The sequence below is a fragment of the Myotis nattereri genome, assembly GCF_964212035.1.
Source record: "Myotis nattereri genome assembly, chromosome: 8".
NCBI lineage: Eukaryota > Metazoa > Chordata > Mammalia > Chiroptera > Vespertilionidae > Myotis > Myotis nattereri.
In genome coordinates this window covers 67,371,766-67,660,123 of record NC_138083.1, presented here as the reverse complement: position 1 = coordinate 67,660,123, position 288,358 = coordinate 67,371,766, and the positions used below count along the sequence as shown (strand labels likewise).

General features: G+C 50.0%; 1 protein-coding gene across 1 annotated transcript; it reads right to left on the bottom strand.

The window, feature by feature from the left end:
- Positions 1-86,128: 86,128 nt before the first annotated feature.
- On the bottom strand, positions 86,129-261,527 carry PREX1 (phosphatidylinositol-3,4,5-trisphosphate dependent Rac exchange factor 1; the record flags this gene model as incomplete). The annotated part of the gene is made up of 40 exons (XM_081096665.1): positions 86,129-87,687; positions 89,105-89,172; positions 89,420-89,522; positions 89,895-90,067; positions 90,683-90,749; positions 92,179-92,293; positions 92,391-92,534; positions 94,332-94,431; positions 97,462-97,682; positions 98,633-98,674; positions 99,903-100,031; positions 102,235-102,325; positions 102,485-102,567; positions 103,842-103,930; positions 105,262-105,468; positions 107,912-108,188; positions 108,631-108,841; positions 109,715-109,876; positions 110,144-110,331; positions 112,591-112,711; positions 113,415-113,551; positions 114,486-114,571; positions 116,242-116,390; positions 117,322-117,414; positions 119,227-119,369; positions 122,886-122,958; positions 128,980-129,055; positions 129,715-129,764; positions 129,951-130,054; positions 131,382-131,482; positions 139,396-139,543; positions 141,596-141,745; positions 143,371-143,489; positions 149,895-150,028; positions 154,053-154,214; positions 164,100-164,201; positions 172,496-172,600; positions 182,786-182,908; positions 187,017-187,088; positions 261,315-261,527. The coding sequence occupies 40 exons, from the start codon at positions 261,525-261,527 to the stop codon at positions 87,645-87,647; spliced, it is 4,974 nt and encodes a 1,657-aa protein (XP_080952791.1). The 3' UTR covers positions 86,129-87,644.
- Between the last annotated feature and the right edge of the window lie 26,831 nt (positions 261,528-288,358).

Sequence of the window (288,358 nt, the reverse complement as noted above, 5' to 3'; positions counted from 1 at the left end):
CACCCAGAGAATGTCCACTCCTGGAGGCTCCAATGGGAGAGATGCTGATGCCTCCAACATAAACTCGAGGAGCTACCCCCAAAACTGCAAGTGTCGGGTCCGGGCAAGGCTGGTTAGGGAGCTCATTCCCAGCAGCTCTTGTGCTTCCGTCCACAGGATCAAGTCCACTCAGGCCTGTGGCCTCTTCTGCATTTCCCACCCTCTCTGTTTTCTAGGAACCCCTGCTCACCCCCAGGCCCTGGGGTTGGGCCCACGTTCTAATTCCTGGAACTCAGCGCTTCCTTTGCACCAGGGTTTCCCCAGCCAATCAGGAAGTGGTCTCTGGAGGCCACACCTACTTCTCTCTCTGGGCCACCTGACATGATTCCAAGCCCTGTCACCTGGGCTCCCAGAGATGATGCTTCCCTAAGGCCGGGCCCTCCCACTGCAGGCACTGTGTCTCTGTTCTATCACCTCCTTGCTGTGCTTGTGGCATTTGTTATTTTCTGAAATTGTTGTTTGTTGGTTTATTTACCTCCTTGTCTATTGTATGTGTCCCCAGACTAGAACATGAGCTCCCTGAGGGGACTGTGTCTATCTAATTCCCTTATTTCCCTGAAGACCATAACATTAGTCGGTACCTAGAAGCAGCTCAATAAACGGAAATGAATTAGATGAGTGAATGAAGGACTGGATGAATGAGTGAGGGAGGACCTTTGGGACAAAGTTCTATTTTTTATTTACTACTAGAGGCCCAGTGCATGAAATTTGTGCATGGGGGGGGGCGGGGCGGAGGGTCCCCTCAGCCTAGCCTGCACCCTCTCCAATCCGGGACCCCTTGAGGGATGTCCTGGGGATCGGGCCTAAACCAGCAATCCTGGACTCACAATCCTGGACTGCTGGCTCCTAATGGCTCACCTGCCTGCCTGCCTGGTCGCCCCCAACTGCCCGCCCCCCCACCAACCTAGTCGCCCCTCACTGCCCCCCTGCCAGCCTGGTCTCCCCACGCAGCCTGCTTGTTCAGTCGTTTGGTCGTCCCTCACTAACCCCCCTGCCAGCCTGGTCATAGGCAGCCATCTTGTGAGGGTCAATTTGCATATTACCTCTTTATTATATAGGATTTCTTTCTCACCTAGTGCCTCCTTCCAACCTGATGACTTGTTGGACTCAAAGCCTCAAATGTCTGGTCAGTATTGTCCAAGAAAACATACTGTGATGATGAACTGTTCCTTATCCATGCTGTCCAATATGGTAACCGTGAGCTACGTAGCATTATAGGGCACTTGACATTGGGCTGGTATGACTTAGGAGCTGAATTTTTTATTTTATTTAGTTTTAATAAATATAACTTAAATAGCCACAGGTGGCCAGTGGCTGCCATGGAGGACACACAGGACTCCATGCTCAGTGTCATTCATGGCCATTTGTCTGGATCTCATTTCCTCTCTGCCTCTGCCTGACCTGGCCAAGCTCTCAGCTCTCACCCCTGTCAACCTCCTGCCAGGGCAGGCACCTCGTTCACCTTTAGTTCAGGTGCCCACAGGGATTGGCACCAGGTCTCAAGTTGATTAGAGCATACAAGGCCATCTTGGTCTAGTATCCAAGATTTCCCAAGAATACAGGACAAATATGAATTCCCTCCTGGAAGTCTGGGCTTCCTAATAAGAGTTCCCAAAATATCTGGAAATAGCTAAGACTAAAAGAGGGACTGGAGTGTCACTGAGGACTCTTGATCACAGAGGACAGAACACAACTCAAACTAAAATGAGCCAAAAGAGGAATATATTTACTGCGGAAACTCAACAGTCCAGCACTACCTGGCCACGGGCCCACTGGATCCCGGGGAGAATGACATCATCAGGAAGGAAGCTCTCCCATGTTCAGGCCAGCTTCCTCCTGGATCAGCTCTGTTCTCGGTCACACATTTCTTATGAGGGGGCAAAGATGCCACAGTGCTCCAGACTCCCATCCCACCAGCCCAGCTAGGATGCGAGAAAGAACAGCCTCTTCCCACTATTCCAGCAAAAGTCCCGGGGCTGACTCAGATCAGACAAGCGGGACTGGAAGACCCACCTCCTCCTGATAGGGAAATAGCCCTCCTCCTCATTCTCTTTGCCTCCTGATCCCCTGCCCTTCTCTCATGCCCACCCCCACCCCCCACTGCCAAGGGACTGTTGTCATCCTCCTGACCACAGAGCATGCCAAGAGGGGTGACACCACCCAGGTGTTTCCACCCCAAAGCCACTTCTGCAAACAGCTCGCGTGTCTTCTCACCACTTTGCTGGGAAAAAGATGTCAGATCTTAACAGCTCTCAGGAGGCCAGTGTATTTCAAAGCCAATCGGAGGCCCCTGGTCCCTTCACAGTCAAGTGAAAAGTGAGAAGCAGGAGTCTTAACATTCCGCAGAGCCTCCCAGAGGCCAGGTTCTATGCTCTGGGTTTCACTTACATTAAATCCATTTCAAAGGTCAGAATGGTCACAAGTGAGTACTTTATATGGTTCCCTTAATATCATCTCTCTGAACCACTTCCGTCTCCTCTCGTTCGGCAGATACTTACGGAGCTGCTACCAAGTGCCTGACACTCTTTGGGGAAAGTGATCTAACTACTACTTACAGGAAAGGAAGGCATTTTACCCAGTTGCTCACTAGTCCTGTGTGCATGTGTATCTGGGCGTTCCCTTTTGCAGGCAAACACTTAACAGCGACAGGATACACGTACAATTAGTCCTAGGTATCCTGGGCCTCAAGTCCCTTGAATTCAGTGGTGTAGTATTTGCATATAATCTACATTTGCACAGAGGCTACTGCAGGGAGTGTCTATATTCACTTCATTCAAGTGGATTCAGCCTCGTGCTCCATGTGTAGCAAATCCAAGTTTTGCTGTTTGGAACTTTCTGGGATTTTTCACCCCAAATATTTTGATCTGCTGGTGATGTGAAATCCAGGGATAGGAAGGGCCACTCTATTCACCAGTGTTTAGACAACATGTAACTTTGCATCACAAAAACATCCAGTGATGTCAGAGGTGCCATGAATCATAATGATGGCTCCATCCTGGTATCCAGGAGACCTCCGCTTGCTGCTCAGTCACTGCCCCCGCTGTGGGAACAGTGGCTGTATCAGGAGCCTCCAGCTGAAGGGACTGAATTACATCCAGAAGGACCCGTATTGTGCCGCAGCTAATGACACAGTTAACCCCTGGTTAATTTTCTGCTTCTTTGGTGTCCTGGGAACGGATGGTGTTTATCCGGCTGGGACAATCCGTTATTAATGTGCATTAATGTGCCAGGGTGTTTGCTGTTCTGGGACGAGAGCTGTAACAGAAATCGGCCGATGGGCCAGGGCCCTGCTGAAGTTGCAGAATGTGAATGAGGACCTTTCTTTACCCTCTCTCCTCCACCTTCATTTGCATGACTAAGCTTTCTGCTTTTGTTTTGTGGGTGTTTTTTTTTAATGTGTTTGTTGATTATTGATCTGTCTCCTATGGATGGACAAATTATTTGCCCACCAGGCAGTGGCCTAAATTTGGCAGAAGCTTAGGCTGTCTGCAAGAAACCGGAGCCAGACAGCCATACTTGTCCCGGTAGAACTGGTTCCAGGAGAACTTACACGGCCAGGGATATACGTGTAAAATTACTTCGGTCTCCAGCAGGATTGTCTGGAGAGATCTTGGCAAAGGAGACCTTATGGGAAGAAGGAAAGAAAAAAGTTCTCTTTTGGGGTAACTCATTTTACAGAAAAGCTCCAAAGTGTCTCTAAATGAGGCAGCAGGTTCCCTGGGGAAAGAGAAGGTGCTGCTTCTTAGAAAGGTGGTTCTCTCAGATCCAAGTCCACCTTTTTAAAAACAAATATTTGCTAATTTATACTTTACTACCTTGAAATGAAATTCATAGGTAATATAACCTACCTACATATCTTTTTATTTTCTCTTTCTTTACTTCTCTTTTTTGTTCATTATTTTCTTTTTTTCCCTACATATCTTTTAAAATTTAATGTGCTAACTATAATATAAAGAGAAATATAAGAAAAGTAACTTATGTAGTAATTTTCAGTAAAATAATGCATATTCAACAAGCGAATGCTCGGGCAGTACCACACTGGAGGAAAGGATCGAGTTGTAAATGCAGACTGGTATCGGGCATGTGGAGTTAGCCTCTCAAATGCCATGAGCTCATTGGTGCTGGTGATGTGATGGTTCAAAGCAGTGAGTCCCGAGCAAACCAGGACTGTCTGAGAGAAGAGCATCCCAGAGGAAGGACCAGCAAGTAGAAAGGATTGAACAGGGAGCAGGTTTTACCTGTTGGAGGAAGAACAGGCCCAGCCTGGCTAAGTGCAGTGGTGGTTGTGGGGAGGGGAAACCTATGAAGCCGGGGTGTTCTGGGGGGAGCATGGAGAGGCCACAGGCACAGCATATGGGACTAAAGCATGGGCGATACACCTCTGTGAATTCAAATTTCACTCCTGGACGTTTGAAAACATAATTTTTAAAAACTATCATCCAGGAAAATTGATATATAGTTTCAATGTGTGCATTTCTATAAATTTTAACACATGAAGAGATTTATGCAACCACCACCACAGTCAGGATCCAGAAAGTTCCATCATTGCCCAAGTATTTCCTCAAGCTATACCTTTAATAAACCCCTGACAGGTATCATTATCATTTCATCTTTCTGGGAATGTCAAATAAATGGGACCATCATAAAGTATGTAACTTTTGGGGCACTGGCTCTGTCACCAGCACAATGCCTTTGACCTGCATCCAACCTGTTGCCTGTATCAATAGCTCCTTCCTTTTTATAGCTGCATAATGTCCCACTGTGTCAGTGGTTCTCAACCTTCTGGCCCTTTAAATACAGTTCCTCATGTTATGACCCAGCCATAAAATTATTTTCGTTGCTACTTCATAACTGTAATGTTGCTACTGTTATGAATTGTAATGTAAATATCTGATACGCAGGATGGTCTTAGGCGACCCCTGTGAAAGGGTCGTTCGACCGCCAAAGGGGTCGCGATCCACAGGTTGAGAACCGCTGCACTGTGTGGTTTATTTACCCACTCACCCACTGGAGGACATTTGAGCTGTTGCAAGCTTTTGAATTTTTGCATCTTTGGATTATTTTGGAGAATTTCACAGCAATTGTACTCTGGATTTTGCATTGCCCTTCAGGAAAGTGCTTTAGACCAGAACTCTGCTTTGTTTCAGAGAACGTGCTGCACAGATGAAGATCTTCCCTCCCCCACCTCCTGATGGCAAGCCCCTACTTTGTCAGGACGCTCATTTCAAACAGCAGCAAATAAAATATTTCCAAGCCTTCTTTCCAGCTTCACTACATACTCAAGGCAATCATTCTTGCCCCTTTCTTTTCAATGGGCCACGGCTATTTAAGAAATGGTCGATTTTATTATGTAAGGAACCTTAAAATAAGGACGGAATCCAATGATTAAAGAACGGCCCCTTACGTTCCAAGTGGCCCCGCCAGAAGACCTGGAAACTAGGAACCCTTCCCTGCCGCCTGCTGTCCAGATGGAAGGACTCGGGCCTGCAAAGGAACCCACAGTATCTCACAGCTAAGCCCGGGGTCTTTTCTTTTACAAGCTTATTCCCCGTCAAGCCCTAATGGGTTTGTTTTGTTTGAAGTTTAACAGGATTTTAGACTTGGGGGTGGTCTCTTTGGATTTTCTTCTTTTTCCTTCTGATGCTGAAAAATACCCCACGGCACCAGAGAAACAACCTGTGGTGGAGGGGATTGGAATCACACAGGATGTAATTCCCTTTCACATAAATGTCTGAGTGTGTCGGCCTGGGGGTGTCACTTCCCTGGAGCCAGAGGCAGAACAGATGTGAGGTTGGTTTGAGTAAAGAGGCAGACTCGGCCACATACAAGGAGAATAATACCAGTAGATGTCTGCCTGCCTCCCTGCACCAGAATGAAAGCTGCATGGAGGCAGGACCTGGGAGTCCCCGATACCTGGAAAGGCACTGACACTATAGAAACTCAGGGGACATTGGTGAGGAAATGAGTGAAGGAATGGTGTCACCTGCTCGAAGATCATGTCACCATACAGACACAGCCACAAACTAACTGCCAGGTTATTATGGAAGCACGGTCCTCGCCCCAGATGCCTCCTACCACTCACTCACCTGAGTAGACCCTCCTGATGCTAGCAGAGCCTTATGTCTACCTCGGACCCCTCCCCACTCTCCCCCCTGGCTGTTTCTGGGTGCACGACCACTCAATGCCTGAGGCTAGCCCATCGGGGACCATACGCAGCTTCCAGGGCTCTTGCCCCGTCTGGCTTGTCCACTCCTCCTGCTTCCTCCGTTCAAGGCCCTCATCCTGACAGCTGCCCTCTTAGCCGGAGATGCTGACGCCGTTCACATTCTCCATTCCACCTGGATTTGCTAATCATGCACATTTAGTGGCCTTATCTGTACTATCATTACTGACTTTGCACGGACGTTCCAAACGTTTCAGTTCTGCTTAACATCGCTTCTCCCTCCCACATTTACTTCAGTGGGGTTTCTAAGGTGGTTATTGCAATTCCTGGGTTTCCCAGACATGACTGACTACAAAATGCAAAGGAGTCAATGCCCCTTCGTGTCATTATTTCTGCCTCTAAAATCAGGGGAGGGGCGGTGGGGTGCACTTTGGTGCCATTATATTTAGTACTTGGGGAGGGGGGGGAGAGGTGATGCCTGTCGTATTTTTCATGCAAGCATCTGCAGCCTGAAAACATACAAGTCCCTCTTTGTGGTCTGCAGAGAGGGAACTTGTCCTGCCCCTGGTGACTCAGACAGGATGCCTTGGCCAGGACTCCATGACAGCTGGGACAGACGCAGGAGTCTGCAAGCGGTGGTCCTGTTAGCTGTGGAAAAGGAAGGTGTGAAAATTCTCTACAGCGGCTTTTCCACATTTTTTTTTTTACTGTGTTATAGTCTGAATGTTTGTGTTCCCTCAAACTCAAATGTCGAATCCCTAACCCCTAGTGTGGCTGTATTTGGTTGGAGATGGGGCTTTAAGGAAATAATTACAGTTAAATGAAGTCATGAGGGTGGGGCCCTGATCTGAAAGGATGGCGGCCTTAGAAAAAGAAACACCAGAGTTCACGCTTGTTTTCTCTTCACATGCGCACCCCGAGGAAAGGCCACGTGAGGACACGGGGAGAAGTGGCCATCTGCAACCAAGAGGAGAGCCCTCACCACACACCAACCCTGCTGGCCTTGAACTTGCACTCCTCGGCTCCAGAACTGTGAGAAGATAAATGTCTATTGGTTAAGCCACCCCGTCTGATATGCTGTTTCGGAAGCTGAGCTGACTAAGACAGATAGGGACCCACAGTTAGGACACATGTTTTATGAGACCTGTGCAAGCACACGCATATACACACATTGCATGAAACCAGTACAGCAGCCACGTGTGGCTACTGAGCACCCAAAATGTGGCTAAACTGAGAAGTATTGTAACTATAAAATACACACCCAATTTTGAAGAATTAGTATGAAAAAAATTTTGTAAAATATGGCAATTATTTTTACATTGGTTATATATTAAAGTAATATTTTGAATATGTTGACCTAAATCAAATATATTATTAATTTCACCTTTTATTTTCTTTTTTCTAAATTTGGCATCTAAGAAATTCAAAATTACACATGTGGCTCATCAGTATTTTTATTGAATGGTGATCTTATAGACTAAAATAGACTCAAGAGACACATCAATCCAAGGAAATATTTAGGCCTTCTTTGGATCCTAATTTTTTTAAAAAGAGAGAGCTGGGAAATTGGAAAACTGACTGGGTAGTTGATAATATTGAATGAACTATTGTTAGAATTCTTAGGTGTGATAAAAGTATGATAATTATGTTACAAAAGAGTCCTAACCTTTTAGAAATATGTATGAATAAAAAGGTGTTACTTGGGATTTTCTTAAAAATAATTGAATGAGAGGGGGGAAAAACAAGGTGGGATGGTTGTAGATGAAACATGTGGCCCTAGATGTTGAGGGTGAATGACGGGTACATGGAAATTTATTACATCATTCTTTTTACTTTCGTGTTTAAATTTTTCCAAAATATGAAAAGGCTGAGACTATCTACTCCCTAAAAATTATAAACAAAATCAAAGCAAACCCCAAACAGACAACATATGTGTTCAGTGTGGTGAGTAGTAGTTACCAGGGAGGACTCCAGAGTGGGGCAACCTGGGTTCAGATCCGGACTCTTCTCCTACTCGTCAGCTGTGTGACCTTGGGAATGTTACTTATCCTCTCTGTGCTTCAGTTTCCTCCTTGGTGGATGGGTCCTTGAGGACATCCTCACCCCTGCAGCCCACCCTGCCTCTGCCCTGCCAGATATAGGAGCCGACGCATTGTGGACTGTGAGCCTTTATGACATTTGAGCCAATTGATTTTGCTTCTTATTGAATTCAGAGTGTGCGATGGAGGGCAGTGAGCTGGGGTGGCTTTTGGTGTCATTGTGATGATCCTCATCTGTTTGTGCTGATTGTCTACTTTCAGCAAGGAGACCCCAAACCATGTTTGAAAGGTGCCTGAAACCTACCACCACGGATGTCATGAAGGGAGAGCAGCCAAAAGAAGTGATTCGTTCATATGAGAAATGGGTTGGATTTTGAAAATATAAAGCTGCTAGAAAATAATGAATAAACATCCTCACAAGTGCTTCTTAAGATGATAAACCAAATAAGATGATTTTCGCCTAAGAGCAGAGCTTTCTCTGACTCCCTCGCAGCTATTACTTCCTTAAAACTGTCTTTTGCCTGGGACCTTATCAAGTCGGCCTAGCTGACCAAGATCAGTAATAAAAGCGTGAAAAGGTAGAGTTGTAATCACGCTTCCTATTTGATTGTGTGTGCGTGAGTGTGCAAGGAGTACACGGAGATACGGAATGAGAAAAGCATAGTTCACTTCTCCAAATTCACCATCTCCCCATTTTTTTTTAAAATCTGTTAAACTTCCCATTTAAACTCCACTCCCAGGTGTGGTGATGTGATGGGGATCCAAAGAATGTCACCATTTGTTTTAGTCCTGAGACCCAGACCAAGGGAAGATTTTAATGTTTAACATTTTAACTATATTCCTGTTACATGTAGATTTCTCAATATAATTCCCAATCTAATGCATCTGGATGGGATTTTTTTTTTCTTAAAAGAGAAACACAGCTTTGGTGAGGATGTTGGTCTGTTCGATCCATTCTCTCCAGCACCACCATGCACTCCGCGTGCACTCAGCCCTAGACTCACTCCGATGGAAGGAGAGAGGCTGCGTTCAATATAAATGCAAAACGCTCCAGACACGCAGGATTGTCCGTGCTCTGCATGAATAACGACAGCAGCTTGCAAGTGGGCAGGACTTGGCAGAGAGGCCCCTTCGCCGATCCGCGGAGGCACCAGCACGCTCCCCGAAGTGCCTGTGAAATCAGCCTTTGGTCGCTAATTTCACACTCCAGGGACCGAGCTGTGAACAGCTCAGAGCACGTGATTCTCATTTTCATAGCAGTTTCCTTAACCTTCAGACACCCTCTTGTGGCATTTATTTGCCACCTTTTAAAAAGTAAAACGCTCAATCCCTTTAAGGTTAAATATCAGGTTTGGTTTTGCTTAAATTAAAGATGCTTAAAGGGCATCTTTTTAATTTCGTGATTTTGCAAAATAGCACAGATTTTATTTTGTCTTTTATTTAGCAAAGCTTTCTTCAACTGGACTGGGTTGCATTTTTTAAAATCAAAATGAATGGTTCATATATTCTGCATTCATTATCCCCTCTCCTGCCGTTTTCTAAATCATGTAGGCACTTTGGATGCTTCTGTGATGAGCAAGGAATGCTTTTCAAATGTGCTGTTAAAATATGCTTTTCATCTTCCTTCAGATCATAAAGCGAGTTTTCCTCTCTGGGTTTTGCAGATCTGAGACACACTCTTCTCTTCTAGAACGAGTCAAGACTCGGGGGAGTGTCCTTTGGGACAGTAAGGGGTGAGTCTGAGTTGACTGAACCAATGAAGTTGATAGATGGGCAGGCATCACTCCAAAGATGAGGCTCTGTAAGAATGTTGGTGGTCAGGCTGATGAGCCCCAAACAGGTTTATATTTGGGACTAGGGTTCACTTGTTCCTGTGGTTGGTTGGCTTGCTTGTGCTTTTTATCAGTGACTTGGTCCACACAGGTTAGCTATTCAGGTCAGAGAGTATTATGATGAGTATAGTTCAGTAATTATACAGAGAATTCACCAGTTTGTTTCTAGTTTAAATTGGCTGGTTAGAATTCTTTAATAAGCCACAGTTCACATTGTTGTACATTTAGAAGTGAAATGGGCTTGATAATCAGGAAATTAATACCATCCATCCTAAATTTTAACGCCTGAGGCTCCCCGTGTGAAGACAGGAGCTTTGAGTCCTATACTAGTTTCCTCTGCCTGTTCTTACAAATTACCACAAACATGGTGACTCAAAACAATAGAAATTTATGCTCTCAGAGTTCTGGAGGCCAGAAGTCCAGAATCTATGTGTCGACAGGGTTGTGCTCCTTCCAGAGACTCCTGGGGAAAATCCACTCCTTGCCTCTTCCAGCTTCTGGTAGCTGTTGGCATTCCCCAGCTTGTGGCCACATCACTCCATTCTCTGCCCCTGTGGTCGCAAGGCCTCCTTCTCTTCTCTGTGTGTATCCGGTCTCCCTCCGTCTCTCACTTACAAGGACATTTGTGATAACATCTGTGATAGCATTTAGGACCCACTCACATAATCCAGGATAAGCTTCTCTTCTCAAAATCTGTAACTTAGTCACATCTTTTGCCACATGAGGCCATATTTATAAGCTCTGGAGATTAGGATGTGGACATGTCTTTTGGGACACCATCATTCAGCCCACCACAAAGCCCTCACCTTTTCCCTCACTTAAGATGGTGAAAATGGGGCTCCCTTGCCAAGATGGAAGATCCAGGGTTGTCATGTTAGCTTTCTATTTATCGTCATAAATTACCACCAACCCAGCAGCCCCATTTTTTTCCTGGCACATTCCTCTCCCCTAGATTTGGCTCTTTTGCCTGTCCCATCAGCAATGACCCTGATAATTCCTCTTTTCTATCCAGTTAAATTCTTCGCTTATATTTTTATTTCATGCCTCCGTTGAAGTATAGTCTTCATCAGTCCTTGCTGACTATTGCAAACTCCACCCCATCTGTGACTCTGTCCTCACTGCCAAGCCCCCAATCGGTACATTCCTTTGCTGTGGAGTTTACTGAAACAACAGAATTTTCCAGCATGTTCCCTCCCTGGTCCAAAGTCTTCTATGATGCTCCTCACTCCAGATATCTGGGATATACAAGATGATTTCCAGCATAATCCAGACGAGATATTTTTAAAGCCTGATATTTATTTTAATGAGTTTTAGGGGGGAAATGTAATCAGAAAATAAAACTCATGTTCTCACAAATATTAATGACGAAGATGCAGTTTAGGCTAAGTAAAGAAAATAGTCTGTTCGACAAAATATAACTAAATTAATATAGAAATGGAATGCAGGTATGGAAAAATAATGGTGTTAGCAAACAGATTTCCCGAGCTTAGAAAACCCTGACTCACAAGATAAAGTCCAAATTAGTTTGGCACAAAGATGTCAGCTCCCTGAGCCAGTCTTCCTCCCAGCACTATCAGCTGCCAAAAACATATGTCTCTTTGGCCAAAGGTCCCTTCATCCTTCTCCCGAACTAACCCTTTCATGTACCCAGGTTTCCCCGCTGCCACACCTCCTGCCCCTTCACGACCAGCTCTCCCCTCCCCTCCCCCAGGAAGCCTTCTCTAAGCATAACAGTCCTTCTGGATCTTTTTCTCTCCTGACTCCATAGTGCCTGCTACTTGAATGTCTCATTTGTCCTTCATTCACAACCCATACGGTGCCTTTCTCCCGACTGATGTTTCTAGAATGCAGGCATTACCTATCTCATAGACGGTTCCAAGATAGCTTTGATACCCACTGTGCATCCCAAAAGTGTGGTTCACCTTTGGGCAGAAAACCAGAGGTAAAGTAGCTTCAGGCATGGTTGGATCTAGTAGCTCATGTCACATCATGACTCCATTTCTCGGCTCTGTCTTCATCTGTGTTGGCCTCACACACAGGCAAACCCCCTCTCAGCTTCGGGGCTCAATTTTACATTCTGACAGTCACAGGTCCTGGGCTCTCTTTCCCAGTAGCTCTTACTGGTTTGAGTCATGTGACCATCAGTGAATGACTTTGGCCAAGGAGAAGGGAGAGTAGAATATATCAATTGGCCAAGGCCAGGACCATGAGCCTGAATCTAGAACTGAAGGCTAGTAGAGTTCATTCTTCCACGTCGCATGAAGAGGATATGGAGGGGAGATGTCACCAAAAGGAAAGCCAGGCTGGACTTCCAGGAGAAGAAGACACAGATGCTGGGCGGACAGCAGCCACAGCTGCCCTCCACGCCACGCTCGCGAGTGACCGCAGCAGGGAAGAAGCTCATGTGGCGTGTGGACCACTGTGAATTAGAGGATGCCACGGACCCGGGAAATAATGCACTGACGAGAAAGTCTACAGCACTGGGGACTTGTGGGCATTTTGTTATTGTTCTCTGATGGAGAAAAGAATTATAATGATGTGCAATATGTAAATACCTAGAAATGAAGGAAAATTTGCAAAGGAATATGTGTCAAGTATGACACATTCGGCAAACAAAAGGCAGTCTGGAAATTACTGCTGAGGACTGAAGCAGTAAATCCGTCTTTCTCTCCGGAATCCCTGGTTTCTATAGAGAGATTAAGTTTTATTTACCTGTTTTTAAATATTAAACTTGCCTTTGGAGCCTTCATTCCTTAGTCAAGAGAAAGAAGGTCTATTTTCGTATGATGGGGATCATCGGCTCCATTTGATCTGATGCTCTGTCTAAAGCTTCCATTTGATTTGGGGCTGGGCTGATAAACTTAGATGTGCCTGCCCTTGGCCTCTGTTAAGCAAAGAATAATGTCACAGGCAGTAACTGGCTAAAGAGGATGGGCTTCATTCGGGTGCAAAGTTAAGGGAGAAAGTTGGGGTGATGGCGGAAAGACTCTCCTGTCCCCTGATAATAAGAGTGGACCAGAAAGGAGAGAAAGAATTGTGAAGTCAAACACTCCCCTGTGACTGCAGGAATCACACACCACCATTCCCTTCTCTCTCTGCCCCACTTCGCAGTTTGTGAAGCATTGCCATGTCCCGTACCCCCGACTCCCCCTACGCGCCAGGCTTCGCACACACTGGCCTCATTTCTGCCCTCCAACCCCCTAGGCGTCTTTCTTCCTCTGCGCCTTTGCATTTGCTGTCCCCTCCGCCTGGCACACTGTTCCCTCAGATATCCCCATGGCAATCCGCTCTCCTTCTTCAGAACTCAGCCTAATGCTGCCTCCTCAGAGAGATCCTCCCAGACCACCCAAAATGAGACAGTAGCCCCACCCTACATCATTCTTTATCCCATCACCCATCTGTTTCCTTTACTGCATTTTCACAACCTGAAATTATGTTTGTTTGTAAATGCCTAGCATCCCCCAGTGGACTGAGATTCCCCGAGACAGATGAACCTTGTCTGTCTTGTTCACTGCTGGTGTAAAATCGGCACTCAGTGAGTATTTGCAGAATGAATGTCTGACTTCACTGCTGGGAAGGGGGGCCCATCCATTTTCCTTTGGGGATGCGTTGCTTTGCATTCGGATTGTTGCATTCTCACTTCTAGTGAAACGATGAGCTCCTGGAGGGCTCAGCCTCTTGTCTGACACCAGAATTTCTCCTCAACTTCATTGATGTTTGGTGCCAGATAACTCTTTGTGGTGGGGCCGTCAGTGCATTGTAAGGTATTTACCAGCACCCCCATCTCCACCCACTAGATGCCTGCAGCACCCGCCCACCCGCCCCTATTGTTACAACTAAAAATACCTGCAGGCATTGCCATTGTCTCCTCAGGACAAAATCACCCCCAGTAAAGAGCCCCTCTATTACACCAGCACCACTGTAAGGGCTGAGTGAGTGTCCAGCTCACCGTGTTAGCCAAGGAAATGGGCTTCTGCGTTATCTCCCTGGAGAATTTTAGGCCACCGGACAAATGCACCAGCCCCCTCACTGGTCTCCCGGTTTCCATTCTGGTCCTCACTCTGATTTGTTCATCCCACTGATGGTGCAAGGGCTTATTTGAGAAAATATATCACACCCCATCCTATCTGATCTCTTTGGTGTCTCCCCATTGCATTGAGAAGGAAGTTACTCACTCTGGCTATCACCTCCCCTCATCCCCACACCTGCCACACTCCAGCTCCATGTCTTTTGTGCAGAAGAGGGTGACCAACTCATCGTGATTGGCCTGGGACATCCTGACTTTACACGGAAGGTCCCACATTCCAGGAACCCACTCAAACCCACACAAACCAAGACAGTCAGTCATCAGAAGACATACCGATGAATTGATTAGAGGGAAAACAAGAAACTAAGGGGCTGCCAAGGCTTTGGCCTGAAGCATAGTGGGAGAGGGGGGAGTTTGACTGCTCTGAGGACATCAGGGAGGAACCAGTCCATGTGCCCTCAGAGCAACACCCAAGGCAGAAATGGACTCAGAGCCTTGCCTCCCCATTCCCAGGGGTTGTGCCCAGAAAGCCCTGAGCCTGAGTGTGCAGGGGGGATGCACTTCCTGAGTCAGACAGTGAGGGAAAGGTGTGCCAGGGTGTGATCGCAGCGATTTACCCAAAAGGAGCATGACCCCTCCCTCCACAGTAATTAGAGCCCCCAGCGCATTCCATCCACTGAGGGCCAGCGAGGGCTGGGGAGCTGGATCTGCTAGGACTCGTGGCTCCTGCAGGCTCACCTGGTGGGCATGTCAGGGCCGGGCGGTTCTCTAAGATGTGCCCACCACCGGTCCCAGGGCCAGCTTTTCTGGGTGTAAACTATATGCACTCTGATATTTGTAAAGAAAGGAAACGGGGCTGGGGGTGGGGGAAATGAAAACAACACTCCTAAAACCTTCTCTATTTCAAAGTTAACTTCAAAATGTTGACTCTCACTCTACGATCTCAAGACCCGGTGCTGATGGCGTTTTGTGAAGGGGAGTGTTCAGTGTGTGGAAGTTTCAGGGACATCCCAGGACAGTCAGTGTCTGTGGCCCACTAGTGGTCTACCCCTTTTCCCTGGGCACTGAAACAACCCACACACCCTGGCGCATCTCCACTCACTCAGGTTAGCCTGCCAACCTGGACGATCCAAACGCCGTTAAAACTCGGTGTGAGGGTGGAGGCGAGATGGGCTCGGGGAGACACTGTTCCGCACATCACCGCCCCGGGGAGGCTCTGCACCGGGCGCCAAGCCATGCGCTCTGGGCTCTGATGCCTGTCAGAAAGTCCCAGGAAACCCTCACCATTTCTGCAAGAAGAAACAATGCTATCTGCTGAGCATTCTGCACCCCAGAATGAGACAGTTCTAACAAAATGGGAGGGAAGGAGAGAACTCATGGGATCTGGCCTGCAAGCATTCTCGGAGCCTGACTCCCCACCAGGCTCCACGCCGATGAGAGCAATGCAGAGATGAAAAGACACTGTCCCAGCCCAGGGAGCCACCAGAGAGCCCTGCAACGGGTGGGGTTTGAAATGGACAGTGGGGGGCTATCGTGGGGCCTCACATCTGGTGCGTGTTGGACAGTAACTGGAAGATGGAATGGAATGGAATACTATTATCAGAGTGTGAAAGCAGTGTGCTACAAAATCTATTTCATACTGTGATTAATTGGAGGGAAAAGCTTGGAAATGCGGGCAAAGGGCTACAGTGAGAAGGGCTACTTTTGCAGTAACTGGTCTTCACACGGGTGTAAAAACATGTCACCAACCGGAAAGTTGGTGTGGGAACAGTGTGCAGGCTGGAGCTCCACATGCTTCCCGAGTCCCTGCTTCCCCAGCGGCCCTGGCAGGAGTGGGTCAGGGTTGTTTGATGGGGACATGGAGGCTCAGCCAGACGCTCGGATGTTACCCAGCCGAGCGGCCAGAGCACCAGGCCCTGCAGCCCCAGACTCCGACCCGGGAGGGTCCTGTGCACCAGCTGTCACCAGGGACAGAGCGTCACCCACGCCACCCAGAGCCTCCACCGCCGGCGACAGCGTTCCTCACCCCACCCCGTCTCAGCCGCCTCTGCCGGGACCTCCATTAGGTTTTAGAACACAGTCATGCCCACCCAGGTTTCCGGGGACAAAGTCCCCACATCCTCTCCTCGGAGAACATCTTCCTCCAGCGACTGTGACACTAACACTGTCGGCTGACAACTCCTAAGGAAGCCGCCTGGTTTGAGCTCAGGAAGTGACACGGGAAGCAAAGCTTCCAGTTCTCATTCCACCACAGCCTGTGGCCCGTCACTCCTCCGACTAAAAGAGCCAAAAAGGAAAAGAAAAGCAAAGCAGAGCAGGAATAGGAACATCAGGACTTCCCCTGGAAGAGAGAAGCCAGATGAACTGGAGCACCGTCCTGGCTGGGCTGGGGGAGCCTTCCCCGCCCCCATTACGGTCAGTGTCCCACATGCAGGGGCGGGTGGAGGGGGTCCTCCCACACTGACACTGCCCCTCCGTGTCCGTCTGAGGGCGCTGGGCCGTGGTTTGTTGACTGGGTGTCCACACGGAGTAGGTTCTGGAAGCTGAGCTCAGTCTTGGACACAAGCTTCGCTCTTCCTGGAAGGTCATCGGCTCCGTGATGACCCGTGTCATGTGTGTCCATGACGTGTGCCCGTATGGCAGTGTAGCCGGGTGGTCAGGGGCACAGCTTCTGGAGCCCCCACCACCCCCATTTCCTGTCAAGTGAGCGGTGGGATCAGGAGACCTTGGAGCTTCTCCCAGCACCTCCAGCAGCCGAGCGAGGAACCCACCCACCGGCCCTGCGGAGCCCACGCTGTCTGCCAGGCCCAGCTCCAGGCTCTGGGGATGCAGCCGGGGCCCTGATCCCAGTCCTGCCCCCACGACCTTGCACTGCGGCAGGAGACAGACAATGAGCAAGAAATCAAAGCAACGCTCCAGACAAATTCAGAGAATGGAGTGCAGGGAAGAACTTTAACCAGGCTGAGGTGGTGGGGTGATGGGCGTGGGTGGGCTTGGATGGGGACTCAGGGAGCTCAGAGGGGACATTTGACCTGGGTCCTGAAGAAGGAGAAGGAACAGATCATGTGAGGGGTCAGGGAGGGGGCTCCCTGTGGAGACAGCAGGAGGGCGGAACCTGAGTCACAGCCAACCCCATCCTCCCCAGCAGGCCCTGGGGGATCCACAGAGAAACCACCTTCTACCTGCCCCAGACAGAGTCCCTGCAGTTCCAGCTGGGGTCATTCTGGGGCCTACACAGGAGAGTGGTTAAAAGCGTGGACCAGCACCAGGCTGTCTGGGTCTAAATCTCAGCCCTATCACTTACTAATTAACTTAATTACTGCTCTGCGCCCGTTTCCCTGTTCAGAAATGGGAATGGGAATAACAGAACTGTGGCGAGGATAAATGAATCCGTTCTCACGGCGCGGCCCGAGGGGCTGGACACCAATCAGAGTGGGTACTTTTAAACCAACCCACATGCACACTGATTCTCTGGGGCATCTTCTATGATAAAGTTACTGCTTTCCAGAATGAGTGGGGAAATTAGTGCTCAGACTTGCGAACATCTGTATTCTGTCTTGACACCAAACGATCTTGCGGAAAACAAGGGCTGGCCCTCCGACGGGGGATAGCGAAGACCAGGCTTGTCTTCACTGGGGGTTTTGGAAGGGGCCAGTGATCCATAGACCCCAACAGCAGGAAGGACCTTGGGACTATGTAGTGGTTACAAGGCAGGGCTCTGAGGCCAGACTCAGGTTCACATTCCCCCACTCCCCCCACCCCTGACCCCCGCCACCACTTACCAGTTGGGTGACCTTAAACAAGTTTCTTAACCGGCTCAGCCTTCCTTTTCACACAGGTAGAATGTTGATACTAATTATAGAGTAGTCATAGAAAACAAATATCCCAAATCCATCCATATAGAGCATATCATCACATGAGTGTGAGTTGCATTGTTCTCCCTATTGTCATCACCCAGGGTGAGGGAGGGGACAGCTGGAATTTTCAACGCTGGTGAGGTTTGCAAATGGGACCTCAGGGGTGGTGGAGGGAGACCCACAGTAATCATAGTAAGCACGGGCCCAGAGACAAGCCACTGAGCCACCACAGCCCCTAGCCAATGCCCACAGCGGAGGAGGCATGTTTCCGTGTTCTGGTTACAAAGTACTTTGTTGGAGCTCATCCAGGGATTCCCCGCCTCACAGGACTCAGGGTCTGCCGCCAACCAAGCTTCTTGCCTTGTCAATCTCTTCCTTCATGGTGAACCCGTGAGCCCTCACCCTGCTGGATCCCTCACTCCAGACTTCCCAGTGCAAGGTCCTCTGCAGACCTCCGAAGGTGTTCTTGCCCTGTTTCCCTTAGAAGTTACCCACCTCACAGATCTCCACATTCTTGCTGCACAGAAACTCAGGCCGGGAGGGGGGCTGCCAGCAGAGCGCTGTCTTCGGTTGTGTCCACAAACTCTGCGATGTAGGAAACCCCACGTCTTGCACAAGGATTCCACACGAGCAGCGAAATAGCCTGTGATTGAGCCGAGATGTCAGAATCAATATGCAAAGGGTGTGATTAAAAGGCAAGCATGCTTGGCATCAGAACATCACTCTTAATTGAGCCTGTGCCCACATTTTTACATGTGACAAGGAAATTAATGACAGTGTGATAAACCTTCAAGAAAAATTAATCACCGCTGCTGCTCCATCCTCCCTCCCCTGCCCACCCCAGAGGGGTCCTGGAGGTGCCCATTACACATGGGACTGCAGAGTTCACAACAGCCCAGCCCCTCCCTGGCTCTGAGTGAGTGGCTTTCTGGCCCAACTGCACACAGCAGCCCCATGAAGAGAAGTTAATGTGTCATCCAAAGAGCTGGAAAGGGTGTTCTCTGCACACGGGGCAACAGCAGGAAATAGACGGGTGGGGTCAGTGCAGGGTTGGGTGGGAGAAAGGCTGAATGTGGGGGTTCAGCAGAGGCAGCAGAGCTGGGTGCGATGCCCTGGCCGTGGTGGCTGGCTGAAGTGACATGTGTACAGGCTGAGATGTCACCAGAAGCTTCAGAGTCCTCAGGATTCAGGGCAGAGGCTCCAAGAGAGGAGTGGATGGGAAAGGGGAAGAAGCAGAGATGGAAATTCATCCGCCCCACCCCACCCATCCCGGCTCTGCCCAGGACGCCTGTGATGCTTCGTGCAGGAGCTGGACATCAGTCCCGGGAGCCGGCCTGGCTGGCACTGCTGCACAGACACCAGGCATCAGGAGCAGAGGCACAGCAGGAGGCAGGGCACGGGGAGGGCAGTGAGCAAGGAACACCACGGGCTGTGAGCACCTGCCTTTGCAGTGACAAAGGGAGAGAAAGTGACAGAGACCAGCAGGTCGGTGGGCAGTGGGCCCCTCGCAGGAGGTCTCCATAGACAGTGGGTCTGGGGGAAGAGAGCCCAACAGGATGGCTCCAGGCAGCCACTTCACAGCTGCCCCGGGGCCCCATGGCCCAGCCCCTGGCACCAGGTCTCCCGGCCTCTTCTCTCCAGTTTTTGTGGCTTGTCTCCATCCGTGCTCCCAGCCCCAGCACCGAAAGCCTGTGTGCTACCATCCAACATCCTTTGTGTCCCCTGCACCTGGCCCAGCCTCCTGTTACCCACACCTGGCCCAGCCTCCTGTCCCCCACACCTGGCCCAGCCTCCTATCCCCCCCACACCTGGCCCAGCCTCCTGTCCCCCGCACCTGGCCCAGCCTCCTGTCCCCAGCACCTGGCCTGGCCTCGTGTCCCCCACACCTGGCCCTGCCTCCTGTCCCCCACACCTGGCCCAGCCTCAGGCCCGGGCACAGCCTCCATGATGCCTCCCAGCATGGGAAGGGCCCAGGACAACACCAGTGCCCCTCCAGATGGCACAGAAGAAATGGCGCTTGAATCACTCCCATCACCCTGACACCGGGGCTCCTGGCGATGCAAGGAGGGGACTTAACCATTTTTCATAAGGACGAGAAGCAGAGGGGAAGGCACCCGGCTGATCAGGGCGGCCATGCTTTCCGAATCTACTCCCACCTGCAGGTGAGCAACCTGCCCTAGATGTGCCCAGGCAGCTGAAAACCAGCAGAAGATCGACGCCATGAACTTGCAGAGTCCTGCCCGGATTTCGGTTTTAAGAAGTAATTTATCGGATTGAGCAGTTGCCAGGCGTCCTGGCTGATTGACGTTTTCTCTTAGCGGCTGTTCTCAGGCTCTGGAGCCAGATTGGGGCTGGGGGGCTCCGCCTTGGCCTCAGGGGACCCTCGCAGACTGCAGGGAGCCACAGAGTGCACAGGCCGATTTAATGGACATTTATGGAGCCCTGCAGGCGGCCACAGCTTAGCATGATGCTCCTAATTAAAGGACAGTGGCCAGTTGTTGCCCATCAGAGCTTACAAAAGACCGTTGCTTTGGTCCCAGGGAGCATATGGGAGCAGGTCAGATGCCAAAATCTGGGCCCTGCCACCTGGCGTTTTTCAGCAGTGACCCTTTAAGGAGAGATGGCCATTGTGAGGAGACGGTCATTGTGGGGCTTTTATCCTGCCTCTGCAGGATCAGCTCAGCTCTACCCCTGGGGTGGGGGTGGGGTTGCAGGGGGAGGACAATGTCCTGAACCTGCTGCTGACCTGGCCTGGTGGGGCCTGGGGGCTTTGCATGAGGGGAGGGGGCACACTAGATGCAAATACTACAGACCTAGAGGTCAGGGGGGTTCATGCAGGGGCAAAGGCCAGGGAGGGAGGGGTCTGGCCTTCAGGATGAGTCCTGTCTTCAGCCAGTGGGTGCCACGGCAGCCCCAGGAAAATGCATGCCACTCTCCACTCCATGATGGATGTCACTTTCCACTCTCGTATATCTTGTCCCTGGATGTTAACCCCTCATTTCCCCAGTGATTCCGGGGCTGCACGGGGGATATAATCGAATTTGCAAGTGTTCTCTCTTCTTCCACCTGCCAACAGTGAGACACTTCAGAACTCTCCAGATGTAATATAACATTGGGTAAACAGACCATGTTAAGTCCTTTGAAAGCAATCCACAATTGTAATCCAATTACTATTGGCTGTATTTCTCACGCTACTTCACCCCAAACTCATCCTAACTGTGTGCCAAACTCACCACACACACACACACACACACACACACACACACACACACACACACACAGCAGATGCCAATTGTGTGCCTCGCCGCCTCACGGAGCAGTGGAGTGCTGAATAGTGAACCGCTGATCGGCATGAATTAATGAGAGGTGGTGGCAGCCCGAAGCTTTTCAACTTACAAACAGGTAGCAGGCTGGGTTGCCATGGAGAGCAGGTGGACCGGTGCCAGGGCCCACCCTCCGGACTATAGCCCCCTCTGATTAGAGGGTCACACGGGGCTCTGGGAGGAGGCAGAGGCATGGCCTGGCATTTCAATGATGCCTGACTTGCTGTGTGAGTGTACCAATGTGTGCGTGTGTGAGAGAGCATATATGTGTGTGTAAGTTTGCACATATGTCCAGAGCCCACATGTACAGGTTGGAAACTGAATGGCCCCAAAGATCTCCTGGACACACTTTCTGTTCTGAGGCTTAAGCTCCAAGGGGTCACTGAATGGACAATTCCTGCTGAGTCAGGGCGGCTACTGACTCAGCCCCCAGGAAAGCTGCCCCTCCCGCTCCATAGGTGCCCCCTGCTCCCTTCCCCTCTCCTCAGTCATCAGCCCCTCCCTCCTCTCCTGCCTCTTCCCCTCCATTCCCCTTCCTGGCCTCCAGCTTCCCCCTCTCGTTTTCTCTAGCCATTTCCTTCCTCGCTCTGCAATGCCCCTCCCCTCGCTATGGATCAGGGGAGGAGAGGACCACATCCTGCCGCCCTGTCACACAGAACCCCTGACACAGGTTTGTGCCCGTTTTTTGTCTAACGAATCCATCCCAACACAAGAAAAATACACATACATATGCACACACACACGCATAAATACACACATGTATACATACACACACAGAATGTAAACACAGACCAGAAGCAAGCCCTCTGCCCTATGCCTTAGTTTCGGTTTCCCCGGAAGCATTCCCTGAAGCAAGGTTTCAAGTTCAAGTGCTTTATTTGGGAGGAGACCCCAAACGCTACCAGTCGGGTGGGGCAGGGAGACAGGAAGGGATGTATCCAATAAGCATCCTGCTGCTTCCCTGGGAACAGACAAGGGCTTGTCTACAGGCCTCAGGGCTGGGCCAGTGAATGCGTCTGGGAGATGGGCCTGAGGCTCCGGGAAGGAGCGGCCATGCCATCCCAGCCAGTGAAGGCCTCTGAGGCTGGAGTCTGAGCTCTGTGGTGATGGAGGAGAGGTGGTCAGGGTCCAGGTGAGACAGGGCCACGGGGTCACGGTGATGGAAACTGGAGCTGACAGGCCCTGACTCCCATCTTTAAAAGATCCCTGTGGCTGCTGTGCAGAGTGTGGACTTCGGGGGCAGAGGTGAACGCACAGGACCAGTGAGCAGGCTCGTTACCCTCCTGTGGAGATGGTGAGGTCTGGGTCTTCGATTTGGAGGAGTTCTGCTTTTGTCCCTATATCGCAAAGCGTGGACAAACTCTGTACTTAAAAGAAATCCCTCCTTTTAGAGCTCTGCTATTCGACCCCTGAATCTTTACTTTGAGGTTGCAAGGCCCCAAGCTCCCTGCCCCACCAGCCCCTCACTCATCCCTATACAAGCCTCACAGCAAACTTTAGGTCCTGTTGTGGGTTGAACTGTGTCTCCCAAAAAGGACATATTGACGTTCTAACCCCCATAGCACCTGTGAATGTGATCTTTCTTGAAACAGGGTCTTTGCAGAGGCGATCAAGTTAAGATGAGGTCACACTGGGCCGGCTCTAAGCCAATATGACTGGTGTCCCTGTAAGAAGAGGGAAATTGGGCAGACACACGGAGAGGAGGGAGGCTGAGAAGGGGGGATGCAGCTGTAAGCCAGGGAATGCTGAGGACTGTCAGAGAGAGGGACTGTTCCTTCCTCAGAGGCTGCAGAAGCAACCAACCCTGCCAGCTCCTGGATTTTGGCCCTCTGACTTCCTGCACTGTGAGAGAATCGAGTCCTGTGGTTTCAGGCCTCCCAGTGTGTGAATGTTACAGCAGTCACAGGAATCTCATACAGGTCCCTCTGTCCTTCTTTCTGGTCCCCTCAAATCTGCCTTCCTTAAATTCTCTGGTCCCCACTCAGGGTGACCAGCTCCCCACTGTCCACCCCTGCATGGGGCCTGGTGGTGGCCTGTGCCTGTCATGCATGGGTCCTGCTCCCTCATTCTGGAACTCGGGGCATAGCAAGGCCACCATCTCGGGATCTCCTGGCCAAAGTCACAGCCTGCAGGCCAGGCTTCATTCACAAATTTATGTTTTTCTTTTGGACACAACTATTTTATCTTTTTTAAATCACATGCCAAGATTTAAATATTAGGATGTTTTCTATTAAACTTAGGCTTTTCCAGGCCTTCCCAATAACAAAACATCTGTCCACAGTGGGTTGGCCTTCTCTAATGACTACAATTAGCAGACTTGTGTCACAGCTACCCCGTGGATGGGCACTCACTCTCGAATGTATCACAGACCCCCAGAGGGGCCTGGCATTGGCTCAGCTTCAGGACCCAACAGTGAGCAAGATGACAAAGCCCCGGCCCTCGCAGAGGGTATCGTCCAATGGGACAGATAAACAAACAAATGCCCACCATAGTATCACTTAACATTAAGCATCAAGGGGATCAGAGCAAACTAAGGGGTTTGAAAGCTAGGGGAGGTGTTATATTCAGTGAGGTGGTCTTGGAGGGCTGCTAGGAAGAGGGGAAATGTGTACAGAGAGCTGAATGCACTGAGCAATGGATTGATCACACACATTTCTGGAAGAACAAAGTCCAGGCGGAGGAAATAGCAAGCGCAAAGGCCCTGCGGTAGGACTAATCGGCGTGGCCAGATGGACTGACACAGGGCAATAGAAGGAAGGAGGGCTGAGAGCCACCCCGCTCAGATCACTGGACATGGTGAGGAGTGTGGATTTTCTTCTGCGTGGGAGAAGATTCTGAGCAGGAGGGTGACACGATCCGATTCACATTTACAGAGAACACCCCCAGGCCTCCTTTGTGGTTTGGGAAACAAGTACATTCCTTCTGTAGTCTCACTTAGTCACAGTTTAGCTTTAAATCAGTCAGTTTCTTTACATTTTTAAAGGAAATCTGATATCCCAGGACTGCAAATGAAAACTATCCCTTGCCATAAATAAAAGAGAATCCATGAAAACAGATGCCATGACAACAGAGCAGGGGTGTCACTTTCTAGCTGCTGGAGACTTTGCCTGAAGCCTGCACTCCTGCTCTGTGTGTGTGTGTGGGGGGGGGGGGTGGGGGGCGGGGAGAGAGCACCGGAGGGGCGTTGAGGTCACGCCAGCATCGAATGAGACCTTCTCAGTGACGCATCCGAGGGACTTGGTAGAAAATACATTCTGCACCGTGGGATTCCAGGGGGATCGTGCTGGTTAGGATACCACCCAGAACCAAAACTCAAACCATCATGTAGAATAAGACATACCCTTCTCCTGCCCTAGATGGATTGGCTCAGTGGATATAGTGTTGGCCTGTGGAACGAAGGGTCCTGAGTTTGATTCCTGTCAGGGGCATATGTCCAGGTTGTGGGCTCGATGCCCAGTTGAGGCCGTGCAGGAGGCAGCCAATCAATGATTCTCTCTCATCATTGATGTTTCTAACTCTCTCTCCCCCTGCCTTCCTCTCTGAAATCAATAATTTTTTTTTTAAAAAAAGACTTACCCTTCTCATCACTGCCTACAGGGCTGCTCCCTGCCTCCTCCAACCCATCCCACATCTGTTTTCTAGCCATAAGGACCTTCTCTCTGACCATGAATTTGCCAAATCCTTTTCCACCTAAAACTGATGGAATACTTCAACATTGATGGCACATCAACTTATGATCAGGTTATATAAGAGAGTGACTTCCATCTTGCTACACGGCTTTCTCTTATGTTACATTTGAGGATGCAGGTTACCATGTTGGGAGGAATCCAAGTGGCGAGGAACTGAGGGTGACCTTGATCCAACAGCCAGCAGGAATGGAGGCCCTCAGTAAAACAACCCAAAAGGAACCAAATTCTGTCAACAACCATGTGAGTAACTTGATAGCAAACCATTCTCACTTGAGCCTTCAGATGGGACCGCAGCCCTGGCTGTCACCTTGATTATAGGCTGCAAGAGACCCTGAGCAGAAGACCCAGAAAAGCCATGCCCAGTGTCCTGACTCACAGAAACTATGAAATAATGAGTCGGTGCCATTTAAGTTGCTAAGTTTGTGATCATTTGCTACTACTCGGCAATAGGTAATTAACATAGTAGCTATACAATAAATCATCAGCAAATACGTAAATGAACGAAATAATATAAGAGGAAATGCTGCCTGAGCTTGACAAGGTGTCACCAGGATTGCACCCAGGCTATTTTCCTTCCTTGTCCCAGGCCCACTGAGCAGGGCTGCATGATTTGAGATCAACCCAACTCCTGCCCACCTGCACACATGCTGTGTCCAGGGCAGGTCCCAGGCACTGTGCACAAGGAAGCTGAAACCCAACTTTGTCCCTGCCCTCCCAGAGCTCACTGGCCAGAGCATGGAATCCTCCAGAACCGCCTCTCACACACACACAACTCACAGGGGCCCAGCAGGCAGCAGAGCTGGGACCGCCTGACCCACTCCCCTCACCTGGGAGTGGCTGCTGTAACAGCACTTGCAGCTCACGTGGGGCTGAGGTCCCAGCCTCCAAGACACCCCGAGGCCTCCCTGGCTGCTTGCCAATCAGGCCAGGAACCTGTAAGGAGGCGTGACTCTCATCTCACTTAATTGAAAAATCCACATCATCAAAGACAGCTTCGTGCTCAGTGGCCCTTTCTTCCCTCGCCAGTGACCATTCACCTTTAAAAAGATGCTTTATGAGCCATTTGCTGAGCCTCATTCTCCGTGCCAAAGTGTAATGAGGCTCTTAAAGGGCCAGACATGGGAGGGGGCATGTGAGAAATGCCACAAATGGGAGGCCCGGGCAGAGCCGCCCCTGGGCCACCCAGCCACATGGGAGCCAGGAGCGCATGTAGCAGCAACCACGCCAGAGCCCAGACCTCGGCCACCAATTCCGGGACAGTCGAGTCCACGTCCTGTTGGAGAAGGGAGTTCGACTGAGCCAACAGCGGCAGAAATGAACAAGTGAGCCTGTCAGTCCTCTGCCAAAGCCTCTGCCTCCACTGCTCAGAGTGAAAACCAAGTCCTTACAGTGGCCAAGGGTCTGCCTGCCTCGGGCCCCTCACTGCTCTGGTTCCCAGCCCCTCTCCCCCGCCCTCTCCTCTCCAGCTATAATGACTTCATGGCCTCCTGGATGTGCCTGCAAAAGCCAGGTCAACCCACCTCAGGGCCTTTGCACAACCATTGCCTCTGCTGGGAAGGCTCCTCTCCAGCTAGTCTCCGAGCTGCTCCCTCTGTGCTGCTTTCTCAGAGGGAATTCCCCGCTCCCACTTTATAAACACCCCCACCACCGCATCCTCCACACTCACTGTCCACCTCCGGCTTCATTTCCCACGAAGCACTGACCGGGACCTGACATACTGACTCACGTCAGTCTCCCCTCTCAGCATGAGGATGTACACCCCTAGGGCGCTTTCTGCTTTGCTCACTGCGTTGTTCCCGGTACCTAAGACACCGTCAGACACACAAGAGACACTTCATACATATTGTGGAGGGAGGGGGGAGGGAGGGAGGGAGGGAGAGAGGGAAAGAATGAAGGAAGTCACACCTGAAGGACAAGCCCCTGGGAGAACTTGTACGAAAGGTGTGCAGTCCTAGTGCCCACACCCCTCCATGTGCTGAAGGGAAGATCAGAAATACAAATTGCCACGGGGACAGCACAGGCCAGGGCCCGACTGACAGCAAACAGGCCCTCACGGCCGGCCCTTGGGAAGGGGCGAGGCCTGCGCAGGGAAGGGGGAACCTCTGAGGAGCTGCTCCCCCAGAGCAGCTGCTGTTCCCTCCGATTCACGGGAGCATCTGCCGGTCCCGTCCTGCTGCCTGGAGTCCTCTCCCCACGGGTCCCAGGGCGGCTCCTCCCACCACCAGGGTCTCCCCTCAGTGCCCCTCCCCAGAGAGCCCGCCCTGACCCGGATCTAACGGGACGCCTCCCCTCGGTCACCCTCTGAGCTGTATTTTCCTCCATGCACTCGCCTCGCTCTGAAATTCTCTGCTTCACTCTCATCCCCTTGCTTGTTCTCTGCCAGCGCCAGGGAGGACCCAGCTCCGTGAGGGGGGACCTCGCCTGTCTTGTCCTCTACTGAACCCCTGTGCTTACCTCGGCCCCACGCACAGTAGGTGCTCAACAGAATCTGTGGGATGAATGGCGGGAGGAACCCAGGTGTGTCCACTGTGGGGACTCGTCATATCGGACATTCTCATTTCTTGCAACTACCACGGCTGTCATCGCAGGTGGGTTAGCTGTTGTCTGCCGTGGAAATAGTCATGAAGACAGGAGGGCGAGCAATTAGCTTCCCAAACCCCTCGGGCTTTGCTGTAGCTCAATAAAAATGTTACATTTCTTTCTTGGGAGTCTGTGTTCAGTGAAGCTCTCCGTGAGGCAGAATGTAGCAATCGTTGGCTTTTTCCTCTTCCCCTTTAGCAGCAACACGATCTCTGAGAAACTAGTTCCGTGTCTGCACCTCTCCTCCGCCTCGGGAGGATCAGGGGGGGCTCTCCAAGGTTCGGCACCCAGGAGTCGGGTCCGTGGCCAAGACCTAGTCCCCCTCCTGCTCCTGCTCCTGCCCCGTCACAGCCCAGCCTGGAGCTCTCGGTGCCACCACCTGTGCGATGGGGACTGTGATGAAGCGGCCCCTGAGGTTCGACCTTTACTCCTGTGGGTCCCTGGCAGGGTTGGGGCCGAGGAATCCTGCTGGGGACAGGCTCCTGGAGTGGATATTGTGCTCTGGCCCTGTCTCCTCCTAAGGAGAAGGGCTGGTCAGTTCTCCCTGGAGGAGTCAGCTCACCCCGATTCCCACCAGTGCACCCTGACAGCACACTCTCCCCATTCCCCCCACTGCTGCCTGGAACCCAAGGGCACCCAGGCTCCTGCCCTCCAAGGCCTGGTGCCCTGCTCCCCATTCCTTCTGGTCGGTTCCTCTTGCCTGCACCTCAGCACTCGGTGTGGATTCTGTTGCCTGCACCTCAGACCCAAGGGATGCAGCCACCACCTTCATGTAGGACAGGTTCCCTGAGCCCCCCATCCCAGGCGGGTCCTTCCTGGCGCATTGTGGATGACAGAGCATCTCCAAGGAACCATGGAACCTCAAAGTCCTCAGAGCATCAAGAGCTTCAGGGGAAGCCCCCTATGGAGACATGCGGGAAAGGCAGGGCAGAGGCATAGTTCAGGCCTCTGCATGTTGATTCAGGTTCATGGCTCCTGATCCCCTCCCTAAAACCTCCCGCCGATAGGCAAGCCTGGCTGTCCCACTCACACCCTGAGGCCGGCCAGGCTGCCCCACTGCTCTCTCCAAAAAGGAGTGAGGAAGGGGGCAGAGAGGGGCGTTGATGTGCACATCATACACAAGGGCTTGAGCCAGGTGAGGAGCTTGAAGTCCTCCGGGGCCAACAGCTGCTCGGTGACATGGTCCCTCTGCACACTCAGTTCTCAGATGTATTTCCACAGGAACGCCCGCCTAAAGGGGGGATTGTGTTCCCATCATTTGTGGGTGTCACTTCAAGCATCAGTTGCTTGAAATAAGTCAGATACATTCTGCTCCCCCTCCCCCTAGGGCCCAGTGGTGCAACCTCTGTTGGGGACCGATTCAGGGTTTGATGGGGTTTGGGTGGCTTTCCACAGAATGGTAATTGCAAACGATCCAGGGGCCGAGCTGTGTCGGAATGCTTATGTTGACCAAGTCCCTCATGAATTAATTCATTTAATAAACGAAATGGAAAAGTCCTCCTCGCCTTCCTTTTGAATGAGCCGTGAAATAGGCTCTGGGATCGGCCTCCAGGGTGACGTGGTTGGCAGTAGCCTGGCACCCAGATCATTTTCTGAGATGTTGGAAGCGGGGGTGCCAGCAGGACATGGTGCTCGGGGAGACCCCATCACAATGTGCAGTGGAAGAGCTTGTGTAGGCCAGCACCTGGAGCTGGAGCAGCTGGAAGGGGCGAGTCTGGGTGCCCGTGGAGTGCCAGGTAACCCCATGCTAACTGGCGGGTCCGAGAACAAGGGCCGAATTCCCAGGCCTCCCACCGAGGAGCAGGCTTGTGTTCTGATGCAGGGCAGCTCCCGTGTGCACTCTGGGTCGCTGACATACTTCTCCCAGAGATTGCTGGAGTTCCTTGTCATACAGGGCTGCTGGGGCACCGGTGGGGCTGGGCTTCCTTCATGGGCTTGAAGGCAGATCCAGTCCTTCCCTAAGACGGTGGAACCCAGGACTAGCTGGTTCCAGTAATGAATTCTCTGCAAATTAAAACAACAACGAAGTACACCACATCAGATTTACACAAACATTCCTCAACGTGTATTATGCTGTGCCCGTGAGGACACAGTGACACTGCACAGAACGCCTGCCAGTGGGGACTCCGGGGGGAAACACCAGCTCCAAACCTGGGGTCTGGGAGACAGACCAGGGGGCTTGCTGTCAGGTTTCAGAGCAGCTGTGTCCGGCGGCAGCTCTTCCCCAGTCAGCCTGGGCAGGAAAAATGTCTGCAGGTCTCAGGTCTGAGCCCAGCCCTGGCTCTTCTCCAGCCACCAAAAGTCAGTTCATGTTACAAGTTCATCAGAAATAGTCCCCAATTATTGCGAAGTATTAATGAAAAGTAATGGATGTCTTAGCAATGTTCTTTTTAAATGAGTTTCTTAATAAAAATATGGGCACGACTTAATCATCGAGTGGCCCATTATCCACCAGAGAGATAGACGATGTCCTTGGCTTCTCTCTGTTCCCCTGAAGAAGAAAGGAGGGAAAGTTAAAACTACATGGGCTTTAGAATTAGGCTGCCATGAGTTCAAATCCCAGCTCAGATACTTTCTGGGTGATGCTGGACAAATTACTTAATTTTTCTGGAATTTAGTTTCCTCATCCATAAAATAGGCATGATACATAGGTTGACATCACAGTAAAGGGAATAGTACAGGTAGAACACCTCATGTCACACCTGGCACTTTCCTTGTCTTCCTTCCCTACACGCAGCTGGGACACCACCAAACACGTTTCAGAGGTCATTGCTTCGGGTAATCCTGTCAAAAGCCTCTGAGAGGGCCCTGGCTGGGTAGCTCAGTTGGTTAAAGTGTCATCACGATACACCAAGGTTGCAGGTTTGATCCCTAGTCAGGGCATATACAAGCATCAACTAATGAATGCATAAATAAGTGGAACAACAAACTGATGTTTCTGTTTCTCTCTGTGTGTCTCTTTCTCCCTCTCTATTTCTCGCTCTCAAAATCAATAAAGAATATTTTTAAAGCTGTGGCTCATTTAGAAAATAAAAAATTTACAGGTTCTGAGAGACACAAACCAGAAGTTGAGGCTAATGGGTACAAATGCCTTTAATCAAGTCATCTGCACACTTTGGTCCCACTGTGGCTCCTGCACTGTGGTCGGTGCCCAGAAGATGTCAGAACAGTGGGTTTCACTCCCACCCCAGGTGCCCAGCTGGACTGTCCATTTCACTGCAGATTGTCCCTTAAATTGCCCATAACACGATTAGATCAGGAACAAATTACTCGCTGTATCTGCCCTGTGTACACACAGCCAACATTCACATGTCTTGCTGCCAACCTTCTTGGGAAATGGTGTCATTTGTCAGATTTCCATTTTCTCCGCAGCGGCCTCTTTCCTCCAGGCCCATCAGGCTTGGTGTGAGCGGTACACTTTCAGGGCCTTGCACCCCACCCCCTGAAGAGCAGCGTTGAGGGGGCAGATGCGATCGTGCGGACTGTTCACTGCACACCTCCAGGGGGCACGTTCCCTGAACCACCATGGGATGTTTTATAATTTGCAAATGCCCTCAACCCTATGTGGTCACATTTGACCTTCATTATAGCTGGCCAATGGTAGATGATACTGCATTTCACACATCTAAGGCAAAACTGATCAGAGGATGCATCACTGTTTTACGTACCACCAAGAAAGGAAACATTGGCAATTGAATTATGACAAAATGATAAAACTCCATAGACTGTGATACAACCAGATTAGTGAAAAAGCTGCATCGCAGAACCAATGAGATTTATTCTTTCCATTTTATAGATTCAAAAAGGGATTCCAGGGGATTCCCTGAGAGGGAAGATGGTCTGCCCAGCTCACAGGTGTGGCAAGACTGGGACCTGAACCTGCCTTTGACCCAGGGAAGTTCGATGATGCTTCGACATGTCCACTAAATGTTGGCATGAGCCTTGAGGTTCATTCACAAGAAGAAAGATGGATAAGTATGGCCGAATCTACAAGCTGTGCCTGAATGGCTCTGATACTTCTAATAACAGTCATTTTAACACAGATTATCTGGGACCTCTACCAGCTCTCCTTTCTCAGTCTGCGCTGGGTGTCATGAATTCTTGGACATGAATTCACGTGTGTCTACGGCTTCTGTCTGCTTTCTCTGCCTGTTGGAAGGAGGGTGAACTAGGGGACATTTAGTAACCTGTTCCCGCACTCTGGCTCCATGATGCTAATTTGACTACACAGGATCTCTAATACTTCCCCATCACAAGCACTCAATTTCATACACGAATAAGTCAAAGTCAAATGGGAGGAGGAAGAGGAGGGGCCATGCCATGTTTTCCTGCCGCCTCCTAAATGGTTTCTTATTTCACACTGATACAGATCAGGGACCCTGGATTACGCTGACAAGCTCAGAAATGGCCTGCTACTCACCAACAACACCAAGGTCGTGGGTTCTTACTGGGTTGTTGATGTTGATTGAGGAGGATGTCCCTGAACTTGAAACTGTGTTGTTTACCCACCAGGGACCTTGAACTTGAGAACTTTCTACTTCGTGCAGAGGTATAGAGGTACAGATGACTGGCCTGCTGGGAGTATTATCCAGGGACATAAATTAGACTGAGTTGGAAGAAAGGGAAAGATGCATTCCTAATTAGGCATCATTACAGGGCTTCCAGAAGCTAAAAGAGACATGGTGTCAGCATTGAAACCCCAGAAGCGACAGGAAGTGACCGCATTTGGAACCAGAGGTCATTAACACAGGCGACTGGAGTCGCTATGACTCTGGGGGGGAGGAAACTAGCTCTGACAGGAGACAATGTGTCCAAGTGGGCATTTAGTATTTCTCAGAGGCTAGAATTTCCCTGGTGACTTCAGGATCCTTTAAGGAGGATAACTGATTACCTGCCACAGAACCTGTACCAGTTCCTCCTCACAACGGAAGGGGAAAGCAGCAATCCAGCTCTTTGGAGCAGGAAAGGAGCATTTTTTTCAGAGAAGACTTTGCAAGTTTATAACAATGGGAGTCGGAGGAAACCCAAATGCATCTCACCTGTTTGACAAATTGGATTTAATTAAGAGACTCTTCATGCTGGAAAAACAGTCCTGCCTGTGCCGTGCAGGGAAAGGGACAGGCGGAGACCAGAGTCCCCTTGAAGCCAAGGGAACAGCCCCTTCATTATTCATAAACATCCTTATGGCTGAATTTCACTGCTTCACCTATTTTTAGTTAATTCTCCATTTTTTTTACTCCAACAGCCATTTGTGTTGCTTAATGAAAAAGTTAACTCATCCCACAGTAAACACAGATGAGACAGAGAGGCTTGGGTTTCCCGCTCAAGGAATTTTGCAAATGTTAACACTTTGCAGGGACATAAACCATGGGTACTCAAGTTATTTGCATGGAGATGCACTGGTGTCTCCCAGTTCCCCACGCAAACCTGTAGCCCTGGCAGGATCTGAACTGCCCGGCCAGCTGGTCCTTGCCAGCCAACGCTCCCATAGAAGGTCCTTCCATTGTGACCCCTTCACCAGTCCTTCCACGACCCATGTGACTCTGGACCTGTCCTGAGGCTTCTCCTGGGAGCCCAGAGCAAGACACCACGGCTGACCGACTCTCAGACCCCTGCTGCCCATGCTAGAGTTTCTTCCTGAATATTTCCTGACCGTCTGCTCTGATTTTCTGATTTTTAAAAATGTATAATTTTATTGATTTCAGATAAACAGGGAGAGGGAGGAAGAGATGGAAATATCAAGGATGAGAAAGAATCATTGATCAGCTGCCTCCTGCATGTTCCTGACTGGGAATTGAGCCCGTAACCCGGGGATATGCCCTGACCTGGAATCGAGCCATGATCTCCTGGTCCATAGGTCCATGCTCAACCACTGAGCCACACAGGCCAGGCTTCTCCTGAGATTTGACCAAGGTCCTGAAACATACCATAGCTACTGTTATTATTATCCCATTTTACAGATGAGGACACTGAGGCACAGGAAGGTTGCCCACCTAGAAATTATCACCATCAGAGTTTCTGCTCTCAACTATCTCTTCTGAACAAAAGGCTTTCTCTAGGAAAAAAAACCAAAACATGAAACTGCATTTGATGAAAAATCAGTTTTCATTTCATTTTTAACAACTTTTAGTGACAAATATGCCCTAATTCTTAGAGTAATTAAAGAATCAATCAAGTACTAATTTTTGCAGTTTTTCTGATAAAATTGCCACACAGTCAATATCCTTCCCTCCAGGTTTGACTCTGCAGCCAAAGCAAAGGAGAGTCGTTTTCAAAAAGCCTCCGGGGCTTCTGGAGCCTCCCAGAGCCTCTTATGGTCCTTTCACAGTCCTAACTCTCACTTGAACGTCCTGCCTCATCCTCTTCTCCAGTGTTAACTGTTCTGAATCTTCCAGATCTCTGTGTCTGTGACTTTGTGGGCAATTCAAGGAATGCTGCTCCCTGTTATGTGGTAAGAACTTACAAGCTCACCCGCAGCCCCGTGGTGCCTTCACCCCCACATCTGCTGGGACCCCTAGTGGTGACTCACCTGGTCACTCACACCTGGTGGTGTGCAGAGGACAGACAGCCCTGAGGGCCGACTAACTGGTACTTGGAATCAGCAATTGCTACAAATCAGGGCCTTTTTATCCCTAAAGCACCCGGTTACCAACATGTCTCTGTAGTCACATCTCATGCACAGCCCTGACATTTGTAGGGAACCCCCTGTTATCAAATTTGGGGGCCCCCAATGGCTCCCATATCTAAAACCTAGCTTTCTCCTCTCACCCACTTCACTAAAAGGGGATCATGAGCCCTGAAACCACGGTGCTGAGACCACTCTGCTCCTCAGCGCCATCCACTAGCAAACCAGGAGCCTCCTTGGTTTGTCCTTGGACATCTATTCCGTCTCTACTCGGATAGCTATTGAGCGCTCACTATGTGCGGGAGCTGTCCCGGGTGCTGAAATGGTTTGCTTGGGAGCAATCAGATGCTGAGCGGTTCAGTGATCTCAGACATATGGCTCTAGCTGAATGCTCCAATCAGACAAGGAAGGGGGTGTGGCAGTCTGTGATAAATAGGCCTGTCCTTTCTGGGCCAAGCACACACAAAAAGAAGATGAGACAGTGAGTATTTCATTCCAAATAGAGCAACAGATCTCAACTGTGGACTTCACTGTGGCAGAAAAATGGATGAAGGTAGGGTGCTCTGGTCACATGCTCCCCAAACTGTCCATAGGAATGTGCCCTCAATTCGAGGGAGCAATACCTGAATCATCAGGAACACTAGCCAGATCCTCTCTCCCAGTCACCCTTCACATTCTTGTCCCCAGCCTCTCACAACCCTCCAGGTCCCTGGACTATTCCCCCAACCCAGAGGCCCTGCATCTTCTGGTACCCACTGTGGCCCAGTGGTCAGTCATTCCTGCCCAGTCTAGACTGCTGGTAGGGGTCGGGGAGGGGAGAACCTGAGCTCCTCAGAACAACATGACCTCAGAAAGGAATGCCCAAATCACAGTCAGACCCACCACAGTGTGAAGCTTCAAATGCCAGCAAATTACTGCTTTTTTAAAAATCTGATTACTTAGGCTTCATCCAACACCTTCCAGGCCTGTTGCTACCGGGATCTCCAGAGATGTCAGACGCAGGAGGTGTGGACAGAGGGCTCAGATCTGCTACGTCTGTTTGACTATTGGTGACCAGCCTCCCTATCCTATTTCCCCCTGATTGTTTCACTGGGCCTTGCCACACACCCTGAGTAAATAGGTCCTGAAGGAATGACGGAAACTTTGGTTTGGGAAGGGGCTGTTGACTTTCAACCTTGGAGTGAGAATCATTTCAGATGTTCAAATAATCAAGAAATCTTTACTTTTACATTTTTCACTAGGTATATTTTTCCGAGATGTTGAGCGTTCCTCTTTTAGTCTCTTTGCCCATGGGGAAGTAAACAGTGAGTTGCCTGGGTGTGGAATGTAGTTAGTGGAGCTGCCTTAATGGCTCATTTGCTTATACCGCTACTAGAGTGCAATCAGAAAGTGTCTTCATGGAATGGCGTTCAGGTTAGTGAACGTGTCCTCTCCTTCCACAGTTGCAGGGGACATGAATATATCCCCACCCACTCACCCTGAATAAAATATCCTAATTTTCACACCTGCCACTACACTCTAATACATGGAAGGCCTGCATGCGTCATAAGAGTCTTGGGAGCTTTTCAAACCCAGGAGGAAGCCCCTTTGTTTCTGCCCATGAGTTTTGAATCCCATAGAGCAGTGGCCAGGGGTCCAGGCTGCACCAGACCAGACGCCCCGCCCACTCCCAGGCTCACACCGCCCCCCCTCAGGCCATGTCTCCATGCCTCCTTTCCTGCTGTGAAGCAAAAGGGTGGAGTTACTGACAAGGAAGGTCCCTCCCGGGCAGTCCTGTGAACTATTCACGAAACAGAGGGAAACATTGCCAGCTTTCCCAGACTCATTCCCTTGGCCAAGGTTCAGCTTAGGCGACAGGTCCAGGTATTTCTGTCAACGTCTCAGCCCAAAGAACACAACCCTCCCTGCTACAATCCTTTGAAAAAAAAGATAAGCTAAGGTCAGAATCTTTAAAATCTCTATGTTCAGGTAGCTTTTGACCCTCTCTCCTTATAACTAATTGGTTTGAAACCTTTATATGAGATGATGGGTTTTCTAGGGACAGGTTTGTGACTTCTCTAAGCCTTGATTTTCTTGTCTTTTCAAGGTTGTTGTTTGAATTAGATAAATAATGTAGGAGGAAGTGCCTAATCACAATGCTTGGCTCAGATGTTTTATTAACAAATTTCTTCTTTCATTCCCTCCCTCTTTTCCTCATTAGCAGTTTCTCTTGAATAAGAGAGGCAATTGTTTTTCAAATCTGTCTAGATTTTATTCTTTGGAGGTTAAAAATACAACCGGCCTGTTCCTCATGTCAGAGGCTTAGCAGCAACCAGAGGACATGATTTCTTAAAGATAAAAGTCTGACTGCTTACAATTCTGACCACAATTCCTGTCCCTTCTGAGTTTCTTTTTTCGCTTCATTTTAGTTTTTCCAACCTCTTATTTTTAAAAATGGAGCAGTACAGTGAACATCACTTGGCCTTCACCCAGATTCACTAGCTGGCAACACCAGGCCACATATGGGACATGTTTGCATGGACAGTGTGAGTGTGTATGTGCGAGTGTGCCTGTGCATATGCGTGTGTGTGTGTGTGTGTGTGTGTGTGTGTGTGTGTAGTTTCCCTTTTCTGGCTAAATCACGTGAGACAATGGTGCAGAGATATGATCTTTCATTCATAAACACTGCAGTGTGTATCTCCTGAGGAATGACTTTGCCTACGTAATCACAACACACTCAAGAACTGAATGTTGGCACAGCAATTTAATCTAACATACAGTAGAAATTTGGTGCTTTTTAAAAACTTCAGGATCACCCATTGTATTTGGTTGTCATGATTCTTTCATTCTCTTTAATGTAGAACAGGGAGCCTTTGTTTTGTCTCTTATAATGTTGACCTTTTGGAAGGTTCCAGATAGTCACCTTGTGCCAGAAAGCCAGGAAGTGCTCAGAGATGATGGGGACAGGCCAAAGGGAAGCAGGAGCTATGGCAAAAGAGCTCCCACTGGACAATGTGAAAATGTTTGAGCATAAAAAATGTTTGGAAATAGATATGGACATAGTGAATGTTTGAAAATAATCTATGAATTCATAGTGATACTAAAAGATGATGATTCGGGTCAGGGACAATTCTTTATAGAACACCGCCTGCTGATATGTGTAAGGAATTATAGAATTTGAAAATGTAATAGTTGACGGAGGAGTAGACGATTGGTGGGTGCCAAGACCACTGGGAAAAAGATTTTGGGGGAACAGCATATCTCACAGGATCTCACAGTATCATCCTACCTGTTACTTAGCAATCGCAAAGGGGGAGAGGATCCTTTACAACAGAGAAATCTGGCAAACACCACCTTAACCCAGGGCTCCAACCTGATGTCCTGATGACAGGCTGGGCAGAGCCTCCCTCCGCAGCAATCCTGGCAACAACATTAGGTGTGACTCTACACGGAAACAGTCACACTCATCCAGACTGTGGGACGTCCCAGAAGCCAGTGGGCCCAGCTCCCATCTCACCTTACCCGGGGGTCAATAGACACTCCTTGCTCTGAGCTCTGCCTCGCGCCAGGCCCTGTGCAAGTACTAGAGGTGCAGAAATGAAACCGTGGCCTTCAAGGATGGAAGCGGTGCTCAGGAGTCTGTCCTTGGGGTCTCAGGTGTTTGGGCCATCTCCAAATGATTGCAACTTCTCCTCCAAAGAGTTAAGTTTTAAAAAATGTATATATGTATATGTATGTAGGTATTATACCAGGTGGTCTGGTTTCACAAAAGTCTGTCATTAGCGAGGTGCACTCAGGAGCCATCTGTGGCTCTTGGTCGTCCCATCAAGCAAAATGGCCCAGGTAATTGGGGCTGTTACCATCACAGCTGCCTCAGGACCCGTGGCTGCAACAACATCAAAGAGCATCTTTCTGGAAGCGTCAGCCAAGCGCCCGCCGGACCAGGAGCTTTCATCTTCGTGTCTGAGCCCCTGCAGCGTGGCTGCTACTGAGAAAGCCCCCTCAGCCACAAAGGGCAGCAGCAGCTTCAGAATCAGCGGGAAAGCAATGGGGAGACAGGTCTGCAAAGGCCAAAGCAGATCGTTTGGTCTAGAGTTTGGGTTCTTTAAGGTTCTAACTATCCAGTTCAGCCTCTGAGGTGGCTCTCTAAGGCCTCATTCACTCGTTCCGTACTTAGTCCAGGGGGCCAGTGTGTGCCACACACAGCTGAGGTCTTCATGCTTTACACAGAGCCTTAGGCTGGAATCTTCCAGAAGCCAACCCAGAGACTGGGTGTTATTAGCTCAATAGTTGATCTGGAGGAGATTCCAGGGGGCTCTGGCAGGAGAGCAGGGAAGGGAGGCACAAAGGAGAGGATTATCATATCCACCCTGGTGGGACACTAAGCAGGTGACCCACTGTGGGACCTTGAGCTCAGTCTCACCAGGTCATATGGGAGACGGCGTGGGACAGGCCTCAGAGGGGATGTCCCGAGGGGGAGGCAGCTGAGGTTTGTCCCACCAGCTCCCATCTGGCCTTCATGGGGCTGTTTCCCAGGGTGTCAGGTCCCAGTCCCCCTAATCCTCCGTCACCCACAGAGCTCCTGCAGCTGAGGCCTCAGAGGGAGAGCCCAGGGGGCAGTAAGAAGCCACCACTGGGCAACATGCCACGGAATGAGGGGACAGGTGGCACCAGCTGTGTGCTGCGCTGACTTTCCTAAGCTGTCACTGTCCCACAAAAACCAAACTCGGGAAAGGATAAATAAATAGGTTTTAGAGGCTTTGAACATAATCCATGGCAGAAATAGAAGGAGCTGATTTTGTGTATGGAAAAGTTGAGTCTAGACAGAGGAAATGAAACATTCACCAAAGTTAGAAGAAAATTTTGCTTCATAAGTGGGCAGGTTAACAGTCTACCCCAGATGGTAAGTGACAGACCACAGGCCACATTTAGCCAGGAAACATGTCATGACCAGCCCATAATTCATTGGTCTGTACTGTTGGTTTTCAACATTAGAAATGAGAAGATTTCCACAACATATATATATACATCAAGTCATTGTGTTGCATGCTTTAAGTATCTTACAATTTAGTTGTTATTAGGTCTCAATAAAGCTGAAATAAAAGAGAAGATTTCACATAAAAATCTAGAATTTCAGATTCCTCTGAAAAATCAGAGTCATGGCAAAATGGATGTACCTTCCATCCGGCAACTCATGACCTGAGCAAGGCATGCGTTGAACTTGCCACATGCCTCAACCCCCTCTGTTTCCCCTCCACAGGGAAGCCGAGAGCCATCAATCACTATTTACACTCTCTCAGACTGCTGGCATCTTTTTCCATCATAAAAACAAATCTCTCTACCACTCTCTACTGAAAACAAAAGATAGATCGACAGAGCCATGTGTTTCAAGATAAGTGAGAGCACTTACTTCTTTGTGGAAATAAATTCCCTGTGTATTTACTATGCAAACAAAATGCAATTGTCTTGAAAATTACACTCAACCTGCTTCCCTCACCTACAGCTCCTACCTGGCCTCTGTGAGCGTGTGAGTTATGAGCCGGTTCATACAGTCTCCAGGCACCACCTCTGTTCTCCGTTTCACAGCCCCTCCATCAGCACCAACAGGCCTGCTCGCATTTGCCAGATGACATCATCCCTGCAGAAGCCAAGCCTCTATTTGGAGGTGTTTTCTTCCATTCTTTGTTGTTTTTCCCCCTTTTTAGACCCAGGAACCCATCCAAGCCATGTTTGCTTCCCAACATGTGAACGCGAACAGCCGCCCGCACACTGAAGAGGCACAGGCTGCCTTAATTACCGCGGGCCGCGCCGCGCTGTGGAGGCAGCGGGTGGAGGACAAAGCCCTCCACTGGGGAGGAAAATGAGTTGTACACAAACAAGCACACATTTCATCTTGAATTAAAATCTTCAGCACTCCCTCGTTAGAGAGCTCTGGCTGTTTCTTTTCTTTTCCCTGTTCCGTCCCCTCCCTGCCAGGGGTGGGAGGAGGTTCTTGGCAGTGGGGCCAGGCTGTGAGGCTCCACGAGGGTTTCTCCTGTCATTCCCCTCCATGGCCGGTCCTTCTCTTGCCTTTGTTGAAGCTGCAGTGGCCCCCAGGCCTGCCCCTTCCTGTGCACAGCGCCCCCCGCAGCCCCTCCGAGTAAACAGGTCCTCAGCAGCAAGCCCTCCGCCCAGCCCAGGCTCAGCCCAGGTGGATGAATGATTAAACGTGATGAATAACAGTGAGCGGAAGGCGCCATGCAGGGAAAGTGCTCGCTTTAGCTGAAACTCCAGATTTACTGCCGAGCGCCACAAATAATGAAATCATCCATCTTCCAGGGACTGAAACAAGGAGTCCGCTGAGGCAAGTTCGCACCGGGCAGCGAGAGAAAGTCCTGCCTCCTCGGCGGAGCGATTTGTGTCCTGGGATCTCCCTGCTCCAGCGGCCCAGCTCATCCCCGGCACCCTGGGGACTGTGCCCAGTGGACACCCCGCCCCCAGGTCTTCCCTGAGGAGGAGGGGGAGTCGCTAACACCCTGACCCACCACCTGCGGGGGCCAGGTGGTCCCTGACTCTGAAATGTGCTAACTCGGGACGTGTACCCTCAGCCTTCACGGAGCAAAGGAGGTCTAGGAGGGAAGGGAGGCCCTTTGGCCCTACCTCCTCAGTGACATCACTCTTACATGTTATGTCATAAAACAACTTAATTTTCATCCCTTCTCAATAACAGCTCAATAACACTCCCTGGAATCTGGGATGGGAGTGCATTTCAAGGCTGCCAGACTCTAGGACACACTTCTAGAACTTTCTATCATCCCAATGACCCAACCATCAGGACATGTATCAGTCAGAGTCCGAGCATTAGTAGCATGGCCCCCGCCTCACCTCCACTGTGCACAGGAGCCTAGGAAATGCAGGTTTTAGCTTTGGGGCTCCTGCAGCCCAGGAAGCATGCAGGACAGAGGCCCCACCTACCACCTTCATCACACACTTCGGGGGCTGTAGCTTCTATTGTCCTTGACACAAGGCCCAACTCACTCAGGTACACTCCTAACCAGCAGCCACTCGAGGTCACCCCAGTTTCATCACCTGGGGTCCTTTCCAGTCTTGGGATCTGAGGGGTAGCCCTGAGGTCAGCTGGACTTCCTCCTCCCAAGGTCCACCCCAAGGCCAGCAACCCCCTTTTTATTGCTTTCCCAAACTGGAACTCAACCTAAGAGTCTCTTTAACAGCAAGAGAGTTGAGGGCTAAAAAGCAGCTTGAAAATTACCCATCTGCATTGCCCTCCTAATAGAAAAGCTGCTTAGTTACACACAGTTCCTGAAACTTATGGTAGGGTCCCACAAAGATGATCTGGGGACCCTTAAGAGATGAGCATTGCTTGCTTTAATAGTATAAGACTATTTGAGGTGTATTAGAAAAAATGTAGCATGTCAAATCCATAATTTCACTGATACTATTGACTAAGATGAATAAAAGGGTATTTTATTTTCACAAGTAATTGATTTAAAAGAAAAATTATCATAATCTTAGAGGTAGCACAGTTGACTCTTGAACAACATGAGGGTTAAGGGCATTGACTCCCCCACACACAGTCTAAAATTCGCATAAGAGAAAAACTAAAAGAAAATTTACATATAATGTTTGAGTCCCCCAAAACTTAACTAATAGCCTACTGTTGACCAAACACCTTACCAATAACATAGACAGTTGGTTAACACATATTTTGTATATGTATTATACACTATATTCATATAATAAAGTAAACTAGAGAAAAGATAATTATAAAAACCAGCAAATACATTTACAATATTTGTTGAAAAAAATCCATGTATAAATGATGCTTGTTGAATGGTCAGCTGTACGTGCAAATGATAACAATCATGATGGTAGCTCGGGATGCCTAAAATTTGGGAGACTCTGTTGCAGCAGAAGAACCCTAATTCTGGGAGCCTGTGGGTTTGGATATGCACGGTTGCTCTACCACTTGCTGGCCATGTGGCTTTGGGCACCTTGAATGGTCTCCTGGGCCTCCAGCTGCTTGTGGGTAAGCAGAAGGGGCCTCAATGACTCTGTGGTTCCTTCTTCACGTTCAAAGACTGAGGAGGTTGGATCAGGGGTTCTAAAGCCGGTGCCTGGACCAGGATGCCCCCACATTCCTGCTGAGACCTCTTGGTGTGGCCCTGGAAGTGCCCTTCTATGCATGGTCCCAGCCTTCCTGTGTCTGAGAACACCCCACAGAGGTATCTCCTAAATCCCTGTTTGTGTTGAGTTATGCCTCTGTCACTTGCAGCCAAAGGGCCCTAATGGATATAACTAGCTCAAGACCAAGCATGTCAAACTCGCAGCCCACAGGCCACATGCCTCGTTTATTTGGCCTGTGTTAGCCTTTGAGTTTGGCATGCTTGCTCTAGACTCTCACATCTTCCTGGGCCTTTGTCCAGGTCAAGTTTCTCTGGCCTTGTTGGCCAAACCTTTCTCCTCCTAGGACCCTCTCTGCCACCCTCCCACCTTCCCTGTCCAGCCCACCTCACAGGTTGGCTCCTCTCACCAGACCTCCCTACCTCTCTTCTCTGGGCTGCATGGCCCCTGCTCACCTGGACAGGCACACCTGAGCTACTTGCCAGTGTGGCCCTGCTTCCCCACAGAACTAACCGACCACAGCAGAAGTGACCGCACCCAGCTAGTGGGATACAAACTCCTTCCTCGCAGCGGTTCTCAACTTGTGGGTCACGAACAATGAAAATACATCCTGCATATCAGATATTTACATTACGATTCATAACAGTAGCAAAATTACAGTTATGAAGTAGCAATGAAAATAATTTTATGGTTGGGGGGTCACCACAACATGAGGAACTGTATTTAAGGGTCGTGGCATTAGGAAGGTTGAGAACCACTGTGTCTATTGACAGGGAGCTAGACAGCCTGATGGTTCCTGCTCCATCTTCCTGAGTTAACATCCCGTTTCCCCTCTGGCACGGACAGTGTTTGGGTTTGTAGCAGATACTTTGGTCATTTCCTGGCACATTAATAGCTGTGGGATGACTTTAATGATTCGTGTTGGATATTAAAGCACACATTTTATGGGTTGAAGGGTGAGCATCAGATGGGTGTGGGTCACACTCTAAGCTTTGCTTTTCACCATTAGAACATCGTAAAGAATGCCTGGAAGCTTCAGCTATCTGCCGATATACTCCTCATTGCAAACTGATCACAGTTAATACATTCGATGTCCTGAGCACATCTTCATAGGAACTACACAGAATGGCTTGGATCTGTTCTTGACTCCCCTTTCCCTCTCAATTTCCTGAGCTCCCACACTGCTGGCCCAAGGTTTCACCAGTGGTCTCATCACCTGATGCCCACGGCTCCTCTCTGGTGTCCTCTCTTCTAAGGTTTCAGCTCAACCCTTTTTTCAAGAATGCCCCCTCTCCTGCCTCTTCACTTGTTCCTGGCCACAGCACCACCTTCACTGGCTCCCATATTTCCCTCTGTTAACTATCTCTTCATTAAACACTCCCATCATTCCTCTGTGATCAGGACAGTTGTTTCCTGCCATTTGTTCCCTGACTCATACACTTAGCTATCTTTTCTCTTCAATGCAGTTATACCTGAAATACTGGAGAATTTCATTGAATCTAAGATGTCATCAATTAGAAGACACACCATTATATTCCCTACCACTGAGACAGAAAAAAACACTCACAACTAAACTTGTAGTTGTCACACTGCATCACTAATAAGATGCATTCTGACTTTAGATATGAAAATGGGAAACCAAATCGTGCATTTCTGGATCAACAAAATGCATTATGAATTGATTTGCCCCCACCACAGTGTCAGCCAGGGGTAGGGGAAGGTCCTGCCTGTGGGCAGTATAAGGCTGGTGAAATCATTTGGTCTGGCCCTGTCAAGGCCCTAGGAGTGAGCTAATTAAATGTTTGACCAAATATAGCAGCTAATTTTAAGTTGATAATTTTGTATGGCCCTTGAATGATGTTATACATATCCAAATGGCTTGGCAGAGAAAAGGTCCCCCGCCTCTGGTAAGCCCTCTGAAGGCAGGGACTTTCTCTCTTTTCTTCCCTGTTGCAGCCAATGCTTGGCTCACAGTAGGTGCTCAAGAAAGACTTTTTGGATGAAGGAATGACATCCATCTCTCCCTTGCCTCCAGTCCCTTAGGGCATAGCCTTTGCAGTAAATAAGCTGAGCCTGTAACGGAGCACTTACTAGTACCTCCTTCCTGCAACAGTCTAGAAATGTCCCTCCTCCTTGCTTCCTTTCTCCTCCCCCACAAGCCTTTCAAGACAGCCACCAAACCTGACCGAAGGAGGAGCTTTTCAGAGCTTGATCCCAAGGTCACCTTCCCAGTCCCAACCTGTTGTGCTGCTGGTTAGCTTTCCTGCAGACGTGGATACCTGTGAGTCAAAGACCTAAGGAAATGAGATGGAAGGTGTGTAAGAAAGAGCACGTGGACATTTGCAGAGGTAACATTCCCATGACTTAATCACATGGGATTTGCCAGCATCTCTTCCAGCTTGAGGTGAGAGGATTTCAACCCTTTCCTTTCATTTTATTTACCAGCCTGCAGGGGACTGGTAACTCTCATCTCCCTCACCCTTGAGTGCTCGTACTAAGGAGATGATGCTCCCTCTTGCTGAGTTAAAGGCGATGCAGGCAGAACCCTAACCACAGCGGGTTCACAGGCCTCCCTGTACCCGGCACCCCACAGAAAGCTTCAAGTAACAGCTTTTGGGAAGGACAGAATGATTATCGTCTCATTTCACTTCGCATAGACGAGGTAAAAGAAGGCTTTTAACAGGAGCAGAAGACATGGGCATGTCTGTGAGCAAAGAAGTGCAGCCAGAATGGGGAGATGAGGCAGGCAGGCCGGACAGTGGGAAGCTCTGAGCAGAGCCAAGGGTGGGGACAGGGTGGGGAAGAGGTCTTGGCATGTGAGCCAACAACGGGAAACCTAAAACTGCCAACAGATTTAAGCTGTCCCATGCTGGGAGACACGGGAAGCATTTTTCAAGGATAGAAGGAGTGAGAGATCATTAAACTAAGTTACCAGGGCTTCCAAGAGACCCTGGGAGTAATTTCATAAGAGAGGCCCTGACATTGCAAAAAGTCTAAAATAATTCTTCACTTGGCTATTCACGATCGGGAGGATGATGAAGTGGTTGCCAGAAATAAAAGATAACCAAAATATGTTGGGGGTTTTTAACAGAGCAAAATACCTGTATGTGTAACTATATAGATATGGGAAGAGCAAGAAAAATAAGAAGTGAAGGAAAGAGGAAAAAAGGAGCCATAGCGAGGGGAAATTGAGGTTATTTGTTTCCTGATGTTGCAGTGGGACTTTCTATGATGCAGTTGAGCTTGGAAAGCCACCTTCAGCCTTGGAGCCGTGGCTGATACCTACCTTCAGGTTCGGCAGGGACATGGGGCCCCAGCGCTCTCAGGGAGCCACAACAAGGCCACGTCCCCTGCCTTGTCCTGTGAGTCCTGCGTCTCCCCACTGCCTGCCCAGGGGCCCCCCAGTCACTGCTCCAACATGAGTGCCCTGCTTCCCCACACCCCTCCCGGCTCCTACTTCAGAGCTTCAGAAACCCCAGCGCATGCGATCATTTCACAGGACAAAAGACGAGCCACTCGGGAGCACTAACGCCTAGACTGATTCTTCTCAGCATCTTCCAATTACCTCAAAGGCAACATCTTGATTCGGTGCTAATATGCTTCAGCTCCTCTCTAAGCCTCGCTGATCAACCTTTGGCACGGAGAAGGAGCAGGCCCGGCTCAGCGCAGAACGCAGCACCGCTGTGCAGGTTCACTGTTTCCATTGCTATGGTTACCGTCCTTTTGCAGCAAAACGTGCTGGTTTTCCCTTTACTCTGCTGACACAGTTTTCCTTTCATAGAAGTTGCTTAGTGAAAACAAACAAACAAAAAGGTCTATATTTAAAGAAAAAGATTGAGTGCATCGGCAGTCGGCACACCTAAGCCCGCAGGCTGACCCACTTACCTGTTTTGTCAATCGAGTGTCACTGGCGCATGGCCAAGCTGATTCATTTACAGACCCGGCTCTGGCTGAGATGTGTTCACGATCCAGCAGCAGCGTGGAGAAGCTGCGACAGAAACCTTGTGCCCTCAAAGCGTGAGCGTCACTCTCTGGCCCTTCACAGGAAACATTTATCCATTTACTCCTGGAGTAAAGGACACCTGCTGTATGCAGGTGTGGGCAAGCGGAGACCATGGGCTGAGAATGATTTAAATTCTTGAACAGTGAGTCATGGTTAGGAACTTGGACCCCGGGATGAGACAGCACCAGGTGAACCACAACTCCCTCACTGACCATCAAGTCCCTTCTCCTTGGCTTCCTCATCTGTAAAATGGGAAAGCAGGCCCCTTGTGCAGAATGAGGTGATGCAGAAAGGCACAGGCCCAATGCCTGGCATAGAGCAGACAGCCAGATGTGAGATCTGGAGGGAGGAGGAAAAATGAAAGGGGTTGCTAGGCAACACCTGATGCTGGAGTCGGCAGAAATTGGCCAAGGGACTGGGACGTCGATAAACCCACCCAAATCACCTCCCTGGTGTTGCCCCAGAGTCACCAGTGAAAGGTGCCCATCACAGCTGCCACTGGGACGTGGAAGTTAGGGGAGAGAGGGACAGGAGAAGGGGCCCATGTGGTGTCTAAATGCTGGACCCCTGCAGAAGTGAGAAGAGCATCCACCAGGCACAGAGTGGAGAGTCCGAGCTCAGCAGAGGTGGGAAATGAGAGCGGAGGAGCAGGAGAAATGCCTGGGGAATCACAGAAATGTAGGGGAGGACTTTGCACTTCCAGTGGATGTGGGATTCGAGCCGGTCTGCCAGCCAACAGCGGTTACAATGAGATCCTGTCGTCCTTTTAAGCCAGAATTGTTTGTGTCCCTAACAAATTTGCTGTGAAAACAACAGGCACAGGTTAGGCATGCTGGCCTCCGAGGCCAGAAGGAGGCAGACAGGGAGTGATGGTGAGGAACAACACCTGCAGGCCTTTGCCCCCTCCTGGGACTCCCAGGGAGCCCCGGGTCTTCCCTGACGCAGCTGGCTCCTTCCCACACCAGACACCAGACAGAAGGGGGGTGGGGGTGATCCCCAGGGCAGTCCCTCTCTGCGCAGGGTGGGAACTCCACCCTTTGAGCAGATGCTAATTATAACCCACCTCTCATGCCCGTCTGTCAGCCGCTAAGAATAGGCTGTTGTGCTCTCCTCCCACAGGTGCAGCTGAGTTTGGGAAATGACGCTGCTTTTAGCGCCGGTGCAAGCAGGGAGGACTGACTCCCAGACTCTGGGGACCAGGGTCTGTCTGCACAGGAACTTGCAGGAGCAGGAGGGCCCCACGGTTATCAATTCCTCAGAACATCAAGGAGGACCCAGCTCTCCCGCGAGCTCAGTCGTGGGAGCCGCTGCGGGGCTCCGTGTGGCCGGCAGGTCTGTCCTGCTGTGGAGCCGGCGAGGAGACGCGGCCCCAGCAGCCGTGTCCAAAGGGCAGCGCTCTGCTCAGCAAAGAGCACCAGGAGGCAGCGTTCACCTGGTGAACACGGACCACCGCTCCCTGGGAACTGTTTCCGCCTTTCTGACCTGCGGCTGAGTCCCTGCCCAGCTCCTGGGGTCCCTGGCACGCATGTCTGCTGGGGGTCAGGGACGAGCCTCGGTGGCTGTTCCAGCCCAGCGGGAGGCAGGTCCGTCTCCACGGCGCACAACGTCCGGCTCACGGTCAGCCACTTCCCTTCGGGCCCCCTGGGAAGGACCATCTTTGCTGTCATCGCTGGTTTGTGAGAGAAGAGAACCTCTCAATCCAGGAATTTGGCTCAAAGCCCCTCACTTTCCCGCTGCAGGTGGCTCCCAGCGTGAACTTGAGCTCAGTCCATCTCGGTCCATCGTGGAGACACAGATCCCGCTCATTCTCACCTGGAGGGGAGGCCCAGCCCCACCTGCCGGATCCAGCGCTGCCCCGCAGGCTCTTGGGAACTCAGGTATTGCATGTTCTTCGCAGGGACGGTGGGTGGGAGTCTGGAGCAGAGATTGCACGCTCAGAGGGAAGGATGGAGCCTGGAAAAGAGGGAACACCTGGGTGAAGTGTTTTTGCATTTTGCCCCTCTGGCAGCCAGGTATTAGAAGGCTGAGAAATGTCACCTAAGAAGGTCACAGAGTACAACCGTTCATGAGGGGCTGTCTGTACAGGTATCGGGACTTCAACACTTAGCTTTCTGAGAGCTGGGCCTCTGGAGGCAGAGTCTCTGGGTTCAAATCCCAGCCCACTACGTACTAGCTGTGTGCCCTTGGACAAGTGATTTACCCTCTCTGTGCCTCCGGTTTCTCGTCTGTAAAACAAGGACCATGGCAGTGCCTGCTGCACAGGACCATTGGCCATAGGACTATCAGCTCCGTGTCCTTTTCTGCTGGGATCAATTCTGTCTCCTGGGTCAGATCTTTCCCTGCAGAAACACAGGCTGAGAAGGGTGCTCTGAGGTCATCCTCCTCGTCATCATCACCATCAACAGCCTCAGGTGTCACTGAGTCATGGCAGGTGCTAGCCCATGGCCCCTGAGATGGAGGCACAGATGCAGAGCAGGTGCCTTCTCATTCACCTTCCCAGCATCAGCCGATCCTGGAGGCTGCCCCAGACTCATCCTGGTCTGACATCACCTTGTGTTTATTTCATTTTCACATTCATTGCCCATCTCTCCCACTCAAATGTAAGATCTAGGATTACAGGGATACTGGCACTGCTGGTCACCACTGCATCCCCAGCACCCAGTAGGTGCTCAGTGACATTTATAGGACAAATGATGAATCACAGTGGTGCAAGTTTGGGGGTGGGCAGTGTGCCTTCATTATAGCGGGCACACAGACTAATGTCAGCTGGTGCTTACAGCCCCCTTTGTAGCCTGCAGGCCCAAAAGCATCCGCAACCCCTGAGAGAGAGAGAGAGAAACACAAATCTAGACACTTAGCCAGAAGAGGAGAGAAAAGGAGAGATTTAAGAATGAGCGAAGGAGGTATTTTCCAGCGTTGAACAAGAACATATGTTTCCTCCTGGTCTCAAGATAATGGAGGACACTCCAAAGAGAACAACCTAGAAAACATCAGTGCTTCATCCTAAAGACTAGCCACAGTCAAGTGCCAGAGAACCTGTAGGAACGGAGCTTTGGGATATAATGTCTTTAAATTAAGGAGCAGGAGACAAGGCAGCAGGTCCTGGGCCAAGAGCTTTGGCAGGTCCGTCTGCGTCTGGCCACCTGAGGGCAGCTGGCAGAGTGGGCGCAGCTCGGGGAGCGAGGCCCCCATTTACCCCCACAGCCCTTTCCGCTCCCCGTTTAAGGATAATCAGCCTTTTCTGCTGTCTCTCGAGAGCTGTTGGGAGCAAAGCTGCCGACTACAGGCTACATCTCAAAGCTCCCCTACAGGAACCGCTCTTGCTAAACCCAAAGCCCCGATTCCAGGGCGGCCTCTCCCCCTGATCCATCTGTGACCCCAGTTGGGGACTCGCTGAGGACAGTGGGCTGACACTCACACGGTCCTCCCGGGGTTGCGGGGCTGGGGTTCTGAGTGCTCCGGGCATTACCTCCCTTCATCCTCACCCACACGCGGTCACAGGGTCCTGTCAGGGGCCACGTGTCACAGATGAGCCGAGTCAGACTGGGCAGGACCCACACTCCCTGGGGCCGACGCTGCAGGGCCACAGAGGCAGGCCCAGGCCCACACCCCTGACCACTGAGCACTGACCGGGCACTGACTGTGCCCTCGCTGGTGGAAGGGGGCCTCGGCAACAACCCCAGACATGGCTCCAGACGCCTCTGTCCAGGAAAAGGTCCTGCTCTTCACGCGGCACCACCTTGCTCATTTTAATACTTAATGGCACGTGCACCAAGCTGCTTGTGTGTGTTTCATCCCAGAGCGAAGTCACGCGTGTAATCCTCCTTGCCCACTTATCCAAAAGAGAACTATTGGCGAATGGTTAAGCAACTAGACAAATTGCCGCTGTTCTCTCTTTCTTAGAACATTCAGAGGCCACCTGACTGACTTCCACCGACAAGTCTGATTAAATCTCCTTGGTTTCCAGGGCTACGAGCAGGCAGCCCCCCGGGAATCGGCAATTACACCTGTTTATGTTCTCCTACCTCCCCAAGCAGCCCTTTATTCCTGAACATGCACTTTTAGGCATCAGGCATTCATATAAATTACACCATACAATTATTTGTAATTAAGGATGAAAATGGGTACCTTGCTGCAAGGATGAGCCCTTTTTTGCCAAACTAAATCACATCTATGCCAGCGTGCTGGCCCGGGGAGGCTGCGTGGAACACAATTAACTTTCTTCTGACTTAAGGGGAGTTTATGTTGCTGTTTTTCATAATCATAATATCTCAAGGCATCTAAACAGTTTTTCTCTAATGTAATTGCATTTCTACGAACAAGACGGCTTGGGTTTAACTATCAGCTCGGGCAGAATTAACCACCAGTGCGTATTTTGTGGGTGAAGCTGGAATTTTGTTAGAAAATCCATGCACAACTGCCTCCTCTCAGGAGCTGAGGACTTCGATCCCAAGACCCATTTCCCCTACTTTTAACATTTCTCCTTCCCACATCGATTTATTTGAGACACAGTAAAAGCTTGACTTCTACATCCCTGATATACTCCCATCTGCTCCAAGCTCCAACCCACGCGCAGCCAGAAGGTGCTCAGAACAACCAGGTCGGTTGCCTTTCAGCCTCTGATGGCAAAATAAACTCAGCAACTGCAATTCTTTGTGTCACTGTGTGTACGTCAGGTAATCTCCACAGGCTGCCTCTGAGAAAGGCTAGAAGGAACAAAGGTAGCTTCCCCGGGGAGAGATGCCATCAGGGTGACAAGGGACACGAGAAGAGAAAGGCTGTCCGACAGTGTGGTTGGAGAAGGACAGGAGCTGGAGAATGAGGAGGCCGAGGTGCAGGTCTCAAGGCTTCTGCTGAGGCCCATCCAGGCCCAGCTCAGTCGTGGCTGAGAGACGTCCCAGGCTGGGGGGCATCTGAGCCCCTGAGGCCCCTCTCATCTCCGAGGCAGCCACTGAGCTCCCCAGTGAGGCCAGGAGTCCCCATATGCCTGGAAAACTTAGACCAAGGCTCGGACACAGAGGACCACGGAGTTTGCTGTGAATTGTGGGAAAGACACATGGCCAGAGGGTGCTTTGCAGCCCCTCCAACCGGGTGAGTGTCTGAGCTGGTGAGTCAAGTCCTCACCTGAAATCAAATCCATAGTACCTGCCCGCAGGGAATACACACATGTGCACACACATACACACATGTGCGCACAGGCATAACACACAGGTACACACACAGAGGCACTCACAAATGAGATCTGTCCCCTCCTCCCTAACCAAGGATAAGGTACGAAACATAGACATCACCATGTTTGAACAACTGCGGGAAGTAATCAAGTGACACCAACTCAGGCTGGCCCAGGACCCCCCACCTCTGTTGTGTGTCTCTTTGCCTGTCTCCATGATTATGTTTCCTTGGTGGGGAGAAAGGGGGAGCAGAAAGCGGTGGCCCAGCCTGGGGAAGTGAGGCCTCACGAACTTGAGGCCTGAGGAAGGCAGTGCATGGTAATACAGCGTATTTTAAAGCTATGTTGCCCTAGACACACACATACCCAGGTTTGCCAGATTTAGGGGGGAGAAATTGTATTTCAGATAAGCGAAGAATAATTTCTTAGTATCAGTATGAACCAAACATATGGAGCACAGTTGTGTTAAAAATTGTTTATTGTTTATCTGAACTTGAAATTGAACTGAAATTCCTATATTTGATCTGGCAACCCTTTTCCTTCCCCCCACGCCCCCCCCCTCCCTTCCCACACACCGGAGCGCCCTTCCTTTTCTCTCATAAACATCTTATCCAGCGCTCTACAGAAGAGGCGGCTACAAGGCAGATCCCACCCCCTGAGGCACCTCCATGGACTGTGTGGCCCCAGTTAGGAAAATCACAAGTTCGGTGAAAGCGTTGGTGTCCCAACGCCAGGCACGGCTTCACCTGGGTCCAAACCCACCTGCTAGCCTTGTGACCTTGGAGGAGACCCTTTCCTCCTCTGAGAGTGTTTGCTCATAAGATTCAGCTTACGTTCGAATCTGAATATTCGCACATCTGTGCATGTTGCGACACCCACCCTCTCACCCCTCCGTGTGTCCCTGCCCCTCCCACACAGTGCAGTCCCCCTCCTTTGGGACCAAGACAGGAGGGCTGCTCTTGACCAGGTTCTCTGGGGGGACAGGGAAGAAGGGCAGAGAAGAATTTCCCTGAAAGAGTCCTGGCATCTCTCCTTGGGTTTGTTCATCTTGTAATTAATAGTGAAGGGGATTTCTTACTGCATCTCCACCTGCCATGACAGAACCACTGGAGGTTTTAATTAAATTAAAGTCACTCATTCACTATGGAACGGGAGTGTGGAGAACGACGGGAAGACCTCTGGTCCTAGTGCTTTTCCTGTTTTGGTCATAAAGGAGAGAAAGCTCATCAGAACAGCCTGGCCAGCGTGTGACTCAGTGCCCTCACGGGCAGCTCGAAGGACAATGGTGGGGGGTTGGCTGGTGGCACATCGGACATTTGCATATAAAGGATCAGTCTCCCTCAGACCAAGTTTATGGACGGCAGCAGCTGCGGCTGGGTGTGAGGTTTAGGCTTTGGATATATTTGCTGTCTTGCTTTGTTTTTCTTTTTTGGAATTTCTGCGTTCTCCTGAGACATTAATAACATATTAAGTTTCCAAATTTACTGCTTGAGAGATGAGTTAACTCTAAAAATCTGGCTTCCAGGATGTGGTGTGTGTGTGTGTGAACCTTTGTGTGTCTGCCCAGAATGGGGCTCACACTCACTGATCTTGAAGATCCAGTTCTTATATTTGCAGACAAATAAATACAGAGAAGGCCCACTGCTGTTTGGAGAGAATTGTGAATGTAAGTGTTGAGACCTGCATCACAAGAATGGCTCCCAGTCTATTGATTTAGGCTGGATAGATACTGATCCTGTCTGGTGGTGGTCGTGACCTGTTCTTAAACTCCCCCTCCCTCAGAAGCTGGGAATTCTCACCACTCAGAGACCACTCCATCTTGAATGCTTCATACTCTCTTACTCTTACTTTGTAACACGAGTCCACATTGCCCACTGGCTTCTGACTCTTAGCTTCATCTGACTCGACCCTGCTTGAGACTTGGGTAAGTTCTACCCCAGCCCCAGGATCATGTTATGAGCAGCTCGCCTGTGTGTGTGAGAGATGATGGGCAAGGCCATCCCCCAGGGACCAGGAGCCATACCCACAAAGTGTTTGGACAGGTGGAAGCTAGATGCGTTATAGGAATTTAGAGCCATCATCAAATTAGTTATCTGTCACATAGGGAGCTCCTGTGCTACCTAAGGTCAGGATTTGGTCTGCAGTGGGTGCTGTGTGTACCTGCTCCCCAGGTGAAGCAAGGCTCTTGAACAGAAGTTTCTGGTCTGGCAAATAAAGTCTTAACCATCAACATATCTAGCACATGCCACGTCCCAATCAACAGTGGCTGTTTGGACCCAGTCCTTTAGAATACTGAGCTAATGCAGCATTTCCAAAAGCAGTGACCTTAGTGGCCCTTGAGTACACAGGATAATTGTACATGCCATGCCCATCAGTGTCATTTAATGTGTTTATCATAGCCCATATGAGAAAAAAAAAACAGAAAACATGGACATGATTTCACAGCCATAATTACATGGGTTGAGATCTAATTTTTAAAAGTGAGTCCATTTAAAGAAAAATATCAAATGGTAGGAGGCGGAGGAGGGGTGGTGTCCTGAGATGGCCCAGAACATTCCTGAGGGGGATGCTAATGGGTGACACTTGGGAAATGCTGAGTTACTGGCAGGCCCGGGGTTTGGGCACCAGAGTTTGGTCTGGGGAGGCCACACCCTACCCCGCAGGAGTCACCAGAGGGGTGTCAGGGTGACCTCACCCCTGGCCCAGCGTGGAGGAAAGGTTCCATCATGGAAAGACATTGTGTCTGTTTTTCTTCACACATCCCCAGATTGATGTTGAAAAAAACAAGTTTGGGTTGGCTGGCCTGGCTTCACTGAAAATGCTTACCACTGGCTCCTTTGGCCCTTCAGGCTGATGTCTTCCAGATTCTCACCTCCCATCCGAGATGTTCGTCTGCATCAGGGCTGGGCTTTAGAGGAGTTTGGAGCACATGTTTTGATATAAAAGATGCTGATTTATAGAGCCTCTTCATTAAGGCCATTGTAATGAAGCAGGTTACTGTCCCCAAGGGAAGGCTTAACATGTAGGGCTACTTACCCATAGATGCTGCTGTCATTTAAAAGGATTGTTGATATTGCACTTTAATATTGAGTCGACATAAATCTTTTGACTGGCTTATCTGGGCAGGGCTGAGTGCATCTAACACGTGGGTATGCAAGGGAGCTTACAGGCAAAAGCACCCAATCGCTAATTGCCTCTGAAATTACTAGGATGGAAACATAAGCAGTCAAGACCCTGATTTTATGCCCCGTAAAAATAAGAAACGGTTCCATAGGCTGTTTGCTTTTCGCCAACTCAGCATTGGGAGCTGCTGACGGCAGCAGGTGAATTATTCACCAGGTGGCGGCCTCCCCTGCATTGAGGGAGGAGGGTGCGACAGGTCGATGGGCAGCCAGCCTTTGCTCCTTTTCCCTTCTCAGGCGCTATGTGGAGACCGAGAGAGGGCGAGTTCTCATTACCAGCTGCTTCGTCATGGTTTGTGAAGAGCAGGCGAGGGCTTGGTTATGCCTGGAGTGCCCTGGATTCGTGCATTCAACAAATATGTATTCAGCCCCTACTGTGTGCCAAGCACTGCACTCGTCCGAGACACGAGCCACTATAGAGAGATAACATGGACCGAAATCCCCCCTGCTGCAGGGTGGTCCCTGGGAGGGGAAGGGGTAGAGTAGACTTGGTGAGGTGGCTCTGGTGGTTGTCATGACTGCTGCCTCCTCCAAGGAGGCCCCCATAGTAGGTGAGGCATGGCTCTTAGCATGAATCACCTTATTTAACCCTCACAAACCAAGAGGTGCATAGCATTAGTAATCCCACTTTATAGACAGGGAAGCTGAGTTAAACAGAGGTTAAGCAATCTAACCCAGTGAGTAAATGGCACAGTCAGAATATGAACCCTAGTTTGTTGAACTTCAGAGTCTCTGTTTCAATCACTTTGCCATCTTGCCTCTCCTCTAAGGAACTGCAGTGGCTCAAGCCAGATACTGAGCCCTAAAAAGTCATTTATTTCTGAACCATTTGTCAGAAGACTTTCTTTTCCCCACTGAATTTCCTGGGTGCCTCCGTGGAACATCACTTGAATAAATATGAGTGGTGTGTTTGTGGAGTCTCTCTTCTGTTCCACTGATCTATGTATTTTTCCTTAAGCCACTACCACCCTGGCTTGATTACTGTAGCTTTATAGTAAGTCTTGAAATCAGATAGTATAAATCCTCCAACTTTGCTATTTTGAAATTTATTTGACTAGTCTAGATCTTCTGTGTTTTCATGTAAATCTCATAATCAGCTCATCAATTTCTAAATATGCCTCCTGGAATTTTGGTTGGAATTGCAATAAACCCTTAGATCAGTTTGGGGAGAATTGCCATCTTAAGGACAATATTAAATCTTTTAATCCAGAAACCTGGTCCATCCTTTTATTTATTTTGGTGTTTAATTGGCAATGTTTTGGAGTTTTTAGAATATGGTTCTTGTAGATATTTGGTTAAATAAACCCCTAAATATTTTTAAATGTTTGATGCTATTGCAAATGGTATTTTAAAATTTCATTTCCCAATTTTATGGAATTTAAAGTGATGTATTCTATTGATCCTCGCTCCTGCAATCTTTCTAACTTACTCTGTATTTCTTGTCAGTCTTTTTATTATTATTATTCTTTAGGACAAGTGTGTCTTTTATCCAATCTTGGTTCCCTCCCTAGAAATAACCACGGTGATCTGTAGACTATATCTTCCTTGATCCTTTTTCATATATTTTCCCCACATATAGATGGGCCCATCCAAAAGGCATACTATTTGATCCTATTTCATGCAGGTGTTCTCAAACTGTTATCATTTTTTAACTTGACTTCATTCTTCAACTCATTTTCACTCAACACCATGTCTTGAAGATGTTTCCAAGACAGTAATAAAGATATACAAATTCACTGTACAGTTTCCTATAGTTTGGAGAAACCTGTATTTATTTAATTGTTCTTTGGTTGAGGGACATTTAGTTCAATTCCAGTTGTTTGCTATTCTGCACACTGCTGCGATGAACATCCCAAACATACCCCCTTGCCCATGGGGGTAAATTTTCCCCAGGACAAAATGTGGCCAAGGGCAGACCAACTGGGTCATGAACTGCATACCCCTGACATTTGCAGAGATGCTGCCTTCCCTCTGCCTGGGGCTCCTGGTGAGACTCAGATCTGCAGGGCACCCTGTTAAGTCCAAGAGGGAGGGGATGTGTGTGCACGAGCACCCACATTTGGGGAGGAGGTGTGATTTGCACTCGGGTGTGATGAGGTGGATCTCAGGGCCCTCACAGAGCTCTGAGGGAAGCCAATGTCCTCCTGGCAGCCTCCTTCCTATCCTCTCTCCCCCCTCCCTCCTCCGCATACTCCTCAGGCCCTGCAGCTCTCCTCCTCCTCCCGCTGTGTCACAGCAGGTCCTCTCAGTGGGGAGGAAGAAAGCAGCCTGATGGATGGGTCTGCATGAGATGCTGCTCATTTGTGTTTTCCAAGCTGGGGGATGGAGCACTGGGAAATGCAGGGGGGGGAGGGGGTCAGCAGCCCCTGGGGAATGCAGGGGTAGAGAGAAGGCTTCCTGGAGTGCCCATATTTCACAGGTTGCTTTTCAGGGTGCACCTATGAGGCTGCCCTCTTGAGACAAGGGGTTCAATTCCAGAGAGGGTTCCACCCACGACCCAGTGCCTCCTGGGAACTTCACGGTGTTATGGATAGAAAGGACTGGCGATGTCAGGCCCTCAGGATCTGCATGTGAAGCCCTGGGCTGAAAACCCTTCTCTGGCTGGCTGAGCTCCGTGACCTCTGCCAAGGCACCTCCCACCTCTCAGACTCGCTCTCCTACTCTGGGACAAGGAACCACAACGGACATCCATGATATCTGTCTCTGTGTGTCCATCACTGTCCCCACAGGGATTTCAGCTCTCAAGCTCCCGTCCTTGAACCTAGTGATTTTCTCCTTTCCCATCTTGTCATCTGGAGAGATGGCACATTGAAGTACTTAGCTTTCCTCCTCCAACCCAATTAATATGAAAGTGCACAGCGATGATGAGTGGCAGCAAAAGATGAGTCATTTATATCAATTAACAGAAACAAGCATGTGCTTTGTGCAAACTCACATTGAAGACTGACCTTGGATCCATGGAGCCCAGCAGACAATCCCAGGACTAAGACCCCCTGGAGCCTCTAGGACAGTAGTTCTCAACCTTGGCTGCACACTAGAATCACCTGGGAATCTTTTTAAAATCCTGATTTCTGGGCCTCATCCTCCGGAAATTCTGTTTCTCTGTTACTAATGTTGTGGCCCCACCCCATAACAAAGAAACAGAATTTCCAGAGGATGAGGCCCAGAAATCAGGATTTTAAAAAGATTCCCAGGTGATTCTAATGTGCAGCCAAGGTTGAGGACCACCGCTCTAGGCGGAAGTGGGGATTTGGGTGGGTACTACTAGAATCGCATGTCATACCCTCTCCTTCCCAGAGGTCTCTAGGGAAACATGTCCAGGAAGCAAGAGAATGTCCAGGCAAAGCCATACCTCAGTCTCCCCAAATTTCAGCTCAGCCAGGCTGGAATGCTGAGCCTGCCTTGTCTCCAGTCCACCCATGTGTTTTCCATGCCACTGCCTCCATGGGCTAAGCCCCATCATCCATCATGGCCTCCTAGGTAATTACAACTGCCTCCCCCTGGTCTCTTGGCATCTCCCCCCACCCCGTTCATTCAACACATACTGCAATCAAAGTGGGTTTGAAAATGTAAATCAAATCATGTCACATTCTGCTCTGAAACCTTCAATGGTTCCCCATTGCTCATCACAGCCTCCAAGGCCCTGCATGGTCTGGCCTCCTCTCAGACTCATCTCTGGCTCACTCTGCTGCAGCCTCACTGACCTCCTTGCTGCTCCTCCAACTTGCTGAGCTCATTCCTGCTCCAGGTCCCTGGCCCTTACTGTTTTTCACATCTTTTCCTGTTGGTTCTTTCTTAACTCTCATGTCTCAGCTCGAACGTGACTCCCCTCACCCCACCCAAGCGAATGCTATTTATCCCCTTGCGTAAATTCAATCCATAAAACATCTGTTCAACATCTCTTGTGCACCAGCCAATTCTAGGCCCTGGGGTTACAACAATAAACAAGACAGACACAAGCCCTGTCTCATGGAGCTACATTCTAATGGGAGGCGGGTACAAAATAGCAAACGGGATTTTAAGGAAAGACCCCATATTGTCAAATGGTGACATTTGGTGTGAGATAAATAAAGAAGGACGGGTAGAGGCTATCATTAGAAGCCAGGTGGTCAGGGTGGGCTTCACAGAGAAAGAGGTACTTGAACAAAGACCTGAGAGAGGGGAGGGAGGGAGACATGTGAGGATCTGGGAGAAGAGTGCAAAGGGATTAACAAGTGCAAAGGCCCCAGGGCTGGAATGTGCCTGGTGTCTTTGAAGAACAGCAAGGGGGCTGCAGGTGAGAGGTCAGCTACTGTCAGAGGCCAGTGCAGAGATGAATGAGACAGTGTGACTTTTCAATTCGACATAGTGCCCAGGGCTCACAATACTTTTAGGATTACGTGACTGAAGGGAAGCTCTTGTCCAAACCTGCCCTTCTCTCCCTCAGGCTTTCTCTCGGTCCCTGGCTGCACTACTTACTGGAAGATGGAAGAAGCCAGTGTGGGAAGAATCAGGGAAGGAACATTCCACACAGAGGGAGCGGAAGTGCAAAGGCCCTGGGGCAGAAAGATCTTCCTACGGTGAGGGACAGAAATATTTTATTTTCTTTGAAAATCATGAAGAAAACAACTAAATATAAGCCATGGTGTAATATATTCATCTTTAGATGAACACAGTTATTAAATAACTCTTAATTTTTTTAGAAAGAACGAACCCACAGAGATTGGCAATAAGACTACATGTTTGCTTGGACACAGTGGACAGAAGGAGGCATTTAGAAAGGCTCCCAAATTTTGATCCTGGCATCTCAAAGAATGGGTTGGTCATGTTAGAGAAGATGGGTGAAGACGTAAGTCTTGGCTGACTTTGTTAGAAGTATTAAAGCAGGCCTGTGATTACAGGCTTTGGAGTTGAATCCTGGATCTGGGACCACTTGGCAGAGCAACTTTGGGCCAGGCTCTTGACCTCTCTGAGCCTCATGTCCTCCATCTGTTAAAAAATGGGCATAAAAATTGACATCTTCTCTGAGTCGTCATGGGGATTAAATGAGACATTGTATGTGCTTAGCCAAGGGTTCAGCATACAGTAGGTGCCTAATAAATAGAAGCTGAGTCTCAGATCTGGGAAACCTAAGAGTAGAATTTGAGAGAGATGGTGGGACCAGAGATAAGATGACATTGAAGCTGTGAGCAAAGAGGAGCTGCCCAAGAGAGCAGGTGGGGAGAGAAGGGTGGGAGACAGGATCCGGGGACATGTGACATTAAGGGCCAGGAAGAAGGAGACAGAAAAGATGGTGAGAGAAGGGGGAAAATCCTGACATTGGGATCTTGGAAGCCAATCAAGTCACAGGCATCAGGAAGTTCGAGATCATTACCAGAGTTGGAACCTGCAAGAGTCCAGAATAAGTGGTGGGGAAAGTACTTGGGAAGAAAGCATATAATGGATATCTGTGGTCTTGAGCAGTTTCTAGGCCCCCTCCTTTGCATTAATTATTCATTCATTCAACCAACATTTACTGGGCTCATTCCATTGTGTGTTAGTCTCAAGGTCACCCACGTAAGCAATTTCTGCTGCAGGGTTGTTCTGGAACGCTCCTAAGTCTATTTCTCAGCCTTCTCTGATCAGCTGCTTCCAGGAAATTCCCATTTTGCCTGTTAGCCAGATGCCGTTTCTGTTGCTGGAACCGAATGGATGGCTCGCACACTTGGTCCATGTGTTTCCAGTAGAGAATGACTCCCACACCCTTCTCGAGGGTGAGCATTCGACCTAACAGGCCAATCTAAGCAGCCAATCCTCCGCCAGAATGAGTGGTCCTCACTTTCATCCAGTGAGAGTCAGTCTGCGATGTTTCTGAGACTCTCACAAAGCAGACAGTATCTTTCCACTGGGGTTGCTGATGTGATGGGAGAACATTGAGAAATCAGGGATGAGAAATGGAGGCAAATCCTTTATAGTAACATTTGAGTTCCCAGAGCCAGCTCTTCCTAAACCCCTGGCCTTGCCCTTTGCTGGGCAAATAACTTCTCCTTTTGGCTTATGTGAGCTTGAATTGGGCTTTTACAATCAAAAAGACTTGTTTGATACAAAACTACAATGCTCTACAGTGAGTGGCAATCTCCATGTTTCTCCGTGAACAAGTGGCTTCATAGACAGATGTTACAATTAAATGAGAGAACACGGCACTGAGTCCGTATTCGTTCCGCACCTCCATCTCCCAGGCGGAGTCCACAGGAAGACAAGGAGAGGAGCTGCAGGCGATTTTTTTAAATCCACATTCCAAGGTCAACAGCAGAGTGTTATATCCCCCTGCTTGCTAAACTCACATACCTTCCCACATCAGCTTTTTATCACAGTCTTGGGCCACCCAAATTATTCCAAAATAGACATCCTAAATTCTAAGAAGACAAGCAAAGCTAGTGTTAATGAAATGTTTAGTGCCTGTTATAGCTCATATGTTAGTTTTACATCAAATTTATGGGCCTGGAGAGGTACATTTATAATGTATGATGTGTACGTTTTATTACATTGGAGGACTCACATATAATTAACATGGACTGTCGATTTATAGCCATCTCTATAAGACTTGGAGTGCAATTTCATTACTTTTAAATATTTACAGAGCTTTAACGCTATAGCTTACTTTACGGTGAAATGTGACATAACCTGGCCCTATCTGTGCCGTGTTTGATGCTGAGCCCTTGGTTGGGAAACAACCCCAACTTGGGTCCTTAGGGATGTGAGCAGTGTTCTGACCACCATAGAGGGGGCGAGGGCGAGGGTGGGGGAGTGGGGGGGGGCATCCAAGGGCAGGGCCTGGGGAGGAGGGAGGACAATTCTGTGAAATGACCCCCAGTGAGTGGCAGGCAGGGCTGCCTCAGGAACAGGAGACCTGGGAACCATGAAGCACAGAGACTTCGGGGAAAGAAGCAGGACTGGGCTGGGCCTTGAAGGGCAGATGCCGCCTCAGGAGACAGGAGCTGGGGGCGGGGGGGTGAGGGAACCATGTGACATCATCCACGTGACCATTACCATCCTCTGAAGATGCCTGGTTGATGTCCCCAAGCTCAGGTGTCGTTCTGTTATTTCTCCATAAACCCTCCCAGACACTGTTGGAGAAGAGGAATGAGAAGGACAAAGCCTAAACCCACAGAGAGCGGACAGTCTCTGTGCAGAGGAGGGAGAGCCTCCCTCACCGTCTGGTTCTAACTCAGCAGGTGTCAGCGGGGGCAGGGTGGGCACTGGCTCCGTGGTGGGCTCCATCGAAAGCTCCACCCAGGGACCTGTGTGCTGTGATTTAACAAAAGATTCCCGCGGTCAGGAAATGTGTATGTGCATGTGTGTGTGTGCATGTGTGCATGTGTACACATGGATGTGGGCATGAATGTGTGTGTGTGAACATGGATGTGGGTGTGAGCATGAATGCATGTGTCTGTGCACGCTATATTATTCATCAATTATTTTTTTGTTCAGGCAATATTTATCAAACATCTACCATGGCCTGGGATTGTGTTAGACTCTAAGAGTCAGTGGTTAAATGACAGATGAGACAGAGAAAAACTAGCAACCAATAAGGTTAATTTTATGATGGCATAAGGGTATTGAGAGAAACTAACTGGGCAATGTTTTAAAGATTAGTGGGGGAGCAGGGGCACACCCCATAGACAGGAGGGTGGTGGCGGGTATCCCTGAGATGGTGACATTGAAGGATGCAAATTTGTCCAAACATCTGTCTCCAGTTCAGACCCTTGTCATGGCTCCAAGCACTGGGCTCCAGACACCAACTCGAATCTGCCATGAGGTCCATTCTTCCCCCAGGACCACAGGACTGAAGGGAAGCCCTTGCCCAAACCTGCCCTTCTCTCCCTCAGGCTTTGTCTCTGTCCCTGGCTGCACTACTTACTGGAAGATGGAAGGAGCCAGTGTGGGAAGAATCAGGGAAGGAGCATTCCACACAGAGGGAGCAGAAGTGCAAAGGTCCTGGGGCAGAAAGATCTTCCTATGGTGAGGAACAGAAAGGAGACCAGGGCACAGCCAGCCTTGGAGGAGGAAGTCCAGTGAACCACCAGCCCAACACCGCTCTCCCCCCTGCTGATCCTGCTGGGGCTCCCCGCAGGCTGGACCCGACTCAAAGCCACAGGCAAGAGAGCTCTGTAGTGCTAACCACCCAACAGCCTTGTGGGTCTCAGAGCAGGGGGAGGCGGGGAAAGGGACATGGAGGGCAAAGGCAAGGAGGGAGGCCCAGGCCAGGCTTTGGCATTTTATCCTGTGTTAGGTGGGGACACATGGGGGCTGTGAGCAGAGGTGACAAGATCTGATTTACGTGTTGAACGTGTCATCGCACTGCTATGGGAACAGTGGATTCTAAAGGCCCCGTGGTGGAGGCTGGAGGCCAGAGGGGAGGCGTCTGCAGTGATGCAGGGAGAGGTGACAGTGCCTCTGGAGAAGTGGGGGCAGGGAAGGTGGGTGGAGGTGGGCCGGTCTTGGGGTCAAAGCAGAAAAGCCACACTAGGGGACTCCAGGGGCTATAAGGAGGGCTCTCGGGCTTGAACAACCAAGTGACGGCTCCGTCGTGTATGGAAATGGCCCAGACCCCTGAGCAAATGGGGGCCTGGGAGGCCGGGCGAGTTAGAGCTGGGAACGGACCAAGAGCCGCTCTCGCCCTGTGCTGTCCCCTGAAAAGGCCATCTCTGGCCTCAGAAGGAGAAATAGCAGGAGTGAGAGAGTGAGACGCCCCAGGATGGCCCTGGGCCAGGGCAGCGGGTTCTCACGTTTATTTTCCTTCCATTAGGAGGAAATGCGCTGGGGCCGGAGCAGGCGTCCGCTGTAAAATCAATGGCTCATTAGAGGTCACCTGTGCACCCACCCCTGCCCTGAGAGTCCATTAAAATTGACTGGGACAGAGCAAGACTCAACCTACAGGGGGACGGCAGGCGGGGCCCAGGTCCTCCCTGCAGGGGCCGCACTCCAGGGCCCCAGCTCAGCCCCCAGGGCCCAGGCAGCCTTGCTGAGTCCCTGCGGGAAGGAGACCCGCTGCAGCAGGTGGTGGAAAGGAAACGCAGCTTTGCTATTTTCCGAGACTGAACCTACTCGTGGCTGCATTAGAGCGTGACGGCTAACGCACAGAGTCCGGATCCAGAGCTGGTTTGCATTCGCTTCCTGCCAGCAGTGTGACCTTGGGCACCTTCCCGTGAGCGTTCTGGGTCTCAGTGTCCTGTCTATGAAATGGGGCAATGATAGGTGTCTGTGGGTTGCTCAGAGGATTAGAAACATGTTCCCCTAAGAGCACCTAGAACAGTGCCTGCTGTGTGAGCTAGTATTTCCATTTGAGTCCCTGTTGTTCATAGACGGTGGAAACTTGACCTCAGACCATTTGGGGCTGACCAGTCCCCTTTTCTGAGGATTTATGTGATACCAGGTGTCAGCTGGGACCAACGTGGTCCTTAGGCACCATCTCTCTGAGCCGGCACTGGCTGAGACACAGCCACACTTCAGCCTGGGGCCTGAGTTGGCTCAAGCAGTTGCCATGGACTGGTGCCTGTCCCTCCTAGCCTGACTGTTCGCCCTGCTCTCTCCGTAACACCTGGGACACTTGGAAGTGACCCCACAGTTCTGGCGCTGGGGGAACTATTGCTCTCTGCCATCCCCCAAGACCTGACGGCTAAGGGCGAACGAAGGCTGCACAGGCAGGTGCCTGAAGGGGTAGGCTAGTGGCCTGGCTGGGTGCGTGGGCTGGTGCGGGGCTGCAAGGGGCGTGTGCCCTGTGCCTAGGAGTGGCTGCTCCTCAGCTCTGTCAGCTTGTAGTGAGAGGGAGGCCAGGGGCTGTGGGGCCTACTTTTCTGGTTTTGAATGAGGCCAGGGTTTTTTATGTAAAATAGTTTGTGGGTGTGTGTTTTTAATATTGGCAAAAAACACAATTTTAAAAAGCAGCATGTAAAGGCAAAAATAAAAGGCATATAAATTGGAAAAGAAGAAACAAAGCTGTTATTTTCCTTTATATGATTGTTATATAGAAAATTCCAAGGAATGCACACACACACACACACACACATAGTCCTAGAAGTTAAAAGTGAGATTAGCGATGTCAACACACAAAAATGTGTATTTCTCTACAACAACAATGTATAATAAGAAAAACAATTTTAAATGCCATTTATAAAGTCTCTCCAAAAATGAAATACTTAAATATAAATCTAACAAGCATGTACAGGATTTTATGCTTTAAACTATAAAACAATGAAAATCAAAGAAGACCTAACTAAATGGAAAGACATACCATGTTCAGGGATTGAAAAACTCAACATAGTAACAACGTCAGTCCCCCCGACCCCACCCCCCGCCACCAAATTTATTTACAGATGTAGCACCTAAACCTAAACCTCATACCTGTATGAAAACTCACTCAAAATGGGTCATAGATCTATATGCAAAACAGAAAACTATAAAACTCCCTTCCCTCCAGTGGAATGATGGTCTGGAACAGGGGTGGGCAAACTTTTTGACTCAAGGGCCACAATGGGTTCTTAAACTGGACCGGAGGGCCAGAACAAAAGCATGGAAGGAGTGTTTGTGTGAACTAATATAAATTCAAAGTAAACATCATTACATAAAAGGGTACGGTCTTTTTTTTTTTTTTTTTTTTTTTTTAGTTTTATTCATTTCAAACGAGCCGGATCCGGCCCGCGGGCTGTAGTTTGCCCACGGCTGGTCTGGAATAAGAAACTGAGGGAGGAGGGGAACAGCATGGATTTCCTGTTCACCCAAATGTATGGACCTGGGTTTGGCCCAAAATCTGACTTATGCTCATACTTGTGGGACTAGGACCTCGCTGAGGATGGGGACAGGATCTGTTTCCTCCCTGCAACCCCAGCACCCATCCCAGCCCTGGTCCAGGGCTGAAACACACTACTTCTGTGCAGGCCACATCCTCCCCACAAGGCTGGGAGCTGGAGCGACCCCCCAGCATCCTGGGGCCCAGCAGCTGCTGGGTAATTCTTCAGCCGCAGGCATGTGTCTGCCCAGATTCCATAATCCCTGACCTTAGTGGCTCAAGTGTCAATTGTGCCTGATCTCAGAGGAAGGGGGAGGGGCAGAGTGAGAAAGAGGAGACAAGCAAACAGAAGAAACTCAGGGGCCCTGGAAAAGGCACCTCGTCAACAGCTAGTGACCCACGGCAGGGGTCACAGCCAGGCGCGCCAGAATCAAACCCAGCCCACGGATGTGTGGGAGGAGTGGAGGGGGTCCCACACTTGCAACAAGGGGTGAATCAGGATGGGCAGCAGCAGTAAATACATGGCACTGCCCAGCAGGTGCCCACCATGTAAGTTCCTGCTCTGGCGCATGCCCTGTGGTCCTGCCCTCATTTACCTGCAGAGGCTGGGACTCTGGCTGTGATTGATGAAGCCCTTGTCCAAGAGCTTTTGGAGACCTCCATCCACCCAGCAGCCAGGGCAGCCAGGAAGCCAGGTCCCTGGTGCCCCTGCCTATCAGTTCTGGGAACCAGTCCCCTGCCGGGAAGCTTCAGCTCACAGGGTATCGATCACAGTATTGGTTGATGGGAGGGAGCCTTGAACGGCCCAGGCTCCTGCAGTACCTCTGCGATCCTGGCTCCAGGAACCTGTGCTCCCAAGGGCCAATCAGAGCATTCGGGAGTTCTCTGCAGGAGGCAGGCACGGGCGGCAGTGGGGCACATAAAGAAACCCCAGAAGAGTCAAGACCCGGGGTTCTGCTTTGCCAAAATCTTGGCCCCAAAGTCAGCATTCTTACTTTTCAATCTCTGTGGTAAGTAATTAATAGTGGCAGGCCACTCGGTGCTTTACAAATGCACAGTATCTCACATGTCCTGGGTCTCCGTCTCCTGCCGCTGAGGCTGTGGCCCACACCAGCGTCACCTCCCTCTGCCCCACCGTCCCTCCTGCTGCCCAGCTGACACCCCACTTCTGTTTGGAGCCACGAGCCCAGCTCCAGGGGATAACCTGGGCAGAGCCTCCTGAGCTCCCCGCCACCCCCACACCCCGCAGTCCGTCTCCACTTCTCCATGCCTGGTGCAGGGAGATTTAAAAGCCCTCACAGGTCCCTCCTGCGCTTGGGACATCCCGGCTGCCGGCTCTGGGGCTTCTGTGGCAGCTGCCAAGGAAGGAAAATCATGAGGCCTCGTGGGGCCTCTCTCCTCCCAATTTCCTCACGACCAGGGAGAAGAGCTGTTGTGGCACAGCCATAATTCATCTCAGTATTAATTCTGGAACCTCATTTTCAGCGGGTAATTAAATCACTTTTTAATTACAAACAGAATATCTGTGCATCGCCTGTGAGTGAGCTCGGGCAGGCGTGGAGGGGAGAACAATAAAGACGGCTCTGCAGGATCAGCCCTGCCCGGCCTTTCCCTCCAGCTCAGTGCCCAGCTGTCCGAATCAATACAGCCACCCCGCTGGGGCCCAGCGCCAAGGGTCCCCTCCTCTGTCAGCTCTGAAGGTCGTGAGCGCGTGTCCCTGTGACCCTCCTGCCCAGGGACCAGACAAACCCCTGCAGGTGCTCCTGTGGGATCTGCACGATGCAGGCAGCTGTTCAGACACATTTGTTCCCGGCAGTCCGCCCCCTCCCCTAAAACTGCTCAAAAGGGGGCATGCCAAGTTCCCATCAAAACAAGAAAAATAAATCACTTTGAGGTTCAGGCTGCAGAGAGGCTTGCTCGACGAGGCAGCCAGGCGTCCTGACGGGGGCTCCCGCACCTTCGAGGAGCCTGCCCCCTGCACCGTCCCAGCTGGAAGAGATGGCTGCAGACTCTTTCTTCCTGGAAACCTGAGCTGTGGCCTGGAGACCTCCCTGTCTGAGGACTGTGGACCTGTCCCCTCCTGGTGGCTCCCCTCCCTGCACCTCACCCTGGGCCACCTCTGGCTGGAGTGTCCAAGCATCCAGGACCAGAAGGGTCAGCGCAAAAGGGACGCAACTCCCTCGGGGGCAACCTCCTGGCCATGGTGCAGCCTGGGGACCATTCCCAACACTCTGGTCTCCGAGTGATTGAGCAGAACGGCCTGGTGGGCAGACTGTGGAGCCAGAGAGGGCTGGTTCACATGCTGGCTCCATGGCTGACCAGGGCTGAGCGCCCGCTGCACAGGAGCAGCCTGGCCCTGGGCGGGGAGGGGGCCCATGGAGCTGAGCTGAGCCCAGAGCCACCTCGGAGGGGATGGGCACAGATGGTGACAGCAGCCCCGACAGCCCTGCCCTCAGAGCCCACCCTCCTGAAAGCGCCTTCTGTTGGTTCCCGTCTCCTTTACCCTCTATCCAGCTGCCCCACCCCTGCCCTTGTCATGGGACGCGTGGCTCTCAGCACAATGCCCTCCCGGAGCAGATGGCAGTCCCCGGTCCCCATGTCATGCCCCACCTGCCTTTCACATGAAAATGGGGAGGTGGCCACACAGATGTCCCCACGCTGCCTGGCTGGGCAGTGTGGGCTCGAGGCCACGCCCACACCAGGGGCCTGGAGCAGCCCTGGGCAAACCGCCTCTGGCCAGCACCTCTGCCTCCTGTGGCCTTGGTCCCTGTGAGCCTGTCCATGAAAGTCACATCTGTCTTCCCCGCTCCTGTCATCTGTGGCCACAGGGATGGGAACACTCAGCGGCCTGGACTGTCCAGCACCCTGGTGAGTGAGAGCAGAGTCTCCCGTTTTAAAGTGATAGTCACCCCCCCATTGTGAAGGGCAAAGCAGGGCATTGCTGCTGACCAAGTGCATCTGCCGCCTGAGCCTGGCACCAGGTCTCCTCCTCTGCGTCCTCTGAGACCCTGGGGCGATGGAGAAGGGCGGTCAGCCCCACTGTTCATTCCTTTATCCTTCATCCACCAAACACCATGGGGTCTCCCCATCAGAAGTGAGGTTAACAATAGTCCACTCAGGTAGTTGGAGGGTTAATGAGACAGTGCTGGGGGCACATGGCATGACCTGGCTCAGAGGACATGGTCACTAGCGTGTCCTCTCTGGCCTGGGCTCTCCCTGGCTGCCATGGGAGCTGTGGAAGGTTCTGAGCAGGGGGGACAGGAGCAGATTTGTGTTCCAAAGGGATCCCTCCAGCTGCATAGAGAGTGAAGTGCAGGGAGTGAGGTGGGAACAGGAGCCCAGGAGGCTCCCATAGATGGGAGAGCAGCTGCCCAGAGAGACTCCTGTCATCCTGAGTCAAAGTTGGGGTAACAGAGCCAGACTGTCTGCTCTGCCCTCCACTCCACAGCCAGGCCCCTGTGCACTGCCCTGAACCTGCCAACAGCACCTCCACTAGCCAGTGGGAGCCAGGAGATGAGGCCTGGCCTCCTGTTCCCAGGCAGCCCTCAGGTCACTCACTGCCCGTGTCTGCAGTGTGAGCGTGGGTCTCTGCCTGATTGTGAGTCCTCCACTCCCACATCCATATGCGCCTTGAGTGCAGCCAGCACAGGGCCAGGGCTCGGTCACGGCCCCCTAGGAGGAGACACGTGTCTGAGAACCTCCCCACAGCATCATGCTGGCTCAGTGCGGGGCAGGGGTTCATTCCACTCCCAGATCCCAGGCTCTCTGGGCAAAAACAGAAAATAAAAAGCCAGGATTCCCGGCCTCAGTCGTCTCATCTTCTGAATGGGCTTCTGGGAGAAGAGAAGAGTCTCTTGAGAGACTCTGCCAAGATGGTGGGCCTGGAAGCCGATGGTGACTGGATTTCCCTGCCCACCTTCTCTGTTTTGTCACCCTGTTCTGTCTCCTCTGAAGTTACCTTATTTATACATTTCCTTCCTTATTCTCCTATTTCCCCCAGGATGTGAGCTCCATGAGAGCAGGGAACTTGCTTGTCATACCTACCGCCAGATTCCCAAGCTCTAGAACATGGCAGGGCTTCAGAAATGTTTTTTGAGTAAATGAATGAATTGGGAGATGAATAGATGAGCTTTATATGACCTTGACCCTGCTCCTTTCCCAGCCTCACCCACCATTCTCTCCCTCACTTATCCTGGCTCAGGACCGCCCAGAAACGCCTGCTCTTCCTGTCCCTGAAACCCTCTTCTCCAGACATCTCGCATGACTTGCCCCTAATCTCCTTTAGGAGTCTGCACAAATGTCACCATCTCAGGCTCTCTCTGACAGCCTTTTCTAAACCTGCAAACCATCCCCAACTTCTGCAGTTTCCTATCCTCTCACCCCCACTGTGCCTTTCTTTTCTCCATAGCACTTAGCATCTTCAAATATACTAACTTCTCTATTTTATTTATTGTCTCACACTCCTCACCAGAATTTCAGCTACAAGAGGGCAGGGATTTTTGTCTATTTCAATGGCTGATCTACCCAATGCTTTTAGAGCAGTGAGTGCCAGCCACATAGATGATCAGTAAAGGAATGAGTGAGTCAGAGGTCTGACAAAGGAGCTGGAGTAAGCAGAGAGGACTTCCTGGAAGAGGAGACTTGAGTTAGGACTGATGGGATTAGGAGAGGCATAAACTCCAGGTAGCATAAAGGATTCAAAACCAAGCAGTTTCCCAGGGCCTGGAACTGGAATATCACAGGTACAGTCTTCCTTTTTGTCTACTCCACCCCCCAATTACTTAGATCTTATGCTGTCTGACAATGGTTCTTAGAAAATTTATTCAATGTTTTATTCATCCTTAAATTCTTTAAAGCTGCAAATCAAACATCACCGTATGCTTTGCTAACTATATTCCAGGCTCCTGTGTTGCAAATAACTGTGCTCTTTTGCATACCAAGCAGACCTTGCTCTGATCCAAGGAAAATGAATTTCTCCTGGTGTTCATTGCTCTAAGTGCATCCACAGTGCGGCAGAGCAAACATCTTCTCTTCCTGATTTGCATTATGCAAACCCTTAATCTCCTCAAGTTTCTAAAAGCACAGTGAATGATTCACAGACGCCAGGAAATGCATGGCTTGATCTGCGGGTCCATATAAATTAGATTTATCGGGGGGAAAGAAAGGAGCCTTGATACTGTAAACTACTAGGGAATAATCATCCCTGAGCATGGAGGCCTCATAAATTTGCTTCTCAGGGGGAAAAAAATGGGGCAGCTGACCTCACACATATTGTTGGATTTGTGTCCTTCACTCAGTTGTCAGAATGAAGAGGACAGTGGACTTCTGCCTGAGCAAACTCGGGTGCTGCCCGGGAAAGAACATGGACCTCTGTGAACTGGTGGTAAACTGCCCTAAGAAAGGCCCCTGGGCCCGAGTCAGTATGGCTCAGTGGATAGAGCATCAGCCCACGGACTGAAGGCTGCCAGGTTCAATTCTGATCAAGGGCACATATCTCAGTTGCAGGCTCTATCCCAGGCCCTGGGCAGGGCCTATACGAGAGGCAAGCAATCGATGTATCTCTCTCACATCAATGTTTCTCTCTGTGTGTCTCTCTTCCTCCCTTTCCCTTTCTAAAAACCAATGGAGAAATATTTTCAGGTGAGGACTAACAAAAAAAGAAAAGAAAGGCCCCTGGAAGGCAAGGCAGGAAAGCAGGATGCTCAGGGTTGTAGCAAGGGCACCGTAGGAGAGAGCTGGCTTTCAAGTCCAGCTGTGCACGCTCATCACCTTGTGACACCAGGCAGGTAACTAGACCCTTCTGGGCTTTAAATCTCCCAGCCTGCTGTTGGGGATAACAAAGCCACCAAGCCAGGTGGTTGAGGGGTACATGCAGCTCTGGATGAAATCTTTGTTGGGCACCTTCTGGGTGCCAGGCTCTTGTCTCTGACAAGGCCCTGACCTCAGGGTGCTCAGAGCACAGACCGGGGAGAAACCCGCTGCCTGGGTAAGCTCAGACAGTGATCCGATCTGTGAGCGAGTGAAACAGTTGCTGTGACAGTGAGTGGAGAGAATAATAACATTGGCCAGATAACGCAGTCAGAGCCAAGACGGTCACAGTGTGTGTGGCCAAGAGCAGCCCTTTCGTGGGCTGGCATAGGTGGTTAGAACCCACTAGAGTCACAAATCCATGCAGATCTGACCACCAGCAGCCAAGGGTGTGCTGAGTTCTGTTCCTGGGTGTCAAAACTGAATGAAACCAAATATATTCATTAGTAGTAGTGTAATTTTATTACTATTTTACAGATGAGGCAATCAACAATCCGTAAGACATGCCTATTTGGTATGCTCCCTGCCTTCCATCTCTGAATTCATTTGCCTGGAGGTGAGTGGGGAAGGAATGTCTTGCTCCTTTTACCAGTTCCTAAGCGATTGTCACTCAGCTAAAACCCCACCCTCTGTGTCCCACTTTGTGATGCTGGAGCTGTCTCTGAAAACCACATTTTGGCTTTGCCGGCTGTCCCTCTTGGGGTTTGCCAAGATGGGGTGCTCAAGGGAGACATGGAGACTAGAGGAGGAAGAATGGATTTGCTCTTTCCTACCTGCTTCCCGTCCCTGCTTTGCTCCTTCCTGTTGGTTTTACTCCCTATCAATGTGACCTTCGTGCCCTTGGACATACCAGTGTCAACCGGCCAGCGCCAGATGATTTGCAGCCCCACAGCTTCAGTTCTTTCAGGTCCCTCTTCCAAGAGTCTGTCATAACAATTACAGTGTCTTCCCTGGGCTCCCCAGCGCTAAGCAGGTGGCTAATTCCCGCAGTTGCCACTTCTGTGACACCGTTGTGCAGGGGTTGGCAAGTTGTTTCTTAAAGGGCCACATAGTCAACACTGTAGGCTTGCAAACCACATGACCTCTGTTGGAACTACTCCCTTCTGCCCTTGTCGTGAGAAAGCAGCCATAGACTAAATGTAGACAAATGGGCATGGCTATGTGCCAATAAAATTTTATTTATAAAGACAAACAGCCCACCTTCGAACAGCAGTTTGCCAAATGTGTTCTCTCTTTGCATTTCAATTACTTGATTCTTGTTTAATAATTATATATTACTATTTCTATTGCGGTTAAAGTAACTGAGATGCTTTCTGTCTCCTGACTAAACTCATACCCATATAGAAATTGAAACCAAGATTAGGGTTCACATCTGACTTACTAAGTAAGGCACTTAGTATACTTGCTACTTTTTGCCTATTGGGCCAACAGCAAAATGTCAGCCATGTAGTGGACCAGTGTGAGGTTTGGTACAATGAAAAGATGCTCAAGAGTCTCTGGAAACTATGTTGTGGCAAAAAGCAGGCAAGTTGGCAGAGACTGTGAATTGTTCTGTTGGCTCTAACAGGTAAAAGCAAACCGCTTCTAGTAGTCCTTGCAAATTGGACAAGAAAACAATAAAGCACCTGCCAGATCAAACTCTGTATATGAGGTGTGAGAAGGCTTGTCGATAGACTCAAGCAAACGTAACATGTTTGGAACAATGGCTGCAAAGGAAGTCACCACCTGATTAAGTTCATAGTCATCCGCAGTCATTCTCCAAGAACCCACTGCCTCGACGTAGACCAGCAGGCAAGTTAAATGGAGACATGATTGGCTGTCCCTACCTCTGCATCTTTCAAGCCTTTGAGGATGGCACTAATCTCTGCAATTCACCCAAATATGCCATCCTGCTTGGGAAGGAGCTTGCCAAAGAGTTTCACTTGGGTCTTTAACTATAACGGATTTTACTCCATGAGTCCTTCAATTGCCAGAGAACTTGGGAAATACCATAAGGTGAATCTGCACATCAACTGGGTCCACTGTCATTTGAACTTCAGTCAAAATTCAATTTATTACCTGATCTCTTTTCTTAAACTGAGACGAGAGTTCATAGTGGTTGCTGGCCACCAGACCTTTTTCTGTTATACAGATCAAATAACATTTTGGAACACTGCCCATCTACTTCGTTTCTAAGGACACCATGAGGAATACGTCATGCCAAACATTTCCTGAGACATTCTGATCGCCAATTCTTTTCTTCTGGAAAACGTGGTAAGTGTGGCCATATTGTCTTTGGGGGATAAATACTGTCACTTGTCCTCATCCCCACTGACATCTCCCATCTGGTATCTCCTCTGGCATTGCTACTATTACACCCGGCCTCCTGAAAATCTCACACAGATTTCAAAGAAGCAGGAGCTCCCTCCCTAACATATTCCTCAATACCTTGGTGAACGGAGTGTCCACCAGACCTTTGGGGGGGATGTATTGGGTTAGGGGGAGTGGTTGTGTTCATGATAAACTCACTCCAATGTCTTTATACCCCTAAGCTCTGGATTTCTCCTTTAACATTAGGCAAGGAATATTCTGCTATCCTAACCTCATTAAATGAAGTCCACCATTGAGACCAAGGATTGCCACCAACCAAATTAACACGAAACCACTTCCAGCTTCATGACCTCACCATTAAATTCAGAATCCCTACTAGGTGTGTCCATATCAAATTTTTAATTTGGCCCAATGCGATATGCTGTCCTCCTTAGTCTAATACTATTATAATTTCTTCCTAGACATACTCCCCAGGTTTCTGCTAACATAAGTAAGCAAAATCTAATAATCACTTTGGGGTATATGTTGCTTCCTGATATATCAGAGTTTGTGCTCCTCCCACTGGAACATGCGGACATCTGACCCTAGTTTAGTAACAATAAGGGTGGGTGGGTGAGGCTTGAAGGGAATAAGTAGTTTGTTGCAAGGAAACCTTTTAATAACCTTGTAGGGAGACCTGAGAGGGAGGCTGCTTTTACTTAATTCTCTTGCTTCTACTTGGTTCCTGTTTCTTTTTTTCTTTTTTTATGTTTGTGTGATTTCCAGTGCACACTGGGAGGGCAGGCACTTGGTAAGTACACAACACATTTTTTTTGAATGGGTTAATACAAAAATAAAAACTTAAGCCTAAGGGCCAAGCATTTGAAATTCTATTTTATTTTTTAACTAGAGGCCCAGTGCACAAAATTTTTGCACTGGGGGGCAGTATCCCTCAGCCCAGCCTGTACCCTCTCCAATCTGGGACCCCTCGGGGGATGTCTGACTACCCACAGGGATCGGGCCTAAACCAGCAGTTGGACATCCCTCTCACAATCTGGGACTGCTGGCTCCTAACCGCTCACCTGCCTGATTGCCCCTAACTGCTTCTGCCTGCCAGCCTGATCAGCCCCTAACCACTCCCCTGCCAGCCTGATCGATGCCTAACTGTTCCCCTGCCAGCCCAATTGCCCCCAACTGCCCTCCCCTGCTGGCCTGATCGCCCACAACTGCCCTCCCCTGCTGGCCATCTTGTGGTGGCCATCTTTGACCACATGGGGGCGGCCATCGTGTGTGAGGGTGTGATGGTCAATTTGCATATTACCGCTTTATTATATAGTCTGTGTAATAAAGCAAAACTTTATTATATATGTCAAAACTTAGCCTTTTCCTCTAGTTAAATCTTATTTCAACAGAACCTCCACTGTCCAGCTCCTCATAAGCCATATCTCTGGCTAATGGGAACTCTCGATGGGGCAGGCTAGGGTCTGATGCCTCTCAAACCTTCACATCTGGGAAATAATTCTTGGTACCAGTGGGTGTTCAGTAAGTGTTCACTCAATGACTGAATGAATGAATGTGGACATTGCCTCCAGAGGCCTCTTCCAGAACCATCCATCTCAGTTGGGTATTGGTGACACCGTACTGGTCCTCTCGGGTGTGCTCAAAGGTATAAACCAATTTTTCATTCCCACAAGCCAATGCTCTCTCCATTGTAAATGGATGCAGTTCCTTAACCAACAGCTGGCAGGCCACAAGTGTGGCCGACTTCCTGTCATGTCTCATGGCTACATGCAAGCGCAGCCCTGCCTCCAGGCTCCCCGTGGCACCCTGAGGCCTCTCAGTGGAGCTCCTTTCCAAACATCCACTGTGACTCAGTGGCGGGTGACATATTGGACATTGTGGATGCCAAGCCAATAGCCACTCTGTCCTTCAATCTCAGCTCAGCTCTGATGTGGTTCAGGTGCCAGGAAGCCAGGAGTTTCAGAGGGCAGGCTCTCCACCCAGCCCCAGGATGTGACTCCCGATGGATTCCGCCAGTGGTTCTCAATCAGACCCAGTAACCCCTCCAAAAAAATGTGCTTAATGACCTTCTTACTGCCTTGAAATGAAAGCCATAAATACTTAACCTGTAACATCACATGTACTTAAAAGCTCATTAAAATGTGCTAAATGGATTATTAAAAAGAAATAAAAGGAAAATAACTTGTAATATAGTAAGTCACATTTCAGTATGCAGATGAGCAGGCACTGACACCAGGTGACATGGTGAATGGCTGGATCCTCGCCGACATCTGGAGAATAAGTTTGAATGTGAGAGAAGTCAGATCAGGAGGGGCTCCTCCACAAAAGGACAGGCAAATGAAAGCGATGCTCAAATATAAGAGGTGTATTATAGAAGGTGTATACATTATAATCTTTCAAAAATAGACTGTTTTGACATAAAGTTGACCTAGGTTCTAGGTGAAGATGGTTGAAATGGCTCTTCACACATGTGAATGACCAGTTTGTGATGTGTAAACTGTCCTACACATTATGGGACACCCAGCATTCCTGGCCTCACCCCTAAATGCCAGCAATCATTAGGACAAGCCCAAACACCCCCTATTCCACCATGTCTCAGGGGGTGTCCCTCTCTGGTGGAAACCGCCAATTAATCTTGATCAGTCCATTTCCTCCACCAGCGACTGGTCTAGGAACGAGCATGGAGATGAAATTTTGGCCAAAGCACCATGAGAGAACATCTGCTGGGGCTTCCGGAAAAGGTTTCCGAGGTCTTATAAAGAAGCAATCGGCAGAAACACGCATTTCTCATCTCTGTCTGCCTCTCACACTGGAGCTGTGGAACCTTCTACAACCACCAGGGTGAAGACCTGAGAACCAAGCCAACGAGGGGAAGAGCACAGCAGGATGTGCCCTAGTGGCCCCTGAGCTGGCCAAACCCAGAGCTGCCTGGATTCCTTGGTTTGTGAAGTAACGACTCATCTTTATTATTTAGCTACTTGTTTTGGAGTATTTTATATCTTGAAGCCAAACATATCCCATCCGTGATAAGTAGAGTCCCTTTTGCTCATCGCCATAATCCCTTCTATTGGGTGAGCAGAGACTTTGCCATTTCCAAAGCACTAGGAATACATTCATATCTTCAGAACCCGGCACCACCCTGTGACATGGGGGTTATGGTCCCCATTTACAGATAGGAACATTGAGGCCAAGGAGGAGGGGAAGTGACTGCCCCGTGTCAGACACCAGCAGTGGCTGAGCTGAGACTTGGCCCCGGTCCCAGGCTGACCCCCACTGCACAGTTCCCCCTGCCATCCAGGAGGCTTCCCTAACTCTCTGATCTGATGCCTCATCCAGGCCTCCAGGCCCTAAATATCCACAGCCCCTCATCACCATTATGTCATATTCTCATCATTAGGGTGACTTCCCTGGATTAAAACCTGAGTCTCCAGACATTTCTTGTTAAATATGTATAGCTGTCTTGAAAAAAAATGAATACATATTCATTAGCACAAATAAGTTCTTCGTTAGTTCTCAGAGGTAGCAGGCTTTGAAAGAAACAAGACATGGGACAGGTAAGTCTTAAGCTGAGTCTACTCATGGTACCAGGGTGAGCTTTCATTCATTCATTCATTTCTTCCCTCACCAGTCAATGCTTATTAAGGCACCCTATGTACTAATGCTGTGCTATGTCCTGAGTCGCAGCCTTGGTCTAGCCACAGTCCTGCCCTCACAGAGCTGGCTTCCTCGTAGGAGGAGACAGTTGCAGTTGAAGATCCCATGAGTAGGATTTGATAAACCCCATGAAGGAAATAGTGCAGGGTGATGAAATAGGAAGTGACTCCAGAGGAGACAGGGCTACTTCACACAAGGTGGTCAGTGAAGGCCCCCAGGTGGGGAGCTAAGACCCACCAGTGAAACAGGTGCCCCACTCACAGCAGCAAGCACCTCTGAGAATGGCCCCTGGTGCCCAGGGAGCTTGATGTGAAGAATGGGTGATGCCAGGTAGTGGGAAGGGGGGAGGAGCCAGATAAACAGGATGAACAAGAGGCCACAGATGGACCCCCCTCATCTACATTTCTATCGGGGCTCAGAATGTGGACTCACTGTGGGCCAGGAGCTCCAAGATGACCCAGACCCAGGAAGAGCCGCTGCGCCCTGGAACTCTCTTTGCCCACACTGAGAGCTCACCGCCCAAAGCCAGTGGGAGCAAGAAACATCGTCTACATGGGGTGTCTTTACCGCACCTGCTCTCAGGGTCCTGTGTGTGTTTAATCAGGCCTCTGAGGAACAGGGGCACCGATGGGGAGATTTGTGCGAGTTCAGAAGTCTCTCACAAACACACACATGCACATATATACACACACATACATACACCTTCACACACACACAAAAAAATATAGAGACGTACACATACATCCATGCGTGAATCTGCTATTCTTTTATTGCTGTAATTAAGACAGAAGCCCTTTTCTGCAGCAAACCTTTCTCTCCGGGAATTGAAATGTAGCAAGAAGCATGATTCCTGCAGAATCAAACAAACCCTTGTTTTTACCTGCTCACAAGGTTAGTGTTGTGATATCAAAGGGATTATCCAGGAGAGAAGATCTGAGGGAGGATTAGCTACAAGTCAGGCTATTCACAGAGGAGTCTGTGGTTGAACTTGATTCATGAGTGAGGAGAACCCAGGAACCACCAGACCTCCTTACCGGGCAGATGGAGCAGGACCGCGTCGTCTTCTGCTGGTTGTGTTCTTGGCGGCCAACTTCCAGTGTCCGGGCAGCCCCGGAAATCACTGGTGGTGTTTGTCCTCCGTGGTTCACTTCCTGGTCCCCTGTGGCTGTGGACCACATGTCCCATTCTGGCCAGTGAGCTGGGAGCATGATGATGGCATCACCCGCAGGCTGGGCACTTAACTGCCAGTGTGAGGCCTCCTCCCCAAGCGTATCTTCTTCCAAGGTAGTGGGACATTGGAGAGGGCAGCTGCTCTTTTACTCTGTATTACAAGAGACACTGAGCACCGCTCCCAGCCACCTTTCTATACTTTGAGCGAGAAATCAACCTTTATGGTCAGAGCCTCTTAATTTGGGGGGGGAGAGGGGAGCTCTTTGTTATGCAGCATAATCCAGCCAGCCCTGACTGTGGATCAGGGTGTTCAAACTGCTTTCTGAGCATTCCACATGGTCCAGGCATTGTGCTCTTTTGTAAAATGTGTACAATGTACATGGTATACGATAAATACGTATGTGTCTTAATTATTCTCTATTCAACAAAGGAGGAAATGATGATAATGGCTAGCATTTACGGAGCACTTAAAATGTGGCCAGCATTTGCTAAGCACTTTAACCCAATAACTTCTTCAAGCCTCACAATAGTCCTGGGAGGAAAGTGCTTTTATTTATTTCTCTTTTGTGGATGAGGAAAGTGAGGCTCAGAGTGGCCATGCATGTGCCTAGGACCACACAGCCAGTAAGTGGCAGAGCTGGAATGTGAACCAAGGCCCATCCGACTTCCTGGTCTGGGTTTATGCTGCAGTCGCCATGGGGCACTGGTGCTGACGCTGAGGGCCTGGGCAGGATGTGGGGTGCAGGTGCCCAGGGGCTCTGTGTTCTCACCCTTTGCCACATCCAAACCTGAGGGTGCTGCCGGGGAGGGCCAGCGTCAGAGCCAGCACAGGTTTTCATCCTGCAGGTCCTGGTGGCTGGAGATGAGATGATGCCTGGGGGCGGGAGGGGGCGGGGGGGGGGGGGATGGGGTTCTGTGGAATCAGCAAATCCCTTTGCCCTCTTCGCATTCAGTCAAGCAGTATTCATCCTTCAACCTCCACGCCCCTTCGCCTGAATGGGCCCTCTTTTGAGTAAACAGCATTGATTCTGCCTAATTCTCTCTTCAAATGAAATCCCCTTATTTTGGGAGAAGCATCCTCACAAAGGTTTCCGGGAGCACTGAGGTGGGAAATGTAGATAAACACACCTCTTTGTATATAAATGGATGCGGTTCGTCCAGGGACATAGCCTATCAACAACAGCTCGTGTGCCTCACTTCCACAAAAGGCCCGAATCCTAGACTTTGAGAGTTTCCTCCAAATGTGTCTAGGGTTATGGGCGACCAGGTAACCATCGCACGCCCTGAGCAGTTCCCTGACCCGGCGCTGAGGGAGGTTGTACCTGCGGTCCCTCATCCAGCCACCTCGGCAGCCCTGGGAGGGACTCGCTGCGGAGCCCATGCTGCAGTGGGGAAACTGGGAGAGAAGTCCCCATGGAGTGGACACTCCGAATGGGAGAGGCGACAATAACAGCAAAGAACTCAGTATGTGTACTACATTGTATGTTAGAAATACCACAGGGGAGGGTGGGAATACGGGGCATGGGGAGGGTGGCAATTTTAGAGAAGGGCATCAGGGAAGGCCTTGGTGACTGCAGACTCTGAACAAAGACCTGAAGGGGTGAGGGGAGTCATGGGGATGCATGTGCAAGGGCACTCCCAGCTCAGGGAACAGCTTGTGCAAAGGCCCTGAGACAGCCCTCTGGTGAGTTCCAGGAACAATGAGGCCTGAGTGGCTGGAACAGAGTGAGTGAGGGGAAGAGGAGCAAACAGGAAGTGTGTGCGGGGGGGGGGGGGGTACAGGGATGGAGTGGGGTCTTGAAGCAGAAGGGCAGGGGGCCTTGGGCTTTTACTGGAGTGAGATGGCAAGGCCCTTGGGGTTCTGAAGGAGGAGTGACATGGTCTGCTTAGATTCTAACAGGATCCCCCTGGCTGCAGTCGGGGAGGGGCACGGGGATCACTGAGGAGAAGACTGGATATTCTAGGCAAAAGTTTATGTTTTGGATCAGGTGGTAGCAGTAGATGTGGAGAGAAATGGCCAAGTGTCCAAATCTAAAGCAGGGAGGCCCGGGGAGAAAAGCCATGTCCCTCCAGGGCCCTCGTATCAGGGAGGAAAGATTCCCCCAGAGCGCCATCCTTGCACCTCATTGGTCAGAAGTGGGTCAAAGTCCACCAACCACAGGCAAAGGGGTGGGATCCTGTCATTGGCTTACATCTCCATTCATAATTGCGGCCCCGGTGCAAAATAAAAATCTAGGGCCTTGTTCAAGATGGGGACAACGGAGCCTTAAGCCAGTCATGAGGTCCTTCTGAGCACAGGTCCCTGTGCAACCACACAGGTCACATGCTGCGAAGGCAGCCCTGTCCCCATGATCACCCCCTGAGCTGAGCATGGGGCCACCCAGACAGACTGGACTGTGGGACGGAGGGTGAGGCACAGGGAAGTGACCCCGATGTGGGCCCCAGCCTCAGCAGTGTGAGATTCAGGGTCCATGCAGCTGCTGGCTTTGCTTGTCCTTATACTGGGAGACTGGCCCAGAGGATTGCTGGGAAGATGGAGGCGATACATACTGAACGCTCAGTCAGGGTCCCCTGCTATTTCTCTCATACCTCTAGGGGCGAGATCCACCTCTCTCCGGGCTATGGGTGTCGCACAGCAGTAGCCTGAGGACCCGAGGGGAGTGCATCTCCCCCACCCCCCAGTCCGAGCACCGGCAGCGCCCCCTGGAGTCATGCACCTTGAAGAGCCCGAAGCCCCTGCTTTGGAGCTCGCCCCGGAGGCGGCTGTGAGAACAAACAGAAATATCATCCCATGCCATCAGAATGCCACACATGTCCTCACACACAATAAGAAAAGCACAACATGTTGTAGAAATAAAACGTTCCGATGCCACTTTCGCTCTGAAGAGCGCTCTCAGCTTCTCTTTGGAAACACTCACACGGGCAGGCCCAGCGGGCGGGGAGCTGGGATTGCTCTGTTTTGCAGACGAGAAAACTGTCTGTCGTTTGCTCAAAACTCGCCAGCAGCTTCCTGCTTCTAGGCGTGAACGCCAAAGCCCATTGGTCACCTCTGTGCCCTGGTCCTGCCCTCTCTGATGTCATATCCTCCCACCACTCCCTCGCTGCCCAGGCTAAGGGGGCTTCTCACCGTGCCCCCCACTCTCCAGGAGCGCTCTCACCTCCAGGCCTTTCCAGCTGCTCTCTCTTCTTCCTGGAACCAGCATCTCCACGTCATTCCTCCATAGGTCTCCACGCAAGGGTCTGCCCCAGCGAGGCCTTCCCTGGCCATTTGGTAAAAGAGCTCGCGCATCCGTCTTTGTCCTCCCACCTGCTGCACTTGTCTTACTGGCATTAATGCCGCCTGACATGTCATGTACCCATGTGTTTATTGACTCTTTTTTTTTGTCATCTTCCAGCAGCAAATAAACTCCACACGCACTTCGCTGATGTGACTTTGGCCCTAGAATGGGGCCTGGCTCCCAGAAGGCCTCCAATAAATATCTGTTAAATGATGCCAGTGAGGTCAAGAGGCAGGCAAAGTGGGTTGTTGAGCCAGACCTAGCATCACATACGAGTTTCTTCTGCAACCCTCTTGCGTGTCGGAATGCTGGCTGCAGATAGATTCTGGACAGGGTGGGTCTCCTCAGGTCAGGGTGGTTTTGCAGCATCTGCTGTGCCCTGCTGCCAAATCAGCCCCAGCCCCCAGGGACTCAGGCCCAGTCTGATGGAAGAACGTTCCTGCAGGGACATTCAGCTCCCTCGTGACTTCCTACAAGGGATCTGAGCCCTGGTGAGGGTGCCCGTGAGGGAGACAGATGGAGCAGAAAGCCTACAGTGTCTGGGTCTGGGTCAGGGCCAGAACTGTCACATCCAGTAAGGCAAGAGCTACAACCGTGGACTTTCTAGAATCTGAAGATTAAACCAGCATGCACCACTCACCTGAGGAGACGGCTGCATGCTGGTCAGAATCCTCCCTGCGTGGTCACTCATTTGCTGATTCATCCCACGTAAGTCAACAGGTACTGACTGAGCGCCTACCCTGCACCAGCCAGAAACTGGGGATGCAGCTGTGAGCAAGGCAGGCCCTACCCTCCTGGCGCATGCAGTCTGGAACATGTGCAAAGCCCTGAGGCAGCATCCACGACAAGAAGGCAGCAGAGCACTCATCCATTTTCCCGTGACAACCTGCGGTCCTTCCCTTAGCAAGGCAACCTCTTCAACCCTCCCCTTCCTCCACCCCCATGTCCGCCAAGTTCTGGGACCAAAGCCAGATTCTCCCATGCTGCACCTGGGCAGAGCCCACAAAATCCAGAGGCCATTGTACTCCCCGCTCTCTAAATGCAATGTTGCTACCACAGCTCTGGAACCGCATAAGGGACCAGTATTTCCGAGCTCTATGGCTGTGGGTACGTCACTTCAACTATCTGTACGTTCCCTCCTCTGTGATGGGGCCTTGGCAGTACTTATCTTGAAGGGCTGGTCAGAGGATCACATGACATGAGGCCTTTAAGCCACCGGCAAACTATGCTCAACAACTGAGAGATTCTGAACGTTGCTATTGGGCCTTCAGGCAAGTCTGGGAGAGGCCAGGCTGGCCAGAGGATGAGGAGTCCTTTGTGAGGAATTGAGTTTTATGCCCCTTGTTGTAGGTGGGGAACTGAGGCACAGAGAAGAGCAGGGCCCTGCCCGGGATCACACAGCATGTCAGAGGACTTTAACTTGGACCCTGCTCTTGGCCGGGCACATCCCTACAGCCCTCTCCTGACCTCCCTCCACCCTCCAGGGGACTGGCACCCAGAGAGGGGCAGCAGATGGTCATGATTTCTGATGAATCTCCCCCGAAAGCCCCAGAGACTTACAATGCTCCCCAGCTGCTCTCAGAGGCCAGGCAGGACACCCTGGTGCACAGCGCCCCCTGGTGTCTGTTTTCCTGCAGGTCGTGGTTTCTGGGCGAGGTGGGGCTGTGCACTTTAGTAGCTGTGGGTATCTGGTCACCGCCCTCAAGCATGTCACTTTGCAAGAGGTTGGTATTTTTCTAACATCTTTCTCATATATCCAACTGCAAGGGAAGAAAAAAATGAAAGAGAAGTGAAAGCATACAAGTAAAAAGGAAAGAATATAAAAATAGATTCTAGCTCACAGACATATGTTATGGGACCAAAAAGAAAAAAAAATAGGAAAGAAAGCAAATGGAGGGGGAAAGACAAAAATAATCAAGAAAGAGAGAGGAATAAAGAAAAATGAAAAAATAGAGGAAATATGCACGCCAAGTCAGGCCTAGCCCAGCCTAGAAGGGCAGGTGCCAGGGCCCATCATCAAGACGATCCCAGCCCCTGCCTCCAGGCTGTCTTTGTCCCAGATGTGGGCATCTGGGAGCCAGTGCATGGGTAGGCAGGACCTGGCAGGACCAGGGGCCAGGGAACTTCACCTCTGAGCACTACACAATCTCTGGCGCCACCTGCTGGGCGGACAAGGCACCACATTTATCCCCTGGAAGCTAAACTGTGGGCCCCAGAGACTGTTGGTCCCCAGCAACGCAGGCAGGTGGGTGCAATCATCTCCATTTCTCAGAAAAGGAAACTGAGGCTACTAGAGAGACGGGACTTGCCGAGGGATGGCCACTCAGCAACTACAGAATCCTGGCAGTTCCAGGGCAGGCGAGGGTCTGATTTCAAAGTCTTAGTCCAAGCCCTCACTTCCCTGAACAATCCAGCCCAGGCTCAGAGTAATGTGGTTAGAGGTGGAGGCTCTGGCTACTGGACAGTGGGAGAAACTGAGGGTCAGGGAGGATTCAGACACCGGGGCCCAGCTGTGGTCTGGGGAGAGCAGAGAACCGAGGTCCGACCAAGAGACTCATCAACTGCAGGGTTTGCCCACCTCTTGACGCTCCATTGGCCAGCACAGCGGCCTGGCCACAATGGTCTCCCTCAGCTGACACCATCATGGGGACTCTAGAGCTGAGGACCTGGACAGTCCAAAGGCCAGCTCTGACCACACTTGCCTGGGCAGGGCCACCCAGAGGCAGGCCGGTCAGTACAGGAGCATGCGGGGAGGTGAGGCTGCCGGGCACTGGAGAGCTGGCACCTTGCCCGGAGGCCCTGGCCACCTCTCAGCTCCAGTTGACAAGTGCCAGGTGGGAATATGGGCCAGTACAACCAGAGCTCCTGAATTTTCAAGAAAAAACAAAAATCAGAACTTGGAAGTGAAATCTGCTGGTTCTTAAATGTGACTATCTGATTCCAAATGATAAAGACACCATATCAGGAAAATAAAACACACAGACATCCATGTCCACATTTCAGCCGGTGACCCGCCAGTTTGAGACCTCTTGTCTCCTGGAAAATGCCCTCCCAGCTCATGCTCCATGTTGTAACTGCGACAAAGGCCCTCTGGAGAGAAAGGCTTTACCCCCACTTTGCAGAGGCAGCCCTGTGTCTGGAAGAGATGTGACTTGTTCAAGGCCACAGAGATCCCACTTCTCAGCTCCACACCAAAGCTGCCCGTCCATCACTGTAGCAGAACGCACTGACGCCTTGCAGGAGCCCATGGTACAGCAGAGGCAGAAGTTTCTGCTTCCTGTGTAAGTGTCTACCCGAGGAAGGCATCACATACAGATGGAGGTGACAGCCCTCCCCTTAGAGTGATGTTTCTGGATCCAAAACTGACCCCAGATAATTCCAAATAATCGGCCTGTCACTGTGCTGAAGTCCCACCAGGATTCACTCTCGCCGATTAAGCACTGAGTGTTAGAAACCTGCCCTTTGAAAGACAGGCTCCCGCTCTCCCTGGAAGAGACCACTCGGGGCCTTGAGAGGATGCACTCTGGGAAAGGTTAGTTTGGAAGGAAAAGAGGTGAAAAGAGAATGGCTCCAGTCTGAAATGGCAGGACTAGTGTGGGCATCATGGCTCAGAAGGGACCCGAGGGTGGCCATAACCGTGTGGGTGCCTTTAAGAGGAGGGAGTCTGTCAGAGATGTCGGTGCTTCCCAAGGTGTGGCAAAGGAGGGAGAGAAAAGACGGGAAGAGGTAACAGGAAGGAAGGTGGGAAGGTGGTGGAAAGGGAGGGAGAGAGAGGGAGACAGGCATAGGGCAGCCTCGCCAGTCTGCAGGTCAGATTCCACCAGGGAATGAGATTACCCCGGCTGGGCAGACGGGCCCAGGGAGCTTCAGAAAGATGGCCGGGCCCTGAGAGAACCAGCTCACAGCCGGGGACCTAGACGACAGGCTCGGGTGTGCACAGTGTCTGCTCCAGCGTGTGTTCTGATTGGTCTGCTTGCAGCTAGTGTGGATTCTGGTTGGCTGGGCACCAGTCTGACCACGTGTTGAAGTATTTGGACCGCCATTCCAGCACCAATCCCAACCCCAGATCCAAATGGGCCTCGCAGGTTGGGGCAGAGGATGGCTCAGTGACTTCCCTTGGACCTACCCTGACCCCTGGGTACATGTAAGACCAGGAACTCTGGCAAGACACCCAGGAGGAGGTGGGGGACACCTGGGAAAATAGACACATTCTTCCACCATCGCCGTGAAATGGGAGGTCAGAACCCAAAATAAAGGTGAAAGGCAATAGAAAGCCCGTTGCGGCACACCGTGGCGCAGGCCTGCAGGGAAATCTCGGTCGTCCTCACCACTCCTCTGCAAGGGGAACACACACTGTCCTCGATTTACAGGAGGAAGCTGAGGCTCAGAGGGATAACGTCGCTGACTAGGGGCCACGGGCTCACTGCCCCTCCGTGTGGTCGCGGAGGCCTGGGCTCATTCCAACGTGAGGCTGGCCACACCACCCCATGCCACCAGGGTCGGCCCCCAAGGAACCACAGATCAAGATCTTTGTATTATAAATTGACTTTTAATAATAATAAAAAATCTATCATGAATTTAATGGAGAATCTGTACATTTTAAAGTAAACCAGTGCACGAGGCCTTGCCCTCAAGGGCCCCTCTCCGTTTCCCGCCAGGCAGGTCAGGTCCTCATTTGCGTCGCATCACCAGTGCCCAGCAACAAGCCCGCCTCTGCAGTCTGATGCTCAGGAAGGCGGCCCCCGGGGCTCAAGGGTCCAACATTCTGGGGGGGCTTCGGGAAACCCACACCTGCTCTCACCACCAGCCCAGGACAGAACGACACCTCTCTCTTCTGCCTCAGCTGTGACATTTCCCCGCTACTGTACGGGAGCTCGAGGGGATGAACTGCGGAGAGGGGCCCTGGGGGGACCTGGCGCCCAGAAGGCAGATAGGTTGTCTTCCTGTCTCCCTCCCTGGCTGGCTGAGAAGTCCCAAACGCCCTGCCCCGAGCGAGCATCAACAAAATAAGTTACAGAAGCCACCACCCAGGGTTTCCTCTGACCCTCTTACCTGCAGAACACACTTGCGTGGGGACAGTATCTCAGGTGGGTGGTTCAGTCCCCTCCAGTCCCTAGACCTGGCCCAGCCGCCTCTCGAACCCTTACAGCCAGTCATTCAAAGAGAGGAAAGCAATTCATTCTAATACTGACCAGCTAATAGGTACCTGTAAGCAATACCTTGTGACCCTAATATTTAAAAAGATGAAATACTGACATGTTTTTGAATTTTCAATAATTTAGTTTTTCTTTTTCTTTTTAGTACTGGGGAACGCTGTCAAGACTACCTTATGATGGTCCCGTTAGACAATACACCTTTCTTTGAAATTTAAAATACATAATCACACAACACGGGGAGGTGGGGGGGCGGGGGCGGAGTCTCAAAGTAAACCATAGAGATTTCACGCCACATAAATAAAGTCAGGGCCGATCTCGTGCCCAGGGCTGACGGCTCAAGTCCCAGTGGCGGTGCTGTCGGAGGCTGGTGCGGCTTCCGAGTGTCCTCTTGGGGACAGATGTTGCGCCCTGTCCCTCTGTCTTCCTGGCAGAGGCCCGCATTTCCGAGTCCACTGAGCAGGTTAGTACAGGGGGAGTCTGGAAGCTAAGGTGAGGCGGCGGGGACACGTGTCACCTGGAATGTGGACTTAGAAGGAAACCAGGGTTTCAAAGTGCAGGTTGAGCCAGCCCGAGGGAGCCAAGTCCGTGGGCCTCCGACTGCGGTGGCCATGACCTCTCCCGTGTCCCCAGGGCCCTGGCTGCACCCATCAGCTCTGTGGGTCCCCAGCACCCCGTGGGTTTCTGGCGGAAGTGTGGAAACATGCGGGCCCGGGCCTATCAGCTTGCCCGTCCGAGCGGGGGCACGGCCTGTCCTTGCAGGAGGTGATGGAGAAGGCTGGGCAGGTCCTGGAGTGAGGCCTCGGACGGGCTCTGGAGCAGGCCAGCACGACCCGCTGTGTCCTCCCAGATCCCAGCTCCAGACAACGCAGTCAAGCACCAAGCGTCTGCGCGTTCAGAGGTCTCCGTCCACCGGCGGCTGGCAGAGGCGGTAGAGCCTGGCGATGGAGGCGAAGAGGATGAGGAGAGGCCGGGGCGGGCTGGGGCCTATTATTAATATGACTTCCATCTTTACTTGAACAGGCAGTCCATGCCCAGAAAACAAAACTCAGTCGATGTCTTAAAGCACGCAGAGTGAGAAGTATTTATGCTGCCCCCACTCTCCCCCGGGCCTCCTCCCCTCCACAGGCAGCCTCCGCTCCCTCCAGCCGCCCAAGGGCTTTACACACAGAGCCGGCCTGCGTGGGGGGGGGGGATGTCTACATGTGTGGGTGTGTGGGTTTCTTCACACTAATGGTGGCAAACTAGTCACAGTGGTCTAGCCCTTGAGTTTTTTCACTTAATAAATTATAAGCTTGGGGCCTCTCCCGGCAGGACACAGAAAGCTGCCTTGGTTTTCTGCATCGGAAGGACACTGAGTTCACTGTCAAGTAAGAAGGAGCCACTAATGGCTTCCAAGCAAAAGAGGCAGATGTGCCGTGGGGAGAAGGGCTGCGGTGACGCGGACAAGACAGCGTAGCAAAGCGGCACAGAACCCCAGCTCTGCCATTCACTAGCTGTGTGACCGCAGGCAAGACCCTTAACCTCCCTGAGCCCCTGGGGCCCCCACTGCCAACTGGGCACAGAAGAGCATCTTGTTCACAGAGTTACTGTTGGAGTTGATATAGGGAAAGAGATCGGAACGGTGCCTGGAGCGGGGTAAGTTAACAGATAAAAGTACTCAAGGGAAGCGAGGGTGAAAACCGTAAGGTCTGCGGGTGGGGGCAGTTCTCAGCCCGGAGGCAAGGGCTCTCCTGGAGAGAGGAGGGCAGGAAGCTGCCCGATCACCAGCCGTTTCCTGGCTTTGTCGACATCCTGGGGTTACGTGAGAGCTGGGTGAAGGGCACCCTCTGTACTGCTTTTGTAACTTCCAGTGAGTCAAACTATTTCAAAACGGAGTGATTTAAAAATTGTGAGCAGTACTGATAGCAAACTGGGGCAGTGGGATGGAGAGAGAAGATGGACTTATGTGAGGCACTACTGGGAGAGAGGGCAGCACAGGGTACCATGAGCCTGGCTGAAATCAATGTGGAGAGATGATGGGGTCCTGAGGACAGGAAGCAGCCGATGGCCAGAGGGCCCGAGAGTAGCGAGGCGGCAGAGCAAGGCGGGGGGGGGGGGGGATCCCATCAAAGCCTTGCCCATGGCTCATTTGGGGGGCTCTGTGTCATCTTCCCAGACACAGTAGGTGCTCCTCTGGGGAGTAAAAATCTGAGCATGCTTGTCACTTCCCAAAGCGGGGCCCCCATAAGTGAGAGGTGAAGCCCCATGTGACTACCCAGGGGTCTGCCTGGGGTGAGGCCTGGAGTTTGATGCCAGCCCAGGTCCTGGTCTTCCCTGCGGAGAGGAGAGGGGGGAGGGGGGACAGCCACTCACCGAGGTGCGCCCTGGGGCATCTGATCCTTGACCCGCAGGTTTTTGGCCAGAATCTCCACCCTGGGGCCCTGGGAAGAAAGAACCATGAGACTGGGACCTGCCTCCCCACGGGAGTTCATGTTCGGGACATTTGAGCAAGCACATGTGTGGGTGCGGTGCGGAAAGGAGGGCAACAGGCCCAGAAGCAGAAGTCAGCTGGGGAGAAGGGCCACAGGTGAGGCTGATGACTGCCCAGCCCCAGATGGCCCCCTCCTCCTGCTCTCAGCCCAAGGTGCCCAGGCCAGGACGCCCTGCAGCCTGGCAGGACCGCCTCACCTGCTTCCGCATGATGTCCGTGGCCTGCATGATGCACTTGGGTAGCAGCCCGTGGCTCCGAGCCAGGATGGCCGCCTGCTCCAGGGAGACACTCAGGGTGCTCCTACAGGGAGGGGCAAGGGGGACGGCTGGTGAGACGTGCACTTCCTGCCCACCACGTGAGGCTTCTGAGACCGCACACGCAGGAACGGCCACCATCCGACCATCACCCATCACAGCATGGCAGGCCCTTGGCCTCCTGTCCTCCTCTCCCCAGGAGAGCCCTTGCCTCTGGGCTGAGAACTGCCCCCACCCCCAGATAATTGCTGGACTCACTCCCTACCCCAGGGGTCTCCTCTCCAAGAGGACCCCCCTCCAGCACACCATGCAAAGCCAGCATGTGACTGCTTCACTGCACCCTCTGACTTGTCAGTGTCATGCAGCGACCCCTCTGCCTTTGCTCTCTGGTCCTCCCAGTGCCCAGCTCCCAGCTCACCTCTGCATGCCCGTGCCACACATGGCGATCTGGCAAGCCCCCAGGCGGTAACAGAGCTCGGAGGAGACGGGGATGAGGCTAGCACCCAAGCTCCCAGCGGCACCAGGTTTGGGGTGGACAAAGGACTTCATGAGACGACAGAGCTCATCCAGAGCATTGATGGGACGAATCAGCTGTGAGGTGCACACACACATCCGGACAGTCCGAGGAGGCCCCCACCCAGCCTTCCACCCCATATACTCCCTCCAGTCCAGCTCAGTTACTGCAGCGTCCTCCCGGCTCCCCTCACTGGGGGTTACAGCCCCATTAACCTTCCCCAGCCCCTGCTCAAGGACCATCTGTGGCTCCCCACTGCCCCACAGGCTGGCATGCAGTGCTCAGGATGTATTTCAGGCCCAACCGTCAAATCTCATTCTCCTCACCTGCCCAGGTGTGCCCCCAACTAAGCCTGAATGAAGTGCCCCCTCCAAACTGTCTCAACCAGCCCCAGCCGCCCTCCCCAGGAAGAGCCTTCCTCCCGCCCCAGCTCCTCCACTGCACGTGGAGGCAGGAAAGGGTGATCTGCCAGTTCTGTCATCTTAATATCCTGCCAGCGAAATTACAGACCCCCAAAGGGCCATGGCCACCACGTCTCTCGGGACCCCCAGCCTCACAATCTGAGGCCAGTACCCCCTAAACCGCTGTCAAACCGGAGGCCTGCCTGAGGCTAGGAAGTGGGTGACAGGCCCGGAGCACGGGCCCTCGGAAAGCCCCCGAGCCCCGCACACACAACACAGCAGGTGGCGCACCTGGTCTATCTTCACCGCCGTGGTGCTGGCATCTGTGGGCAGGTTAGACCGTTCCAGGTAGAACGCCCTGAGAGAGAAGATACGGGCTTGTGGGGGGTGTCCATGCCCCCATCCAGGCAGCCCCCACCCACTGCCGCCGCGGCCCATCTGCCCGCCCACAACGCTCAGAAAGAAACGACTGAGAGAGCCTTGCACAGTTCTCCGCGCTCCGTCCCTGCCATAGCCCGAGGGGGGAGCAAAAGGGGCCTGCCAGGCACCCCTCAAATGCCACCTCTCCCTGATGGCCCGTCCTGGTCAGCTGGTCAGCACCTGACACCACCCCCCCAACCCCTGTCCTGCATCTCTGTCCTCTGGATACTCTCACCACTTAACACGCTGCATCCATTTGTCCCCTGGCGTACTGCCATCGCCCCCTCTGGAGCAGGACTCGGTAACTTTTTCTGGGAAGGGCCAAGCAGTCAGTATTTGGGGCTGTGTGGACCAGTCTCTATCAAAACCCTACTGAGCCTGGCCACTGTAGCACAAGAACAGCCGAAGACATCCATACGTAAATGAGCGTGACTGTGTGCTAATAAGACACTATTGACAAAACGGGGGATGAGCCAGACAACTGCTGCTCCAGAATCTATGCTCCATGAAGAAGAGGCGTTGTAGGCCACTGCTGACTCCCGAGCAAGCACCCAGAACAGAGCCTGGCACCCATGTGCTGAACGAAGGAAGGAATAAACGAAGAATCAGAGATGTAATATTTTCAATATTCAACAGCAGCATGGAGCAGATTGATGGCATCGATCAATCCGGAGATGCCAGTTTTAATAACAAAACTGGGTGTTTTCCCTGAAAGCATCAGCTTCCATTTCCAAAGAGGAAAGCCAAACCCCAAACAGTACAGCACTTACCCAGCCCCTGAAGCTTGGTCTACTGACCTTCAGCCTCCTTTCCCCAGGGGAGAAGGTGGGGAGAAGGAAGGGCTGGGGTGAGGGTGGGGGCAGGGAAGCTGCGTCCCTGGGTGTGAGGCTCCCTCCTGAGAATGTGCCCCTGCTCCCTCCACTTCTCTCAGGGGGTCTCCTCTGAGCCGGGCCAAGGCCCTGGGGGCCACACCCCTTACTCACAGGCTCAACAATCCCACCAGCTCCCACCCCACATGAAATGAGACAGGCAGCTCCTCTCGGTTGCAAGGACCTGCTTGGAAGCCAAGCAGACCCAGTTCCAAGCTCAGTTCAGCCACCATCCAGCTCTGTGGCCTGGGGCAAGCTGGGCACCCACTCTGGGCTTCCGTTTCCTCATCTGTGAAGTGGTTTAGAATGGCCAACCGTGACTGTTGTGAGAACCTGATGAGCATGTGTAGGCAGAGGGCCTGGCACACAGTAGGTGCTCAGAAAAAGGCACTTTGCCCACTCCCATGCTGGGGGCCTGCCTGGTGCCCTATATTCTAATACCCAGTTCCCGCAGCAGTGTCCAGATTCCTGTCCCCAACATGTGCCCCGGGCAGATACCTGAGTTTGCGGTAATACTGCTGAACCTTCTCCAGGGACTGGGTGTTGATCTCCTGTTGCAAGTCTTCCACCACCTGGCTGCCTGGAGGAGGAGGCCCCTCTGGGTTCTCCAGGGCTGTGAAGGAAGAAGAGGGCGGGCAGGTGGTGGGGTCCCGGTGTGCTCTGAGCCTTGGGTGTCCCCTGTGGGCCCCCCTCAGCACCCCACAGCTCACCTTTCGTGAAGAGCACGGTGTGCAGCCTCAGGCTACCCCCACTCTCCAGGCGGGAGGGCAGCTTGGAGAAGTGGTAGCTGTCGAGGTAGAAGATGACCTTCAGCGCCTGCCGGCTGCCCTCAATGTGGTAGAAGACGTCGGTGTCTGTGGGAGGACATGGGGGGGCCGGACAGGTCACCACCCAAGCCCAGGGGAGCCCTGCCCACCTTTGTTAGGGCAGCTTCAGACCTTCCTTCAGACCTCCAGTGGGATGTCCTGTTCTCCCCACCCCAGAGGGGTAGCCTTAGACCCCCGTGCCTCCTACCTTCAGGGTGGCATCCTGGGTCGCCCTGTCTGCCCTCAGACCTCCCTGCCCTCCCATCCTCCAGGGGAGCCTCAGACAGCCCAGTGCTCCCACGCTCAGAAGAGCAGCCTCTGACCTTCCTTTTCACCTCTTTCAACGGGTCCCAGTTCCCACTGCTCAATTCCTAGACCTGACACTGCTTTCATCCAGCTGGAGGGTTATCAGTGTTTGTCTTCAGAGCCTCACGAATGTTTCCTGTACTCCTCACCTGGTACCCCAGGCCTCTGCCTGCCAAATGCTGCCCTCAACCAGGACCTGCATTTATTTACACTCAGAGGGTACAGTTTATGGGAGGCATGGTATCAACACCCTATCTGGCACCGTGGCAGACATCATTAATCAATCACTAATACCCCATCTGGCACCTATGGCAGACATAACTAATCAATCAATAGTTCTCCCTGAGCCCAACTTTGCCTATTGATAGAACTGACCATCAATTCCAACTGGCACCTGAAACAAGATCTATTGTCCCTCTAAATTTTCACACATTTTCAACAGGGTGAAATCACCCCTAAGGAGATGAAAATTGCTTCTTGAGGCAATGGCCCAAAGAGAAAGGACTCTTTTTATGTATAAAGCACAGGTACACATACAGTACCTCAACAGACAAAGAGTATATCCGTGGTATTAAAATGTAATGGGGTTGCAGCAATTAGGAAAAAACTAAACCGACTCCTTACAGAGGTGATAATTTTTAAAAAGTTGAGAATCACTGATCTAGAGCAGTGGTTCCCAAACCCGCCCAGTCCCTGTCAGCACAGGTCTGTGGGCTCCACTTCCAGAGTTTCCGGTGCAGGTCTGGGATGGGGCCTGAGGGTTCGCCTTTCTAACGAGGTCCCAGTGGCTGCAGGTCCAGCGACCACACTCATAGAAAAGTGGCAACAGATCCCAGCCCAGGGGTCCTCAATCCTGGCTGGACCTCACAGTCACCTGGAAAGCTTTTCTAGAACCCCAATGCCCAGAATCCACCCCACAGAGTGACTCCACCGGCCAGGGCTGAAGCTGGGATGGGGATCGGTGTCTTTGAATACCAGCAGCTGGGGCTGAGACCTGCTGGCGGGCCTGTGGGCTTCAGGAGGCAGGAGCCACGGCCATATTTCTCCACAGTGGCCTCAGAATTGAAAACTGTGCCTAACACATATTATGTGCTCTAATTAGGGATGTGTGGATGGGTGGAGAATGAGTGGATGAATGGGCTGGTAGGTGGATGGAGGATGGATAGGTGGGACGGTGGATGGGGATGGATAAGTACAGGGATGAATGGGTGGATGAACGGCGGGAAGGTAGAGGGAGCGAGGAAGGGAGGGAGGGACTTAATTGCGCTATAAATTCTTAGAAAATATTAACAAGTCTTCACCCCAATAATGGATATCTCTAGAAATTTTAGTAAGAACTGGGTACTGGTTGTTGTTCCCTTTTAAGAGTTTTTGGAGACAGTGGGGTTTATACAAAAATATACTCTCTTTTTCCATGTACGTTGAGAGCATGAGGTTTGAAAGTATTGGGTCCCAGGTCAGCCTTGGGCAGTTGGCCTGGGGGAAGGGTGGTCCCCAAAGCAGCTCCCTGAATCTCAGGGAGCGGGAGGAATCACTCACTGGCCACATAGTTCTCATCCAGCTGCTTGAAGGAGAAGGAGACGTTGTCCAGCTCCGACAGGGTCACCCAGAGGTCCTCCAGCATGGTCCGTTCCTCCTTCTGCAGGAGGGAGACGGGGAGGAGGAATGTCAGATGCCACCCCTGCCCCAGGGTTCACTTCAAGATGCTGTGACTCAACACCAGCCAACACACCCGCTGTGGGCCTACCAGGCACCGGGCTCCGCTGGGCTCTCAGGGGCTGGATGTGAAATCGGGTTCCCTTGTCCTGAACCTCCCAAGGCTAGAACCCAGCTCTGCTCTAATGTGCTGGGTGGCCCTCTTGCCCGGACTGTCCAGCAATCCAACTCAACCATCTCAAACATAGCACGCCCCCAAAAGTCCTTCTTTTCCTCCTCACCCCCCTGCCATGGGCCCCATCTCAGCACAGAGCCCTAAACTTTGACCACAAGGACTTCTTGATTTCTCTCTCTGCTCACCCTATACACTGCCCATCTCCAAGTCCTGATAGGCCAGTGATGCCGAACCTTTTGAGCTCGGCGTGTCAGCATTTTGAAAAACCTTAACTTAACTCTGGTGCCGTGTCACATATAGAAATTTTTTGATATTTGCAACCATAGTAAAACAAAGATTTATATTTTTGATATTTATTTTATATATTTAAATGCCATTTAACAAAGAAAAATCAACCAAAAAATGAGTTCACGTGTCACCTCTGACACGCGTGTCATAGGTTCGCCATAACTGTGATAGGCTGACCTTCAAAACATACCCCAGATCCAGCATCTCTCTCAACCCTCCTCACCACCCCCAACACAAGACCCCCTTCTCCAGAGGACTCACCAGCCTTTTCACAGGTCCCCCTATGCCACCCTTCCCCCGGACACGGGGCAGCCAAGGGTAAAGCCGGAGATGCAGAGGGAAAGGGCAGCCTAGGGGTTACCAGACCTACAGGCAGACTCCTGGGGCTGCCCTGTGATACTGCTCAAAGCCTCTGACCCCTCCCTCTGCTTCCAGAATAAAGTCCTAGGCCCTATGATGTGGCCCCGCTGACATCATACCCTGATCCCCCTGGCCTGCTCCCCTCCAGCCACACTGGCCTCTGTTTGGGACCTTTGCACATGCTGTTCCCTCCGCCCAGCACACTCTTCCTCGGACCATTTACCTAGCGGGCTGTCTTGGTACTCAGGTCTCAGCTCAAACGTCACCTCCTCAGAGAGGGCATCTCTGACCATTTAAATCCAAAGTAGCGTAATCACTTTCTAAGTCTTCTGTATAACTACCTCCTGTCCGTCTCTCCTCCCTCTTCCTTCCTTCCTTCTTTCCAACCTGCTTCCCCCAACTAGAAAGTGAGCTTCCGACACCCTGTGCCCAGCTCCGAGCCTGGCACGCGGCGGTGACTGGTGAGCTAACGCACTGGGCTCTTATCTGAGGACAGAAGGTGAGGGCTGAGTGTTCCTGGGACCTTTCCAGGCCCCGGTGGCACTTTCCAGGAACCACGTGAAAGCGATCTGTGTGCAAAACGGGCCAGCAGAGGGCGCACCTAGGCCACGCTTTCCCAAAAGCCAGCAGTTGTGGCTTTCAGCCCTGCCTGGGAAAACGTCCAGGAAGCTGTAAAGCAGCGGTTCTCAACCTGTGGGTCGGGCGGTCGAACGACCCTTTCACAGGGGTCGCCTAAGACCACCCTGCATATCAGATATTTACATTACGATTCATAACGGTAGCAACATTACAGTTATGAAACAGCAACAAAAATAATTTTATGGTTGGGTCACAACATGAGGAACTGTATTTAAAGGGCCAGAAGGTTGAGAACCACTGCATAGAGGTTGGGGAGCTCCCGACTGGGAACATGGGGTACAGGACCAAACAGTACAGAGAATTGCTGCAGGCTTCATTTCTGGGGGATGTCGGCTCTGGGCCCCAGCACCCTTAAATGATGAGTCCTGGGTTCTGCCTTCTGGGGGCCAGCAGAGAACTGGACCTGCTTCTGAGCCCTGAGTGACAGGACAGTGGGATCAGAGATAAAAAGGAGATGCAGAGAAAGCAGGGCAACCTATGGGCAGGAGGGCCTACAGTTAGACGCCCAGAGTTCAAACCTGGATGCCTGGGGCTCAGCGCTCTCATCCCTAAAATGTGGGAAGTGAAAACCCTGCCTCGGAGCTAGTGCAAGGATTAACTGAGATGCTGTCTGCGCCAAGGAATTTCACCTGGATTATTACAAAAGCCAGCTCACTGGCTGCCCGGCTTCTGTTCCTGCCCTCATGGCCTTCCCCACCAAGGAGCACGAGTGGTTCTTTCAGTGTCAAAGTCAGACCCCATCCCTCCTCTGCTCAAAACCTTCCCATGGCTCACACCCACTCAGAGTACCAGCCAAAGTCCTGCAAGTCCCCACACAGTCTGACCCCAGTCAATTCTCAAGCCTCACCTCCTCCTGCCCCAGCTTCTTCCGCTCTATCCATAGGGCCACCTTGCAATTTTTCAAACACTGCCTGAGACTTCTCCCAGAATCCTCATGGCTCATTCACTCTCCTCTTTCAGTTCCTGGGCAGATGCCACCTTCTTAGTGAGGCCCTCACTGGCTACCTTAGTGAAACTTTCCATTGCTGTCACCCCATCTTTTCCTGTCCCCTTCCCTGCTTAATTTTTCTCCTTACTTTCATCGCTATATATGAGGGTTTCTCAAGTGTGACACTATTGGCATTTCGGGCCAGAAAATTCTCAGGGGAGTGGGGACCACCCTGTGATTTGTAAGATGTTCAGCAGCATTCCTGGCTTCTACACGCCAGACACTAGTAGCACCTTCTCTCCCCTCCTTGTGACAACCTAAAATGTCTCCAGACATTGCCAAGTGTCCCCTGGGAGGTAAACCTACCCTGGTTGAGAACCGCTGGTCTACATCACTTATTTTACTTATTTATGTCTATCTCCCCCCACTAGAACTTAAGATCCCTGAGTACAACTCTGTGCTTGGCCCATAGCTGATCCCCAGTGCCCATAACAGTGGCATACAGTAGGTGCTCAATAAACAGCTGCTGAATGAACCAGTAGGTGAGTGAGCGAGAACCTGAGTGAGTAAGCAGTTCTCCTGCCCAGGCTCCCAGGGCACTCATCCCTCTTCCCCTCACTCACCACAGTGGCTGGCGACAGCAGGGACTGGCAGTGCAGGAGGACGCCGGTGGCCGCCACCTGCTCCAACCACTTGCGGCTGGCATCCCGGCTGCTCTCCTCGTACTCGCCGTTGTTGTTGTAGCGGTAGCTGAGCGCTGCCAGGAGCTGCTCAGAGAAGGTGCACACCGCGGCCACCAGGGCCTGGCAGAAGATGGTGTCCCTCCGCAGCTGCAGCTCGGTATCTGGAGAGCGGGGATGGGCTCGCTGGGCAGGTGCTCCTGCCCCAAGCCCCCAAGCCCAGGCCCAGAACCAACCACCAGCCCCAGCAGGCCAACCATCTGGGGCCAGCTTGCCAAAAATCAATCCCAGCCACCAAAAGCCAACCCCACAACGATCAATTCTCCAAAAGCAAGCCAATTTACTGAAAATCGCAACTCTCTCATTGATCCATCTGCCTTGTGATTTTTCCTGAGGCTTTCCCAAAACCGTACTCAGTTGTTTCTCCATTGGTTAGGGGATTGCTCAACCTTGACTGGCAGGACAGCAATGACGCTAAGCATGTCTGCCAAGCTCCATGCTTTAAGAAATGCCGTTTACCATTTTCTCTATTTTTGAGAAGCCTCTTCCTGCCTCCCCTTCCTTGCCCCTGTCCTGACGTGGTTTGCAGAACTGGCTAATTTCAGGCAATCATTCATCCAGGGCCCGATCCTCTGGAAGGAATTATTTCCAATGACTGGCTCTAGTCAACTGATTTTCAGAGACCAATTTTGACCTAGATCTTATTTTAGCTGCCACTTGGCGGAGAATTTCTGGAAAGAAGGGAGGGACAGAGAACACCACCCAGCTTCCCCGAGCCCACCATCTGCCCTTCCCTCCTCCCCATTGTCTGCCGGGTGGAAGTCCCACGCGGGGCTGAGGACTCGACTGGACATCAGTCCTCTGTCTTTCTGTCTGAGACTTGGCCCTGGACTCAAGAGGAGGAAGTGCACGAGGTCTAAGGAGTTCTGGGTGCAAGAGCCACAGAGTCACTCCCTCCCCCGGGTCCAGGCCCTGATGACCACGAGGACATCAACCTCGGCCGGCAGAAGAGGCGTCGCTGGGCTGCCGTCATGAGCACCACTGCCAGCCAGGGTGCCCTCTCCTGGATACGCCTCTGTGCCCATCACAGAGAGCGGCTGCTTCAAGCCCTCACCTGTGCATTTCAGCAAGGCCAGGAGCAGCTGGTTCTTCCCATCTGGAAGGGGAAGCAGAGAAAAAGGATGAGACGAGAGGTTAGCACAGATTCGAGCAGAGCTGGGTCCTCCCAGAAGGCCAAGGCCCAAGCCCCAAGCCCTGCGCAGGGACGCTCTGGATAGGAACAGTTGCGCTAAGCAGCTCCGATTGAATAGTGAGTGAATTCCAGAAACCCTCAATTTCCAGGGGATGGAACCCCAACTGCTAGCTGTACCCCAACTGTTTACATATACCCACCAAACAGAGCCTGGAACCAGCCCCTCCAACTCCCGGGCCAGAGCCCCCAGCCCACACCTTGCACATGCATGTGGACACACGCTTATGTGCTTACACGTTCATGCAAGCACACAGGCACGTATGCACATTCTACACAGCCACAGCCCTGCACCCGCATAGACCAAGCTCAGACCTTCTGAACACAGGCCTAACATCCTGTTCTCTTTCCTTCAAAAAAAGGCTCTTAGGCCCAGAAGGGGTTTAGAAGAAAACTCTGAAAGGCCAACTCAGGCGCTGTTCCTGGGGGATGGCTCTGAAGCTTGGCCCCTCCGGCTGTCCTGGTCAAATGTCTCCTGGTCTAGGGTCCTTCTAAGCCAGGATCCCGGACTCAAATGCTGCCTAGGGTCAGGCAGGCAACTGTGTGAGGCAGACACCAGGAAGCAGGCAGTGATGAGGACTGTGGTGAACTGGAAGTCACCCCTCTCCCATCTAAGACAGCAGCTGCCACTCATCACCCAAGTGTGACTGTGGGACTACAGGCCTGTTAGTGCCAGATCCCCTGACTGTTCAGGAGTGGCCAGAAATCTAGATTTTTATGTGACATCTCAGATAATGAAGCACGGGCAACCGATTCACTTTTTTTTATGCTATATCATCAAAGCTCATCGGTGGGCCCAAGTCTGATCAGGGACCCCTAGCTTGTGGCCTTGACAATAAATAAAAGGAACTGAATTAAATCTACAATTTCTGAAAAAGAAGGGGTAAGTTCAGCCTTCTCAGCCTCCTGACTCTGCAAGGGTGCCCCCGGCACCCCAAATCAGACGTTCCTTAATCATGTGCCTGTACACGGTTCCAGGGCTCTGCCCAGGGCAGAACACTCACCTGAGGAAGGGGCATGACTCCTCCTCATCCCCCCTGGACACGGAGATGGACCCACTCCTGACCCTTCCACATTCCACACTAAGAATCAACAGCCACAAACCTGCCACGTTACCCTTCCCGGCCCAACTGACCTTCCACGTATTTCTGAATGTTGTCCACTAGGGTCTTGATGGAGTTGGGGAGGTTCCAGGGGTCCTCTTGGATGCTGATCTGGATCAAGCTCCGGCCACGAATTGTACACTCTTCTTTCTGTTTGAACTCTGGGGCAGGAAAGTGATATGAGGGCAGGAAAGGGGCAGAGTCGCTTTGGAGAACAGTGGCACAAAGGCCTATGTCCCATCACCAGATTCCAAGGCTCAGAATCCAAGAGCAAGGATGCTGGCAGGACTCGGGTACTATCTGGTCCACGGAGGGTAAATACATGGCAAGTGTGCTACTGACTCATAGTACCACGCCCATTGCAGACATCACTCATCAATCTTAGCACACCATCCTGCTAGTTGAGGTGTAACTCCTCACCACTGATACCAATCCAGTGCAGACATCACAAATCAATCACTGCATTCTCTTCTCCTAAGCTTGCAGACATCACAAATCAATCAATGCATTCTCTTCTCAGGTACTGCCTCCACATAGCCACACCAATCAAGCTGGCACATGACTAAGGAACCTTTAACCTTTTCCCTATACAGAGGAGGAAGCCCAGGCACAGAATGGGGAGGTATCTTGCCTAAAGTCACATAGCTGAGTTGTGACAGAGCTGAGACTTGAACCTGACCCTGGCAGTCATAGGCCCCTGTTTCTTGGGCCTCTTCCCTGCAACAACGGCCTGGATTTCTGAGATATTTATGGTTCTGGTTCCTCTGGGCTTGATGTTTCTGCTTTCTGAGGTCCGATCCTGGAAGAGATGATCCTGAGACAGCAGGAGGGGTAGCTGAGCTAGGGCAACCCAACTCTCCACACTTCCTACCCTCATTTAGGAGCAACTGCCTGTTTCTTTTCCTATCTCCTGCACCCAACTGGGAGCTCCTGGAGGTCAGGGCAGTGTCACATTCATCTCAGGACCTCCAGTGCCCAGCACAAGGTCTGGCACAAACTGGTTCCTGGAAATTACTTACTGGATGGATAGCTTCATGGATGGATGTGTGGGGAGTGTATGAATGGATGGATGGATGAGTGAATAGATAGATGGTAGATGGATGGGTGGATGAGTGGGGAGTGGATGGATGGATGGATGAGTGGGGAGTGGATAGATGAATGGATGGATGGATGGATGATTGGGGAGTGGATAGATGGATGGATGGATGGATGAGTGGATGGATGGATGGTGGATGGGTGGGTGGGTGGATGGATGGGTAAGTGGGTAGATGGGTAAATGGGAGGAAAGGTGGGTTGGAGGCCATACATGTCAATTCTTTTTCTCTCAATCATGTCAAGAAGTAAGTCCCAATTTGGTGGGTGAGTCCTTAACACTTCTTTACTGATCCTTCTCATGAGGGAGGAGCAAAGCACTCTGGGCAGGCAGCAGACCCTGACTGCAGTATGACGACATTTTTTGTGGCTGTTTCCATGGAGTTTATCACAGTCATCGTTATTTCATGGCATGTTATACAGGTTTTCCATATATGGGGAGTTTAAAACGTTCCTTCCAAAATTACATCTTTTAAAGGGAATCACTTTTTCAATGAAGTTATGTCAATAATAATGCAGGCAGCAAATGAATATGCTTTTTAAAAATATAAAGACGTAGGTAGATTCTGTGAATGTGAGTTGCATGATGGAGGCGGGCTGCAGGTCCCCAGGGTTGGTGAATTGTGCTCCAGTCCCTCCCTTCCTGTTACAGACGGGAAGGCAGAGGCCCAGGGAGGCCCAGGGACCCACCCAGGGGTCCACAGATTTTTTTTTCTGTAAAGAGCCAGGTAGTCCGGCCAGCGTGGCTCAGTGGTTAAGTGTCGACCTATGAACCAGGAAGTCATGGTTCAATTCCCATTCAGGGCACATGCCCAAGTTTCAGGCTCAATCCTGGTGGGGTGTGTGCAGGAAGCAGCCAATCAATGATTCTCATCATTGGTGTTTCTATCCCACTCTTTCTCTTTTCTTTCCTCTCTGAAATCATTAAAAACATTTTTAAAAAGAGCCTGGTAGAAATTGTTTGAGACTTTGCAGGGCTTACGGTGTCTGTCATGTGTTCATTTATTCTATTTTGTTTTTATTCCTCTTTATCAGTGAAAATATCATTCTTGGGTCACAGTCTATACAGAACCAGACTATGGGCTGGATTTGGCCTGTGGGCTGAACTTGCTGACCCCTGGACAAGCCCTTAGCCATTGGGCAGGAGAGGGCAAGGCCGAGAGTGTGAGCCCGGGCCCTGCCCCCGTCGGCACCCATTCCCCATCCTCGCCGTCTCCTTGTTAGATGCTGGATGTCATTCCCAGCCCTGCGGAGGGGCGCCCCTGTGCTCACCTTGCAAGCAGTGGTCCATAGGGAAATGCTTGGTCTCTTCAAAAGCCCTGCTCATGACTGGACCCTTGAGGAGTGCGTGGATGGAGTCCACCTGGTGGCACGAGGCTCGAGGTTAGTGTGGCTCCTGTGGCCTCCAGGTTGCAGCGACCCTCAATTCCCAGCGCCTGACCCAGGTTCTGGCTTATGGGTTCTCACCCCGGGTGACGGGAGAAACCCAAGGTCCGGCCAGGGGTGGGAACAAAGGTCCTACCTGGTTAAAGAGATGTTCCAGGCAGCCGTGAAGCTTGTCCTGCTTGTCTGATGGAATCCGCATGTCACAGGGCAGCTCGTCCCCTGGCCAAAGGAAGAGGCCACAGCCATCAACAAACTATTTCTGACCCATCTCACACCCTCCCAACCTCCTCCCAAGGAGGCTACGTCGCTGCAGAGCTCCAAAACCCACAGTGGATTTGGAGTCTGGCAGATTCGGATCCTGGCTGTGTGACGCCAGGCAAATTTCTTGACCTCTCTGAGCCTCAGTTTCTTCACCTTCAAAATGGGCAACAGGAACTAAAGCATTACACAACTGTAAGTCATTGTTCTTCCTTCCAAGACTCTGCAAATGAGGAGACTGCGAGCCAGAGAGGAGGAACTGGACCCCAAGTCTCCGATCCATCCCCCAGCTGCTTCAGTTCAATCAGCCGCCACATGGAAGCTCCTTCCTAAAACCTCCCCAGGGGTAGTTTTTATAGCCGAATATCTTATGTGATGAAATATTTATCTAAAGTTCAGCAATATCTTCAACGTTACTTGTGCTTCTCTTTCTTCTGTTAAATTGGAAAAAAAATTGAAATTAAATTTTTATGCCCTTACTACCACTGGAAGGTCACACAACGCAGCTGTGACCGCGGGAGCTGGGGAACCGGGAGACGGGGTTGCAAGGGGGAGGGAGGCTTGTCACCACCAGCCCTCCCGTGCCTTTTCAATTATGAAGCAAGTGGATTTATAGCCTATTCGCAAAATAAAAAATTTAAAAGCTGAAATCAATGAAACTAAAATCAAAGCACATTTCAGTCTTTCAGAAAAAGCTGTAAGTTCAGGATGATCTAATTTATAGAGTACAATGTCTGTCTGTCTGTCCACCCAGCTATCACCCACATGTCCATCTGTACAGACTGTGCTCACCAATGGTCTCCACACGTGACGGTTGGTCATTTCTGGGGGTTCTGACTTATTGTCATGTACTTCTTTTGAACTTTCCTATGTCGTCTGAATTTTTGGTTTGAGCACGTGTCATGGAAACCACCAAGTCGTCCTGTTTTAGTGACGTCAGAGCAACTCATCGCAATCTCTAACTGCATCATGTATGTTTTCATGTGTTCCGTGCCCCATGACATTCGTGGAGAACGTCAGCTCCACAAGGGCCAGGATCTTTTGTTTGGTTCCTTGTTGTGATCCCAGCACAACAAAGGTGCTCAATAAAATGTGCTGAATGAGTGAATGAAAGGAAAGGCACTCCCAGACTAAAAAACATTGTATACGATAACACCGAGTAAAGTGCAATAAAATAAACAAAACCAAGTCCCGCTGGGGACCCCCTGCCCTCGAACAGGAGCCGCTGCACTCACCAGACCCCATCTCGTCGCTGCCCAGGTAGGAACTGTTACTTCTCACGCTGGTGTAGGACAGGACGGAGTCCCGATTGCTGTTGCACTCGCTGCAAAGGGGCAGAGAGGAAGACAGGAGTCACCCTCCAGCTCACACCCTCTGGTCCCCGCACCCAGAACCCACTTTCTGAGTGTAGACAAAATCCCTAGCTCCTCAGAGGACAACTGGTCCAGAAAGGGCGCGGCGGACCGCCCAGCAGTGCCAGAGACGGGGAAGGCTCCCCTGAAGGATTTTCTGATGGTGGAGAAACACTCTGGGCCCCGGCACAGAAATGCAGGAACAGTAAGAGGACAGTTTTTTTGCTTTTATTTGGGAGTAAACTTCCGTCACTCCCCTCATGGGAGAAGCCTGGTTCCTGGACACGAGTGCACATGCCACCCTCGGCCACACGGTTCCGTGTTTGTCTCCCCCGCCTGGCTGGGAACCTCCCGAGGATAGGACCGTGTTCTCTTAGCTTGTGTCCCAGGAACTCAGAAGGTATGGAAATCAAAAACCACAACCCTGAACTTCTTCCCTTCACCTTTTTGAAAATTAAAGGAAAAATCGGAAGACCCAAACATGTCAGACTGGAAACCCAGAGAGATGGGGAAACCTCGGCTGTGGACACGAGGCGCCGGGAACATCTGCCTATACAGGAACTCCGCCAGAAACACGGGCCAGTCAGACCCCCTCGAAGACTGACAGACACGAATGCCGGGAGGCTGGGGCGCAGGTCGTTCATGTCAAATTCCAGCCGTTCTGTATTTTGCCCAAAACAACTGAAGCGCCCTCCAAGGTTCTACTCTCCCCACGCGATCCAATGTTACAGAACCGCTCCCTGGAGCCCACGGCACTGTTTATTTGTGGGAAGGACTTCCACTCACCCACCACATGGTTTATTACAAGAAATTGAATTTTTAGTCCATTTAACCCACTAATTAGGACTTCACTGATCTTGTTATAATTAACTTAACCAGTAAAAAAACAAACAAACAAACAACTCAGACCCTCTCAGACAGAGTTAGGAGGGGAAAAACTGCCTTCCTCCTGGGGTCAAGTAAAAATAAAGTGCTTGTTGCAGAAACCATGTAAGTTCTAAGACACACCACAGATCTCGACTTCTTCTCTGACCGCATTCCATCAGCGTGCGCAGAGCGGCCCCGGAGCAGAATGGACGGGTGGTGGCCACAAGGGGGCAGAGCCCACAAGGGGGCAGAGCCTGCGATGTTAGCGTTGGGGGCTTAGATAACCCCCAGAACCACATGGCTTAGCAACAGTGCCCCATCCCACTGCTTCCTGGAAAATGTCCCTCTAATTCTGACTTTCCCACAGATCAATGGCCTCAACCGTCCCACTGGCCACCCATGTCAAACCCCAGATGACGCCCGCAGCTGCCCCCACCTGTAGGAGTCACGGTAGCTCATGGTGTCATGACCTGAGTCCTCCTGATCCTCTTCAGACACCTTGAAACACACTTTCTTGATGCCCCCGTGGTCGGTCCTGTCCATCTCGCTCTCTTCGTTGACCAGTGGGGAGGACGAGGTCTCCTCAGCCAAGGGCGGATGGCAGGACCCTCCCGAGGTGGGCTCCGTGATGGTGGACAGCAGCCTGTGGGAGCAAAGACTTTGAACTCAAAGGCACATGCCGGTGGATTTAATGGCCTTCATGGAGGCTCCAGGCAAGGTCCTGACCTCAGGCCTCACCTCTGACCCTAACAGAGGAAGCCATCAAATGCTGTGTTCCCATCCCTGAGAATCCCACTGGCAGCTCCGCAGGAGCACTTATCCCGTCCCTCCTGTAGGGGGCATGAGAAACAGCGGTTCTTTATTTCGTGGCCAAGCTACACAAGGTTCAAGGGCATAGAACACGACTGGGAAAGTTGCTGCAGAGGTTCAGAGAGCACATCTTTTCGGCGTTGTAGGCCATACGATCTCAGTTACAACGACTCAACTTCGCCGCATTCATGCGAAAGCACCACAGACAACATGGGAATGAATGCGCATGGTTGTGTTCCAATGAGACTTTATTTTAAGACAACGAGGCAGTGGGCTGGATTTGGCCCACAGGCCATAGTTTGTCAGCCCGTGGCACAGAGTATCATTAATGGTCAAGTGCATAGGTTTTTAAAACAGACCCCAGATTCAAATCTCAACGCTGCCACTTGCTAGCTTAGAGACCTACAGCAAATTATTTAACCTCTCTGAGATGAGGTTTCCTCTTCTGTACAATGAAGTAATATCAGCATCTATGTCCCAGGCTGGTATGAAAATTAAGGGAGTTAAAATATGTACAGTGCTTAAACGAGTGTCCGGTACCTTGTATGTGAGCAATAAACCCTGGCTGATGAAATCCTATTACAACTCAATGAGGTCAGTATTATGATCAGCTCCATTTTACAGATGAGGAAATTGAGGCTCAGAGAAATCAAGAGACTTGTCCAAGGTCACACAGCTAATAAATAGCAGGGCCAGGATTCAAACCCAGACTCTCCTGGCTCAAACCCCTACATTATTTTTTCTTTTATCACAGACAATTTCCATTATACAAGAAAGTAGAAGGAACAGTATGAAGAATGCCAGGCACGCATAGCCAGCTTCAACAATGGCAACTCAGGGTTCATTTTCGTTTCCTCAGTCTTTCCCTGTTGCTCTTTCTTTTTCTGGAGTATTTAAAACCTAGCTAAGCTATCATGAATTTCCCCTATAAACACTTTCCTAAGTGTGTCTAGCACATAAGGACTTTCTTTTAAAGCAATCGTTCTCAACTAAGGGTGATTCTGCACCTCCCAGAGGAAACATTGAGCAACTCAGCACACTTCCTGAGGGGCAGACACTTGTCAGTGTCCAGAGACATTTGTTGTTGTCACAACTGGAGCGGGACAGGGTGGGGCGGGGTGGGGTCAAATGCTGCATCCAATGAGTCGAGGCCAGGGATGCCGCTAACTACCTTACACTGCACACCACACCGCAAAGATGGTGCCCTTAATGTCAAGGCTAAGAAACACTGTTTTGAACCTAACCGGATTGCCGTTACCAAATCAGTAATTCCTTAACACCATCTAGTATCCAGTCCATGTTCAAATACCCCTGGTTGTCTGCAAAGGGTCTTTTCACAGATGGTGTGTTAGAAACACAACCCTAGCCAGGTCCAGACACTGCATTTGGTTGGTATGTCTCTTCTCTAACAGATCCTCCTCCTCCTCCCTGGACCTGCTCCCCACTCCAATCCCCATCAGTTATTTCCATCTAGAATCACCTTCCCTCTAGATTTGGCCACTTGTGTCCCCGGGGTGCCATGTCACCATCCTCTATCCCTGCGGTTCTCAACCTGGGGGTCGAACGACCCTTTCACAGGGGTCGCCTAAAACCATCGGAAAACACATATATAATTACACATTGTTTTTGTGATTAATCACTATGCTTTAATTATGTTCAATTTGTAACAATGAAAATACATCCTGCATATCAGATGTTTACATTACAATTCATAGCAGTAGCAAAATTACAGTTATGAAGTAGCAACGAAAATAATTTTACGGTTGGGGGTCACCACAACATGAGGAACTGTATTAAAGGGCCACAGCATTAGGAAGGTTGAGAACCACTGCTCTATCCTCCACGTCCTACAGTTGAGTAGTGAGACCTAGCTCTTTGATTCGCGAACAGTGCCATTTCTGTTGGCGAGAACACTTCGTAGATGGTGCTGTGTGTGCGCCCCATTGCATTACACCAAAAGGGACACCATCGCTCTTTCTGTTAAAGTTCCAAAGTCCCCCAAACCTTTTCCCAAATAGTTTCAGCCTCTGCTAATGATGGCTGCCTACATCTATCATTTCATGAGAGCAGTGGCTCTCAATCAGGAGTGATTTTGCCCCCGTCCCCCGAGGGGGTATTTAGCAATGTTTGTCACGGCTGGGGAACAGAGGTGCTCCTGGCATCTAGGGATGCTGATAAATTGCCTATGATGTACAGGACAGCCTCCACTACAAAGAATCCTGACTCTAACACACACACACACACACACACACACACACACACACACACACACTCACCTGTTGATCTGGGTGACATACTGTTTCATCTCCTTCAGGGCCACATCCAGTTTGGTAAAGAGCTGCAGATAGGCGTCCTGGATCTCACGGTCCTCCTGCTTGAGGAGAAAGCTCAGACCCCGGTCCTCTGGGCCCAGGGCCCCATTGGCTGGCCCAAAGCTGCTGTCACGGGGACTTTGGCATTGAGGGTCCCCATCCACAGCAGGCAGGCACTTCCAGGATGGGGCAGCCATGGTGGTGATGCAGTGCTGGGTGTAGGACATAGGGTTCAGGTGGCCTGCATGGACAAAGGGAGGGCTCACTTGGAAACCGCGCCCAGACGCCCACAACCCCCTTGGCTAGAAGTACATAACCCATTTCCAGGATTCCCAATAAATACGAGAATTTTCCCTTTTAAATATTATTTTAATCCCCTAGATTACTTCAAGACAAAAGTTTTGGCTTAGTGTTAATATGCCTTTAACTACTGTGATCTTTTCCTGCCTGGAATGCAGACATGACGATTGGTATTCCAGCAGCCATTCTATACCGTGAGGCATCCTTCAGGATGAAAGCCACCTCTACACCATAGAGATGACGGTGTAGGAAGAGAGGAGCCTAGATCCTGGATGACCGTGAAGCCACCATTCCAGCCCTGGACCGCTGACCTCCAGACATGTTTCTGTTTGAGTGTCTGCGGTGTGAGATCCAAACACAATTTCTAACACACATGCAGTTACCTTGCTCTGGGTCAAGGCCAATGAGGGAGGGTTTGCGACCAAAGCGAATGCTGAAGGACCTGCCAATGGAGGGAGTGGTCTTGGGGTAGGACACTTCCATGATGTTGATGTGGCAGTTGGTGGGGCAGAAGTCCAGGCCACACGGAGAACGGGGTTCCAGGGGTGCTTGCTTGAAGGGTGGGCTGATCCTGCCCTTCAGCTGGGCTGCAAACTGACAGAGGCGGGGACATGAGGCCATGCTCCGGGACTCCGGGAATTCTGGTGTCCCCACAGTTCCCACTTTACCCTGGTCTAGGTCAGACATCCCAAATTGGACAAAATGAATAGCCCCAATGGACAGGTGGATTCCCCTGCACTGCCTTTCACTAGATCCAGATTTCAGAGAAAGTCTGGAGAAATCTGAGTCCTCTGAGTACCTACCCACCTTCACGTCTCCATTTTAGCTGCACACATGAGCTAAAACCATCTCTCCCCAACCCACAGTCCATGAGGTTCAGGTAAGGCTGCCTCCCCATGCTTGTAGTTACTGGTACAGAGCTAGGCACGAGACCCAAGCCAAGCCAACAGAAGCTCTCAATTCCTTTTCTATGGGGGTTCCTAAGGGTACAGCTGCTGGGGGCCATTTTGTCACCACATGAGAAAGGCCTGCCTGACAGCGGAGCCAACATGGGAAAATAAAGTCAAGAGAAGGAGAGAGGCCATGCTCATATGATAGTCTGAGCACCTGGATACAACCATGCCTGAAGCTCACCTCTGGACTTTTCAGTAATAAAAGCCAATAAAGTCTCCTATTTGTCTAAGCCAGCCGTGGGCAAACTACGGCCCACAGGCCGGATCCGGCCCGTTTGAAATGAATAAAACTAAAAAAATAAAAGACCATACCATTTTATGTAATGATGTTTACTTTGAATTTATATTAGTTCACACCAACACTCCATCCATGCTTTTGTTCCGGCCCTCCGGTCCAGTTTAAGAACCCATTGTGGCCCTCAAGTCAAAAAGTTTGCCCACCCCTGGTCTAAGCTAAGTTGTGGTGGGTTTTGACATTTATAACCGAAATGCCCCAGGTTGAGGGTAAAGGTACCTCCTGATAGCAGGCAATCCTCTGGCCAATGCTCTCCAGCTTGATGTCGCAGATGTGACGGAACTCGAAATGGGACATGGTCCTGATGCTGTTGCTCAGGGCCATGAGCCGCCCGCAGTTCTGCACAAAGACGCTGTCATCGGCAGCAAAGGCCTCGAGGATCTGCAGAAACATCAACTCCTGAGCACACGCCCTGCACCAAGGAGGGTCTTAAGCAGTTTATCTACAGATTCCTGTGTGCCTCATAACACCCCCATGAGGTCAGGTCTATTACTGGCCCATTCTGCAGATGCGTGAACTGAGGCTAAAGAGATAAGCCACTCTTCTAAATCCCGTATCGTGGGCAGAGACTAGAATTCAGGGCTCCAGGCTAACTCAGAGGAAACGGGAATCAGGCTGCTCCACCCCCAGGGCAGTGCCCAACCAGACCTTGGCAGTGAGGCCGAAGCAGCCACGGGGCTCCACGATCTTTTCCAGCACGTGACACTTGATGCCCGCTGTGCTCACGTACTCATACACCACGCCGTGCTCCAGGTGCACATTGTCCACATTCAGGCTAACCACAGGGCTGTCCTCATGCAGGCTCAGCTGGGCACCCAGGGACAGCAGAGGGAAGGCTGAAAGCCAAAAGGACAATCAACCCTGAAGAGGGGACTCCACCCCACAGCCAGCCAGCCCCCTGGCCCTGCACCACAGACAGCTCCCGTCAGACAGATGGGGAACGGAAGCCTGTGCTGCAGCTCTGTTGGATTTTGCCAGCCTACTATTATTCACACCTTGTCCTACATTGTCCTGCTAGAAATCAACCCGTGTGCCCTATCCCGGTCTATGTGGCTTAGAAGAGCCCCCCACCCCCACTCCCCCACCTGCATCATTCACCAAAGGCACAAGCTGAAGATTTCCTCTATTCACAGTGACTGGCTCAGGAATGAGCACGTGACCCAAGCTGGGCCAATGAGAGTCAAGTCTGGGACTTTTGCTGGATCTACAAAGAGCTGGAGATATTCTCTTTTCAACTGGATTCCAAGCTGCCAGAGCCACTGCATGGATAAAATAGCAGGTAAAAGGAAAACCAACACAGAGGGAGCAGAGCTGAAAACTAGAGAGAAAGAGACTCCTTAGGAGACTACAGAAAGCACTGGATCGAGCCAGATCTGAAGCTTACATGACCCTACTCAGACTTTTCAGTTTCCTGAGTTACTGTGGTTATGTAGCCCAGATACAGTCCCAATCAACATGGGCCCAGAGAGGCTACATGACGAGGTATGTCACAGCTAGGGAGTGACATACCTAGAACACAAAGAAGGCACTACATGATATATAGTTAACTAATACATGCAGTAAAGAAAAAGAATAGGATAGGATAGGATAGGATAGGATAGAATAGAAAAAGGAGACTCTGGGACAGAAGGGCACTCTGAGGAGGTAACATCTGAGAAGAGAGGTGAATGAGGCAAGAAGTACTCAGAAAGAACACATTCCAGGCAGAGGGAACTGCAAGTGCAAAGGTCCTGGGGTAGGAGTACATTTGGTGCTGGAGTGGATGAAACAGAGAGTGCAAACAGAAAAGTGATGAGAGGTGAGGCTGAAGACCATGATGAGGATTTGGTCTTTGTCCTGAGTTAGGATGGGAGTCACTGGAATGTTTTATTCTGGTTTTTTTAGAACAGCCCATAGGCGGAGAGGTAAGGCGGGACAGGGAGGATAATGAACAGCTATTGCATTCGTCCTGGTGAGAAATGACGGTGGCTTGGACCAGGCAGCAATGGAGGTGGTGGGAAGTGGTATAACTCTGGGTGCATGAGGAAGACAGAAGCAACAAAGTGCGCTTCTGGAATTAAGGTGGAGGGAGTCAGAAGAAAGGGAACAGTTGAGGGGACTCCAAGATCTAGGACCTAAGAATCTGAAAGATGAAGATGGGATGCTCAGGGGAAGTTCAGGAGTTTCTGTTTTGGCCATGCGGAGTCTGCGATGCCTGTTAGATACTGGATGGGGGAGCAGGGGAGGTAGAAAGACAGGTCTGGAGTTCAGGGCTGAGACTGCACTAGAGAGATAAATGTGGGAGGTCGTAGTAGGCAGAATAATGGCCCCAAAGACAACCCCATCTTCATCCCTGGACTATATGCTCTCACATGGCAAGGGGAAACTACAGTTGGAGATGGAATTAAGGCTCTAAGCCAGTGGTTCTCAACCTTCTGGCCCTTTAAATACAGCTCCTCATGTTGTGGCCCAACCATAAAATTATTTTCGTTGCTACTTCAAAACTGTAATGTTGCTACTGTTATGAATCGTCATGTAAATAGCTGATATGCAGGAAGGTCTTAGGCGACCCCTGTGAAAGGGTCGTTCGACCGCCAAAGGGGTCGCGACCCACAGGTTGAGAACCGCTGCTCTAAGCAGCTGGCTTTTCAATGAGATGAACCTGGATGAGTCAGGTAGACCAGTGTAATCACAAGGGCTCTTAAATGGGGAAGATGGAAGCAGAATAGGCAGAGTTAGAGAGGTGGCAAGGAGAGAAGGGCTCGGGCCCACACTGCTGGCTCCGCATACAAAAGAAGGGGGCCGTGACCCAAGGAACACAGGCAGCTTCTAGAAGCTGAAACAGGCAAGTAAATTAGTTCTCCCCTAGAGCCGCAAAGAGAATGCAACCCTGCTGACACCTCGGTTCTAGCCCCGTGAGCCTCATCTCAGACTCCAACCTCCGGGCCTGTAAGAGGGTAAATGTGTGCTGTTCTCAGCCACCAGGTCTGCGGTGCTTTGTCAGAGCAGCCATCAGAAACGAACACAGAACTGATGGCGTCAAGATGGGATCACAAGGGAGTGTAGACACAGAAGAGGACCCAGCTCCCCGCTGGAGTCTCTAGCTCACTGCCCACCTGAGTCGGGCTGGTCTTCCTCCCGGGCCCCCTCACCACCTGGGTCCTCGCCAGGGGTCTCCTGGCTGGCTCGGGCCTCCTGAGCATCCTCATGGGTGTGGTAGATCCACTGGTACAGACCCTGTGAGGGGAGCAGAGCAAGAGGGGCAGCCATGGGGCTGGGAGCCCAGGGAGGAAGGGACGGCAAAGGTGCCAACGGTTCCCCAACTCCAGAGCTCAGGCGTTGAGCCTGCGGTGACACCTCCTTTGGAGAGGCCCCCAAGGCTTCGCTCTGGAACCTCCCCGAGGGACCTCCAGTCACCCTCAGCCCTCACCCTCTATAGTCTATATGCCACACAGGTGCCAGGGGAGGGGGGAGCCTTTGAAAATGGAAGTCGGATCCATGGGTGCAGAAAACGTGTCTCTCCTGTGGCCCCAGGGCCTAGAAAAGTGTCAGGCACACAGCAGGTGCTCAATAAACACTTACTAGATAATCCAATAAACAATACCACCTTCCACTGAACCCCAGCCCCTGACCCAAGTACAACATCAATTTTCACCATCCACATAACCATTTGCCCAACGTGCCTCTGTAGTAAGAAAAGAGGGTCTTATCACACCCATTCACCCCTGGAAACCCGAGGCCAGGAGGTATTACAGCCCAGCTCCTCCAATCCAGGGAGGCAGAGGGGGCAGAGGGCCGAAGCCCAGCTCGGTCCCACCCGCCCTCCCTGACCCCAAACACCATGATGCCTTCAGACTTTTTTCCAGAGAAAGGTGGCCCTCAGCCCCACCCCCTCACTGAGCAGGGCTCCCCTGATCCCCTTGGCTGCTGGGTGGCTTACCAGGGCCTCTTCTCGGCGGTTTCGGAATGCCTGGAAGTGCTCCAGGACTTCAGGGGCACCGTCGTTCATCACGTTGTTGCCATTGACCTTCAAGATACACTGGCCAGCACAGAGCCCTGCGGCCGCGGCCTCTGACCCTAAGGGAGACGGGAATGCTTGAGGCGGAATGCCAGGCGGAGGGCCTGAGCAGTGCAGGCAAGGGCAGGAATCCACATGAACACTGTCCTCCACCCACCCCCAAACACTCCACCTCCATCCCTCCCACCCAGGAGCCACTCTCTGACCCACTCCAGCAGGCAGGGCAGGGACCGGCATCCCCATTTCACAGAAGTAGAAGTTGGGGCTCAGAGAAACAGCAACTAGTTTCACTCTAAAACTTCATCTCCTTTAAAATCCTGCAACAACCTGTGATACTGGGACCGGGATCAGCCCATTTTGTAGACAGGAATTCAGAGGCTCAAAGAGGCAAAGTAATTCTCTCAAGGTCACTTTGCTAGGAGAAGCCAGGGTCAAACCCAGGTCTATTGGACTCCACATGCATGTTTTCTCAGCTACTGGTATACCACAATTCCCAAACGATAGGCCGGGGACCCCAGGATTCTGTGTGGTTGATATGAAGGGTCTGTAAATGCAAATGAAATGCCAAGCTTTGTACATGAAATAATATCAGGCCCATACGGTGTGATGGTTGACAAGCACAGGCCTGGACCCCAAGGGCCTGGGTTCAAACCCTGGCTCTGCCACTAACCAACTGTGTGACTTTTGGTAAGTTCCTGCCTGGCCATGAGCTTGAGCTGAGGAATAGGGTCTCTTGTCGAGTAAATGGGTATTTTTCACCTCGCCATAGTCCTCACCACTCCCTATTGTCTTTCTCTCAGTTACTCATTTGTAACTGCCTGACCCCCATAGGTGTTTGCATTTGCAAGCCTTGGCCTCAAGCAAAGAAAGTAAGTGCTAATGGTGCACTATGAGCACAGGCCTGGTGGTAATGGTTTGGGTGGCTCTGAACTCCTATCTCACACACAGATGGGTCTCCCAAAGCTCCCCTCTGTCTGTTAGGCTCCCACTCACCTCTCCCGACAGCATAGACATAGGGCGGGGCAGCTCCACGGATCTGGAAGCACAAAGCCTCCGGATGGTCAGGGACTTTGACGATCCTGCAGCAGGAGAAGCAGCCATAAGGAAAAGCAGCATCACTCCCAACGGCCCAGCGGGCCACCCCAAGGAGCCCCTGCCTCTAGGACTTTTGGGAAATCCAGCCCAAAATCATAGCAGTGCCAGGCTTTCCAGCTCCCAGATATACAGAGAAACCTCGCTTAGCCTAACCAACGCCCCCACCACCAGGGTCTCCAGTTCATCTGAAGCACGGCCTGCCCTTGGAGCTGCAGTCCACACACAGAAATCCCGGGTCCCCCTCTCCCTTTTCCATCCCTCCTCATGGAAGGAGGCCTCTTGGTGGCCAGAACACCTCTGCCGGTGAAGTTTTATTCAACAACCACAGATGGAAGAGTGAGAAGTGATCCCCACATCTTGGTGCTGACTCTAGAAAAAAGCCCACACGTGTCCTCTAGAGAACACGGTTTGAAAGCCCCGGTCTTGGCCAATCTGCAGGTGGGACACCAGAGCCGAGCAGGTGGCCCCTGCTCAGGACTGTGCAGTGGGCATCATTAACCCAGGGGCCTCAATGCAGCTGCCTGCTTCCCCAAGCGCATGTCCCCCACCATGGCCTTCAGGATCGCCTCTCCCGTCCCCACCAGCCAGAGAAAGCCAGGCTCTTGGGAGCCTGTTCTCAAACCCCAGATGTTGTCAGACTTAAGACAGGCTCATTCCACTTGGGTGATTTCTGCCACTTCCACATTCCAGCCAACCAATCAATCATTTTCCCTAAATTGACTTGCCTTTCTACTGAAATAATCATATTAAAACTTTCCATCCCGCCTGTCAACAGAAAACTGGGAAGCATTTGCCTTAAATAGAAGGGAGAAGTGGAAACCAAATGCACAATTTTTAAAATAGAAAACGCTTCTGCCTGTACCTATATCTGGTATCCAACCACTTCTCACCACACCCCTGCTGCCATGCAGGCTGGGCCAGCAGCCTCCTCGCTGCTCCCCTGCTTCCACCTCTGCCCCCCACCGTCTGGTCTGCACCTGCAGCCAGAGGGGCTCTGCCAGAACCTACATCAGATCGTGCCTCACCAGTGGCTCCACGGTCATTACTGTGGACACAAGGTCCTACAGGGCCCGGCCCCATCGTCTGGCCAACCTCATCACCCACCCCTCCCTCTCACACGCTCTGCTCCAGCACATCGGCTTCCTCGCTATTCCTCAGACACACCAGCCAGGTTCCTCCCGGGCCTTTGCATCGGCTGTTTTCTCTGCCTGGAGCCCTCTTCCCCCGCAAGGCCCCTGACTCCGTCCTCACCTCCGTCAGGCCTGCATCTCAGTGCTCAGTGGCGCCCCGACCACCATCCCTCCACACCGCCCATCTTCTTTCCCAGCGTTAGGTATCAGCCCACACTTGCTACCAGCTGGTCCCGTATGCCTCTTACTTCTCCACTGTTTGTGTCCGTCTGTCCCCTGCTCTACCCTCCAACCAGGCTGAGGTCTATGAGGGGGAGAAATGCACCCATCCAGACGTGGCTGGGTCCCCAGAGCCTGAAGCACCACTAGACACAGCGGGCGCACGACCAACACCTGCTGAACGACTGAAGGCAGCAGCCTCGTGTCATGTACCTGCAGAATGAGCCCCCACCATCCCTAGCACTCAGGCAACTCCTCGACCTGAGAGGAAGGTCGGTGGACACCTGGCCCCTGGGGACACTCACTCTTTGGCCTTGGTGGCCACCAGGAGGCGCACGGGGCGGCGGGAGCAGAAAGACTGGTTGAGGATGGACTCCACCTCTGCGAAGGGCCGCAGGAACACCAGGTCCTCGTTGATGGAATAGATCTTCCTCCCCACCTGCAGGCCAGCCATCTTGGCAGGGAGACATGCACACCAGGTTGCTAGTCTCCTGTCCTCCTCACAGCCCCAGCCCCAGGGACTCAGCATGACCAGAGTGACCCCCAGGGCAACCAGCCCCCCTGTGTGGTAAGCAGTCCCTCCCCTCTGCAGGCTGGTGAGGCTGGTTCTGGCCACGGAGCTATGAAGGGAAGCCGGCTGGAGGCACTAACAGAAAAGACGTTTTCCCTCGAGGAGAAACTGCTGTGGCCTGCCCCTGCTTCCCACCCTGCGGTGTGAGGACAGGAGGCATCGAACTGGGGCAGCCCCCTTGTGACCAGGAGGGCTTGGCCAGCCAAGTCAAAGAGAGGTTGACCCTGAACCAAGACTCACAACCACCTCCTCCTAACCGCTTAGATCATTAGAAAAGCAAAGTCCTATGGCTCCAGCCACTGTGGGGCGAGCAGGTGTCTACACAGTGATTCCTAATCACTACACGGACACAAGCAGGCACCTGGACATGACAGGTGCCTCTCCCTACCCAGCCGCACACCCCAGGGGGCAGCGGAGAGGACCTGGGGCGGCAGCCTTGGCCTGCCACAGACCACAGACTCGCTCTCCTTCCTCCTGCAGACCTTGTGTCCATGACAGCAAGAAACTTGTCTTATTCAGGCCACAGAGGGTTAGTTTTTCCCTTATCACAGCTGATTCAGAACCTCTTCCTTGCACCTCCCCCACCAGGCCAGCAGAGGGAGCCAGTCGTACACACACTGAGAGGACAGCCCTGAGCAGAGGAGCTCTGTCCGGGCTCCAGGAGAAGGTCGACAAGATGGCCCTGAACTCAGTTTGCCCACATGGACAATAAGCAAGTGAGGGGGGACAATTCAGGATTTGCTGCCTGCCTCAAGGAAATGTGTAGAGAGACGCCTCACTCTCTGACCCCCACAGCCCCTCCGAGAGGCCTCACCTCGGCCAGAGAGCCCCTCTGGACCGACTTCACCACCACGGCCTTGTTCTTCTCCTCGATGTCGAAGCCATAGTCTTCCTCCTGGGGAAGGATCTGTGGGCCCGAAGTAGGAGAGACCCGGTGAGGCAGTGGAGTCGGGAGGGAGGCCTGGAGCCAGCCCTGCCTTGGCCCCAAACGACTGTGACCCTACTGGCTCCTCAGGCCCCAGATCTACATGAGGGAGGGGTATGGGGTGAGGAGTACAACGGAACAGAATAAACAGCACCCAGGACACACAGTAGGTGCTCTATACCTATCTGTGAAGACACACCACCTAGCTCCTACCTCAATCTGGTGCGGATTTCGTGTTTACTTTTCATCACCTGTCTCCTCTTTCTCCTCCCAACCTAAGGGCAGTCTCTCAGTCATGCACCACTGTCTCCCACCTGCTGGCATGCTGTAGGTGCTCAATAACAATGCACTGGTCTAGCCCGGCCGGTGTGGCTCAGTGATTGAGCATCGACCTATGGACCAGGAGGTCACGGTTCAATTCATAATCAGAGCACATGTCCGGGTTGCAGACTTGATCCCCAGTGAGGGGCGTGTAGGAGGCAGCCGATCAATAATTCTCTCTCATCAATGATGCTTCTCTCTCTCTCTCCCTCTCCCTTCCTCTCTCTGAAATCAATAAAAACATATTTTTTAAAAATGTACTGGCCTAATGAACAAACTAGATCTAAAGGTGTCCAGCCACCAAGAACTTGGCAGGCAGCTTGGGAGGCTTTGGGGTTTGGGGTGGGGGGCCACAGGGAAACACATTTATACGTTCAACCATTATCTGCTGAGCTGCTGCCTATTATATGGGTCAGGTATTTCACTGGGCGCTGGACAAGACAGACAGTTCCTGCCCTCATACAGCTATCTAGTGGGGGAGGAGAAACAGATATAGAATATGAAGTTTGAATTAAAATAAAGCACTTAAAAGGACAGAACATGGGCAGAAAAGGTGATATGTGAGCCAAGACTAAATGAAGTGAGGAACAGAACTTTTATATAAAGAATGAGGACAGTGATCCAGGAAGAGGGCGCAGCATGTGCAAAGGCCCTGAGTCAGGTCCAAGGTACTGGAGGATAAAAAGCAGATGAGAGTGGCTGGGGAGGAGCAAGGAAAGGGAGAGAACAGGAGAGGAAGCTGGAGAGGCAGGAAGAGTCTTGTAGGCCATAGGAGACTGGGTTTTATCTGTGTGATGGGGAGCATGGGAGGGCTTTATAGTAGGAGAAACAGGAAGCGCAAGGAAAAGCAACCTGAGAAGTACTGCAGGAGAGAAGTCAATGGAGCTGTCTGCATAGTATTCAGAATTTGGCCCCAATTCCGGCTGCGGCAAGAGACCTAACCTCTCTGAGCTGTCTCTTGATTGCTCAAGAGACACGGGGTCCAGGCATTGAGATGAAGGCTGCTGCTCACAGTAAGCAGAGGAACAGGACCTGGTGGGCTTGGAAGGCAAACTATCTGAACAGGCTGCCAACACTAACATCTTAGGGTTTGCACATAAATGTTCTACCTCAACTGCAAGGACATTGACAGCAACGGGATGGACAGGGTGCCAGCCCAGAAAATTAAGGCTTTGGTCTGCAGGGTGAGTCCTCTCAGGAGGCCATTCTCTCTGCAAATGTGAGGCTGGGATGGAGGGTGGGCAAGGGGAGATGGAAAGGAAAAGCTAGACAGCCCGATCTCTCTTGTGAGGAAGGTAGTCTTGGCCAGTGAAGTGACCTGGCCTCTTGGCAGCATTGCCAGCAGCCACCTAGAATCACCCATTCTCTTGGGTGCTCCAAGCTGAGCCCGCATCTGAAGGTCTTCCAGCCACATCTGAAGCCATATCAGGTGGGTCTGGGAAGGAAGACGCAGCAGCTTAGCTCTGCTCCTACCAGCAGGCGCTTGGCCAGAATGTTCTCCACCAGCTTGAAGTCGTTGCGAAGCTGTTTGTTCTTGCTGCTGATCCCCTCCATCTCCTCGTCTGCGTGGAAGCGGAAGTACTGCGACTCATCCTTGAACTCACTCTTCTCCAGCACTGCAAACCCACAGACACACAAGCACGTGGTCAGGCTCACGTGGGAAGGTTTCGGCCACGTGCCAACTGGCAGCCACGGGCCGGAACCAGCCCCTGGATACATTTGGTTTGGCCAGCACTGTGTTTTATTCAATGGAATCATGTGCCAACACTAACATATTAGGATCTTTCACATAAAAGTCTGGCTTTCTGTTGTCTCTTGAAAAATCTGAACTTGCCCCCGCCTGCTATAAAGACATACTGCAAAGCCAGAGTAACCAAGACAGCGTGGAACTACCGCAGACACAGATGAAGAACCCGTGGAAGAGAACAGAAATCACATAAGAGGACCGAGTGTTTACGGGAACTTAGTATGTGACGGATGATGAATGACCACGTGGAGAATTCCAGATGGTGCAGGGAACCCATTTTGCAGGGAATGGAAATAAAATTGGATCCCTACTCACACTTAGACCACAGTAAACTCCTGATGGATTAAAGACCTAAATATAAACAGGAAAACTAAAACTCACCACACAAAATGCAGGGGGATATCTTTGTCCTAGGGTGGAAAGGGGGTTCAGGTTCAAACCCTCCAAAAAGCACTATAACTTCCTTTCAACAGGAAGGCCACAGGCAGACAGCAGATACAAAAAGCACCGTAATGTCTAAAACCAACAAGGGATAACTATCTAGAATATACAAGAAGCTCCAACAAATCAACCAGAGAAGGCTGGGAACCTCATAGATAAAGGGCAAAGGATATGAATGGGCGACTAACAGAGGGGTAAACCCAAATGGGCATCACACATGTGAACAGGAGCTCCACTTCAATAATGACCAGAAAGAGGCCACAGGGGGACTCTTCAGACCGGGGCTGCCCACCTCAGGCCCTGCGGGCCAGATCCAGCCCACTGCCTCCTTCCACAGATGAAGTTTTCTTGGAACCCAGCCACAGCCCTTTATCCACGTATTGTCTGGGGCTGCTTTTGTGCCACAGTGACCGAGGTAAATCATTGCAGGAGTCTGCATGGCCCACAAAGCCTAACGCTTTTACTAGCTGGGCCTTCGCAGGAAAAAGCTTCTGACCTCTGTTTTAAGACAAGCCAGGAAAATGAATAAAAATAACCAGTAACCACCAGTATGTGACCTGGTCCCTGTGAATTACAACTTAACGAAGCACCTACTAGTTGCAGGCTCACCATGGATGGCGGCTCAGATTCACTTAATCCTCAGGCAAGGAAGGGTCTGCTGCACCCCTTCGACAGATGGGGAAACTGAGGCCAGAGAAGCTAAATAAACTGACCGAGGTCCCAGAGCTCCTCCTTTCACCATGCTGCCCAGCCTGGCCTGCTAGAGGGAGGCAGGGGCAAATTACATGAAGGAGGCACATCAGAGCTCAGGTTGGGAAAGGCTGCTGCAGGGTGTCAGGGGCCCGAGAGACGGAAACCCCGCTGCCTTCGCCTCGCCAAGTCCCCGCCATCCCTGACGACAGAGGCTGCCTGCCGGTGGTAACGAAAGAGAAGCAGCAGGCGGCCTGCCCTTCTCCCTCCTCCCTCTCCGGGACGTCTAGCTGTTTGTGAGCTTCTTTCTCAGGCCACCCCTCTTACCTCTCGAGAGAGCAGACACACAAATTACTGCTCTCCCCAGAGCTCGGGAGCCAGGCCCCAGGGGGCTGGCTGGCTTTCCCCCCACAGTAAACATGTGGGAAGAAGCGGCATGACGTTGTGTCTCTGCTGAAATGTTTGGGACACGGCTGGACGCCGAGTCCAGGAGCTCAGCAAGGTGAGGTATCACCACGGCCTTCTTTCAGCTGAGGCGGCTGGCCTACCTTGTGAGATGGGCCCAGATCCAGGTTCAAATCCCTGCTCCGCCCCTTCCCAACTTCATGTCCCTTTAGCCTCTCTGAGCCTCGTTTTCCTCTTCTAGGGGGGTAGTAACAGCACCGCCTTCCCGACGTGGCTGTGACGATTCAGTGGTGAGCCTCAGTTTCCCCGTACGTGCCTGAGGTGAGAGAGCTGGACCACCGGACTCTCGGCTCCCTCCCTGAGGACATCTCAGGGTCCCGTGAGCTCAGGTCAGAGGCCTCGAGGCGCCACGCAGGCCCCACCTTACCCTCCGCTCTGCACCCCAACCTGCATTTTGCAGCAGCCACAAACCTAGGATTCGGCCCTTTCCTATTTTAGCCTGTTTTTGAGTTCGTGGCAGGGGACGGGGGGCAGGGGCCGCACCCTGCAATTTCTCTCCCTGAGGGGCCTTGAGAGTGTTGGTACTGCCTGGGAGTCACTCTCCCCCCCCCCTCCCCCGACACACACGAATGTCCTCAGCCAGCAGCCTTCCCAGAATAGCAGCTGGGGTGGACCCCTAATTACTCTCACCCACAAATGAGAGGTTCGGCCCAGCTGATTGGCAGGAGGGACGGAGCCGTCGGAGGGCCCCACGGGGAAGAGAGAGGCTTCTGGGAATGAGGGACTTTGGTGAGTCGGGGCCAATGAACGGGAATGGCTGAGGCTGCCCAGACTGGGCCCAGCCTGCCCTCGCAGCTGGGGAAACAGGCAACTGGGGAGTGAGCCCAGAGCCATGGGCCTGCTGAGCTCAGAGGGGAGGGGACAGCAAGGCCTCCAGCAGAAAGATGGGGAAACTGAGGCCCAGAAAGGGACATGGGCTTATTGGGAGTCAGCTGAGTCCGGCCTAAAAGCAGGGCTACAGGCTACAAGGCAGGCGAGGGACCAGGTGACCTCTCCTGTGAGTGGCATACCTCTCACCCTGCAGAAGCGACAGGAAATTCAGGAGAATATCTGTCCTAGGGTGGAAAGGGGTTCGGGTGCACTGTACTCCAAAAAGCATTGCCCTGTCTAAAAGCCAACGAGGAATAACTATCTAGACCAGTGGTTCTCAACCTTCTGGCCCTTTAAATACAGTTCCTCATGCTGTGACCCAACCATAAAATTATTTTCGTTGCTACTTCATAACTGTAATGTTGCTACTGTTATGAATCGTAATGTAAATATCTGATATGCAGGATGGTCTTCGGCGACCCCTGTGAAAGGGTCATCCGACCGCCAAAGGGGTCGCGACCCACAGGTTGGGAACCGCTGATCTAGACTATGTACAAAAAACTCCAACAAATCAACCAGAGAAAGCCGGGAAACTCACAGATAAAGAGGCAAAGGCTATGCATCCCATGACCAAGAAAACACTGGCCGCAGCGAAGCTTCCCTGGCAGCCAGCTGCGCCATTTGTTTACACATCGCCTGTAGCTTCTCTCAGCTGCAACGGCAGAGCTGAGCTGTGACAGGCCGTGTGGCCTGAAACGCTGAACTGTTTACTGTCTGGCCCTTTGCATAGAGTTTGCTGACCTCTGAGTAACAGCACAAAGCGGAAGCCAGGAGGAGGAACGGCCAGAAGGCCTTCCAGACTCCCATCCCTCTGCGCCACCGCCTGGGTCCCAGCCAGGCTCTCTCCGGCCTCAGTTTCCCCTCCCTGTGAAATGCAGCAGGACAGACGGAGGCTGGGCGGAGCGGAAGGGGTGATTACCGTGGTGCATGAAGCCGTTGTTACACAGGCCCACGCCAAGCGCCACTGCTTCCTCCCGCGTCTGGCAATCGCCCTGGAATAGAACAAGGGGGGTGTTAGGTGGACTGGCACCCGAGGGGCTGTGTGAGGCTGGAGAAAAGCCCCCCTACCCCTAGCTTGGACAGGGAATTGTGTCTGTTTTATTGACTGAGGTACCCCCCAAAACATGTGTGTGATTGTTATTAATAAACCCCAAACAAGAGACTTATTTTATTGTATTTGCAATAAACACACCGAGTGGTGTGTGATAAACACTACAAAAGAGAAATGGAGGTTTTAAGTAGCAGACACTGTTGGCTGCCTAGAAACAACCCCTTCCAAAGCCTGCAGGACTGAAACCCTCACTGCGGTGGATGGCAACGAATCGATCCAGACAAACGCAATGCCAGCCTCCCCTGCAGTTAAAGGTGGTCAGTGAGACATAAACAGAAATCGGTGGTAGGGAACTCTGGCAAAACCCCCTTGTCCCTGGCCCTTCCTTTCTCTTCTTCTGCCTGGAACAAAGGTGTGATGGCTGGAGCTTCTGCAGTCATCATACACCTTGAGGATAGAAACACACTCAGCACAACACAGTAGGAGTGTGGTCTTCAAAGATATCATGAGGCTACCCTAGCAGCTCCGAACTGCCAACCTCCAGTTTTCTCTCATAATGTAGAAAAATAAACCCCTAATTTCTTTCAGACTCTGTAGCTGGATCTCTGCTCAATTCCTAACTGACCTAGCTCTAGCCAATGAGACATCTGGGGAAACCTACAGGCGATTCTGGATAACCCCCTCCTCCCTGATAAAAGGGAAAAGCAGCCCGCCCCTCCCTGCCTGGGGTAGAGTCACACGAGGAAGAGACGCAAGGGCTTGTGGGGTGATCTCATGACCAAGGTGCAGACCTGCTGAGGATGACGGAGTGGAAGACGGAAGGCTCTTGATGTGGCCTGACTATTGGGTGGCATGAGTTTCTGCTCAGGCCACTGCGTAACTGGGTTTTCTGTCCCTGGTACAGTTTAATAGGGGGACCTGGCTCATCTCAGGGCTTCTCCGAGAAAGTGACTTTCAACCCAACACTGAAGAATGACCAGGTGTGGCCAGTGTGCTGGGCTCACCTTTGGGGGCCAACTCTCCCATGTAGAATGTCATCTCAGTGGGACAGTCCCTCAAGGGTTGCCACCGCCCCCCAGGCCAGGTTGAGGCACATGATCCATGGAAGGCCGTGCGATGCTCCGTGCCCCAGAAACATGACTGAGCAGAGGAACCCCAGGCTCAGGAACAAGTGGGGTTCCTGATTCTCCCGGAGAGCGGTGTCCTGCAGACGGTGCCCCTCAGCTCCGCGCCCGAGAAGACGGGAGTTCCCCGATGCCAGTTCTTTCTAAGGCTCCTGGGTCTCGCCTGGCTCTGCGGGTGCTCCATAAACCTTCCAACACACCACCTCCCGTTTTCATTCCTGAAGTTAGCCAGAATCTGCTTCTGGCAACCCAAATAATCTCCACATGTTCAGGCAAAGTGTGTGAGTTGTGTGTGTGCATGAGGAGCGGGGAGGGGACCTGCGGGTGCGGGGAGAGCTGACAGGCAGAGGAAACAATGAGAAAGGTCTAGCAGTGGGATGAAGCTTGGGGCGCTGGCAGAGAGAGGGTGAGCGAGCAGGCCTGTGTTCCCGGCCGCATCCCAAGGGCCTGGCACACAGTAGGTGCTCAATAAATACATGTTGACTAACTGAAGGTGTTGTCCACAGGGGCCAGGTCATGCAGGAGCTTGCGGCCAAGTCAATGAGCTTCAACTATGTTCAGACAACCTCTCATTTAAACAACTCCCGGGGGGGGGGGGGGGGCGGGGGGTCCTAACACATGGTGACTGGAGAAGATCTGACGTTGGGTGGTGAGCACACGGTGCAATATACACATCTTGTCACATAGAAACCCACTCCTGAAACCTATATGATCGTATTCACCACTGTCACACCAGTACATTTAATTTTTTTAAAAAAGGATGAACAAAAACCAAAAAAAAATAAAATAAACAACTCCCAAAGCGAGAAGTTCCGAGAGGCACTGGCCAGACGCAGACGCGCCGGAGGCCTGGACTGCCCCAGCCTCCCTGAGCATCGAGGGGCCAGGGAGGGGAGTTCCCGGCTACAGGAGAAGTGAGGCCAGAGCTGCAGAGCCCCGTCTGCCAGGACTGGGGCTCAGACACAGAGCACAGGGCCTGGGGGAACGCTGGCCTCGGTATGTTGCCGCCTTGGCTGACCCAGCTGCCTACAGAAGACGGATCTCTCCTGTGGGACCCCGGGCCCGTGGCTGCAGGGCTGGCAAGCTCAGAGTCCCACTACGGGAGGGAGGCCGCCATCCATGAGAGGGGCGGAATCCGGAGCAGCCACCCCCCAACTGTGAGGGGCCAGCCGGGGAGACACAGCCGGGGCCCAGCTCTGCAGCCTGGGGGCCTGGGCAGCCGTCTGGAGCCCACCTGGCTTTCTGAGGCACGCAGTCTGGGCTCCCAGCCCATCCCTGCTCCCCTGCTCCCCGAAGGCTCCTGGAGTGACCCACAGGGAGGCTCCTAAGTTGGAACGGCTGTGGGATTCTCAGGTTAAGAGGGAAATCCACTGATCCCAGATGCATCCATCACCTGAAACTAAGCCCCCACCCCACGTCCCATCAGCCGTGGGGAAACCACAAGTCCCCATTTCCCTCCCCGGAGGAAGGAACAGGCAAACACACCACAACACGTCCCCATCCTCTCCCCGGCCTGCCCCCTCACCCCCAAAGCTGGAAGCTCCAGCCACACTGGCCTCCTGGCTGCTCCTCCCACACACTTCACGTGGCCCCACCTCCGGCCTCTGCACTCGCTCTTTCCTCCCCCTGGAATGCCCTGACCTGGCTTTTCAGGTCTCAGTACCTGTCACCTCCTTGGAGTAGGCCTTTCCCTCACTCCCCGAAAGTAGTCCCCCACCCCGTCCACCACATCCCCTGGACAAATACTCATCCAGTGCTGCTCTCTCGTCCCCTTAGTCACAGCTGTGCTGCGCTTGCCACAGCCTGAAAGTCACTCATCCCTTCGGGGCACCGCTCTCGGGGGGATCAGCCCAATGCTCCCTGCCCCTGGGCTCCTCTCACTGCCTACCACATGCCAGGCACTGCACAGTCTCCTCATAAACAAATTTGGTTTGAGGTCTGTCTCCCACTAGAACGTCAGCTCCCGTGGGCAGCATGAGCGCCTGCCACGGTCACCCCACAGCCCCGCCCTGAAGCACAGTATCGAGCAATTGGTGGGCCAGGAAAAATGAGGAATGAACTGGATGAAAGAATGGAAAACCCAGCTTGGACACAGACCCTGAAGTCACCTCTATCTGCCTTGGTTTCCATGTCTCTAAAATGGGAGCAATCGTCGTGTCCACTCAGAGCCTGGTGAGGACTAAAGGACACGTTGCACGTGAGACTCTTGGCCTAATGCCTGGCGTGTAGCAAGCACTTGATAAATGTTAGCGATTCGTGCTCAGTTACTCCTCAGCAGGGAGAAATAGCTCAGAATGGAGGGAGCAGGGGCAAAGCAGGGTTGGAGAGGGAACGCCGTGGGGGAACTTACAGAGGGCCCCTTCGCCCATGAATTCCGAAACCCGTCACAATGCCCAAGCATGCCTCTCACCACCTACCACAGGCCGGGCACGGCACCATCTCACTCTTAAAATGTCTTTATGGTTTCAGAGCGAGGAACAGAGAGAGGGATAGAAACATCCATGATGAGAATCATTGATCAGCTGCCTCCTGCACATCCCCTACTGGGGATCCAGCCCACAACCCAGGCATGCACCCTGACCGGGAATCGAACTGTGACCTCCTGGTTCATAGGGCGATGCTCAACCACTGGGCCACGGGCTCTCTTGGTCTTGATGGTAACCCTGAAGCAATCACTCTTATTAGCCCCGTTTGATAAATGCAGAATTGAGGTTACACTGTGAGAATGGGATCCTTTCAGAGCTGGACCCTCCCTCAAACACGACGCTACAGGTAGGGAAACTGAGGCTCCAAGAGGTTAGCTACCCAGGGCTGCAGCCAAGGCTCCTGTCCTGTCTCTGGTTACCCGGTTTCCTCAGCCGCGGCCTTGAGCAGCCAGCCTGGCCCTTTGTCTGCTCCCACCCTGGCCCCGGGCCCCCTGTACTGAAAATCCTGCCACGGTCAGCACACGCCATCTGCCTGACGGCGGGGGTCAGTGAGGAGGCACGCAGGCACATTTCTGCTGAGCCAGCACAGGAGCTGGCAGATTTGTGCCCTCCCACCCCTGGCTCCCGCCTGTCCCAGCTCTGTCCCGCCCCAGCCCACTGGCCCCGGCCCTCCAGTTGATGACCACAGTCTGGGGTGCCCTGAAGCGCAGGTAGCACAGCCCAAAACCACCAACCAGAGAGAGGTGAAGACAGTGAACTCCGGAGCCAGGGGCCCTTTGAAGCACTTTAAATGATCCACTCATGGAATCCTCAAAATAACCTAATGGAGAAGGTACGGTTTTTTTTAGCTTCATTTTACAGGTGTGGAAACTGAGGCACAGAGAAGCTAAGTAGCTTGTCCAAGATCATTCAGCTAGGCAGTGGCAGAGGTGGGACTTGAACCCAGGTCAGGCTGGCTGTAAGTAAAACATGCTCTGGGCTGGCTTCATGAGATCCCAAGGATGGTATAGCACAATGGTTAGATGTTCTCTGGTTCCCAAATGTGCAAATCTGACTTTAAATCCAGACATTCCAGACCTTGGGTCCTACATCAGCGCAAACAGATTAAAATGCACCCACATCCTACATTAAATATGTTTTTGTGGCTTGTACCATATTTTAAAGGAATCTTCTAAACTTGCTTCTGAAGGTATTTGACGCCAAGGAAACCATTACTTTACAGATTTGCTGTGATTTTTAGGCAGCCATCAGGAATTTGTGTGACATGAGAAAATCCAGCCAGCACAGTGTTTCTGAATGGAATGGGGTTTTCATGAATGCTAAATGAAGGTTGACATAAAACTGGAAATGTTTAAACATTTATCCACTTTGATTTTGCCGTCATCTCCTCATCTTTGGAGCCAATGCGTTCTTTTTTACAGATTACGAATGAACGTTCTTGCAGGCTCCCTGAAAAGTTTGCAGAACTGAAGCACAAAGTGGGTGAGACAGGCCTGTCCGAGTCCCCGTAGCTTTGCTGCTCCGAGGCTGTGTGCCCCAGACCAGGCACATGGCCTCTCTCCCAGCTGTATATGGGTTGGAGGACTCAGTGAGAGCACGCTCAGAGCCCAGGCAGTGCCTGGCGCAGAGGAAGTGCCCTGTGAACGGGAGCCATAAAGGACAAGAGAAGGACAGACAGGAGTGTCCGTGGAACAAACACCTTTGGGAAGTTGCCGCAAAATTGACGCACACACTTGCCAAGCCTCGCCCAGCCCCTGCCCCCTGGGAACGCATGTGAAGGCAGTAACTTGGCAAGTTCCCCATGGGAGGCTCCAGAGCGGTGCCAGGATGAGACCAACCCGGCCCAATTTGCCCAGGACGGTCCCAGTTTTAAACCTGAAAGCCTTAAGGTGACAGCAGCCCAGTGTCCACTCACTGAAGAATTGATAAATAAAATGTGGTCTGTCTGTACCATGGAATGTTATTCAGTCTTAAAGAGAAAGCAAATGCTGGCCCAAGCAGCAGCAGAATGGATGAGCCTTGAGACATTACGCTGAGTGAAATAAACCAGACACAGAAAGACAACTGCTGTATGACTCCACATACTAGTAGACAGGGTGCCTAGAGCAGTCAAATTCATGGAGAGAAAGTAGAAGGGTGGTTGCCAGGGGCTGGGGCGGGAGGGATGGGGGTGAGTGTTCAATGGGTTCAGAGTTTCAGTTCTGCAAGATGAAAAGAGCTCTGGAGAGGGCTGCCGGGGAGGGCTGCAAGGCAGTGTGAATGCACCGAAAACCCCTGAATGGGTAGGATGGCAAGTGTTACGTGTATCCTACCACACGTGAAAAAAAATTAAAAAATAAAAAGCCCTCAAAGGACTACATCCCGTTAGCCTCTCAGTCCCGGGCAGAGCGCGACGGTGGTCACGGTCCTCACCTGAGCCAGCAGCCAGTCCACCAGCTTGCTCCCGGGCAGCACCGACTTGTACGTCTTCAGGTGGTAATCGCGGTCTCTGTGGAGGAGGGAGCGCATCCTGAGCACATGAGGGGACAGAGGCGGGAGCAGACGCCGTTCTCCTGCCCTAGTGCTCTGGACCCAAGGGTGCCAGGCTCTCTGGGCCTGGGGGCAGAGGGAGGGGCTGGGGACAGCACTGGGCCCGGATCCCACACCTCACTCTCAGTGCAAGACCCCCTTCTCACCGACCGCGTGAGGGGGCAGGAGCAGACGGCTCTGAGCCTTCTCTCTCCAGGGGCGACTTTGCCCCCCAAGAAACACCTGGCGGTGTCTGGAGACACTTTTGGCCATTATGACCGGGCGAGAGGCGGAGGGGTTACTGGCATCTAGCCGGTAGGAACCAGGGATGCCCGGAACGGCTCTCAAATAAAGAATTACCCAGCCCCAAGGTCCACAGCACCGTGACTATAGAAAGCTGGTGTCCTCTGAGTGATGAAGAAAACTCTCATTCATTCTTTCCATTTCTGTTTTGTTGTGAACATTCCTGTCTTTAAAGGTAAACTCACCACCATGCTGCACTGTTCCCCCAAACACTCACTTAACCCTAGTAACAAACCTACAGGGGGGTGTCATCATTAGCCCCAACTGAGGGAGAAGACTGGGGCTCAGTGAAGATATCAGTGAAGGTGAAACTGAAGTTTGCAGAGAGTAACTTACTTGATAACAGGGGTATAGAGGCTGTGAAGACGGCAGTAGAGCCTCACACCCTGAAAGAAAAAAAGGGGGAGTCTGGGATGAGGGGCTCCAAATCCACGCTGCTGGGAGAGGTGGCTCCCCACAAAGAACAGGTGTGGGGGGGAAAGAGGGAGGGGAGGAGAGGCCAGTGGGACATAGGCCTGCTCTGTGGTGACTGAGGGGTTCAGGACGATGAGTCAGGGTGACAGGGTCCCTACCTTGGACATGATGTCCTCCAGCTCACTCCGGGCCTTGTACGTGCCGTCGTCATAGCGGAAGCGGTACATCACCTGCTCGTTCTTGAACTGGTGCTTGTCAGAGACTAGAGGGACCCAGGGGGCAGTGAAACAGAGCAGGCCCCCTCGGCCTCCAGCCCACCATCATCACCCTCCACTTGGCCAGGCTCCGTGCCAAGCAAGACGTCACCGAGCCTCCTGCCCATGCTATGTGCGGGGCCTTGCTGGGACCTGCACTTTGGGTCATGAGAGGCCCAGAAATCCCCGAGCCAGCCTGTGTTGGGACGCAATGGGCCCAGCATCTCCTTGGAGCTAGATCACCAAAGCTTGGGTGGGGACCACGTGTGCTGGGTCCAAGACCACACTGTCAGCACTTATGGAACCATCTCTACACAACGGCCTTGAGCAGCCCTTCGTGTTTCTCTCTCTCTCTCTTTCTCACTCCCCACTTTGGATCCATTAGCAAACCTTGTAGGCTCTCCCTTCAAAACATTCAGAATCTGACTCTGCACTCCACTAGGTCCAAGCCACCTCCATCTCCCTCCTGGAATATCACAGCTGCCTCGGCGCTGGGCGCCCTGCTGCTACCCTTGGCACACAGTCCACTCTCCGCATGGAAGCCAAAAGCATCCTGTTAAAGTCTGAGTCTAGGCGGGTCTTTCCTCCACTCAAAACTCAGCAGTGGCTTCACGTCACTCAGAGTAAAGCCAAAGGCTCTACAATCCCCTATTAGTTCCTGGACCTCATCCCCTGAACACTCCCCGTGGCCCAGTGCCCTCTGACATCATCTAACACTCCCCCTGCCCACTCCGCAGAAGCCATCCTGGCATCCTTTTTGTTCCCCAAACAACCACTTACCCTTCTGTCCCGAGGACTTTGCACTGGCTGTTCTCTCTGCCTGGAACCCCAAAGCCCACCTGGCTCCCTCCCTCCCTCGGGTGTTGGCTCCTTCTCAGTGAGGCCTTCCCAACTCGCCTATTCCAAATGAACCCCACTCCCTGCTTTCTCTCCCTCCCTAGCACTTACCACCACCTGTATACACTTATTTTTATTTATCTTGTCTACTGTCTTCTCCCCACAACTAGAAGCTTGGCCCCAAGGGGACAAGAGTTTTCATCTGTCCCGTTCACCACTATGTGGACAGTGCCTGGCTCCAAATAGGCACTCAATAAACTTAAGCGGACAGAACATCCTACTCCTCTGCCCCCATCTTTTTGAGGTGTCCCCACACTGCTGCTACCCTAGGGGAGCGAGCAGTCTTAGAAGGGCATCCACATTCCTGGGACCCCATGGGGCCAGGGAACAGGGTGGCTGCAGAGACGTTTAGAAATGGCCTCTGAGTCCGTGGAAACAGCACTGTAGGGGTCTGACGTGTTCCGACCCCTTGGCCCACCAGGCCCAGCCCCCACTCACCATGGTGGATAATGCCATTCTCCAACAAGGCTTGGCCCAAGTTGACTCCTTCTTCCGTTTTGCTGATTTCACCAATCTCCAGGAGCCAGGCAACAAACTCACTGCCAGGAACAGAAGATGTGGTTGAGAGGACGTCCCCAGTCCTGGCCCTCGGGGACCAGCACACCCACTCTTGGGAAGGACAGCTAAACTTCCCGCAGGGAAGCAAAGCTTAGGGGGCCACAGCCCTGGGGGTTGTGCTGAGGCCTTGTGATTCTCCCCATGACCAAAGGCAGAGAGGTGGGTATAAGCAAACCCCGGGCCCTGCCTCAGGCTGGCTGGCTGGCTGGCTGAGTGGATGGATAAATGGGAGAGTGAAAGGATGGGAGGATGGATAGATGGACACATGAGTGGATAGGTAAATGAAGGGAAAGTGAATGGATAAATGGATGACTTCACAGACAAATGAGTAACAGACGGCTGAAAAGCCTGGTGAGCAGGTGGGTGGAGGGGAACATGAGTAGATGGGTGGGTGATGAGTAGAGAGACAATAGGGTAGATGGGTGGGGCATAGATGATAGATGGCTAGGTGGATGGGTGGATGAACAGGAGGAATGGAAAACCAAACAAGCAGGAAGAAATACGGGTCCAGAAAGGTAACTGGAGAGTCAGGAGAGTTAATAGTGATTAAATCATGTCAGCCTCCTACTTAAAATCCTCCAATGGGCTTCCCCATTACTCTCAGAAGAAAGAAAAGTCTGCCCACGTGAAATCTAGGCCCTGCAGAAACGCCCCATCCTCACGGGCCCATTCCCTCCGTCTTTCACTTATTATGCTCTAGCCATGCCCACCTTCTTTAAAAAATGTCAGATTCCCGCCTGCCTCAGGGACTTTGCATTTGCTGTTCCCTCTTCCGGGAAACACTTTTCCCAGCTCGTCAGGTAGCCCCTCCTTTTCATCATTCAGTTCTCAGCTCAACTATCAGCTCCTCAGAGAAGCCTTCCCTGACCACCTCATCAAGAGCAGTCCCTTAACCCCACACAGTCCATCCCATCTCTTGGTTTTGCTTCCTTTTTAATACTTGTAACTGTCTGAAGTTGCACTATTTGCAGATTTATGTATGTGTTTATCAGCCATCTCCCCCAACCGGAATGTAATCTCCATGCCCTCTTATGCATGGCTCCACCCCCTGGACCCAGAAGAGGGTCAAAAAAGCACATGAAGGCTCAATAATCGTTTATTGACCAGAGGAAGGAATGAACCATCGAGCAAGGAGGAGTGTTCTGGGAGCAGGAGGAGGACTCAGGGAGAAAGCAGTGCTCATCGGCCACAGGAAAGCAGGCAAATCCAACGTGACTACCCCGTGCAGTAGAGGCTCAGTCAGACCCCAGCTCCCGGCTCTTGGCAGTGCACTCAGAGCTCAACCCCCTTGAAGTCAGCAGGAAAGGGGAGAGCCGGGAACGAGCTGTTTCCGCCTCGCAATCTGTGTTCAATGAAAGCAGGTGGCAGCTGGCCAGAGCACAGAGCTCTCCTGCTTATCGAAACCAGCTGTCCCGCCTCCAATTACAGGGCCAGAGGGGGGCAGGGCTATTTTTAGCTTTCCAGGGTTTGCTGAGCAAAGACCTGCGTTGTGTGTAGGTAGTGGTGTGTGCTGAGGCATTCAGAGAGCCCCGGGTGCAGGCCCAGGGTGGGGGAGCACAGAAGAAATGGATCTATCTGGTAGAACAGGCCCCCAGGTGGGAAAGAGACTGCTCAGGGTCCTGCCCATCCCCAGTTCCAGTCTCTAAGTCCCAAAACTCAGAGACAGGGAGAAAGTTGCCCACAGCTAAGAGAAGTGAACAGATGTTGCATGCCCACTCTCGGAAGCTGGGGGCTCAGCGTCCGGCTGCCCACTCTCTGTCCCATTGGAGGCCGCCTCTGGCACTGACCCCAGCCCTGTGGCCAGGATTGGGGGTGGGACAGGAAGTACCCCACAGCAGATGCTAGGACAGGAGAAGACACACCAGAGGACAGCAACTGTGACCATGTTTCTGCTCTAAGCCGAGTCTTGCTCCGTTTTAGAGGACAACTGGGCAAATTTGAGCAAGCCACTGTCCCTCTCTGGCTTTAACAGGGTCCATCTGGCAAGTGGTTCACTCAGGGGCTTTCTGGATTTAACAGGTAAACTTTCTAATCGTACAAAACCTTAAGCTGGGATCCAGTGTGCAAAACCAGATAAAATTAATTGCTGAAGACGGAGCCACTCCTCAGAGTGGCTGACGAAGGCTGCCTGGGAACGCTAAGACATCCTATGGCTTTTCAAGAAAAGCCGGAAATCCTGAATTTCCTGTGAAATCTCCCAACTGGTAAATGTAGATATCAAGTCCAAGTTTTCCTGAAAGCACCATGTGGCCTAAAGAAAATACAGCTGCGAACTGTGCTGTGTCAGTAGGGCGCCATTTACCACCACTGGGTGCAGGGAAGGGTGTTCTAGGATGAGGGATCAGCATACACAAAGGCCCTGAGTGAGTTCAGGTTAGGAAAACAGCAATATGCTGGCTGCTGGGAGCTGCAAAGAGCAGTAAGATCCAGTCTTCCAGAAGGACATAACTCGGTGCAGTGATCTGGGGACACGGAGAGAAGGCTGGTCTAGTTGGTGGCAAGTTTGAAATTCAGGGAATGGCGGGCTAGCTGAAAGTTATTAATACGTGTCCAGCTTTCATCCCTCCTTCCTTCCTGGTCCCCAGAATCATTCACCCAGTGAACATGTATTCCACCTACTAGGAGCCAAGCCCAGTGCTGGCCACAGGGGATGCACAGATATATCTCTTCTAGGAAAGTGCCCTTGCTGAGGTCCAATGTACCACTCACCACCTATTCAATAATCTCGTGCCTATCTCTTCCATGGCCTGGAGCTCCATGAGGGTAGGAACTGGGGGATTTCCAGTAAACCCCACTGCCTAAGATGCTCCCTGAAGATGCCTGCAGCAATGCTCGACACATCATTATTGACCAGCTACTACATGCTCATACCCTGCACCTGCGCACACAGGCAGATGAGACAGCAACGCCTCTTCCACCTGAGAACTTCCCTTCCGGCAGACACGAATAACCGAATGACATCTGACCTCTGTCAAGGGTAAAACCAAAGGCCTTCTCCTTCCAGGAAGCCTTCCTGACTGCCCCTGACAGACAGAAGATCACACCTTGTTCCCTGAGCTCACACAGCTCGCCAAGTGTCCTCATTCGGGGCCTGCATGAAGGTTCGTCCTCATCTTCCTCTTCCACTTAGACTCTTTCCATGGCTTTTCAGAGCACTGAGAATAAAGGCTGAGCCTCTTACCCCTTACCTGCCTGATCTGGCCCGTCAACCCCTGGGCTATTGTCTCCCCACCTCTCCCACTCACTCCCTTCAGCCACACTGACCTCCTTGCTGTACCTCAATTGCTTACTTGAGGCTCATTCCACCTCGGAGCTTCTGTACCTGCTGTTCCCGCCCCGATATTTTCACAGCTGGCTCTTGCTTGTTCTGCAGACCTTGGTTAAAATGTCACCTCCCAGAGAGGCTTTTCCTGACCAAGCTGTTGAAATAGCACCCCATTCCCTTGTCTCCTTATACCAACCTACTCACCTCCTTACAGCATCTTCAACTCTGAAATTCCCTTCTTTGTTTTTATTTGTATTTGTCTATTGTCTACTTGCTGATTCCCCGATCGGCTGGTTATCGCCATGAGGTCAGAGATCTCGTCTGTCCTGTCCACAGCTGGCACATAGTAAACACTGAATGAATCGCATGAATGAATGAATAATAGATTCTGTCTCCCCAACTAATCTGGGGACCCCAGAGGACAAATGCCATGATCCTCCCATGATGCTTCCAGAGTAACATACAGATTTTATTCCTTGGTTTTTGTCATGTGCTATCTGTGAGTTTTGTCTCTGAGTTTGGCAAACACAGGCCATTCCTGCATCGATCAGACCATCAAACCTGAGGGAAGGTAGGGGAGGGCAGGGGTAAGGGGGAGAGATCAGCCAAAGGACCTGTATGCATGCATATAAGCCTGACCAATGGACACAGACACCAGGGGGATGAGGGCTTGAGTGGGGGAGGGGGGGGTAGTGGGGGGGGGGCAGTTAAGGACACATATGTAATACCTTAATCAATAAAGAAAAAAATAAAATAAAAAACAGGCCACTCTTTAAGCCCAATACACATTTCTATCACTCTTGCCAGCACTGTGCTCAGCATGTCACTCACATCTTCTCACTGTATTCTCCAACAATCTTATCAGGCATATTTTATTCTCGCTCATTAATCAATCATTTACTGGACTCAGAGAAGTTAAGAAACTTGCCCAAAGTCCTGGAGTGGGAGCTCCAGGACTTGAGTCCAAGTCTGACTCAAAGCCCAACCCTTGAAGGTTATAAAGATAAATCAGACACTTTCTGTATTCATGGAGTTCCCTGTCTAGTGGTAGAGACAAATGGAGAGAAAGTAACTATCAAGTAAAAATGAAATGTGCTGAATAGAGATAAAAATGGATCAATGCAGCAGAATGTTATGGGAGAAAGTCCTGGATTCACATCCCAGGTCCCCACCTGTGATCTTGGGCAAGACCTTTTCCCTCTCTGTGCCTCAGTTTCCTCACCCTTAAAATGGGGATAATGGCAGTAACCTGCCTCACCGTGTTGTATGAGGGTTAAAGGCATGGCCACATCCCAGCTCCTGGAGCAGAGAAAGGCTCAATTACGACGCCCCTGTGGCTGCTGGTTCCTTCCACCCGAGGGGCCAGGGTACTCCTGGGGGAGAAGGCTGGGGAGCTGAGCCCCAGCAGGGAAGGAGGAGATCACAGCTCCGGGCTGGGTGCAGAGCAAAGCCGTCGGGGAGAGGAGTTTTACAGAGCAATCTCCTGCAGGACAACAGGTCCTTAGGACCCAGTGATTACACAACGAGCTTCAATTCTGGCCCCGTTTCCAATGGGCAGTAAAAGAAATCTCCTTAATCCTTCCTGAGGAGACAGAACACTCCCCTGAAGCTCTAATCACAGACAGGTTATCCCATCCGGCGGACTATGCTCTTGGAGGGGTCTGGCAGGAGGTGGGGAGTCCTCTGACCCTGGGGGACGAGGGAGGAGGAAGGCCCCTCCGGAGAGAAAAACATCCTTTCTGCCCAGGGATTAGGGATTAGCTGATGGAGACCAGCCAGGCTGTCCCTTCCCCACTTCCCACAGCCTGCAGGTCTGGCACCCCATATCCTCTCCACCCAGAGAGCTTAGCTGGGGTGGCTGACCCTTGAGGGCAAAAGGGCGGCCCAAATCCAGGGCATCCTGGTCACCCCTCAGGGGCCCAGCCACCCCCCAAATCTCCTCCTTGCTGCCCTGCCAACCACAAGCTTTGGCCCATGACCATACCCAGCTCCACAGTCGGTCTCTGACAGCCCATCCAACATCAATACTGAATGTGTACCAGGCATTTCAACCTACCACGTCCAAACCTAAGCTTCTGTCTCCCACTGTCGCTGCGTCTTTATTCACCCGGCTTCCGAGCACCACACTCGCCCTGAGTGCCTCCCTCTTCTCTCCCTGCCCCTCCCTGACTCCTCTGCTGGTCCTTCCCCCAAAGGCCATCAGCCCCCCAAACCTAGTCCCTGCCTCTCCACCTCCTCTTCAGATCTCATTCCGTCTCTATGGCTCCAAAGACCATCTAAATGCCCACATCTCCTGCACGCAGGTCTCCAACCCAGACTTTTCTTCCCAAGTCAAGATTCTATATCCAACTAATAAGTCACATCTCCATCCAGGTGTCTACTAGTCTCAGTGCAACCGTCCAAATAGCCTCTGAGCTCTACTCCCACCCCCTGAAACCTGCGCCTCCCTCCATCTCCTTCCCCTCTCAGCAAGCAGCAACTCCAACTTTCCTGTCAGTCCTTAACTATCTTTGCTCTCACCCCATCAGCAAATGTGGTCACCTTCAACATGACCAGAATGCAACCATTTTCCCCCCTCTCTGCTGTGACTGCCCTCATCCAAGTCACCTCTCTCCTGGTCTGTGGCATTAACATAATAACACAGTGGCTTTTACTCTTCAAAAGCTTTTGGGAAGCAGGTGAGATATAAGTGAATAAATTCTAAGTCAAGTCCCTGCTCACAAGCAAATTTCTCCCCCCATTTGGGGCACAGATTCGTGAGGTTGCCCTCGGCATTCCTCTGCCCTCTCCAGAGTGTTGACCACTGTGTTTCGCACACAGTAGGTCTGAAAAGAGCCTGACCATTTCTTCTGCCTCTCCCAATCCCCAGGTGAATGCCCCCACCCCAGGTGAATGAAACCTGGGTTTAAGATCCAATCCAAAGTCAGACATCTCAGAATATATCCTAAGAATCCCGAAGCACCAATCAGAAGACTATCTGCACCCCTATGTTCAAAGCAGCATTATTCACAAGAGCCAAGATCTGGAAATAGCCCAAGTGCTCAACAGCAGATGAGTGGATAAAAAGGCTGTGGTGCATTTACACCAGGGGTGGGGGACGTCCAGCCTGCAGGCCATATAAGGCCTGAGAAATTATTTGGTCTGACCCTGCCAAGGCATTAGGGGTGAGTTAAATCAAAGTTTGACCACATACAGCAGGCTAATTTTTAAGTTGATAATTTTGTATGGCCTGCAAATGATGTTATAAATATCAAAATGGCCCTTGACAGAAAAAAGGTTCCCCACCCCTCATTTACACAATGGAATACTATTTGGCTGTAAAAAAGAAGGAACTCTCCTCCTTTGTGACAGCATGGATGGACCTGGAGATTATTAAATAATCCAATTATGAAATAATCCAATCGGAGAAAGACAAATACCATGAGATCTCACTTATGAACAAAATAAACTGACAAAATAGAAACAGATGCAGGGATACATGGAGCAGTCTGACAGAGGTCAAAGGGGACGGAGGCAGGGGAGACTGGATGAAAGAAGGAGAAGAGATTAGCCAAAGAACATATTGCATAACTCACAGACACAGACAACAGTGTGGTGAAGGCCGGGGGCAGGGGAGGGGGCCTGGATGGAGGTGGGCAAAGGTGGGGGAAAATGGGGACATCTGTAATAGTGTCAACAATAAAACAGTAATAAAAATACAAATAAAAGATCCAATCTGGTCACACCTGTGCTCTGACCCCTTTGCTGCTTGGTTATAAAATGTGGACCGGGGGAAAATGTTCTATTAGTAGTAAATAATGTATTTCCCAAACAGAGAAATGAGAGGCCCTAAGTACTGAAAAGCTTACAGCACCCTCCCCCTCCTCCTCTCCCATATGTAACTCAGGAAGGGAGGCCTCCCCAGACACCAACCCTGTGGACACCTTGTTCTCGGGCTTCCAGCCGCCAGCACTGTGAGAAAATAAATTTGTTGTTTAAGCTGCCCGGTCTGTGGCATTGTGCCTCGGCAGCCCCAGCAGACTGATACAGAGCCTACATTTGCTCTCCCAGACCTTCCATCACCTTCGTCATCAATTCCCTGTGTCAAATACCTCTGTGCTTGAAACAGCTATCGTGGCTTCTCTTTCCTGATGCTAGAACAGCACTTTTCAACCCATGGTGGGCAACCCACTAAGTCGTTTGTGAAATCAATTTCATAGGTCTCGCTCAGGATTATTTTTGAAATGACTTCAATAGAACAGAAAGGGTAGGATAGGATCAGGTAGGATAGGACAAGACAGGATAGAAAGAAATAGAACAGAAATACAGAGCAGATATTCTCAGAGTACATCGAACACAGTAAGTTTTGTGACTCTTCAGCTTCATTCATGTATTACATGGATGTGTGTACCAGGTCATAGCAGGAAACTTGTTTTGCAGTGAGTTATGGTTAAAAATACTTGAAAGACCTGATATGGGGGCCCACTATTCTTCTTGACCTCCAAAGCACAAGGATTCAGGGTGCTTTGGTAGCTCTGCCCAGGAGGGCTCCTGTGGGGAGGGAAAACCAGGTGGGTACAGTGGTCTGCCCATCTCCAGCCTCCAGCTGAGACCCAGGGACCCAGCAGAGGCCAAGGTCGGGCCACTCACTTGCCGAGGAAGCACTTGGGGACGGTGCTCAGCTTTCTCCGGCGGTCCTTGATCAGGTTCACCTTCTTGTTCATCATCATGTGGTAAAGCTTCTCCCCCTTCTCCGCAATCATGACATAGGCGTCCCGCTCCATGCCCAGCTTCAGGCCTGCAGAGGAGGCACGGTCAGCACCAGGGACAGCACCAGCACTGAGGAGTGGAGGGGCTGGCCTGCTGCTCCTGAAAGCTATCCCCAGCTGCCCCCACTACTGCCACAGCCAGTGGCCATCTATAGAGCACTCACTGCATTGTGGTCTCTGTCCTCAGCTCCTCTAAAGAACTCGGTAGGAGAGGATGGCTAAAAAAACCCATTTTGCAGATGGCAAAACTGAGGCCCAGACAAAAAAATCCCAGAGCAAGTAGCAGTTAAGCTTATGCAAGCCTTCAACCTGAGGATAGGTTTTCAAATTTAGAAGTTATTGGAAAGCCTACTGAGATCTTCCTTCCAGCCAGGTATGGCTATTTGGCCATTTCTCTCGAAAATACAACACACACAGGAGCCTGACCCAGATCACTGCTTCCCCCCACTACCACCACCACCCACATTTTCTACTTGGACCCTGTCTGCTCCTGACAATGATAGGAATGACAAACAATCACAGGAAACACTATAAGCATCTACTATATGCCACTTGGTCCTCAGGAAACCTACAAGCAAGTACCATTCTCCCTATTTCACAGATGAAGAAACGAGGCCCAGCGAAATCAAGTTCTCTGTACGAGATTTCCCAACTGGAAGTGGTAGAAGCAGAATTCAGAGCCAGAAAGTTTTGCTCCAGATCCATACTGCTGACCACAGCAATGAACCCCACCCTTGAAAGGTCAGGGTTTTGACAATACCCCGTTTCTAACAACCAAGGCGCTCTCAAGCCACACCCCACTTGTGATCACATATGCTCTGCACTAACCACAACCTTCGATTCTGACCACAAAGATCCTGATTTGCCACACCCAGGCCAGGCCACACCCCTGAACTCTGTCCCAGTCCTGACCACACATCCAGCCCTGATCAGTTTCAGGTGTCACAACCGGGGGCCAACTTCAGTAGCTTATTTAGCCTAATGCCATTTTAATAAATTTTGATGCAATATTTAAAATAAAGAAATGCCACCTTAAAATTCAGATGTCTAGCTTCTTTAGGAAAAAAATAAAATCAATGGATCTAGTCATGTTGGGCCTATATTCTTGAGAGGTGACAGTGACTTGTGCTTTGTAGGGACAGGAGAGACATGGATGGAGCTGGCATATATGTGAAAAGGCAGAATTAAAAGGATCTGATCTACTGAATTTGGGGAGCAGGATGAAATCAAAGATGATACCAAGAGTTGAATCTGAGCTTGTGAGAGAATGGAGGGGCCACTTACTAGAGATAGGGAAGTTGATGGGATGAGCAGGTTTGGGCAGAAGATCTGATGGAGATGAAGGGCTCTGATTAGACATGGCGAGTGTGAGATGTCTATAGCACATGTGGGAGGTCAGGATAGATTTTAGGATCACATGTCAAACTGCCAAGCAGGAACTGTTATCCCCACGCCTCAGGCGACATCACTGAGGTCCAGTAACTGAAGTAACGCGCCCCAAACACACCAAGTCTCGCTTTTCCAAGCCTGGTAGGGACTGCACAACCGTCCACTACCCACCCCAACCTCACCCAACTACCACAGCCAGCCCCGCACTTCCTGTGGGAGTTGCCTCAGAGGTGCCTGAGCCCAGAGATGCATGACCACAGCAGGAGGCAACTCTCAAGGACCCGCTTCCCCAACGCAGACTCAACGCAGACTCGGTGATTCTCTAACACAACCCCAGGAGGAGGTTAGAGAACCGTGGAGGAGGAAAGGCATGCCGACAGCATCTTTGCCGCCAAACCCCAAGGGTGAAAGATGTCACAAACCCAAGGATGATCAACCGTATCGACATGACCTTGGGCAAGTCCCTTCCATTGGGCCTGTTTCACCATCTACCTAGTGGGCTAACCCAGATGACCTCGGGTGATCTGAAATACCACCAAGGTGCAACACGGTCCCCAAGCTCCCTACGCCTTCCGAGTCCTGCTTCTAGTAGCTCTGACCTCCCTGCCCCTTCCCTAGGCACAGGCCTCACTCTGCAGAAGTGACTAGCCTCGGGGAAGCCCCCCAGAGCCACCACTCTCCAGAGAACTCACTCTCGCGTTGCTCCCGCTCTCGGATGATGGCATCCAGCCACTTCTGCTTCTCCTCCGCCGTTTTGGCCATGCAGACAAACCACTTGTTCTTGGCCGTGTTGTGGATCTTCCAGCCATTGGTGACAGTGTAGCCATGGCTGTGATAATCCGCTGGCAAAGGCAGGAGGCAAAGGTGGGTGAGCAGACTCGGCCACACAACTCTGAACATTCCCGACCACACGCTTGTGAGTGAGTTGACAGGACAAGCCCTGCGGCTCCAGGGGCACGGGCAGGATCAGGATTTGAGAACTGAACTTTCCAGCCTTCTAATTCTCACTCCTTCTCCTGGCTATTCTCTGGCAGGCAGGGAAGATCTGCAGACCCTCAATGACAGGGGCTTCAAGATCTTGCCGTCCAGGCACAAATGCAGGTGACTCAAAGGGAGATGCCAACCCAGAGCCCAGGAATGCATCCCTGCCTCCCTGCCCATTTCATTCTGGCCTTGGGCTACTCGGATCCCTGGTACAAGCCAGATAACACCGAGTCGTGGGCCCTCACGTGCTGCTTGCTGGGTGGGGATTGGCAAACCCCTGTGAAAACAGGCTGGTGTTATCCAGGGAAGTTGCTTCAGGGACTGCCTGTACCCTGAATCAGCGGAGGGGGCCACAGGGTTCAGGAGACTGCCAAAGAGGTCTGCGGCTCAAAGCCAGTTAAGAACCCCTGCCCTAGACAAGCTTAAGGGCACATACACCAAGAGCTTTACACGAGAACACTCACAGCATCACCGTTCATAATAGTCAACAGCGGAAACAACCTAAATGTCCATCATCAAAGGGATGGATAAACTGGACTATTCATGCAATGGAATATTACACAGCGATGGAAACCAACAAGCTAGAGAGAGCTACATGCAGAAACACGGATGGATCTCACCAACATGGGGTTGAGAGAAAAAAGCAAGATGCAAAAGATTGAATGGTGTTCAGGACAATACAGTGTACAGATGATGTGCTGTGGAATTGTGCACCTGAAACATGTACAATTTTGTTAACCAGTGTTACGCCAATAAATCCAATTTTAAAAATCCAATGGATCAAAACTTAAATTAAAAATTAAATATAAGTATATATATACAGAAATATGTAACATCATTAAATATATATATAATATACTATTTTGTTGTTAATCCTCACCCAAGGTTATTTTTTCCATTGATTTTTAGAGAGAGTGGAAGGGAGGGAGGGATTAGAGGGGAGGGAGAAGGAGAGAGAGAAAGAGAAACATGGATGTGAAAGAGACACATCGATTGGTTGCCTCCCACAGGTGCCCTGACCAGGGCCGGGGATTAAACCTGCAACCCAGGTACATGTACTTGACCAGGAATGGAGCCCAAAACCCTTAGGTATGTGGGCTGGTGCTCTAACCACTGTATATACCAGCCTGGGCTATAATATAACCATTTAAGTAAGATTTTAAACAGAGAAATTGTGATTAAAATACTTAGGAGGTAAAAATATTTTTAAAAAGCAAGAAAATGACCATCACAGAATTTAGAAGTGGTTACTTCTGAGGGAAAGGAGGTGCTGTGAGGAGGAGGGGGCATTCAGGGGGCAGGCAGTGTTTACTTGTTAACTTGAATGGTGACTACCCAGGTATTCATTTCATGTGCACGAGTTTTAGGCATTTTGTGTAGGTAGGTTCCGGTTCAAATAAATGTTTAAAAACTAACTGAGACAGAGAGTGGGTCATGGAGCGGGAGGGACTGGGCTCAGGCAGGGCTTGGGGTTGGGGCCTACCTGTCCCGTCTTCCACGTTCTCCACCTCCATGACTTCAGTGTTGATTCGGCCCCTGAAGATGTAGAGGGAGCCGTTGATGGATTTGGTCCTCTTGGTGGATTTCTTGCTCCCGGTGACCCTGAAAGACAGCGGGAAGTCAGCATCCCCCATGCCCCACCTCAGGGGAGCGCCAGTGTCTTCAACAGAGCGGAGGGAGAAGGAGCAGGCACAGGGAGAGGCACAGGAACGGGAGGGTGCTGCCCCCGCCAGGAGCACGGGCTTCCGGCTGGTGGCTGTGTGACTCCCGACTCCTACCCAGTTTCCTCACCTGGGAAATGGGCTGCTAGCCTTCCTGCCCTCACAGAGCTACTTTTCGGCTAAAAGGAGACTTCGACGAGAAACTAACAAGCAGCAATCGAAACCCATTCTTCTTGGCTAGAAAATGGGCCGAGGCTCTAAAAGTGTCTAACCAACAGGAACTTCCTGAAATAAGACCGGAGTGGAAGAGAGAAGGCAGTCCATCCATCCGTCATCTGCATCCACCGACCCACCATTCATTCATTCCCTCAGGTGAATTCTACCGCTCGCGCATCTAGTCACTCAAAAAACATCTGACCTGCACTTCCTGTGGGAGAATACCAACCTAGGGCAGTCATGCACCCACACCTTCAGCAAGCACTAAGAGCACCTACTGGGTGCCAGGCACAATCTTGCAGGTGCTGGGGCTGCAGGAGTGAACAAAGCAATGTCTCTGAGAACTCAATCTTCCAATGCCAGGAGGGGCACAGACAGAAGCTAAGAAGTCACACTCCCATTGTGTCAGAAGTGCTCAACGTGGAGGTTAAAATAAAGCAGAGACCGAGCCCTCTGAGCTCGAAGGCCACTTTGTGGTCTCCACCAGGTGGGCGATGCTCACCGAGAGTCAGTTGTGTTTGTCCCCAAGCCAATTTGCCTGATGTGCACCTGCCACTGTAAGTCGGTAAACCAAATATTACATAAGCTGAGGACACAGGCCTGTGGAGAGAGAATTCTCTCTCTGAAAATTAAGTTGAATGTTTCAGAAAGACGGGATAAAGGTGAGTTGCTTTTGTGTGAAGAGGATCCTTAACCCCCAAGAAGAGGCCTTGGCACTATATGAAAAGAATGTTTAACGAATGTGATGTTTGTGTTTTTAATTAAAATAAAACATTTAAGGTTTTAAAAATAAGAAAGGTTGTAAAAAATAATAATAAAACAAAAGGATGGATAGGGAGGGTGAGGCTGTGATTAACTGGGGCGGGGAAAAGGGCCAGGGAAGGCCTCACTGAAGAGGTGGCACTGGACCAAAGGCCTAGGGAAGGTGAGGGAGGAAACTGGGAGGGTATCTGGGGAGGCACATTCCAGAGGGCACAGGCGCCATGGCCTGCCATGTTGCAAGAACCAGCGAGGAGGCCAGTATGGCTAGAGCTGGGTGGGTGAGGGGAGTGTGGGGAACTGGGTCAGAGTGGCCACACGGGCCAGACCCTGAAGGACCCTGTGGGCAGTGGTGACATGGGCTTCTCCTGTGGCCTGAGATGGGAGCCAGGCAGGGTCGGACCAGAGTAACATGATCTCATTTAAGTTTTAAAGGACTCCCTCTGGTTGTCTGTGGATAAGGACTAGGGATGGGCCAATGGAAATCAGGAAGAACCAGAATAGGAGATGGTTTGTGTGCACGTGTGTGTGTGTGTGTGTGTGTGTGTGTGTGTGTATGTGTATACACATATTTTTATAAACTGTTTCTTAAATTAATATCCATACAGGAAAAAAAAAATGCCCAAAGTAGTATATGGCTCAATTAACTTTTGCAAAGTGCTCCAACCAACTGAGCCACCCAGCCTGAGCCCAAGACCACATCTGGATTACTACAGCTTTACAGTAGCCTGGTGTCAGTAATACATGTCCTCCAGCTTGGTCCTTCTCCAAAACTGTCCGCTTTTGTGTTTCCATGTAAATTTTACAATCGTTTACATACACACACACACACAACCTTCCTCCTGGAATTTCTGTGGGAATTACACCGAGGTTCTGGCCAGAATGCAAAGGACTTACTGATGAAGTGGGTGTGGGGATGAAGCGGATCAGAATCATGGACACCTAAGATTCTGAGCTCCTGGGGAAGTGGTGGTGCCACTGACTGGGAAGGAGGAAACCAGAGGAGGAAAGGGCTGGGAGCAGGAGTTGTGATGGAGATAAAGTGTCTTGTTTTAGGCACGGCTTAATTTGTGAGCCGTGTGGGAGACACCAAGTGAAGGTAAAGATTTACATTTCTTCTACTTTACAGACATGTGCCCGGCTAATTCTAACCACTTTACATGTCTTATTTGACTTAATCAATAAAAACAACCCTATGAAACTTTTATCCCCATTTAACAGACAGGAAAACAGAGGCACAAAGAACTGATATAACTTAGCCAAGGTCACAGCGGGTAAGTGGCAGGCCTCTGGGTCCTTAACCACTACCTGCTGCTGCCTTCTCTAAGATGCTAGGCAGAGAGTTGAGATATGAGACTTAGCTCTTCTGACTCTGTTTCCCTCTGAAGAATGGGGAGGTAGGCTTTAAAACATGCCCTTCTACTCTGACATCCAAGGAGCCTCTACTTTTGAATTAGACCAGAAACACTGAGTCAGAGACCTTCCCCGACCCACGTCCCGGACGGGCGGTGCCCTGCGTGACCCAGGCAAAGACAAAACAGTCGGCAGACACCTAGCTACGTCAGGCATTTCCTGTGACCACATCACAGTCGGGCCAGTTGTTCCATCCACCACTGCCCAGTCCCTCTGGGACCTCTCACAGCCCAGTCCTCTGGCTCCCAATCCCGAGGCAGGAACCTGGCCACCTGCCAGGTCCTCTCGGGAGACAGATGTGCCTTCTCCCTCCACCAGCCAGGCTCACTCACAGAACTGAGAAGGAAATGGCCTTCGAAGAGCTCGTGGCGGCCAAAGGGCAGCCGGAGAAGGCCCACTGGGAGTCAGTAAGATCAGGACCAGCTGCTCTCACTCAGACAGGTATGGCCACACCATGAAGGATGGGCCCGCACTGGGGTAGCTGAGGCTAACTCAGCAAACTCAGCCAAAGCTGGGAGCAGGTCAGAGGCCTGAAGAAACATTGTGTTTTCTGGAAAAAGTTCCTGTTACAGACAGCCCAAGCCAGGCAGCAGGGAAGGCGGGGGTGGAAGCTGGCAATGGCCTTGGCGCTGCCAAAGAAAGGCTCTCAAGATGGCCCCAGTGAGAACAGGCAGAAAGCAAGGAGGAAGGAGATGGGGACAAGGATGGAGGGACAGGAGGACATGAAACAGACACAAATACACCTAACCCAGTGGACAGGCATAAAATATCAAATGGGAAAACATGCTGACCCAGCCACTGCTAGATGGTGAAAGAGGGAAACTAAGACCTCTAAGGAGAAGGACCAAGCCCCAGAATAGGGAGGAAAGGGCAGAGGGGAAGGGGCCTGTGGTTGAAGGACCTACTATGTACCAGGTGCTATGGGATGGCACTGAACAGGAACTCAACGTGTGCAGAGGTACGTTAACAGCAGCAGTAAGAGCAGCTACCCCTTACTTTGCACACTTTCTATGTGCCAGGCATACTTAACACATTCATTCTTCACAAAGACTCTGGGGTACCTGTTCACCCTATTTTACAGATGAGAAAACTGAGGCAAAGTCACAAATCTAGAGAAATTACTGGACAGGGTTTCAATTATAAGGAGCTGGGCTCTTAACCAAACACCACTGTAAGGAGAGGCTTATCATCCCTATTTTACAGAAGAGAAAACAGGCTCAGAGAGGTCAGGCTGGAAGAGGAAGACAATGAGAAGCCCACACATGTGCATGGAACGCCCATTATTCAACCTATGGGAAGGCTCCTGCCCACACCCTCAGGTGGCAGCAGAAACAGACAGGGAAAATGAGGCTCAGACAGTAAGTGACGTGCCCAGACCAGAAAGGGGCTGGAGGGAATGCTGACAGCAGGGCCCAGAGTGAACCGCACTCAGCCTTCGCTTTCACTACAGAAGTGAAGCCTCTGGAAAGTTACCCAAGACATAGTAACAGGAAGCACAATTCAAAAAGGGTCACAATGAGACAGTCCTCTACCTGCTGAGCAAAAAACCTAAAAGGCAGGAATCTCTCAGTCCACTATCCACACATCCACCCATCCAAGCATGCCCCCACCTATCTGTCTAATTTTCCCTTTCCAATCATCCAATCAACCATCCATCCATCCATCCATCCACTCAGTCATCTAATTATCCATACCGAACTTCAACCACCATAGCAACTACCATCCATCCATCCATCCATCAACAACACATCTAACTGGTCATCTACTCACTAATCTCCAAACCTCCATCACCTACCCACCCTCCCATCCATTCATCAGCCTTTTGACTCAACAAACTATATAATAAGGCCCCGATTCACTATTCATTCAAACATACCTCTGCCAGCTCATCATGTTTTCATATCCATTTCTCCATCTACCCAAACATCCATACATTCCCCCAACTTCTATCCATCCCTCCATCCCACCACCTCCTGCACCTCCAACCATTCAACCACTCACTCCTTCACCTACTCACTCATCTATTCAGAAATCAATTCATACATCCATCCAATCTCTCCCTCCCTGCCTCCCTTCATACACCATTCATTCATCTCCCAAACCTCCAACTACCCATCTATGCCTCCTCATTTGCCCATACATCCCCTCACTCACACCTGCATCTACCACTCATCCACCCATGCATTCACTCCTAGACTCTACAGAGTGCAAGAAGTTCCAGTGAAAGATACAAAGATGACAGTGGTCCTTATCCTTTCTGTTGCAAAGCCTAAGAACAGAAGAGCCCTCTCCCCTCCAACCCTCTGTCTTGGATCTTAGAATCACAGGATGCTGGTGTCACAAGACACTTTCCAACTTCCATGAGTGTCTCAACCCACACAGTCCAATATGGAAGCCACAGTCTCGTGTGGCTACTGAACACTTAAAGTGTGGCTAGTAGCCTGGCTGGTGTCGCTCAGTGGTTGACCACTGACCCATGAACCAAGAGGTCACCGGCTCAACTCCCGTCAGGACACATGACCAGGTTGTGGGCTAATCCCCAGTAAGGGGCATGCAGGAGGCAGCCAATTAATCATGTTTCTCTCTCCTCGATGTTTCTATTTCTATCCCTCTCCCTTCCTCTCTCTCTAAAAATCAATAAAAACATACATTTTTTTTAAATATATTTTATTGATTTTTTACAGAGAGGAAGGGAGAGAGAGAGTTAGAAACATCGATGAGAGAGAGACATCGATCAGCTGCCTCCTGCACATCTCCTACTGGGGATGTGCCCGCAACCCAGGTACATGCCCTTGACCGGAATCGAACCTGGGACCTTTCAGTCCGCAGGCCGACGCTCTATCCACTGAGCCAAACCAGTTTCGGCAATAAAAACATATTTTTAAAAATTTTTTTTAAATTTGACTACAAATTGAGATGTGTAGTAAGTGTAACATACAGGATTGGGCAAAAGTAAGTTTACAGTTGTTTGTATGGAAAATAATACAATAATTAATAAATAATAACACAAGAATAAACTGTTTCATGTACTCACAACTGTAAATCTAATCTTGCCCCAACCTATACATTCCACACTTGAAAGATTCAGTGTAAAATTTTTAAAAGAATACAAGACATCTCTATAATAATTTATTTTTAATTTATTATGTTAAAATGATACTATTTGGGGATATAATGGGATAAACAAATATTTTTATTTAAATTCATCTCACTGGTTTCCTTTCACGTAATGTGGCTATCTATCTATATAAAAACCTCAGCAACCATCGCAACCAAACAGACTACCGAACAGGCTATGTGGGGCAACCAGGCTGGCAGGGGGGTTAGTGAGGGCCGACCAAACGACCGAGCAGCCAGCTGCGTGGGGCGACCAGGCTGGCAGGGGGGCAGTGAGGGCCGACCAAACAACCAAACAGCAGGATGCGTGGGGCAACTAGGTCGGCTGGGGGGTGGGGGGTGGGGTAGTTGGGGGTAACCAGGCCGGCAGAGTGGGGGGAGCAGTTGGGAGCAATCAGGCTGGCAGGCAAAGGCAATTAGGGGTGATCAGGCTGGCAGGCAGGTGAGTGGTTTGGAGACAGTGGTCCAGGATTGTGAGAGGGATGTCCGACTGCCAGTTTAGGCCCGATCCCCAGGATCAGGCCTAAACTGGCAGTCGGACATCCCCTTAGGGGCCCTGGATTGGAGAGGGTGCAGGCTGGGCTGAGGGGACCCCCTCCCCCCCCCCCGCACGAATTTTGTGCACCGGGCCTCTAGTTTCAAATAACCACATTAAGTTTTAAATAACCTATATGGCTCAAACATTACATTTCTATGGACAGTGCTGATCTAGAACAAACCCCACAACTCAGAAGAGAAAAGGAGGTGCAGAGAGGGATGTTGTCACCATGAGAAACTGTCAGGGTTCAACCCAATCCCAGCCGCCTGGCCCACCTGGGCAGCCCTGCCCCCAGCAACTCACCTGGATTTCCGCTTGCAATAGACAAGGAGGTTGTCAAAGAGGAAGAAGGCCCTCTCCTGGATGTTGCCTGCGGAGATTTTTAACAAAGTCCCTTGCAGGAGGAGCTGGGTGCAGATGTCCGTGAGGTTGGACCCCTGCGAGAGTGACAAGGGGCACAGTGAATGAGCTGGCAAGTCCAGAACACTTGGGGATACCCTCTTCCCTCCCAGAGACAGGACCTACCACTGCCTCCCTCACCCCAAAATCTAAATGCACTGCAATCTGTCAGTGGACAGGAAACCAATACAACATGATCAATGGCTTCCATCTGCTGAGCGAGCCAGGACAACGCTGGGACGGGCATACGGAGGTGACCATTCACAGACGTGGGACTTGGGGCTCAGGGAGATGAAAGGACTCACTCAGTCAGACAGCCCTGGTCAGCATCTAGTTTTGTTTTGTTTTGGGGGGCTTATTACCTACGCCTTCTTCCTAATTTATTTATGTCTTGACTTGTTATTCCATCTCCCCCACAAGAATGCCACCTGTTCAAGGTCATACAGCTAGTGAGTGAGCAAGCTGGGACCTGGACCCAGGCAGGTGGCCCCTCTGCCCTGTCCACTATCTCTGCTACCCTGGGCTGCCTCTTAGAAGGCAACCTCAAAGGTGTTTGTGTGCAATCACTGGTCAAGAGCAGGGGTCTCAGAAGGGAAGAGACCACGTGTTCCCAGGAGCACAGGCAGCCTAGGCAGGGTGGAAAGAACACATCAGAACTTCTATTCATGGTCTTTTTATTTCTGTTTCCTCTGTTCCCTCATGGGTGAGCAGTCGATGGGCTCTTAAACCAGGGCTCCCAGAGCCAGCAAGAGGAGTGTGCCCTGTTTCTCTCTGATACATTTCTTTTTATTACGACAGTCTGTGGGGCTTGCATCTGGAGTGTCCCCTGGGTCAGCCCACGCTGGGTGTGAGCTCTAGCCAAGCTGCATGATGCTTGTTCATCTAAAACATCTAAGAAAGAAATCCTGCTTTGCTGCCACGGCTCCTCCTATTGAGCATTTGCGCTGAGCCAGGGAAGAGAGCGCCGTTCTGAGTGCTCTGCATGCCTCACTCCCTAATCCCCAGGTGTCTCCAGGGGTACTGCCACTATCCAGACTTCCCAGAGGAGGAAACTGAGGCAAAGGAATCCCTCCACACAGAGGAGGCTGGCTCGCCCACTCACTTCCACAGTATTGCAACACACTGCCGTGTCCTTGTGCTCAGCAAAATGGATTTATGGATTAACTTATCTGGTTTGAACTAAACCAGCCTCCCAACTAAAAAGGACAAGTGGCTTACGAAGGATCAGGCCCCATAAAACCACAGATCAGATATCAAACTAATGCTGCAAGCCCAAGCACACAGCAAGAGCGCGGCCCGGAGAAGACTCCCCTCCTCCCAAAGCAAGCCCTTGTCAGCCATGTTCCGAGAGAGGCAACAACCACCTAATCAGATTGGCAACAGGTCAAGCAAAAGGATTAGAAACGATCAGGAAGAGCATCAGAAATAAGGACTGGCCATCGCTATCATTCGCCGTGAACGACACCTTAACTCGTCATGTCCCCTGAGATTGTAACTACTGATGGCATGAAGCCCAGGCAAGTAGCCTCGCTGGCAAACATTATTTTTTTCTAGCTAAAACATATTATTTCCACAAGTCACCTTGAGGATGAAACTACATTTAAAAACCGTCCTACTGCACAGAAAACCTTTCACATTCTCCAAAGAACATTCATATTCCACACTTCACTTTATCCTCCAAATGACACCAGAAGATAACTTCAGGGATATTATTACTAAAATTAGACAAGTAGGGGGAAATAAGACCAAGAGAGCAGGACAAACGAGCCTGAGGCAAGGAACTCTGCAGGTTATAATGCTGAGCTTCAAAACCAAGTCCCCGTGCCTCCGTTTCCTTATCTGTAAAATGGGAATAACAACACCTCCCTTCTAAAGTTGGAAATATATAACAGGTGCTCAGTAATTGCCTGCAATTCTTATTCAGGGTCACTTTATTTCCTACTGTAGTGATCAAAATAAGGGCCATGCTCAAACTGTAAATTTTTCTAGGACAAAGGGGGTCCCCAAAACCCTTAATTCCTATTTCCCTGGGCTCTTACCAGAAGAAGGCATCTGGAAATCACTTCTGCTCTGGCTGCCAAATTGCTTGTGCAATACCCTCTCCACAGGGGCCCATGTGAGAAATTTCTTTTCCAGCTGGTTTCCAGGAAATTATCTGTCTCCCAGAAGAACTGGTCTATGTCTTCCTTTTTTGACAATAAATGTTCAGTAACTTATATGCCCTGTTCTTTTCACTTTGGCTGCCAGGAAGCTCAAAGTCCAAAGAGACAGGCGCTTAAATATGTCAACAATATTTGCTCCCTATGTGAGCACATGTGTGTAAAGTGGCCATGTAACTCACTTCCGGCCAATAAAATGAGAGGGAAGTGCCTCTAGGGCTTCTGGGAAAGGTTTTCCTCCCCGAGAGAGGAGTCGCTCTCACTGCCTGAAGCTGCTGCCATCCTGGAACCATGAGAAGAAGGCCAACAGGATGACAAGAGACCAGATCGGAGCTCTGACATCATGAGGCTGAAACAAGAGTCCTTGTGGAACACATCCTGACCGACACACTGATGATCAGGCGATTTTCAGTTGTAGGAAACAGAAACCAAGCTATGCATTTTAGGCAGAAAGAAATGGAGGGCTTCCCCAATCAATGAGGGCCTAGAAGGGGTAGGAATTTAGGCCGGGGCTCCCAGCAAACCGAGAACAAGGCCCCTCCAGGGGCCACAGCCTTTGCCCTCCTGGGAAAAGGGGAAGTCAGGACAGCAACTGCCTGAGCTGATACTCCAGGAAAACGCCAATCTGACAGCTGGCCCTCAACAGCCGCTGCCTCCACTGTCCGCTGCAAAGCCATCCTGTCCTGCCACCACCAACAAAAAGGCCCCTGCCCTGCCTGCCGACACCGGGAAGCTGGAGCCGGGCCCTCTGCGCATGCCACCACAGAAAGTCAAACACGGCCGAGGCTGTGCTTTGCTGCAAGACAGCACAAGGTGGCCTCCATCCGGCTCCTGCCTTCCAAATGTCAAGCAGCTGGATCTGATCTTGGCCAATCACATCCCAACCCCAAGACTGAGTTCTTCTCCAGTCTCGGCCAGGCAGGAAGGCCAAGGGGAAGGAGGGTGGGGGACATGGCAAGCATAATCCAGATGAGGAAGCTGAGGCAGCGGAATCCCTCCACACAGAGGGGGCCCACAATCCCCACATCTTCACTGAACACCGATCCCTCTCCTCTCTGCAGCCAAACCCTCCGCCCCTTAGCGATACAGAGTCACATGTGAGATTTCCCCACACAGGGAAAAGAAGTAGAAATCCCAAACACAGCCAAGTGCCAGGAAACCCAAAGGCAGATGATTCAGAGGATAATTGTGTCCACAGAGTCTTTGATTTTTGCTCTTAATCTCCCCTTCCAGCTGTATTTACTCTGATATTGATTTTTTTATTTATTCAGATTTTTCCATTTCCTTCTATGGATTTGTAGGAAATCTCTAATAATCTAAGAAAGATGTCAAGGTTTAAATAAATAAATTACACAGAGAAGATCTCAAGAATCCCATCCCCTAATAATGATGATGATAGCAATATCAATATCTACCATGTATTGAGTGCTTACTATGTGCCAGGTATCGATGAGAAAACTGAAGTTCAGAGAAGTTAAGACACTGACCTAAAGTCACCCAGCAAGGAAGTATCAGAGCCAGAATCCTGTCCTGGAGTAGACCCCTGCCCTTGGTATCAAAAAATCTAAGGCCTATGGGCACCAGGCAGGTAAGGCAACTTGTGAAGAGAATGATTGGGGAGTAATGAGGAGGGAATGGAGACTAAGGAAAACTGGAAGCTCTGGTGGCTATTACTGTGGAAAATGGGGGCCCAATGTTACCGTTTTTCAAGGGAAACTTGAAGTGTACATTTTTATGTGGACTTAATTGAAAAATAATTAAACAATTTCTTTACAAATATCATGTAGGCTGAACAAAATACGCTATAGGCTGAATTTAGTGCCCAAGCCAAAGTCTGTTCCTGCAGCTGCACACTTCCTGTGCCCCTCGCCAACCCAGAGGGCCTCTCCTGCCCCAGGCCCACCTCCCAGCCTTCGATGTGGGACTGCAGCTGCTCCAGAGCCTCCAGCTTCTCCATCTGCCTCTTGGTCTCGTTGATGTTGGAGCACACCGTCTTCATGGCCTGCAGGGCGCTCTGGACCGCAGGGTGGTCTGGGTGCTTTCCGGGTGTCCTCTTGGCTAGCTCCTAGGGAAGAAGTGAGGGCAAGAATAAGAAACATCAACCCAGAGGGGATCAATCCTGGCTTCCAGGTCGCCCAGCCTGGGCCAAATACCAGCTCTGCTCTATGAAAACTTTGTGATCATATGTGGGGCTGGGAAACATCATTCATTCATTCATTCATTCATTCATTCAATAAATGTCCCTTGAGCACCTCCTCCATAGCAGGCAGTATTCTAAGATCTGGGGACACATTTGTTAATAAAACAAGAGAAAACTTCTTCACCTGGTGGATATTATGTTCTATAAAAGAGATCAGATAAAATAAAGAAAAATCAAGCATATAATTCATTGCCAGGCAATGATCAATACTATGAGGACAAATCAGAATGAGGGGGCTAGAGAGTAGTAGGAAAAAAGGTGTTCTCTCACATAGGGAGGTTAGGAAGACCCCTGTGTGGAGGCGACATGTGACTACAGACCGGAGAAGCAAGGGAGGGAGTCCTGCAAAAATCTTTGGGGAAAGTGTGCCTGGCAGAGGGAACAGCAAAGGCAAGGGATCTGAAGTGGGAGCATATGTGCGTAACAAGTAACAGTGAGGAGGTGGTGTGGCAGGAGTGGAATAAATGAGAGAGAGGAGAGAGAGAAACAGGACACAGACAGGACAGGACAGGAGAGAAAGGTGGTCGCTGATATGGCCCTTGCCCAGCTGTTTTCTCATCTGTAAAATGGGTATAGATAATGCCTTGCCTTGGGGGGGCTGCGTGAGGAAGGTGAAGGAATTAAGAAGTACAAACTGGTAATTACAAAAACAGTCACAGGGATGCAAAATGCGTCATAGTGAATATAGTCAATAGTATTATAATAACTATGCATGGTGTCAGGTGGGTAGTAGACATCAGGGGGATCACTTCATCAATTACGTAAATGTCTAACCACTATCCTGTATACCTGAAACTAATATAAAATTATATCAAATGTCAATGCTAAATGAAAATAAAACACACCTTGCCTTCACAGGGACATGGCGGGGGGTGTACAGAGGCTGGTCAGAGCAGACCTTCAGCCCATGAACTTCCCCCACCACAAGCACAGGCAAGGACATTCTCAAGGTCAGGCCAGCCTTATCCAAGGGCTCCAGCCATCTCCTAGGTGTGATGAGAGAGGAACTGAGGGGGAAGGGACTAGCCAGGCCAGAAGCTATCCGGGAAGACTTTTCCAGCGAATCACTCCTCCAACCATGCCAGCAAACATGTTTCTTTAGTCATGTGATCTAGACATGACACTCCCCAAAACTAGGCTCTTTGAACACAAAACATCTGAGCAGGGGCAGACCTTGGGGAATACCTAGATACACTGAGGGCAGAGAAGGAAGGGGGTTTGGGGTTTGCCCTGGGCCACTCTGCAAAATGACAGCGCCAGCCCCTCCAGAGCCAGGCTGATGGCCTTGCCCAACATCCGCCTGTGAGCCCGTGTGGTTTCACAAGCAGGCCTGAGGTGAGCACTTCCTAGAAAAGAGGATGTCAGAGTACAGGAACCCGGTATTTCTGAAAGGTCCCTCATGCCCCCTCGCTCCCTTCCAACCACGCTTTTACCAAAAGGGAGCCGCTGGTACTGGCTGTGGGCAGCCCCGTCAGGCCTGAGGTGTGGGCTCCGTCCACAGTGAGGCCCTGGGACAGAGGCCTCGAACTCCAGACCAGCATAAGAAGACAGATCCATGAAACCATAGGGTAAAAACAAAGCTGGATCTGTCGCTGGAGGAAGTGACAGTATCCATCACTCGCTCTGACGTGGGGGTGGTGGAGGCCCAGAAGGAGACGAGGCAGTTGGGAAGCCATGCTGTCCTCTCCACAAAGAGAAAAAGGTGGCCGTGGGAGTGGAGGGTGTCACGCACGGGGGCCGGACCAACAGAGGACACCCACTTTCTGAAGACACTTCAGCCAGCTGCAGGCCCTATCCAAGCCCAGGAGGCGGAACTGTCACCCCTACCCAACTCTTTCCTGCACTTGCAGTTGTGGGGTCCCCTCAGGCCATCTCTAGGGTGTCAGCAGGACTCAAAGGAAGAGGCCTGACAAGACCCAATACCACTTAAAGAAAAAAAGAAAAGAAGAAGCAAAAAACATCTGGAAGTCCAAGAAAACCCAGAAGTGAAAAGCTGTCCAGCACAGCAAAGAAAACCTCCAGGCCTGCAAACTCTATGGAAATTTCATGCAAATACAATTCTGATTTTAACAATTTCAGCCCCTGTTTCAAGGCTGGGAGAACTGTAGCCCCAAAGATTAAGAATTAGTGGAGGGAAAGAAATAATGCACATGGGTCTTAAAAACTCCATCCTCCCACTGAGAGAGGGAAGGGGAAACAGTGGGCGAGGGCTCAGGACTGGGAGTCCACGTTCTGGCTTTGACCAGGACATATGCGTGACCTTAGGTAAGTCATCCCCTTTCTGAGCCTACATCTCCTGGCTCTAATGCAGGACTGGATCAAAGCCCAGGACATAAACCAGGCCCCGCAGGCCAAATGCTATTGCCAGCCTCTCTCAGCAAAGCAGAAGCTCTGGCCACTCTGGGCCTGTGTTTCCACTAACAATTGGGCTGACGGGCAGCTACCCCCTTAGATGGGACAAGTGCTCTACAGCTGGCCACAGTTACCATCCCACTGAGTTCTATAGAATCTACTCACTTCTTGTACATGATGGTGGTGGCAATAGCTATAAATTCCAATACAGAAGAAGTAAAATAAAAAGGAGTTTTTAAAAAAAGAGTTAACTAAACCCAAAACACACACACACACACACACACACTAAAATTATGCAAAATAAAGCAAGAAAGGGTGAAGAAAAGAAACCAAATAAAAATAGAAAAGAAAAATGGTAGAAATAAATTCAAATGCATCAATAAATACAATAAATATAAGTGGGCTAAACTCTCCAGTTAGAAGATAGGGATTGACAGATAAGATTTTAAAATTCTAACTTTGTGTAGTTTACAAAAGAAGTACCTAAACCCTAAGGATAGAGAATGGTTGATAGTAAAAGGATAAAACAAGATATATCATTAAAATACTAATTTAAAAAACTACTATAGTTCTATGAATACTGGGCAAAATGAACTTTGAGACAATAAAAATAGCTAATACTTACTAAGCACTGAGAAGCGCTTTACAGGTATTATTTCATTTAATCTTCACAATAAGCCATGACCAAGGCTCTATCTGATAGAGGAGGAAACTCAGGGAAAGAGAACTTAAGTCTCTTCTCAAAGAAGCTACACTAATAAGTGCAGAAACTGGAATAAAAAAATAAATAAAAATCACTACACCATTAGAGTAGCTAACATTTACCAAGCATGACTATCTACCTAGTAATATGCAGTGCTCTCGTGAGTTTTCTCATGCATTGTCTTTGCAGTAAGCCTGGGAGGCAACTATCATCCACATTTTGCAGGTGATGCAATGGAGGCACAGAGAGGTTAAGCAACTTGTACTTGGTCACACAGCTAAGAGACTGAGCTAGAGCCACACAGATCGTGGCAGAAAGCAGAATGTAGGCAGAACTGCCAGGGAAGGAGATCTGGGAAGGCCACTTGGAAGATCGGATGTACAAGCTTGGCTTTGAAAGGAGGAAAGCAGGTCTCTCACCCTAAAAGAGGAGGCTTCCGTTCCTTGAGCTATTGTTGCTCACCACACAGGAAAGAACCTGAATTGCGGCTGATGCAGATTGAGATGCTGGAACAGCCTTAGGCAAGGTGTCGGTTCACAACCCAAGAGGCAGGATGGAGACTGGGCATTGTGGTTGGGGGAGGATGGGAGCTTGGGCAGGGAAGACCACAGTGCAGAGGCCTCTGACTTCCTGTGCCTTCTCAGCAAGACGGTGACAGGCCAGATCCCTGGCAGATGGAGGGCTCGTTTCATAACATCAGAGTCCAACGAGGACTCCAAAGAGACACAAGTATCCAGGATAATATAGAAAACCTTGGCAAATAATACAAAAACAACTACCCAATTGAAAATGGGCTAATGATGTGAAGAGGCAGTTCTCATAAAATGCATCCCCCACCACTGCTACCAACATAGTCCAGCCATCTCCTACCTGGATCACTGAGGTCGACTCCCCTCTGGTCTCCCACCTCCACTCTCACCACCCGTAGTCCATTCTCCACATACAGCCAGAGGGAACTAAGTCATACCTTGTCCCTCCTCTGCTCAGAACCTTCCCATGGCACCCACCTCACTCAGAGAAGACAAAGACCCTATAGAGACCCACAAGGCGGTGCATATGCTGGCTCCATCACCTCTCCAACCTCACTCCCCCACTGTCTACCTCCTATCTCTGGCCTCCTTGCTGCTCCACAGACACATTCCTACCTCAGGGCCTTTGCACTGCCTGCTCCCTCTGGCTGGAAGATTCTTTCCCAAGGTACCTTCCTCACCTCTTTCTGGTCTTTGTTCAAAAGTCCCTTCTCAATCTATCACTCTTAGCTTGATACATTTCTCTCCATAGCACCCATTCCACCTACACAAACATATACATTTCCTATTCGTTTGTTGTCTGCCTCCCCCCAGCAGAACATCAGAACACAGCGGTAGGGGTTTGGGCAGTTTTTTTCACTTTGTATCTCCAGCACCTAGTACAATGCCTGACACGTAACAGTTGCTCAATAACGAGTTGGTGAATGAATACATAGCTTCAAAACCCCTAGACACTGTACCACCCACTGTGGCTCTCTCGTGAAGGTAATCAGGAAGACTACAAGGGATCTGCTAAGTAACGTCCCCAGTGCCCAGAATGGCACCGAGCACGCAGTAGATGCCTCCTAATTACTCATTAAATGACTGCAGAAATGTCATCCTATTGTTGCTAACTGTTTCTGAACCCAGAACTTAAGACTTCCATCTGAAAGCTCCTGATTTCCAAACGCCAACTTGATTTAAAACGTGTCAAACATCTGGGGGCCAAACAGGCCACCCCGTCTGTTTGGGACAGCTGCCGCAGTGCTGTGTGCAGAGTGGCTGCTCAGGGTCTAGCCAGGGGGCCCTGCACCATCTCCTGTGTCTTCTCTGTCTTCCACGCCCTTCTGTGGGGAATGCAGCTCTCACCACGCTCAGTAGTTACCTCTGTCTCCTTGATCATAGCAGTGTGGCGGCCCTGGAGATGGATGTAGTCCATCACTAAGGAGGTATTGGTCTCAATTCTTGGTGCAGGAGGATGGTTGGATAAGGAGAGTTTCCCAGAGCATGGGATGTGTGCTAATCACAGCTCTCCCAAGGATTTTAGGTGGCACGCCAGAAAACTTTGTGTGTGTGGGGAGCGGAGTCAACAGGACTCCCTAATGGACTAGATATGGGGTGGATCAGAAATAACTCCCAGGTTTGACCTGAGCAACCAGAAAGAAGAGAGACCAGCCCGGGCAGTGTGACTCAGTTGTTGAGCATCATCCCACGTATTATCGGTTCGACTCCAGTCAGGGCACATGTCCAGGTGGCAGGCTTGATCCCCAGTAGGAGACATGCATGAGGCAGCCAATCAATGTTTCTATCTCTCTCTCCCTCTCCCTTCCTCTCTCTCTAAAAAAATCAATAAAAACATATTTTTTAAAAAAGAAGAGAAGCCATTTACAGAGATGGGGATGAGGGAGAAGGATGGGAGAGAAGACAGGTCTGGGGAAAGGAGAGAGCCAAGCATTTGGTTTGCGGCATGTTAGGTAGGAGGTGCCTGTTAGACATCCAAGCAGGGAAGCTGTGTGGGCCCGAGAAAAGCTCCGCCCGAGGTTAAGTGAAAGATCCATGCTGGAAGTCACTGGCACAGAGGTGGAGGTTAAAGCCATGGGAATGTCCACACAAAAATCTGTAGGTTAATGTTCATAATAGCACCATTCGTAACAGCCAAAAAGTATGACGCCAAATGTCCATCAACAGAGGAATGAATAAACAAAACATGGTTTGTCCACACAATGGAATATTACTCAGCCATAAAAAGGAATGAAATTGTGAGCCATGCTACAACGTGGAGGAGCCTTGAAAATATTGTGCTAAGGAAAAGAAATTGGACACAAAAGTTAGATATAATATGATTCCATTTATGTGAAATGTGCAGAATAGGCAATCTGTAGAGACAGGAAGTAGGTGGTTGCCAGGAGCTGGGGGGAGAGGAGAGAAAAGGGAAGTGACTGCTAATGGGTCCAGAGTTCCTTTTGGAAGGGATGATGAAAAATATTTCTAAAATGATTACGGTGATGGTTGCACAACTTCTGAATATACCTTAATAAAATGAGAAAAGCCAGAGTAAATAAGGCCTCCTCCAGGAGCGAGTCTAGATAGAGTCAAGGCCCAAGGACTGAGGCCTGGGGCCCACCTACGCTCAGAGGTCTAGAGGGTGAGGAGCCAGCAAAGGAGACTGAAGGGGTTAGAGAGGCAGAAGGCAGAGGGGAACAGAAGGACTAGAGCGCCAGCTGCCCCCTTTAGACAGATGTGCCCTCCAAGTTGCCCCTGCCAGCCTCACTTGCTCCCATGACACAGCAGGCAGGTCTGGGGGGGGCGGGGGGCGAGGGCGTGGGGGGGGGGGCGGGGAGTCCAAGACCAAGCCCTGTGGATCCTGAGCCACACCAGCAGCCGGTGCACAGTAAGTGCCCCAATAAGCTCTGTGCATCACCCGGAAACAGCTAAAAGGGCCGGTGACAGTCTGTCTCGCCTCGGCACCTGCCATTTGAGCACCCAGGGACATTACCCCAAACCTGAATCATTTCCCTGGAACTGTCGATGGAAAACTCAACAAAGCCTGAAAATGCCAACTGTCTATGCCGGGTCTGGGTTGAAGGCTGAAATAGAACGTCCCGGCTATTCTTAGGCAATGTTCAAGTTCAGCTTTTTGGGGCCGTTCCCAAAGAGGCTTTCATTCTTGCCTTTTCCCTCTTCCCTCTTCCTACGCAGGCTCCTCAATCCTGCTCGCCTACTTAATTCAGAGTTCAGCTCACACAAGGGGCTCAGAGGGCCACAGGGACATCTGCGCGGGGTCAGAACCAGAGGGGCCGGAGGGGAGGACTGTCCCCCAGCTCATGGGATTGTCTTTGAAACCCCACTGGAAAATGTGACAGAAAGGAGGAACTCAGGAGGGGTATGAAGAATTCCCCTCCGTCCCAGCTGTTTTCTGATGCAAACATTTCAGCTGTGGGTGCCAAAGGCCGGACACACTGAGCAATTCGGTCGGGCGGGCAGCATGGCATGGGCCCACAGGAATCTGAGGTCCCGCTGGCTGGTCCCCCAGTGCTCTCTGAGCCTCGGATAAACACAGCTGGAGACAGAGGAAACTGAGCCTGTAAACAGCCATTTGGTCAGGAGAGCAAACCCACAGCCCGGCTTCAACCATTTCCTGTGGGCAGTTACTCTTCCATCGGCTGCCGGCCGGCTCTGTCCCTCCCTGCTCTTCTGGGAATCCAGAGCCCAGAAATCCTGCCAGACCAAACTGTGGCCCCTGGGGCTGAGCAGGCCTCAGAAATGCATGGGCCTCACATTGAGAGCTGGAGTACACACACACACACAGGTCCAGCCCCAATGGCTGTGAAAACACATTATAGAAACTGCCATTCCAAGTGCATGCTGGGATCCCAGACTTTCCCAAGATCCAGAAATCAAGGGGTTAATTAGCACCTAGGGAACCTCAGCTGGTGGTTCTTCTAATGGGTCAAATGTTTAAGGTTTTGAAAACCAGGAAAGGAGGAGCAGGCCAGTCACTGAACAGTGACACACAAGGTCACTGACCTTCCCAGACTCCCCACTTAGGGAACTGAGATCAGCACCCCCAACACCCAGCACTTTGGCAGCCTTAGCACCTCAAAGTGCTTCTCAACAGGCTGTGGAGCTGATAGGGGAATTCTAGAATCTACAAATCATGGTTCTGCTTCCTTACCCAACGTGTGGCCTTGAACGGGCCCCTTCCTTTCTCTGTGCCTCAGTTGCCTCATCTCTAAAATGGGGCTAATCAAAGTGGCTACCTCATCGAGTTGCTCTAAGAAATAAGTAAATAAGGGTCTGATCATCATAACAACCTTATCAGTACTATTAATACAAACTATGTATTACAGATGAGAAACTGAGGCATGGAGAAATCACACAGCTAGTAAAAGGCAGAGCCGGGGTTCAAACCCAGGCAGCCTGGGGCTGCCAAGTGTGCCTCTAATCCAGGGGTCAGCAAACTTTTTCTGTGAAGGTCCAGATAGTAAATATTTTAGGCTTTGCTGGCCACATCCGGCCTCTGTCACACAGTCTTCTTTGTTTTAGGGTTTTGTTTTATTTTTACAACCCTTTAAAAAATGCAAACACCACTTTTAGCTCATGGGTTGTACACAAACAGGCCATGGGCTAGATGTGACCCATGAGCCACAGTTTTGTTAGCCCCTGCCTTAAGCCAATACAGAATACTCTCTTTAAATGCTGGCAATTAACTCACATGTGGAAGACACACCACACAGACCAGATAAACAACATGGGCAAAAGTCCAATTCAGTCCACAGGCTACCAATGTACAAGGTCCACGTGGAGCTTCTCCTGCCCGAGCCGAAGAGCTGAGCTACGTATGACGTTGCCAACATTCACCTGGGAATCCAAGCAGCTACAAGAACCACGGCGGAAGGTCCTTTTGAGATCCCTGGAAGGGATAGACAGCAGCAGGCCAGAGGAGGTGAGGGGACAGCTGTGCCCCACCTCCCACAGCTGCACACAGTACAGGCTTGTGTTCACAGGCAGAAATGATGGCCCCAGGGTCTGGTCAGCCTCAGAGGCTCAAGTGTCACCCACCTTATCCAGCAGAAAGTCAAGTTCAAGAATTCCCTAGTACTTTCCCCTCCCCTCTCTCTTCCAGTTCATGGAGCAAGGATGCATGCACATGGCCCCGGGCGTGTGAATGAGGCATCACCAGCCAAATTAATCCACCAGCAAAGACTCCAGGAACAGCTGTCAGACTCGAGGCCTTGAGGATGGCGCCAAGGGAAGCTCGGGTCAACAGCCGCCATTTCCAAGGGCTGAAAACCCTGGGCTGAGAGCAGCAGATGGTGACAGAGCTACCCACCCAGCTGGAGATCTACCCAGAAGCCGGCTCGAATGCTGAGAATTAAGACTTCTTGGGTCCCCACACAAGCAGCAAATCTGCTTGACCAAGACTAAGTCAAAGGTGGCTGGGCAGCACAGGAAACAGCAGTATGTGGATGCTGTGGTTTCCTCACACAGTATTTGCCCACCCTCTTCCACAAATAGCCCAGATTTTGGTGAGGAGGGTCCAGTCTGTCCCCCTCGCTGGGCTTTTAGCCTGTGGGACAGTGATTGGTGAGAGGTTGGAGCACATGACAAAAATCTAAGCCAATTAGAGATCCCTAGCTCAGGGTGATTGGTTCAGGTATGAAGCATCTGACCCCAATCTCAGCCAATCAGAACGCACTGTCTTGCTCACTGTCATTGGACCATGTCTTAGCCAATCAATGCCTAACCCTGCCCAGCTCATAGCAATTAGGGTAAAGCCCAAGTCCAAGCAAATAGGTGGCGGAGAAACGTTTTATAGCACAAGCAAAGGCTTCATGTCATTGATTCAAGTAAAAGCATGCGACTCAGGCCCAAATCATTTGGAATATCACATTCTCCTGGCCACAGATGGCCAAAGCCTGAATCACCCTCAGGACTTTTGTCAGAGCTACTAGAAGAGAGGGTGTAAGGCCAGAGTAACCATAGCCCTCTGTGACCACACTGAACATGAAGCTCAACAGTCAAAAGCAGAACTGAACAAGGGAGAAAGAGGCAGGGTCCTGGTGGGATCCAGCCTGCCCCAGGCTTCTCAGCTACTTGCACTAACAAGTTTGATTTTATGATTAAGCCAATCAGAGCCAATCCGTCACATTGAGCATGGTGAAAGGAGTGGGGTGCCGCTCTCACCTTGAGGAGGAGGGGGTACTTGCAGATCCTCTGAATCGGAGACAGCAGGTAGCCCTCCAGAGGGATGTCCGTGGTCTTCCGGCCGCCCAGAAGCATGCAGCTCTGCAAAGGGACAGACACCGCCATTAAAACTCGCCAAGGACAACGAAAGGATTGGGCCACCCTCAAACAGCCATGGGGTAGCACTCTCAAAACGCAGCTACACACTTTGGAAGCAATGTAGCAACACCTAGGAGAGATGGAAATGTGCAGAGAGGGTGAGGCAAAAGTAGGCTTACAGTTGTTTGTGTAGAAAGTAATACAATAATTAATAAATAATAATACAAGAATAAACTCTGTGCTTCGCATACTCACAACTGTAAACCTAGTCCTCTCACCCCCACCCCCCATTTTCACACACACACACACACACACACACCCCATATTCTATAACCCAGCACAAGGCCTCCATCAGACGTGAACCAAATCCTGCCCAGTCCCTATTTTGATAATAAAAGTTTTATTGGAACACATCCATCTATTTACATATTGTCCAAGGCTGCTTTCAAGCAGTCATGGCAAAACGGAGTAGTTGTAACGGAGACCACAGAGTCACAAAACCTAAAATATTTACTATCTGGCCTTTCACAGACAAGCTTGCCAATCCCTGGCCTAAGGAAGCTTTCACACCTACACAGCAGGAGACAGGAACACGGACTTCAAAACGGCCTTGTTTGGAGCAGCAAAACATGAGAAGCAACCTAGTAAGAATAGAAAAATGTGTCTGCAGGACACTTATGCGGTAGTTCACTGCACCACGGTGACAATGGGGGAACTAAAGCGACACAGAGCTATGTGGATGAACCTCAAAAACATACTTTTGAGCAAAACACACACACACACACAAAATAAAGAATATGCATGGTATGAACCAATTTAAAACTTTTAAAGGTACACAAACCCAAACTAGGCATTGTTTATAGAGAACAGGTCTGCAGTAACATATAAAGACATGTACAGGAAAGAAATAATGTTCCCAGACCTAGAAGGAGTTACGTCTGTGGAGGGAGGGTTCCAATGGGATTTGGAAAATGAACCTGCGACCTTCAAGTGTCACTGAAAAGGTTTTATATCTTTACCTGGCAGGTGGGGACCCGAGTGCTGCCGCAGGAATACGTGTGCTTTGGGTGCAGAGTAAAGACTGCAACTCACCCCTCAGCTCCTGGCCACCTCCCTGGCCACCTGCAGCCACCCACATCAGTACTTCCTTCGTGCCAGCCCCCTTTCCTGTGTTCATTCTATCCCCCTGCGTAACATGCGTTTACTCCTCCCAATAATAATAAACATATTATTACCATCATCCATCGCCAACCGACAGATAGCTTATGATGTGCCAGAAGGTCCTTGACGGCTCTCATCCTGACCACCAGCTTCCCTATGAGCTAACCACTATTATTATTCCCATGTCACAGCTCAGGCACCTGGGGTTGGGAAGGGTAAGTGTTTCTCCTCAAAGTGAGCCTGAGGTGGGATCTCCACGCAGGCGGGCTGAAGAGCCTGGGCTTGGAACCATGATGCCAGCTACCCTTACCCCAAGCCCAGCATTCTTCAAGGCCAGCCCAGCCTGCCCCCCCCCCCCCACACACACACACACACCTCCAGGAAGCCTTCCCCATCTTCTCTCAATTCCCAAGACTCTTTCCTCCTGGCACCTGCACAGTAGGCCGTTTGTTCCGTGTGGCTAAAAACCACACGCAGGCATTTATCGTCCTTTCCTCTGGAGAGGTTCCTCTTGGAGCCAAGGGGTTCCAACCTGAGCATCTGTGTTTTGGCTGCCAGGAATCATGAGGCTCATGTCTGCGGTCCCGCCATCATGCCCCTCACTGTCCTGGGCTGTGAGGGCTGACAATGTGCCCAGTATATGCATGAATGAATAAATGGACGGATGAACCAATGAATGTGCGAACTGCCCGCACATGCAGCAGGGAACGGGTCTCAGCCTCCCCCCCTCAACACCGCGCCAGCAAATTGGCAATAAAACGGACTCTTGGGAAAGGGAGTCCCATCCTATCACTCATTCATTCTGCAAATTCACATCGTGTGCTCACTGTGTTTGGGCACCGTGCCAAGCACTGGGGGAACTTCCCAACAAGATAAGTGAAAATGTGATTGGAGAACCTTTCCCATGTGCTCACCACACACGAGGCACTGTGCCTCCTGCTTCGCCCGTCGGTCAAGTTCATCCTCACGACCCGAGGATAAGCGTGGACCGTTCATGCTTAGCCACAGATGGGGAAACTGGCACAGAGAGCCCGAATGACTGGTCCAAGACTACTGCCTTTCAGGAATCTTAAAGGCCGCCTCCTCGGAGAAGCAGAATCCCAGGGACCCCGGGGCCGACTGTGGCGGGAGCTGCATGGCTCCCACCCCCACGTCTAACCCTGGCACAGACGGGGGATCAGGGATGTGGCAGCTGGGAGATGCCAGGCCCCACACTGCTCACACTCAGGCCTTTGTCCTCAGAGCCAGAACTGCCCACAAGCTGCCCTGGTGATGTCAGCTCTGGGCAGAGAGAGGGGAGCCTGGGGGTGGGGAAGGGCTTTCCAGAAGCCCCCAGGGCTTGGCCGGAGAAAGGCCTGTCTCTTTGTCCAGAATCAAGGAGTTTTCACAGCACTGTCACAGCCACCAGCTAGGCTTCTCCCAAACCCCCAGATTGTTGTTTCACTTGATTTTCTTTCTTTCTTTTTTAAGAATAAAAGCAAACATACACAGAGCTACCATTCACTATTCTGTGAAGATTACACTCCAGGCACTATGGGAAGAACGTTTGAAAATTATCCCTTTAAGCCCTCCTCATTCACAGGATTGATTCAGGTGGTATCAACTTCCTCCGCTTCCGCACCTCCTATGGCAGCATGCCCTGCGCGGTCCTGGGTCCTCCTTTCTACCCATGCTCGCTCCCTGGCTGACCTCTCCCAGACCCATCGCCCTAACACCATCCTATCTACTGACGTGCAGATTTATATCTCCAGACTGGCCCCTCCCTTCCCAAATCCCCACCTGGATGTCTCCAAAATGGCCTTTTTAAATTTTCCTCTCTTACCTGTTCCTAACCCAGCCTTTACCACCTCAGGAAACTTCAACTCTATCCTTCCAGTAGTTTGGGCCCAAAACCCTGAAGCCATCTTTAACTCCTCTCATTCAGTTACTCCCCAATACCAACCATCCTGCAGATCAGTCAGCCGGACCCTCCAACTCCCTGTGACTCCAACCACCCCTGACAGAACCACCATTGCCCCATCCTGCCACCAACATCTGCCTGGACTGTTGCAGCAGCCCTGTGGTGGGGTGAATAGTGTCCCCGAAAATGCCACACCACCCCAAATCTCAGAATGTGTCCTAATTTTGAAATAGGGTCATTATGGATATGCTTAGTTAAATTAAGAGGAGGTTACACTAGATTAGAGTGGGCCCGACCTCATCTGACCCACGTCCTTATACGAGGAGGAGAGGACAAGGGAACGAGGCCGCATGAAGACAGGGGTAGAGACTGGAGTTACGTGTCCACAAGCCAAGGAGCCCCTGAGGCCCCCAGAAGCTGGCAGAGGAAAGGCAGGCCCCTCCCCTGGAGCCTTCGCAGGGAGCAGAGGCCTGCCGGCACCTGATCTCAGCCTCTGGCCTCCAGACTGCGAAAGAATAAATTCTGTCGTTTAAACCACCCAGCTTGTGGTCATTGTTAATGGCAGCCCGGGACACCTGTACCAGTTCCCCTGTGCCCTTTGCTTCCAGCCTCACACTGCCAGGAGGCAGACCTTTCAAAATGCAAATCAGTTCAAGTCATTCCTTTGCTCATAACCACCAAGGGCTTCCCGTCCCACTCAGACTAAAACTGAATATTCTAAACTGCCACACGTTCCAACATGGACAGATCTCGCAGGCATTATGCTGAGCAAAGGAAGCCAGACTCAAAAGCATCCTGCAGGATGCCATTCGTGAAACATTCCAGAACAGGCACGACGAACGTTTGGTGAGAGAAAGCAGCAGAGCGGTTACCTCTGGATGCAGAGAGGGGCACGGCGGAGGAAGGACACAAGGAATCTTCTACAGTGAAGGGAATGTTCTACATCTTTACCTCGAAATATCACATGGTGTCACTCATTGGTGGAATATAATGAACAACACAAACTGATGAACAAAAATAGAACCAGAGTCATAGAAGCATGAAACAGACTGTCCAACCTATGAGGGAAGGTGGGGGGTGAGAGGGTAAGAGATCAACCAAAGGACTTATATGCATGCATATGAGCATAACCAATGGACAGAGACAGTAGGGGGGTGAGGGCATGTGCTGGGGGGTGGGAGTGGCCAGGGAGAGGTCAAATGGGGGGAAAAGGAGACTCATGTAATACTTTAAACAATAAAGAATTTTAAAAATAAATAAATCTTTACCTCTAAGGTGGTTTCATGGGAGTACACATATGTAAATACTCATTATGCTGTGTGTATATTCACGGCATGTATGCTAGACTGCAATAAAAAAAGCTATGTAAAAATCTCAGATCCTCCCATTGTCTAAATGCTCCTTCATTATCTGGCCTTACTTCCTTCCACTCTTCCTCTTACGCTCTCCATTCCAGCAACCCTGACCTCCTTGCTCTTCTTCAAACACACTTCTACCTCGGGACTTTTGCACTTGCAGTTCCTCTACCTGGAAAGCTTTTCCCCCAGATACCCCTTGCCTCTCTCATACTTTCTCCAGGTCTCTGCTGAAGTGTCACCTAAGACACTGTTTTCCAAAGACCAACCTAAAATAGCAGGCACCACCCTGATCCCCCAGAACATCCTGTCGCCCTTAACTTAACTTTATTTCCTGCAGAGAAGTTAATGCCACATGACATGCAGGTCTCCCCTGCTTGAATAGCCACTCCACGTTAGTAGGGACTTTTCTTGCCTTGGTCATTGTTGCATCCCGGTACTTAGTATGATCCCTACCACACAGTAAGTGCTCAATAAAAAGCTGTTGAATGAATGAATGAATGAATGACGCCCACTTTCCCGACAAGGAACTGAGGCACCGAAAGACAAAGTTCTCACCCCATCTTTCAACTAGTGCACAGCACAGCACATCGTGAATGGAAAGCCAGATTCTGTATGTTCCCAACGCCTTAACAGCCCATGATAGACATGAGATGGCACTTCTGCAGGTGGCCAAAAGCTGGGAGATGCCAGCAAAGAGGGAGACAGATGGCATGTGTGCTGGCACCCCACACGTCCTCCCCCCCTCCCAAGCTGGCCTAGCCCAGCTGCTGCTAGGAAAGGGGCAGTTTGGACCACTAGGAAGACTGTAAGAGAGAGGGGGAGGAAGGACAGAAAAATTGAGGCCCTTCCCTTCCCACATCCCCAGAAACACCTTTCTGCTTCCCAACACACAGCTGAGCCCAAGGGGGCATCCCTGGAAGGTGGGGCTCTGAGCCAGCATGCTAAGGGGTGCTGCCTGAAACTCAAAAGGTCAGTCACAGAAACACGGTCATGTGTGTGGTCTTACAAGATATGACTTTGTTTTTGCTTTTCGCCAAGACTCTTTTATGAAGGTAAGTGCAAAACTAGAAATGTAAAGATACAGCTACCAGCAATGATGAAAAGCATCAGTCCCGAATGCTTGAGGCACTTGCGACAAAAGTGGAAATCAGTCAAGCAACCTGCCCTTCCTCAGATGCTCACTGGAAGTGGGCCAAGCAACAGGAACTTACAAGTGAAGGAAACATACATTTTTGAATCAAAATTCTGGAAATACTTTGTTGGAGACTGCATTATGGAAAAGTATTCAAGAATTTTATCATATAGCTTAGCTCTCTGGACACATGGTTAACACTCCTTATGCCAGGTCAGTTAATTGTCGTTCTTTTATTTGCTGGGTTCTGTATGTGTTGTCAGGAGATAAAACCGTTTTGGGGGCTGGGACTGAATGAGTAGGGGATTTAGAGGTGAAAGACCAAGATTCAAACCCCTAAGAAGCTCAATCGTTTCCTAAATATGTACTCTTAAAAAGTCACTTAATATTTTGAAGTCATCAAAATCACCTTTGGCAAAGGCTTGAGGTGTCACCTAACATAATCTTCCACAGCAACAGGATTTTCAACTAGGCACCTGGCTGCCCAGAATAAAGCCTACGTTTCCCAGCCTCCCTTGCAGCAAGGTGTGGGCATGTGACCAAGTATTGGCCAATGGAATGTGAGTGGAAGAGATGTGTGCCGCTACCTGTTGTACCCTTACAAGGAGAAAGGCAGTCCTTCCTTCCCACCCGTCCCGCATCCCACTACCTGAATGTGGAAGAGGGAAGAGGTCTTTTTAGACCACGTTAATGAGGGCACACCTTAGATCAGTGATGGAGAACCTATGACACGCGTGTCAGAGGTGACACGCGAACTCATTTTTTTGGCTGAATTTTCTTTGTTAAATGGCATTTAAATATATAAAACAAGTATCAAAAAATATAAGTCTTTGTTTTACTATGGTTGCAAATATCAAAACATTTCTATATGTGACACGGCACCAGAGTTAAGTTAGGGTTTTTCACAATGCTGACACGCCGAGCTCAAAAGGTTCGCCATCACTGCTCTAGGGCCTTGGCCCCTGACACTGGAACCCCCAGACTGTCTACATCACGGTAACATGGGAGAGAAATAAATGCTTACTTTGTTTAAACCACTGCTATTTGGGATGTCTGGAAATGCCACCAAGCACACATGTATCTTAACTCATACACAACGGTGGCTGGTCAGGCTCCAAGGAGATCACAAATGAGAACCCACTTTACACACCAGGGAAGCTCTCTGCAGTGGTAGGGAAGGCCAGCACGGATGTCTAGTGCTTTGCCTGATCAACATCCATTCCCAACTTACTTCCACAAGTAGAAACTGTTCTTTAAGGATCCACCACACTCTTAGGGCCTGTGATATGTGGGAGTTGACCCCGCCCTCCAGCTCCAGAAGGGACCAATCAGAGCCCCAACCAATCCCTCTATCTACAGCAAGCTTGGCAAACTTGCACCCAAGGGCTGCATGCGGCCCACAACGAATATTTTTGCGGCCCAGCCAATATAACGGTAGGTAAGAAACGTTTTAATAAAAATTTCATAACTTAATTTTTACAATATCCTGTTATACATAATGATTAATAACGAACTACAACGTTCACTAATGACTGATTACTATAATCATGCTGCATTCATTTCTCTTCCGCGCCTTACAAGCAGGCACACCGTTTTTCTCCACTAATACTAGCAGCGAATATTTTAGCAGCCGATTGCCACATCCTTAGTCTTGTACTGACTTGTTTGGTGTGCGCAACAGGAAGTATTTCGCTTTCAGGGAACAAGAAAAATAGATTTATTTGCGTTACGCTTATTAATTTGTGCAGTTATTCCGTTTCTGGTAGGTTAATATTCAAGAAAAAATATTAATTTTTATTAAAATGCTCTATTATTTTACGTTAACGATGACTCATTTATTTCAGCCCTTTGTATTCAGCATGTCTCTATCAAAATAAACCTACGTTTCTATGAAAATTGAAGCTTTTGTTTTTTTGTGGCCCACATACACTTAAACCTTGTTTATTTGGCCCGGGTTAGCCTTTGAGTTTGACATGCTTGATCTACAGCAACTGGTTCAGGGATAAGCTCTGTAGCCAAGCGAAGCCAGTGAGCATCAGACCCAGGATTTTGGCCTGACTGTTGGGAAAGAGGAATTTTCTTTACCCTGGAGCTGCGCTGCTATGAGTGGGTATACGTGTGGAGTTGCTGAAGGCCACGCTGACACCACCTGAGGAGAGCTGCCTGGGAATGGAGCCAAGGCAGAGAAAAGCAGAGTCCAGAGACACATTCCTAATGACATCATCTGAACACCCAGATGCTGCTGTGCCTAAAGCCCTCTCAGGTCTTAATCTTCCCAGGAAAATGAACCAGTAAATTCTTTATTTTTTTTAAGCCAATTTTAACTGGATTTCTTTCACTTGAAATTAAATAACCCAAATAATACAGTCATCACTACCTCTGGAACCACTCTCATTAGAATCACTGCTTTAGACTAGGAATTGGCAAACTTGGCCCTACGGCCAAATCCAGCCCTCTGCCTGTTTTTATAAATAAAGTTTTATTGGCACACAGCCATGCCCATTTCTTTACATTTTATTTTTGGCTGTTTTTTTGCTATACGGGGGCTGTATGACACACAAAGGCAAAAAATATGCATTCTCTGGCCCTTTACAGAAAGTGTTTGGCGATCGCTGCTTTAGACAGATTACTCTGGCGGAGGAAGGGATCGGGCAGCATGGAGGTGGCAGCATGAAGTTCTCTTTAGCCTACGATGCACAAGGCTGAAGCGAACAGAAGAGAGGGGCAGGGGTGACGGGTCACTTACCAAGAGGAAGGCACGCACGGTGGGGATCTTGTTCAGTTCCACAAGCAGCCGCAGGGCCTTCTCGTGGTTGCTGCAATATTCCTCGTACACGCAGAACTTGTCCTTCTGCAAGACAAGGACAGAGCCTGAGACAGGTCATGGCAGGCAGAGACCCCTGAAGTGTGCTGCCGACCAGGTCTGTGGGCCGGGAGGAGCAGACCCTGAGCCTACAGAGCCGGCGGGATGTCAGGTACACAGGCTCCCACTCGCGGCAGGTCTCTCAGCCTCCACTTTTGCGCCAGTTCTGTGCCCATAGCCTGAGTAACCTTGCAGGCAGCAGCATGGCCCAGGGGCAAGTGTACAGACTCAAGCCAGGTGGGCTGGGCTTGAACCTGGCTCTGAAGTTCCAGCTGTGAACTTGAGCAAGTTACCTGACCTCTCCATGCCTTGGTTTCCTCACCTGTAAGGTGGAATGAATAATAGTCCCTAACTCATGGGGTTGTCATGAAGGTTAAAGGAATTAAAAATGTGAGGGTTCACCATGGAGTAAGGGCTCAATAAATGTGCAATTTTACGATTAAAACAAATGTCAGACTGTGTCACACCAATGGTGGTCTATTACACTAGGAATGAAATACAACACTTTATTAAGACCTTCAAGGATCAGATAAGTGACCCTGCCTTCCTATGACCTCACTTCGCTGGCCCTCAAGCTACTCCTTAAACCTGCCATGCCTTTCTACGTCTGGGCCTTTGCACTTGCCATTCGCTCCACCAGAAATACTCTACCTGGAGGCCTGGCTACTTCCCACCATTCCGGACTCCCACCTCCTCAAATGACACCTGGGCTACCCTAGCTAAAGAAGCCACTCAGGCATTTTCTATCGCCGACACACCTGTCATTTCCTTTATAGGGCTCTCACAATCTGGATTATCCAGATTATTTGTTTGTCTGTTGTCTTCCCACTTGGCAGTCAGTTTCCTGAAGGCAGTGAATATCTCTGTCTTGTTCAATGAAGTATCCTCAGATCCTGGCACACAGTAGGCCCTCAATGAATACTTGGCACAGAGTAGACCCTTAATGAATACTTGGCACACAGTAGGCCCTCAATGAATACTTGCTAACTGAATAAACTCTGCACACCTACTATGTGCTACGCCCTGTATATATGAACTAGAAGAGTTAAGACTGGCTCCAGAATTTGAGGGAACAAGATCTCTGGCCACTGCCACACAGCAATGGCATTCCTGAGACAGGGGGATAGTTCTATTGACCTCCAGATGCCCCTAAATCCAAAGTTGGAGTCTTTCCAGCCTAGAGGTCACCCGTGGGTCATCAGATCTGTAACCATCAGTCAAGGCTTCCGGAAGTTGAAAGGACTGGAGCCTTCTTAGCAGGAAGCTCTCCACCAAGCATTCTAGGTTCCAAAAATCTCACAGAACACTGCCTCCCAACTGGCCAAACCCCAACAAGGATGTCCTGGGTAAGGCCACTGGGCAGGGAGGGTGAAGGGCCTCCACCTTGGGCTGGGGGATGGGCAGAAGACCCCAAGCAGCAAAGGAAGGAAGGGGTGGTTCTGCAAAACAAGCAGCTCATCTTGTCTCTAAACAAGCCCCCAGTCATCCTGCTGATGGGTGGCTGCAGGAAAGAGGAAACCAAAGAGGAGAGAGAATGGGTTTCAGAATCAATCAGCTGCCCCAGCACACCCAGTGCACCCCAGGGGCTCTGTGTGCACCATCTGAGCCGACGATCTGAGCAGCAAAGTGCTCACAACCAGAGCTGATGGCCAGCACGAATGTGGCTGAGCATGTCGGACATGAATGAGGGTAACCTCATTAAACCCTCACAATAACCTGGCATGACAATTACTGTATTATACCCACCCCACCTAGTGAAGGGGCAGAACCAGGATTCTCTCTCTCTTAATATCCATGCCAACTTCCAGCTCAAGGTCACACAGCATGGGATAGGGATGGGGATGGGGATGGGAAGTAAAAACTATGGGTACAAATCTCGAGCCACAGACCCACGGACAAAGCTCCAAGGGGCACTGCAGCATAATGAAGTGCACAGTGACTATAGAACCAGACCATCTGGGTTAGAAACCCAGCTCCAAGCTTCCTAAGTAGTGGTTGACCTTGGGGCAGCTGCTTCACCTACTTATGCCTCAATTCCCTCATCTGTAAAATGAACATAATAACAGACACCCCACCCCTACCCCCACTACCTGGGCTATTGGAAAATTAAATAACAGTGTATATAAAACAAGGAGAACAGAGCCTGGTATATAATGAACACTTACAACATTTCAAAACACTCTAAAAGTACTAGCCACAAACACAAACTCAATCAATAAAAGTGAATTAATAGGAGGAAATGCCAAAACGAACAATGCCACAATTATCCAAAGTATACACACGTCAGGGACAAAAAAACCCTAATACAGACTCCAAAGAACCACCAAACGACCTGAAGCATCATAATACACAAGCTACATGCTCCAAACACCACCACCAATACAGTGAGCACAGAGAAACACACACTGAGTCACCAACTACAACGCCTCACCCTGTGTCTGCAACCCACCCAGACCCTGACACACTCATTCGCACAAGGGCAGGAAGGGAGAAGAGGGGACCCCAGCACCCCCACACTGCCCAAGGAGACCTTCATTCTAATTCCACTTGTCTCCAATCAAGGACAGTGGGGATGGGTAAAAAAGTCTGGACTGCCGGAGTTCACTCAGGCACAAATAAAAAGATGTGAGGGAGGCTGCCAGACACATCTGGAACCAGGGCCTCGGCTGCAGACAGGCCATGGTGAGGCGGCTGCAGAGAAAAGGGAGAAGACTTTGCTTGTTGTAGGTGACAGGAATCGGCCTGTGTCTGGGGCCTGTAGGGCTTTACAGGAAGGGCTGGGCCCTGAATGCAGACACATGCATGAGAGCAGGAGATCCCAACCCTATGTAAGGAGCTTTAGGAAAAAAAACTGCTCTGCAGCCAAGGGCCGGGGCTTTCCTGGGTCTGCAGACCCTACTTTTAGTATTGTTCAGAGGTAAGATACTGGAAGCCCCCATGATCACTACCAACATCAACCTTGCACGTTGTTAAGTGCAGGTTTTACAGCCAGACCACCCAGGTTCGCAGCCTGAGTCTGTGGCCTTGGACAAGGCACGTAATGTTTCAGAGCCTGTGTTCCTTTCTATAAATTATAGACAATAATGACCTCCCCGTCATGAGGTTGTTGTAAGAATTATCAGGTGAATTCATAGCAAGGGCTTAATCGTGCCTAGTAAGTGCTCGTTACATGTTAGCCATTGTTATTGCTGTTATTGATGCTGTGGCTACTATTACCATCGTTATGGTGTCAGCAAATTCATTATTGCATTGGTGAGTCCGTCCATGACAGAGTGGAGCAGCAGATAGGTAGGTTTGATGGCAAAAAAAAAAAAAAAAAAAAAAAAGAAGAAGACACAAGCAGAGTGAAGACAGAGGGAGCTGAGTCGACTCATAGGTCTGGAGAAGGCCAGCAGGGGAAGGCACCAGGCAGACTTTAAGAATTACGGTGGGCCTCCAGCCCCGGAGTCTTACTCCTCATTCAGGCACTGCCCACCTCCCCCGTCCACTCCCTGCAAGGTGAGCTCCACGGGGGCAGGGCTTGCCGAGGTCACTGCTGTGGTGCCAGTGGGGACTGAAGTCTCCAGCAGAGTGAAGGCATCATGACTATTTGATGAATAAAAGCAAGAAAGCAGAAGGAGGAACTGAGAGCGGCCTGACAGCCCTCAAACCAGCCCCAGGCTCCTTCCAGAAGATCTGGGCCCACCACAACCACTGCCCCGGCTCTTCGTTGGAACATCTGTTGTTTTACTCACCCAGCATCCATTCTGTTCTGGTCACAGCCCCCAATTCTTCCCCTGAGGAACCTCCTCTACACTCGGAGCCCACTGACCCCACTCCACTCCCAGGCACCACAGGCGAGCATGTCACTCAGGCCAGGCCAAGCAAAGCTGGGCCGATGCCAGCCCTCAAGGCCTCATGCTAGAATCAATGTGAAGAGAGGCTGTCTTTGAGCTGTGGCTGCTGAGCTGTCAGTGCCAGCCTGAAACACTGAGGGCACCTCTGCCACCCTGTGAGGCATCCACTCCCCTCTTCCCTACCCCTCAAGAATGAAGCCAATACAGAGGAAAGCAGAGCCTAGAGACAGACCAAGTCCTTCAAACATCAGAGGGGGGTCCTGGATCCAGCTATGCCTGAAGCCCGCACACTCCTGAACATTTCACTTATATGAGCCACGCAGTCTTTTTGTGTTGATGCACGCCTACCTGAGTTCTTACTTTTGTTACTTGCAGTAAATACAGTGCTGATACAGGCACACTCTGAAAAGGGCAAGAAAATGACAGAATGGGCCCAAGCCTAATGAGTGCCAGGGTCTCCCTGTCCATCTCCATCAGTACGTGAAGGGGTTGTGCTAGAAAGCAGAGACAGATCTGTTTATTGTCACATGCCAACAGCAATTAATAGGTACTGCTGGCTGGAACACCGGTGAGAAGAACACTGGTGCCCCAGGGAGCACTGAGGTAGAATGTCCTGATTGATTAGCGATGTCTGCCACAGATGCAGGAGAGGGAGTAAGTGATAAGATCACCACAGCTGTGTCATTCCTGGTCCCCTGAGCCCCTTCTCAGACACTCTGCAATGTCATCCTCTCCTTCAGCCCATGAAAAGGGCTGAAGGGACCAAGGCTTGAGGCTTGGAGAAGTTAAATTTCGGAAATGACAACACCCCTCTTCAGAACCAACCCCAGGTCCATCACTCCCGTGTCCTTTCATTGGGCCCAAACCCAGCTGTGTCTCGGGCCGGAGACCCTGCAAATCTGGAAATGCTGCTTTTGACAGCTAAGAGCCCAAGTGTTCAATTTCCTCCCAGGGCCCCCACAGAGGCTTTGATTGTTTTTCCAGGAAGAAACAAACAGTTGTGCACACACAGAAGTGGTGGGTAGGGAACACATGGCTGTGGATTTGGGCTGTGAAGGAGGAGAAGGGGCCAGCTGTCAGCTGACAACTTGGGGAGAGGGTCCACGCCCCCAGAGAGGACTCAAGGGCTGTCAGAAGTGGTGGTTGCCGTCCTCAGTACCTGGGGGGTGGCACTGGCTCCAGGGAGACCCTCTGCTCTGAGCCCCTCACTTCACACCCTGAATGACTGGGACTCAGCACAAGGAAGGAGTGAGCTATGGGACATCTCCTGCAGTGGGGAGGGGAGCATGAGATCCCAGTCTCACTTTTGCAAGGGACTCCCCACCCTATCCACACAGCTGCAGGGAGAGGAGGCTCAACTGTAACTCAGACCACACTACTTCCCTGTAAAAACTCTGAATAAAATTCCCACAGGCGCTGGCCCCCATGACATCCCCTCCATCGCTCCTCTGCTCCGGCCACCATTGTCTCCCTGCTCCCACCCCAAGGACCCTGCCCTTCCCCAGATCATCCCATCTCACCACCTCACAGAGGCCCACCCTGACCAGGGTTCCCAGATAAATCATAGGGCACCCAGTTGAGTTCTCATTTCAGTATTTCAGATGAGTAACTAACTTTTAAGTATGTCACAAATACTGCATGAGACCTACGAAAAATTGATTTGTCATTCACCTGAAATCCACACTTACTCAGCAGCCCTGGATGTTTTAACTTGCTAAATCCAGCCACCAGTCCCCAACCTCCCAATGTCAACCTTGAGTAAAGTCACTCATTCTCACACCTGCATTTATCATCTTCACAGCCCACGTCACCATCTGAAATGACGCCTCTGTTAACTCCCTCACCCTCTGTTTCTCTACACTGTGAGCCTCATAGCAGCAGGGAGCAAGATCTGTCTTATTCAGAGCAGCATCCTCAGGGCCTAGTACCGTGCCTGGCACAATAGGTGCATAGTACGTATTCAGGAGGCTTTATCACGTAAGATGGTGAAAAAACACAAATCCTGGAGTCAAACTACACGGACTCAAATCCTGGCTCCACTTCCTGGCTGTGTAAGGTTGCACAATGACTTAACCTCTTTGGGCCTCAGTTTCCTCACCTGTAAAGTGGGTATAATAACAGTACCCACTGTTTAAAGTGGTTAGGGAGTTTTCATGAATTCATGTACACAAAGCACTAAGAACAGGGCCCCGTACCAAGAGAACGTTCATTCAGGTCTAGTCTGTGATCACGTCAGTAGCAGTGGTTGAGTCGAGGGTGAGGGGGTGAGGGATTCTCCCACTGTCCACAGAGGGGGTGGCGCCCACCAGTGGGCTGGTGTGTCAGCCAGGACCCTTGCTGGGTCTAGTGCTGCCCTCCCTCTCCTGGAGCCTATCCACAGAGCTCTGTGCCCAACTACAACCTCAATACCGGATGCCGCCTCAGCAGGGCGTGAACAAGCCTGGATATGAGGCTGGCCTGGAGACACTGCCCTGGGGTTGTGGTGGACACTGTGGTGGGCCACGTGGGCCCCATCAGGACAGAGGCACCCATGGGCCTGAGGCTTTACACACACTCCTGGGACAGCCCATGTCCAGGGACTGGGCACCGCGGGGTGCAAAGGCCCACCGCATTGCTGCAATTCCAGGAGACCTGAAGCAGAGTTCCTCCCGGTGGGGAGTGCGCAACCTCCTTTTCAGCTGCTTCCAACCACCTGTGCGCAAATCTCCAGCTTCCAGAAGCCCAGCCCACAGCAGCGGCTGCTTAGGAAAAGTAGTCAGCGTGCTCCTCCATGAGGGCAGGGGGAAGCGGGGGTGACATTTCCAATTAAAATGATGGTTCTGACTTAAAAACACTGAATCACACCGGAGAAAGCTGACTCCTTTTCCAATTGTTCCAGTTATCTCAGCTTGGTGTGATATGACTCAAACACCATCCAACAGGGTTTATCTTCCCTTTGATCTAACCGGGCAGGCCTCAGGCTCAGAACCCCAGGTGGGGGAGTTTCTAGACAGAATGCGGTCACTCAGTTTGGTTTCTATTGCATTCCTCTTTAAGGTTACCTTCTATTTTTAGCAATCATTTTCCATTTCCAATGATGATGCAAATTTCCCTTTTTAAATGTCTATTTAAGGTGGGGTTTTTTTTCAAGTAAATCTATTTCTTAAATGATAAAACAAATAATAATATGAAGCGTACCCTGATATAGCAGAAATTACAAACAGTGTACTAGTATGAATCAATGAAGTCTGGCTTTGCCATTAGGAGGGTTCAGATCCCACTTCTTCCACCTATATAGGCATGACCTTGGATTTAACCTTTCTCTCAGGTTGCTTGCCTGTTGAGTAAGCTGTCTGTCCCCTGCTATTCTTGATGCCAGGACAGAGCCGTGGACATGACAAAGTCCCTACCCTCGTGTTGCGGATATTCCAGGGGGAACAGACAAGGAACAAAAAGCAGCAAAATATCCAATGTATCAGAGGGTGATAAGGACCACTGACAAGAATAAGTGTGTGCCGAAACCGGTTTGGCTCAGTGGATAGAGCGTCAGCCTGCGGACTGAAGGGTCCCGGGTTCGATTCCGGTCAGGGGCATGTGCCTGGGTTGCGGGCATATCCCCGGTGGGAGATGTGCGGGAGGCAGCTGATCGATGTTTCTCTCTCATCGATGTTTCTAACTCTCTATCTCTCTCCCTTCCTCTCTGTAAAAAATCAATAAAATATATTTTTTAAAAAAAAGAATAAGTGTGTGTGGGGGCGGGGGGACTGGAAGGAGCATGACAATTCTGAACTGAGTGGGCATGAAAGAGCTCACAGAGAAGGGGGCATTTCCGTGAAGATTTCAAGGCAGGAAGGGACAAAGTCGCAGGGACGCCTGAGGGAACCGGCCCAGGCGGAGGGAACAACACACTCAACAGGCACGGGCTCCCTGTGTTCCAGAAGAGCGAGGAAGCCAGTGTGACTGCAGTGGCGAGAGTGAGGTCCCAGGAACTGGCAGGGCCTGGCAGAGTCTAATAAATCACCAAGTGCCCCAGGCAACGCTGGGAGATGCCAGAGTGCTGGGTCCCATGAGCAAATACGTACATAGTGCAAATAAGCAAACATACGCTGAGCACTGGTTAATATGCAGGTGCTGCTACTTTCATTAATTCTCTCAACCACCCTACAAGGTGGGTTTCACTACCTCCGCCTTACAGATGAGGAAACTGAGGCACGGCCAGGTGAGGTCATTCTCCCAGCATCACAGAGCTGGGAAGCAGCAGAGCCAGGAGTCAAGGTCAGGCACCGACCTCTAAAAAAACTCGATCTCGAGGGACCAGGCAGGATGTGTGATGGGTTCTCAAGGTTCAGGGAAGGTCCTGGCCCACAATGACCACACAGACTTGAACGTCACCATCGGTGCACCAGGATTCTGATGGGAAGCACTGTCCCCGTCAATGCCCAATCTGATGGGGCTACATGAGGAGGGTCTGGGCAGTGCAGAAGAAGAAGGTACGGAGAAGAGGTTGCCTCCCGGGCCGTAAACACCCCACCCTCTCCTCCATCTGTCTGTCCCCTGCATCTCTGAACAAGTTAGGAATCCTGTAGAGAGAGTAGGGAGAGCTCAAGTGGACACTCAGGATCCAGAGACCCTCAGTGATAAATAGTGAAACTTGCTCACCACACCTCTGAGGCTCCAGCACCAAAGTCAGGGGACCTGGGTGGCCTGGGGTTATTGGCAAACAGATAATGCATCTTGAGGACCTCTTCCCCCACGTTGGCTAAAGTATGGACTATTCCACCCTTAGATGTCATCACTTCATGGCCAGCCCCAAGAATGCCACCTCCTCCTGAAAGCCTTCCCTGGTGCCCCACCTGGAATAACGCCCCCGGCTGACACTCATGCAGCATCAGCTCAGTGCCTGCCTGGATCTCAGTGCGTCACTCACATTAACTCATTCATCCACTCCTACTCACCCCTTCTCACCATCTCCCATCTACCACCCTGTCCAGGCACCATCATCTCAGACGGCATAGTGACCTCTTCCTGTTCTCCCTGCACCTCCACAGCCCACTCCCCCTCGCAGCAGCCACAGGGCCCTCTACACCCAAAGCAGATCACGTCTTTGCTCTGCTCAGCACCCTCCACTAGTGCCCATCTCCCCTGTGCCCTACCTTGTTCTCGTATTTATTCTGTTTCAAACACTAAGGAATGGTGATTACATGAATAGAAAGATATCCAACATTTTTTTTGTTAATCCTCAACCGAAGTTATTTTTTCCATTAATTTTTTTTTTTTTTTTAGAGAGAGTGGAAGGGAGGGAGGGAGGTGAAGGGGAAGGGAGGGAAAGAAGGAAGGGGAAAGAGAGAGAGAAACATTGATGTTCAAGAGATGCATTGATTGGTTGCCTCCTACACATGCCCCGACCAGAGCCAGGGATTGAACCTGCAACCCAGGTATATGCCCTTAACCGGAAATGAACTGGAGACCCGTTAGAGCTCTAACCAACACTCTAACCACTGGGCAACACCAGCCAGGGCAATCGCATCCAACATTTATTGAGCATTCACTGTGTGCCAGGAGCTGTGCTGAACATTAGCTCCCTCGCTGCTCAATAACATCATGGGGAGCTCTAGTTTTTTACCCATTTTACAAGTGAGAACATTGAGGTACAAACAGGTTAAAACAGTCGCTGAGCGTAGCACAGCTGACAAGCAGCTCGGCAGCCTGGCTGGGAGCACTGCCCTCCCAACAACATGAGCCCGTGGCTTCCCCTGAGCTATAACTCCGAGGGCAGAGCTACACCAGGCTGTGTCATCCGAGACTCTGACCACCAAGCCGTGATCCTTTAGACCAGCGGTCGCCAACCTTTCGGACCTCACGGACCACCTGTGGTCTGCAGACCACCGGTTGGCGACCACTGCTTTAGAGAAGGGAGTTAGTGATGATGACAACAATGACTCCGTAAGCGCCAATGTGGACCCAGAGCTTATTCTACACCAGGGTTTCTCACTCTCGGCACTGCTCACATTTGAGGTGGAATAATGCTGCCGTGGGGGCTGTCCTGTGCATTGGAGGATGTTTGGTGGCATGCCTGGCCTCCACCCACTAGAAGCCAGTAGCCACCTGTCCCCCACCCCCCCGCAACCCCAAAGCTGTAACAGTAAGAAGTGTCTCTAGACATAGCCAAACATCCCCAGAGGCAAAATCACCCATGACGGAGAACCACTGCTCTATGCCACACACTTCACTGCTTTATCTCTTTGAGTCTTTCCATTAACCCAAGGATATAGGTCTGATGATCCCTACTTCTCAATCAGGGGAGAAGCCCACTTCCCAAAACCTGTAGGCTCCGACAGGGCTGGGGCATTGTACTCACGAATCTTAAGAAAACGTTCCCAAGTTCGTGCTGAGACTGAGGCTCCGGATGCAAACAATACTCCAAGGCAGCCAAGAAATCCTTATGAACGTCCAGGATATCTTCGATGTTCGAGAACAGGATCTGTCGGGAAAAGCGAGGCCCAAGGACACTGTCAATCAAGGCACAGAGGGCGGGCAAAATCAAGCATGAAATAAATGCATAACCTCCAGAGCAAGCGAGGGTGCGGTGACGTGGACACCCGCACACTGAGTGAGCCAGATGACACTAATAAAAACAATGACCATGATAAAAAAGATTGCCAACATTAACTCAACAGGATTAATGCCTAATCCTGTGCTAAGAACTTTATATGCATTTATGGCAGCTAATCCTCACTCAGACTCCATGAGGTAGAAACCATCATTATCCCCAATTTGTAGATGAAGAACAGAGGCTCAGAGAAAATAATTAAGATTGCCAAGGTCACACACACACACACCCGGTAAGCAGCAGAACTGAGCTGCACCATCAGCATGCGGAGAATTTATTAGACATTCATCTCAGTCTTCAGCATGGCCACAACCGGTATGGCCAACCATATGACTGGTTTTTAAAACAATCAAGGTACTTCAATGCACCATTAAAATGATGTAGCAGAATAAAATACAACAGGGAAGCATGTTCGACATATGCTCTTTCAACTCTCACAACCAATATGGGAGTGCCTATGTCCCCTAATGAATCTATAAAGCTTGAAATGCACATACACTCTCACCCAGCATTTCTACATTTCAGAATTTGACCTTCCAATCGGTCATTTCCAATTAGCAACAATTTTGCCTCCCAAGTGGCATTTGCCAATGCCTGGAGACATTTTCGTTTGTCACAAATTGTGGGGGAAGATGCTACTGGCATCTCATAGGTGATGCTGCTAACCATCCTATCATACATAGGACAGGCCCCCCTCCCCCCAGCCCGCAGCAAACAATCGTCCAGCCCAAAGTGTTAACTGTGCCAAGGATGAGAACTGGGTGAATGGCCACGAACATATACTGCAGCCTTATTTGCAGTAGCGAAAGACTGGGGAAAGGCCAAATGTTCATTAATGAGGACTCATCAAATAGTTAAATCAACTGGACTAGTCACCATTAACTACATTCCACATACTAAAATACTATGTGGCCTCTAAAAAGAATCTGCAGATCTGGATTTATGGATATGGGCCATGGAATGATCCTTGATATATATTGTTGAGTGGGGGGAATCAGGGTGCCAAACAGAATTCCAGTATTGGCCCATTTGTGTAAAATAACACACAAAAAGGTCACTCCTCTCCATGCTGGCAGGAGCAGGGACTGCCTGGACAAGGACGCGTGCTGGTAACTTAAGGGCCTCTGGGAAGGAGACTCAGGGGAGACTTTCATTTACTTTAGGTTATTTTAAACTGCATAAATGGCTTTTTCTGTTTCTTTTTTTAAAAAAACAAAAGCATTTTTAATTAAATGTATTGGTATGATATTGGTTAATAAAATTATATAGGTTTCAGGTAAACAGTTCTATGATACAGCATTTGTATATTGCATTGTATGGCCACCACCCAAAGTCAAATCTTCTTCAACAGTTGCATTTTCAATTTAATTTTAAAGAAGGCACTCACATAATTCAAAAATCAAAAACACAGTAATATAAATTCAGTGAGGAGTCCCTTTCCCACCATCTCCCCACTTTCCACCCACCGCGGCTCGAGGTAACCAGTGTTACTACTGGTTTACGGTTGGTTCCTTCTTGGGTTTCTTATTCATTTGTTCATTCAGCAAGTACTGACTGAGCACCTACTATGTGCCAGGCACTGTTAGAGGCCTGGGGATACAGCAGGGAACAGACAAGTGTCTACCGCCATGGAGGTGACATTCTAGTGAAAAGGGACAGACAACAAACAAATAACTACAGTTTTCTAGATGTAATAAGAGACAAATAAAACAGGAAGAAAGTGCCAGGACAGGGCAGAAGAAGTTAGCACATTTAAATACAGAAGCCAGGGACAGCCACTCTGAGAAGGTGGCATTTAAGTCAAGACCTGAAAGAATGAAGATCAGCCCTGTGGATCCCATGGACCCGAGAATGCACCAGAGAGTCTGCAGAGGGAGACGGCCTGAGGGTGAGGAGGGAAGGCTGAGGTGCTGCAAGTCTGAGAGCACGAGGGCCTCATCCTGGGGGACGGCCTCATCCTGAAGGACGGCCTCATCCTGGGGGACACTCATCCCAAGAAGTGGCTGGAACAGGGGTGGGCAAACTTTTTGACTCGAGGGCCACAATGGGTTCTTAAACTGGACCGGAGGGCCAGAACAAAAGCATGGATGGAGTGTTTGTGTGAACTAATATAAATTCAAAGTAAACATCATTACATAAAAGGGTACGGTCTTTTTTTTTTTTTACTTTTATTTATTTCAAACGGGCCGGATTCGGCCCGCGGGCCGTAGTTTGCCCACGGCTGGGCTGGAAGAATCACCTGCATCGTGTGGTTTGTTTTGTTCCTCTCATCTGTCAAGATCACATGGTTGAATCTCTCTGCTTATGTCAAAGACTCATATGATAGATCCTACTGTTACCCTTGCTTCAAGGAATGGCTGTAAAACTTCAAAATAAATATCTGTCTCCCTGAGTTTACACCCAAAAGAACTGAGAGCCTGTGTCCACCAAAAGATGTAACACGAATGGTCATAATAGCCAAATCTGGAAATAACTCAAATATCCACCACAGGAGAATGGATGAGTAAACTGTGGTACATTCATTCCATGCTACTACACAGCAATAAAAAGAGTGGGTCAACAACATGGATAAATCTCACAGACATAACAGTGAGCAAAAGGCCCCAGACATAATGAAAGAGCTCATTTTTATATAAAATTCAAGGACGGGCAAAATCAATTAATGCTAACCAATCAGCAGTTATCCTTGGGGAGGGGGCATTATTGGGATGGGACACAGAGGAGCCCGCATTTAGAATGGCAACCTTTACTATATATGAGTTATACCTCATAATAAGATCACTATTTTAAAGAATAGTTTTTACTGATGTTAAGAGAGAGAGGAAGAGAGAGGGAGAGAGATTGAAACATCAATGATGAGAGAGAATCATTGATCAGCTGCCTCCTGCACGCCTCCAACTGGGGATCGAGCCCACAACCTGGGCATGTGCCCTGACAGAGAACTGAATCAGCAACCTCCTGGTACACAGGACAATGTCCAACCGAGTCACACCAGCCAGGGCAAGAGGTAATTTAAAAAAAAAAACACCCTGTAATGAATTGCAATCTGAAATTATAATAACTTTTAAGTTGTAACAGATTGTAATAAAGAGATGTAATAAACAGTATGTGTTCAGTAAATACTTGCTGAATGAATGAGTGAATGAATGAATGAATGAAAAGTTCTGATCCCCGTGCTACCAGGGACCAGCCATGCAGTGACCCAGAACAGGTCTCTTTCCATCTCTAAGCCTCAGCTTTCTTACCCAAAACACTGAGCTCAGAATTGTCAACGTGCAGGTCACTGTCCAGATTAATCAAGACATGTGGGCAGGCGGGTGGGGCGGTGTGGGGAGTCCTGCTTGACCAAGTCCTTTGTGTGCTATACAGGCTCGCACTTCTGACCCCCTCCTGCCCTGTCTCCCCTTCTCCCCGGGGACCAGGACCCTGGAGCCCCAAGGACTGAAGGCAGCTTCCCAGAGAGTGAGGTCACACGAGAAAGCCAGGCCCGGGGAGCACTGGGCCTCCACCGTGCACACAGAGGGCCTATTGACGTCCTCCCGAAACTCCCCAGAGCCACTGCCAAAACGAAGCCCGGACCCAATTATTCATCTCCCTGCCTGCACATTCAATGCCCAGTGCAGGTCGGGGGCTGGAGGTGTCAGGCTCCCGGGGGCGCCTGGGAAGGGATTTTCCGCTGGCTGGAAGCCAGGGGGCTTGGCACAAGGAAGCTAGAAGACAAGATGGTCATGTTAAGCAAGGAGAAAGTCCCGAGTTGGGGAGTGGAAGCCTGAGGCTGAGTCCTCCTGACCCACCAGGCACAGTTTGCTCACAGAACTGAGAGGCCCTGGGGGCTGCAGGGAGCCTGCTACAGGAAGACAAAAGCAGCTGCTAGCAGGCATCCCAGACCCCCGAGCACCCTCTAAGCATCCCTCAGGGAGGAAGCAAGGCACCCAGCAGCAGGGACAGTCTGCAAAGGGACCGGCTCAGGTGTCCACACCTTGACATTGTCCTCCGTGAGGCCCTTCTCCGCTGAGTCCACCACGTTCTGCCGGATGCGATGCAGAAATGCCTGGAGGAGAGAAGCAGGAAGATATGAGTGTCCACGCCTTGATCTCCCAGGGGTGGCCCAAAAGAAAGGTCTCAAGTTCAAATACCAAGTAGGACCCAGGAAGTACCACAATCCAGGGACATGGGCAGCGAATCAGGAAAAACTACTCTTCCATTCAGTCAACAAATGTTTATTGAGCATCTACTACATCAGGCCCCATGCAGAAAACACCCCGAGCCCTGCCCTGCTTTACCACCATGGGCCGCTCTCAGACTATTATTCACTTTCTCTTTTTTTCTTTTTCTAAAAGTTTAATTTCTAAATAATAACACATTCACATGGCTCAGAAATACAAAAAAATATCTCTCCTACACTGCAGGCCCCATCCATCTAGTCCCTCCCCAGCCCCCAGAGGGACCACCACTACCAGATTCTAGTACATCCTTCCAGAAGATCTTTATGTAAAAAATGCACACACATGCTGGTCAAAGAGTACGAACGTCCAGTTATAAGATGAACAAGTTCTAGGGATCTAATGTATACCCAGTGATTACAGTTAATGCTGTATTCTATAGTTGAAAGTTGCACTTTGGTGATAATCACTTTGCAGTATATACCTGTATTAACCCAACACATTGTACACAGTTACACGATGTTATATGTCAAATACATCTCAATAAAACTGGAAAAATGAACACACATGTGGGTATACATGTACATACACATACATATATGTACATCTATTCTTTTTTAAATATATTTTTATTGATTTCAGAGAGGAAGGGAGAGGGAGAGAGAGACAGAAACATCAATTCATCATCATGGGTCAGAAAATCATGGGTCAGCTGCCTCTTACACACCCCCTACCTACTGAGGATCGAGCCCTCAACCCAGGCATGCACCCTGACTTGGTCAATGTTCAACCACTGAGCCATACCTGCCGGGCTATATATATAATATTCTTATTCCTTTTCCTTTTTTACATTCCAAAAAATGGCAGCAAACACAGGATGTGCTGGCCCTGCTTTTTCTACTTAATATAACTTATTTATCTCTCCCTGTCATCACACAGGAAGCATCGTATTCTCTTTTTACAGCTGCCCAGGATCCTACTGTATGGATGGACCACAGTCGGTCCTATCACTTTTTTCAGGGGCTCGGAAGAGAGAAATCATTTCTCTCCTGGGTGATGTGTCAGGCAACAAAGGAGAGGAGCAGTGGGGTCTGTGGGGAACAGGCAGCGCACACCCATCGAAGGAGTGGCCACTTGTCCCCTCCGAGGGTGGCCGGTGGGAAGGCAGCAGGCCCAACATCACCAGATGTTCTGGGTTTGAGTTTTGGGGGGTGTGTTGTTATTTTTCCAAGAGAAGCCAGAAATTAGGGTTTCTTAAAAGTAAAGTCTCCCAATTTTTAAATGTTGTCAAAATAGCCCTCCGTTTCTGTGAGGAATTGGATATTAGGGGTTGAGCATGAAAGTGGGGGGACCAGAATAGAGGGGTGCAGCCGTGCTGAGAGATGATGTGATGGTGGCCTGGCTGGTGTGGGTGGGAGAGCAGACACTGGAAGAGCTACTGAGAAAGTCTGGTGGACGGGCAAGGGGACAGAACAAATATGGGACAGAAAGGTGGAAAAGGGAGACAGCAAAGGAGGGAGACCTAGGCCAGTCATGCACCGCAAACCCGCCCGGTTTGTCTGGACTCTAGGACTCAGCCCCAGGTTGACCTGGCAACAGCCAGGTGGAGACCCTGCAAAAATGACTTCATGGCCCTGTCACGGCCACAGGGCCAGGATGAGCTATGGTGGCCAGCAGGAGCCCTCCCTGCAGCGGCTGATTAAAACACAGGGACTCCGGGAGCGGGGAGCCGGATGAGCACACACTGTCCCTGTCAGAGCTCAGCTGCAGGTTAATTAAGTGCATGTCTCATCCAACCACGCTTGTCTGAGGAGATCTCTAAGTGGTGGGGAGATGGAGGGGACAGTCCAGAGTGGAGGGAAGCAGGGGAAGGTGCCAGGAAGGAGGCTGGCTCTCCAGAGATGGCTGTCGGATCCTTGCCCATCACCCAGAGAGGCGTCCATGGCTGTGATGAGGAGTGGCCACCTGCAGGTGTCCACATGGGGGGCCACAGAGGGGAAAGTCAGGGACACAGAGCAAGGCAGCTTTGCCTCTGTCCCACTCACTACAGGGCAATCTCCACCAGCCCCTCCGCCTGTGTTTATCTCCCCAGCCTGGACTTCTCCCCGATATCCAGACTCCTACCCGGATTTCTGCCAACCCGACATCCCCACCTGGATGTCCAAGGGGCATCTCAAATTTAACCATCCAAAGCCTAGTGACTGATCCTCCCTCCAACCCACACCACCAAGCTCTTCCCAGCCTGGTTAATGGCACCTCTGCTGGTGCTCCAGCCAACCCACCGGACCACCCCAGTGGTCCTTGATCCTTGACCTCCTTTCTCTGACACTCCATATCCATCTCTTAGTACAGTAAATGCTATCCTCTTCACCCTCCGCATGTATTAGAAATCCGACCACTGATCCCCATCTCCTCAGCCACCCATCTGATGCAAAGTCATCATCTTTCCTGCCTGGATTAATGCAGTCCCCTCCTCCATGTCCCCCCTGCCCCCCACCCCACCAAAAGTCGTCTCCACACAGACAGCCAGAGGGATCCTTTTAAATACTATGTAAATCAGATCCTGTCAATCCATGGCTTAAAACTCTCTACACTATACTTTTAAAAAGTCTAAATCTTTCCACAGTCCATAAGGTCCTAGTTAATCTCTCTAAACTCACCTTCCAGCATTCCATCGCCCCACACCTCAATAATCTTCAGCCATACCTTCATTCTCTCTATTCCTTCCACCTGTCAGGCACATTCCTGCCTCAGGACCTTTGCACATGCTCTTCCTACTAGTAGGATATTCTCCCCCAGCTCTCCTCTGGGCCAGCTTCTTCTCATTCATCAGGCCTTAGCTCAAATGTCACCTCCAAAAGGCCCTCCTGTCTTCATGCACTTATCACCTTCCTGTCTGGCATTAAAAGCGGACTTAACAAACAAAAAGACTAAGGTTAAGCAATCTACACCAGCGCCTAAGAGAGAGGCCAAGACAAGAAGGGAGCATGGCTAGAAGGAAACTTTTACCCTAATCCAACAGCAGAGGCCAGGTTTGGAAACTGATGATTTGGTTTACACGGCAGTCCTTCTCCTCCCTGCTGTGTGTGTGACCTCAGGAAAGTACATTAGCTTCTTTGAGCCTCAGTGTATTTTTCCCAAATACGGAGAACTTATTATAGTGTCTTGCCTTCCAGAATGTATCAGGATAAAGTAAGTGGAAGCTCCATGAGGGCAGGGACCTTGCCTCCCTTATTCCCAGCTGTCACCCAGGGTTGAGTCTAGCGCCTGGCACTCAGAAACCAAAGGAAGGGATAGAATGTGCCTGGCACAGTGCCTGACACATGGCAGGAGCCTCAACTGGGGCCACTTGGTAACCTGCTGGTTTTTCTTCTTAAAGGATAATGCGTGGAGGGGACAGGGCCCAGGAGTTCCTAGACGATATTTTAACAGGGCCTGTGATGCTGCTGGGAAATCCAGCCTCCAGCCTCCTCAGACAGGAGGGAGACAAAGCACAGCCAGGGAGAGCAGGAAGCTGGGCATGCAGTGAGGCTGACCTAGATTGGGGCTTCCTGTCCCGGTTTCTTCACACGAGCAGGGCCACCACTATTGTGCTGGGACAATGAGAGGCTCGAGCCACCCACAGAGGAGCCGCAAACAGGCCAGTGTGATGGGCTCAATGGGCAGCTCGTCACCCGGAAAGAATGGGCAGGCAGGGGCTACGGGCCCAGCCTCGTGCTACTCAGGACATGACCGGCTTTTCCAGGCGGCGCCAATGCCCTTGGTGCAGGCGGGGATGGAAGGGACCCACTGGGGCAGCTCCTTGTCCCAGCCCTGACAGCTCTGGCACGCTCGGCCAAAAGCAGCGCTCAGCCTGGAAACCTCCCATAGAGATGAGACTGTTCTCAGGATTTCCCCGGCCGCCTGCGACCCTGCTTCGCCACGGAATCTTTGCCCGTGCCGCACGCTGCCTGGGCCACTGCCCTGCGTCTGCCCAGGTCCTCCTCTCTATGATGATGAGCATGAAGGACATCAAGGATCCAGAAAAAGAGAGAGAAAAATCTAACACCCACCCACAGAGGCATCATGGGGCAAATCTTAGCATTGAGCCAAATTTGCTGTAAACCATTTCCAGAAAGAACTTTACCAAATCTGGGGAGGTGCGGCCTGGGAAGGGGCTTAAGGGACCCCTCAGAGGTGCTGGCAATGTTCTTCTTGGGCACAGTGGTGGGGGCTCAGGTGAATGCACATGCAAAGCCCCCTCAGCGAGCACCTAGGGTTAGTTCACTTTTCTCAGGTACCATGTGAATCCTCCCTCCCAGGACAAACAGAAAGAAATCCATCATTACAGAGATGGGCCACCTGGGAACCTGCCCTCCTTACAAGGCACCTCTGGCTCTGGAGGCAGTGCCTTTGCTCGCGTCCCATGTACCTGTGGATCGAGCAGCAAGAAAGAATACTATTTTACATATTGGATGACACACACATTTCTATAAACGTGTTCGAGTAGCTTGCTTTTCCCATTCATGACATCTTCCACATTTATCCACATCAATACACACACTTGGCAGTACCTGCCATCCAGACCCCAGCCACACCCCTTCCCCAGGGGGTGCCCGCCAGCACCCACATCTCTGGGCTTACCCAGAGCCACACAGCCAGAGGGGCAGAGGTGGGCCTCAAAGCCAGGCAGTCTGGCCTGGTGATTAGTCCCCTACACACATCATCAGTGAGTCACTATAGACAACGCACACAGAGCATAAGCATATAACAGGTAGCAGCTGCCCTAGGGGGTGCCCCCGGGAGCTGCCATCTGTCTGGAACCTGTGGCCACAGCCTTGGGAGGATAAATCCCTCCCTGGAGAGAACAGGAATAGAAAGAAGCCTGGAAGTCTCTCTCAGAAACTAACTGGCAACCTGATCGCTGAGTGGAGGGCCTAGATGCCCCCAAGGACATCCCCGTCTTGGCGAGGGTGACCTCACCAGACATATGGCGAAATCTGAGAGGGCCAGGGGACCAGTTAGAAAGGAGGCAGGGCAGCCCCAGACCATAGCAAGGACAGAGGAGAGGGGGTGCCTGAGGACTCCATCCTCCCATCTGGACTGGGTGGCTAGAGGTCCAGGGAAGCAGAGTGTCACTGGGTAGCAGGGGTCTGCGTCCAAGTAGTAACAATAAACCAGTAGTAACAATAGCACAGGAGGGCTTTGCACAGCCTGCTCTAAGCAACCCCACACAAGCCAAATGCCCACTGACTCCTCCAAAGCCCAGATGCTATGCTCCATCCATTCAAGTTGTGGGCATTTATCCCACAGGGAAAAAGAAATCTCACACATGGCAACAAGATTTAGCTTCAGTATCTGATGTATAATTCTATCATTTGGAGTTTAGTTAAGTAAACTGTCCATCTTTTTAAAAGTATTTTTATTGATTTCAGAGAGAAAGAAAGAGGAAGAGATAGAAACATTAACAGTGAGAGAGAATCATCGATGGGCTGCCTCCTGCATGCTCCATACTTGGGGATTGAGCCCACAACCTAGGCATGTGCCCTGACAGGGAATCGAACCTGACCTCCTGGTTCATAGGTCTATGCTCAACCACTGAACCACACTGGCCAGGCAAATTGTCTATCTTGACAAAAGAAAATCATGTTAAAACTGGTTTTGCAGAAGTCTATTTAATGATACGAAAAAAAGGCTGTTGATGCATCTCTAACTCTAAAAATAACCCAAGTCACAGAAGAGTACAGGAAAATGTAATCTAATTTGGGGTTAAATAAATTATCGCTACATAAACATAGAAAAAGAAAGTGCAGAATACCCTAAACTTGTGTGAGACAATGGCCAAGATTACTAGCTGTCCCCTAACATCTGGTCTCTCCTTTTCCTTTAGAAATAGAATCCCAGCTTTTATAATAAAGGTGGTAGTTCCCAACTTCCCTTGTAGCGAGGTGTGGCCTTGTGACTAAGTTTGGGCTAGCAGAACTAGATGTATTAGGCACAACCACTTGAAAGTATCCTTAGGGATGAGGAGACAAATAGGAAAGGAGTCTCTTCTGCTGCTCCTCCTTCCTACTGATTAGATAGCAAATGTGATGCCTGGAGTCAGGCAGCCATCCTGTACCATGAACGGACCGCCTTGTGTTGACCAGGATGAAGTAGCAATTCAGAAGGAGTTTATGTCTCTAATGACAGCAGAGCCTATATATCTGCCCAGAGCTGCCTATAATTCAGTAAGAAAGAAAAAAACTTTCATCTCATTTAAAGCACTGTTCTTTGGGCTCTATCTATAGCCATGAAACCTAAACCTGAGAGTAGAATTATCAGTGATTTCAAGTTTCTTCTTCATTTCTGTTTTTTCCCCAAGTTCTACAATGAACATGCTACGTGTAAGCCAAAAGTCCTTTGTAACATAAATGTTTTTCTTTTCATTTTTGGACAGGAGAGGTTACTAAATGTACTAGGCTCTCTCTTGCCTGCCCCAATTATCACTTCCTCAGCATCTTCCCTCAATTATCACCTCCCGCAGGAGGCTGGTCTGCATTCTCTCCTGGAGGACGTGGTGTGAAGAGGGCAGTGTCTGCAGGCAGAGAGGAGAGCAGGAGCCAGACAACAAGGCTTTCCTTCTGCAGTGGGGCCTCCAGGCTGCCCACCCTCCTGCTCTGTACTGACTCTGGAAACCACAAAGCTCCCCCCAGGAAGGTGCCCATCCTGGCCAAACACCCCCCCTCCCACCCTCCCCCACCCCCCCCCCACCCCGCCCCCCGTGAGCTGGCCTGGCTCTTCCACAGCGTGGGGCAGAATAAACGGCCTTTCCCCATCTTCAGCCCCTATTGCCACCCAGGCTGCGATTAAAAGCCTCCCCCCTCCATTCTCAGCAGGCACCCCCTTTGGGGCAGGCCTGTGCTGAGAACAGGGACTCGCTGGCCCAGGACTTGCTTTCTCCAAAGACCCAATTTCAGATCTCAGACATCATCTCCAAGGAAGGTTACATGTTCAGTCACAGCTGCTGTACGGAGAGGACAGAGAAGATAACCTTCCTTTCACAACTTCAAACGTACTCCTTTATGTCACATCCAGACAGCACCTTATGAATTACACATATTACACAGAACTCATGTCATCCTCTAGTAACAGCGCAGGTATGCTGCACACTGTTCCATGAGCATACCCAGCAGTCCGGCCTCAGGGCTCTTGCACTTGCTGTTCCCTCGGTCTGGAAGACTCTCTCCAGATATCCAAAGGGCCCTTCCCTTATTTCGTTCCCATCTAGAATCAAATGTCACTTCTGAAATAACTTCTCCGACTGCCCCATGTAAAGCAGAAGGCCCCCCCCCCCACTCTACCTTATCCTTCCTCATCTCCCCCTGCAGCACTTGCCTCCACAGATGCTTATCTATTCCTTTGCCTGTTGCCCATTTGCCCTCTGCAATGTCAGCTCCAGGAGGACAAAGACTTGTGAAGGCGGCACTCACCCCTGGGCCTAGACCAGTGCCTGGCACAGAGCAGAGCTCAGTAAAAATGGGCTCAGTGGGTGACTGATGACCAGCTTGTCTGTCCTCCCTACAATTCCATGAGCTATGCTGTGAGGATCCCCTTTTAAGGAAAGAGGAACCTGGGGCGTGAATCACCAACAGGGCCCTGGGGTCAGACTCTGCATCTGGGTAACAGGGTCTCACCTTTCAAGGTGCTAAAGTGAGAACTAAACACAACACAGCTCGTGCCAACAGCCTGGTGCCTCTGTGTTTCCCTTGACCCCCACGCTGGGAGTCCCCAGAGCCAGTGCGGCACCAGGATCTCGGGAGGTGCCCAATAAGTGCTCAAAAAACAAGCATGGAAGGGACAAGCACTTTAAAAATATATATATATATATATATATATTATTGATTTTTACAGAGGAAGGGAGAGGGATAGGGAGTTAGAAACATCGATGAAAGAGAAGCATCGATCACCTGCCTCCTGCACACCCCCTACTGGGGATGTGCCTGCACCCAAGGTACATGCCCTTGACCAGAATCAAACCTGGGACCCTTCAGTCCCCAGACTGATGCTCTATCCAGTGAGCCAAACCGGTTAGGGCAGGGACTGGCACTTTAATTCCATGTTGCCCTGAACAAAAGTGGGCCCCTTACCACTGGCCTCAGCATAAGAGGCACTGTTCCTCAACCTATGAAAAGATTGGAGGCCTTAAAAAACGTGAGTGCTAGCCCCAAATTCAAAAAGAAAGCTGTGCTGTAATAATTAGTACATCTTGACTTAAATGTCTACAAAGCACAAACTACATCAGTGCATCAAGTACCAACCAGATCTGTCATGGCTGATACACACAGAGGGTGGCCTGTGGGCACACACATTTTAGCAGGTTTACTATGACGGGAGCCTTGGTCTGGCTCCCTTCTCAGAAGCAAGCCCTGAGACAAGGATTTGGGTAAAAGTAGTTGAATTGGGAGATGACCCTGCAAACACAGGCAGGGAAGGGCAGCCAATATAGAAATGAGATCAAGCAAGTGCTCAGGGTGGGTGACGGGGCTCGATCTCTTTCAGAACTAGGAGCCAGTGTAGAGCACGCACTTCTGAGTGATTCCCCCAGAGGGTAAGGGAGCTGGGACATTTATACACCAGTCAGTCCTGTTGGTCGTTGATGGAGGGCAGGAGGGGGCTGAGAATTCCCTGGCACTTCCGGTCTGTGCAGAGGCCACCCTGCTGGCCAGACAAAGCCACCAGCTAAGACTGCAGGTGCTCGCAGTGGAGTACATAAAGCATCCTCAGGGAGTCCAAACCCTGATGTAGATCAACATGAACCTACTGGGTTTCCTAAGGAAACATCTGGAATTGGATCGACCCCACTTATGAACCTCCTACTATGTGCCAGGGACTTTTACATTTACTCTACATTATTTTTACTTATTGATACTTGGTTTTTCCATCCTAAAAACAGTACTATTCTCAGTTCTATCCAAGTCCCCTGGGGTGAGGTGAGGGGGGAAGGCTTTATGAACTGTAGTGTGCCACCATATCCCCATCACCACCACACAAAGCCATTTGCTGCTTCGTCAGCACACCTCTCCACCTCACTCCATCCAACTGCCAAGCACATGACCTCAGTGAGTCACGGAACTTCTCAGAATCTATTTCCTCATCCAAAAAAAAAGAGGCAGTTGTGGAGGTTTAAGGAAGATGATGCAGGTAAAAAAATCTGTTACTACAAAGACTTCCTGTAATAAGTGGTACAGGGGCTGGGCCGAGAGAAGTGGACTGAACTATGCAAGGAAACAGGAAATTGCTTATGATTATATTCTGGGGGGAGAAAGCCATCAGTGGGTACTACCCATGCCAACAAACGTTACCCCGGGCCTACTGTGTGCCAGGCATCAAGCTGGGCACTGGAGACACAAAACACGACCTCGGGGTTTATTCATTCCTGCATTCATCCATTTAGTCAATGCTGACTGTATACCCACTATGTGCCCGGCACTGGGCTCAACAACACATCAGCGAATGAATAAATCAGATTGAATTCCTGCCTCATGGAGCAGTGGCAAGACAGACTATAACTGGGTTTTTTAATAAAATGGCAGGTAAGGATAAGTGCTATGAAGAAAACTAAAGCAGAATGAGGGAACAGAGAGGGACAGGGCTGGGCAGCTATTTCACCGCCATGTTCAGGGAAAGCCTGTCTGAGGAGATGACACGTGAGCAGTGTTGACCACAAAAAAGAAAATGCCTACCAAGATGGACTCGAGGTGGCTAACTGGGTTCCAATTTAAAAACAGAGCCTGGCAGCCACTGCTGAGCAGGGGTCTCACACCAGCCATACTTCAGGGCGAGGCCCGCACTGAACTGTCCACCTCCCACCCTGAACTGCCTGCCTGAACTGCACTCCTGCCCTCTGAGCCAGCCCTTATAAAGGAGCTCCGGGAATCATATTTCAACCATTCAGGGATGTGCCGCTATATCCTCATTAGCATCTTCATTGACCCATCAGAGTGGCTCCATTCCAACCAACTCAGGACACTGCTTTTTGGACCAATCAAACTGTGAGGATCTGGAGTCCTCATTTACATGAGGACAAGCCAATCAGGGACCAGAGGCAGGAACTTCTCTTTCTATAAGTCAGCCACCCTCTGGCTCAGGAAGCCCACCAAAGAGTGTGCTTGACCAAGCTGGACCTACAGCAATGAAGCCGTCTCACCGGAGCAAAGCAGGGCTGCCTTAGTGGGCTGGAGCGGAGCAGAGCTCTCTCCTAGACAGAGTCCAAGCTGCAACACTGGCTGCCTCGCCCCAGAGCCACCTTACAGCTGTGCTGTCCCACTGCCGTGCTGCATTGTAACTGAGCTGTAACACTATGAGCTGTCTCTCAGCCCTGCTCTATCACAATTGAGCTGTTTGCATTGAACACAATTTACCCCCTTCGTCTCACCCCAAACTGGGGACTATTTGGTGCCAATGGCCATCAGTTGACAGCAGCTTTTCAGGCACTGGGGTGAGGGAGCAGTTGTGTGGGTGTCTGAGAGAAGGGCATTCTAGGTAGAGGGAAAGTCAATGCAAAGACCCTGAGTCATATTCGTCCTTCCAAGATCATCCTAACTAAATTACCTGTCCCTACGCCTACCCTGTTTTCTTCATCGCACCTGTCACTCTGAACATTATGTATGCCTGTGCGTTAGTCTACTGTCCATCTCCCCACCAGAATGTCAGTTCAAAGAAGGCAATGATGTTTGTCTGTCTAGGTCACTTATCCCCAAAGCTGAAGACTAGGCCCAGCACATAGGAGACCCTCACTCAATAAATATGCGTTTAACTGATTAATCAATTGGCTGGAAAACACTCCCCCTACCCATCCCCACCCAGTTTCTAAGTCCTAAAAAAAGGTGCCAGTTCTCACCCAGCCCCACCCCATCACCCACCATGGAGGAAGTTGAAGTAAAAACCCAAGTTGCTACAACCTGTTGTAAACAGGTCTGATGCAACAGTGGGAGGAGGGGAACCACAGAGGGGAAGCCACCACTCTTCCCCACACAGACCCCACTCCAGGGGCGAGGGCCCAGCCTGCCATCTCCCTGAACTCACCAACGACTCACTATTCCTTCAACAAAGATTCATGCAGTACCTCCTGCGTGCTACTGAGCCCTCACTCACGCTAACGGGTCTCACTGATGGCCCTCAGGCATGTTTAGTGTGACCGGCAGTGGGCTTTGCGAAAATTCAGACCCACATTTGAATATCAGAGGCCCCATTAAAATCCCAGCAGCTTTCTGAAAAAGCTGACCACTTGTCTCAAATGCCCACAAGGATGCAGAAGGCTGTGGGAGCGTGGCAGCTCTCATCTCTCTACCCAGAGTAGATGCCCTGCCGTTTTCCACCACCCAACCTGCTGCGGCACTCATCTTCCAGCCGCGCCTTACGGGAATTTGTGTGTGAGACCCCCCCATCCTAGACACAAGCCTGACAAAGGTGAAACCTGCCAATTCTCCTAATATACTCACCCAGGGCAGACATCACTAACGGAGCACAGATCCCTTTCCTGCGGAGTCTCCTCGATGCTGTTCAGAATTTCTCTCCCCCCACTGTTGTCACCTATACCATAATGTGGTTTGAGAGCCTTCCTATTCTAACCCCAACTTCTCCGCACCCCTGAGGGACCCTCAGCTTTTGTTCCTGAAGAATGGGCTCATCAGAATGGGATTACAGCAGGGCCCATAGGGGTGGGGCCCTGGCATTGGAATAAATAATTCTCTGTTGTGGGGGCATCCTATACATGGTAGGATGTTAGCAGCATCCCAGGTCTCTACCCATTAGATGCCAGTAGCAGCCTCTAGTTGTGACAACCAGAAATGTCTCCAAATATTGTCCAACGTCCCCTGCGGGGGGGGGGGGGGGGGAGGGATCTCCCCCCCGTTGAAAACTACTGCGTTACAGCATAGTTAAGAAAATGGCTCCAGAGCCAAGTATTTTGGGTACAAATCCCGGCTCAGTCCTTTACTGGCTGTGTGACCCTCAGCAGCTTCTGTGTCTCAGTTGCTTTCTCTATGAAGTGGGTGCCGATGGGTACATAGTTTCTTTTGGGGGGTGTTGAAGATGTCCTTAAATTAGAAGGTGGCAATGGTTGCACAATTTTGTGAATATTATAAAAACTACTGTGAATTACGCACTTTAAGTAGGTAAATTGTGTAGTAAGTGAATTGTGTCTCAATAACCTGTTAGGCACATACACATAAAGGTAGCTACGTCGTGGGGTTTTGTGAGAACTCGATGTTAGGATAAAGTATGTGTAGGCACAAAATGAGCCTTCGCCTTATTATCAGCATCAGCCCAAGCTGATCTGGGGCTTGCAGGGGCGGGTGGCTTCGAGGAAAAGCCTAAAGTGACCGAGACCATGGTGGCTGGGAACAGGCTCCACTATGGGTGGTATTTCCCGCCGGAATGTCCCAGACAAAGCCAACCAAGTCCTTGGGGCCCCAGGATGCAGGGCGGGGTGGCTGGACGCCCTGGGGTCCCCGTGCCCGTCTGCAGCAGGACAATGGGTGGAATGTGGTCTCCTCTCCATGGGGCTGACACTTGACATCTGAAGACAATGACTTTCAAGAGGTTTTGTTTTTTCCTGGCCCAACTTTTTTTTTTCCAATCTCCCCAAACAATTGTCCCTGGAGTTGGTGGGGAAGCCATCCCCCCTCAGCTTGTGAGGGATTGTGTTTGGAGAGTCAGGAAACAATGCACAAAAGTGAGAGAATGTAAAAATAGTGGCATTCAGGGAACTGGCGAGGGAGGGGGTCTCAGCGTGGAGGTTTCCTCTGGTTTCTTTTTCCCAGCCCCTGCGCAGGCCCCTGGGAGGGAATTCAAGCCTGTGAAGAGGCTGCTGAGAGCAATGCCAGTCTCAGGAGCACAGACCTTTGCTGCTCAGAAGTAGTTTGGGCTTTTAAATTTAGGGAGTGTCGGCTATGTTCCCACTGCCTGCCACACCCTTGCCTCATCCCAGACAACCCCAGCCCCGTTTTACAGAAAAGGAGACCGAGGTTCTCCGTGGATGACGCCCCAGAAAATGCAGCTAAGTGGACCGAACTAGGATCTGACTTGTAGGCCATCAGAGTCCAGACACTGACCTTCATGCCACATCCACTCTGACCTGGTCTTGTACAGTAGCCCTCACTCAACATCATCCAAGAGCCTCCATAGGTTCTTGGAACTGTAACAAATGACATATAACAAAACCAATTTTCCCACAGGCTAATGGACGTAAACCAGGATTACGTTTCTAGGCATCTCATCAAGATTATAATGAAATGATGCTGAACAAAATGATGTTATTCGAGGACCTACTGTACTCTCAGCTTCCCTAGCTATCTACCCACATCCCACTGGTGATGGGACCACTTCACTGAAGTAGCCTCTTCCAAGTTCCACGAGGGCAGGCACCTTTGCCCCCGTGGTCCAGCATGGTGTCTGGCCTTCCAGACCCCAGAGGTGAAGGGAGGGAGACCTTCCAAGGGGATCCTGCAGGTGCCATGGAGCAGAGACCCCAACTGCCCTGGCCCACTGTGGTTGGCTGAATAACGCCCCCCCCCCCCCGCCCAAAAAAAAAGATCCTAATCCCTGGACCTGTGAATATGTAACCTTATCCAGCAAAAGGGACTTTGCAGATGTGATAAAGTTAATGATCTTGAGGTGGGAGATTACCCTGAATTTCCAGCTGGGCCCAGTGTAATCACAAGGGTCCTTACAAGTAAAAGAGGGAAAGAGGAGAGTGAGTGTCAGGGTGATGCAGCGAGAAATACTCCTCTGGCTACTGCTGGCTTTGAAGAGGGAGCAGCCAGGAGCCAAGGGATATGGGCAGCCTCTGGAAACCAGAAAGGCAAGTAGATGGCTTCTCCCCTGAGCCTCCAGAGGGAACACGGCCCTGCCAACAACATGATTTTCGCCCTGCACATCCCATTTCAGACATCTGACCTCCAGAAATCTAAGACAATAAACCTGTGTTATGTGACCAACTCCATAGGAATTTGTTGCCACAGCAGCAAAAGGAAACTAGTAAAACCACTTAGCTTGAGACGTGTCCATGAAAGAAAAAATAAACTTCCATCACATCTCCATTCATCGTAGCTGAACATAATCCTAATATCCCATTATTGTCATGAATACATAATAGATATACAGTACAGCTATATATTTCATACATTATTTGTCTTATAATTAGTAAGCTGTGAAATGTCTTCTTTCCTCACCCCTAACTGTCTCTATTAACAAATATTCATTAAGGACAGATGGTCTGATAACAATAATTAGCATAATAGTTATCATAATAGAAACTATACTTAACTATCCAGCTCTACTCAGTCCCTGAGTTTAGACAGCAAGAAGCCATTTAGTAAGATCAGGACACCACGTTATCTGAACCATATGATGCCTGTGTTTTCAATGGAGTATGAACCCTAGAACCAGCTGCAATGTATGTGAAGTCATTACCGTATGCCAACGCCAAGAGTGTGTGAGGGGGTGACTACTGCAACCCCATTTCAGAGACAAGGAAATGGAGTCTTGGGGCCATGTGCTCAAGGTCACACAGGGAGGAAAGAACTGAGCCAGGACTATAGTGTCTCTTGGGTTCAAAAGCTGGGAGAATTTAGCTGGGAGTGGGGGAGTAGGGGGGGGGGCCTGGTGGGGTGACCAGGAGTTGAGAGACCTAGATTATTTGGATATTCCTGATTAGAGAGACACTAGGCAAGTCATAGAGGGATTTTTACACAAAGAAAATGTGGTCACCTATGGCCCAGGGACCCTGAGAAGGGAGGGAAGAGGAGGGCAGGGGAGAGGCTCTGGTTCAAGTCCCCACCTACCAGCGGGGAAAAGCACACGAGTGTGACCTCGGCTTCCTCTTCTGTAAGTGGAGGTTCAAACACCTACCTCAGAAGATGAAGCAGATACCAAACCCCAACTTCAGCGTCACGCCAGAGGGAGGCTTGGTGAAATGACACCACTTACATTACCATCACTGATCCTATTTTATCTGTCAGTACATCATGATCACAGAAACCCCCACCCCAACACACAAACCACACTGTGTTTTCCTGACATTTCCCCAAAGCTCTCTCACTCCACTTCAGCCACACTAGCTAGTCCACCTTTTCCTAGGACACACCAGGCTTATTCCCGCCTCAGGGCCTTTGCACATACTGTTCCCTCAGCCTGGATAAATCATTACAGCACAAGGCAGGTCAACTGTCACCTCCTCAGAGAACCTGCCCTGCCTGTCCTGGCTGAAGTAGCCTCCCCTGACCCCTACCCGGTCACTCTCCCCCACACCTTGTTTTAATTCCCTATAAAGCAGTTATCACAATCCACACGTAATTTTATGCATTGATTGGTTGTCCTGCTCTCCATGGAGTACCAGCTATTTCTGTGCGCCTGGCTCACTGCTGTATCCACAGCACTTGGTATGAGGCAGAGAGAAGACGCTCAAAAAATACTTGTGAAGAGAAGAAAGGAGGGAAAGGTACAAAAGCCTCCGAACCTCTGTCTCTCCGTGTGTAATATCGGGTAAATCAGAGCCTCTATCTCTTAGGGCTCTTTGAGGATTAAAAGAAACATTACATGTCACACAAAGTGCTTAGCACAGGGAAAGGAACACAATAAAAGCTCAAATTTTTAAAAACCACAAATGTCCATCTGCCGGAGAATGGCTGAACAAATTGTGGTTTATTCACACAATGGAATTCAATTCTGCAATCAAAAGAAAAACTGTGACACACGCAACGATACAGATGTGTCCTAAAAACACGACCCGAGCATAGACGGGTGCAACCCTGAGTGACGCCATGTCCAGAGACACCAAAAAGCTGGCAAAACCCATCGTCGTCCTTTTCTAACCAAAAAGACAAAAGTCTTTACCTTTCTTTCCTGGTACTGACTCACAAGGGGCATGAGGTGACCTCTGGGGTCAGTGACTGTTCTAGATGTTTGCCTGATGGTGGTGCACAGTAAAAGCCCATGGAGATGTACACTGAAGACTTGTGTGCTTTACTGTATGACATTATACTGCGATAAAAATCATTCCAAAAATGTTTTTTCAGCGAAACGATAGAAAGGATTGTTTCTAAGCACCCAGGTTCATCATGCACTTGCCCCAGGCTCCAACAGCAACATACCCCTCCCACTGCGGACAAACCCAGGCCCCCACCCACACAGCCCTGGCTTCTGTGGGGCTTGTTGACAAAGAGACAAGCTGCCCTCCACACTCACCTCTCACCGCCCTCCTCCCTCCGCCCCCCGCCCCAGCCCAGCTTCTGAGAAGATGCAAGAACAGGAAGACCGTCTGCTCTGAGGTTCTGAAGCAAAAAAGCCAAGGAACAGGGAGCAGGGGGCTCCCACTAAATAAGACATGCCATGCATAGTAGGAGGATCCCATCCGGGCTCCTGACAGGAGTCCCCCACCCACCACAAGCACAGCGATAGCCACAGATTTTGGCTCTACAATCACGGATAGGGCATCCAGGAGACCCAGCCCCGAGCACATCCTGGGCATTCGGGTTGTCACACACCACTGCATGGCGCTTCCCTGCTTAAAACCCTTTGACAAAGGCTACCACTCTCAGAACGAAACCACACTCCCTACCACACACAGCCTGGAAGGTCTTACTCAACTTTACTTCCTACACACACACCCAGCCCCCCTCTCCCTCCTCTCCTCCCACCCTGGCCCCTTTGATGACCCAAGAACACACCTAGCTGTCCCCTCCGCCTGGAACACCTGTCCCAGGTGGCCACGTGATTCATTGCCTCACCCCCTTCAGGTCTTTGCTCAAACATCACTTCCCCTATGAGGCTCACCCTGACCACTCCACTTAAAACCGCCACAGCACCCATGGCCTTTAACTTGCTTCATTTTGTCCACAGCACCGATCACCCACTGATACTACAGACTTTTCTTATTCACTATCTAGGCTTCTCTTATTTAATATCTTCACTGTCTATCTTTGTTGTAAACTCGATGGGGCTGAGAGCTTTTGTCTGCCTTGTGCGTGGCTACATTCCTAGCACTTGGTTCATAGTAGGCGCTCAATAAATAACTCGTAGGCCCACGGAGGCAAACCAGAGGCTTGTCACAGGATTGACTTTCTCATAATTTTCGACATTATTTGTGTTATCTTTACAATTTAAATGGCACAATTAGAAATCTGGTTCTAAAAGCCAGGTTGGGGGCCATCCCTAGGTCAGTGAGATGGGTATAAAAATTACCCAGGGAGCTTTTCAAAAAACACATTTGCCCAGGAGGTACACCAGGGAGTTCCAATCTGATTTAAGCCGTCGGGGGAAAGCCAGGGAACCTGTGTCTGTAGAAGCTCAGGAGCACGGAGGTCAGGAGTGGAACCGCAGTCAGGGAGGGCTGCTCAGGAGGACAGAGAGGATCCTGACAAGCAGGTAAGCTCGGGCTGAGCCAACTCCCAGGCCCTGCTATGCAGAGGCTCCAATTCAGTGGCGTGGAGGGGCCAAGCACCTGCTTGTTTAATACACTTCCCCAGGTGCCTGTCACAGACACTGATGTTTAGGTAGTGCTGGCTGAGTCTGATCTTCTGGTTTAAACGTGTATAATTGCCTTCCATCGCGAAAATCAATAAAATCCACAATAAGAAAACTGGAAGTCACACATTCCAACAGCACCCACTGCTAATACTTTGGTGTGTCACCGTCAGTGGTTTCCCGGACAGTTTTGAAGGTACAACTGCCATCGCAGATTGTACGTAATTCAGGTGTCAGCTCTTCCTGCTCTGCAGCGGCTGGAGAAATGGGTGTGGCCCGTGTACCTCCCCATTTCCCCATTTCGGGGCACTTAGGTTGTTTCCAATGTTCTCACAGGGGGTGCTTCGATGAACATCTCGGTGCCTGAAAGGACTCCGTTTTAAGCTTGGGATCCCAGGGTCCCGGGGGCATCCTGTTAGGGGGGTTCCCGATAAGTCTCTGCATCCATTTACTGTCCCACAGTAATGCCAAAGGCGATGAGTCAGAGGGGCAGCCCCACCAGCATGCAGAGAGGACTAGAGGCCCCGAGAGCGACACAGTCACGGCTGCTGCTCGTTGAGAACGTGCTTCACGCTGGATGCTGTACTGAGTGCTGTACCCACGTGAACTCAGGCGACCCTCACCGCCCCCTGTGAGCTGGGGCACTGAGCCCTGGGCACTCATTATCATCAGCCGTGTTTACTTTTCCTATAAGAATGATCTGTCCAATCACATCATTGAGGAAAATCAGGGTTCCAGGAAGCTGGGCTGAATTTCTCGGGTGGCGCGGGAATGGTTCAGCGGGGTGCCTACCCTCACAAGCAGGGACAAGGATCCCATCAGTCAACACCCTGTGGTAGAGCCATTCCTGGTGACGAGGCCAGCACTTGTCCCTGTGATATCGGTGACACTGCTGCTGGAGAGATGTCCCAGCCTGTGGGACAGGACCCAGGGCCAAGCCCTTGGGAATACGACAGAGAACTAACGACTGAATGAAGGCGTGAGCCTGCAGACGCATCCGTGGGCGAGGCGGTGACACAGGAGTATGGTACCCCAGTGCCCCAAATATCGTCCTGGCCACCAGCCACACACCGACCCAGAATCCTACAGTCAGCTCCAAACAAACCTCCCAGTTCCCTTTTTCCCTTTGCGGGACTTCCCACCAGGTCGAGCTGACAGGAAGTTGGCAACCCAGCAAGAATGGTGACAGCCACACAAATCATTTCATGTCTGCTGAAGAAAGAGGAAGAGGCAGCTGGGGCGGGGCTAGGGCCTCTTTCTCTGTCCACTGCCGTCCAGCCAAGGGTGGCCACAGGGCAGCGTGCCAAGGAGACGTTGTCTGGAGAAATCAAACAAGCCAACTCAGCGGCTGTGTGTCCATGAGTAAGTCACTACCTTCACTGCTCTCAGTTGTAGCCATCTGTGAAATGGACAAAGCTACCTACCTCCAGGACAACTACGAAGGCTTAAATAGGAGATAACCTGAAGAGCACTTACTGACAGAGCACAGCACGCAGCACAGAGCACAAGCCTCATCAAGGTCCCTAACAATCATTAGTTCAAGGCCTCTCATCCCGGCATTTGGCCACCCCAGCCTGGTCAAACCCTGCTCCAGTAGGGCTGAGGCCCCCACCCACTGGCCTCCAAGTGCCCACATAAACCCTTTTCCTGGTCACCGCTAACCATGGAAGGCACCGGCAACCTGCCAGGCACACTGAGGCACAGTAATTTCAGGGAAGGAACCTTTGTCCGTTCAGCAAGTGTTTACTGAGGAGGTGACACGTGGGCTGAGACCTACAGGAAGTGGGGGAGCGAGCCATGAGGACCAGCTGGCTGTGTGTGGAGACTGGATGCAGAGAGGGGATGAGCCCAGGGAGGAGGCTCCTGCAATAGTCCAGGTGGAAGATGAAGATGACAGTGGACTAGACCAGGGTGGTGGCATGGTGATGGGAGAAATGCTTAGTTTATAGATGTATTTTCAAGGCAGAGCCCATGGGATTTATAGATGGATGGGCGCTGAGAGAGAGAGGAGTGGAGGCCGACCCCCTGGCTTGAGACACTGGCAGGATGAAGGTTACTTTTACTGAGACAGGAAAGACTGTGGTTTGGGGGGAAGGGAACAAGAGTTCATGGGACATTTTAGGTCTCTGCCTTCATGCAAGCCAGCCCAGCAAGGGAGACAGATCATCAGGAAATCATTGCACAATGTACTAGTAGATTCAACTGCAATCGTGCTGAGTGCTAGGAAGCAGGACTGGGTAAGGTGACCCAGGAGGGGGTGTTCAGGGAAGGCTGCCTGGAGGAGGCACGTCGGAGCTGAGGCCAGAAGGCTGAGGAGCCCAAGAAGAGCAAGGGAGGTGTGGAAGCTGCTGCCGCTGTGGGACAAAGTGCAAGAATGAAGGCAGTGTGATCTCCGTGGTTGAGCTGTGGGGTCCGACAGAGCAAGGTTCAAATGCCAGACCCTTCTCTGTCTTGTTGTGTGGCCTTGAGCTGGTGACTTCACCTCACTATGCCTCAGTTTCCTCATCTAGAAAATGGGGTAACTGTGCCAACTTTGAGGGGTGAAGCTCTGGAAACCCAGGGGGAGATGCCACCTCCCTCCCCTGACCCTTAGTGAAAGCTGCTTTGTCAGGGAGGCTGGAAGAGGATGGGAAGGGAGTGACTAAAACCACAGGCCAGGAACACGGCTGCAGGCCAGCCTCCTGCCCTCGCTGCCCAGGCCATCCCTGCTGGGATTTCCCCATTAGTTCAAAACAGAAATGCTCTGAAAATGCACAGCCTCCCAGTCGGCCGCGGGGCAAAGGTGTTTTTCCACAGTGAGACTGAATTTAGTCTTAAACGACTGTGCAGGGCAGCAGGGGCCACTGCCCTTTGAGAAAGAGAGGGGACTGGCCAGCAGGCAACAAGAACCCAATTTCTCCCCAGCTCTGGGGAGACAGAGCACCTGTGGACTGACGCCTCTACAAGCCGGCCGCCACACGCTTGCTCACACGTTTCTACCACCTGGGACACGCTGCTTCTGCCTCCTTAGTAACACCATGAAGTCACTCATTCACTCGCTCAGCTGGTACCAGATTTAGCACCTATGAGGAGCCAGGCACTGTTCTAGTCCTGGAGCTAGAACAGTGAACGGAAGTTACAAAGCTCCCGCCCTCATAGAGCTGCTGGGTGAGGCACATGTGATAAACAGTGGATAAATGTTATGGAGAAAAATCAAACAGGAAAAAGAGAAATAGCATGGGGAATTGGCCCGGGCAGTGGGGACAGCAAGTGCAAAGGCCCTGAGGCAGGGGCCTGCTTGGTGTGCCTGAGGAATAGCAAGACCACTGTGGTTGGAGCAGAGCAAACAGGTAAGGAGAAGGGACTGGGTAAGGTGACTCAGACAGGGGCTTCAGGGACGCAGGCAGAAAGGTACACAGGCCAGATCACGCAGGTTAAAGACAGGATTCTGTTCTAAGCACAGCGGGCAAGGCTCTGAGGAAGAACACTCAGCAGCTTGACTGCAGGGGAAGGACCTCATCCTCAGTGTTGGAGAGTGAGCACAGCCCCATTTTCCCCAGGGCAGTGCAGAGGACACCTCCCCGTGCACCAGTGGGCCTTCCCCTCACTCTCCTGAATCTCATTTGTCCCCAGCTGAAGGCGGGGACATCCCAGACCCAAGCCGCAGGGCTGCTCTGGCTTCTCTGCCCACGAGTACAGACCTCCAGGTTCCAGTGTCCACTGGGCCCCCTCAGACAGTCCCAAACAGGCTCTTGGAGAGCCAAGGTGTCCAAGGAGGTGGTGCCTAGCAACCAGATGCCTGCTTAGCAACAGGGGGGTGGGATGGCAGCCGGACTCCATGGCAACCGTCAACTGGGCCAGGAGACCAGGCACTACTTTAGAGGGGGAGTCAATGGTGGCAAAAAAAGTGGGGGATGGGGCCAGGCTCCTCTCTAAAGCAGTGTGACTCACCAACCCTCAGCAAATCCAGCCGGCGCCACTTCCAGGACTGGAGGGCCAGGCTCCACTGCCCTGCCCAGCACGGGCCCCTGAGTGGTTCCCTCTGCTTCTCTGGGAGCCCTCGCTCCTCTCAGGAAGGGAGACCAATACCTACTACATGGGGCCATGTGAGAATTCAGCATTAACATCCAAATGAGAACAGCAAACCCTGGCTCAGTGATGAGAGCCGTGATGTCCGCCTGTGAACCGAAGCAACTGGGTTTGATTCCCAGTCAAGGGCACGTACCTCGGTTGTAATCCCAGCCCAGGTCAAGGTGTGTGCAGGAGGCAACCAACAGATGTCTCTCTCACATCAATCTCTCTCTCACTCTCCCTCTCCCCGCCACCATTCTCTCTAAAAAAATGTGGGGGCGGGGGGGGGGGTGAATAGTGAATAGCCTCCAAAAATTTTTTTAATGAGAACAGCAAGCCTTTAGAGGAAACACTGATTTGGTGCCAGGCTCTGTGCTAGTATTTCACATGCCATTATCTCATTTAATTCTCCTGAGGTAGGTGGTATAATTTATTAATCCCACTTCACAAGTAAGAAAAGTGAGGCACTGAGAGGTAAAGTAGCACATGCAGTGAGGGTCCGCCCTCCATGCCAGGCCTCTGAACCACGCCGTCACCCGTCTCTGGTGTGTAAAGGGCCTAGGGTGCTTCTCTCACCCACTGGTCCAGCCAGCAAGTATTAATACTAATGGCAAGAGTGGTTGCTAATGTTTACCGAGCGTGTTTTATGGGCCGGGCACTGTTCTAAGCACCCCATTGCGCTGGCTCACTTAATCCTCACAACCCTGTGAGACGGCCACGGAGAGCAGTCCTTTTCACACAGGAGCAAACGGAGGCACCGGGAAGTGAAGCAACTTGCCTAATTAAGGTACACTAGCAGGGGGGACATGCACCTCAAACACAGGCGTCTGACAGCAAACCCACCACAGCGCAGCAGGCACGCAGTAGGTGTTTGACAGTCACGATCTGGGTGGGATGATGGGACAGCCTCAGAGCCCCCAATTCCCTGACCCTGCAGCCTGAACCTGAGGCCCAGATGCCTCCTCCCCCGCCACACCCCACCGTTCTCCTGAGGGTGTGAGGGCTCTCACTGGAATCCCCGTCCTAGGCAGCCACGCAGAAGGTTGTCCCTCTTGACCACAGGCTGGACCTTCATCCCACCCACCCACCACCACCTGGAATTATACTCAGACGGCGCCTGCAGGCAAAGAAACGACTGGAAGGTCATATCACAAATATGTGAGAACAAGCCTTGACAGTGTAGCCGGGTGGGAAGGTGAGCATCTTAGATGCTGACAGGGGCTCCAGGCAGCCAGAACAATACAGAATGGACTCTGATAGAATGACCATAGGCCTCAGGGTCACAGCAAAGCCAAAATGCATGGCCTGCAGCCGGCAGCTTCAGCTCTCTGAGACTTGGCTTGTATATCTGTAAAATGGTACAAAGATCAGAGGAGAGATCAGAGATCAGGGCTGAGAATTGCACCAAAAACAGCTCTGACTGCAATTGTTATGATTCCTCCACCACCACCACCACCATCATCAGAGGCTACAAACACCAAGCCTACAGAAGCCATGCAGGTAAGGTGGACAAGTGAAGCAGGCCAGGTGTAGCACAAAAGGAAGAGGGTGGGGATTGCGGCAAACTGGAGAGCAAATGTTCGTCTAACAGGACTGCTGCTACTCCACTCTATCACTGTCACCGGGCAGAAATACAGCCTGCTCTCCCTGTTTCCCCAGAGAAATTGGAAATCTAGATTTTTGTGACAATTTTTCCCAATGTTTAAAAGCCTATGCTAGCTAATTCTGAAATGTATATAAAAAGCATAGGAACTAGAATAGCCAACATAATTTTGAAAAAGACTCATGTTGGAGGATACACACCTATCTAACTTTGGGAATTACTCTAAAGTTATAGTAATCAAGACAATATGGTACTGGCCAAAGGTAAAGACACATAGGTCAAAGGTATGGAATAGGGTCCAAACACAGACCCACAAAAATGTGACTGCTTGATTTGTGACAAAGATACAAAGGCAATTTGATGGAGAAAGGATGGGCTTTTCAACAGACGGTGCAGGAACAGCTAACTTCCTGCGCAAATTAATGAACCTCAGCCTATACTACACAGCTTATACAAGAGTAACTCAAAATGGATCATAGATCTAAATGTAACATTTTTAGAAGAATACATAGAAGAAAACCTCTGTGGCCTCAGGTTAAGCAAAAAGTTTTAAATATGACATTAAAAGAAAGATCCGTAAGAGAAAAATAAATCAATTAAAATGTAAAACTTTTGCTATGCCAAGAGAATAAAAAGACTGGCTACAGAATGGGAGAAAAGATTTGCAAATGACATATCTGACAAGGAATCTGTATCCAGAATATAACCATAAATTCAATAGTAAGAAAACCACCCAATTAAAAAAAAATGGTTCCAAGACCTGAACATACACTTCACCAAAGAGGCTATATGGATGATAAAATAAATATGGACATGAAAAGACATTCAAGCTTTGGCCATGTGGCTCAGTTGGCTGGAGTTTCATCCTGTACACCAAAATATTGTGGATTCGATTCCTGGTCAGGGCATATACCTACGTTGTGAATTTAATCCATGGCTGAGGCAGCAACCGATCAATGGTTCTCTCTCACATCAATGTTTCTCTCTCTCTCTTTCTCTCTCTCTCTCTCTCTCTCTCTCTCTCTCTCTCTCTCTTTCTCTTTCTCTTTCTTTCTTCTTTTCTCTCTAAAATCAATAAACATATCCTTGGGTGCAGATTAAAAAAAAAAACATTCAACATCATTGGCCATTAGGGAAATGTACATTAAAACCACAATAAGAGAACCTTATATTTCTATAAGAATGGCTTTAAAAAATCCTGAGACTGCCCTAACTGGTTTGGCTCAGTGGATAGAGCATCGGCCTGCGGACTGAAAGGTCCCAGGTTCGATTCCAGTCAAGGGCATGTACCTTGGTTGCGGGCACATCCCCAGTAGGAGGTGTGCAGGAGGCAGCTAATCGGTGTTTCTCTCTCATCAATGTTTCTAACTCTCTATCCCTCTCCCTTCCTCTCTGTAAAAAATGAATAAAATATATTATAAAAAAAAAAATCCTGAGACTAACAAGTGCAGATGAGGCTGTGAAACTACAGACCTTCCAGGTATTGCCAGTGGGAATGTGAAACGGTACAGCAACTTTTCAAAACAATTTGGCAATTTTTCATAAAGTGAGGCATCCACTTAGCATATGGCCTCACTCCTGGACATTTACCCCAGATGAATGAAAACTTATGTTCACACAAAAACCTCTACACAAATATTTATAGCAACTCTACTTATAATTGCCAAAAACTGGAAACAATGTGTCCTCCAATGGGCGGAATGGATAAATACACAGTGGCATATCCAAACAACAAGACGCGACTCAGCAATGAAAAGGAACAAACTGCTGATACACATGACCACAACCAATCGCAAAGGCCGTATGTGGAGTGAGAGCAGCCAGCCTCGAAAGGCTGCGTGCTATATGAGTCCATTTCTGTGGAATATATATGTTCTGGAAAAGGCAAAACTATAGGGACAGAAAGCAGATGAGTGGCTGTGAGGGGTTACAGACGCAGGACAGTGTGACCTCTCAGTGGCCACATGGGAGAATTTTTGGGGTGATGGAACTGCTCTATATCCAGATTGCAGTGTAGGAACAGGACTCTCTATATGTGTATTAAAACTCATAAAACTCTACATCCCCCAAAAGTCATTTATAGTATATATAAATGTTTTAATAAAATCTTTTAAAAAATTTAACACTGGGTATCAAAAGAGACTTAGGGTTTTTTAATACACATATAGATAGAATGACACAGAATTATACATGTGTGCATGTATGAATTAATATATACGCATAGCCTGGCCATTGTGGCTCAGTGGTTGAGCGTCAACCTATGGTCATGGTTCAATTACCAGTCAGGGCACATGCCTGGGTTTTGTGCTCAATCCCCAGTTGGGGGCATGCAGGAGGCAGCTGACCGATGATTCTCTCTCATCACTGATATTTATATCGTTCTCTCCCTCTCTTTCTGAAATCAATAAAAACATATTAAATACACACACACACACACACACACACACACACATTTCCTAATTCTATCCACTGAGAGACCCTAGACGTAAAGTAGCAACGAGCACACCCAGCACAGAGACCTAGGTTTCTAAACACCATCTATCCTGTAATATAAAAAAAAAAAAACACAAAACTCCTTGGATAACTGGTTGATTCCAGATCCAGGACAGAAAATGATGTGATGCCAGCAAGTAAAGAAATGCTCAACCGAAAGAGAAAGGAAATCTGTGATGACAGGACCCCCTCCTCTCCTGGGCAGGACCCTGGGAATGCCTCCTTTGCCAAGACCATGCCCACCCACATACCCCTGCCACATGTCCATGAAGCCTCTCCCCCACTTCCCACACTCCTTGTGCCAGAAAGTCAACCACTTGCCAGGAGGCCCCACCTCCCAGGACCCTTCTAATTTAAGGTTAGCATCAAAAGGGGAAGGCCTGCTAGTCTCCCATGGAAACGTGAGCAATATATGGGTGGTCTGCCTGCCAGGGCTGGGGCGACTGACCTGCTGAATGCTCTGCTGCAGAGCCCAGAGACTGCAAGAAGTCAGTGAACTTCTACGGGACGCAGTTTCTCCATCTACAAAATGGGAATAACCACATCTACACTGAACTTCTCAAAGGGATGTCCTGAAAGATCAAAAAGTGCCCTAAATAAGTTCAAAACAGCAAACATCAGGCTAGTGTAAAACAATGATGATGATGATGATGATGATGATGATGATGATCTAACATTCGTTGAGAAATATGTCTGTGTGTGTGTGTGTGTTTTCTAAACTTTTTACAGAAACTCCTGCATGTAATTCTCTCAACAACCTTATCATTAGTCCCTTTTACAAATGAGAAACCTGAGGCCCAGAGAAGTAAAGCAACTTATCTACGGTCACGCAACCAACAAGTAGTAGAATTACAACTAGGTCGGAGCCTGTGCATTTTAATGCATTAACACACTTACTTTTCACATTAACCCCAATGAAGGGTACCATCATCATCCACATTTTACAAATGAGGAAACTGAAGCCCAGAGAGTTTAAATGACTTACCTGGTTACAGATGGATGAACCCAAACTGTACAAAGGTCAAGAGGACAAGAGTCAGGAGACCTGGGGTCTAGGGCCATGTGTGACTCCACCTAGCCACACCATCACCCGCAAGCTCTTCCCCTGTTGAGTCTTGGTGCCGTTATAGGCCACCAAGTCAGCTAACAGCAAAGGGAAAAGGTAGATTCAGGCCAAGTGTCCATTTCCAGATCCCACTATTGTGAAGGGTTCTCAACATGTTTGCAGAGTATGCTTGTGATGATCTGACTTAAAATAGCAGCTGGTCAGGGAAGGTCTTCTGAGGAGGTAAAGTTTTAGCAGAAAACAGAAGAGTGATGGGCACAAGTCATTGAGATGTCTGAGAGGGAACAGCTCAGGCAAGAAACTAGGGGCTGGACTGTGCTCAGAGGGTCCGTGGAACAGTAAGATCAATAAAGGACTTAGGCTTTCACTCCGAGTGCGATGAGGAACACCAGGAGAGGTACCACAAGGAAAGGGTAGTTAGTGAGAAAATGGGTATCCTGGTCTGACTTTGGTTTTAATCAGATCCCTCTGGTTGCTGTAGAGAGAATGGAGTAGAAGCAACATTATCGGGTCTACTGCAATAGCCCAAGCAAAAGATGGGAGGGATTTAAACCAGCATGTTGGTTAGAGCACGGTCTCTGGAGCCAGGTGGCATGGGTTCAGATCTTGGGTCTGCCAATTACTGCTGTGTGACCTTAGGCAAGGGGCTTTCCCTCTCTGAACATCGATGTCCTTATTTGTAAAATGAAGATGGAAAGAATGCATACCTGACAGGGTTTTATGAAGATTAATGGAGATACTACTGTAAAGGGCATGAAAGAGATAATCCAATATTGGCACGTAGAGAGCACACTAATGGTTAAATAAGGTGGTGGCTGGGAAGGAGGTGAGAATTAAATGATTTGAAGGCTGGCCAATGGGATTTGATGCTGGATTGGATACTGGGGTGACTGAAGGAGAGGATCAAGAGTGATTCCCACCCTGGCCTGCGTGGCTCAGTTGGCTGAGTGTCGTCACATGCACCAAAAGGTCGCTGGTTCGATTCCCGCTCAGGGCACATGCCCTGGTTGTGGGTTTAACCCCCCGAGGGAAGCAACCGATAGATGTTTCTCTCAGACACTGATGTTTCTCTCTCTCCCCTTCTCCCTTCCTTTCTTTCTAAAATCAATAAAAACATTTTTTTTAAAGAGTGACTCCCAAGTTTCTGGCCTGAGCAACCAGAAGGAAGGGGCTGACAGTAACTGAGATGGAAAATGCAGAGAAGAGGTGAGATCACTGGGAAGAAGGGCGATCCCCAGGCCGAGCCAGCATGCCCCGACAGTCAGAGCTCAGGGGGAGCAGAATCAGCAAAGGAGCCGGGCGTGGCCTGGGCGGGGGAAGCAGGAGCCCCCCGCCCTTTCATCATCCCCTGCTTGTTTCAGGAATGAGCCTGGTCTGTTCCCTCCACCACTCAACTTCTCCAGAACGGAGACATATCCTACTCCACCACCCGTTATCCAAGTACCATCATGCCTTCAAACTATTTCAAACAGCTAACTGCTTCTAAAATCATTCCCCAAACAGCTCGCCAGGGAAAATGAGAGCAATAGTTGCAAAGTGAAACTACAAATGTTGCAAAAGATACTAGATTTCATGAGATCGATGAAAGTGATGCTGGGAAACAACAGCCAGCTGCCAAGCACAGCGGCAAACACGCAAAGACCTAGAGGGCAGACAAGTTCACAGCGCGAGGGAGAGCAGCCAAAGGAGACCAGATAGGAGAGTTCCAGTGGAGATGGTCTGAACATCACAGGCAGGCTTGCCTGAGAACCAAAACGGGCTCTAAAGTTTGGGTTTTTTTGCAAAATGCTACTTTATCACCATACTATTTATCATCCCACTGTACAGGGCAACCTGACATGAATGGCATCAGCTCAGGCAATCAGAAGAACAATGCATCCCCAGTGGAGAAGAACCGACATTTGATTTCCTCTGTGCTGAGTCTTAGAATTCACTCCAAGCTGCCACTATATCCTGAACACTATTATCCTAATAAATGAAAGCATGAAATTCAACTTATTTTTGGGGTGCTGGTTCTCTTCTCCCAGGTGAAGTCCGCATCCAGCCCCTCCTCCACACGCACTCCCCAATTACCATGTCAGGGCCTTCTTCAATGGAGGCTCGGCAGCAGGCCTTGTCCTGGTGCCAATCGCTCAGTGATGGTGAGGCCAACCTGGGTGTGCAGGCTGTGGGCTCTCTTGGACCTACAGGCCTTCCCCTCTTCCTTCACTGGAGCAAGAAGCTGATTTGCCCACAGGAAGCACAAACCCACCAAGAGATAAAACCAAGTGGGCTGCTGGGCACGCAGCCTTGAGTGGAAGTGTCCAGCATCCTCTCCCGAAGCCATGTGACCCCACGGCAGCCCCCTCCCACCCTGCTGGCCAGCAGGAAGCAACCGTCAGCTGCCCAGCCTGTCACCAGTGGGCCCATCCTTGGGAAATCTCTTCAAGTTTTGACTTTAAATGAGATATAAATTATACCTCAATAAAGTGAACATCTTTACGTGTTGATCTGCCTATGAGTACCCTGCCCAGGGCGGGAGGGTGTCTTATCTAACAGGCCAGCTGGAGGACAGCCCAGCTTCCACCAGTAATAAGTGAAGGCCAGCAGCAGGCCAGAGGGCACCAGGAAGAGTCAGTCATTAAACAATGCTTAGGATGCTAAGGGCGGCTGGTGCCCTGTGCTGGCCACTCTGCCCCAAGAAACTGGCTTCAGGACTCCTCCCTCGGTGTGATTAGGCTTGGCTTCAGACACTGTGGCGGCCCAGCGCTCCCCAAACCCCTTCCAGGGGCCTGGCACTTGGGTGGCAGAGCTGTCTAGGCCAGTTTCAAGCTCAGGAACCATTGCTGATATGCAAACTCTGGGAGTCCCGTCTGACCCTGGGGAAGTGGCCCTCACCCCTTCAACTATAGCAGAAACTCATTCCAACTGGTCACCCTCTCTGGGCCTGTAGCATCAACCTTCACGATTTTAGCCCCCTGACCATTCAGGCCCAGCTCATATATTTCCAAATATCTGTGAGCTCCTACCATGGCTGGGCAATGAAGATGCAGAGAACAAGAGAACCCCAGAGCTCACTTGTAGTACAGGAAGCCAGGTTACCAACAAGCCAACAAACACATAGATGGGGATACAGCTGGGGGAGGGGTGGGGTTTCTGGATGGCGATCAGGGAAGGCCTCTTGGAGAGGGTATTGGCGGGAGAAAGGCCTCACGGGGCAGATTAGGTGGATTCTGAGGGACATGGTCCCACAGTGGGAAGAGAAGTGAGGCAGGACTGTGCCCAGGTGTCAGAGGAGCCACAGGGGGGCCAATGTGGCTCCAAAGAAGGGGGAGGTGGAAGAGGGATGATTCACTCAGTTGACCCAGGAATCTAGGTTTGCACAAAGTTCCCTGGGAAAGGGGCCTGTGCCACACTGAAGTGGGGGGGGGGCGGGGGGGGGGACGCGGAGGGCTGGTGGTAAGACTCCTTTGGAGGACAAATGAGTGTCCTCGGAGGAAGCAAACCAATCCCCTCTGGATTCCTCCCACAGAGACACCAGCACCTGTGGCCCAAGACATGCCATGCCAAGGAGACAGAAAGCAAAGCAGTGAAAGGACAAGCACTCTCAAGGGAGGAGAGAGGAGGGTGTGAGGGAGGGGAGGGGGAAGGAAAGCGAAAAGAAAGAGGGGTAAGGAGATGGGAGAGAGAACGGAGAGAGGGAGGGAAGGGAAAGAGGAACAGGAGAGAAGAGAAATGGGGAGGGTAGAAAGAGGAAGGAGGGAGGAGAGAAGAGGGGGAGGAGGGGAAGAAAGGGAGGACAGAGAGTGGGGGGAGGGGAGGAGTGGAAAGGACAAGAGGTCACTGGGGTGGTCAAAGCATCTCTGGCTGATGACCCATGACCCTCCTAGTCCCACTCCCCACCCCACACTCTGAGAACCTCTCAGAAGCCCCCTTGACCACAGCATGCTGATGACTCTCTGGGGATTCATTCCTGGGGGCGTCACTGATGGAGGACACTCCCCATGCCCTCCCTGCTCACCATGGTGGTGAGTGATGGGTCCCCACTGGCCCGATCAGCCCCAGGCCCTCCCAGAAGAGAGGTGGGGAGAATCTGTAACTCTGGAAACAGACACTTGTGTCTGCTTGCCCAGGCCACAGGGCTACATGTCACCTCTGAATATACCCATCTCAAAAGTTGGTCCTGACTGGCCAATCAGTTCTGCTAAAAGGCATCATAAAAAATAAAGGCATCCTTTATTTAAATTTTAAAAAAAAGAAAGAAAGAAAGAAAGAAAGAAAGAAGAAAAAGGCTAAATCCTGAACATCACATGTAACAAATGTTTGAAGGAGCAATGAATGCCCGGAAGCCCATTGGCCACAGAGCCCCCAGCCAACCAGGAGCCACAATGGAATGTTTCAAAGGCCTGAGCACTTTCTACCTCACCTGCTCTTTCTGCTGCTCACAACATTATATATTTATATAAAAGAAAAGAAAAACTTGCACACAAAAATAAAACAGAAAACCCCATTTTTGCAAGGAATTTATAAGCAGATCTGGAGGTACTGGAAGGATTAAAGAAACCCCTAAAGAAGTCTGGTTGCAAAATGTTTTAAAAGAAAAAAGAAAACTTTTCATGCAGAAACACCCACTGGTACATTTTTAAAGTCTAATTTTGAAAAATGATCAAAACACTTTTCTTTCTCCAACATCCCAAATTACAAGTGGCCACCAGATGCTGGGGTCTGGAAATACGACTGTGGTTTGTTTTATTTTCTTTGTTTTTAAGAAACCTAAAAATTAGGGACGTCACAAATACCCAGGGAAAGACACACGAGAAGAACTGCCCATGTGGTGACTACACTTCGACTGCCAGAGGCTTCCCCCTGAGCGCACCCAGCAACCAAACGTCTGACACCAGAGTGGGGACCGAGGGTGGGCAAACCCGGATGAACTTGTCATTCACTCGATCATTTAAAAGACCCGTGGGAAGTGCTCTGTAAGCCGAGAACATTTCACTGGTAAGAAGGCATCCACCGTGGAACCCGTTCTCCACCACAGAGGCACCGGCGGGCCGCGTCCTACAGCTTTTCTGCAGGATGGAGGGCACATGTTTGGGGATATGACGTAACCTGGTGAAGTGAATTCATCTAAGAATGAGTCATGAAAGCAGCCCTCAAATGCCCTTCAGAAATCTCAGTTGCAGAACACACAACATGGATACAAAGGCCCACCCCCACCCTCCACTTCAAACAGGAATCTCCCCTTTTTCAAATAAGCTAAGCACCCCTGCTACAATGGCAGGCTTCTCACCAGCTTCTAATATTTTTATTGATTTCAGAGAGGAAGGGCGAGGAAGAGAGAGAAAAACATCAATGATGAGAGAGAATCTTTGATCAGCTGCCTCCTGTACACCCTACAATGGATACTGAGCCCAAAACCCAAGCATATGCCCTGACCGGGAATCGAACCGTGACGTTCTGGCTCATAGGTCGACGCTCAACCACTGAGCCACACCAGTTGGGCTACTTCCCCTTTTTTTAAGTAAAGCACCCCATCGCTGCTTGAGGGGTGTTCTTCATCCTCCACCTGAGCCACAGAGGGCACAAGAATGAAGCCAATGGAAAGAGTAGTAGAACTAAGAGATGGACATTGAGCCCTGATCAAACTATATCTGAAACTGATGTCCTAGCTTCATGACCTACTACATTTTCTCTCTTGTTTAAGTCAGTTTGGTTTGGGTTTTTAGTCACCTACACAGAGTCTACCGTTTAAGGATTTAGTAAAAACCTGACTTTAGCTAGGAACTCAGAAGCCCAGTTCCAAATAAGTACCCACCCTTTCCAAATAGCCACCAGATGAAACAAGTCTTTTAGGTGTCGTGGATGAAGGCAAATTACGGGCATCCAGCAACCCCACCCTCACCATGAAATCTGGCACCTGCTTCCTCAAAGTCTCCATCTACCTTCATTGCCAGGACAACCTGCTGAGCCTAGGCCATGACCCTGGTCCTACCCTAAGCTTTTTGGGGAGGCAGAGGGAGGAAGGAGAAAGGCAGTGGGAGGGAAGAAGGAAGAAAAAGAGGGGACAAAGAATGAAGGAGGAGAGCATCAACAGTAAGCTCTTCCTGAGCGCTCAGGGTGGGTCAGCAGGCCCTGCTCTGAGCACTTCCATGTAGTATCTCATTTAATCCTCACAACATCCTCAAAGGTAGATACTGTTATTATCCCCACACTTCAGATAAGAAAACTGAGCTGCAGAGGGGTACGTCACTGGCCCAGGGTCTTACAGCCTGTAAGTGGCAAGGCCGAGACATCAGCTTGGCCCACCGCCCCTTGCCAGCCACCGCCCACATTGCCCCTTTTGTAGAAACGTGCTTGGATCAAGCACTCCAGCCTTCAATAGCCTGGGGCTCCTCTGCTCCTTCACACTGTCCTCCTCAGTTAATTCTTCTCTGCTGTCTAGTCCAGCAGCCTCAGCCGGTCCTCTGTGAATCAGCTTGTGTCCCCTCTCTGGCCCAACAGCTCCCATGGCTTCCAGCACCCTAGCGATGTGCGATGTTCTCACCTCGGGCCTGACCTCCTGCCACTCTCCTTGGAAGCTGCTCCAGCCACAGTGGCTTCCACCACACTGGCATGACCTTCTGCCCCAGGGTCTTCGCAGCTACTGTGCCCTTGGCCTACAATGCTTTCCCCCAGATGCTGGCATGGCTCTACCGCCAGTCCCAAACTCCTTAAAGACCTCTGCTCAAACCTCACTGTCTCTCCCACCCCTGCACTCCTTATCCCCGCCCTGCCTTAGTTTCCCCCTGGCATTTACCACCAACTGGGAATCCATGTATTTACTTGTTTGTTTGTTCACTGTCTGCTCCCCGGCCTAATTGCAGAGCCTTGAGGGTGGGGACTCAGTCTAGTTCACAGACACAGGACCTAGAGTAGTAGGCAGCCCAGATTGCCCATCGAAACCCAGGGAGGGTCGTGCAAGAGGCAGCCAATTGATTATGTTCGTTTCTCACCGATGTTTCTCTCCCTCCCTCTCTCTCTCTCTCTCTCTCTCCCTCTCTCTCCCCCTCTCCCTCTCCCTTCCTCTCTCTAAAAATAAATAAAAACATGTTTTTAAAAATATGTCCTGGAAGGAAGGAAGGAAGGAAGGAAGGGAGGAAGGAAGGAAGGAAGGAAGGGAGGGAGGGAGGGAGGGAGGGAGGGAAGCAGGCAGGGAGGAAGACAGACATGAACTGCTCTGCAGTCTCAAATCCATTTGGGGCCACCCCAAACTCAGCCTCTCACACATGAGTCAGTCAGTAACACAACTCTCACCCAGGATGGGAGAGAAGAGGCACCACATTAGTCCGCTGATGAATGGGATATGAATGGGAGGAGGCGGCCCCACAAAGACCCACTTGTGCAGAGCTCAGAGGAGGGGCGGGCCCGGGCTGCTGTGGGAACCGCGAGCGCTTTGTGAAGCCTCCCTCCCTGAGCTCTAGCGGGAAGAGCTCTCCTCCCTCGAAGCCTCCAACTCAGATGCTCAGGTCAAAACCCCAGAGAGCGCTCAGGGCAGCAGCAAGTGAGAGGCAGTGGGGGGAGCTCACCCTCAGGTCCGGCCTGGGCAGGGTCAGCTCCTGAGAGCAGCTCCGCCCTTGCCTCACTCACCCTGCTCCCCATGGATTCCTGTCCCTCCACCCACAGCCAACCATCAGCAGACCCTGTGGAGTCCCCCTTCGAAGTCTCTCTCTCTCTTCTCTCCACATCCCTGAGCCTCCATCAGCTCCCACCATCATCTCCCACGTGGACTACCGCAGTGCCTCCTCCCTGGTCTGCCTGCTGCCCCTCCTGCCCCAATTCACGCAGCAACAGAGGGATCGCTTAAAAATAAAATCCACTCCTGCTCTCAACCCTCCAATGGCTGACGCACCTAGGAAAAAGTCCCAATTCCTCACCTCGCTGGAAAGAGTTGGCCCCAGCCCGCTCCCTACTTGCCCACTGCTCCTCCCACCCACCTCACCCCTCAGGACCTTTGCACTTGCAATTCCTTTTGCCCAAACAACTCCCTATATAAGAACACTTCTTCCCATCCCTCAGTGACAATGCCATCTCCTTGCTAGGCCTCGCCTGACTGCCCCGGCTAACGCAGCCCATCCAGACCCGCCCTGGATGCTATCACCCCTGCTTACCAGTCATCACAGCCCTGACCACTGTCTGAAATGCTCCATGCCTCATTCCTCAGTCCCTGTCTCCCACCTACCCAAGCACCCTTGAATGTGAGGCCGACAGAGTCAGGAACAATTCTCCTGTCAGCCCGCATGCCCAGCACCCACCCATAGTAGGAACTCCAAAACTATTTGATAAATCAAAAAACAAAATCCTGTGTTGGCTTCCAGCTCAAATGTCACTTCTCCCCCCCTCTCCATCGAGGTGATCTCTGGTGACCTCCCGGAGTTCACTGACACAGGGCTCCTCGCACAGCATGGCGCACGTCCCCGCTGCACGCCAGCTGCTGAGTTCTCGCCTGCCCTTCCCCATGACAGTAAAAGCTACTGGTGGAAAGCCCGTGTCCAAAACACCCAGCCACCCTGGGCCTGGCGTGAAGCTGTGAACTCTGTGTTTGCCTCATGATGGGTTTCCCCAGGTCTGCCCAGCAATGTAGGAGAAGGCAAAATCAGGGCAACACTCATGAATATTTTCATTTTGATATTAATGACTATGGTTACCATGTCAAACCCATGATTCATAAACATCATTGCTTGAGATGAGACTGAAGTTTTTAAAAGAGAGGAGGGTCAGATGAAGTAAAAATATTATATAATAATGTTGCAGCTGGTATATGAATATGACAAAAATCATGAGACTGGTATAGGAATGAGAAAATTTTACGCAACACTAACTGGATGGATGGATGGATGGATGGATGGATATGTAGGTAGATGGGTAGATGGATGGGTGGATAGATGAACAGGGGGAAAGGAAGAAGTAAAAGAATGAAGGGGAGAAAAGACCAAAAAAAAACAGGTATTAGCACATAATAGGTGCTCAGTAAATATGCTGAATTAACCCATTAGCAAAGAAAGCAGTACAGAGAAGAGCCGAGTGAAGAGCCCTGGAATCACAATTCTGGTTCACATCCTGACTCAGTCTCTGCTCTCTCTGGGACCCTGGGGATGTGTTACAACCTCTCTGTGCCTCAGTTTCCTTGTCTATAAAATGGGACACTAAGAATACCTCTATCAAGGCTTTTGAAGGAATAAGTGAGTTACTATATGTAGAATGCTCAAAACACACCTTGATTCATACTGTTTGATAAATATCAGCTAATAGTGGGATGAATAAATTACTGAACCCATCCTAGGACTGGGACATGAGAAAGACCCAAAATCGAACCATTCACTCTTTCAGAAGCAACCTGAAGCTCCAGTGGCCTCTCCAGAAAGTTTTCCAGGAATGGAAGAGAAAAAGGGAGGGAACAAAGGAGAAAGGAGGGAACTAGGCTGCAAGGTCATTATGTTTAACCGGGAAAAAAGAACTTTAACATGAGGGGGGGGAAACAGATAAATTCAGTAGCCAGGCTGTCTCTCCAGAGAGCTAAATTCTGTTGTGCTAATTCTGCAAGCCAGCTTTTCCTAGCCTCCAAGGAGCTCTTGCCTAAATTAGTGCCTGCAATATGCCGAGAAGAAGAAAGGGAAGGTGGAGAGAGGCAGCGAAGGGCTGGGTATGCCCCCAAGGAAGGGGGGTCTGTTCTGTCCCACCCAAGTCCTGAACACCAAAAGGGTGAGCGTGGGATCCCGAGCCTTTCCTCAAGGCCTAGGCCAGTGGCTGTGGGTCATACCCGAGGCTCACAGCCCGACCCTCAGTGCACCCAACATTTTCCCTGCCACATCCCAACCTCCTGAGCAGCCAGCCCTCAGTTCCTCCATCTACCCACCACCTGTGCCCACCTGAGAACACCTGCTCCCTTCAGCTCCCATCCTCCCAATCAACTAAAACATTATTGGCTGCTCAGGTGGCTAGCTCTCTGCCTGAGGAGCCCAATGTGCACTTATTTCTGAGGAAGAGAGAGAGAGAGAGAGAGAGAGAGAGAGAGAGAGAGAGAGAGAGGCGGCATAATGTACATATCCTATTCATGCAAGGTGCCACTCGTGCAGAAAGTAACACCCTAGCTAACTGGCCCAAGACTGTGGGGTTTCATATGCGAACACACGTTCACATCACTCCCGGCAGCAAACACAGAGATGCACAGCACACGGAAATAAAGAGTCCCCTTCACACTGTTTCTGCCAGATGGCAGATCCTTGACAATTACCGCGTGTGTCTGCACGTCTGTGCGCTTGTTTCTACTCAATAATAACAACAGCTGACATTACTGAGTTCTGTGCCAGGTGCTGTCCTAGGTGCCACATCAACCCAACAACAGCGATGTTATTATTACCCCTCGTTGACAGATGCGGAAACTGAGGCACAGATCACTTGCTCCAAGATTACACCACTGGGGTTACAGCCCAGGCAGTCTAGCTCCCACGCCGGCACCTGATGTCACCGTTTTAGGATGCTAGGCTCCGTGGGCATGCTCATCGCAGTTTACGGGTTCATCCCTGAAACAGCGCATTAGCCCCATTTCACAGATGGACACATAAGCAAACAGAGGCACCAGAACATTATATAACTTGCCCAACGTCACAGCTGGGAAGTGGCAGGGCAGGAGTATGAACCAGGTATTGAAAGGCTAGTTCCCAGGCTCTGATGTGCCAGGAAGCTTCCAGCTGTAGAAAGGTAGTTAACTCCCAAAGTCAAGGGCAAGGGGTGTACAATGAGCACCCAGTATGAGCAAGCCACGGTTTTATGACCCCGGGGGTGAGAGGGAGGGATCCCAAAAGGACCAGATGCCACTGAGGCCCTTGACAAGCCCACCGTGCCAGCCAGGGGCTGAATTTAAATGAGACTGGCACAGACCCAAGCCAGAAACCCTCAGGGAAGGCGGGTGCACAAGGTCCAGAATTGCAGGCAGTCAAAGTCGAAGCCCAACAACACCCCCTCCCCCACCAACAAGTTACCCCAGGGGCACAGTGTGCAAACTGGCAACCCACGGGTTTGGCCCACAGATGTGTTTTGTTTGGCCAACAGCAGTGTTTGTTAAAAATATGATTGAGTTGCCAACTTTTAAAAAGCAAGTGATTTCATACCAAAAACTCCACATTTCCGCCTGTTGGAAAACATCTTTAAAGAGTCAGGAGATCTGGCAATACCGGGCTCGTGTTCCCACACAGGAACTGCTGCTCGGGGCTGTGCAGCAGCCGCCCCCTTCACACGGGACTCGGGGCACATGCTCTCCCGGTCTCCAGAAGGCACGCGAGTCAGAGGCCTGGGCTCCACAGCCGGTCGGACCGCCAGCACTCACTTGTATATGTCATCTCCTTTGTATGACCTTGGGCAAGTGGAGCCTCAATTTCCTCATCTGTGTAACAGTAGCCACTCCACAGGACTGGTGCCTGGTACCCTAACCAGTGGTTCTCAACCTCCCCAATGCCGCGACCCTTTAATACAGTTCCTCGTGTTGTGGTGACCCCCAATTTCATTGTTACAAATTGAACATAATTAAAGCATAGTGATTAATCACAAAAACAATATGTAATTATATATGCGTTTTCCGATGGTCTTAGGCGACCCCTGTGAAAGGGTCGCGACCCACAGGTTGAGAACCACTGCAAGCACTCAGTAAATGGTAAAGCATTGCTGTCTCCCCAACATCAAGCCCAAGGGCTTGAAGCACTATTTTTGTAATAATTAGAGCTAGCAGGTCTAGTACCTGCTATGTGCCTCACACTGTTCTAAGAGCAATACTTTTATAGACTCATTTGATCTTCCCAAGAAACCCAGGAGACCACTCCTAGATATATACTCAAGGGAAGCTGAAACCTATGTCTATATAAAAACTTGCACACGAATGTTCATAGAGCATTATTCACAATAGCTAAACAGTGGAAATAACCCAAATGTCCACAAACTAATAAGTGGATAAACAATTGCAATATATCCATATAGCGGAATATTTTTTTCTAACTTTTTTTCCCCAAATATATTTTTATTGACTTCGGAGAGGAAGAGAGAAACACATCATTGATGAGAGAGAATCATTGATCGGCTGCCTCCTGCATGCCCTCCACTGAGATGGAGGCCAAAACCGGGCATGTGCCCTGACCGGGGAATCAAACTGTGACCACCTGGTTCATAGGTCGATGCTCAACCACTGGGCCATATGGTGGGATATTATTCAGCCATGTAAAGGAATAAAATTCTGACACATGCTACAACACAGATGAACCTTGAAAGGAGGTTCATTATGCTAAATGAAATAAGCCAAACACAAGAGATCATGTATTTATGATTCCATTGACGTGAAATGTTCTATCGATACAGAGTAGATTAGTGGTTGTCAGGGGTTGGGAGAAGGGAATAAAGGAGAGTGACTTCTAATGGGTTTCTTTTCACGGTGATGAAAATGTTCTGGGATGAGAAAGCAGGGATGGTGCCCAGCCTTGTGACTATCTAACAGTCACTGGAGTGGACGCTTTACAGAGTGAATTTTATGGTATGTCAATCATATCTCAATTTTTAAATTTTTTAAAAAAATCTATAAAACAGATGTTCTTATTATCTCCGTTTTATAGATTAAAAATCGAGGCACAGAGATTACAGATATCTATTTCTCAATATTCTTGCTGATAGTGAAAGTGGAAAAACAAAATAGGCAGTGAGTGAGGGTAGTGTGACTCACACCTGGGGTGACTTTTCAGAGCCGTGAGCATATGAGTTTGCAAACCTCAGCCGGGCAAATCATTTCCTCTCTCTGGACTCCAGTCAAAGGCCAGACTGGAATGACTCTTATCTAGATCCCCCTAAGGTCCCCGAGCTCGCATCCTACAAGTCCAGGCACTGCAGTGAAGCATTATTTATTCATACCTATAGGAACAGCTATGGCCATTAATAAATGATTACTCTAACGACCCACAGTGGGAACTGGCCCTCTCCCAGGGGCAAGGGAAGAAAACATCCTGGGTTTTCCAAGTCCAAGCCCTTCAGTGGCAGGCTCAGATGTCAGAACAGGGGGCCTCGGTAGCCCACCTCTCCCAAGAGGGTCCAGCCAGGAGGACCGTCCCATTAGGTGGGAGGATTCCTTACTCACTAATGGGAAGATTACGTTCCTGGGGTAGAGGAGCCCCCCCCCCCCGCCCCCCGCCAGAAGGCCCCTGCCATGGGACAACAGGACCTCCTCTCCCTCACTGGACAGGAAGGCCCACCCACCCCACTTGGAGCAGCAGGAACTCACTGGCCTGGTGGGGGTGGGAGCCACAGCTTCTCTGCACCTGAGCCCCTATAAAGTGTGGTCCTTTCTCTGAGCATGGAAGGGTCCTCCTGGTAGGAGGAGACTTCGAGCCAGCCCCACTCTCAGATGCAGGACCAGCCTGCAAATGATGCATCAGAAGCCGGACAGAGAGGAAGAGACAGTGGGAAAGAAACAGAGGCACAAACAGTAAGACAGGAAGGAAAGCGGGAGGGTGGGCAGGGGAAGGAAAGTCCTGGGTTGACAGCCCCAGAAGGAGGCTGAAGAATGAAAACAAGAACGCTCCAGCCCAGAAGCAGAGTCCAGGGAGAAGAGAGGAGACCCAGCAGGGCCCTTCCTTTGAGGACCTTCCCACACAGAAGGCAGTGCCAGCCCTGCCCAGGAACCTCCATCAGCGGGAGGCTGGGGGCAGCTTCCCCAGCCAGGCGGGAGCCGGCCAGAGCGACCTCAGCCGAGGAGGAAGCAGGCTGATGAGGCTGGGGGCTGGGCCTGGGAGTGCCAAGCGTCCAGCCAGGTTGCCATGGCCACGGAGACAAAGAGAGGGGCTGATGAGAGACCTGGGACAGTTCCCTAAGAGGGGCCCCAGCCACCTACAGCTCCCAGGGAAGCCCAGCCTCTCTCGAGGACCTGCTTAACCAGGGCTCCAGTCTGTTGGCCAACCACACTTCCAAGAGGAGAGGCCTTTAGATCAGGACCTATCTGGCTGCACAGGCTGGAAAAGGGCAGTGAAAATCATGTTCCAGGCAGGGTCAGCAAAGAGAAAGGTGCCCCGGCCCCTTGCCGAGCATCCAGACGCTGCAGCCAATCCTAAGTACCTAACCTGCCTGGGCCTCAATTTTTTCACCCATTTAAAGGGAAGAAGATCCCCCAGCTTGTCCTGGCCCCCAGGGGCAAGGAGCTTGTATGAAGAGAACCTATGTCAGAATAAATGATTAATAATGAACTTCACATTCACCCAGGACTTGCTATGAGCCAGGGTCTGCTCTCAGCATATTCCCTGCCCTAACACAGCATTCCTCCAACTATGTAGGGAAGCACAATTTTTCCCTTTAATTTCTGATCCATTTGAAATTAATGCTTTTGTACAATGCAATAAAAATAAATGATTAGAAAAACAGTAAAAAGAGAGGCAATAAGCCTAATTTTTTTTTTAATATTGGACTAAACTGGCATAAAATTACTCTGCTAAATTGCTATAAAAGTTTTCATGTTTACTCTCGCCCTCACAACCACCCAGGAAGTAGGGACCAAGAGTGGACATGAAGGATGGGCTGCAGTGTGGTTATGAGTTTAGCAATCCAAGTTCTAGGACCAACGCTGCCACTTCCTAGCAAAAGACTTCCCCCACTCTGTGCCTCAGTTTCCCCATCTGCAATCCGGAATAAAACTAACGGTGTCTCATAGGGTTTTTTGGTGGGGATTCAACAAGTGAGTCGTGTGAAACTCTTTAGAATGATAACGAATGTACTGAAACCTTCAGTACACATCAGTTATTGCTGTAAAGTATCATCAAATAGCAGGTGGCATGGTTACTGTGATTCTCTATCTCCTTGCTCTCACCTACCACACCCCACACGATACATCAAGTATCTACTGGGTGACAGCCTTACTGTATGTCACTCCCACAAGAGTGCTAGGTCTGTGAGGGCAGGGGCTCGGGTCTGTGCTGTCACCCACTAAAGACCCAGCTCAGCCTAGAAGTGTGCCTGGCACAGTTCCCAAAAAATGGCAAGAAGCATGAGTGCAAATCCTGCCATGTATTCACTGTGACCTCGAGCAAATGTCTCAACCTCTCTGAGCCCCCTTTTCCTTCTCTGTGGAATGGGAATACAGTAATGATGACCTGGCCCATGTGCACAGAGAGGTTTGGAAAAGATGCTTCCTGCAGTACTTCTCAGCACTACAGTTGGCAATGTCTGGAGTCACTTTGGTTGTCACAACTGGGGATGGAAGTGCTACTGGCATTTGGTAGGTAGAGAGGCCAGAGATGCCGCTCAGCACACCTACCATGCACAGGACTGCCCGCCACATCAAAGAACTACACAGCCCAACTGTCAATAGTGCAGAGGTTGAGAACTCCTGATATGGAAGGAAAAGAACCACCTGAAAAACAAAAAGAAAGCCCCCTGTATGGGAGAACATATTTGGCAATGATATACCTGATAAAGGGTTAATATCCAAAACATATAAGGAACTCATACAACTTAACAAAAGGAAGACAAGCAATCCAATTAAAAAACGAGAAAGGACCTAAATAGACACTTCTCCAAAGAGGACATACAGATGGCCAAGAGACATATGAAAAAATGTTCAAAGTCACTGATCATCAGAGAGATGCAAATTAAAAGCACAATGAGGTACCACCTCACATGTCAGAATGGCTACCATCAACAAATGACAAGTGCTGGCAAAGATGTGGAGAAAAGGGAACCCTAGTACAGTGGGGGCCTTGACTTACGAGTGTCCCGACTAACGAGTTTTTCAAGATACGAGCCGTCTCTCAGCCAATTTTTTGCTTTGAGCTACGAGCTAAAATTCGGGTTACGAGCCAGCTTCAGATACCCCACCGCTAGTTGGCGCAGCGAATGTCACAGTGAACGCCACAACATCAGCCCAGCATCACGTGTCTCACTCGTTCACAACTGATTTGACATACGAGTAATTTGAGTTACGAGCTCCATCACGGAACGAATTAAACTCGTAAGTCAAGGCCCCACTGTACACTGCTGGTGGGAATGCAGACTGGTGCAGCCATTATGGAAAACAGTATGGAGTTTCCATAAAAAATTAAATATAGAACTAATATTTGACCCAGTGATCTCACTTCTAGGAATATATCCTAAGAAATCTAAAGCACCAGTGAAAGAGAACGTATGCACTCCTATGTTCATAGCAGCACAATTTACAATAGCTAAGATCTGGAAACAGCCCAAGTGTCCATCAGTAGATGAGTGGGTAAAAAATCTGTGGTACATTTACACCATGGAATACTATGCAGCAGTAAAAAAGAAGGATCTCTTACCCTTTGAGATAGCATAGAGGGTCCTGGAGAGTATCGTGCTAAGTGAAGTAAGCCAGTCAGAGAAAGACAAATATCACATTATCGCACTCATATGCGAAATCTAAGTAACAAAATAAACTGATGAACAAAGTGGATCCAGAGACACGGAAGCATGGAACAGAGTGTGGAATCTCAGAGGGAAGTGGGGGAGAGTGGGTGGGAGATAATCAACCAGGACCTTATATGCATATATGCATAACCCATGGACACAGACAATAGGGTACTGAAGGCCTGGGGCAGGGGAGGCGGGCAGGCTGGAGGGAGTCAATGGGGGGGAAAGGGAATATATGTAATACTTTCAACAATAAAGAATTATTTAAACAAAAATAAAAGAACCACCCAGAGAGAGATTTGAAGGTGGCAATGGCGGTGTAGTAAATGCCTGTACTTGCCACCTCCCACAACCACATCAAAATTACAACTAAAATACAGAACAACCATCATCCAGAACCGCAGGAAAGCTGGCTGAATGGAAACCTTACAACTAGAGAAGTAAAGAAAAAGCACACTGAGACTGGTAGGAGGTGCGGAGGCGAGGAACGGGCTGGTCTGGCACCCATGTGGGACGCTTTTTTAATTGGGGGGGAGATCATCTCTGCCGAGGCTGCCCGGAGCAGCAAGGGGTCCCAGCCCCACACCAGACCCCCAGCCCAGGGAACCAGAGCTGGGAAAAGAAGTCCCTAAGGGCAGTGAGAACTATGGGCTGTAAAAACCAGTGTGGATTGGAGCTCAGTGACACAGAGGCTGCTGGAGACCCAGCTGTTCCTCTTAAAAGGCCAGCACCACAAACTCAACTTACAAGGTCTTGCTTCCTCTAAGTTCCAGCACTAAGATGAGACTCTGGGGAACACAGACACATACGAGGAGGAACTGGATTGTCTGGCATCAGGGAAGGAACTCGGAACAGCTTTCTCCCAGATTGAGGTGCTCCCCGGGATCATTGTTCCGAGGCTGGGACCTATGTGGTCTATCACAGGGCTGACTGGCATCCATTTCTGTTTGCTCCACTCTGGTGATTCTCTAAGACCCCGCCTCATCCAATTTACAACCTCACCCAAGCTGTGTACAGTGGCTTTTGCATATGAATGGCCTGTCCTTGCTCAGGCTAAAACCTCTCAAATAAGCTGCAGATGGGTCAGAGAGGCCCAAACCAGTCAATAAGAAGCCCAAGACCCAACATCAGCACCAGCCTGCCTTGCTTCATGGCAAGGCCTCCTCTGGGCACTTCCAAACCCAATAAAGAGGAGGAATCTGCAGATCTCTCTGTACCTCCTACCTGGTGGCTCCAAGCAGTAGCTGACTTTGCGCCTCCCTGGAAATCCATGAGCCAGTGTACTCAGTGGTCAGTGTCAGACCATACCAGATTACAACTCTACACATCCATAAGCAACACACTCAAGGGGAAGACTCAGTGAGTACCAAAGCTCCACTGAAGCAAGTCCTGCTCCATAGGGGGGAGGAGGTGTCTCCTGCACAGCAGCTCTCCCACTGGTGTCGCAGCTGGTCCTCACAGCCAATTGGCCTAGAGGTCCATTCTTCCCAGTGACACCAACAGCAATCAAGTCTTAACTACAACAAGACTGTGCTCACAGCCCACAAAGAGGTGCACCTAGAGCTCCCAGCTCAGGTGACTGGGGAGGCTGACCTCCTGGGCGCTATAGAACACCTACTACACAAGGCCACTCTACCAACTCAAGGAGACATAGCAGCTCTACCCAATGCATGGAAACAAACACAGGGAAGCAGCCAAAATGCAGAGATGAAGAAACATGTCACAAATGGAAGAAAGCAAACTACTGGATATAGAGTTCAAAACCACAGTTATAAGGTTACTCAAGAATCTTCTAGAAATCTCCAACAAAAATGGAAAAGTACCAGTCAGAAATTAAGAATACACTGACTGAAATAAATAATAATATACAGCAACCATGTCAAACTCGCAACTGGTGGGCCACATGCCTCGTTTAAATAAACGAGTTTGACATGCTTGCTATACAGGGATTCAACAGTAGAGTAGAGGATTCTGAGAATCAAATCAAAGATTTGAAATCTGAGGAATCAAAAAACACCCAACCAGAAGAGCAAAAAGAAAAAAGAATCCAAAAATATGAAGATAGTGTAAGGAGCCTCTGGGACAACTTCAAGCGTACCAACATTCACATTATGGGGATGCCAGAAGAAGAGAGGGAGCAAGATATTGAAAACCTATTTGAAGAAATAATGACAGAAAACTTCCCCTACCTGGTGCAAGAAATAAACTTACAAGTCCAGGAAGCACAGAGAGTCCTAACCCAAAGAGGACCACACCAAGACACATCATAATTAACATGCCAAGGGCTAAAGACAAAGACAGAATCTTAAAAGCAGCAAGAGGAAAGCAGTTAGTTACCTACATGGGAGTACCCATACGACTGTCAACTGATTTCTCAACAGAAACTATGCAGGCCAGAAGGGAATGGCAAGAAATATTCAAAGTGATGAATAGCAAGGACTTACAACCAAGATTACTCTACCCAGCAAAGCTATCATTTAGAATTAAAAGTCAGATAAAGAACTTCACAGACAAGAAAAAGCTAAAGGAGTTCATCACCACCAAACCAGTATTATATGAGAAGGGTATTCTTTAAGAAGAGGAAGAAGAAGAAAAAGAAAAGGATCAAAAATATGAACAACAAAATGGCAACAAATACATACCTATCAATAACTCAATCTAAAAGGCAAAATAAACAAATAAGAAATCTAATGAACAGAATAAACTGGTGGTAGAATCAGAGGCATGGAAATGGAACAGACTGACGATTCTCAGAGGGAAAGGGGGGGGGGAATTAAACAAAGATCTTATATGCAGATATGCCTTACCTATGCACACAAACAATAGGGTAGCAAAGGCCTGGGGCAGGACGGGAACTGGGTGGAGGGGGGTAATGGGAGGAAAAAAGAGGGACATCTGTAATAATCTCAACAATAAATATTTTTTTAAAAAAGAAAAGAAAGAACCACCTAGATGCCCATCAAGAGAAGAATGGATTAAACTCCATTATAATCATCCTATAAAACAGTAGGCATAAGTTAGAAAGAATGAGCTGAAACTGTGTAAAACAGCATTAAAAGATCACCCAGACCTACAGTCAGCGAGCAAAGCCAGCTGCAAAATGCTAGGTGTCCACAGTCATTTACCCTCAGACAGCAGGTAAGGGTATTAAGTTCGTGGGTATTAAGTGGCCCATTGAGCTAGAATTCAAACCCAGGAGCATGGCTCCAGAGCCTGTAGCTTTAAGCACCTGCCCCTGTGGCCTCAGTTTGATGTCTTTATTTAAACAAATGCACACTTAAAAACATGTCCTATCGTTTCCATTGGCCCATATTTATGTATGTCAATGGCAAGAACACACAGGGAAAGATCTGGAAGGCTGCACAGCAGACTAATAACAAGAACAACTGAAGGTAGAGGAATAGGAAGGTGGGGGGTTACCTCATCTGTAATGGTTTGATTTTCTACAAGGAAATTCCGTTCATATCTGTCATGTAATTAAAAAGGAATGGAAAATTACAAATGGGCCCTTGCTGGGTAGCTCAGTTGGTTAGAGCATTACCCTGATAAGCCAAGGTTGCAGGTTTGATCCCCATTCAGGGCATATCAACCAGTGAATGCATAAATAAGTAGAACAACAAATCGATGTTTCTCTCTCCCTTCCTCTCTCTCTCTCTCAAATCAATAAATAAAATTTTAAAAAAGAAAAGATAAATGACACATGTATATACCACCCTTTAACCCAGAAATTCCATTCCTACAACTATATAAACTTACAGGTATGAAGTGGCCTGTGTCTGTCATACATCATTTTTTATGGCAAAAGATGGGAACAACCTCAATGTCCATCAAGAGGGGACCAGCTTAAAAGGAAACAAAACCACAGTGCATAAATCCAATGGAATTCTGTGCTGCTATGGAACAACATCCATGACACAGGGTGAAAGAGACAAAGCCAAGTGCAGAAATGTGAGCAAATGAGCTACCACTTACGTAACAAAAGGAGCATGAACAGACCATCTGAAGGGCTCCTATGAAACCAGGGCCAGTGGCTGGCTTTGGGGAGGAATCTGGGAGGTGACTTCTTTTGGTTTTGTTTTTTGTTTTTTTAAGATTTTATTTTTTTAGAACAGTTTTAGGTTCACAGCAAAATTGAGCAGAAGGTACCAAAACTTTCTTTATATCCCTCATATTAGTACATGCATAATCCCCCAATGTCATTTGTTACAATCTGTGAATCTACATGGACACATCATTATCACCCAGAGTCCATAGTTGGCATTAGGGTTCACTCTTGGTGGTACACAGTCTATGGTTTGGACAAATGCGTGATGACATGCATCCACCATTACAGTATCATAGAGAGTAGTTTCACTGCCCTAAAACTCCCATGTGCTCCACCAATCTTTTTACTGTCTATGTCCACAGTCTTGGGGCACTGACTTCTCACTCTGCATTATTCATATCTTTTTTATTTGAGCCATGGGAATGATTATATATAACATATATAAATAATATATGGTATGCATATAAAAGTTTTTAGGTACATACACATATACATATACTGTATAGTTATATACACATATGTAGTTATACTTTAACAATTAATTTAATGCATAAGAGCATATACTGTATGATTCAATTTTACATAAAGTTCAAAAACAGGCAAAAGTAATATTTAATGATAGAAATCGGAGTGGTTACTTTGGGGGATGCTGACTAGGATGCTGGCAATATTTACTATCTGATGTGGGTAATGGTTATAAAGATAAATCATATGTAAAAATTCATCAGGCTATACACTTAATATTGTGAATTTTGCACACAAGATATGCCTAAAATTTTTTAATCAAAAAAAATGTTATGAATAAAAATGTTTGATCACGGTGAGGAAGGGATTTCTAGAGAGTCCCCACATTCTGTCATCGCCCCATTCCCATTCCCAAAGGGACCTCTTTGCCAGGGGCCCTGGGAGGTTGGCCAAGCTGGGTCCCATCTCCCCCATGAAGAAGCCAAATGGGAATCAAGCTGGCCTTTGTGGCTGGGTCCAGCAGAGGAGGACAAAGGGCCAAATGACAGCCCCCTGCTCCCCCCAGGACACTGCAGCCCATTCATGTTGGAGGCTGGCCATTTCCCCAGGGCTCCAGCCGCCCTCCTCTCCGGAGCTATGAACAATATCCCCTTTTACCACCCCCTTGTCTCCCACTTCCGCATTTAATTGCAAGTTCATGGGTATTAAGTGGCCCATACAGCTGACCTAGCTCCCTCTCCCCTCCCTACCCCCCCAAAAAAGAGGCCCACAGCTCCGTCTCTGTTCCCCGCCTCTGTGTGCCCACTCTCTCAATGATCTCCCCAGAGAGAAAAGAGAAAGAGCCCCCCTTCATCCCCCCTCATTGCCTTCCTCAAACAACTCTGTTCTCACCCAGAAACGCCGCCTTGCAAACCAAGATGCTCTTGGCCCTGGAACAGGGCATCAGGCCCTGGAACGGTACCCGCTGTTCCAACTTGCCAGGCCACTGGCACACTCAGTTTGCACCTCACTGTAACCCTACTTGATGCCTAAGGAAACGGGGGCCCAGGGAGGGTCAGTGACAGGCCTGTGGTCCAGCCAGGGCCCGTGCTAACAGCCTCAACACTCCTCTGCCTGGATGTCCTGACTTTCCCTGAGCTGCCTTCTTGCCCCCCTTTCAAGAGGGGGCCCAAACCTTTGACCCTTAATTCCTTTTCTAGCTTTGAAATTCCAGGGACAACTCCAAGCTCATCGGTGACCTTTCAGTGTTGGAGGGAGATCACATAAGCCTATCTACTGCCCTTTACATGAACTCGCTTATGGGATTCCTACACTGGAATGTCCCCAAGGCTGTCACGCCCAAACTGAAAGTCTCTACCTCCTCCAGGAAGCCTTCCAGGTTACAGCAATGGTCCCTCCACTGAAAAGCCTCACCTCCCACATCCCTCCACCACCAATTAAAGACTGAGCCAGCTTTATCACCACCTGCTGATCACTGACAGTTGACCAGCAGCCATCTAACCAGTCTGGCTAGTCCTATGGTCCAGCCTCCACATTCTGACCTCCCTGGCATCTTTTAAAACATGGATCAAGCACTCTTCTGCCCTGCTTTCTCCACAGCTGCCAGCTACACCTGGAGGAAGCCCCTGCTCCTCACCTTCACCTGCCAGGCCCGGCATGCTGTGCCATGACCTTCCTCACCTCGTCACCTTCCCTCCCTCCACCCCAACACCTCCTGCACCTCAAACTTACCAAGTTCCTTCCCACCTCCCAGCCTTGGCTCTTGCAGTTTCCTCCTGTGAGAACTCGCTTCTCCCAAAGTCGCATCCCTGGCTTCTGCACATCATCCATGAGCACCCAACTCTTCATTACCCCCACCACCCTCCCTGCTTCGTCACCATCCTGGTAGGTACGAAAACCTGGAATGGCCCTGCTCACTGTGTTCTTATTCTGTCTCTGTGGCCCCCATTAGAACACCGGCTCCACCAGGGCAGGAATTTTTTTTTCCATTTTTGTTCACTCCTGTGTCCCCAGGACCCAGTACAGCACACAGGAGATACTCAATAAAGATTTAGGACTTGAGTAATTAATGAGAGACTGTTCCTATTCTTCTTTAATTTACATCTAATTCAAGAGCTGGCCCATACTCTGTGACAGTACACAGGTGCTACTAACCTGCTATTGACCAGCTCTGGGGCTACTAACTAGACCAGGTGGCATACCCCCCTGCTAACGAATGCTCTAGAGCAGCAGTCGCCAACTGGTGGTCCGTGAGGTCCGAGAGGTAGGCAACCGCTGCTCCAGAGAACGACCTGGCCTTAGGCCAGCTCCTCTGCTGGCCAAGAATTCCTCCTCTCTGAAGGTCCAACTCAACCAAGGCAAGGCAGAGGCCGACTCTCCCCGTCAGAATCATTCACTCCCTTTCTGTGTTCTCAGCTGGAACCCCACTGAATGGTACAACATGATGGTCAAGAGCAGGGCTCTGGCATTGGGCTGCCTGGGTTCGAATCCTGCCTCTGCCTCTTGGACCTAGACTCATAAACCCTGCAAGCTGCATGAGCCTGGGCAGATTACTGAACCTCTCCATGCCTCAGTTTCCTCTTTTTTTCAGGCGCCCTACCTCACAGGGTGGTTGTTAAAGGAGTGAATAACACCAAACTGACATTTCTCAAACTGCAGTGTGCTTGCGAATCAGCTGCACAAGCAGATTTAAAAAGCAGATCAAAGCAGATTCCGGGTAGGCCCAAGCTCACATGTCAATGCTGTCAGGCCCTGGGGCAAGCCTGGAGCAGAGCAAGTGTCTGCAGGGTTTTGGTACATAGTAGGTGCTCAGTAAAATTCTTCTCCTTCAGTAATTATCTATCATCCGACTAAATTAGATTGTATCTGGTCCTCCAGCTAAGATTAAATTGGAATCTCTTCAGATCTGTGCAAGACCCTATTCATGTAAATAAACAGCCCCACCCCAGACCTGCTGATCCAGTATCTGCGTTTTCATCAGATCCCCAGGTGGTTCCTATGTACAGTAACATTTGAGAGAGCCTGGTTTAGATCCCAGGAAGAGTGGGCGATAGCAGGCCTGTTTGGTTAATCTCAATTTAAAAGACACAGCAGCTACCATTTCTTAAGTGCCACATATTTTCTTCCATTTAACTCTCAAGACTCCCCTGCATGCTGGGTGGAGGGTGGCAGGCGCTTCCTGCATGGAGGCCCCTCACAATCACCAAGTGAGATGTCCCCCATGAGGACACACACACACAGGACTGAAAGAGAAAGACGCTGGCACACCCCTCTGAAGCCGGTCCACCTGAGCACACTGTCTGTACCATAGGAGCTACTTTTTGTTAATACAGCCCAAGACGGGAGGGGCTCTGGTGCATGAGCAGTCCCATTCAGAGAGGAGGAAAATGAGGCACAGAGAGGTGGACCAGCCTTCCAGGGCCCCATTGGTGCACAGGCTTCTGTCCCCATGCAAGGGAACCATCAAGGGGCCAGATGAGCCAAAATCCAAGACAGCATCCGTCAGTATTCTGGGCTGTGCAGGGGCTGCTGGAACCAGGGCCCACAGCCTCCGCCCTGCTGGGCACCTCCAACCACACAGATAGGATCTTGCTCTAATCTGCCCCTGGCCCAGGGGCCCCCAGACCCTGCCATAAAGGGGGACAGGAGGAACTTTGATATAGTGGAGGATGGAGCCAGCCTGACTCCAAAGCCAGCTGTGGGGGAGGGGAGGGCCTTTGAGGCCCCAGACCAGGCCTTAAAATGGTCTCCACTTCTCTCCAGTCGGAACAATATACATATTACTCTTTCATCAAACCCTTTATACTCATCATCTCATTTAAACCTCACAAAACCCTTTGAGGTAGGTACTACAACCACTCCCCATTTTGCAGGGGTGGGGAAACTAAGGCACAGAGAGCCTAAGTAAGCTGCTCAAGGTCACACAGCAGGAAGTGGGAGAGCTAGATTCAAATCTCGGCTTAGCTAATGCCAGGGCCTACACTAATGTACAAGCATTTTTCCAGGAAAGTGATCAACTGTTTCGGTTTACCTAAGACTGAAAGGTCTCCTGGGATACAGGACTTTTAATTGTAAAATCAGGAGAGTCCTAAGCAAACCAGGGCAAGATGCTCACTCTATTTACCACTCTCCCCGTCAATAAGTATAAAGAGAACAATAATGGTAACAGTGAGAGCAGCCAACAGCCACTGAGCACTGACACGTGCCAGCCTGCATGCAAACCCCCAAAGCACATTCCTCTGCTCTCTTCATCCTCTCCCCCACTACACAAATGAGGAAACCGAGGCACAGGGAGCCAGCAGAGCCTGCCCATGCTCAGCACCGAGTACAGGCGCACAGTCTCTCAGAGGACAAACACAGCCTGGCTCTCCGTGTCCCGAGGCTCTTAGACAGGACTCCAAGAAACACGGTGAACTCTGAACACTGACCTGTATGAGATCCATGCCTTTAACATACATGGCAGGTCACCAAACTGGTTTGGATGCAAATTATTATGGGATTTCCAAAAACGTCTTAAGTTAAAATTTGCCATTTACTGACTTCAGGCAAGTCCCTGTACTTGTAATTCAGATCCCTGTATTAGCACATTCATAGAACCTGTCACCTGCAGGGTTTTATTTGCTTACTGACCATCTCCCTCCACTCAAATTTCAGACCTAAGAGAGCAAGGATTCTGTCTGTTCACTGCTGCTCCCCCAGTGCTTGGCACATGGTAGGTCCTTCATTGATTTGTTGACAGTAAGAAGACGGCAGAAAACAAGATTCCTGGAGCATAAAGTGTGCCTCACATGGTGTGGACATCCCCTTGGTGACAAGGGCTCTAAGAGAAGGCAGGCAGTTCTGAGAGCTTGTAATGGGGAGGTGGGAGGAGGTGAGCCAAGGAAGCCTTTCCTGATACTATAGACTCTGGCCACTCAGAGCGGTCCCCCGACCAGCAGCACGGGCCTCTCATCTCCAGGGAGCGGGTTAGACATGAAGCATCTCAGGCCCCACCCCAGACCTGCTGATCCAGGATCTGCGTTTTCATTAGATCCCCAGGTGGTTTGTATGTACAGTAACATTTGAGAGAGCCTGGTTTAGATCCCAGGAAGAGTGGGCGATAGCAGGCCTGTTTGGTTCAGGGCGTTGCTAAAAGGCTAGAAAGGTATAGACAGGGCAGGCCTCTGAAGCCACTCATATAAAACAGGACTTCCCAGCATCACAGGGGCCCATCTAGACCCTGAGCATCCTCCCTCCCTCAGGCCTGAAATAGGATCTGAGAAGCCCAGAGCCAGCATATGCAGAAGGCGGGGGTGGGGAGGGGGATATGAACCCGACAGATTTGCGTGGCAGACTCCCCGAGAGCCGCACCATCTGGAGCCCCTTTGTGATACAGAGGAGGAAGGATGGTGGAGAGGAGGAGAGCCAGGAATACTCATAAAGTGAGGGGCGAGGGGTGAGGGGGTAAAGGGGGTGTGTGGAGGGGAGGCAGGGGCCTCCTGTCACCAGGAAACCCCTAACCACCGGCAACAGACAGGGTCACACATTCCAGTAACTACCTAGGGTCCATGGGAAAGCTTCCCTTTCTGCAGCTCCCGAAATGTGACCTCCTGAATGTCAAGCCCTAGTCCTGCTCTTGGTGCATGTGTTGTGGAGGGGCTGAGGCCTCACCTCCAACTACGGTAACAGACATGTGACCCTGGCCTGACCCATCAGAGCTCTGGATAGGCAATGAGGGTGAGGCCAGGAGTGCAGGAATCCAGCTCTGCCTTCCGCCTTTACTCCTGAATCAAGTGAGCCCATAAAAGTTTTTTGTTGGTGGTGCTGTTGTTTGCTTGAGATCCTTTCAGTTTGAGGTTTCTATTATGCACTGGTACAACCTAAGGAGTCCTGAGTAAATATCTGTTAAAGCATCTCACCCTGCAGTGCCATTATTACTGGTGTGTCCATTCTCTCCCCACGACTGAAGTTCCTTGAGGACGTACCCAGTGTTTGATTTAACTCTGTCCTTGATGCCTAGAAGGCCTGATATATAATATTATCTCAGGAGGTAAGTGACAGTGAGAGGGTGGCTCTTCCTTCACTCTGCAAATATTTACTAAGCAGCCTCTATGGGCTTCTATAGGTGCTGTTCTGGAAACAGCAGGGAACAGGAGAAATAAAAATCTCTGCCCTCTGCCCGGCCTGTGTGGCTCAGTGGTTGAGTGTTGACCTATGAACCAGAAAGGTCATAGTTCAATTCCCGGTCAGGGCACATGCCTGGGTATGGCTGGCTCAATCACCAGTGTGAGGCATGTAGGAGACACCCAATCAATGATTCTCTCTCAGCACTGATGTTTCTAGCTCTCTCTCCCTTCCTCTCTGAAATCAATAAAAAAATTTTTTTTAAATCCCTGCCCTCCAAGGGCTTAAATTTTAGTGCATGGCGAGTAGACAATAATCAAACAAGTAAAATATAAGTGCAATGGTGAAGAAGGAGAGGAAGCATGGGGAGAAGGTGCAATCGTTACATGGGGAGGTCAGGGAAGGCTGCACTGTGGAAGTAAGGTATCTACCAGTAAGCAGAGACCTGAAGGGTTAAAAAACCACATGGATGCCTGGGGAGTATCCCAGACCAAGCGGACAGCATGTGCAAAGGCCCAGAGGCAGGCATCTATCTATCGAGTCTGCTTGGAGATGTGGTCAGAGAGGTGGACACGGAAAGTGGGAAGACCAGGTATGAAGGGCCTTTGAGGTCATCCTCAGGGCCGTGGCATTTACACTGAATGTGAAAGCCCCATGGCAGGGCTTTATGCAGAGGAGTAAAACGATCTGACTTACACAGGATGTATGTATAGAACCACCTGTCAGGGGTAAGGGTAGAAGCAAGGGACTGGGAGGGAGGTGCCTGCAACAGTCCCAGCAGAAGTTGATGGTGGCAGCTGTGGAGGAGTGAGGAATGGCCAGATTCTGGGTCCTTGTGGAAGGCAGAGGCAACTGGATTTCCTGATAGTTTGGATGTAGGATATAAGGGGAAGGGATAGACTCGAGATGGCTTTAAGGATGTGCCCAAGCAAGTGGAAGGATGGAGGGGCTGTTAATCAGACGGAAGGTGGGGGCAAGAGAGGGGATAGCTGGAGAAGACAGGGAGTCTGCAATGCCCACTACACACCCAAGGAGAGATGTCCAGTCATCATCTGGACATAGACACCTGGAGGTCAGGGCCCGGAACAGCCATTTGAAAAGTGTCAGAAAAGGGATAGCGTTTAAAGTGATTGGACAAGACAAACTCAGCCATGGAATGATGATAAAATGATGGAGAGAGAGAGAAGAAATTGTCCCCATCTCCCTGCTACCTGGCTCCCACTGCCACCAGCCTCCCGGACTATGTGCTAGGGGTGGGGGGGTGGGGGGGGGAAGCGGGGAGTGACAAGGAGAAAGGATGATTCAGCGCCTTCTTCCAGAATGCTTGCTGTAGAAATCAAGGAGTTCAGCATCCACCATCTCCCACCCCCCTCCCAGCTCCACTCTGTCACCCAGCTGAGAAATTGAGGCTCAGAGAGCGACACGGCTGACTCGAGGTGATCAGGAGGCCAACTCAGCTGGCTGAGCTGCTTGAACCAGGCCCCGGGCTGCCAACGTGACACACTGCTGCCAAACACAGCTTTGCATGAGCAGAAATAAAGAGACACCTCCCTCCACCCACCTTCCATGGCTGCCAGCACAGAGGACATGACAACGTGACAAAGACCTCACACATGAGGAGGGGACTGAGAAAGTGTCTTGGCCCGAGGCATCATAGTGACTGGCAGATGACAGCGCTGGCACCATGCGGGAAGCCAGGAGGGGCAACCAGCACCAAACTCAGGACTGGGTCTCTTGAATCTCCCCAGCGCCCAGCCTGGAACCCAGACCTCCACCTCGCTCCCCCAGAGATAGGGCACCCTGCTCCCACCTTGGTTTCAACACCTCTCCAAAACTCAATTTCCTTGACTGCAAGATGGGTGGTAAATACAGGAACATATGTCACCATATTGTCATAGCAGCTAATATGTGTTGAGCTCTTACTATGTATGTGCAGACATTGACCTAGCCCAGGGCTTTCAACCAGATTGTTATTGTAGGGCTGTCCTAGGCACTGCAAGATAGTAAGCAACATCCCTGGCTTCTACCCACTGGATGCCAGTAGCATCCTTCCTCCCTAGTTACAGCCAAAAATGTCTGCAGATAGCCCTGACTGAGTAGCTCAGTTCGCTGGAGCATCATCCTGTACACCAAAAGGTTATGGTTCGATTCCCAGTCAGGGCACATACCTAGGTTACGGGTTTGATCCCCAGTCAGGGCGTGTATGGGAGGCAACCAAATGATGTCTCTCACATTGATGTTTCTCTTTCTCTCTACTCTCTCTCTCTCTTTCTCTCTCTCTCCCTCCCTCCCTCCCTCCCTCCCTCCCTCCCTCCCTTCTTCTCTAAAATCAGTAAAAATATAGCCTCAGGTGAAGATTTAAAAAAAGAAATGTCTGCCCAGCCACAGTGGCTCAGTGGTAGAGCGTTGACCTATGAACCAAGAGGTCACCAGTTCGATTTCCAGTCAGGGCACATGCCCAGATTGCAGGCTTGATCCCCAGTAGAGAGTGTGCAGGAGGCAACCAATCAATGATTCTCATCATTGATGTTTCTATCTCTCTATCCTTCTCCCTTCCTCCCTCTCTAAAATCAATAAAAACATTTTTTAAAATGTCTACGGACATTGCCAAAGTCTCCTGGGGCCCAAAATTGCCCTCAAATGAACTGCTCTAGGCACAGTTCTATGCCAACCAGGACATCAGCTCCATGAGGGCAAAGGTCTTTGTCCCTTTGTCAAATCTGGGCCCAAGATTTAAATTAAGGAGGCCTGGTTTCAGAATCTTGCCCAACCACCCACTATCCTGATTCTCAAAGGACTATGGGAGGGTTTATGGGACCCAATATTATATACAGGTCTGCCACAAAGTGGGTGAGAAGCCAGTAAGTCTTTTATTTAAAGTTCATCTTAACTTAAAATATAATGTTAATTATAATAAATGAAGCAATGCAGAAAAACATGAAGATAATTACATTTCTCTATTCCCCTCCCCATTCTCAGCCCAAGGCCACCAATGTTAAATTAATATCCTGATGTGTATCATACAGTGCCCTTCTCAACATTAAAATCTACCAAGAAAGTCTTTTTGTTGCTATTTTTCTACAAAATTGGGATCACACCCTACATCTGACTTGTAACCTAACCTTTCTTGTTTAACAGTGTAGCACATGCAGCCTTTCATGTCAAGTGGTGACATCAACAAACTCATTCCTTTAAACAGATGCCTGATATCCCAATACATGAATGAACAACAATCTTAGACTTTTCTCTGTTAATGACTTCAATACCCATGTGGTTTCCTTTGCTTTCTTTCTTTCTTTCTTTCTTTCTTTCTTTCTTTTTTGGCTATTATAAACCAAGCTGGAATAAACACCTCTGTAACTTACATCTTTACATACTTTTTTCTTGGTTCTATAGAAGAGATTCCCAAAGAAACTGAACCAAAGGATATTGTGTTTTGTTATTTTTAAATTGCCAGACTATTTTTCCCAAAAGACAGCAGTCATCAACACTCCCACCAGCATCATATAAACTGCCTATTTCCCAGCAGCTATGCCAGCACTGGGTGTTATCACTTTCTGTGTGAGAGAGCGAGTGTAATGCTATAGAAGGTAATGTTGACGGACGTGGCTACTCAGGAGAAGTGTGGCTCCACATTCTCATTCCACAGAACCAATTCAAGAGCATCCAGATGAAGATAGAGGGTTGGGGGGGGGCGGAGTGCAGGTTGTCCATCTACGCAACCCTGAGAAGTCTTCCTCCCAAGCCCCTCCCCATCCTCACAAGCTAACTCCTGAGCCTGCACCATCCTCACTTCTGAAATGGATTTCACAACTAGGCCCAACAAAGATGCCTTTGTCACTAGGAAAGAGGGAGCGACTGTTGCCAGAACATTCTGGGTTCTGTTCACTCAAATCTCCATGTATGGGGAGGCCAAGGGGAGAGGGGGAAACAGGATGCTTCCCGCCCTAGGCCTGACCGCAGGGGTGGATGCCTTGGGAAGAGTTGGAGCAGCCCCACACTCCCTGTCGTTCACTCACTGGTGCATTCCACAAATATTTGCTGAGCGCTTACAATGTGCCAGGCGCTCCAGGAAGTATGCTGCATTTATCACCTCATGCAACTCGCACAGAAAAATATGAAGATAAATAAGAGAGGTAACATCCTTAACCCCATTTTACAGATGAGAAAACTGAGGGCTCAATAGGATCAAGCCAAGACCCGAGGCCACATAGCTAGTAAATAACACAGGAGCACTAAGGTGGAGCAATTAACGAACTTCTAACCACCTGCACCACACCCCAGATCCCAGCTGTCATGTTGTTCCACCAAGGCAGCCTCCTCCCTCTATCTCCACCCTGGCCCCCTACAATCCATTCTCCACTGGCAGCCAAAAGGATCCTGCAAAAACTAAGTCAGATGCTCAAAAGCTCCAAAGGCTCCCATCTCTCTCAGAATAAAATGCAAAGCCCTCATGATGGCCCACAGGCCCTGCACAATCTTTCCACCAGGCTCCCGACTCCTACTGTTACCTCCCTGACTTCACCTCTGATTCACTCTCCTGCTCCAGTCACTCTGGCCTCCTTGATTCCTGAAACACGCTCCTGCCTCGGGGCCTTTGTACTTGCTGTTCCCTGTGCCTAGAGTGCTCTTCCCACAGATACAGAGGTTAAGTCATTTTCCTGAGGTGACACATCTAGAAGGAGCAGAGCCCAGATTCAAACCCAGGCTGCATGGCATGAAAGAAAACAAAACGCACACAACACAGTGAAGTCTTCAATAAGAGAGAAGGATGCTGTGTGACCCTGGGCAGGTTACTGGACCTTTCTGAGCCTCTGTTTCCGCATCTATAAAATAGGCAACATAGAAATACCTGCCCCATCCGGTTCCTGGGAGGCGACATTGCTTGGGACATCCACTGAGCACAGAACGTCACACATGTGGACACTGGTGTTATTATTAGATTTATGGAAAGAGCTGAAATTGTCAGGCACGGCCGTCTGAGAAGGCAGGATACAAGCAAAGCTTTAAGGTAGGAACTGGAAAAGCTATGAAGCACCGCAGTGGGCCAGACAAAGGCTCCCAGTCTGGGAGGAAGGCGCCGGGGCAGAGAAGAGATGCTCCCACTTGGCTCCCCATCCGTCTTCCAGTCCCAGCACCCTGGCATCTTCCTACCAGAAACCACTGCCATTTGACCCAGTGGGCCCCTCCCCCAGACCTGGCCAGGTAGGGTGTCAGTGACTAGTTCAGGGATGGAAGCATGACCTAAAGCAGCCAATCAGAGCCCACGCCAGGACAACAGACCAGACCCTTCCTTATCACAAACCAAGCAATTCCCGTTTTTTGCTAAGGCAGTTTGGGCTGGATTTCCTGTCACCTGCAACCAAAGACTCCTGACAACCAGCTCTTGCTAGTCTCATCAGCAACAGCAGGGCTATTAGTGTTGTTGTTGTTGTTGTTGTTGTTGTTGTTGTTGTTGTTTTAAAACCTTCCCTATTTGAGAGAAAGAAGGCAGGGAGAGCTCTCCACTGGGCTGCACAAGCACAGGAAGACACTAGGCCTGACTGATGGTCTTAGGGGCCTGCAGTCCAAAAGGGGCCCCAGAACAAACTGGGGACTATCTCGCACCACTGTAGGAACCCACTGCTTCCTCTCTGGGGTCTGCACCCCAGGGTCTCCCAAAGGAGCATAAATAAGAACAGGACAAGATTCAGGAAATACAACAGGCGAACATGGGAATCTCCAGTTCTATAGCTGGTGATGGGAAAATAAAAGTCAGTGATTGCCCACAGGCTACGGGAAGTGGAACTTGGGGTAAGAAATCACCCTTTCTAAGGGAAAACCACCTCCTCCCCCTCCACCCATCTCAGAGAAAAGAAGGACCACCCCGCACTGGAGCATCTCAAACTCAACTGCCCACCAGGGCCAGGCAGGTAAAGGGGTATGGGAACCAGATGGGCGTTCTTCTAAATGGCAATGAAAGTCATATCCTTTTAAAAGAAAAGTTCATTTTTGCTTGTTAAACACATTTTTGCTTATTAAACATATTTTTTTCCAAAGAGAAACCTGCCACCACCTACGTTTCCTATGACATGTTGTCTCTCTTGGTCTAGCTTTCAGTTTTCCATTTGATAGAAAGAAGGGTTAGAAGGACCCTTGCCCATTGTCCTCTTTTAAAAAAAAAAGCAGGACAAGCACAATGATAAATGGCAATCAACATTTGGTTTCAATATCAGGGATAATAGGGAAGTTTGGGGACTGGGGCAGACTGAAGACTACAAGTCTTATCTAAAAAGGACAATTCAGCTCCAGCCATGTGTTTACCGATAGGCATGCAGGCTTGATGTGGATAAATCTTTAGGTTATTTAAGAAGATAGAAATGTAGACTTTTATATAAAATTTATTTTATATTAATTTCAAATTTTTCAATGTTGGCAATTAAAAATTTTTAAAACACTGTACAGGCCTGTTGAAACCTGCTTATGGGGTCTAAGCTGCTGGCCTGAACCCCAGTTTGAAACCCATGGTACTATGGACTTCTGGACCATGAATGATAGACACACACACACACACACACACACACACACACACACACCACTTATGACCACTGAAGTCAAAGAATCCGGGCACACAGGATTCCTCAGACTCATCTGGACATGACTTAAACCCTCCATCTGTCCTCCAATGTATCTTAGCTGTTGGATAAAAGCAGGACATCATGGGACAAAAGACTAAAACCCTACCATCAAGTTCCATCTCAGCCACAAACTCATTGGTAAGCCTCAGCCAAGTCACTGAATGGTTCAGAGCCTCCGTTTCCCCTTCTGGATGAATGGGTGAGATGATCGCAGTCTCTTGCAGTTCTGCCAACCTGATCCTAGGATTCCAGTTGCTAATGATTTATTTGGATTGGTAAAGACCAAAATGTCCTAAGCCAAGGTTTCTTTCAGCCCTCAGTTACAAAATCGATAAAAGAACTGGCAGCTTGAATAAAAATGTACATGGTCTGTAACTTTGCAAAGCTGAAAACCATATAAATGCCCAATAAAAGAGGAAGAGTTAAATAATAATAATTATTATTATTTTTATAACTAATATATATGGCGTGCTTACTATGTGTCAGGCATTGTTCTGAGAGCTTTATAGATCTAAATTCACCTAATGTCCCCATCAAAGAGGTGGGCACTCTTCTTGGAAATGAGGAAACTGATGCCCACACAGGTCAAGGAGCTTGCCCGAGATCACACGGCCCGTGAGCAGCCAGGCTCCAGAGCCTCCACGTTCCATGATGAAGCCGTCAGAGGTCTGATGACGGAAGGGGCTTGTAGTAACAGGAGGAAGTGCACAGAAGGGACAAGAAAAGCAAGGAAAACGCTCGTGTGCCGTGTGATCACACCTAGGCCAAGTCAAAATGCACAGAACAAGGAGGAAATGTCCCGGAAGGTGAAGCAGCGGTTGGCAGGGTGAGATCATTTTACTCATCTTTATTTCCCAAATGTCCTACAATGACCACAGTGACAGCAAACACAGCCGGTGCATGGCAGGCGTCCCCAGGAGCCAGCACCATGCCCAGCACTTACTACTTCACTCCACCTAAACAAGAGGCCTCCCACAGGGCAGATTCCTCCCCACCCCCAACCCCTAGGGCCAGGCCCGCAGTAGGCACGCCATAAAACGTGTGGAAGATGAGAACAAGCCTGTGGGGTGGGAACTGAGGTTTCCCCATTTTACAGCTAAGGATACTGGGGCCTAAGAGTCAATTGCCCAGGGTCACAGAGCTGGTAAATGGTGGCCCGGACAAGCATTGCCAGAACATCCTAGTGGAGAGATACCACCAGCAGCACTAGGGGTAAAAATCACCAAAGAATTTTACCAAAATTTTTAACAATAAATATTTTTAAAAGACAAAAAAAAATCACCAAAAAGACAGGGTGACTGCATATGACGTGTGATCCAGGGTTAGACCCTGGACTGGGGATGGGAATGGGGGTGGGGGGAAGGACACAAAGGACGTTTTTGAGAAGATGGGTGAAATTTGGATATAGACCGGATTGTATAATTTAGTACCAACGTTAAATTCCCTGATTTTGTTTATTGTACTGTGGTCATATAAGAGAATATCCATGGTCTTAGGAGATAGATGCTGAATTATTAGGAGCATCATGTCTACAATTTCTTTCAAGTGGATCAAAATAATAAAAACAAGTGTGTGTGTGTGTGTGTGTGTGTGTGTGTGTGTGTGTAGGAGGAGGGGAGAAGACAAGGAGAGGGGATGATAAAGCAAATGTAGCCAGTGGCCAACAACTGGTGCTCAGTATGCATGAAATGTCAAAATAAAAAGTTATCAAAAAATTAACCTTGAAAAAATGTACTGAATTGCCCATAAATACAGCATACTGGGGTTGTGTGTCTCAATGCCTGTATGCAGTGGTTCCCAACCTTCCTAATGCCACGACCCTTTAATACAGTTCCTCATGTTGTGGTGACCCCCAACCATAAATTATTTTTGTTGCTACTTCATAACTGTAATTTTGCTACTGTTATGAATCGTAATGTAAATATCTGATATGCAGGATATATTTTCATTGTTACCAATTGAACATAATTAAAGCATAGTGATGAATCACAAAAACAATATGTAATTATATATGTGTTTTCCGATGGTCTTAGGCGACCCCTGTGAAAGGGTCGTTCGACCCCCAAAGGGGTTGCGACCCACCGGTTGAGAACCACTGTCTGTATGTATGTAGAGCTGTACGACACACACAGCCAGGAACACACACAAAACATTTTCCCCTACTTGCTCCATAGAGAGTGCCTTTGCTGAACGGGCCTAAGGAAATGTGCTTTGACACACACTCCCCCACTGTATTTATGATCTTTGTGATGAAGGGCAAATAAATCTTAAAAACCACCCAATCAACAGCCTGGCCGGCCAACAGCTGGTGGCTGGGACCACACAGAGCTCCCCCTGCCCTCCTTGCGCAGTAAGGGCAGGAGGCCAAGGATGCTGGTCTGCAACCACTCCCCACACTGGGGTCCACACTCCCCAAAGTCAAGGCCACTTGTTAAGAAAGTGGCAGGAACCCTCTGTCACAGTGTGCGTCCCTTTCACTCACTCGTTCACTCCTTTGACCAGTACTAACAAAACACCCAGAAGGTGCTAGGTGCTGGGGAATTTGTCAGTGAACCCAGCAGACCTCATGTGACGTATTCTGATGGGGGAGGCAGACACTAAAGTCAACAGGATCATTTCAGAGAGTGACAGGTACCAAGGAAAAAAGCGCACGGTGATGTAAAGAATGTGGCCAGAAGGCTCTCTGAGGAAGTGACACCCAACAACAGGGAGGGGCACTTGACACAAAGCACAGTTAAAGGTGTTGCGGGCCAGAGGAACAGCAAATGAAAAGGCTCAGAGGCTGGAACCAGCCTAGTACCACTTAAGAACAAAAAGAAAGCATGATGAGTGCTGGCTGGGGGGGATGAGGTTGGTGTGGTGAGCAGATGAGAAAACCGAGGTGCAAAAAGGGAAAGTTCCTTGCCCAGGATCACACAGCCACGGAGGGGCAGAAAGTGTGGGCCAGACTCTGGGTGCTTGAGCATGACACCACACTGCAGAGAAATTCTCCTACACCTGATTCCCTCAGCCCACACTCACTCGCATGCCTTTGGCTGTGTTCGAAAACGTCAGGCTATCTCAGTCTCAAGTCCCCAAAAGTCTGCGCAAAAATACCTAGCAGTTATATAAATCAAGATAATCACATTTCGTAAGAAAACACAAACATGTATTTAAGGGGGAAAACTGGTTTTCATTCAACAAATATTTAATGAGCCCTACTATGTGCCAGACATTATGCTTGGTGCCAGAGAGACAAAGTGAATAAGAGCAATGCAGGTAAAAGGAGCTAGGAAGTGGTGAGCTAGGGGTGGAGCACCATTTCGAATGGGGGAGGGGGGGGGGGGCGGGTCACTGAAGACTTGTTAAGGACAGGACATTGAGCAAAGGCCTGAAGGAGTGAGCCATAAAGATACTGGGAGAACATTCCAGACAGAGCATGTGAGAAGACCCTGAGGCAGGAGCATGTCTGACGCATTTGAAAAAGGGCAAATGTGGCCGAGAGGGAATGAGGGAAGGAGTGAGAGCAAGAGGAGATTCTGGAATTAGTGCAGCAGACTGCACTACTGTATGAATATACTAAATCATACCCTTGGAGAAAGTGAGACTTACGGTGTGTACATCATATCACAATTAAAAACAACTGTATGAGCCCTGGCTGGTTTGGCTCAGTGAATACAGCGACGGCCTGAGGATTGAAGAGTCCCAGGTTCGATTCCGATCAAGGGCACGTGCCCGGGTTGCAGGCTCGACCCCAGGAGGGGGTGTGCAGGAGACAGCCGATCAATGATTCTCTCACACCATTGATGTTTCCATCTCTCTCTCCCTCTCCCTCTCTGGAATCAATATAAATATATTTAAACCAAAATAAAAACAACTGTATGAGAAAAAAGAACAATAAAGGAGGAGACGGGTGAAGCAATGGGGGCAGACTTTGCAAGGAAGACCTTCTAGACCAGCCGTGGGCAAACTACGGCCCGCGGGCCGGATCCGGCCCGTTTGAAATGAATAAAACAAACAAACAAAAAAGACCGTACCCTTTTATGTAATGATGTTTACTTTGAATGTATATTAGTTCACACAAACACTCCATCCATGCTTTTGTTCCGGCCCTCCGGTCCAGTTTAAGAACCCACTGTGGCCCTCGAGTCAAAAAGTTTGCCCACCGCTGTTCTAGACCCTTCTAAGTAAGGGCTTGACTTTGACTCTGAGGGAGGTGGGAGCCATGGGAAGGCTTTGAGCAGGGCGGTGTCTGAGCTGCCTTAAGTGTTAGCTGGATCCCTCGTGCTGTGTATGGAGACCAGAATGTGGGGGGTAAGGGTGGCAGCAGAGGAGGTGACTGCCATAGCCCTGGCCATTTCCCACCCGTGTGTCTGTGGGCAAGCCCCTTGAACTCTCTGTGCCACGGTTTTCTTCACCTGTGAAGCGGGTCTGGAAAAGACGTGAGTCACAGGGCAGAGGTGAGGGCTGATATCGTGTCAAGTGTTGTTATAAGGGCTATGGGTGAAGGGTGGAGTCGAGGGTGACAGCAAACAGTTGTTAATCATGCAAATTCGTTTCCTGAACTGAAACAGGGGTGCCTTCCTCCTTCACAGGAAGCAGGGACATCAACCGCCCTGCCAGCCGGTGGCCACTCGCACAACCTGTCCACGCCCAGGTCACAAACAGGGGCCCAAACTCCCCTCCAGGTGTGATCAGCTCAGAATCAGCATCCACGGGGAGGCTAAGACCCAGACAGGGGACAGAGATGGCCCTGGGTCACACAGCAGCTTGGAAGCAAACCTGGAATTTGGCTGGGGGAGGAAGTGTGGTCCTCCCTCCTAGAAGGGTGTCCAGGCTATAGGCAGGAGGTGGCTACTGGGCCCTTAGGAAAGCCACTGTGCAGTGCTGAATTTCAGATCATCAATTAGACGATGTCACACCCGTGCTGAAAACCCTCCAGGGGCTCCTCACCCCACTAATAAAACCCAAACTGCTCATCAGGCATGTGAGACTCACGCCAACCTTACCGCCCCTACTGTCACTCCAACCACCCTAGCCTCTTGCTGTTTCTCAAACAAGCCAAGCATGGTCATGGCCCTGGCACATGCTATTCCATCTACCAGAACACATTTCTCTTGACTCTTCCCACAGCTGGCTCCTTCCCTGCCAAGGACTCAGATCAGATGCCACCTCTTCAGGGAGACCTTCCTGGGCCACTCCATCTCAATAGATGCCGCCATCCCTATATTGACGAGATCGGGCGCGTTCAGGGTGGTATGGCCATAGAACATGTCCCCATTTTATTTCCTTCTTGGTGTATCTAGTCCCCTACTGTGTGGACTTGAGCAAGTCACTCAGCCTCTCTAGGCTTTAGTTTTCCCATCTGCAAAATAAGTACAAGGAGGATATCTATTCTGCCTCAGAGGGTTGTTGCAAGGGCTCAGAGAGATAATCCATACAACGCACTTAGCACAGCACCCGGCACAAAGTAGGGCCTCAGTGGATTATGTTATTATTATTACAGCTCTTGTCACTTTCTACAGTGATCTCTTTGTAACATTTCAATATTCCATGAGGGTAGGAACTTTGTCCATCTTGTCCTGACCACATGCCAGCACCTAGCCCAGTGTCTAGCATATAGTACATATTTAATGTCCATTTATTGAAGGAATAAGTGAATTTGTGAATGAAAGTATTGACTGCCCACACCCTGCTCTGACCTGAGAGCAGCTCCTTACAAAAGCCACCCGCCCTCCCCCGCAAGGTGGAAAGTACAAGACCCCAGATCAGTGGTTCTCAACCTTCCTAATGCCACGACCCTTTCATACAGTTCCTCATGCTGTGGTGACCCCCAACCATAAAATTATTTCGTTGCTACTTCATAACTGTAATTTTGCTACTGTTATGAATCGTAATGTAAATATCTGATATGCAGGATGTATTTTCATTGTTACCAATTGAACATAATTAAAGCATAGTGATTAATCACAAAAACAATATGTAATTATATATGTGTTTTCCGATGGTCTTAGGCGACCCCTGTGAAAGGGTCGTTCGACCTCCAAAGGGGTCGCGACCCACAGGTTGAGAACCGCTGCCCCAGATCCTGGTGGCAGATGCCACCTGCTTCCACCAGCCTTCATGCCCTAGTCCTGCCAGCCTGAAATGGCCTCGCTCCCCTGGCCCGAAATCAAGAGATCATATGTCAGTTCCACCCTGGGGAAGGAACCAGGCGGGTAAAAACAGATTGAGTGTCTGACCACAAGACAAAAGAAGGGTGGGCAGATCCCCTTCTGGTCCTCAAGGAGCCGAGAAAATAAAACTTAAAATCCACACAGGACTGGGAGGCTAGAGGGCTCCCCTTCTTCCTGGGGGCTTCCTCCCAGAGGACAGGAAAGGCTACGGCAAGTACTGGGGTGAGACTGACCCTGGCTCTGTGCTCAGCTGTGTCAGGCACCTGAGTGACCACACTGGCTCCTCGCAGCCACCCTACGAGGACTACAATCATCGCCATTGTGCGGACTGAGAAACCCGGGCTCCGAGAGGCAAAAGGACCTGCCGAAGGTCACACAGGGGCAGAGATGTGAACCCAGGCCTTTTGTCTCTAGGATCCAGGCTCTTAACCAGTAACCCAAGACACACTACTGGATGACACGAACAAACTGTATCATGCTAATTATGTCAACACATAAACATATTTGGTTGTCCCAACTGGGAGAAAGGGATGCCGTCGGTATCTAGTGCGTAGAGGCCACAGATGCTCTTAAACATCCTACAATGCACAGGATAGCCCCCACCACAAAGAATGATCTCACCCCAGTATGTGAATCGTGCTGAGGGTTGAAGATGGAAGGACTCAGCACAGACCAGCTGCTAGGGCAAACACAAATCCCCAGAGAAGGACCTGGGCCACCCAAGTCCTCTCCCCAAAACTTTCAGGATGGAACCCTGAACAACTGCAGGGCCACCACCCTTGACCAGAGTTCACTTCCCTCTAGGAACCACAACTTCTTCAGGGGGTCATTCTAGGGGGATTCTCACCTGCAAAACAATGAGATTCAAACCTCCCCCCCCCACCCCACCCCCGCCCCGGCTTGCTCTTAAGTTCTATCTGGTAAACTCGAAGCTAGAATCAGCTCTGACCTCACCCTGTGCCTGGGGAACAAGGCTGGTGGGATATCACATGCCAATTTGAGGATCAGTCCATCCTGATCACCCACTTCCAGCCAGGATTGCAGCCAGAAAGCCTGTGTCCGTTGAAAAAAAGGAGAACCCGGCTGGTATGGCTCAGTGGTTGAGCGTCAACCTATGAGCCAGGAGGTAATGGTTCAATTCCCGGTCAGGGCACAGGCTCGGGTTGCAGGCTCAATCCCCAGTGTGGGCGGGTGTGCAGGAGGCAGCTGATCAATGATTCTCTCTCATTATTGATGTTTCTATCTCTTTCTCCCTCTCCCTTCCTCTCTGAAATCAATAAAAATATATTTAAAAGGAAAAAAGGAGAAAAATCACAAAAATCTGAAAGGTCAAGCTCTGCAGCCCAGCATGGATGGTCTGCTAAAACCTAACTCTCAAAAGCTTTAAGAGAGGGGGGCTGTGAGACAATGATGATGTGGGTTCCCTGATCTGAGGGAGTGACCCCAAGCCCCGCAGGTCTTCCGCTCACTGGCTTGATAAAGAGGACACTCTCTAAGAAAGAGGTGCCCTGGAGCCTCCAAAAGCAACCCCATCCATCTCTTCCTAACCTGACAGATAAATGGTTATGAGGACAAACACCAGAATAATAGTGAATGGGTGTCCAATATGCTCATTTGAAGAAAACTCATTCAAATGCATGTTCTCGCATCTTCACTAGGGTCACCCTCCCTAAAGGATAAGAACCACATTTGCTCTGCATTTTCCTGGCCTAGAACACTGTCTGGAATATACAGCAGGTGCTCCTTAAATACCAGCATGCTGAGAAAAAAAACCTAATTTCTTTACAGTTTTACCTTTTCATAGCTCTGTTTCCTATACACAGAAGATGGGGCCCATCTAACTCCTGCTGACACAGGATTTTATCATCAAAAAAATGTTCGCCCAGATGGTGTGGCTCAGTGGTTGAGCATTGACCTGTGAACCAGGAGGTCACAGTTCGACTCTTGGTCAGAGCACATGCCTGTATTGTGGGCTCCATCTCCAGTGTGGGGCATGCAGGAGGCAGCCAATCGATGTTTCTCTCTCATCATTGATGTTTCTATCTCTCTCTCTCCCTCTCCCTTCCTCCCTGAAATCAATAAAAAATATTTAAAAGACAAAAATTTTTTCACTGACTTCCTGATGATGTTCAGCACAATACAAAGTGATCTGATCCAAACTCTCCATTATCTAAAGCTCAGATAATCTGCACTTTTTGGCTTAATTCCCGCCCACCTGGGCAGTCCAGAAGTCTCACAAAGGCAATAATCTTGGTCATAAACACAACATCATGACCAGGGTACTAGTAAAGAATGTGGGCTATGCAGCAAGGCCATAAACCCCAGCTCTGTCCGGCTCTGTGATCTTGGGGAAAATTACCTGGTCTCTCTGTGCCTTCATTTCCTTTTTAAAATGGGAAGCACAATAATACCTGGAAATTCTGAGTGGATGCACAGTTACTTTACACAGGGCTTGTAAACATTTAGCACTACGTAAGTGTTAGCAAATTATTATTGCTATTGCTGTTGCATTAATCTAATAGTCATGCTGAAAATGCAATTCTTTCTGTTGAATGTTTGTAAAAAATGCTTTCACATCCACATGCATAATTTTCTATGAAAAGGGCATAACAACTTGAATTTGATACATTTTTTTTTCCTTTTTTATCTTCCTGCTTGCCTTTCTCCATAAGATACACATCGGTCTACCAGGGGTGGGCAAACTTTTTGACTCGAGGGCCACAATGGGTTCTTAAACTGGAACAAAAGCATGGATGGAGTGTTTGTGTGAACTAATATAAATTCAAAGTAAACATCATTACATAAAAGGGTACGGTCTTTTTTTTTTTTTTAGTTTTATTCATTTCAAACGGTCTGGATCTGGCCCGCGGGCCGTAGTTTGCCCACGGCTGGTCTAGCCTTTTCTCCAAACTCCTGTAATGTTGTATATATAATGTCCATGTGTATATTACGGTTATTGTTTATTTTCCCAAAGTGGAACTGTGTTATATATACTTCTTAGCCTCCTACTTTCTGCAACACAACCTCATGAGAACCCCCCAAGTCACTGGGTAGGTCATTCTGTTTCAGTGACTGCAGAATGAAAAGTGTGCCTCTCACCCCCATTCCCTGGAACTGCTCCCTAGTGTCAGACTAGGAGCACAGAACGTTTTTTAAAAAACAAAAAATAGTGACAACACAAAACCACAGTTTCTTGTTTTGGCAAGCAGAGCTCCAATGAGAAGAAAAGCTTTGGGCTCCCACCCCCAAAAAGCAGAACCACAGAAAGTATTCTGTGAGCTTTCTGCTCACACACCCTTGATCCTCAGGGACCCTGGCCCAGCCCAGCCAATGGGGCAGATCTCTGGGTGCCTGGGAGTAACAGGTCTCTGTTCTCAGCCAAGGGGAGCCCCTCCCCCTACCCACTCAGGTTCCCCCTCTTCCCACCACTGCCCAGCTGGCACACCCATCACAGGATCTGCTGGCACCTACTCCTGAGATCTCCCTCCTTGCAGGCAGGGACCCCAAACCAATCCAACCAAGAAGTAGGTGGGCTCAAGGCTCACTCAGCCTCCTCTTCAAAGGCAAGACTTTGGCCACAAACCGACAACTTCAGCTGCCTCCCCTCCATTGCTGCACATCCCCAAAAAAGCCCACCATAGCATTCTGAGCACCTACTCTGTGCCTGGCACAGTTCAAGAGCTTTAACCTCAGGTTCATTCACGCTTTGCAACACCCCTATGACACAGGTACTATGCCCATTGCACAGATGGGGAAACTGAGGCACAGTGCAGGTTGGTGACCTGCCCAATTGATGTGAGATAAAACCAGGATTTAAACAGCAGCAGCCTGGCTCCAGAGCCCCACACTGAACCCTCATGCGATGAACAGACACGAAGCACAGAGAAGGAACTGGCAGCCTGACATTTTCATTCTTCTATAGTTCAGGCCATTTTGCGGAAGAGAGAAAAGAAGTCACAGAGGGGAAGTAACTGAAGGAAGCACCGGCTGAGGGTCAGGGTCACACAGACCTGGGTCAAATTCCAGTTTTGCCACCTTAATAAATCATGTACCAAAACTTTTGTAAGCCAGTGGCAGTGAAGTGGCCAGGGACATGAGTTCTGGGGTTGCTCAAATGCTGGCAATGCTGCCTACATGACCCAGGGAAGCTCTCTTAAACTACCTTTGCCTCAGTTTCCTCGTGTGTCAATGGGGATCACAACAGCACTCTCTTCTTAGGGTTGTTGGGAAGCGCAAATGAGTTGGTACATGCAAAGTGCTTAGAACAGTATATGGTGAATCAGTATCAGCTCCTTTGCAGTCACAACTATGATGGTTATCATCCTCATCAATACTGTCCAAGAGCACACAACACAGGGAGCGCTCAACCCAGTGGGAGCTTCTAAATGTTGAGATCCACTGTCCAGAATCAGAAGCCAGGGCAATTTCTCTCACAACTCCTGTGCTGTCTTCCGAGAGAGAGCCAGCATCCTCCCAGAGGGCTGCCCTTGCCTTTCCATGACTCAAACACACACACACACACAGAAGAGGGCACCAAAGCTGTCAGTCCCCCTTGGAGATGCGGAAAGTGGTGCAATCCAGTCCCTAAAGGAAGTTGGAAAAGATGGGGAGAATCTGGGGAAAGCAGAGTCCCAGGCCCGGAACCCAACAAAACCACTGGTTCCTGTGGCCAGAGTTTACGTGGTCAAAACAAAATCCACTCAAAGTGGAGTCCCAGTCCTCCTTTCTGTGCGGAGAGGGATCTCACTTTCTCCAGGCAGCCCTCCCTGATAACCCCTATTCTTGGGATGCTGGAATCCTATAATCCTAATCACCTGTATTGTTTATTATCATGTAACATAATAATTAATTATAATAACTAATACTTATATACCTTACTGCCTGCCAGGCATGTTCTAAGTGCTTTATATGTATTTATATAACTCATCCGTTTAAAAACCCTCTAAGATAAGATCTATTATCATCCCCCCACTTTACAGATGAGAAAAGTGAGGCTCAGAAAGGATAAGCCACTTGCCTAAGGTCACAGAGCCCCAGGGCTTGACCTCAAGTGGTCTAGTCCAGAGCCCAGCCTTGCACTTGAAGTTTTGTAAATCCCCATTTTGCCACCCTCCACGAGGCTGACCTCTCCTTGAGGGCAGGAACCTAGAGCTGGCTTTTCTGCATCTCCCACAATGTTCAGTCTGTACAAAGTCTTCATTTTTACTGGCAATGGGAAGCTTAAAACCAGGGGCACAAGAAGGCCAGGGCAGCCCTTCGATGCCTGTCTCTGCCACATGGAATTAAAAGCAAGGCGGGATTACTGAGCATTCTTCCATTCTCCCAAGCCAGGAGGTTGGGGGTAAAATCCCTTAGCAAGTATAAAAGCTGGGAGGAGAGAGTGGGAAGACAGAAGAGAATCACAACCTGCAGGCTGCCAGCGTCGCTGCTGCGTGGAAAGCTTTGGTAATTAACTGTTCCTGAAGCTCTGAGCCCTGGGTTTTCAAAACGAAAAGGTCTTGGGTTGTTTAGGGGCTGTTTCTGAGGGAACAAACCGAGAGAGGCCTGCAGATCACAAACAAGGTATGGCTGGGCAGGTTACACAATCAGTCCATTGCTGACACCAGCTTGGTGACACCCAAAAGGACAAGGCCCAAAGGAAGCCTGGATTCCCCTCCCCTCGTTTTACAAGTGGGGAAACTGAGGCCAGGACAGGTGACATGACTGGTCCAAGATGTCAAAGTTGGAACAGCTCATCTCAGAAACGACAGGTCAATAAACAGGAATTATAAACTCAGGAAATTAAAAATGCCAAGGAGATAATGTGGAAGTAGCGAGATCTTTTTTTTTTTCTATAAAAAGAATGGTTGATTCCAATCAATTTCCATTATTCCAGCTTCCTCGGAATCTACACGTGGACAATGTGAAACCATAGTTAACCCACACACAATCTATATCTGCACCACACCATCTAGGGCAAGGGCTTTCTTTCCCATTAACAGAAAAATTGCTTTCCTCTCTCCCTTCCAGACTGAGGAGCAGGGAGTGGCTCAGAAGGAGAAGTGAGGAGTTCCCTAGAATTTGACATTGCTCAGAGATGGCAGAGCTGTCTACATCTTTAATTCAGAAACTGCCAACTTCAAACTGAGCAGATCCTTTTTTTTTCTTTTTCCTTTTTTTTTTTTTTTTTTTTTAACTGTGAGAGAGGGAGAGATGGGGGCAGGAGAGAGAATGCTAACCCTGCCTTATTCTCACAAGCCTTTCTAGATGGGTCCTTTAGCCAAACGGTTTTCAATGCCTCTGTAAAACTCACCCCCCCCTCCCCCAACCAACACACACACACACACACACACACACACACACACACACGCCCTCTTTGCACAGACAGAAGGGCTCTCTCCTCCCTGAGTTGGAACTCGGACCTCACACAGCCTCAGCTACACCCCCAAGCCACTAGCTATCCCAGGGGATGCCAGAGTTCCCTCTCCCTCTTGCCCCCAGAGACTGGAAGCTGCAGAGCCGGGCTCTGAGGTCCCTAAAGGAAACACCACCGCCCCCACCAGCCCTTCCTGAACCAGGATTAAAAGACTTCCTAGAGCTGAGAAGGGAGTAAATGAGGTCCCAGCAGGAGGCACAGAGATTAAAGCCCTGGCGTCTCCTAACTCTCAGAACCGCTTGGTCCGGTCCCACCCCCTCCACCACGAAGCCACTTTTCTCACTTCCTAGGAGAGTAAGGAAGCGGCCCCTTCCTCCCTCTCACAGAAAAAAAAGGACGAAATGCAGCACAGGATAGGGGGTTTAAAGCACCGGCTGGGCCTGTCCTGCTTCAAAACCCACCATCCCCAACTAACCAGTGATTTCCGGGCACTCAACCTCTCCGGAGCTAAACTCTCCCATCTAACAACTGGGGGATATGCTCGTCCCTACTTCATGGGCCACTTGTGACGGTTAACCCTAATGACACATGCAGGCGCCTGCCACATAGTAAGCGCTCAGTTGTTATTTTACAGTGTCTGTCGCTGTGGTTTTGAAACTTAGAGATGGGAGGGGGGGTGGCGAGGGTTTGGATTGCCCAGTCGTGAGTTCTAGCCCCACTGTCCCCAAGCTCCAGGAAAAGCGTGTGCGTGGGGACCGGAGTCCCAGGCTGGGGTCTCGTCGGTGTCCGTCCATCCTCCAGGCTCTGGGCTTTGTCCTACTCCATCAGCGCGGAGGGACGCTGGGCTCTGGCATTTCCAGGGGCAGTCCTGGCTGAGGGCTCGGTGGGGCACCAGGCGGCGAAGAAAGCCCTGGCGACACACAAGCAGGAGCAAAAGCTCCAGGCGCTTGGGTCGCAGGGCCCCTGCCTCACGGATGTAACTAATTTTAAAACTATTTGAAAGGCGCGGAGGGGGAAAAAAGACAAAAGGGCAGCGTGCCCGGGGAGAAACGAAGTGCGGGAGACCCCGGGACGGGGCTGGACTGCGGGCCAGCCAGGAAAGCGACAGACCAGCTCTAGAGGAGCCCGGGTCTCCTCACTTCTCTGCGCGCCCCGCGGGGCGCCCCTGAGGCGACTCTCGCGACCCCCGGGATCTGCGGCCACAGGTTGTGTGGGGACCGGCCCGCGCTGCGGCCCCGCGCCCCGCCGTCCCCGCACTCCCCGGGAGACACTCACCGACTGCAAGAAGCGCAAGGTGCCCACGTAGTCCCTCTCGGTGCCCAAGATCTCGTTGAGGACGCACAGGCGGAGGCGCAGCTGGCGCTCCGACTCCCGGGCGGCCGCGCACAGACCGGAGCTAGGCGCCGCGGCGCCGGGGGCCCGGGGGTCCGGGTGGGCTCCGTCCTCAGCCCCGTCGCCGCTGCGATCGCTGCCGCCGGGTACCTCCATTCTAGCGCAGCCGCGTGGTGCCGGCTCCTTCCCCCGCGCGGAGGTCGCGCCGAACGGCGACTCAGGGGTCCAAGCACCCCATCCCGGACGGGGCGCGCCGGCTCAGCCGCGGGCCGGGCGCTTGGCGCGGCGGGCGGGACTGGGGGCGGGGGACCCGGGCTGGGGGCGGAGGCAGCGCGCGGAGGCTGGACCAGAGGCGGGAGGAGGCGGCCTTCGGGGCTCCCAGACGGCGGCCCCCGCCACCCGCCCGCCCAGGGAGCGTCTGCCAAGTGCCACGCCGCGCTGAGCCGCAGAGACGCGCCGCGGCGCTTGGCGGCGACTTCGGAAGCTCTCGGCGCGACCGGGTCGGGGCCGCCCGCGGCGCTCGGGCGGGAGGAATCCTCCGGAAGGGGCCCGGCGGAGCTCGGAGGCTAGCGCACGAACTCTGCACCCGAACGCGTGGCGCCCCCACCCCCGCCGCGGGCTACGCCACTCCCACCCGACACATGCGACACCCTGCGCGCACAGGCACACGCACGCAGGTCCGGGTCCGGCCGCCACCGCCGCTGCTGGGCCGAGTAAACACCAGGAGAGCTCAGCAGCAAGCCCGCCCTGACACGCGCGCCCCCGCCGGCCCAAGGAAGAAAGAGGGGCGGCCCCCGCCCGTGCTATGTCACCTTTGGGATACCCAGCCCTTTTGGTGCCCTCGGACACTGCCACGACCTTGGGAAGAAACACGCGTGATTCTCTCTCTCTGTGACTCTTTCTCTTTCCCTTCCCGTATTCTATCCTTCTATCCTTCCTTCTTTTCCTTCTGAACTTCTTTGCTCCCCTGAGCAGAGCCTACCCTTTCCACATTTCCCAGAAGAAATGATCTGCTCTCAGTTACTAATTGACAGCTGCTCTGCCTGAGCCCCCCTCCCATCCACTCGGCCACAGATAAGGTCTTCTAGTCCAGGCTGCTCTGTGTGACAAATGGCCTCACCTGCCTCACAGGAAGGTATGATGCTCAGGTTCAAATCCCATCTCCCCCACTTGCTAGCTGGGTGACCTGGAGCTGGTTTCCTTGCCTCAAGAGCCTGAGTGTTCTCATCAATACAATGGGAATAAAATGGTACCTAGCGCTCAGGGTCCTTCACACCGTATGTGTCAATCCATAGTCCTTCACACCGATGCGTCAATCCATAGGAAGTTCTTGGAGCAGTGCCCAGCACTTAGAAAATTCTCTATAAATGTTTATTCTTAATTAGTATTGCTTGTACAAACAGCCCTCTTGGCCAGACCCCATTCTCCAAACTGCCTGTACAATCCTTATTCACTGGCCAGAGATTTTGTTATCTCCTCAATGAATTAGCTGTTTCCATACTATCCCCCTGTATATTATAATTGCCCTTTAGGTCGGAACATTATTGCTTATTTATTTTCTGTTCCAAACACCCAGGATTGCTCTCCCACTGGCCTCTGGGTAAATACTAGAAGGGCCTAAAGACACAGGATAAGAGTGGGGTAGCGTCTGCCCTCCAAGCTTTGTTCCTTTGGGATCATGGACAAGGTGGCATTTGATCTGGGCCGTGGGTGAGTGAAGCTCCCCTGGGCAGGTACTGAAGGATGTGAGATGGGTGAACCTTCCAGGTTTGGGTAGTGGAGTCAATTCTGCCCAAAATGTGGCTGACTGCTAAGGTTCTCAGAAAATTGTAGAGAACTTTGGAGTAGCTATCCTGTATGACCTTAGACTGATCACAGCACTTCTCTGAGCCTCAGTTGCCTCATCTATAAAATGGGAACCTTTGTAAGAGAAAAAAAAGTATGGAAAGCAGGGTTCCTTAACCTCAGGACTATTGATATTTGGGGTAATTCTTAGTTGTGGAGAGGCATCCTTTGCTTTGAGAACATTTAGCTGCATACTGTACCCACTACACACTAGATACCAGTAGCACTCTCTTACCCGTTGTCTCCAGGAATTGCCAAATGTCCCCTGAGGGACAGAATTGCCCCCAGTTGAGAACCATTGATACAAAATATCTGACAATAACTGGCACATAGTAGGTGGTCAATAAATGTTAGTCCCCTTCCCAGCTGTATCCGTGGAAGATTTCCTTCACCTTCAGAAAAATTTGCTAGAGAGAGAGAGAGAGAGAGAGAGAGAGAGAGAGAGAGAATCTCACACTTCACCCAAGAATTGGCCCACACTGCCAAAAAGACCATCGAAACATTTCCTCACTTGTGGGTGGAGCCCACCCCTAGCTCACCCCCAACCCTTCTATATTCTGTTACTCCCTCTGATCCCTCTGGAATATTTCTCCCCACCATCCCATCCCCAGTGAAAAATGATACAACTTTTAATAAATTACTTCAGCTCTCTGTGCCTTCTTTTCCTCATCTGTGAACTAAGGATAATAACTATACCAATATCATAAGGTTGTTGCAAAGATTCCTAAGTTAATACACAGAAAGTGCTTAGAGCAGATAGTAAGTGCTCAATAAGTGAAGACTTATTTATTCAACTCGGGGACTGAGTGCTTAATTCATTTAGCTGCACTTGGCAGCAAGGAAGAGAAAAATGGGTTACTGGTGGGTTAAAACATAAAGACATTGCTTATTTAACAAAAGATCCAAAGGAGCTTGGTTACTCTGGCTGGTTCAGGATTTGGTGACATCATGAAGGACCAAAGTACCTTCAGCCTTGCCATCCCCATCATGATCATGGCTTTTCTCCCAAGTTTTGGATCCCCAGGTTCACAAGATGCTGCTCAATGGCAACATCACCTGCTAAACAACTCTAAAGCAGGAAAGAAAAGAGAAGGGAAAAGGGTGGGGGGCGGGGAAGGGGGTTGAAGCTCTCCTCTGGCCTCTCATCAGAGAGAGAAAATTTTCCCCAAAGGCCCCAGCATGCAGACTTTCCCTTATACCTCACAGGCCAGCCTGAGTCACATGACCACCCTTAAATAGTTCTCGACCAAAAGCAGGGTTGTCACTATCAAGTTAGAACAGTCCTGCTCCATCTCCTGGGACATGGCTACCTGGACAACCTAAGTTCTGTTGCCAAGAGAGAAGCATCTGCCACAAGCACCTACTATGGGCTAGGGCCACAAGGCATTGAGTGAGATCCTGGGATTACAGAAGTGATAAGACCAACAACATCAGGCCCTCAGGCAGGGATCCAGCAGTGAGCATCACAGATAAGGTTCCTGCCCCCTGGTACTTCCAGTCCAGAGCAGGGAGAGAGGAACAATAACCGAATTAACAACCAATCAATAAACGCACAAATAAGCAAGAGCCTTTCAGCTTCTCCAGAGTACTTGGTAGCACCTTCAGACCTCTGCATCAGGTCACTGCCTACTCAGGTCACATGACTCAGACAGGGGGCTCAGCACTGGTGTCATCAATGGGGACTCCCTTGGTCCAGGGCCTGGCTGCCTCCCCGCTATTCCTGGCAGAGTGCAACTCACTGAACAAACATGACTAAGCAACACAAGCTGGGGGAGGTTTTTTGTTTCCCCTGTTTCAGCCTTGGTCTCTCCTCCCTTCGTCCCCATCGCCTCCACCTATAACCTCCAGGATCTCTACTAGGGAGCCCTTATATATATCTCCAGGGCTGTGCCTAAAATAGGCCATAACTGGGAAATATTCATGAAAAGATCAGAGAAGGAGGAAAAAAACCTTTCAGTTTTCGGGGTTGGGAGGAAAACGATGATAATGATAGGGAAATTCTTTTCTACAGGGACAATGTAGAGTTTCTGTTGCCATGTACTTCACAAATAGTGGGAAATACCATTTGTTTCTATTGCGTAAGTTCCACAGTTGCAGGGAAGAAGTTAATGCTGCTTGGAAACATTAGATAGTTCCTCATTCCATGATAAGATGCTCTCAGATTCTGCAGGATTCCAAGGCCCCTTTCTCAAGCCCTGCTTAAAAGAAAAACCAGCCGAAACCGGTTTGGCTCAGTGGATAGAGCGTCGGCTTGCGTACTGAAAGGTCCCAGGTTCGATTCCGGTCAAGGGCATGTACCTGGGTTGCGGGCACATCCCCAGTGGGAGATGTGCAGGAGGCAGCTGATCGATGCTTCTCTCTCATCAATGTTTCTAACTCTCTATCTCTCTTCCTTCCTCTCTGTAAAAAATCAATAAAATATATTTAAAAAAAAAAAAAGAAAGAAAAACCAATTAAGATAAAACAAGGAAAAACAAGGGGTGATTTTGGTCCACCCCAAGTTGAATGAGCCAGGTGAGAAATGAGTAATAAGACTACCTAGGATTACCCATCATTTCCCAAAAGCAAAAGAGTTCTCAGTAAGTCAGGCCAGCTACCCAGGAAGTCTTTTCCCCATTCTGAGAACCAATTGCAGCTTTCTGAAAAGAGGAGCCATCTCCACCCTTGGCATTGGACAGAACAGCTGACAACTGAACCCAATGCTAGACACGCAGGCCAGGGTTCATTTCTGCAAACCAAACTATAAGGCTCTTCCTGATCATCTTAGTCGAGCCACCTTCACGCACCCCCACCCCCCACCCCCCACCCCCACCCCCCCCCTGCCAAGAATGCCCAAGTCAAAACTTCTCCATAGGAAGCCTTGCTGTTGGGAACAGATCTCTCCAGAGGATTCTGGTTCAAGGTTTGATTCAAACAAAATAGATACCAGATTAAATCGGGGCTCCAGAGCTTTGCCAATTATATTCCTGCCAGAAGGCACTGGAAATATAGCCTGGAGGAAACAGAGAAGGAAATGCTTAAGACCCTGAGTTTGAATCCCGACTGTACCACTGATATGTGTGCCTTCTCCTTTCCCAGCCTTCGGACATTATTGTAGCTGTAGAGACCAGCTTTCTGGGTTCAAATCCCAGCCCCACCACTTCCTTATTGTGTGGCTTTGTGCAAGCAACTTAACCTCTCTGGACGTTGATGTGTCTCTCTGTACAATGGGGACAATAAGAGTTCTAACCTCACAGAGTTGTTGCGTGGATTAAAATAGTTCATAGATCCAAAGTGCTCAGAATGCTGCCTGACATTCACTTAAGTGATAGCTATTGTAATTGGGTGAGGCCATGGCGTTTGGAGGCCTGGCAACTATTGACACCATGAGGAAGGACATTGCTAACCAGTTGAAGATGGCAAAGTGACAGATGGAAAGAACCTGAATCGTTGATGTCACTCAGCTCCTGAATTAACCAACTGTGGAACCACCCTACCTCTAGACTTCTTGTATAATAAGTTAATAAAATAACTTTATTAACTTATTGTTTAAGCCAGCTGGGTCAAACTTTCTTTACTTGCAGCCAAGAGCATCCCACCTGATATGCCTGCCTTCTTTCTCCTAGATTTCTCCCCACTTAAATGAACTGATTCCTTTATTAAAGCATGACTGAACACCCCAGCTTGTATGGGACAAGCCAGGTTTGTACCTGTTGTCCCAGAATGATTATTAATAGCATCCCACTTTGGATAATTACGGACACCCTATCCTTGGAAAAAAGCATTGCCCTCTTCCTACTTCAGTATAGCGGAGACCAGCACCTAAGGTTTTTAACGTGAAGCCTGGATTGTGGGTAAAGTCACAAAAATGGTTCAGAAAGAGATTGGTGCATAAAAGGTAAATTCTACAACTTAGTCAAGGCCAGAGATTAATCTGGATGGTGTATCTTGAAATTCTGCAGCCAGGATGCCAGATGGTTTCAACAGACATACTGGACACACTTTTATACATCTGGTTTGTGTGTGTATTTTTTTTTTCCAGTTAGTTTCCTGGACTGAAAAGCTCAAAAATAGGGCCGCCCAGTCCAAATCCAGACACCTGGCAATCCCAGTGGTAACTTTTACCTCTTCAGCCAGCAGAAACACAATTAGCCACGCCCTCTCCAAATGCCATTTACGCTGCAGCCTGCCTTTGAAATTTCCTGGGCAAATTCCATTCCTGGAGCCTTTGCTGAAAGGGGGGAAAGCTCTAAGAACTGTCACCATTTTTTGAGTGCTCACTATGTGCCAGGCACTATTAGGATGTGACCACATTCTCAAAACGTCCCTTCCTAGTACTACTATTATCATTGACCCTTTAAAAAACTTTTTTTATTATTATTGATTTCAGAGAGGAAGGGAGAGGGAGAGAGAGAGACAGAAACATCAATGATGAGAGAGAATCGCTGATAGATTGCCTCCTGCACGCCTACACTGGGGATTGAGCCCGCAACCTGGGCATGTGCCCCGACTGGGAATCAAACCGTGACCTCCTGGTTCATAGGTCGACGCTCAACCACTGAGCCACACTGGCTGGACCATTGCCCCTTTTTTACTGATGAGAAAACTGAGACTCAGAAAGAAACCCAATCAAGGTCACTGTGTGAGTTAGGATGATGATAGGCACTGTAACGGGCCCCAAGTAGCAACGAATTCTTTTCAATAGAGCTTATTTCTCTCATGCGCTAGTCCAGGCATGAACAACCCAAGTAGGTACAGAGACCTCAGGCTGCTGGGGCCCAGGCTCCTCCCAGCATGTGCCTACACCACAATTCACACGTGGTATTCACCATGTGCTCCAACATGGCTGCTCTAGCGTCACATTTCAACCAGGGGGAAGAAAAAGGGGGAAGGGAAAGGGATGCCTGCTCCTTTTAAGAATCTGAACTAGAAGTTTCACATGTCGCTTCCACTCCCACTGGATTGGCCAGAGCTTTGCCATCCAGGTATATCTGAGCCTAAATCCACGCCAAGCCATCTCTCAGTGGGCTATGAGAATCTTGTTTCCCTCATCAAAGAACAGCGCCAGGCACACCTAAATATTAAATGAGTGGACATATTAAATGAATGGATGAATATCTCCTAAACTCATTTTGGACTCCAGGTTGAGAGGAAACTTCATTGTGAGTGCCTGGCCCTGTGCTAGGCACTGAGAACAGTGAGCAAAACAGATAAGAGTCCTTGTCCTCCTGGAGCTGACATTCTAGTGGCAGAAGAGATGGCCAGTAAGGCCCCAATAAGTCAAACACCATGTCTGCCAGATGGTGGTGATGGCTATGGGGAAAAGCAAACCACGGAGCATGACAGGGAGCGGTGGAAAGTGACAGGCCTCACTCCGGAGGCGACATTTTAGCAAAGACCTAAAAGAGGTGAGCGAGCAGGCCCTGCATGGGTTCCAGGCAGAAGAAACAGCAGGTGCAAGGGCTTCAGGCAGGAACAACCAGGAGTGGAGACAGCAAGAGGCAAAGGGCAGAAGTAGGAAATGCACCTAGAAAGAGAGGAGCCAGATGTGTGAGCTGGACAGGCGGCCGCAAGGACTTTGGCTTTTTCTCCGGGTGAGTGGAAGCCATGCAAAGTTCAGAACAGAGGCGGGACGTGATCTGACAGGTTCTAACAGGATCCCTCAGACTGATCTATGAGAAGAGACTACAGGGGGTGAGGTCAGAAGCCATGAGATCTGTAAGAAGGATACTGCAATCATCCAGGTGAGAGATGTTGATGGCTTACACCAGGGTGATACAGGGCAGATGAGGAGAAATGATCTATTCTGGATATATCCTAACAAGAGAACCTATAGGATTTGAAGTGCCGGGGGTGAAAGAAGGTGGGGGAGGGTGATTAATCATGACTCTGAGATGTTTGGCCTGAGCAACTGAAAGGATGAGGTTGGAATTAACCAGGATGGGGAAGATTGTGGGAGGGGCAGGTTTGGGGGAGAAGATGGAGAATCTGTTTTTGGCCGTGTTACATGTCAAATTCAACAGCCACATGGGGATGTTGCGTTGGCAGTCACACCATCCCAGGGCTCAAGTGGGGAGATCAACCTGGAGATAAGAATGTAGGCATTGTCAGAATGTGAGTGAGAATTAAAGCCACAGGATTGGGTGAGATAACCCAGGGAGGGCATGTGGATGGAGAAGAGGACGAGGACAGAGACCTGAGCTATACCAATGTTCGGAGCGGAGGCATTCAGTGAGTGGACACCAGAATAAATGTTAGAGAGAGTCCATTCACAATTTGTGGCATTTCCCTGGCTCCCTTAAGAAGACTGGGCATGAGATGGTGTCTCCTATGATCTCATTACCATTACTGAAATGGGGCAGAGTTCCCAGCTCAAGTCATTTCCTTCATGGGCCTGAGTCTCAGTTTCCTCATTTGTTAAATGGGGACATTAAGAATCCTGCTCTGCCAGCTCTCTGAGGAAATGTGAGAATACAATGAGATCTTATGATGAAATCTTACAAAATGCTTGAAGAAACTGAAGAGCGCAAGTAAAAGAAGATTCTTCCCCTAAAGCCCAACTTTAGGTCCTCGGAAATGCGAAACTGAAGCAAAGAACAAAACTGACACAGATTCAGAGAAAACAAAAGAGAAGTTGTGGCAGAGAAAAAATGACGTACAGCTCCATGCAACAACGTGGATGAATTTTAAAAACATAATGTAGAGCCAACAAAGCCAGATATACAAGAGCACATTATGTACATTCCATTTATATCGTGCTCAAAGCAGACAATATTAAACTAGAGTGCTTAGAGGTACACACTTGGGTAGTAAAGCTATAAAGAAAAGAATACAGCAATTACATACAAATCAGAGTGGTTTCCTCCTGGGTTGGAGAGGAAGGGTTTGGGATTGGGTGAGCCATACAGGGGCTTTAGGGGCTGGCAATGGTATAGTTCTTAACCCAGGTACTTATTTCACAGAGGTTCACTTTATAATAATCCTATCTAATAAAGAGGGGATATGCTAATTGACCCTCATGCCGTCGCAAAGATGGTGGTGCCCACAGCCAATAAGAAGGGAATATGCTTATTGACTGCCCCACCCTCAAAGATGGCAGCGCCCACAGCCAATAATTCCTGGTTGGAATTAACCAGGATGGGGAATATGCTAATTGACTGCCATGCCCTCAAAGATGGCAGTGCCCACAGCCAATAAGGAGGGAATATGCTAATTGACTGCCATGTCCTCAAGGATGGCAGTGCCTACAGCCACAACATGGGGAGGGCAATTGTGGGTGATCAGACCAGCAGGGGAGGGCAGTTGGAGGAACCAGGCCAGCAGGGGAGGGCAGTTGAGGGCGACCGGGCCAGCAGGGGAGCAGTTAGGCATCGATCAGGCTGGCAAGGGAGTGGTTAGGGGGTGATCAGGCTGGCAGGCAGAAGTGGTTAGGGGCCATCAGGCAGGCAGGCAGGTGAGCAGTTGGGAGCCAGCAGTCCCAGATTGTGAGAGGGATGTCTGACTGCTGGATTGGAGAGGGTGCAGGCTGAGGGACACCTCCCCCCGCCCCCCAGTGCATGAATTTTATGCACCGGGCCTCTAGTTTATTTTGATTTATATTATGTTCTATGTACTTTTTCCATGTGTTTTCGATTCTCCAACTTTAAAATGCATCAAAAGCCTGAAAGATAACTATACACACCTACACTCATACCCTTTGACTTAGTCTCATTCGGGGAACCTAAACTGCAGATAGAATCACGCACCCAGACAAATTTTGATGCACAAAGATGTTCACTGTAGTGCTACTTACAATAGCCCCATTTTTGAAAGGATCTAAATTTTCACTAATAGGTAAAGAGTTAAACACAGTATAATATATACACAATTTGGAAACTTACTTAACCATTTAGAAGTCTGCTATCAAAGTGTATTCAATAGAATAGGGCACTGGTCATGATCCATGAATAAACGGAGAGAAAAATAGTGGAATATAAGCTAAACATAGACTGTGATCTCAATATTGTCAATATTATATTACATATTCATACAAAAAAAAGACAGGAAGGAAATATGTAAAAACAACAGAAGTAGTTACATCCGGGCAGTGGAATTATGGGTATTTGTTTTTGTCTTTATACTCATATTTCCCAAATTTCCTACAATGGATATATATTAATTTTATTCTTTAATACGTTCCCTTTTACCCCTTCTTTAAATCTGGACCTTAAATGCACACAATTAGTTAACCACACTCCTCAGGCCATGGCACACCCTCAGCGGCCTCTAAGTATGGCCTCTATTTTGTTTTATATTCACTTATTTTTGCTTTTGTCACCCATCTCCACTCCTTCTATTTCCCCCGCCCTCACAGACACCCACTCAGGTATATTTAAAGTATGTTCTTTCTATCCATATGCCATACACTTGTTGGGGTGTATGCATATCCAAATAGAGTAAAAAAATATATATATGAAGAGCTGAAGTGCTGTTTTATGATTGTTTTTAAATTTTTACATAAATGGTACAGAGTTGTGAATCTGATGCTATCTTATTTTTTCACTCAACATCATGTCTTTGGGATCATTCCTTGATGCTATTTGTAAATAAAATGCATTATTTCCGACTCTTGCTTAGTATTTTGTTATTTACATGTATCACTGTGGTAGAGACTGCTGGCTGTTCCCCACAAGCAGTTTTGTCCTCTTCCAGAACACACTCAGGGACTACATTTCCCAGTCTCCCCTGCAGATAGGTGGAGCCACACTAAGACACTTTAGCCCATGGATGCCAGCCCAAGAAACTTCTCCCTTGCCATCTCCTCTATGCTCTTTTCCCTTCTAAGCTAGTTGGTATGAGGATCCCAGAGTGACCTTGGAAGTCAATGGGTTTAAGGTGGCAGAGTCACCCTCAACCTGGGTCAGAATGCCTGTGGGGAGGGGAGCCAGACTCACCCATCAGTAACATTCACCTTGGACTATTATATGAACAAAAAATACAACTTCTAGTGGGTCTGACACTTTACATGCATTAGGGCCTATTTATTATAGCAGTGAATATTAACCCTAACCAGTAAAACATATTCTACTTATCCATGTCCTAGTGCAAGACACTAATGCCTCTTAATTCTTTGAAGCAACACTGTGACACATCCTCATACATATTTCCATTTACATCTGTGAGCAAGATTTTATTTTTAGGTTGTCTACCAGAAATGGAATTGCTGGGTCATAGGGTATGTACGGATTTTATTTACCTGACCAAAGCAATGTCAGGGGCATCCAGCTTTGGGGGCAGTGGCAGCAGAGGTTTTGGTATTCAGATACCCAGCATCGACATTGCTGGTTGGGGTGTCTGTGCTCAGAGGGGTCATCACTGGGGCCATGTCACAAAGTGGTTTGGGCAACATTCATTTTATGGTTGTGGTCTCTGACTGGCTTCCTGGGCCCCCTGGAGGGGCTGTGAACACCCATAATCATTAATAAAATCACTAGAGTGGGTTCTGTTGTGTGCAGCTGCAAATTCCTAATCTATGTTAGATTAGGGGTTGGCAAACTTCTTCTGTGAAGGACTAGACAGTAAATATTTCAGGCTTTCAGTGCCGTGCGGTCTGTGCCCCAATTCTCCAATTCTGCTTTTGTATCACTAACAGCAGCCAAAGACAATATGGAAATGAATGGGTGTGGCTGCATTCCAATATAACTTTATTGATAAAAACAGTAGCCTTCAGGCCACAATTTGCCAATCCCTGAGCTAGACAAAAAGCGACCTCTCCTTTCTCTAAATCTCTATGTAGACATTTATTTATTTTTTTTAAATATATTTTATTGATTTTTTACAGAGAGGAAGGAAGAGAGATAGAGAGTTAGAAACATCGATGAGAGAGAAACATCGATCTGCCGCCTCCTGCACATCTCCCACTGGGGATGTGCCCGCAACCCAGGTACATGCCCTTGACCGGAATCGAACCTGGGACCCCTCAGTCCGCAGGCCGAGGCTCTATCCACTGAGCCAAACCGGTTTCGGCTCTATGTAGACATTTATATCATATTTCCTGATCTTGCTTTAGTCAGCTTCTTTTCTCAATCCGCTTTTGTGTCCCACACAGAACCTAACGCATTACCTCACCTGCAATAGACTGATTGAATAACTGAGTGAGTGAATGAATGGCTTTCGTTTAGAGGTGGTCCCATGAACAATCCAAGCCAAGACAGGAGCCAGCAGCAGACAATCTGCGCACCAGGGGAGTCCAGTCCTGCTCCATGTGCCCCTGGAGGACAGGGTGCTTTCATTTTTTCTGAGTCCCCAGAGCCTAGCACTATGCTTTACATGAGGTGCTTCTCTGTCCAGGATCTGTGCACTTAATTTTTTAGAAAGCCCCCAAGCAGGCCCCAGGCCTGGGTAGGTCCCTAGCTTTTCACACGTTCACCCAACACTGAACCCATCCCAGGCTAATGAGGAACCGAGAGAGTGACCTCCGCGCCCCAGAGGGGTAGGAACAGATATTTAGGGGACTCCCAGAAGCTTTGTCGAAACTCCTGCCTCAACTTTAAAGGTCAAGCTGGCCATCTCTGGCCTGCCTGCTCCCCCTCCCTGGTTTGCTTAGCCTAGAGAGAGCCCCGTTGGGCAGGGGAGTAGGGGTAGGATGGAGGGGTGGAAGCTGAAACCTGGGCAGACAGCAGGGTCAAGTGCCCAGCTCACTCCTCTCCTGCCCTCTGGCCGCCGGGGAGCTCGAGCGCCCCAACGGTGGGGCTGGGAGGGGTGTGTTAGCTGAGGCAACTTTGGCCTGGGAACAACTGGGCCACTCGCAGCGTGTTTTCTGTCGCTGGCAACACAATAGAAGTTTTGCTGAGACTCAGGGAGCGTCTACAAAGTGCTCTCCGAGAGCAAGGCGCTGAGGCCCCAGCTTTTGGGAGGCTTTTTATCTTTGGATCCAGGCGGAGGTGTGGAGGGGCAGGGCAAGACCAAGGTTGAAGACAGTTGTAGCCACCTCCGGCTGTTTCAGCTGTTGGGGTTGTTCGAAAAGGGAGTGGTCCTGTGAGCTGAACAAAAGGCCAGGCTGGACTGGGGAGGAGGGGGTCACCTCCATCCTTAAGGTGGGCAGGGAGGCCACTGGGAGCTGGTGACTTGGCTTCAGCCAGGGCTCTGTTGAAAGCCCTGCTGTAGACGGGCATCAGTGGGCACAGACAGGAAGGATACTGCACAGCACCAGAGGTAGGATTGCTGAAGCACATGTTTAACTTTTGTGAGAAATTGCCAATAGTTTTCCCAAAAATTTGTGCTGGTTTTTATTTCCACTAGCACTGTATGAGGGTTCCAGTTGCTTATTATTACTGCTTTTTCATTGCACAAGTAATACATGGGTATATTCCCCTATAAAGCTAACGTGCCTTTGAACAACCACCCAGCACCCACCACTCCCCTAGAATAATGCTGTCAGCTGTTGGGACAGCTTCCTTGCAGAACTTTTCTTGTGCATTTATGTACAGTAACCCAACAGGGTTAATAAAATCGGCCAAAGGGTCAGGATTTCTACCACCAGAAACTGCAAGAAGATCAACTCATGAGATAAGGATAGTGGGTAGAATCTCTGATTTTGGCAAAATGGGGTGGTCAGGAGAAGATAGCATCAAAGTTTTAGTGGGGGGGAGGGGGATTATGTTCACATCCCTGGAGCTGAAAGCTCTGGGTTCAAATCATGTCTGTGCCATCATCATGCTGGGTAACCTCAGGCAAGTGATTCAACTTCTCTGTCCTCAGTTTCCCATCTAAAAATGGGAATAGTGATAGTAGCCACCTCCAAGTATTGTTATGAGATTTAACACAAATGTAAAGTGCTTAGCCCAGCTGGTGTGGCTCAAGCGTCAACCTATGAGCCAGAAGGTCACGGTTTGATTCCCAGTCAGGGCACACGCCTGGGTTGCAGGCTCGATCCCTGGTAGGGGACATGCAGGAGGCCGCTTATCAATGTGTCTCTCTCATCATTGATGTTTCTGTCTCTCCATCCCTCTCCCTTCCTCTCTGAAATCAATAAAAATACATGTTTTTTAAAATGCAAAGTGCTTAGCACAGTGATGAGCACTTGTTAAATATTCAGGAAGTGTCATCTACTGTTACTATTTAACAACCCAAGTGTGTCTGTGTCCAAAGAGCACGTTCAGCTCACTGCAATCATTGTCTTTACCTTCCTGGCCCCTTGGTGTTAGCTTTTCTATCTGTTGACTTAGGACACTTAGTGGAGGAGAAGGGAGAGACCTGGGCGATGCCAGTGGGTGGGAAGATGGGGAATCCAGGAAGGAGGAGCTTTACAGGAACCAACAGTTTCCAGAAGCAAGGGCCATAGAGCAGCAACAAAAGCCCCAGAGGTGAGTACAGCGAAGACGTAGAAGAGGCTGCTGAGCCTGGCAGCGGGACGTCCCGTCACAGTGACCTTTGGAAGGGACGTTGGGGGCAGAAACCAGCTTCCGAGGGGCAGGGACGGCCCGCACGCAAGCAGAGGAATTGCTCAGGAGCACCAATGCTTCTGAGAAATCTGGCCCAACTGGGTTGTATCTAGAAGGAGAGAAAAATGTGGGGGGTTTTGGTGTGTTTGTTGGTTTGTTTTTAAGGATAGATAATCTGAACAGGTTTAGGAGGGAAAAAGTATTTCAAGAGCCGTGACCACAGGGTCTGAAAGGAACACAGCCTGGCTCTCTCAGAAAGTTCCGCCTCGGTTATAGGATCCACAAATTTCTATTGAACTGTTAACCACCCCCACACTCACTAATTTCATGGTGAGATACCAAGAAATAAATAACACAGTCTCCGCCCTTAATTGAGGGTGGTTTCCAGTCTGGCCTGGAAAAGTTCACAGGAACGTGAAAAAAGATAAAGTCATGATAAAAAGTGAAAACATGGAGACAGGCCTGGTTGGGAGAAAGGTGGCAGCTTTGATGGCCCACAGGAAGATATTTTTAAAATTGACTTAGTTGCCATTGATTATAGATAGGACGTTTTCACAGTAAGATCTGAATTTCTCACGCCCCACGGCCTAAACATCAGCAAATTCTACAGCTCTGGCTTCAAAATGCAAATATCCAGAGTCTGATGACTTCTCCCTACCCCCACTCTTACCCACCTACTGTCCATTCTCTACATGCAGCCAGGGGGATTCTGTGAGGACCTAAGTCAGATCCTGTCTTTCCTTTTCTCAGAACCCTCCATGGCTCCCACCTACTCGGAACAAAACCCAGAAACCTCACAGTGGCCCACAGTGTCCTGCATGGTCGGCCTTATTACCCTCAGCTCCTTCCACTTTCCCTTCTCTCCCTCTGTTCCAGCCACACAGACCCCTCACTGTTTCTAGGACATTCCAGTCAGGCTTCCTCCTTGGGACCTTTGCATTTGCTTCCCCCTTTTCCTGGACTGCTGTTGCCGTGGTCGGCAAACTGCGGCTCGCGAGCCACATGCGGCTCTGTGGCCCTTTGAGTGTGGCTCTTCCACAAAATACCACGTGCAGGCGCGCATGTACAGTGTGATTGAAACTTCGTGGCCACACTCAAGGGGCCAAAGAGCTGCGTGTGGCTCGCGAGCCGCAGTTTGCCGACCACTGTCCTAGGGAAAGGATAACCCACAACTCATTCGGCGAATCTTTCCAGACTTGACTCAAATGCCCCCATCTCACTAAGGTTTCCCGGATCCGCCTCTAAAAACTCACACTACCCGTGACACTTCTACCCCCTGCCCTGGGGATGTTTCTCCACAGCACTTACCACCCTCTAACATGCTACATAGGCGATGTGGTTCACATCTGTCCCCCATTACTTTGCAAGCAGTGTCTTTAATCTGTTTTGACCCCATGGTCACGCCAGTGCCTGGAATAGTCCTGCACATATTAAGCTCTCCGAAAACATTTGTGCAATGAGTACATTTCCAGCTTCCCCAGAAGAATTTGGCAACACTGGGCAGAAGCTAGATAAGGAGGGGCCACCCCCTCTTCTGCTCACTGAAGTCCCCACCCAGGCCCCTTCACTCATTTGTTTTTTGTTCCCTGGGCAAGTGGCAGAACCCTGCATTGGGAGTCCAGAGCCTGGCGTTCTGATCCCAACTTTTCCGTTAAATCATTTCTTCCCTGCCACTTCCCTGTCCCTGCCAATCTCACTGCCTGGAATACCCTTCTCCTGTCTGCCTGGCAAACTCCTCTTCGTCTTCTAAATCAGGGGTCCGCCAACTCCGGCTGCCAGCCAAACCCAGCCGGCCGCCTGTTTTTGTGCAGCTTGTGAGCTAAGAATGGTTTTTACATTTGTAAATGGCTAGGGGAGGGTGGGGGGATCGAAAGCAGTCAATTTCATAACACATGAAAATTATATAAAATTCAAATTTCAGTGTCCATAATAAATAAAGTTGGATTGGCCGCACAGAGCCACGCCATTCATTCACCTGCCGTCGGTAGCACTACAACAGCAAAGCTGAGCAGTTGCGACAGAGACTGTGTGGCCAGCAAGTCTAAAACACTTGTCATCTGGCCCTTTACAGGAAATGTTTGCCGACCCTGGTCTAATTCCTTTCTTGAGATGAACAAAAACTAAAAACCACCAACGTCTTTCTCGGCCTCAGATCCTCTCTGAAACTTTCTCTAACTCCTGGACCCACTTTGGCCCAGGGAACCAGCTCATATTAGAGCCCTATGTATTTGTCCCCTTCCTCCTCGGAGACCTGGCCCTGATCTCACAGGCTCAAATCCTCCAGCACTGATCACGTTGCCTGATTGCCAATGACTATTGACTAAGCTTTATTGCCGGACCCAGGCCACCCACTTCCCTCTGGGCTTAGTTTCCTCATCTGTACAGTGGGAACCTTGGTCCCTGTGATCTCCAGCACTGCACGGAAGAAGCATAGCTGAGTCCTTGGCAGGCAATGTGAGATTATTCGCCAAGACAGATTTTTTAATATGTTTTTTTGCTTTTTAGAGAGAGAGGAAGGGAGAAGGAGAGAGAAAGAGAATGATGGATGTGAGAGAGAAACAACCATCAGCTGCCTCCTGTATGCACCCTGAGGTATGGAACCGGCGACCCTTTGGTGCATGGGACGATGCTCAACCAACTGAGCCACACCAGCCAGGGCCAGATTTTTTTTTTTTTAAGACACTGTGAGGGCACAAAGGCCACAAACCCATAAACTGTGGCCCAATTTCAGCCCAAATGTGTTTTGCTTGGTTTGTACCTGCTCTAATATTGTTGTTTTTTACTTAGATATCAATATAAACATAACCTCTATAACCCAGCCCACTTCAGTCACGAGTACTATCTTTATGGCCCTTGTGGGCATTTGCCATCCCTGCATAGAAAGTTAAAGATCGTTACAGCCACAATGCCCAGAAGCCCTAAAGAAGCTTCTGGAGGCAAAGGTTAGGGATGTATTTAGGCCAGTTGTTTCCAAACTGGGTTGAACATCGAAATCACCAGGGAGTGTATAACATGCAGATTCCAGGCCCACCCCAGACCCACTGAATCCTACTCTCCATAGTATGTGGTGCTGGATATGAATTTTCTTTTCAAGATTCTCCCAAAATGCTTATGCATTGCAGATGGGAATATGTATTGAATCAAGCTCTGCAGATGGGAATTTGACTGTCCCTGTCAAAATTATAAATGTATCTATCTCTTGACCCAGCAATTCCACTGCTGGGAATTTATCTTCCAGACCAGTGCGTCTTAAACTTCAATGTGCACCCAGATCCCCTGGGCATCTTTCTAAGATGCAGATCCTGACCTAGCAGGCCCAGTGTGGGGCCTAGGAGACTCCAGTTTTAACAAAGCTCCCACCTGACACCCATCTACTAGTTCTGGAACATTCTGAAACACACATACCCAGGGATGCCTGTACAAGATGGGTCATTGTACCATAGTCTGTTATTTGCAAGTGTTGGGAATAACCTAAACGTTCACCAACAGGCGACCGTCAAATAGGTGCATCCCTGCAGCGGAGCATTACGCAGCCTTGAAAAGGATCATGGCGGCTCTTCACGGAATGGTGTGCAATGATCTCCGCGACATGTTATTAAACACAAAAAGCAAGGAGCAGAGCAGCGAGTGGCGTGCTCAACCATTTGTATGAAGAGTGTTGAGGGGAACGTCTATGCTCATGTTGACTTGTAGAAGCACAGAACAGCCTGGCAGGAGGAGCGTAACTGAATGCCTCTGGAGAAGAGAACAGAGTGGATGGGTGACAAGGGAGAGAGGGAGATATATTAGAATACCCACTTGAATTTTGAACTATAGGAATATAATACTTGTTCAAAAAACTTTTTAAATTTTAAATTATAATGATACCTAAATGAAAAGTCTCACTTCTGGTGCTCAGACATGAATTTAGACCATCAGAAAAGTTGGTCCAGAGTGGGTCACCTCCTACCTCAGCACACCATGTACATTTGTGCATACACACACACACACACACACACACACACACACACTTGCGACCCTTCAGTCCGCAGGCTGATACTCTATCCACTGAGCCAAACCGGTTAGGCTGCAGACAGCTTTGAGGACAGTCTGTGCAGCGCGTTGACAAGCAGACCAGGCTTAGACTCTGCAAACTTGTTAGATCCCAGTCCTGCCAGCCAAGTGATATAGAGCAAGACATTCAGCCTCAATGAGCCCCATTTCATGGGGGATGATCAAAATAACACTGGTCGCCCTGCAGACCTTGAGTGGTGGGAAAATACTTCACAAACAAGAGTACACGTGAAAACATCAGTTATAACATGAACCCCAATGGTGAGCAGGGGGTGGGGCTGCCCAGCCTGGTCTCCGCAGGGTCTCGTGCAAACCTCCCAGGACACCATGCAAGGTGGAAACCCAATACCTTGACCTTTGCAGGGAGGCAACTGCTCTGAGCAACCCCTGGCAATGCTAATCACCAACTCTCCTCCCACCATCTGGTCCAGCTGCCAGGCTGAGTCACATGCAGGCAGGCTGAGGGACAGGCACATGACCTGTATGTGGGGCTGGTGTGTGAGGTGGTTGGGGGAGGGTGGGAAAGGCCACAAAAGGCTGTAACTCCCCCCTCAGTGGGAAATTTCCTGCCAGAGGAGAAGATCTAAGCTTGATTCTTAGGTTTGGAACTCAGCTGGCTGCCTGGATGTCTGGTAGAACTCCTCCTTCAGGAAGCCCACAGGGTGAGAGAGAGAGAGAGAGAGAGAGAGAGAGAGAGAGAGAGAAGAGAAAGTGTACATGGAATAATAATAAAAACAACTAACAAATATGCAGCACTTACTGTGTGCCAATCTCTGTCCTAAGCATCCTGCAGATTAAACTCTGTGAATCTTCATCAACACCAGCATCCTCATCACCCCCTTTCCAGATGAGGAGCCAGAAGCACAGCACAATTAATAATTCACCCAAGGTTATATAGTCCAGATTCAGAGTCAGGCAGTGTGACTCTAGAGGCCCCACTCGGAACCTCTCAGCTACAGGGAATTTCATTCCTTGAAGGGGTTTTCCAGGTGTCACTGGGCTCAGGGCAGTGGATGACAATGGTGGAAACACTGCCAGCTTCTATGGGCATCTCTCTGTGGAACGTTGGACAAATTAACCCTGTGCTTCATGCTGAAGAGCCTCCGCTTCCCCACCTGTAAAATGAGGATCGTCATGGCAGTGCCCAACTTTCAGGCTGTCTCAAGGCTCAGTAATGCGGTATGGAGAGTCCTGCACACAGGACTGCACAGATATTAACTTTGTTAATATAATGTATACCCATTATTATCCAGTACTATTGAATGAGGTATTAAAAAGAAAAATAAAACAGCTAGAAACCCCCAGGCCTGTGTAAGAAGAAATCAAATCTCTTTTTTTTTAACTGTCTGTCCATATCATTCATCTGTAACATGTAACTTAAGTAACTTGCCTTTTCTCCTGTTTCTATAAGAAAGCAAGATAGCCCTAACTGGTTTGGCTCAGTGGGTAGAACATCAGCCTGCGGACTTAAAGTTCCCAGGTTCAATTCCAGTCAAGGGCAAGTACCTCAGTTGTGGGCACATCCCCAGTGGGGGGTGTGCAGGAGGCAGCTGATCAATGTTTCTCTCTCATCGATGTTTCTAACTCTCTATCCCTCTCCCTTCCTCTGTAAAGAATCAATAAAATATATGAAAGAAAGAAAGAAAGAAAGAAAGAAAGAAAGAAAGAAAGAAAGAAAGAAAGAAAGAAAGATAGGGTTAGCAAAGAAAGTACACAGATCTTGGTCATGATTAAAACCACTTTCATTCTTTCAAAGACACCAAGAATCTTGATTTCTTGATTTCTACCAAGAGATTTTCGCAGAAGAGAAACCCACACACAGCACCAAGTCCAGCCTGGTGGCAGGGGGACAGATGAAATGTATCTTTCAAGGACACCTTCACCTCTTGGTCCTCGGGAAATTAATTCGATTCAACAATGATTTAGTGAGCATTTACACTGTTCCAGGTCCCTAGTAGGGATTGGGGAGATACCACTCAATAAGACAGATACAAATCCCCCTGTCTCATGAGGCTGACGTTTTAGGGGAGGAGACAGATAATAAACAAGTAAAGAGATCATCTAATGTCAAGAGTTGAGAAATGCTGTGAAGAAAAATAAAGCAGAATTAGGGCATGGAGAATGGGGGGGGGGGCGGTGTTATTAATTTGAACAGAGTGACATTTGAGCAGAGAGCTGATGCAGTGAGGGTAATTAGGGAAAAAGTATTCCAAGTTGAGGGAATGAGTGGCATGTGCAAAGGCCCTGAGGCAGGCACAGGGGAGAGAATGATAGAAAATGAATTTGGACAAGCAGGCAGGCCTTGCCTCTGTCTCTTTTCTTTGCCCAACTGGGATGAAAACAGTAACCTGCCACCCCACCTCCATTCCAGAGCCGCAGGGAGATAACAGATGGGAAAGTGCTTTGAGAGGGAGAGCAGGAACAGTGTTATTAATGGACATGCTGGACAAGGCCCGTGCCAGGTGCACTTTGGGACAGTATGCTTCCTCCTCCCTCCTGGTGGTTCTGTTTTCCTAAATACCAGCACTGGGCGAGTCCAAGCTGCAAATAGTTCTGTGCTCTAATTCAAGGGATGGAAAAGGCAGGGCCCAGAGAGGAGGGGAGACCTGCCTCAGGTCACAGAGCAAGTTCCTCCACAGCCCTAATTTGCAGGATTGGGCTCAAAAGTAGTGAACAAATATTGAACCGGCCCACTCTCCAGTGAAGATAAGAGTAAATAAAATCAATATTCTTATCTCCTTAAGAAGTTGCTACTTCCCCAGGGCAAGAAAGAGGTGAGACAATTAGCTGGGGGGGTGGGGAGGGGGTGTTGGGCTGGGGGAGTCACACTTGGCAAAGCAAATTAAATGTGTTAAATTAGCAATTTCTCCAATAGATTGATCTCTTTGCTCTCGGCAGGTAACCTCTCATTTGTGCTTTTCAAAACATTCCCCAAATTTTCCCAGGTCTTCACAGCCCAAGACTCGGGGCTGGTTGTCACCTTCCCACAGAAGAGAGAGTGAGAGCGAGAGCGGGGCTCAAAGTAGTGAAATAGCTCATCTGAAGCTGTACAGCAGGTTTATCTGATCAGTCAGCAGATATGGCCTAACTGTGGCCTGAGAAAACGGCGGGGAGCAGGCCACACAGAAAATAACATAATGAATAAGATCATTTCAGAGAACACAAAGATGAAATAAAACATGGGGACGGCAGAACTAATTTAGTGTGGTCAGAGAAGGGCCCCAGGGGGGGTGACGTATGAGTGGAGAAGAAACCAGCTATGTCCAGAGCCAATCAGAAGAGGGTTCCAGACTGAGGCACTACACACACACACACACACACACACACAGTCCCTGTGGTCCCAACAAGCATGGTGGTGGAGGAACGAAACAGGGCAGACCAGGGGGAGGGGCGGGGGAAATGAGATCAGAGATGGGGGCAGGGCCTTGCAGGCCACTGTAAGGAATCAGATTCAGTCCTAAGGGCAGAGGCTGCTAGTTCAGGGCTCTCTGGCCGGTGGCAGAGCTGGGCCTTCAAACCCAGAGCTCCTTCTTCAGAACCAAGGCTCGCTCTTCCCTTTGGCCTTTTATGCATCCTGGTACTTCCTCAGCTGACCCTGGAAGTTCCTGGTTGTACTCCTAGCATGTGACTCTGTCTTGCTCTGCTCAGCCCCGCTTTCCCACAAAGTCAGCATCGACTTGACTGCCTTTCTCACACGCACAGGACGACCTTCACCGCATCTTCTCAAGTTCAGACTCTCTGGGGGTCTTGCAACAGCAGATGAATTTGCATCCCCCTCCTCTTGTGGCAACAGCAGGTATTAGGGAAGGGAAAGAGAGAGAGAGAGAATATGAATGTGCCTTTCAGGAGTGAATCTGCAGCAAGCTAGGTAGAAAGGCAGAGAGAACACAGGTAAGAGCTGGTATAAGGGGCTTACCAGCCTTGCCGCGGGGACAGGCTCCCAGTGGCCATCGCTGTCTCCTCTGGCCTTACTTCTGGTGTTAGGAAGTGGCAGACAGGATCCCAGAATGTAGCTGGCCAAAAATAGCCATGCAGCGGGGACAGCCTCTGGGGAACCCTGAGGGGGTCCTAGGTTGTATAAGGTCATCATTACTGTCTACACATTTTGTTATTCCTTGAACATATTTCCTTAAAATTCAAATTATGCATAAAGAGAATGAATTGGCAACTATATTGGCCAGTGTAGGGTGTGTTTCTGTGTGTGTGTTTCTGTGTGTGTTTTAAAAGTCAATTAAATCAACAGGAACAAGACAGCATGTCCACTTTCACCAATCTTATTCAACATAGCACTGGAAGTCCTAGCCACAGCCATCAGACAAGAAAAAATAAATAAAAGGCATCCAAACTGGAAAGGAGGAAGTAAAACTGTCGTTATTCTCAGATGACATGACATTGTACATAGAAAACCCTGCAGACTACACTGAAAGACTACTAGGTTTAATTTAAAAAATTCGGCAATGTAGCACGATACAAAATTAATACCCAGAAATCAATGGCATTTTTATGAACTCTGAGAAAAAAAAAACTAAAAAAACCATTGCAACAAAAAAAAATTAAGATACTTAAGAATAAACTTAACCAAGGAGCTACAAGACCTGTACTCAGAAAACTACGGGATGTTGAAAAACAGATAGAGGAAGATATAAACAAGTGGAAGAATATACTGTGTTCATAGATTAGTAGAATAAACATCATTAAAATGTCCATATTGCCCTGGCCAGTGGTTAGCGTGTCAGTCCAAACACCAAAGGGTCTCGGGTTTGATTCCCCATCAAGGGCATGTACCTGGTTGCAGGTTCTCTCCCTGCTCCCGGTGGGGGCCTGTTCAGGAGGCAACAAATTGATGTGTCTCACATTGATCTTTCTCTCTTTCTCTCTCTCCCCCTTTCCCTCTCCCTCCCTCCCTCCCTCCCTTCCACTCTCTCTCTCTCTGAGAAGCAATGAAAAAATAAATGTCTATATTACCCAAAGCAATCTATAGATTCAGTGCAATCCCTATTAAAATACCAACAGACTATTTCACGGATCTAGAACAAATACTCCAAAAATTTATATGGGACCAAAAAAGACCCCAAATAGCCTCAGCAATCTTGAAAAAGAAGAACAAAGTTGGAGGAAGCACAACACCAGATATCAAGCTATACTACAAAGCCACTATAATCAAAACAGCCTGCTACTGGCACAAAAATGGGCATTTAGAACAATGGAACAGAATAGAGAATCCAGAAATCGACCCAAGCCATTACGCTCAATTAATATTTGACAAAGGAGGCAAGAGCATGCAATGAAGTCAAGACAGTCTCTTCAATAAATGGTGCTGGGAAAATTGGACGGGTATATGCAAAAAAATGAAATTAGACCACCAACTTAACACCATACACAAGAATAAACTCAAAATGAATAAAATATTTAAATGTAAGTCATTAAACCCTAAAAATTCTAGAAGAAAACTTAGGCAGCAAAATCGCAGACATCTCACACAGCAGAATGTTCACAATTGCTTAGGGCAAGAGAAACAAAGGAAAAAGTAAACAAATGGGACTGCATCAAACTAAAAGCTTCTGCACAACAAAAGAAACCAGCATTGAAATATAAAGCTTCTTTCCCGTCGGGTGTGGCTCAGAGGTTAAGGGGGGACCTATGAGCCAGGAGGTCATGGTTCGATTCCCAGTCAGGGCACATGCCCGGGTTTCAGGCTAGATCCCCAGTAGAAGCCGTGCAGGAGGCAGCCTATCAGTGATTCTCATCATTAATGTTTCTTTCTCTCTCTCCCTCTCCCTTCCCCTTTGAAATCAATTTAAAAAAAAGTTTTTTAATGAAAAGGGGACCCACTGTATGGGAGAACATATTTGCCAATGATACATCTGACAAGGGGTTAATTTCCAATCCAAAATATATAAAGCACTCATGCAACTCAACAAAAGGAAGATAAATAACCCAATTAAAAAATGGGCAGAGGACCTGAATAGACACTTCTCTGAAAAGGACATACAAATGGCCAATAGACATATGAAAAAAATGGTTATTATCACTAATCATCAGAGAGATGCAAATTAAAAGGACAGTGAGGTATCACCTAACACCTGCCAGAATGGCTACCATCAATAAATCAACAAACTACAAGTGCTGGCAAGGATGTGGAGAAAAAGGAACGCTAGTGCACTGCTGGTGGGAATGCAGACTGGTGCAGCCGCTATGGAAAACAGTAAACAGTGTGGAGTTTCTCAAAAAATTAAAAATGGAACTGCCATTTGACCCAGTGATCCCACTTCTAGGAATATATACTAAAAATCCCAAAACACCAATCAGAATGAATATACGCACCCCTATGTTCATAGCAGTGTTATTTACAATAGCTAAGATCTGGAAACAGCCCAAGTGCCCATCAGCAGATGAGTGGATAAAAAAACTGGTACATTTACACTATGGAATACTATGCAGCTATAAAAAAGAAGGAACTATTACCTTCTTTGAGACAGCATGGAGGGGCCTGGAGATGATTATGCTAAGCAAAATAAGCCAGTCAGAGAAAGACAAATATCACAGGATCTTACTTATATGTGGAATCTAATGACTACAATAAACTGATGAATAAAATAGAATCAGAAGCATGGAAACATGGAACAGGCTGACAAATTTCAGAGGGAATGGGGTGGAGGGCGGGCTGAAAGAGATTAACCAAAGAACTTCTATGCATACATGCATTGCCCATGAACACAGACAACAGGGTGGTGAAGACCTGGAGTAGGGTGGGAACCGGGTGGTGGGGGGCAAAGGAAGAAGAGGGGGGAGACATTGGTAATACTCTCAACAAGAAAGATTAAATAAATAAATAAATAAATAAATAAATAAATAAATAAATCATTTTAAAAGCCAACTAGTCCATCTATTGCATTTTCCCATTTTTCCTTTCCAACCTGGGCCCAGCAGAGTGGCCCCCACAATGAATGGAGGTGAGAAGGACCGTTCTGTCATCAAGAGAAAGTGATCAGAGAATACACCATCAGCGTTCACAAGCACATTCAAAGGGTGGGCTTCAAGAAGTTTGTCCCTTGGGCACACAAGGAGATCTGGGAATTAGCCTTGAAGCTGAATGGAGACTCCAGAAGTTCACTTTGACCCAGGCCAAAGAAGAGGGAATGTCCCTTACATACCTGTGTATGGTTATCCAGAAGCGTAATGAGGATGAAGATTCACCAAACAAGATCACCACATTCAAAAATCTGCAATCCGTGTGGATGAGGACTAACCACTGATTGTCAAATAGAGTTACAAAACCAGAATTTCTTTAAAAGCCAAATAACTGAACTTATAAAACTGAGCCTAAATATTTTAAAACTTAATATACACTCTAGAGCAGTTTTATATTTACAGAAAAATTGAGGGGAGAATACAGAGAGTTGCCTATACCCTCTGAACCCCCGCCGACCACCACCACCAAATTTCCCACTATTAGCATCTTGCATTAGTGTGGTACATTTGTTACAATTGATGAGCCAATATTGATACACATTATTAACTAAACCCATAGTTTACATTAAGATCCACTCTGTGTTGTATATTCTCTGGGTTTCAACAAATATATAACACATAGTTCCCATTGTAGTAATATTTAACATTGTAGTTTCTCTGCCCTAAAAATCCTGTGTTCTGCCTATTCATCTTCCCTCCCCCCAACCTCTGGCAACCACTGATCTTTTTACTGTCACATTATTTTGCCTTTTCCAGAAAGTCGTATATTTAGAATCGTACAGTATATAGTGTTTACAGATTGGCTTGTTTCACTTAGCAATATACATTTAAGTTTCCTCCATGTCTTTTTGTTGGCTTGATAGCTCATTTTTTAAAAATCACTGAATAATATCCCATTGTCTGGATGGACCATAGTTTGTTTATCCACTCACCTACTGAAGGACATCTTGGTTGCTTCCAAATGTTGGCCATTACAAGTAAAAGCTTATGCATTTTTTTTAAATATTTTTTTTCTTCTCATTGCAAAAAGCAATGACATCTGGTCATTGTAGATTAGGAGAACACAGACAAACACAGAGAACAAAATAAACATCTCTCATTTTACAAATAAAGTAACTGAGGCTGGGGGAGGGAGAGTGACGTGTTCATTCATTCCTCCCTCTAGTGAATATTTGCAAAGCTCCTCCTATATGCAGGCATGTGCTTGGGCAGGGGACACCACTGAGAACAAAGGAGACAAGCTCTTCCTCTGCCCCCCTGGAGGTGACATTCTAGAATCTAGATGGGCAATAACCAAGTAAATAAATGATATGCATAATGAAAGAACAGCTAATATTTATTGTGTACTTCTTTAGTGCCAGGCATTGTTCCAAAACCTTTGTGTGAATTGAGACAATTAATCTTCATAAGCGCAGATGGGAAAACGGGGGTCCAGAGAGGCCAAATCACTAATCCAACATCACACAGCTAGAAAGTGGAGGGAGCAGGATTTGAACCCAGCTCGTGGGCTCCCAAGCCTGTGGGCTTACCACTGCTCTACTACAACAAGAGGGAGCCTTTTCAGACCAAGGGTTGGTGGCAGAGCCCAGGCTGATCCCTGATCTTCAGCTTTTTGTCTGCCGTTAGGGTTCTGAGAAGCCAAACGTCATTGTCCTTCCTGGCTTCTTCCAGTCTTTTAGCCGTGGTCCCCGAGGACTGGAGGAAAGGCCTTGGAGC